General features: G+C 45.0%; 22 protein-coding genes and 3 long non-coding RNA genes across 29 annotated transcripts; 14 read left to right on the top strand and 11 right to left on the bottom strand.

Annotated features, from left to right (window-relative positions):
• Positions 1-17,457: 17,457 nt before the first annotated feature.
• On the bottom strand, positions 17,458-18,743 carry LOC107276674 (cyclin-B1-3-like). Its single transcript, XM_026023093.2, is given in 6 exon segments — positions 17,458-17,608; positions 17,610-17,681; positions 17,779-17,937; positions 18,115-18,366; positions 18,453-18,578; positions 18,669-18,743. Coding segments are annotated over 4 exon segments (540 nt in total). The 5' UTR covers positions 18,340-18,366; positions 18,453-18,578; positions 18,669-18,743; the 3' UTR covers positions 17,458-17,524.
• A 28,131-nt stretch (positions 18,744-46,874) lies between these two features.
• Positions 46,875-56,643, bottom strand: LOC9266932 (putative disease resistance protein RGA3). 3 transcript variants are annotated; one of them, XM_026022721.2, is made up of 8 exons: positions 56,532-56,643; positions 55,382-55,444; positions 54,303-54,531; positions 54,104-54,225; positions 52,147-52,293; positions 52,002-52,054; positions 48,556-49,149; positions 46,875-48,476 (listed from the first exon to the last, which is right to left on the bottom strand). In XM_026022721.2, exons 7-8 carry the CDS (start codon positions 48,804-48,806, stop codon positions 47,249-47,251), a joined length of 1,479 nt encoding a protein of 492 aa, XP_025878506.1. In that variant the 5' UTR covers positions 48,807-49,149; positions 52,002-52,054; positions 52,147-52,293; positions 54,104-54,225; positions 54,303-54,531; positions 55,382-55,444; positions 56,532-56,643; the 3' UTR covers positions 46,875-47,248. The 3 variants fall into 3 exon arrangements, with proteins under 3 accessions (XP_025878506.1, XP_025878505.1, XP_025878504.1); XM_026022720.2 differs by having other exon boundaries at positions 51,963-52,054; XM_026022719.2 differs by lacking the exons at positions 52,002-52,054; positions 52,147-52,293.
• LOC107275650 (probable cytokinin riboside 5'-monophosphate phosphoribohydrolase LOGL2) lies at positions 52,733-56,137 on the top strand. Its single transcript, XM_015767376.3, has 7 exons — positions 52,733-53,007; positions 53,393-53,490; positions 53,666-53,696; positions 54,417-54,516; positions 54,903-54,973; positions 55,065-55,208; positions 55,728-56,137. Exons 1-7 carry the CDS (start codon positions 52,864-52,866, stop codon positions 55,872-55,874), a joined length of 735 nt encoding a protein of 244 aa, XP_015622862.1. The 5' UTR covers positions 52,733-52,863; the 3' UTR covers positions 55,875-56,137.
• A 5,563-nt stretch (positions 56,644-62,206) lies between the features above and the next one.
• Positions 62,207-65,895, top strand: LOC4330044 (UDP-xylose transporter 1). The gene is made up of 8 exons (XM_015768294.3): positions 62,207-62,427; positions 63,368-63,520; positions 63,710-63,894; positions 63,965-64,032; positions 64,426-64,558; positions 64,716-64,877; positions 65,318-65,590; positions 65,687-65,895. Exons 2-8 carry the CDS (start codon positions 63,406-63,408, stop codon positions 65,774-65,776), a joined length of 1,026 nt encoding a protein of 341 aa, XP_015623780.1. The 5' UTR covers positions 62,207-62,427; positions 63,368-63,405; the 3' UTR covers positions 65,777-65,895.
• Positions 65,896-76,634: 10,739 nt separating this feature from the next.
• On the top strand, positions 76,635-79,301 carry LOC4330045 (auxin response factor 8-like). The gene is made up of 3 exons (NM_001416750.1): positions 76,635-77,848; positions 77,929-78,842; positions 78,992-79,301. The coding sequence occupies exons 1-3, from the start codon at positions 76,787-76,789 to the stop codon at positions 79,059-79,061; spliced, it is 2,046 nt and encodes a 681-aa protein (NP_001403679.1). The 5' UTR covers positions 76,635-76,786; the 3' UTR covers positions 79,062-79,301.
• Positions 79,302-89,944: 10,643 nt separating this feature from the next.
• Positions 89,945-90,469, bottom strand: LOC4330046 (ubiquitin-like protein 5). The gene has a single exon (XM_015767338.3). The coding sequence runs from the start codon at positions 90,354-90,356 to the stop codon at positions 90,135-90,137; it is 222 nt and encodes a 73-aa protein (XP_015622824.1). The 5' UTR covers positions 90,357-90,469; the 3' UTR covers positions 89,945-90,134.
• Positions 90,470-91,975: 1,506 nt separating this feature from the next.
• On the top strand, positions 91,976-94,447 carry LOC112937829 (uncharacterized). The gene is made up of 4 exons (XM_026022724.2): positions 91,976-92,222; positions 93,630-93,688; positions 93,811-93,876; positions 94,111-94,447. Exons 1-4 carry the CDS (start codon positions 92,012-92,014, stop codon positions 94,294-94,296), a joined length of 522 nt encoding a protein of 173 aa, XP_025878509.1. The 5' UTR covers positions 91,976-92,011; the 3' UTR covers positions 94,297-94,447.
• Positions 94,448-96,476: 2,029 nt separating this feature from the next.
• LOC4330048 (protein S40-4) lies at positions 96,477-97,458 on the bottom strand. The gene has a single exon (XM_015768539.3). The coding sequence runs from the start codon at positions 97,313-97,315 to the stop codon at positions 96,803-96,805; it is 513 nt and encodes a 170-aa protein (XP_015624025.1). The 5' UTR covers positions 97,316-97,458; the 3' UTR covers positions 96,477-96,802.
• Positions 97,459-106,063: 8,605 nt separating this feature from the next.
• On the top strand, positions 106,064-109,735 carry LOC4330049 (probable aquaporin PIP2-2). The gene is made up of 4 exons (NM_001401907.1): positions 106,064-106,455; positions 106,562-106,857; positions 108,599-108,739; positions 109,302-109,735. Exons 1-4 carry the CDS (start codon positions 106,137-106,139, stop codon positions 109,410-109,412), a joined length of 867 nt encoding a protein of 288 aa, NP_001388836.1. The 5' UTR covers positions 106,064-106,136; the 3' UTR covers positions 109,413-109,735.
• A 1,647-nt stretch (positions 109,736-111,382) lies between these two features.
• On the bottom strand, positions 111,383-112,466 carry LOC136355424 (uncharacterized). Its single transcript, XR_010739675.1, has 4 exons — positions 112,199-112,466; positions 112,043-112,108; positions 111,821-111,952; positions 111,383-111,757 (listed from the first exon to the last, which is right to left on the bottom strand). It is a non-coding gene; the product is annotated as an uncharacterized lncRNA (long non-coding RNA).
• A 6-nt stretch (positions 112,467-112,472) lies between these two features.
• On the bottom strand, positions 112,473-114,335 carry LOC136355279 (serine/threonine-protein phosphatase 7 long form homolog). Its single transcript, XM_066307665.1, has 6 exons — positions 114,201-114,335; positions 113,759-114,128; positions 113,264-113,674; positions 112,876-113,174; positions 112,541-112,799; positions 112,473-112,484 (listed from the first exon to the last, which is right to left on the bottom strand). Exons 2-6 carry the CDS (start codon positions 113,966-113,968, stop codon positions 112,473-112,475), a joined length of 1,191 nt encoding a protein of 396 aa, XP_066163762.1. The 5' UTR covers positions 113,969-114,128; positions 114,201-114,335.
• Positions 114,336-118,315: 3,980 nt separating this feature from the next.
• Positions 118,316-124,343, top strand: LOC112937830 (uncharacterized). Its single transcript, XR_010739498.1, has 2 exons — positions 118,316-118,763; positions 123,900-124,343. It is a non-coding gene; the product is annotated as an uncharacterized lncRNA (long non-coding RNA).
• LOC4330050 (phytosulfokine receptor 1) lies at positions 119,279-122,901 on the bottom strand. Its single transcript, XM_015771503.3, has one exon. The coding sequence runs from the start codon at positions 122,680-122,682 to the stop codon at positions 119,524-119,526; it is 3,159 nt and encodes a 1,052-aa protein (XP_015626989.1). The 5' UTR covers positions 122,683-122,901; the 3' UTR covers positions 119,279-119,523.
• A 9,335-nt stretch (positions 124,344-133,678) lies between the features above and the next one.
• Positions 133,679-134,382, top strand: LOC4330051 (defensin-like protein CAL1). The gene is made up of 2 exons (XM_015768577.3): positions 133,679-133,829; positions 133,930-134,382. Exons 1-2 carry the CDS (start codon positions 133,766-133,768, stop codon positions 134,106-134,108), a joined length of 243 nt encoding a protein of 80 aa, XP_015624063.1. The 5' UTR covers positions 133,679-133,765; the 3' UTR covers positions 134,109-134,382.
• A 522-nt stretch (positions 134,383-134,904) lies between these two features.
• On the top strand, positions 134,905-136,508 carry LOC4330053 (F-box protein At5g07610). Its single transcript, XM_015769323.3, has one exon. The coding sequence runs from the start codon at positions 135,199-135,201 to the stop codon at positions 136,408-136,410; it is 1,212 nt and encodes a 403-aa protein (XP_015624809.1). The 5' UTR covers positions 134,905-135,198; the 3' UTR covers positions 136,411-136,508.
• Positions 136,509-138,845: 2,337 nt separating this feature from the next.
• Positions 138,846-141,495, top strand: LOC112937888 (F-box protein At5g07610). The gene has a single exon (XM_026023053.2). The coding sequence runs from the start codon at positions 138,939-138,941 to the stop codon at positions 140,145-140,147; it is 1,209 nt and encodes a 402-aa protein (XP_025878838.1). The 5' UTR covers positions 138,846-138,938; the 3' UTR covers positions 140,148-141,495.
• A 1,165-nt stretch (positions 141,496-142,660) lies between these two features.
• Positions 142,661-146,958, bottom strand: LOC9266251 (gibberellin 2-beta-dioxygenase 6-like). The gene is made up of 3 exons (XM_015768690.3): positions 146,317-146,958; positions 144,508-144,838; positions 142,661-143,185 (listed from the first exon to the last, which is right to left on the bottom strand). The coding sequence occupies exons 1-3, from the start codon at positions 146,832-146,834 to the stop codon at positions 142,955-142,957; spliced, it is 1,080 nt and encodes a 359-aa protein (XP_015624176.1). The 5' UTR covers positions 146,835-146,958; the 3' UTR covers positions 142,661-142,954.
• Positions 146,959-154,845: 7,887 nt separating this feature from the next.
• LOC112937965 (uncharacterized) lies at positions 154,846-159,622 on the top strand. Its single transcript, XR_003240960.2, has 2 exons — positions 154,846-155,139; positions 159,285-159,622. It is a non-coding gene; the product is annotated as an uncharacterized lncRNA (long non-coding RNA).
• A 15,419-nt stretch (positions 159,623-175,041) lies between these two features.
• LOC4330055 (uncharacterized protein At2g24330) lies at positions 175,042-179,829 on the top strand. Its single transcript, XM_015771165.3, has 5 exons — positions 175,042-175,465; positions 176,827-176,971; positions 178,351-178,460; positions 178,567-178,981; positions 179,068-179,829. The coding sequence occupies exons 1-5, from the start codon at positions 175,214-175,216 to the stop codon at positions 179,313-179,315; spliced, it is 1,170 nt and encodes a 389-aa protein (XP_015626651.1). The 5' UTR covers positions 175,042-175,213; the 3' UTR covers positions 179,316-179,829.
• A 680-nt stretch (positions 179,830-180,509) lies between these two features.
• Positions 180,510-184,896, top strand: LOC4330056 (photosynthetic NDH subunit of lumenal location 3, chloroplastic). Of its 2 annotated transcripts, XM_015771166.3 has the most exons (3): positions 180,510-180,973; positions 183,252-183,526; positions 184,307-184,896. In XM_015771166.3, the coding sequence occupies exons 2-3, from the start codon at positions 183,275-183,277 to the stop codon at positions 184,412-184,414; spliced, it is 360 nt and encodes a 119-aa protein (XP_015626652.1). In that variant the 5' UTR covers positions 180,510-180,973; positions 183,252-183,274; the 3' UTR covers positions 184,415-184,896. The 2 variants fall into 2 exon arrangements, with proteins under 2 accessions (XP_015626652.1, XP_066163180.1); XM_066307083.1 differs by lacking the exon at positions 180,510-180,973 and having other exon boundaries at positions 182,210-183,526.
• A 1,016-nt stretch (positions 184,897-185,912) lies between these two features.
• Positions 185,913-199,270, bottom strand: LOC4330057 (uncharacterized). 2 transcript variants are annotated; one of them, XM_015770845.3, is made up of 9 exons: positions 199,087-199,270; positions 196,806-197,390; positions 196,311-196,413; positions 195,110-195,178; positions 194,600-194,714; positions 193,802-193,890; positions 193,613-193,674; positions 193,434-193,530; positions 185,913-186,550 (listed from the first exon to the last, which is right to left on the bottom strand). In XM_015770845.3, exons 2-9 carry the CDS (start codon positions 197,105-197,107, stop codon positions 186,515-186,517), a joined length of 873 nt encoding a protein of 290 aa, XP_015626331.1. In that variant the 5' UTR covers positions 197,108-197,390; positions 199,087-199,270; the 3' UTR covers positions 185,913-186,514. The 2 variants fall into 2 exon arrangements, with proteins under 2 accessions (XP_015626331.1, XP_015626332.1); XM_015770846.3 differs by lacking the exon at positions 199,087-199,270 and adding an exon at positions 198,513-198,953.
• A 17,246-nt stretch (positions 199,271-216,516) lies between these two features.
• LOC4330058 (regulator of nonsense transcripts UPF2) lies at positions 216,517-227,456 on the bottom strand. Its single transcript, XM_015770935.3, has 17 exons — positions 227,299-227,456; positions 226,569-226,697; positions 225,866-225,947; positions 225,263-225,465; positions 224,588-224,932; positions 223,961-224,065; positions 223,727-223,854; positions 222,699-222,872; positions 222,542-222,611; positions 221,664-221,948; positions 221,389-221,586; positions 220,704-220,805; positions 220,363-220,614; positions 220,037-220,255; positions 219,606-219,776; positions 218,923-219,108; positions 216,517-218,026 (listed from the first exon to the last, which is right to left on the bottom strand). Exons 2-17 carry the CDS (start codon positions 226,644-226,646, stop codon positions 217,052-217,054), a joined length of 3,573 nt encoding a protein of 1,190 aa, XP_015626421.1. The 5' UTR covers positions 226,647-226,697; positions 227,299-227,456; the 3' UTR covers positions 216,517-217,051.
• A 2,559-nt stretch (positions 227,457-230,015) lies between these two features.
• LOC4330059 (two-component response regulator ORR11-like) lies at positions 230,016-231,551 on the bottom strand. Its single transcript, NM_001416751.1, has 5 exons — positions 231,078-231,551; positions 230,937-230,983; positions 230,749-230,826; positions 230,574-230,644; positions 230,016-230,449 (listed from the first exon to the last, which is right to left on the bottom strand). Exons 1-5 carry the CDS (start codon positions 231,235-231,237, stop codon positions 230,362-230,364), a joined length of 444 nt encoding a protein of 147 aa, NP_001403680.1. The 5' UTR covers positions 231,238-231,551; the 3' UTR covers positions 230,016-230,361.
• On the top strand, positions 231,545-237,903 carry LOC136355038 (uncharacterized). Its single transcript, XM_066307122.1, has 3 exons — positions 231,545-232,260; positions 232,713-232,813; positions 236,804-237,903. The coding sequence occupies exon 3, from the start codon at positions 236,804-236,806 to the stop codon at positions 237,689-237,691; it is 888 nt and encodes a 295-aa protein (XP_066163219.1). The 5' UTR covers positions 231,545-232,260; positions 232,713-232,813; the 3' UTR covers positions 237,692-237,903.
• Positions 237,904-258,852: 20,949 nt separating this feature from the next.
• Positions 258,853-264,834, top strand: LOC4330060 (wall-associated receptor kinase-like 22). The gene is made up of 4 exons (XM_066307666.1): positions 258,853-259,204; positions 262,552-262,895; positions 263,004-263,070; positions 263,594-264,834. The coding sequence occupies exons 1-4, from the start codon at positions 258,853-258,855 to the stop codon at positions 264,832-264,834; spliced, it is 2,004 nt and encodes a 667-aa protein (XP_066163763.1).
• The last annotated feature ends 4,583 nt before the right edge of the window (positions 264,835-269,417 follow it).

Below are 269,417 nucleotides of genomic sequence, written 5' to 3' on the forward strand. Positions count from 1 at the left end.
CTCCGTAAGGTGTAAACGGGAGGAATTGGGCGAGGAGCTCACTAGTGGCCTTGAACCGACGTCGGCGGCGATGCCCGGTGGTGAGAAGGACGGGAAGCTGGCGGGGAAGGCGGCCGGGTTTCAGGCGAGCACGCCGGGGACGGAGATGGAGGCGTGCGAGGATGGAACGACTCGGTGGCGGCGTGGCGTTCTTGGACGGTCATGGTGAGGAGGATGGTGGCGGCAGGGCTTCACCGGTTGGAGCACGATGCAAGAGAAGGAGAAAAGGAGCCCTCGGGTGAATTTATAGGCGATGAGGGTGTCGCCCCCAGAGATTCGATAATCCGAATCACAGGATATATGTGCATTTAACCTCTGTCTAGACATTAACCAGAGTACACAGATGATAATTTGATATAGTTCCACGCCTTATAAAAATATAAAATAAACTCAGAAAAGCAGCCGAAAAACTAAAGACCATCTAAACTTAATCTTATCAGTAAAGCGAAGTTTCCTCCATAATCCATAGGCAAAATCTTGACGGCTGGCACAAGCCTAATCTTCATAGAACACACCATCTGATAGATTCTCGGCTTATGGGGGATTGGGGAAAAATAAAGCAAGACTGAGTACGGCCAGTGTACTCAACAAGTCATACCAAGGGGAATGTATGATGCAAAGGTAATCAAAGGATTGGCTCATAGGATATTTTACAATAAAAAGCAGCATTTGTAAATCATAAGTTGAAAGCAGTAAAATAATAGATAATTAAGCAGTATTAACACCATCACTGTCCAACGCTAAACCACGTTACGACAGGCCCAACCCAAACCACCTGAACTACACCAGTTCATTAAGGCAAATTATTAAGGTGAGACTAATCACGATGAGCTGGTTGACCACCCAATAATCTGATTGGAGGTGTAATACTTTAACCACAAGACACGATTCCGCACATGAAACCATGCCCCGAAGTACCGCTATGATACTGCAAAGGCGGAAATCGTGACAAAACCATCCATATAACAAACCCTAACCAGCACACCCACCTCCGGTTTCACCCCCATCCCTATAAGGCGATGGGCAGTCCCCGCTCGTGCGTAGGTAAATCCGAAAGCAGCATAGACCGCCTCCCGGTCCATCTATACTCCATCACGCCTACCCTTGCCAATGGTATGCTAGCTAGAAAAGATTATACTTAAGATTCAGCTTGGAGCCCATCTGGCTTATGGTTAGTATGAGTATATCTTCAAGGGATTCCCGAGAACCGGTCTTTAATTGTCATGGGCACGACCACCAAATAAATCATGCATGTACCCACGACCCATCAATAAAGCATATTTTAATTAATTAACCATATGCCAAGATGGCATAACATCATCATAAAAATAAGGACTATATTATAGTGAATCCCATTGTGAGCTAGTTGATCTAAGCATGGCTAAGCATTCCTAAACCAAACATCTAGTCAAATTATTATCCCAGGCTATCAATGAATCAGGGTAAACAAAGGCTGAGTACGGGTAAAATTCCATCCCACATGACATTATAAAATAAAGCAATTTTAAGAGAAAAGTAGGGATTTTGCAAATAGGATCAATATGATCAATGATATTTGTATGACTTGCCTTGCTCTTGAACTGACGGGACCTCGGCGACCACTTCAAAATAAACTGGAGCGTCGGAACTGCCGGAGTCTAAACGACAAACAAGGCACACAATAAATACAAGCTAAAAAGCTACTGAAACAGCAAAAGAAACCAATTTTAATGGATTCTTGACATTTTAACGAATTCACTACAATTTGAATGGGTTAAAACGGAGCTCAGATTATTTAGTTATGAAATTTACAAGATGCTCTACGTTATTACTAATAACAGAAAAACCTTAATCAGTTGATAGAGATTAATGCTCAAAATGAAAAATAAGAACAAAGGATAGATTGACTGGCAAGTGAGCCTCACGAGATACCGACTCAACGAGTCAATTCTACAGGACACGGGATCACCCAAATGATCAACCGAAACCAGCGAATGGAACCGGTGGCTCTGAACGGCTCTAAACTAAAGGACAACTCAACATGGACGAATGAACGAACGAGCGAACGACTCAACAACAGTTGCGGCTAAACTGGCGGGCTAGACATGATTCACGGTAAAGCCCTGGTACGGCAAACGATAGGCCGGTAGGAACCTAGGGTTGCACCTACAGCTAGACAACTCAACTACCGAGCAACGGGACAAAACGACGGCTAGGCTTTAGTGGTGCACAGCTGCGACACAGCGACGCAAAGCGGCGGCTCGCCTCAGAGGCGGCGACGCTCAGCAGCGGCGGCGGCATGGCATAGCGCAGTGGCACGGCGGTGGCGGTGGTAGCACGGCGCGGCACGGCGCGACAGCGGTGGCACAGCGACACGACACGGTAGCATCAACATGACTAAACTACTACACACGGGAACAAAACCATAAAAACATGAGGGAGCTTCTCACTAGAGAGCAAAACCGACGAGGGAACACAACGACGGTGGAGGCGGTCCAGCGGCAAGCACGAGATCGACGACGATGACGGCGCTAGAGAGGACACAACGGGCTAGGTTAGACGGGGAGATAATTGACATTGGGTTCAACCAATTCAATTAAGAGGGAAAACGGATTACCGGCGACGCGAGGGCAACGACGATGGCGGCACAGCTAGGGCGGCGGTGGCGGCTACCGAGGAGGAAAAAAAGGAAAAGAAAACAGGGGAGGGATCACTTATATAGGGGAGTACTGGTTTAGGAAAGGAGGAGTCCTAGAGGGAGTAGGACTGGGAGGAGGGGAGGGAGACCGACTCGGCTAGGGAAGGGGGAGGGCGCGGCCGGCTGGAGAGGGGGGGAAGGAAACATGGGGAGACTTGGACTTTCCCACAAAGGAAAAACAATGCGGTGCCGTTTTAGGAAAAGGACGGAAATGGTCTCGCGAACTAAAACCGATATTGTTTGTCATGCAAAACGAAACCGCAGAATGATAGGGGAGTGAATTGGGCACAATTCATGACCAAAGACAAAGGAAGAAATTATTATCTTGACACTTTTAACTCAGTAACACTGCCTCCGGTGATCTAATATTTACTCTTTAAGTCCTGTTAGTGATTTTCAGAGCAAAGAGAATTTGAAAAAAAATTCTCCTTAACAATTCCGATTTTTAATTGTATTCTTAACTGGGGTTTTCTCCTGGTTAACCAAAGTAAATCCTCGAAGCCATTTATTAGTGATTTGGATCCTAAGGGAAGGGAAAACTCCGGGTGTGACAGAGGGCAAACACTAGTTGGCAGCGGCGTTTTCTTGGGCGGCACGTAAATAGTGGACGACGAGGATGCAAAGGGCGGTGGATCGAGCGGCAGAAATTGAATCGTGGGAGCGGGAGGAGCAGCGTGGTGCGATCAAGGGCAAGAAAAGCGAGCTGGCGACTAGCGTCAGCGGCTCTGCCGCCTAGTGCAAGAGGGAGAATGGTAGAGCCCGAGAGGGAAAAAGGGTGGGAGGACGGTGGAAAGGGCAGCTTGCTCCTTCCGTTTTTGGGCAGCGAGGCTGGCGAGATGCGTGGGAGCGGTGTTGCCGCGTTGGCGGCATGGGGCGTGAGGAGGTGGGGCCAATGTGACATGGCGGATGATAGCAAAAAGGAGAGCTGGGTGGGTTGATAGCGAGAGCGAACCAAGGCGGTCGACGCGACAAACGAGGTGACGCCGGCATTCTAGCCGGTCAGCCACGACGCGGCACGCGGGAATCGGTGCGGTGGATTCAAACGGCGGCGAGCGAAGTCGGCGCAAGGACGGAGGTGGCCACGTGCTGAGAGAGAGAGATGGAGAGAGATAGGAAGGCGCTCTCTTCGCGGTGGAGGCACGTGCGCTGCACTTGGAGAGCGAGGGAGACGAAGGGGGTTGGGCCGGTGGCGGATTTCGGCCAAAAGCATCACGAGGGAGGTAAAATAGACTTTTTCAGGGAAGTCGATTGAGAGGGATTTGGGTTTGGAATTTAATGGGGATTTGAATTCAAATTGTATATTTGAATTCAGCTAAATATGAATGAAATCAAGGGACGGAAAACAAAACGAGAATTCAATATTTTTTATAGGTTTGTACTTTGGGACATGTAGGATTATTTAGGAGGCATTTGAAGTGGGATGTGAGTCCAAATGTAAGATCCGAAGAGAGGAACAATATGGGGAGTCAAGGAAAGGACATCAAGATGGAAACTTGATATCTTTCGATATTTTTTTATAGGTTTGTACTTTGGTACTTGTAGGATTATTTGGGAGGCATTTGAAGTGGGATGTGAGTCCAAATGTAAGATCCGAAGAGAGGAACAATATGGGGAGTCAAGGAAAGGACATCAAGATGGAAACTTGATATCTTTCGAGATGGGTTTGTATTTTTGGAATAGATTTGTGTTTCGGCTTGATGGACTATTTTGGCAGAGATCCAACAATGAAGGAAACAAGTCTCAAAAGTTGGGGTTCCACATAAAAGAGTTGAATTTGGATCTGTGTTTTTGGGATTTGGAACAGATGCTTGGCAGAGGATTTCAAAGGATGATAGAATGATAGGTAGAGAGATTGCAAGGATAGGAGTTGGATGCAGATATCGCGAATCAACTTATTCAGAAGGAGTCCAAGGAAGGTGGAGAGGGAGATGGTGGAATTTGAGAAATGGAGTTTGAATTCGAGAGTTGGTTTGAAGGAATTCAAAGAGGAAGACAATATTTAGAAATGAATCAAAAGGGAGATGGATGGTTAGAGGGAGAGTGTGTAACTCGAGAGCTGGAATTCGGATTCGAACCGGATTTTGGGACGTTTATTTGGTTGCAAGGAATTAGGGATGACTGGAATGTCGATTCAGATCATCTGAGGGATTAGTGAGTTCGACAGAGGAGTCCACGGAGGTGGCAACAGAAGCAAAGCCACGACGATGGCGCGTCTCGGTGGATGAGTGAGCAAACCGAACGGCTCGGGAGTCATCTATGAGTCTCCGTAAGGTGGAAACGTGAGGAATTGGGCGAGGAGCTTACCGGTGGCCTTGAACTGACATCGGCGGCGGTGCCAGGTGGTGAGAAGGACGGGAAGCCGGCGGGGAAGGCGGCCGGGTCCGACGAAGGATGGCGTTTGTGGCGGCAGACTTATTTGACAGGGAGACACCAAGTTGGCTAGGCGGCGGTGCACGGTTACGAACATGACGCCGAGGCAACACAGTGCCGAGACGAGCACGCCGGGGATGGAGATAAAGGCGTGTGAGGATGGAACGACTCGGTAGCGGTGTGGCGTTCTTGGACGGTCACAGTGAGGAGGATGGTGGTGGCAGGGCTTCACCGCTTGGAGCACAATGCAAGAAAAGGAGAAAAGGAGACTTGGGGTGGATTTATAGGCAAGGAGGACGAACGCGAGCTGGCGCTCGCGAGCGGCAGCGGCGTTTTCTTTGGTGGCGCGAAAACGGTGGACGACAAGGATGCAAAGGGTGGTGGATCGAGCGGCGGAAATTGAATCGCGGGAGCGGGAGGAGCAGCGTGGTGCGATCAAGGGCAAGGACGGTGAACTGGTGGCCGGCGTCAGCGGCTCTGCCCCTGAGCGCAAGGAGACAAGGGCGTAAAAGGGAGAATGGTCGAGCCCGAGAGTTAAAAAGGGAGGGATGCCGGTGGAAAGGGGAGCTTGCTCCTTCTGTTTTTGGGCGGCGAGACTGGCGAGGCGCGTGGGAGCGGTGTCGCCGCTTTGGCGGCTTAGGACGTGCGGAGGCGGGGCCGATATGACGCAGCGGATGATGGCAAAAAGGGGAGCTGGGCGGGTTGGCAGCAAGCACAAACGAAGGCGGTCGACGCAGCAAACGAGGTGACGTCGAAATTCAGGTTGGTCGGCCACGACGCTGCGTGCGAGGGAATCGGTATGACGGATTCAAACGGTGGCGAGCGGAGTTAGCGCAAGGGCGATGACGGCCACATGGTTAGAGAGAGAAGGAGAGAGATAGGGAGCCGCTATCTCCGCGGTGGACGCACGTGCGGCGCACATGGAGAGCGAGGGAGCCGCAGAGGTTTGGGTCGGCGACGGGCTTCAGCCCAAAGCATCACAAGGGAGGTAAAATAGACTTTAGGAAAGTCGACTGAGAGGGATTTGGAATTGGAATTGAATGGGGATTTGAATTCAGCTAAATATAAACGAAATCAAGGAATTCAATATTTTTTTGTATAGGTTTGTACATGGGGACTTGTAAGATTATTTGGGAGGCATTTGAAGTGGGATGTGAGTCCAAGTGCAATATACGACCAGAGGAACAATATGAGGAGTCAAGGAAAGGACATCAAGATGGAAACTTGATATCTTTCGGGATGGGTTTGTATTTTGGGGGCTCAAGGAATTATTTAGACGGAATTTCAAAGGAGAGCGAAATCTTGCTAGGTTGAATGTCAAATCGGGAACTAGGTATTTTTGGAATAGATTTGTGTTTGGGCTTGATGGACTATTTTGGTAGAGATCCAAGAATGAAGGAAACATGTCTCAAAAGTTGGGGATTTGGATCCGTGTTTTTGGGATTTGGAACTGATGCTTGGCAGAGGATTTCAAAGGATGATAGAGCGATAGGTAGGGAGATTGCAAGGATAGGAGTGCAGATATTGCAAATCAACTTATTCGGAATGAGTCCAAGGAAGGTGGAGAGAGAGATGGCGGATTTTGAGATATGCAGTTCGATTTCAAGAGTTGGTTTGAAGGAAACCCATGGAAAGTTTAGGTTTCAGAGGTGAAGCCTCTGATTGAGTTAGGGTTTCAAAGAGAATGACTGGATTTACATCTTGGTGTCGGAAAAGGAATTCAAAGAGGAAGACAATATTCAAAAATGAATCAAAAGGAAGATGGATGGTTAGAGAGGGAGTGTGTAACTCGAGAGCATGAATTCGGATTTGAGAACCGAATTTTGTGACGTTTATTTGGTAGCAAGGAATTAGGGATGACTGGAACGTCGGTTCAGATTGTCTGAGGGATTATTGAACTTGGACCCTGAAATTGGTCAAGTGGGATTTAAGAGAGAAATTCGAATACAAAGGTTCGAACTTCTAGAATTGTTTCAGTGAATCAAGGGGCGAGGTTAGGATTTACGAGGTAGATGCTCGGGCTAGATTGGTTTCAGGAATTCGACGAGATCTGTGAGGTTCTAGAAGCGAAATCCGAATATAAGTATTCGAACTTCAAAACTATTCTCGAAACGAAAACAAGGATTCGAGTTTGCCGAACTTGAGGTTTGCAATCACAGAATATTCGCAAGTGACCGGAGATGATTTGAGTGCGGACTCAAATTTTTGAAGAACAACAGGACTAGGATCATTTGAAGGGTAGTATCTCGGTAGAGGTTTAGAAAGGAGATTTTGAATACAAGGATGAGATTATTTTCAGGCAGGGATTTTTGAGACAAGTGAGGCTTTTGACATTAGGGAAATGAGACAAAGGAGATATTTAAATTGAGATCAAGTTTCCAAATATAAAGGAAATCAAGGAATTTGATATTTTTTGTATAGGTTTGTACTTGGGAACTTGTAAGATTATTTGGGAGGCATTTGAAGTGGAATGAGAGTCCAAATGTAACATACGACCAGAGGAACAATATGGGGAGTCAAGGAAAGGACATCAAGATGGAAACTTGATATCTTTTGGGATGGGTTTGTATTTTGGGGGCTCAAGGAATTATTTAGATGGAATTTAAAGGGAGAGCGAGATGTTGCGAGGTTGAGTGTCAAATCGGGAACTCGGTATTTTTGGAATAGATTTGTATTTGGGCTTGGACAATTTCAGGGGAAATTGGTATAGTGGGATTTAAGATAGAAATTCGAATACAAATGTTCAAACTTCGAGAATTGTTTCAGTGAATCAAGGGGTGAGGTTACGATTTACGAGGTGGATGCTCGAGCTAGATTGGTTTAAGGAATTCGACGAGATCTATGGTTAGGGTTCTAGAAGCGAAATCCGAATATAAGGATTCGAACTTCAAAACTATACTCGAAATGAAAACAGGGATTCGAGTTTGCCGAACTTGAGGTTTGGAATCACGGAACCTTTGCAAGAAGTGACCGGAGATGATTTGAGTGCGGACTCAAATTTTTGAAGAACAACTGGACTAGGATCATTTGGATGGTAATATCTCGGTAGAGGTTTAGAAAGGAGATTTTGAATACAAGGATGAGATTAGTTTCGGACAGGGATCTTTAAGACATGGGAGGCTTTTGACATTTGGGAACTGAGACAAAGGAGATATTTAAATTGAGATCAAGTTTACAAATATAAAGGAAATCAAGGAATTCGATATTTTTTTATAGGTTTGTACTTGGGGACTTGTAAGATTATTTGGGAGGCATTTGAAGTGGGATGTGGGTCCAAATGTAATATACGACCAGAGGAACAATATGGGGAGTCAAGGAAAGGACATCAAGATGGAAACTTGATATCTTTCGAGATGGGTTTGTGTTTTGGGGGTTAATGGAATTATTTAGACGGAATTTCAAAGGAGAGCGAAATCTTGCGAGGATGAATGTCCAATCGGGAACTTGGTATTTTTGGAATAGATTTGTGTTTGGACTATTTTGGCAGGGATCCAACAATGAAGGAAACAAGTCTCAAAAGTTGGGGTTCCATATAAAAGACTTGAATTTGGATCTGTGTTTTTGGGATTTGGAATAGGTGATTGGCAGAGGATGATAGAGCGATAGGTAGGGAGATTGCAAGGATAGGAGTTGAATGTAGATAACGCAAATCAACTTATTCGGAATGATTCCAAGGAGGGTGGAGAGAGAGATGGCGGAATTTGAGAAATGCAGTTCGATTTCGAGAGTTGGTTTGAAGGAAACCCGGGGAAAGTTTAGGTCTCATAGGTGAAGCATCTGACTGAATTAGGGTTTCAAAGAGATTTGACTGGATTTACTTCTTGGTGTCGGAACGAGTATTCGGGAAGGAATTCAAAGAGGAAGACAATATTGAGAAATGAATCAAAAGGGAGATGGATGGTTAGAGAGAGAGTGTGTGTAACTCAAGAGCTTGAATTCGGATTGGGACGTTTATTTGGTAGCAAGGAATTAGGGAGGACTGGAATATCGGTTTAGATTGTCTGAGGGATTATTGAACTTGGACCCTGAAATTGGTCGAGTGGGATTTAAGAGAGAAATTTGAATACCAAGGTTCGAACTTCTAGAATTGTTTCAGTGAATCAATGGGCGAGGTTAGGATTTACGAGGTAGATGCTCGGGCTAGATTGGTTTCAGGAATTCGACGAGATTTGTGGTTAGGGCTCTAGAAGCGAAATCCGAATATAAGGATTCGAACTTCAAAACTATACTCGAAACGAAAATAGGGATTCGAGTTTGCCGAACTTGAGGTTTGGAATCACGGAACCTTCGTAAGAAGTGACGGGAGAGGATTTGAGTGCGTACTCAAATTTTTGAAGAACAACAGGACTAGGATCATTTGAAGGGTAGTATCTCGGTAGAGGTTTAGAAAGGAGATTTTAAATACAAGGATGAGATTAGTTTCGAACAGGGATTTTTGAGACAAGTGAGGCTTTTGACATTAGGGAACCGAGACAAAGGAGATGCTTAAATTGAGATCAAGTTTCCAAATATAAAGGAAATAAAGGAATTCGATATTTTTTGTATAGATTTGTACTTGGGGACTTGTAAGATTATTTGGGAGGCATTTGAAGTGGCATGAGAGTCCAAATGAAAGGACATCAAGATGGAAACTTGATATCTTTTGGGATGGGTTTGTATTTTCGGGGCTCAAGGAATTATTTAGATGGAATTTAAAGGGAGAGCGAAATCTATGAGGTTGCATGTCAAATTGGGACTCGCTATTTTTGGAATAGATTTGTGTTTGGGCTTGATGGACGATTTTGGTAGAGATCCAACAATGAAGGAAACATGTCTCAAAAGTTGGGGTTCCACAAAAAAGAGTTGAATTTGGATCTTTGTTTTTGGGATTTGGAATAGATGCTTGGCAGAGGATTTCAAAGGATGATAGAGCGATAGGTAGTGAGATTGCAAGGATAGGAGTTGAATGCAGATATCTCAAATCAACTTATTCGGAACTAGTCCAAGGAAGGTGGAGAGAGAGATGGTGGAATTTGAGAAATGCAGTTCGATTTCGAGAGTTGTTTTGAAGGAAACCCGATGAGAGTTTAGGTCTCAGAGGTGAAGCATCTGATTGAGTTAGGGTTTCAAAGAGATTTGACTGGATTTACATCTTGTGGTCGGAACGAGTATTCGGAAAGGAATTCAAAGAGGAAGAAAATATTCACAAATGAATCAAAAGGGAGATGGATGGTTAGTGAGAGAGTGTGTAACTCAAGATCTTGAATTCGGATTCGAGAACTGAATTTTGGGACGTTTATTTGGTAGCAAGGAATTAGGGATGATTGGAACGTCGGTTCAAATTGTCCGAGGGATTATTGAACTTGGACAATTTTAGGGGAAATTGGTCGAGTGGGATTTAAGAGAGAAATTAGAACACAAAGGTTCAAACTTCGAGAATTGTTTCAGTTAATCAAGGGGTGAGGTTACGATTTACGAGGTGGATGCTCGGGCTAGATTGGTTTCAGGAATTCGACGAGATCTGTGGTTAGGGCTCTAGAAGCGAAATCAGTATATAAGGATTCAAACTTCAAAACTATACTCGAAACGAAAACAGGGATTCGAGTTTGCCGAACTTGAGGTTTGCAATCACGGAACCTTCGTAAGAAGTGACCGGAGATGATTTGAGTGCGGACTCAAATTTTTGAAGAACAACATGACTAGGATCATTTGAATGGTAATATCTCGGTAGAGGTTTAGAAAGGATATTTTGAATACAAGGATGAGATTAGTTTGAAGGATGAGATTTTTGGAATAGATTTGTGTTTGGACTATTTTGGCAGAGATCCAACAATGATGGAAACAAGTCTCAAAAGTTGGGGTTCCACATAAAAGAGTCGAATTTGGATCTGTGTTTTTGGGATTTGGAACAGATGCTTGGCAGAGGATGATAGAGTGATAGGTAGGGAGATTGCAAGGATAAGAGTTGAATGCAGATAACGAAAATCAACTTATTTGGAATGAGTCCAAGGAAGGTGGAGAGAGAGATGGCGGAATTTGAGAAATGAAGTTCGATTTCGAGAGTTGGTTTGAAGGAAACCCGGGGTGAGTTTAGGTCTCAGAGGTGCAGCATCTGACTGAGTTAGAGTTTCAAAGAGATTTGACTGGATTTACATCTTGGTGTCGGAACGAGTATTCGGGAAGGAATTCAAAGAGGAAGACAGTATTGAGAAATGAATCAAAAGGGAGATGGATGGTTAGAGAGAGTGTGTGTGTAACTCAAGAGCTTGAATTCGGTTTCGAGAACCGAATTTTGGGACGTTTATTTGGTAGCAAGGAATTAGGGATGACTGGAATATCGGTTCAGATTGTCTGAGGGATTATTAAACTTGGACCCTGAAATTGGTGGAGTGGGATTTAAGAGAGAAATTCGAATACAAAGGTTCGAACTTCTAGAATTGTTTCAGTGTATCAAGGGGCGAGGTTAGGATTTACGAGGTAGATGCTCGGGCTAGATTGGTTTCAAGAATTCGACAAGATCTGTGGGGTTCTAGAAGCGAAATCCGAATACAAGTATTCGAACTTCAAAATTATTCTCGAAACGAAAACAGGAATTCAAGTTTGCCGAACTTGAGGTTTGCAATCAAAGAACCTTCGCAAGAAGTGACCAGAGATGATTTGAGTGCGGACTCAAATTTTTGAAGAACAACAGGACTAGGATCATTTGAAGGGTAGTATCTCGGTAGAGGTTTAGAAACGAGATTTTGAACACAAAGATGAGATTAGTTTCGGAGAGGGACTTTTAAGACAAGGGAGGCTTTTGACATTAGGGAACTGAGACAAAGAAGATATTTAAATTGAGATCAAGTTTACAAATATAAAGGAAATCAAGGAATTCGATATTTTTTTGTATAGGTTTGTACTTGGGGACTTGTAAGATTATTTGGGAGGCATTTGAAGTGGGATGTGAGTCCAAATGTAATATACGACCAGAGGAACAATATGGGGAGTCAAGGAAAGGACATCAAGATGGATACTTGATATCTTTCGAGATGGGTTTGTATTTTGGGGGTTAAAGGAATTATTTAGACGGAATTTCAAAGAAGAGCGAAATCTTGCGAGGATGAATGTCAAATCGGGAACTCGGTATTTTTGGAATAGATTTGTGTTTGGACTATTCTGGCAGAGATCCAACAATGAAGGAAACAAGTATCAAAAGTTGGGGTTCCAAATAAAAGAGTTGAATTTGGATCTGAGTTTTTGGGATTTGGAACAGATGCTGGGCAGAGGATTTCAAAGGATGATAGAGCGATAGGTAGGGAGATTGCAAGGATAAGAGTTGAATGTAGATAACGCAAATCAACTTACTTGGAATGTGTCCAAGGAAGGTGGAGAGAGAGATGGTGGAATTTGAGAAATGCAGTTCGATTTCGAGAGTTGGTTTGAAGAAAACCCGGGGAGAGTTTAGGTCTCAGAGGTGAAGCATCTGATTGAGTTAGGGTTTCAAAGAGATTTGACTGGATTTACATCTTGGTTTCGGAACGAGTATTCGGTAAGGAATTCAAAGAGGAAGACAATATTGAGAAATGAATCAAAAGGGAGATGGATGGTTACAGAGAGTGTGTGTGTGTAACTCAAGAGCTTGAATTCGGATTCGAGAACCGAATTTTGGGACGTTTATTTGGTAGTAAGGAATTAGGGATGACTGGAACGTCGGTTCAGATTGTCTAAGGGATTATTGACAATAGTCGAGTGGGATTTAAGAGAGAAATTTGAATACAAAGGTTCGAACTTCGAGAATTGTTTCAGTGAATCAAGGGGCGAGGTTAGGATTTACGAAGTGGATGCTCGGGCTAGATTGGTTTCAGGAATTCGACAAGATCTGTGGTCAGGGTTCTACAAGCGAAATCCGAATATAAGGATTCAAACTTCAAAACTATACTCGAAACTAAAATAGGGATTTGAGTTTGCTGAACTTGAGGTTTGCAATCACGGAACCTTCGCAAGAAGTGACCATAGATGATTTGAGTGCAAACTCAAATTTTTGAAGAACAAAAGGACTAGGATCATTTGAAGGGTAGTATCTCTGTAGAGGTTTAGAAATGAGAATTTGAATACAAGGATGAGACTAGTGAGGCTTTTGACATTAGGGAACTGAGACAAAGGAGATATTTAAATTGAGATCAAGTTTTCAAATATAAAGGAAATCAAAGAATTCGATATTTTTTTGTATAGGTTTGTACTTGGGAACTTGTAAGATTAATTGGGAAGCATTTGAAGTGGGAGGTGAGTCCAAATGTATGACCGGAGGAACAATATGAGGAGTCAAGGAAAGGACATCAAGATGGAAACTTGATATCTTTCGGGATGGGTTTGTATTTTGTGGGCTCAAGGAATTATTTAGACGGAATTTCAAACGGGAGCGAAATCTTGTGAGGTTGAATGTCAAATCGAAAACTCGGTATTTTTGGAATAGATTTGTGTTTGGGCTTGATGGACTATTTTGGCAGAGATCCAACAATGAGGGAAACAAGTCTCAAAAGTTGGGGTTCCACAAAAAAGAGTTGAATTTGGATCTGTGTTTTTGGGATTAGGAAAATTACTTGGCAGAGGATTTCAAAAGATGATAAAGCGATAGGTAGAGAAACTGCAAGGATAGGAGTTGAATGCAGATAACGCAACTCAACAAACATACTTGGAATGAGTCCAAGGAAGGTGGAGAGAGAGATGGTGGAATTTGAGAAATGCAGTTCGATTTCGAGAGTTGGTTTGAAGGAAACCCGGGGAGAGTTTAGGTCTCAGAGGTTAAGGACCTGATTGAGTTAGGGTTTTAAAGAGATTTGACTGGATTTACATCTTGGTGTCGGAACGAGTATTCGGGAAGGAATTCAAAGAGGAAGAAAATATTCAGAAATGAATCAAAAGGGAGATGGATGGTTAGAGAGAGAAAGTGTGTAACTCAAGAGCTTGAATTCGGATTCGAGAACCGAATTTTGGGACGTTTATTTGGTAGCAAGGAATTAGGGATGACTGGAACGTCGGTTCAGATTGTCTGTGGGATTATTGAACTTGGACAATTTCAGGGGAAATTGGTCGAGTGGGATTTGAGAGAGAAATTCGAATACAAAGGTTCAAACTTCGAGAATTGTTTCAGTGAATCAAGGGGTTAGGTTAGGATTTTTGAGGTGGATGCTCGGGCTAGATTGGTTTCAGGAATTCGACGAGATCTGTGGTTAGGGCTCTAGAAGCGAAATGCAAATATAAGGATTCGAACTTCAAAACGATCCTCGAAACGAAAACTGGGATTCGAGTTTGTTGAACTTGAGGTTTGCAATCACAGAACCTCCGCAAGAAGTCACCAGAGATGATTTGAGTGCGGACTCAAATTTTTGAAGAACAACAGAACTATGATCATTTGAAGGGTAATATCTCGGTAGAGGTTTAGAAAGGAGATTTTCAATACAAGGATGAGATTAGTTTTGGACAGGGATTTTTGAGACAATGAAGGCTTTTGACATTTGGGAATTGAGACAAAGGAGATATTTAAATGGAGATCAAGTTTAAAAATATAAAGGAAATCAAGGAATTCAATATTTTTTTGTATAGGTTTGTACTTGGGGACTTGTAAGATTATTTGGGAGGCATTTGAAGTGGGATGTGAGTCCAAATGTAATATACGACCCGAGGAACAATATGGGTAGTCAAGGAAAGGACATCAAGATGGAAACTTGATATCTTTTGAGATGGGTTTGTATTTTGGGGGTTAGGGAATAATTTAGACGGAATTTCAAAGGAGAGCGAAATCTTGCGAGGATGAATGTCAAATTGGGAACTCGGTATTTTTGGAATAGATTTGTGTTTGGACTATTTTGGCAGAGATCCAACAATGAAGGAAACAAGTCTCAAAAGTTGGGGTTCCACATAAAAGAGTTGAATTTGGATATGTGTTTTTGGAATTTGGAACAGATGCTTGGCAGAGGATTTCAAAGGATGATAGAGCGATAGGTAGGGAGATTGCAAGGATAAGAGTTGAATGCAGATAACGCAAATCAACAAACATACTTGGAATGAGTCCAAGGAAGGTGGAGAGAGAGATGGTGGAATTTGAGAAATGCAGTTCGATTTCGAGAGTTGGTTTGAAGGAAACCCAGGGAGAGTTTAGGTCTCAGAGGTGAAGCATCTGATTGAGTTAGGGTTTCAAAGAGATTTGACTGGATTTACATCTTGGTTTCAGAACGAGTATTCGATAAGGAATTCAAAGAGGAAGACAATATTGAGAAATGAATCAAAAGGGAGATGGATGGTTAGAGAGAGAGAGTGTGTGTGTGTGTAACTCAAGAGCTTGACTTCGGATTCGAGAACCGAATTTTGGGACATTTATTTGGTAGCAAGGAATTAGGGATGACTGGAACGTCGGTTCGGATTGTCTGAGGGATTATTGACAATAGTCGAGTGGGATTTAAGACAGAAATTCGAATACAAAGGTTGGAACTTCGAGAATTATTTCAGTGAATCAAGGGGCGATGTTAGGATTTACGAGGTGGATGCTCGGGCTAGATTGGTTTCAGGAATTCGACGAGATCTTTGGTCAGGGTTCTAGAAGCGAAATCCAAATACAAGGATTCGAACTTCAAAACTATACTTGAAACGAAAATAGGGATTCTAGTTTCTGAACTTGAGGTTTGCAATCATGGAACCTTCGCAAGAAGTGACCGGAGATGATTTGTGTGCAAACTCAAATTTTTGAAGAACAAAAGGACTAGGATCATTTGAAGGGTAGTATCTCTGTAGAGGTTTAGAAAAGAGAATTTGAATACAAGGATGAGATTAGTGAGGCTTTTGACATTAGGGATCTGAGACAAAGGAGATATTTAAATTGAGATCAAGTTTCCAAATATAAAAGAAATCAAGGAATTCGATATTTTTTGTATAGGTTTGTACTTGGGAACTTGTAAGATTATTTGGGAGGCATTTGAAGTGGGATGTGAGTCCAAATGTATGACTGGAGGAACAATATGGGGAGTCAAGGAAAGAACATCAAGATGGAAACATGATATCTTTCGGGATGGGTTTGTATTTTGTGGGCTCAACAAATTATTTAGACGGAATTTCAAAGGGGAGCGAAATCTTGTGAGGTTGAATGTCAAATCGGAAACTCGGTATTTTTGGAATAGATTTGTGTTTAGGCTTGATGGACTATTTTGGCAGATATCCAACAATGAAGGAAACAAGTCTCAAAAGTTGGGGTTCCACATAAAAGAGTTGAATTTGGATCTGTGTTTTTGAGATTTGAACAGATGCTTGGCAAAGGATTTCAAAGGATGATAGAGCGATAGGTAGAGAGATTGCAAGGATAGGAGTTGAAAGCAGATATCGCAAATCTACTTATTCGGAGCGAGTCAAAGGAAGGTGGAGAGAGAGATGGTGGAATTTAAGAAATGCAGTTCGATTTCGAGAGTTGGTTTGAAGGAAACCCGGGGAGAGTTTAGGTCTCAGAGGTGAAGCATCTGACTGATTTAGGGTTTCAAAGAGATTTGACTGGATTTACATCTTGGTGTTGGAACGAGTATTCGGGAAGGAATTCAAAGAGGAAGACAATATTCAGAAAGGAATCAAAAGGGAGATATGGTTAGAGAGTGTGTGTGTTTAACTCAAGAGCTTGAATTCGGTTTCGAGAACCGAATTTTGGGACGTTTATTTGGTAGCAAGGAAATAGGGATGACTGGAATGTCGGTTCAGATTGTCTGACGGATTATTGAACTTGGACAATTTCAGGGGAAATTGGTCGAGTGGGATTTAAGACAGAAATTCGAATACAAAGGTTCAAACTTCGAGAATTGTTTCAGTGAATCAAGGGGTTAGGTTAGGATTTTCGAGGTGGATGCTCGGGCTAGATTGGTTTCAGGAATTCGACGAGATCTGTGGTTAGGGCTCTAGAAGCGAAATGCAAATATAAGGATTCGATCTTCAAAACGATCCTCGAAACGAAAACTGGGATTCGAGTTTGCTGAACTTGAGGTTTGCAATCACGGAACCTTCGCAAGAAATGACCGGAGATGATTTGAGTGCGGACTCAAATTTTTTAAGAACAACAGGACTAGGATCATTTGAAGGGTAATATCTCGGTAGAGGTTTAGAAAGGAGATTTTGAATACAAGGATGAGATTAGTTTCGGACAGGGATTTTTGAGACAAGGGAGGCTTTTGACATTAGGGAATTGAGACAAAGGAGATATTTAAATTGAGTAATCAAAATTTCATAGGCAAGATTAAGTAACTAAAGCAAATGAAAAAAAGACAACCTCTGAATATGAAACTAAAGGACAATAGGTTATCAACGATTGTGAAAAGATGGATTATTTATTTAGCATTCCAAATTGATACTAGAATTGAAATCCCTTTCTGGGCATGCAGTCAACACAATTCATTCACAGCTCGTATTCTTCAGATTCAATGTGTAATTAAATTTCATGGGCAAAGATCAAGTCATGAAGAAGAAGACATACAGCAATTGTGGCTCGGCTAAGCCGGTGTGGTACTCCAGAAGATCGCTCCATAGTGGGCTCAGGGCAAGGCCCAAGGGTACACCGAGCAGCGTAGACGGCAGCGGCTGCTATCACCGATGTCATGTGCTCCAGCTGCATTGACAGAAAAAAGAATGGCACATTACAACAGATTGAAGATGTATAGCATCAGCAGAAGAACAACTGAAAATGGACTGTGCATGTTAGTTACCTCCTTGTCACCCAATGCAGCTTTCAGGTATCGAAGGATGAACATGTACATTGTCGGAACAGTCAGGTTCCACTGGAGCTTGTTAAGTATGGACTTCTCTGTGCTCAGAACCTGCTGCCTGCTGAAGGAGTTGTCTGATATGACAAGGAAGTCCTTAAACTACAATTATGGCAGCTCAACTGTAAGACAAGAAGCAAGCTGAACATCATGTGCAAATTGAACAGCATTGAACATAATAGCAAGCTGAACATCGTATGCAAATTGAGCAGCGCTGAACACAATAGCAAGCTGAACATCAAATGCAAAATTGAACAGCATCAGTGGAAGAATCCTTACCAATGGAGCCCAAGTCTCCTCATACTTGCAGGCTATCAACATGGCGCTTACTCCGACAAGCTGCAGCTCATTCCTGGCCACATTCTCCAGGGACAGGTACTGATCAATTATGTAGACAGTGAGGTACAGGGTCTCCGGCATCAGCATAAGCCTGTAGTGCACTTCGATGAGCCAATCAGTCAGGATTGCTCTCATTCTCTCGTTGATCTCGGTCTGTGACACCATGTAGGTGCAGAGAGGCCGGTAGGTGTTCTGGACGAATCAAGAAGCAAGAGTAATCAATCACTAATCACCAATTGATTTGGCATAAGCATAAAAGAAGAGGAAGCTAAGCTCACCTCAGTGCTCCTGTAGAATCTGTAGATATCTTCGACGTAATCAATCACTGCCAGCTCGTTGTGAGCATCAGATGCATCGATGTCGTATATCAGCTCCTTTTTCGGGCTGATCACACCGCCAGAAGCCTGTGTTCAGAACAAGTTCAGCAAAAGAAGAACAAAAAAGATTCTTCAGACAAAAATTCCTAACATTCGACAGAATCAAACAACACATACCCTGCTGCACTTGGTCAGAATCGAGGTGAGCGTTTGGATTGGTGCCCTCCGGGAGGCTGCTCTCTGGGCTGGACTTTTCTTCTGTTTCTCGGAGTCCGAACTGATCACGATGACTTCTGGCTTAGCCTTGTTGTTCTCGTTGCGCTGCTTGATTGGTTTCCTGCACTTGTCAGCTGCTGCTGGAGCCTTCTGGCGATTAACGACAGGCAGAGCAGCCCGGCCATTGACGAGATTACTGACGTCAGCGAGGGCTCGACGGATTCCTGGTGGTTGCTGAGCAACAACCGTTGTGATCTTTGGCCTCCTGACAATCTTGGCAGCGTCTGCACAAAGTCAAAATTTCAGATCAGGAACACATAAAGCACAGAATCGCCAAGGGAGAAATCTTGTACGGAAATTTAAGCTCAGACGAACAAGACGAAAGCACACGCATGATTCAAGCAGGCTACTAATATTACAGCTCAGAACAAGAAACGCGATTCATTAGGTGAAATGCAATTTTGGGAAGATGCCAGATTTATCCAAGCAAACCCAAAGAACAACGCAGAAACCATTTCTATGCCAAAATTGCGATCAATTCAAGAAATCTACCAACGCGACAAACATCTGCTTCCACTACGGGCGCATGCGTTCCGATCAAATTCTGGGACCAAAAAATAATCCACACATGAACAGGATTTTCAAAAGGCGCTCTATTTACGCCGAATCAGAACAAGAACCCGTATCAAATCCATACAATTTCACAATGAAGCGTCGATCGGACAAGAATCCGTAAAAGAACCCGCAAGAACACATCACCGATCCCAAGAATCCTAATCTCCAGCGACGGGAGAAACCTACGAACGCAAAGCAAGCACGCGACGTATCACCACCCTCAACCACAATAGCGGCAAGAAAACCCCTCCCCACCGCCGCAATGAAACCCCCACCAAACAAGAACACAGCAAAGAACGCGAGCTTTATCCCCCCGCAACCACAATCGCGGCAAGAAAAACCCCTCTGTAGGGGCAGCAAGAGGCTAAATGCAATTTTGGCCGACGGCGGCAGACGGCGCGGTCGACCCGCTGTCTACCACGTCAGCTTGCCGCCCACCTCTGGGGCAGCAAGGGGCTAAGTGCAATTTTAGCAGCCCATAAAGAGCTTGGGGCTCGTACTTTTTGCATTTGGGCCCCTTGCCACCCCACTAGAGGGCGGCAAGGGACCCAGATATAAAAATTACCCCCAAATGATTTTTCTATGTTATGTTAATAATAATTAAAGAAGTATTTATTGGTAAAACTTGTTAATATTGTTATAAAAATGTATTGAAGTTGGTTATTTCGCAATTTCATATGTTAAGTAAGGTATTATTTTGTAACTTATTCGACGTATTAGTACTTGGATAATTGATATAGGCCTATCGCAGTCTCGGTAGTAGAAACATTATATGGACTTAAACAAGGAGAATTATGTAACATGAAGAAATAGTAGTACAATTTGAATATGATACAACTATTTCCATTGCGGTTACATAGATGATATTAGATTCGAACTAGGAGGGAGGTAGTGCAATAGTTGAACACAACAACAATGTAGTAATGGGACAAGGAAGCATGACAGTAGAAATTTCAATATGCCAAGTTGTCCGATAATAGCTAACCCCTACGTGAGGATCCCTCTCCTCTCTCAAACCGCGCTTTATTAACCCTGTATTGCTCTGGTAGTTCAAGCTGCACAACACGGCTAGGTGGAGTTAGAACCCTTATGGTGTCTATCCATTCTCTGTATTGACATCTCCTTGGTGGTTCCTGGGAGGAAAGAATAGATGTGAAGCGAGCAAAGTTAGTAAATGTTGTCAGAAAATAAGGATTCATGTAATCAAAATATTCTTACCATGAAATCGTCGTCAAGAATATTTGGACAAACAAAGAACCTTCGACCCAATGTTGTAGGCTTTATGGAACGAAGAACCTGACAACGATCACCACACCTGCATCTTGAATGGGCTTCCCATGGAGGGAGTGCCGTAGTTAGCACCCGCCAGTCGCACTGTTGTTCACGACATTATCGTTCGTAAGCCGCTTTTCTCTGTAAGTATTGCTCAGTACTTTCGGATGCGAAATACCAGCGACCTTCTTGTAAACAAGTGGTTAGGTCGAGAACGGGATTTTCTGTATAGACCCACTCGATGTATGCACAAGCCGTAGTGCGGGTCTGCCGAATAGAGTAGTGTTACGAAGAATAAAACGATTGCCCATACGGAATGAATAAGCATATGCAGATAGTAAAATACCTCACGGTCATAGTTAGGGCACCTAAAAAAGTGTCTTCCTCGAATATCAGGATTCCTCGAAGCCATTAGTTGGCATCGATCACCGCATAGGCAGAGAGGACGCTGGCACCAAGGTGGTAGTAGGTATACACAAGGATCGCTACGCCAGTTCGGATCCTCAATGCCCAGGTGTCTAGCCATTGACGAAAGCCGGTAGGATTTGTAATGAAGCAAGTGGGGAAGAGAGTCCTGAATGTGACTGAGTTCTGAAAGATTGTGAGGCCTCGCTCGTTAAGGCGACTTATATAGGCACCAAAAATCGAGTGATATCCCTGACATGTGAACGTGGTGGGGCATGGTGGGTACGCCTGATTGGCGCCGAAAGTTACATGTCTGATTGGCGCCGAAAGTTACATTGGTCGTATGCGGCAAATGGCGGGCAAATACTCGTATCGCACGCGAATAAAGGAGGCTGCATCGGTGCAGCAAAAAGTAGTCATGCATGCGCCGAAAGGTATCGTGCACATATAACAACAACGTATTCATTACACAAGCATACAGTACTAGCATGTGAAGCAAATAAACAAAGAGAAGTCTGCTCTACTGGCCCTGCCCCGCGCCGCGACCATGCTTGGTCCTCCGGGCCTGTGCTCGCACGTGGTCCTGGGAGTAGGTGAAACGATCCGGTGGCACAGCACAGGTAGCACGATTGTCTGGCGGCGGAGTGGCCTGCGCCTGGTCCTACATCTGCACCGGCGTGCGCCTCCCAGCTGTGAGGGGCTGATGACGTCCTCTGTCAATCCTGAAGCGAAGTCGAAGTCAGTGATGTCGAAGAGCAAGGCGGAAGCCACCAAGTGGTCCAGTGGTGGACCCTGACTCGACGTGCCGGCTGCCTATGACGAAGTCCCGGTGTACTGCCAGAACTGCACTGAGTGTGAGGTCGACGCAGCTGCCTGAGACGCTGACCCTGCAGCCTGGGAGAAGTGGGCGGCCTGCGTCGTAGCGAACTGGGCGAAACCTACACATCAACAATGGGACCCTTGTAAGCTAAGACATAAAATGCATGTAAATTGATTGTCGAAGTACTGTTGTTTTTTTAAGTACCTGTGGGGGGCACAACAGAAGGCCTAGCCGAGGAAGGCGGGGTGCTGAATGGTGCACGAAACCCTGAAGCAATCGGATGAATCGGCTCACATAGATGTGCGAGGCATGTACAAAAAAATCCTTAAAAATACTTACCTCCATGCGGAGGGGGAGACGGCCTAGGAACGTGCGCAGCTGGACGGGGACCAGTCGGTACGGGTAGCCGCTGTACAGCTGTGTCTGCCCGAGCAATGTCGTCTGCACGACAGGTGAGCACTCGGAGAATCGAGCGCATCGACTCCACCATCCGTGTGTACGTTGCCAGGTGCTCCTCTACGGGTACCGGAATCCCCGCGCCTAAACGTTGGATCGTCATTGAACCGTCAACGACGACCCTGTTGATGTCGTCGACCTGCATGGTTAATTTATTCGTACATATTCGTAAAATTTGACGAAGAGAAAGATCTGAAAACATAAAGGAATGGTGCGATGCAGGGTACTCACAGCACGAGCGAAGTCCTGGTCGCGGTGCCTGGCGTAGAGCTCTCTAGTGCTCGCAACGTGGGCCTGCTGCTCCAAGGGAGCGAAGGTGACCCTAGTACGGGTGCGTGGCTGGTACCAGCGTAGGTAGCCCTGGTACGCCTCCTCAGTGTGTGGCTCTCCCTCGTGGTCCACGACCTCCTCGGTTGCGAGCAACCAGTCCTCAACAAAAGTCACCAACTTGGCGGGCCAGTTGCCAGCTGACTGTTGACCCTTGCGCGAGTACCTACGAATTAATGTGTCATATTAGTGTCAATCGACAGATGTTGCAAATTATTGTGGACAGGTAGATTGTAATGCAACAAATCAAAGCGTAGTGAAAGATCTTACCGGTGAACAGCAGCTGGGACGGTCGTCGGAAACGGTACTGGAAAGGGCTGACGGAAGCCGAACTGCCGCATCACGCGAAAAGGGGCGTGAGGCTCAACGCAGATGTCGAAGACCATCGGAACCGTAGTCATCCAGTACGCCTGGTCCCTTGTGCAGAGTGTGGACATACCCAATGGCACACGAGCCTGGGTAGCCGTGGCACTGTAGGGCTCCCACACGACGTCAGTCGGCTGAAGGCGGTCGAACTCCATAACAAACTCAGGATACGACCGCTTAACCTAGACGTGAGCCCATCGGCGCTGCAATACGAGACGATCGATGTGATGTACAATGAACTTAGCAATGAACTTAACAATAAGAGAAGATCGATGCAACGTACCTGACGACGGCACCACAGAGTACCCATCGTAGGGTAGTCGACCTCCGGTCGCTCCGCGCACAGTGACTCCTCGTATGCGTGCTGGTCCACCTCAGGGCGGCCGATCGCAATCCTCTCAGCTGCCCAAATAGAAAGAAAGAGAGGGCACCCACCAAAGGTCGCGCTGGGATCCGTCTTCGTGTAAACCTCACAAAGGCCACGGTACAGAGCCGCCAACAACGCGGAACCCCAGCTTCACTGAGGCACCTTGCCTACTGCGGCGTCGGCGATGCTCCTAGCGTAGTGCACGAGTCCCTTGTCGACGCGTGCCTGTGACCGCCACAGAAAATCACCCAGCCAAAAAGGCAGAGCAAGTACGCCTCCAAACAGCGGCTGTAGGAGTACTCGTCGGCCTCCGCCTGTAGCTGCTCGACCTGCAAGCGTTCGATAAAATGTTAGGCACCTTACCTTACGACTAAATATGTAGTATGCTTGTCATTTCGGTACAAAAACACTCACGGTGAACTGAAGCAGCCACCTCTTCGTAGGTCCGATGTTGCAGTGGTGTGCCAATGGCTGGAGCGGGAGATGTGGTGCGCGCTATACTGGTGCGAAACGTGCCGTCAGATCATCCTTCCAGTCCACACCCGTGGTCACTGGCCCAACATCGTCTCCCGTGAGCGGTAGCCCCAACAAGTACGATACGTCCTGTAGGGTAGGGTCTACCTCACCGCACGGCAAGTGAAAAGTGTGCGTCTCTGGCCTCCATCGGTCGACCAAATCTGCTAGGAGGGACCGGTCCACATTCCAGCGTCTGGCCGGGTCCGCGTTGCCAGCATCATCCTCCACCAGCCGACACATCGGTAGGAGGCCGGCCTCACGCAACCTACAAGAACAAATTAATATGTCATTATGAAAATTATTACAGTGCAACTAATTTATAGTAATACACTGTTCGTACCTCTCGACAAAGGAGTCGTGAACCGTAAGTAGATCACCACACGTCCGTGCCTGGAACGTCCCAAGCTGAGCCCCCTGCACCGCAGTAAGATGAGACCGGTGTCGGTGATCTATCGCCGGGTCCAACAACTCAGGTGTATCCTGACGTGCCATCTCTGAAAAATATAGTGTTTCATGTTAGAAAAATACAAAAAGTAGTAATGTAGAACAAAAGATAACTTGTAAAATTATGAAAAAGTAATAAAATCATAAGAATTATTATGTACAACAAGAGTACAGGCTATTTAAATATAGCAAACGTTACTAAGGGTACATAACGATGACGTGCAATTTAACATATATGTAGAGTTCGATAATATAATATAACATAACATTACATTACATGTCGAAGTCCGACATTACATCAACATACCTAAAGACACAGGTGCCTAAGTCTGACGTTACATCACGAGACCTAAAGACATGACATGCCGAAGTCTGACATTACACGACGAAACATAAACACATCGATAAGTTCGAAACAAATTACAAGCAAAGCCACATGCCAACATAGAACACAAGAACTACACCATGTAGCCAGACGTGGCACGACGATGCCTAGGACGTGGTCGAGTGGAGGTAGTGTCTTCACCCGTAGGGCGAGCTCCTTCTGCTACTGATCCTGATAGTCCTACCTCCGTCGCACTTGGTTTCTCCTTGTCTTTAGGACAATGCTTGTAGGTGTGCCCACGTTCATCGCATTTGCTGCAACACTTCACCCTACCAGCCTCCGACTCGTCCATATCGTTGCGGATGCGACGAGTCTTCCTCCTTCCAGCCTTGCCTCAGAGCTTCGATGGGTCAGAAATATTGAGTACTTCATCGTTAGTCTCTGTGAACTCCCCAGCTATGCCGAACCCATAAATCTTGCCGCTCCATGTATGATATACTGCTTGCTTACTGAAGTACTGTGACACATATACTGCATCTGGTATGCCACACTTCGTTGCGACAGCAATGACATGGGTGCATGGCCTGTGGAGCAGCTTCGGCTTTGCACAAGAGCAATGACATGTGCCGTCGGCTTTAAGAACACACTCCTGCTTCACTCTCTTGCGGTAGATACCCCTGCCTGCCTTATCTTGACATAGTATCTCAAACCTGTGCTGTTGGGTACCTTGCACTAGAGCTCGATGTTTCATGGCCTTTATACGCAACTCCTCTAGCTTTTTCTGCATGAAAGTTCCGAATAAAATGCTGTTGTTCAGCATAGAGGGAAGAACTGCCTGGAAACGATCCCTAAAATACCTGCATGTCCCATGTAAAATGAACTCCACTATGCCAACTAGTGGGAGTCCATGGACACCGCGCATCACCCAGTTGTAAACTTCTGCCAAATTTGTTGTCATTATTCCATATCTAGCACCACTTGTGTCATACGCCTTGGCCCATTTCTCTTTTGGTTCATGCAGAATCCACTGAGAAAATTTCCGAATCTCCACTCCAGTTCTTCTAACCAATGTTGGACTATCCATTGGGAGAGGTCCAAGAGCTTGAGGAGGGTCAGCAACGGCGGTCGATGGAGCCGCTGCACGCTGATCACTGCATTTGGCTGTCAACTCATCTAATCTCTTCCAAAACTCATTGAATTTTTTCTCCTGGTTCTGATTGCATAGCCTCTTGAACATGTTCATGAGCTCCTTGTTCTTGAATTGCTTGAAGAAATTAGCTCCCATATGACGCATGCACCACCTACTCTGTACATCTTCCCACTCACCAGGGTATCCTCGTTCCATACTCCCAAACTGCAACTCTTCTATCGCTCGCAGAATGCCAGCGTGCCTGTCATGTATCAGGCACACATTTGGCCTCATACTAATAACTTTTGTTTTAACCAATTTCAGGAACCAGTACCAGCTGTCGGTATTCTCACTCTCAACAAAAGCAAATGCCAAGAGCAATACCTGATTGTTCCCATCTACCCCTATTGCTGTTAGTATCTGGCCCCGATACTTTCCAGTCAAGAATGTCCCATCAATGCAGAGAACAGGACGACAGTTCACGAATGCCATCTTGCATGCATGTAGAGCTAAGAACACCCTTTGCAGCACACTCTTGCCAGGATGTTCAATTGAGGGGAATTTCTTCACTGCGTAAGAGCTCCCAGGGTTTCTTCCTTCGATAACACCAAGCAGGCGTGGCAAATTGTCATACGAGGCTTCGTAAGTTCCAAATCTCATCTCTATTATTTTCTGTTTGGCCCTTCACGCCCTGGCATAGCTAATAGTATACTTGTATGTCTCTTCGATGTGTCGGATTATTGACCTTGGTTCATATGTGAGATTATCGATGACATGCGCATACATCTCAGATGCAACAAATGCACATGTAATGTTCCTATGGTATTTCTGAACACCAGGTAGAAAACATGTATGCTTGGTAACGACTGACACTGTCCAATAATCCTTCCATTTTCCCTTATAAGCGTGCACTCTCCAGGGACAAACATCTTTTTCCTTAACACACTGAACTTCATATTGCGACCGGTTGGACTTGGCAACCCAAAACTCTCTATGAAGTGACACTGCAAAATATTTTACCACCTCCTTCATATCTTCTACTCTAGTATAAATCGCTCCCTGAATAATGTAGAGCCCGTTCCGTCGTGGCGCCTAGCGAGAAAATTATCTCTTAAAAACCCTAATTGCGAAATTTGTTTCTTTGCTTGTTGTCTAGTGTCCGTGCCATCTCAAGATCTCAATCTCCGATCTATCGTCGAGTTCAATCCCGAATCCAAATCCTTCCAAATCAATCTCCTCCGCAAAAGTCTATTTTGCCTCCCCCGGGGTCGATGGGCCGAATCTCTCTCGGCCCATCTCCCCCTCCCTCCCCCGGCGCTCTCTCTCTCTCTCTCTCTCTCTCTCTCTCTCTTCCCCCCCCCCCTCCGCTCCGCCCGCGCGCTGCGCGCGCGTGCGCGGGAGCCGCGCCGAGCGCCCCTCCCCCTCCGCTCTGCCCGCGCGCGTGCGCGTGAGTAGCCCGCGCCGAGCCGAGCCCTCCTCTCCGCTCCCTCGCTGCCGCTCCCCGCGCGTCGTTCGCGCGCGCGCGCCCGCGTGGTCGTCGCCCGCGTCGCGTCTGCGCCGCCCGGACCCGCTGCCCTGCCGCGCCTGCAGCCGCGCAGCCGCTCGGCCCCGCAGCCAGCGCACGTGCCCGAGCCGCGCCACTCAATCAGCCGCGCCTCCCGTTGCAAGCCGCGCGCGCGTGCCGTGGTGGCCGACCGCCTGGTCGCCGCCGTCGTCAGCGCCTGCCCGCGCCTGTCGCCCATGTCGCCGCTCCGCTCCACACCGCCCTGCCGTCATCGCCTCGGCCCCGCCACTCCTCGCGCAAGCCGCCAAGGGACGGAGGCAGAGCCCTCCTCCCTCTGCCGCGTCGATCTCTCTCCCCCTCCTCCTTTTCCCCAAAGCGGCAAGGAGGCAAGCCCCCTTTCTCTCCCTCCTTTTCCCCTTTTCCTCCCGCCGGCGTCATCCTCCCGCCATTGCCACCACCTCCCGTGCTATGTCTCGCCTCCGCCGTTCATCGCCAAGCACCGGGAGAGCCGGTGCGTTCGTGGACGCGGAAGGGGACTCCGGGCGCTCGTCTTCCTCCTCTTCCCCGGCCCGAGGCCGGAGAGATTAGTCCCGCTCCGTCGGCCTCTCGTCTCTGCGCCCCACCTCGTCTCGGTAATGCCTCCCTCCGTTCTTCCTCCTCGCTCCATCTCCCCCCCTTAGTTTTCGGTAGTAGCACGAGTAGCCTCCCCATAGCTAGCCGGCGCCGCCCCGACCGTTGCCGCCGCTCGCCTTGTGCTCGCCGCCGTCGCCGCCCGTGCTCCGTAGCACCCACTCGTCGCCGGCCTCGCTCGGCGTAGCTCCGCCCAATCCGACGCTAGCAACGGATTCCCGTGGCCGCGTAGATGCTCTCACCGCCGGGAATTGGCCCCTCGTGACCTCATCGCCGTTTCCCCCTTTCCTCTCCGCCGGGCGCCGCCGCCGCAATCCGCCGCCGACGGACTCCCTCCGGCGAATCCAAGCCGTTGGCTCGCTCCCTCTCTTTCTCCCTCGTCATCCCGGTGTACGCCCCGTCGCCCCTCATCGTCGCAAGACGCCCCGGAGAAACCGCCGCCGCACGCCGTCCATTCGCGGCCGGCGCCTTCGTCTTCCTCCCGCCAGCCCGCGTGGCAGCCACGTAGGTGCCACGTCGGCGCCAGCTCGGCCGAGATCGGGTCGGGCCGACCCCGGTCAGCCCCCTCCCGTGCGCGCGTTCCACCGCGAGCCGTGAGGCTGCGCGTGGGCCCGCCGCATCCGTTTCACCACGAACCACGCGCGTGCACCGCATCCCTTTCCCCGCACACGCGCGTGCGCCGCGTGCTCCCTCCGCACGGTGAGCCGAGCCGCTGACAAGCGGGTCCCACTCGGGACCGCGCGTGGTGAGCCCGGTCCACCGGCGCTATCTCTCCTCCCCTCCCGCGCGCGCACGTCTTGGGCCGCCTTGGGCCGGCCGGCCCATTTAGCTCGGCCGGACCGCCCCAATTCTCTCGAGCCGCGCCCTAGCCGCCGAGGAAAAGTCTATTTTCCCTTCCTCTTTTCTTTTCTTTTCTTTTCTTTTCCAAAAAGATTTAATTAAATCCTTTTCCTTTAGACCAAAAATCCAATAATCTTAGAAATTCAATATCTTCCCAACCATAAATCCGTTTGACTCCGTTCAACTTCCAAAATTCCTCAAATCTCGAGATCTATCTAATGGCACGCTTAGAGGTCATTAATAGGGCTTTATTTTCGCCGTTTGTTGAGTTGTCCCGTTTCGCGTGTAGTTTCGGAGCCCGAAGACCCGCAGTGCGAAGATTTCGAGGATCAAGCTCCAGATCTCGAGCAAGGCAAGCCACCTTTGAACATCTTGAGCCTATATTTGAAATTTAATTATGTTGCTTGAAAAATATTATGCATTGATAGGATCGCACTTAATCTGCTGTCCCGTCTGCAAGGCAGATTGGCGGACCTACCTAATTTGGTGCATTTGATCCTTCCCTTGATAATTGTTATATCATATCCCCTTGTAACCTTCTAGTTGCGTCTCGATATTCGTGCACCCTGTGCGAGTATCGACGGACGTCTTCAAACTTAAAATCTGAAAAACTTCTAGGGTAAAACTTGGGTTTTACAAAAGACTTGGAAAACCCGACACCTGGGTCGGTGCTTGTGAACTAAATGTAGTTCCAAAACCACGGACCGGGGAACGTACCGGGTGTACGGTTTCCCGCTCTTGCACTTAAGGACCGTTTCCTTGGAATTTCATCCAAACATAAGACAAGTACGACCACATGGGTGGAATGGGACACCCCTGGCTGAGTAACTAGCTTATCAGGGGAGCCTTGATGCCGAGAGACATGTGGATTCGCTGGGGTGGTGTCGGGGAGAACCCCTAGGCTTCCTGGCACAGTAAGGTCTGGGACCTAACCTGTTGTTGGTCTGAGACCCCTCTCGTCGGCATATGGTAAACCTATGTCGGCTTTGGAAATGCCTTGTCATGAAAGCTTGGAGGTCTCCCGACGTGGCTGATCCCCACGGGCTGGGTGATCCGGGTTAGTAATGTCGTGTGGGTAAAGTGTACCCCCTCTGCAGAGGTTAACAAACAGTTCGAACAGCCGTGCCCACGGTCATGGGCGGATGTGAGGTGATTCCTAGCGTAGTTTTGTTTGACTACTGCTTGTGAAATTGCTGTTGTGGAAAGGGGTTCGATGTTTGAAAAATCTGCAGCTGATGGGATCAGCTAGGCCCGGGTGGCCGTTTGAAAGTTGTTGGCTCGGGTGGCCATTTGAAAAGCTGTTGGCCGGGTGCCAACCTTGTTTCGATTCTAAAGACTGATACATTGCACTCACTTAGTTGTTTTCAGAAAAGAGTTCAAATAAAATCAATTGCAAAAACAACAGCCCTTCCTTGAAGCCTGCATTAAACACTTATTTCCCTTGGCTTGCTGAGTACTCCCGTACTCACCCTTGCTCTATATAAATAATCCCCTCCCAGTTGCTGAAGAAGATGAAGCGGATCCTGCTGATGAGGAGTTCTTCCAGGAGCAAGCCGGCTATGATGAGTTTTAGGGTTTCGGCCTAGTTCCCAAGTCGCGCCTGTGTTGTTTGGTCCTAGTCCTGGCTTCCGTTTCCCTTTTGTAATGCAGTTGTGAGCTCGGGATCTGTCCGCAGCCCAACATGACTGTACCTCTACTCTATAATAAAGAGACCTCTGTTGCTGTGATAATCTGTCTTCCTGTGATACCAGCACTGTGTCCTGGGACTGGTATCGATTAACAGGTTAATTTGGAGCGTCACGGGCTAGTTCCGGTCAGTACTAGTTCGGGGCGTGACAAGAGATGGTATCAGAGCACAAGCTTGGCCCTAGGGCGAAACCCGACGTTTAGGACGACCCTAAGGATACTAAGTTCAAAACTACTTGCGAAAAGCTAAGGCTTCTTTTGGTTTCCTTATTTTCAATAGTTTGTTTCTAAAATGGTTACTGATCTTTTCTCCCTCTTTCAAAATTGTAGATGGCAGTGAACGCCAGCTTCAGCTCCCACGGTTTTGGTGAGGGTCACCACGTCGCTCAGCTCCGTGACCTCGCCCGTTTCCTTGGCTTCTCGTGTCCCGAGCACACGGGATACTCCGTGGACCGTGTTCCCCCTCGCTGTGAGCTCTCTGTGTACCTTTACCCTCGTGGAGGTATACACGGAGCTGGCCTTCGCCCACACCACTTCACCGTGGCCAGGCCTACTCTCCAGATCGCGTACCAGGACCTCTCCTGGACTGCGCTTCGTCGCCTGGCCCACGACTACAGCCACCGCCTCAGGGGCTCTGCCTTCCGGCAGCTTCCACGCCTTCCTTCTAGCCACGCAGACGCCAGATACCCTTGTCCGTACAGCGAGTCTCAGCCAGTGCTGACTCGCATGGTTGAGCTTTCGGAGGCTCAGGCCACTCAGCACGACCTATGTAGCGCCCGTTCCGTCGTGGCGCCTAGCGGCAAAAATTATCTCTTAAAAACCCTAATTGCGAAATTTGTTTCTTTGCTTGTTATCTAGTGTCCGTGCCATCTCAAGATCTCAATCCCCGATCTATCGTCGAGTTCAAATCCGAATCCAAATCCTTCCAAATCAAATTCCTCCGCAAAAGTCTATTTTGCCTCCCCCGGGTCGATGGGCCGAATCTCGCTCGGCCCATCTCTCCCTCTCCCGGGCGCTCCCTCTCTCTCTCTCTCTCGCCCTCTCCCCTCCCCGGCGAGCTCCGCTTTCCCCCCCCCCCCCCCCGCTCAGCTCCGCTCCGCCTCGCCCGCGAGCCGCGCCGAGTGCTCCTCCTCCTCCGCTCCGCCCGCGCGCGTGCGCGTGAGCCGCCGCGCCGAGCGCCCCCTTCCCTTCTCCTCGCTCTGCCGCGCCTCCGTAAGCCGCCCGCGCCGAGCCAAGTCCTCCCTCTCCGCTCCCTCGCTGCCGCTTCCCGCACGCCGTGTTCGCGTGCGCGCGCCCGCGCGGACGCCGCCCGTTGCAAGCCGCGTGCGCGTGCCGAGTGGCCGACCGCCCGGTCACCGCCGCTGTCAGCCTCTGCACGCGTCTGTCGCCCGTGTCGTCGCGCCGCTCCAAACCGCCCGCCGTCATCGCCGTCGTCACCGCCCGGCCCCCGCCACTCCGCGCGCAAGCCGCCAAGGGACGGAGGCAGCGCCCCTCCTCCCTCTGCCGCGTCGCCCCCGCTCCCCTCCTCCTTTTTCCCGAATCGGCAAAAGGGCAAGCCCCTTTCTCCCCCTCCTTTTTCCCCTTTCCCCCCCCCCCCCCCGGCGTCATCCTCCCTGTCGCCGCTTTGGCCGCGACCGCCGAGCGCCAGCTAGCGCCTTGACCGCCCTAAGTCGGTTCCCAAACCGAAATTGCCGCCCCCTTTAAACCCCAGCTCCTTCCCCTCCAATCTCCCTCGTTTTCGCCTCCTCGCCATAGCTACCGCCCCCGTGCTCTGTTCGCCGTCGCCGTTCGTTGTTGCGCGTGTCGAAGGAGTCGGCACGAGCAAGGACGCGGAAGGGGACTTCAGCCGCGCCCTCTCCTTCCTCTTCCCCGGCCCGAGGCCGGAGAGATTACTCCCGCGCCGTCGGCCTCTCGTCACAGCGCCCCTCCTCATCTCGGTGATGCCTCCCTCCGTTCTTCCTCCTCGCCCCATCTCCTCCCCCTAGCTTTCGGTAGTAGCTCGAGTAGACTCCCCATAGCTAGCCGGCGCCGCCCTGACCGTTGCCGTCGCTCGCCGCGTGCTCGCCGCCGTCGCCGCTCGAGCTCCGTAGCACCCGCACGTCGCCAGCCTCGCTCGGCGTAGCTCCGTCCAATCCGACGCTAGCATCGGATTCCCGTGGTCGCGTGGATGCTCTCACCGCCGGGAATCGGTCCCTCGTGACCTCGTCGGCGTTTCCCTCTTCCCTCCCCGCCGGTTGTCGCCGCCGCGATTCGCCGCCGTCGAACTCCCTCTGGCGAATCCGAGCCGTTGGCTCGTCTCCCCTCATCACGAACAACCGCCCGGTGTGCTAGCTTTTGCCCGTATCGCCGTGGTTCGCTCCGCCGCTCGCCGCCGCCGCCCGCCGTCCATTCGCGGCCGGGTCGTCGTCTACCTCCCGCCGGCCCGCGTGGCAGCCACGTAGGCGCCACGTCGGCGCCAGCTCAGCCTAGACCGGGTCGAGCCGACCCCGGTCAGTCCCTCCCCGTGCGCGCGTTCCACCGCGAGCCGTGAGGCTACGCGTGGGCCCGCCGCATCCGCGTCCACCGCGAACCGCGCGCGTGCACCGCGTCCCTCCCCCGCCCGCGCGCATGAGCCGCGTACTCCCTCCGCACGGTGAGCCGAGCCATTGACAAGCGGGTCCCACCCGGGACCGCGTATGGTGAGCCCGGTCCACCGGCTCTCTCTCTCCTCCCTCCCGCGCGCGCGCGTCTTGGGCCGCCTTGGGCCACCTTCTTGGGCCAGCCGGCCCGTTAAGCTCGGCCGAGCCGCCCTTTCTCTCGAGCCGCGCCCTAGCCGCCCGAGGGAAGTCTATATTCCCTCCCTCTCCCTTTTTCTTTTCTTTTCTTTTCCAAAAAGGATTTAATTAAATCCTTTTCCTTTAGACCAAAAATCCAATAATCTTAGAAATTCAATATCTTCCCAACCGTAAATCCGTTTGACTCCGTTCAAATTCCAAAATTTCTCAAATCTCGAGATCTATCTAATGGCACGCTTAGAGGTCATTAATAGGGCTTTATTTTCGCCGTTTGTTGAGTTGTCCCGTTTGGCGTATAGTTTCGGAGCCCGAAGACCCGCAGTGCGATGATTTCAAGGATCAAGCTCCAGATCTCGAGCAAGGCAAGCCACCTTGAACATCTTGAGCCTATATTTGAAATCTAATTATATTGCTTGCAAAATATTATGCATTGATAGGATTGCACTTAATCTGTTGTTCCGTCTGCAAGGCAGATTGGCAGACCTACCTAACTTGTTGCATTTGATCCTTCCATTGTTAATTGCTATACCATGTCCCCTTGTAACCATCCAGTTGCGCCTCGATATTCGTGCACCCTGTGCCAGTATCGACGGTCGCCTTCAAATTTAAAATCTGAGTAACAACTTGGGTAAAACTGGAGTTTTACAAAAGACTTGGAAAACCCGACACCTGGGTCGGTGCTTGCGAACTAAATGAATTTCCAAAACCGCGAACCGGGAAACGTACCGGGTGTATGGTTTCCCGCTCTCGCACTTAAGGACCGATTCCTTGGAATTTGCATCCAAACATAAGTCAAGTACGACCACATGGGTGGAATGGGACACCCCTGGCTGAGTAACTAGCTTATCAGGGGAGCCTTGATGCCGAGAGACATGTGGATTCGCCGGGGTGGTGTCGGGGAGGACCCCTGGGCTTCCTGGCACAGTATGGTCTTTGACCTAACCTGTTGTTGGTCTGGGACCCCTCTCGTCGGCATATGGTAAACCTGTGTCGGCTTTGGAAATGCCTTGTCATGAAAGCTTGGAGGTCTCCCGACGTGGTTGATCCCCACGAGCTGGGTGATCCAGGTTAGTAATGTCGTGTGGGTAAAGTGTACCCCCTCTGCAGAGGTTAACAAACTGTTCGAACAGCCGTGCCCACGGTCATGGGCGGATGTGAGGTGATTCCTAGCGTAGTTTGGTTTGACTACTGCTTGTGAAATTGCTGTGTGAAAAGGGGGTTCGGTGTTTGAAAAATCTGCAGCTGATGGGATCAGCTAGGCCCGGATGGCCGTTTGAAAAGTTGTTGGCCCGGGTGGCCGTTGAAAAAGCTGTTGGCCGGGTGCCAACCTTGTTTAAATTCTAAAGACTGATACATTGCACATACTCCGATCGGACGAGACGCACTGTCTCATCCGTGTCGTTTGAGAAGCACTCACTTAGTTGTTTCAGAAAAGAGTTCAAATAAAATTAATTGCAAAAACACCAGCCTTTCCTTGAAGCCTGCATTAAACACTTACTTCCCATGGCTTGCTGAGTACTCCCGTACTCACCCTTGCTCTACATAAATAATCCCCCCAGTTGCTGAAGAAGATGAAGCGGATCCTGCTGATGAGGAGTTCTTCCAGGAGCAAGCCGGCTACGATGAGTTTTAGGGTTTCGGCCTAGTTCCCAAGTCGCACCTGTGTTGATTGGTCCAAGTCCTGGCTTCCGCTTTCCTTTTGTAATGCAGTTGTGAGCTCCGGATCTGTCCGCAGCCCAACATGACTGTACATCTACTCTATAATAAAGAGACCTCTGTTGCTGTGATATTCTGTCTCCCTGTGATACCAGCACTGTTTCCTGGGACTGGTATCGATTAACAGGATAATTTGGAGCGTCACGGGCTAGTTCCGGTCGGGACTAGTTCGGGGCGTGACAACCTACAGGATAATTTGGAGCGTCACGGGCTAGTTCCGGTCGGGACTAGTTCGGGGCGTGACAACCTACTCCTTGAAGCGTGTTGTTGGTTCTTCCACCGTGCTCCGTTTCCTCCCGCCGTGGCCCACGCTTTATCCGCACTGCGCGGAAGCGTGTTGTTGGTTCTTCCACCGTGCTCCGTTTCCACTACCCAGCTCCCCCACCGCCAGCGGCCCGTGCTGCTGCCGGCCCTCGACAGGTTCCGCCGGTCCCTTCGCGTCAGCCGATCGACGTTTCTTCGACTGAGGAGCCGACTACAGGAGGCAGCCAGGCCGACGAGGAGTAGAGGAGGCAGTCTTCAGCAGCCGTCCATGTGATAGGCCCTTTTGTTCCGCCGCCAACTCTTTTGGAGTCGTGGCGAGGTAGTGCGTGCGTGTGTTTGTTGTGGGTGTTGTTTGGTAGTCTGGTTCTCCTAGGTGGTGTGCGCACAGTCAAGCTCGGCGTAGCTCTGTGACTTGTCCACACCCGTTGTATCAGGTGTTTTTATGATTTGAAAAATCCAGTTTATGCCTAGTGTGTGCTATCTGAGTTGCTAATTTACTTTGCTCCTTGCCCTCCTAAGTGCTTATCTAACTCTTACCTCGCCCTCTTCTAGGAGTTTAGATGGCTAGCCGCCCCCGCCGTGCAGCTCGTGCACCAGCCCGCTTTGGTTTTGAAGATGGTAGAGTCGAGCCAGAAGCAAATCATGAGTCAGCTAATGAGCGGTCTCACCACAGCAACCGTTCGCACCGTACTGCTTCCCGCAACGCAGAAGTTGAGCAACCTCGCCGCAGCAACCGCTCGCATCGCACAGCTTCCCGTGATGCAGAGATTGAACAGTCTCACCGCTCTCACCGCACTGCCAGTCACAATTCTGGAGAAGAACGCCTCCCTTCCCCACCTCATGTGGAAAACAACATGCAGCACCTGATGGCAGTTCAGACACAAATCTTGCAAGGATTAGCCGCAGCCGTAGCTGGTTTTCAGCATAATGCGCATGGAAATGGCCACCCTCACACGAATAACAATAGATCCAAGCTGACAGATTTTCTGAGGTCTCGTCCGCCAGAGTTCTCTCAGACCGTCGAGCCCGTCGAGGCTGACGATTGGCTGAAGGATGTTGATAGAAAACTCAACTTAGTGCAGTGTACTCCGGTTGAGAAGACGCTCTACGCCTCTCACCAGCTAAGAGGACCTGCTGCAGATTGGTGGGAGAATTACTGCAACGCACACCCTGAACCCACTAACATTGCTTGGGATGAGTTTGCTACGGCTTTCCGTGCAGCTCATGTGCCTGAAAGCACTATTGACATGAAGAAAGAGGAATTCAACAGACTTAAGCAAGGCAACAGCAGTGTCAATGAGTACCTAAGTATGTTCAACAAGTTGGCTCGGTACGCCCCTGAGGAAGTGGACACAGACAAGAAGAAGATCAGGAAATTCTTGAAAGGAATCGCAGTTGGAATGAGACTCCAGTTGCTTGCTCATGACTTCCCCACTTTTCAATATATGATCAACAAGGCACTTCTACTTGAGGATGCCAGAAAAGAGGCTACCGAAGAATACAAGAAACGCAAGTCTAACCATCAGGGAAATTCTTCCCGAGGCGCACCTCACCCTCGCTACGGTCAACCCATGCAATACCACCAGTCGGTCACTCAGGCTAACCGCCAGCCAGGCTACGCCCCTCGTCCTCAGATGAACCGTCCGGCACCTCAGCCACAGCAGCGTGCCCCTAGTGGCAATACTGCGCCAAACAGTGTTACCTCTTTCAAGTCACCGCAGGGACCAACAACAGTTCAGTGTTTCCGGTGCGACCAGATGGGCCACTATGCCAGACAGTGCCCTCAGAATCCTACCAACACCAACTCAGGGCATGCTAATGGCAGCACTGCCAGAACTCCTACTCCAGCGGCAGCTCAGTTTCGTCCTAGCTCTCAGGCAAGTGGACAAGGTTCACGTGCTTCCAACAACTTTGGTCGAGGCCGGGTGAACCACATTCAAGCTGAAACCGCTCAGGATGCTCCAGACGTTGTGATGGGTATGTTCTCTGTCAACTCCGTACCCGCGATAGTTCTGTTTGATTCAGGAGCTTCCCATTCTTTCATATCACAAGCTTTTGTGAAAAGAAATGGTTGGAAACCCAAAATTTACGTGTACCAATGATAGTACATTCCCCTGGGAGGAATATAAGGGCAACTCAAATATGCCCGGAAGTTAACCTTAGAATTGAGGAAGTTGACTTCCTAGCCAAACCGATAGTCCTAGACTCGCAAAGCTTGGACATCATCCTAGGGATGGATTGGTTCGCTAAGCACAAAGGACAGATAGATTGTGCCAAAAAGTCCATCACCTTGCAAGGACCTGGAGGAAAGCAAGTCCGCTTTACCTCTAACACCCCTACCGCAAGTCGGTCTATCCTAACCTGTTTACAAGTCACCTCCTTGGAGTCGGTGCCTATAGTCTGTGAATATCCCGACGTATTTCCGGAAGAATTAACGAGTATGCCACCAGACCGAGAGATTGAGTTCGCCATAGAACTGGCGCCAGGCACTGCACCAATTGCAAAAAGACCCTACCGAATGGCAGCTAATGAGTTAGCAGAAGTTAAAAGACAAATCGAAGAGTTGGAGAGTAAAGGTTATGTGCGACCTAGCTCATCCCCTTGGGGAGCCCCAGTGCTTCTGGTTAAGAAAAAGGATGGCTCTGAGAGAATGGTAATCGACTATAGAGCCCTGAATGAAGTAACTATAAAGAACAAGTACCCGTTGCCATGGATTGACGACTTGTTCGATCAACTTAAAGGAGCAAGAGTTTTCTCAAAAATTGACTTGAGATCAGGTTACCACCAACTGAAAATCAGATCTGAAGATATCCCGAAGACCGCTTTCTCAACGCGTTATGGTCTATATGAGTTCACAGTGATGTCCTTCGGACTCACCAATGCTCCAGCGTTCTTCATGAACTTAATGAACAAAATCTTTATGGATTACCTGGACCAGTTTGTCGTGGTGTTCATCGATGACATCCTGATATACTCCAAGAACGAGGAAGAACATGCCGAACACCTGAGGCTGATAATGGAAAAGCTCAGAGATCACCAACTATTCGCTAAATTCTCGAAATGTGAATTCTGGTTAGACCGAATAGCATTTCTTGGACACGTGATCTCCTCCAGTGGTGTCGAAGTAGATCCCAGCAAGGTTGAAGCTGTACTTGCTTGGAACCCGCCCAAGAATGTGTCAGAGATTCGCAGCTTCCTTGGCTTAGCTGGATATTATCGAAGATTCATTGAAGGATTCTCTAAGCTAGCCAGACCTATGACCGAGCTGTTAAAGAAGGAAAAGAAATTTCAATGGTCTGCAGCCTGTGAAGACAGCTTTCAAGAAATGAAGAAAAGGTTGACCACTGCCCCAGTTCTCACCTTGCCAGATATCCGAAAAGATTTCGAGATCTTCTGTGATGCATCAAGACAAGGCTTAGGATGTGTCCTAATGCAAGAACGAAAGGTTGTGGCCTATGCATCCAGGCAGCTCAGGCCTCATGAAGTCAATTATCCCACCCATGATCTCGAGTTGGCAGCCGTGGTTCATGCTCTTAAGATCTGGAGGCACTATTTAATCAGGAACAGATGTGAAGTATACACCGATCACAAAAGTCTTAAGTACATCTTCACTCAGACCGAGTTAAACATGAGGCAGAGAAGATGGCTGGAACTAATCAAGGATTACGATCTTGGAATCCATTACCACCCCGGTAAAGCTAACGTGGTCGCTGATGCGCTAAGTCGCAAGGCCTATTGCAATGTAGCTCAAATACGGCCTAACCAAGAACGCCTGTGCAGAGAATTAGAGAAGTTAAGGCTGACCGTGGTACAGTCAGGTGTCCCTGCCAGCTTGACAGTACAGCCTACCCTAGAATCGCAAATTCGGGAGGCTCAGAAAGATGACGAAGGGATAAAAGAGTTAATAAAAAGAATACAGGAGAAGAAAGACACCAACTTCTCCATAGACGATCAAGGCACAGTTTGGTGCGGTCCACGCATCTGTGTACCGGCCAAGAAGGAGTTAAGAGATATCATCCTAAAGGAAGCTCATGAGTCCGCCTACTCCATTCATCCAGGAAGTACGAAGATGTACCAAGATATCAAGGCATACTTCTGGTGGGCTGGAATGAAGCGAGATGTCGCAGAATACGTAGCCTTGTGTGACATTTGCCAAAGAGTCAAGGCAGAGCATCAGAGGCCAGCTGGTCTGCTGCAACCCCTACCGATTCCCGAGTGGAAATGGGAAGAGATCGGAATGGATTTCATCACCGGTTTGCCAAGAACCCCTAGCGGGTATGACTCCATCTGGGTAATCGTGGACCGACTCACAAAATCAGCTCATTTCGTGCTAGTGAAAACCACCTTTGATGGAAAGAAACTAGCAGAACTCTACATGACCCATGTCGTATGTAGATTTGGTTGTCCCAAGAAGATTGTGTCAGACCGAGGCACTCAGTTCACCTCAAGGTTCTGGAAGCAGTTGCATGAAGCCCTCGGAACCGATCTAAACTTTAGTACGGCCTACCATCCGCAGACCAATGGTCAGACAGAGAGGGTAAACCAAATCCTAGAAGACATGCTACGTGCGTGTGCCCTGGATTTCGAAGGCACTTGGGATCGTTGTTTGCCGTATGCTGAGTTCTCATACAACAACAGTTATCAGGCCAGCATTCAGATGTCGCCGAATGAGGCAATGTTCGGAAGAAAGTGCCGCACTCCCTTGTGCTGGAATGAGGTGGGCGAAGCGCTGGTATTCGGTCCTAACATACTCAAGTCAGCAGAAGAACAAGTTAAGCTAATCCGAGAACGTTTAAAGACAGCGCAGAACCGTCAGAAGAATTACGCTGACAATCGGAGACGTGACCTTGAGTTCGAAAAAGGAGATCATGTGTACCTGCGGGTATCGCCTCTCCATGGTATAAGGAGGTTTGGGATGTCCGGCAAGTTAGCACCTTGCTACATCGGCCCCTACCTCATAACCGCCAGACGTGGCGAAGTGGCTTATCAGCTTGAGTTACCTGAAGGTCTCGCAGATGTGCACAACGTGTTCCACGTATCCCAGCTAAAGAAATGTCTTCGAGTTCCATAAGAGCAAGTCCCCCTGGGTAATATCGAGCTGGAAAAGAATCTGACCTACAAGGAAAGACCGATCAAGGTTCTTGAAGAGGCAGAACGTCAGACCCGAAGGAAGACCATCAAGTTCTACAAAGTCCAATGGAGCAATCATTCTGAAGATGAGGCAACCTGGGAGCGAGAAGATCTTCTCCGCGCCGAGTTCCCGGAGCTGCTCCCTTAGGTGATGAATCTCGGGGTCGAGATTCTTGTTAGGGGGGTTGGTCTGTAGCGCCCGTTCCGTCGTGGCGCCTAGCGGGAAAATTATCTCTTAAAAACCCTAATTGCAAAATTTGTTTCTTTGCTTGTTGTCTAGTGTCCGTGCCATCTCAAGATCTCAATCCCCGATCTATCGTCGAGTTCAATCCCGAATCCAAATCCTTCCAAATCAATCTCCTCCGCAAAAGTCTATTTTGCCTCCCCCAGGGTCGATGGGCCGAATCTCTCTCGGCCCATCTCCCCCTCCCTCCCCCGGCGCTCTCTCTCTCTTTCTCTCTCTCTTCCCCCCCCCCCTCCGCTCCGCCCGCGCGCTGCGCGCGCGTGCGCGGGAGCCGCGCCGAGCGCCCCTCCCTCTCCGCTCTGTCCGCGCGCGTGCGCGTGAGCAGCCCGCGCCGAGCCGAGCCCTCCTCTCCGCTCCCTCGCTGCCGCTCCCCGCGCGTCGTTCGCGCGCACGCGCCCGCGTGGTCGTCGCCCGCGTCGCGTCTGCGCCGCCCGGCCCCGCTGCCCTGCCGCGCCTGCAGCCGCGCAGCCGCTCGGCCCCGCAGCCAGCGCGCGTGCCCGAGCCGCGCCACTCAATCCGCCGCGCCTCCCATTGCAAGCCGCGCGCGCGTGCTGTGGTGGCCGACCGCCTGGTCGCCGCCATCGTCAGCGCCTGCCCGCGCCTGTCGCCCGTGTCGCCGCTCCGCTCCACACCGCCCCGCCGTCATCGCCTCGGCCCCGCCACTCCGCGCGCAAGCCGCCAAGGGACGGAGGCAAAGCCCTCCTCCCTCTGCCGCGTCGCTCTCTCTCCCCCTCCTCCTTTTCCCCAAAGCGGCAAGGAGGCAAGCCCCCTTTCTCTCCCTCCTTTTCCCCTTTTCCTCCCGCCGGCGTCATCCTCCCTCCGCCCTGTCGCTGATTTGGCCGCGAGCGCCGAGCGCCAGCTCGCGCCTTGACCGCCCAAAGTCGGTTTCCAAACCGACATTGCCGCCCTTTAAACCTAGGCGCCCTCCCTTCCTCTTTCCCCCCCCCCCAATCCTCCCCGTTTCTCGTCCGCGCCATTGCCGCCACCTCCCGTGCTCTGTCTCGCCTCCGCCGTTCATCGCCAAGCACCGGGAGAGCCAGTGCATTCGTGGACGCGGAAGGGGACTCCGGGCGCTTGTCTTCCTCCTCTTCCCCGGCCCGAGGCCGGAGAGATTACTCCCGCGCCGTCGGCCTCTCGTCTCTGCGCCCCACCTCGTCTCGGTAATGCCTCCCTCCGTTCTTCCTCCTCGCTCCATCTCCCCCCCCCCTTAGTTTTCGGTAGTAGCACGAGTAGCCTCCCCGTAGCTAGCCGTCGCCGGCCTCGCTCGGCGTAGCTCCGCCCAATCCGACGCTAGCAACGGATTCCCGTGGCCGCATAGATGCTCTCACCGCCGGGAATTGGCCCCTCGTGACCTCGTCGCCGTTTCCCCCTTTCCTCTCCGCCGGGCGCCGCCGCCGCAATCCGCCGCCGACGGACTCCCTCCGGCGAATCCAAGCCGTTGGCTCGTTACCTCTCTTTCTCCCACGTCATCCCGGTGTACGCCCCGTCGCCCCTCATCGTCGCAAGACGCCCCGGAGAAACCACCGCCGCCCGCCGTCCATTCGCGGCCAGCGCCTTCGTCTTCCTCCCGCCAGCCCGCGTGGCAACCACGTAGGCGCCACGTCGGCGCCAGCTCGGCCGAGATCGGGTCGGGCCGACCCCGGTCAGCCCCCTCCCGTGCGCGCGTTCCACCGCGAGCCGTGAGGCTACGCGTGGGCCCGCCGCATCCGTTTCACCGCGAACCACGCGCGTGCACCGCATCCCTTTCCCCGCACGCGCGCGTGCGCCGCGTGCTCCCTCCGCACGGTGAGCCGAGCCGCTGACAAGCGGGTCCCACTCGTGACCGCGCGTGGTGAGCCCGGTCCACCGGCGCTCTCTCTCCTCCCCTCCCGCGCGCTCGCCTTGGGCCGCCTTGGGCCGGCCGGCCCATTTAGCTCAGCCGGACCGCCCCAATTCTCTCGAGCCGCGCCCTAGCCGCCGAGGAAAAGTCTATTTTCCCTCCCTCTTTTCTTTTCTTTTCTTTTCTTTTCCAAAAAGGATTTAATTAAATCCTTTTCCTGTAGACCAAAAATCCAATAATCTTAGAAATTCAATATCTTCCCAACCGTAAATCCGTTTGACTCCGTTCAACTTCCAAAATTCCTCAAATCTCGAGATCTATCTAATGGCACGCTTAGAGGTCATTAATAGGGCTTTATTTTCGCCGTTTGTTGAGTTGTCCCGTTTCGCGTGTAGTTTCGGAGCCCGAAGACCCGCAGCGCGAAGATTTCGAGGATCAAGCTCCAGATCTCGAGCAAGGCAAGCCACCTTTGAACATCTTGAGCCTATATTTGAAATTTAATTATGTTGCTTGAAAAATATTATGCATTGATAGGATCGCACTTAATCTGCTGTCCCGTCTGCAAGGCAGATTGGCGGACCTACCTAATTTGTTGCATTTGATCCTTCCCTTGATAATTGTTATATCATATCCCCTTGTAACCTTCTAGTTGCGTCTCGATATTCGTGCACCCTGTGCGAGTATCGACGGACGTCTTCAAACTTAAAATCTGAAAAACTTCTTGGGTAAAACTTGGGTTTTACAAAAGACTTGGAAAACCCGACACCTGGGTCGGTGCTTGTGAACTAAATGAAGTTCCAAAACCGCGGACCGGGGAACGTACCGGGTGTACGGTTTCCCGCTCTTGCACTTAAGGACCGTTTCCTTGGAATTTCATCCAAACATAAGACAAGTACGACCACATGGGTGGAATGGGACACCCCTGGCTGAGTAACTAGCTTATCAGGGGAGCCTTGATGCCGAGAGACATGTGGATTCGCCGGGGTGGTGTCGGGGAGGACCCCTGGGCTTCCTGGCACAGTATGGTCTGGGACCTAACCTGTTGTTGGTCTGGGACCCCTCTCGTCGGCATATGGTAAACCTGTGTCGGCTTTGGAAATGCCTTGTCATGAAAGCTTGGAGGTCTCCCGACGTGGCTGATCCCCACGGGCTGGGTGATCCGGGTTAGTAATGTCGTGTGGGTAAAGTGTACCCCCTCTGCAGAGGTTAACAAACTGTTCGAACAGCCGTGCCCACGGTCATGGGCGGATGTGAGGTGATTCCTAGTGTAGTTTTGTTTGACTACTGCTTGTGAAATTGCTGTTGTGGAAAGGGGTTCGATGTTTGAAAAATCTGCAGCTGATGGGATCAGCTAGGCCCGGGTGGCCGTTTGAAAGTTGTTGGCTCCGGTGGCCGTTTGAAAAGCTGTTGGCCGGGTGCCAACCTTGTTTCGATTCTAAAGACTGATACATTGCACATACTCCGACCGGACGAGACGCACTGTCTCATCCGCGTCGTTTGAGAAGCACTCACTTAGTTGTTTTCAGAAAAGAGTTCAAATAAAATCAATTGCAAAAACAACAGCCCTTCCTTGAAGCCTGCATTAAACACTTATTTCTCTTGGCTTGCTGAGTACTCCCGTACTCACCCTTGCTCTATATAAATAATCCCCTCCCAGTTGCTGAAGAAGATGAAGCGGATCCTGCTGATGAGGAGTTCTTCCAGGAGCAAGCCGGCTACGATGAGTTTTAGGGTTTCGGCCTAGTTCCTAAGTCGCGCCTGTGTTGTTTGGTCCTAGTCCTGGCTTCCGTTTCCCTTTTGTAATGCAGTTGTGAGCTCGGGATCTGTCCGCAGCCCAACATGACTGTACCTCTACTCTATAATAAAGAGACCTCTGTTGCTGTGATAATCTGTCTTCCTGTGATACCAGCACTGTGTCCTAGGACTGGTATCGATTAACAGGTTAATTTGGAGCGTCACGGGCTAGTTCCGGTCAGTACTAGTTCGGGGCGTGACAAATAACCTCATTTTCTTTGTACTCCCATCTCACACTATCCTCTTCAGAGACGACCAGACCAGAAAAATCCTCACTAGCCCATTCTGCTGGATTAATATCCGTCTCATCATCTGACGAATCACCTTCCTCTACACGCTCGTTGTCAGAATCCTCCCTCTCCATTTCATCCACAATGGCACCGACAGTCTCCCCCTCGTCGGCCACTCCACCTAGTTGAATGCCCACTGGAGCTACTACGCCCCCGTCCTCTTGTGCGTTGACATCTTTCACAGAAGTCTCATTTACTTCAGCAATTGGTCCCTCGCCATCATCCATGTTCATCTGCACACCTGGATCCTTCTGGTGAACAAACGGAACCATAGCTAGAGGCCACCCGCGTTGCAATGCATTTTCCACATACAATCTCCACACTCGAGAGTTTTGAACTGGCATTAGTTCCCAATAAAAACCCTCAGTTGCCCGACTTACTATAACATTGATTGTTATGTCACTTATCTGTGGATCAACTCTCAAGCCCCTCATTAACCATCCTTTTATAGAAGGTACACTCCTCTCAGCCGGTCTATCAATTCCCCATTCTGATACAATAAATTCTGATAGATCTACCCCAGTTGGCCCGTAACGAACGTTTCCTGGGCCATGGGGTAAACTTGGAATATTTGTTTGTTCGACATATCTGTCAACGAAATAACTAGATCATATTACTCTTTCATGCAATAAAAATCTACAACATAATATCTTCTTGTGTATGCCAATGCAACGGTAAAGTACTGATTCCAAACTAGCAGATCTATATAGTTACCGATATCTACAATACGCACTTCTAGATTAGTATAACTAAAACCCTAAAAATATAATGCATTTATTCGAACAAAGTTTTTAAAAAATACACAGTATTTAACTCAATAGTCACATATAGGATCTATGAATATTACCTGAAATCGGCGTCTGAATCTGGCAGGGCTTCGCCCCTTCTCTTTTCCTCCCCTTTCTTCTTTTTTTTACTGGATTTGTGGGGGAGGAATGAGGGCTGGGGGCTGGGCGGCAGGCCTTTTATAGGCCGTGAGGCCTGCCGCCCGGCCAGAGGGCAGCAAGGGGCCGCCTGCAAAATGGCCGGTCTCGGCTGGCTTTTTTTGCATTGGGGCCCCTTGCCGCCCCAACAGAGGGTGGCAAGGGTTTTTCTGCAAAAAAACCTCCCTCCGTCACCGCCCGTCCCTCCCCCGTTTGCCACGTCAGCTTGCCGCCCCGGAGGTGGGCGGCAGGGTCTATTTTTGTAATTATTTTGGCCAATAGATTATTTCTATAAATATTTAAAAAAAATCTAAAAATAAAAAAAATTCTAGGCACGGCCATGCTCGGACCAAAATTTATCGGGCTGGCACGGCCCGACCAGCACACCGGGCCGTGCCATGCTGGCCCACGTGCTGAAGCATGAGAGCATCGTGCTTTTTCATAAAACCGTCTAATTTTCATCCCTGATTTCTTTAGGCCATGTCTGAATTATTGTAATAAGGGCTTGTTCACTTTGATGCTAAAAAAAACCTTACCAAATTTTGGCATATTTGTCAAAATTTTGGCAGAATTTCTTATATAGTTACTAAAATTTGACAGCAAACTAAATGTAGCCACTTTTTTAGCAACTTTACCAAAATTTGGTAATGTTGAAAATGGCATTAAAGTGAACAGGCCCTAAGTCTATTTTGTATCCCTTCTCTTGGGCCGTGAATTATATGCCTTCATTAAGTCTAATCTTAGTCCCTAAACTACTTTTCTTCCCTCATCATTGGATCAGGACGTGCCCAGCTGTCAGGTCGGGCCGGGCCAGGCACTATCCCAATCGGACCGTACCGTGCCTGGGCCGGGCCATCGGGCCTTATTGCCATTATAGGCGTGGTAATTCGATAGGGGCACCTTGGAAAATTTTACGTTTTTCTTGTGCACAGCTTGTCGAATGAAGACGGCCGGGCGGCGAGCCACAAACCCGCTCCCCTCCCTCCCATGGCCATGACGCTCTACACCAGACCATGATGCTCTGTCGGCGTTCCCTCATCGCAACACTCCGGCGGCTGGCTTGCTGCGGCGTGGCGGCCGTCGTCGACGACAAGTTCCATGGCAAGAAAGAGTTCGGGCTACCACTGGCTGGGAAACTTCAAGGAGTTCTTGTCACCGGCCTAGAGGATGACGACAGCCGAATTGTGGCAGTGACGGTCTTGTTTTCCGGCGACGGCGAGGATCGATAGCCTCAGGTTCTTCGGGGGTCCATCGCGACGATGATACCACGGCGCCAACGGTTTCGCTGTTGTCAGTGCGGCTGACGCACATGAAGCTGGCAGAAATGTCAGCTCAAACTCAGTTCTCAGTTTCAGAGTGCATCTGAAAGTAGAAGAGAGCTTGCAGAGCTGCATAACATATGATGTAAATTAAGATGAGAACGCTCACAAGTCTCAAGACTACAGTACTATGTTAAGCTTGCTGTACTACAATAGATTGGCAGTTGAACATTAGTGAATTAAGGAACATGATTGAACTGAATAGCAAAAAAGCGAATCCGTCTGAATACATTTCACTTGAATCAAATATTCGTATTACAATTAGGAGCTAGATGAAAATTTAAAACCAATAACAGCTCCTGATATACAAACCTATACTTCTCACAAGACTTACTAAGATTCATAATGTGGACAAATCTATCTATCTATATGTAAATTAACACCTCAGTGCGGGGGACCTAGATCGAATTACATATAATTGAAGGGCTTTTCGTAAAATTTCCACCATGGTTGCTATCCGACGTGGACAACGCGAGAGGTGGCTTGAGGCGCCGGCCTTGAAGAGGTTAATTCCCAACATTTGGAACTATTTAACTGGGAAAAAAATAAAATCAAGACTTTCAATATCAAACTGACCCTTCTGAGAGAGAGCGGGATCGCTTCCCTGTAGATAACGTATTCGGTTGTTCAATCATTGCGTAACGCGTTCGGTATTTATAGTATGGAGGAATGCTAGATTGCCATTCCAGGGCATCAATGTTCTCATCAAGCTGGCCCTTTTTGGCTATAAAAGCATTGCTTGTGGGATGATCATTGAGCCGAGAGGAACTTGCTTCATTGTATGTCACTGGTACAAACCGATTTAATTTACTAAACCAAACTATAGTCCGCCCACTTTTAGCTGCAAACATGTCCCTTGGATGTTCACCTAGTAGACGGAAATGCCAGTTTGTGATAATTTTCATGCGTTTGAGAACCTTGTACCAGAATTGAACACTAAAATTAGATCTGAGTATGCCACCAATAATGTTTGCATGTAGGAATGCTCCATTGGCCTGGGCCGCGATCTCCATACATATGGATGTTAGCTTCGGCTCCTCTTCAGGATTAGTGCTGCCAAATGCAATTGTTTTCAAGAAATACCAAAAAGCTTCTTTTGGGAGCATATCTAACTGAAGTGTTTCGGTTGTTCCAAAAGTTGCTATCTTATTTGATTGACTTGTTATTATGATTTTACTCACAGGCGCCGCTATGTTGTCTCCTCTCAGACTAGACAATATTCTTCTCCATGTTTCATCATCCATGTCATCAACAAGTTCAATTACTACTAGTGATTGTTTAGTTGAGGCAGGATTTTGATGTTTGATGACACCGGTATCTGCAACTGCACCCTCAGTACTACCGGTGTAATAGAAAACAATCGTGGAGAAGTATTTACGCACCCTTTCATCATGGCAGACATTCTCAACAAGAGTGCTCTTGCCAACTCTTGCAGGACCAATTATCGGAAGCACTGCAACACCTTCCGCGCCAGCACGATGTGGTTCTAGCAAGAAGCTGATGATCCTCTCTTGTTCTGCTTGACGGCCAAACATGCAGTTCTCCAACAACAGGTAGCTGCAATAAGGCTGTCGAACCATACGAGGGTAGCTTCTGAGTGACATAACAAACTCCTCTGAAATGATGCTTTCAAGGCGACCAAGCATCTTTAGAAGCTCTTTTTTCTCCTGGTCTTCAGACACTATTTTCCTTGCCATCGTAGAGAAACGGAACCGCTTCAATGGATTGAAAGGAAACGAGGCCAAAGAGTGATCATCCACCTCATCCGGAGCGTGCCCTAGAGCGATCCGATACCTGAGAATAATTAGGGAAAAAACGATGATAGATTGACAAATAGTATAAACACTGGTGTTAGTTATGCAATTTCCCCTACCTGAAATTATCAAGAAAGTAGTAGCCTCTGTACATCACATTTCTCATCGTCTTTAGCTGCAGAAGCATCGCTTGGTTTGTGATTCTCCTCCCGTTGGCCTCCTCATCGACGGTTTGGATCCGCAGCAGCATGCGTTGTAACTGCTGTAGATTCTCCTCCACACCCTGCTGCTGCTGGCAGTATCTGTCGATCACGAAGGATATGGATCTGCTGAGAAGATCAGCGAGAACCGCAGAAAGGAACGTCTCCATGCTGAGATTTTGTGGATTGGAAGTTTGGACAAGGGAAAGCAATCGGCAGGCAGCAACTTAAACATAAGACTGGCCACAGGTTGTCGTCATCAACTCGTGGTGTTGCTGACTTGCTGTTCAATTGCTATGCATAGCCGGCGTCTAGGTGCAATACACAGCGGGTCGCCGACGGCTTGTGCTTGTAAGCTTTGGTTTCTGTTGTGGACTGATCATTTAGTCAAGTTAATAGGCGACAAAATGAAAGGCTGGTGAGAGGCAGCGATTTTGAGAGCACGTGGCAGCCTTAGAATTAGCCGGCGTCAGCTCATTTCTAACTCTTTCTCTAGCCATAACTTCTTCAAATCTGACCAAATTTATAGAAAAACATAACAATATTAATAACACAAAACAAATATACTATTAAAGTATATTCGATATTTGATTTAATGAAACTAATTTAGTGTTGCACTAATTCTTTTTATAAATTGGGTAAACTTCAAGAAATTTGACTAGATTAAAGTTAAAATATCTTATAATATGAAACCGGTCAGAGAGTAATTAATTAAACTAGGTGACAGATTACGGTCCAAATCATGCAACTGTTCATGTTTTATTCGTTGAGAAAATACTCTTTTGTTCCATCTTTTGCTTGACTATTGATGCTCAACTTGCCCAAGCTGATGGCCTCATGCCTATCCATGTCGGCGTAAGCCTTTGTTGCCTCGCTGAGTTGCAGCCGCTCGGCCCGCGCCCGTGTACGGTGTTCGCGGGCTCGAGGCCTATGTTGGGCACTTGGGCCTTAGCCCAGTCCCTGTGAAGCACGACAGCACGATACACTGATGCACCTCTCGCTGTGTTACTTGTGTACGTACACAGGAGGCCTCAGCTGCAATGTATATGTACTAGTAATCAAAACAACTTCATCCTAGCTAAAAGGTGCTAAGCTGTTTTTGATACTATTCTTTTTTATACAGTGCACTGCTTTAAGTGAGCTATGATATTTCAATGCGCCCCTTAACATCTACAGTCCGAAAAGAAGAAACATATCTTACACACGCAAGTTTCCCGTGCACATCAACTATCAAATATCACGAAAAATTCTAGAAAAAATCTAACATGTACTCTTAATAGTATTACACATATTTACAAAGTCTTATATTCAAATTCATTATATTTTAAATGTAACAAAAAAGCGAAAAATATGACAATTTTAAGAGTAAAAATTTGTCATAATTTTATCTTTTTTGTTACGACTAGTTTATAATGAATTTGAATATGAGATTTCATAGATAGGTGCAACGTTATTGAAAGTATGTGTCCAATCTTTTCTATAATTTCCTATGACATTTACTAATTGGTGTGCACGGAAAGTTTGTATACATAGGATATGTTCCCTGTAAAAGATGTTAGTGGTGATGGTGAGTCTATCACTCCCACCAACCAACCACTATCATGTACTCTCTCCATGCTAATGTAAATATAACATTGATTCATAGTTCTAAGATATATCACATATGTAATATGTTACACTTATATTTGATCAAAGGAAGTAGGACCACAAATAGTGAGTAGGCGGACTTTTATCCATTCCCCAAGCCACCCAAAGTAAACAACATGAAAAATATTGCTATATTTATTAGTCTGCTTTATTTCTCATGGTCACTGACTTGCTATCTATAGAACAATGTGTTTTGTATTTTTACATCAATCTTACTAATATACATCAGAAAATTTACTTTCCTAGTGATCTAAAAATTATTATAATGTCATTATTTCAGATGCAGTTTAAACATTCTTGTTGTATTGAACTAGTTTTTAGAAAAAAAAAACAAGATGACATAAACGCAAACCATATTGTCTCTAATGCAAGGAATTTTCTCTTCATGACATTGAGGTGTACTGTATCCAACAAACATTCTTTAAAAAAAAATCAAGGCTGCGTTTGAGACAACCAGAGGAGAAGAAAAATCTCGCGTTTTCTAGACGCTTTCCTAATTACTAAACAGTGTTCTTTTGTAAATTTCTATAGAAAAGTTATTTAAAAAACCATATCAATTCATTCTACAAGTTTAAAATAATTAATACTTAATTAATCATGCACTAATAGTTCATCTTGTTTTACATATCTTTTTAATCTTCTTCTTTCCATTCCTCCCAAACTAACACACCCTAAGCCTACAAAAGGAGAAAAGAATCCAGTGGAGTATTTCAATTAGGTCGTGGCAGCGATAATTGTTCCAAGGAAATGCTTCAAATCAGTGACCATATACAACAGACGCAAGCAGTGGGCAAGTATAAAAAGCTTTGGGAAATGGAAACGGAAGCGTGTCCACAGAACACCACTGGCTAATAGCTTGGGTAGGTACAGGGGGAGGAACACCACTGGCTGCCCCCTGGGGACACGGGGAGAATGATGAGCACGGAGCATGCCTTGTCTCATGAGCACCGGAGACTGGAGCAAAAGTTGACCGGGACATGCAATGTCTTCTGCCCTTACGGCAGGACGACCATCGTGTGTAGGGGCGCAGGTTTATTATAACTACTATGCCATCCCAGTATGCACTACTATGGCACACCTCTGTTTTCTAAAAGAACATCTATGAACAATCATTGTGCATTTGTACCAAACATACGTCTAGTGACTAGTGAGTAGTGAGTTTACACGTAGCTCTCTATTGGAATGAAGGAATTCTGAAGTATTCTCCGCAGGGTTGAAATTTGAAAGGTCATTTAGCTTTTGTTTTTTTCTAAAAAAAAACAAGAAATACCATTAGCATATATTTCATTAAGTATTAACTATTACAACTTAAAAAATTAGTTTATTTTATTTTAAAGGAACTTTATATAAAAAGATTTTTTTCACAAAATGTATCGTTTAGCAATTTGAAAATTATATTCACGATAAATGAGAGAGTTACAAATGCGAAACGAGGAAAATAATGCACCCTAAGTCCTGTGAAAATCCTATAAAATCCCTGCATTTGGTGGATTTGATTTCTCTTGTAAAAACGTTTTAGTAGAGTAAATAACAAAAATTCCATGCTTTCAAATAGAGCATCAATATGCTTCAAAGCACATTGGTTGGATACGGGCAGTTTGTTATCTTGTTATACTTTAGTGAATGCATTTTTGAGACACAATAATTCTTATCTAGATCTTGGATGGAGCAAGGCTGACCGTTCGGTTGAAGTCTCGCGAGGATCCAACTATTCATACCTTTTGTGTTACTCAATCATTTCCAGTCAATCAAAACGCCTTGTCACCTTTTTCTTCTCGCATGAAGGGCATCATGAAAATATTTTTAATTAGTATTTGAAGGACTAGATGGCCAGGCATCGTATGAAAAATGAGAGAACCGAACCTTGTTTGAAGGTGATGGCCATATCATCTCAGTGGCATAGCCACATGCTAGCTTAATTAATCAAAATCATTAAGAATAGACTTCATATGTTCTTTCAATCTATCGCTAGATATGACGGGAATAACTGAATCTTGACCAAGAGGTGTCCTAAAACGTTGTAGTACTTGAATTAGCAGTGGCATACTTGATAGATATGAACGTTATTGTGATGTTAAAACTCTTTTTGATCAAGATAGAGCTCACACTATAGTTTGACATGCTAGCAACGAGAAGCTAGTGCCGACTTAAACCGAATTCAAAATGTTGCACCCAAATAAACTTCAATAAGCTTCAAACAGGACCACTCTCAAATGTCATGCTGGAATCTCATCTGTGTAAATGGGCATGATCTAGGGGACTGATCTGACTTAATCTGTTCAAATTTCAACGCATGACGGGTTCTCTTTTAAAATAATGTGCTATACAGGGCTAGTTAAATGGGACAAAAATTAACCAAACGAAATATGCGTAGTACATGTACAACCTCAACTTCCCAAGTGGTGGTGTGCACTTGAGTGCAACCAACTGGGGCCAAGTCTTTTGTTGTAGTGGAATATATATATCTCTCCATTGTGTGTCACCACTATACAACAAGCAGCAACACGCTACAACCATCCAAGCAGCAGGAGAAAAGATACAAACATAGATCAGAACCTGAAGAGAAGACACCAAGAAGCAATGGAAATCAAGGACGAGGAGACAACGGCAGAGGTGGCCATGGTGGTGCAGTCGCGGTTCAGAAGGGTATGCGTGTTCTGTGGGAGCAGCCATGGCAAGAAGAAGATCTACCAGGATGCTGCCATTGAACTTGGGAAGGAGCTGGTAAATTCTTTCATTTGCTTTTTTTTCATAAGGATTTGCATTTTTTGTTATGTTATTCATTTAAGTAATTAAAATCTGAAGTGTTTGATCCTTGAGACAACCTTTTCTTATATGGATTCATGGGAAATTATATTTGTTTGGTCATCTAACTCAAGAGACTTCACAGTGTACACCTTGTTTTATCTTGCATGGATGCATGCAGATTATGTTATTGTACTCAAATGTTCAGCCATTTCTCATCAGTGCATAATACACAGAAAAACAAAGTATTAGTGCAGGAACTGTATTGGTTGGAAAGTTTGTCATGTACAAAAAAGGCAATGTCCAATCCTTAAAAGACTTTCTAGTTTTCTTGTCTTTGAATAGTCTAATGTTATCCTTTCAGGTGGCAAGAAACATTGACCTAGTATATGGAGGAGGGAGTGTAGGGTTGATGGGTTTGGTTTCTCAAGCAGTACACAATGGAGGAAGGCATGTCATTGGGTATGTAACACGATAATCATTCCTTAGCACACTTCCATTAGCAAGAGTTGAAAAGTAATACATGAAACTGAAGAACTATCTTAGAAACTGATGAAATAGCTTCATGTCAAAAGTGATGAATTTGTGTCTTCCTCATCATGTTCTAAAACGTTTGTTTTGTCATGTCCCTATGCAGGGTCATTCCCAAGACTCTCATGCCTAGAGAGGTACCATGTTCTTTCTACTCTCCAATAGCCCTCTCTCAGTGTTCGCCATGCCATGGTTCCCTTGAATATACCATTACTATTTCCATCTAACTAGTCAAATGTAAAGTGATATAGTTACAAAGGAACTAGGAATGCCACTAGGAGGATATATCACTAGTCAAATTTTCACCTATATATGACCAGTTTTTTTTAACTAAAATTATATTTGTTCGAATATATCCTAATGCTAATCTTTAAGTGCATGGTCATCTCATCATGTTTATCTCCAGATATAGTATACTATTACTGCACTTAAGCATTGTAACGATAGAAATATGATAATGTTTGTAGATCTTGTTCCTTTGTCTTTTTTGCTAGCGGGAAAGAAGAAAGAGAACTTATGATGAAGGATCAGGAGAAATGCTCACTGAAATCTTGTTCCCCCATGATAGATGATATCTCACTGATCTTGACTGCAATCTCTCAAGCAGGGATGCTGGCTAGATTTAACAAAGAAAAAGCCCATCACATTTTCTCTTGTCCCCCATACCTGCACCATGATTGCCTCTCCTGAACTTGCGCCTCTGAATAAAAAAATACTGCTGTGAAACAGTCAAGTCATCTTACCTTTATTTCTCCATCTGAAGAAAGTTGGTCCTCTTTTGGTTAAGCAAAAAGCTGGCTCCTCTGCTAATATATAATGTGTGTTTCTTGCGCGTGTGATGGTGTATGTACATGCAGATATCAGGTGAGACAGTGGGGGAGGTGAAAGCAGTGTCCGATATGCACCAGAGGAAGGCTGAGATGGCCAGGCAGTCTGATGCCTTTATAGCATTGCCTGGTGAGTATATGTCACCTGAGTAAGTAAAGCAACCAATCAGTGAAGAGTAGTAGTTATAATGGTAAATTTGGTCATCACTTTCTCTAATCTGTTATGATTCACTGGTAGTGCATTCTGACTGGAAAGTTTAAAGTTCAGGTTGCATGGTTTGACTCTCACTAGGCTATGTGGCCCTGTGTCCTGTGAGACATTTGCTGTGCAGTCTGCACTATGTCTGCGAGAGAAAAATTAGACAATGATTTTTCTTTTTTAGCAAAACGACCGCATGCATTATCTTGTAATAGGAAATTCAGAGCCTGAAAAATCTTAAAATTATGGGTTCAGTTCAAAATTTATAAGAAATCAGGACTTGAGAAGGCCTTATCCTGCTGGGCTTCAACTTGCAGGGGGGTATGGAACACTTGAAGAGCTACTAGAAGTAATTGCATGGGCTCAACTTGGAATTCATGACAAACCGGTACCCAACTGTCCAATATGATAAAATTCGTCCTAAATTTGAACTATAATGTGTTAAAACTGACATCAGACTTGTCGTTGAAACGTTGCAGGTTGGGCTGCTCAATGTGGATGGCTACTACAATCCGTTGCTGTCTTTCATCGACAAAGCTGTGGAGGAAGGGTTCATCAGACCTAGTGCCCGCCATATCATCGTCTTGGCCCCAACGCCTAAAGAACTCATTGAAAAGCTAGAGGTATCATGTGCCATCCTCACCATTTGTTCAGTTCACTTGTGCCAAAACTGGCAAATAAATCCACATGTAGCAAAATTTCATATATGACTAAATCTTTCTAGAGTAATGGTCCTTAACATGGTTTATTCTGAACTGTATATAAGCTTTGCTTCTAAGCAAAGGTTACTACTCACCAGAGTTGGTCTGCTTAACTTGTTGATCAATCAGCACCAATTTTGTCGTTAAACACCTGGACACTGCGAAAAAAATGTGAGAGTTAGCTGCAAGGCCAAAGTTTTAATTAAGTAAAACTGTCAATGAGGATTATATCACAATTATGCATATGCTCTTGGTCCAGTGTCAAGGTCCTCATTACTGCAAGAGCAATCAAAGTACAAATTCCGTTTCTAGTGTAGCACTAAAACGTTATTGCACTAATAAATGCACATTGTGGACCTGAGACCTATCAACTGAAACAATGGTAGACTAAAATGTCGGCAGAAAAGGACTAAAAGTCTAAAACCAGTATCTGTCTTGCAGGAGTACTCTCCCCAGCACGAGAAAGTCGTGTCAAAGATGAAATGGGAGATGGAACAGATGAGCTACCCTCAGAACTACGATATCCCCAGGCCAAAGGAGGGAAAGATGATCATAGAAGCACAACGGGGAAGCAGGCTATGGATGTAAATCGTAGAACGACAAGAAAGCAGGCAAGTGGTAATATATGACTTGTCCAAAAAAAAAAAGTTACTAATATGAGATCAGTACTTCAGTAGTGTAGATTGCTTGTTGGTGTGATCAGAATTCCTAGAATGTGTATGTACGTGCCAGGAGTATGTATGTCTCATTTATCTTCTTTTCCTCTTTCTTTTGGTTTCTGTAACTTGGGGAGAAGGTGCTTACTACTGAACCTTTTGCTTCATCCTTCACATAATCACATAGAACTACTATATGCTATCTGTATACTTATTCTACAGCTAAACTAGTGATAATTAGCAATCTATGCACAAGCATAATCATCTCTGTTGATTCTAATATAGAAGTGATCCAAAGAGAATGGAATCTGAACCAGTTCCAGACTTCCAGTCTGAAGAAACAGTGAACAGTGAGATTTCAGCAAGGGAGAATGCCAGTTTGGGCCTCCACAACCACAAGGATCAAGGGACCTCCTCGCTGTAGAACCACCATGGGCTCCCTTCCTCCTTTGCGGAGACAATCTCCGCCTGCGGCCACCCAAACATTCCGCCTCAATCCGCCGCCGGCGAGTAGACGTCAGTACGGATCGAAGGCCCCGCCGCCGCGGGGGCGGAACAACCACGGCCACCGGCGTATTGAGTTGCCTACCTGGATGCAGGCGCTGACGGCGCTGATCCTCAAGCCACCAGTCGCCGGAGTCCGCCGCCACCCACGAGCCCTCCGAGTCCGCGTCTCCAACCCCAATTCCCCCATCCGCATCGGGAAGCCAATCTAGGCCGTTCAAACTTGATCTAACCATCGACGACGCTTCATCGTCGATCTGGACCATGGAAATCTGATCCGACGGTTCCCGAAACCTAGGCGGCGGCCGTGCTCATCGACGGTAGGCAACACGTAGCGCCCTAGCGCGTAGAGCCAAGCCGTCGATGTTAGGCTAAACCTACTCCTTTCAACTTCTCGAGTCGCTGTCGGGAGAGAGGCCTCGGAGACTCGTCGTCCGTCGAGGGAGAAAGTGCTTCTTCGTCCACATCTCCACGGTGTATTCGTTTCTCGACGCCTCTCGCGGTGATCTCGACAGTGTAGGTGAAACGAGCTACTCGGTGATCAGTAGCAATTAGGAGCACTGGTAAATTTCTTCGGATTTAGGAATACTAGTTAGCCACGTATCACAGGCCGCTGCAGTGCCTGACTGCCTGAACATGTTGAACGACAGGTCGACAACACGGATCAGGCCCGGCTTGAGGGGGTCGAGCTGTGCCACCGTACTAAGCCCTCGAAGTCAAGGGATCCAACCTCATATATCTATGCTATGGATATAGAAGCCTATAGGCTGATTTAGGAAGCCTAGAAAAAGAAAGATATACAACTTATTTGATAAAAATATTTTTTTATGTATTATACATTTGTTAGAAACATTATTATATTATCAGAGTTGTATTAAAGAGTCCATCTTTCTAGCTTCGCTCCGGACCATTAAATTGGTTGGACCGGACCACGGTGCCCGGCTGGACCTAATTTGTTGAGAAGGGACATCTCTGCATCTGCGTCTGCATCAACTGGTGATCAACATCGGGTAAGTTGAGCATGCATCAGTTTTATTAATTCATATGCATTGGTTAAACACGTTGTGCATAGTACACAGGGAAAAAATAGTGCCCCTAATTATTTTGATTAATGAACTGGTATTTTAAATGTGCCAATTTCATTGAATAAAATAGGAGAATATTTACTAGTCCTATATAGAAAAACAAGAAGTCTATGCTAGATATAAAGCATTTTTGCTCCTGACTAGGGTTTGCAATTTCGTTTCGAAATTTCTAAAATTTTGGTAATTTCGTCCCCCACCAGCAAGCTCACATCTCACCCAAAATTTTTGGTTTTTTGCAAATTTTTGTGAATTTGATCAAATTTTATTCAAATTCATTCAAAATCAATCAAAATTTCAAATAATTTTGGACAAAAAATCCGAAATTTCAGTAATTTCGCTCCTCCCGGAAAAAAACAATTTCAAAATTGAAAATCCTGCTCCTGATAGGACCCATATCTTATCCTCCTCACTGATAGTTCTTTGTGCCTTAAAACTCTCTAACTCTCTGGATCCGTTTCTTCTAAGTTTCCTATGAAATTAGTAATGTAAGGTGCGCAATCCCTTTTTTATATACTCAGGCTTACAGCTAGTCCTATCCATCATTCGTGGACCGTTGTGGCCGAGCTACAACTTATCGGTTATATTTGCTCCTTGGAGATTCATGTTGACAGCATTCCCTAAACTCTCTTCATGTGTACTACATTCCGCCAAGAGGTGTAGGGTCATCTCCAAGGTATGTCAGTTTAGCGGGTAGTAGGCGTTGTTCGGCCATCCGTGCAGTCAAACGTCTGTGCTATCTGTTTTGGATCACTAGCCCTAAAAAACTTGCACTTTCTTGAGGCCCAAAAATTTATGTTTAATACAAGCCGTATTATGTTTGAGAAAATTCCCATCTTCATATTTTTGTTGGTAATAGCAGCCACCACAAATATCCTTAGCTCATAACAACAATGTGAGAATGTGCATTCCAGGCACTGAACATTTCATTTTTCTACTTGAATTCCTAAAGAAAACCAAATCACTACATCAGGTTGCAATGCTTTCCCTAGATTTAAATTAAACAAAGCGTCGCCACCGTTGGCAGCTGGTAAGGTTCGTCAGTCATATGGAACATAGTTAGAGAGTCCGTTGGATTGATCAATAATTTTCTTAATGCAGATAGAGGATCATCGGTCGTACGTGGTGTGGATCGAGCAAAGTATAATGGCAATGGAGACCCCTTGCGGCAAATTGTAAAATATGCATGCTAAAAGGTGGGTCTATTATTGGTATACTGTGTAATTTTGGTTAATATACTATCACAAAGTGAAATTTACTTGTCATTTAATGGTATTTTGTAAACAGAAGATCTTACTACAATAGTAGCACCAGGGCCTCAAATTCTTAGACATGGTTTTCCAGGCTGCAGCTAAACTTGTGTCGGTGTGTGAGCACCAATGTAGTACTACATATCCTATTACGGCCTGACCTAATGCAGCATTAACATGCAATCATCTTAAGCTTAAAGTATCCACCATTGTTTCTAGCCCTTCTAGTCATACTATTTTTGAGACTTTCTCCACAGGCACTGCAACAGAATGGTGCCTCATGTTAGTCAAGTGGACGGGATCACCCTGCAGGTGCTCTAATATTAATTCGTTAGGCTCAACTCGTGATTTTGAAGCTTGATTTGATTCACATTTGACTACCTAGGCCTTCATGTGGGGTCAAAATTCAGAGGTACAAAACAGATGAGTGTGAAGTCTCACCCAACGGCTAAAATAATAGAGCTGGTTGCTCTAAGGCTAGATGTGCTGTTGGGCCATAACCTTTGCTTGCATTGACAGGAAGCAGATGCTTTACTACTACAACCACCTGCCTCCTTCCAACCTTGTGTTCCAAGTGACAAAAGAAAATTTTGCCCATGACAATTATTGGATTAATGAAAGTTTGGCGGTTCCTTGCTTTTATTAATTTAATCTAATTAGTGGATGCACCTTCGTCAGATTGAGGCGTCAACTTTAGAGATGCCACATTGATCTACTGCTGTAGTTTAAGTGATGCATTTGTTGTATGCATGCTTTGAGTAGCGCCTGTGTCTTGATGCTACTTCTGCTAAAATTTGCACTTGTCCTTTTTTTTTTCCCAAAAGACCAAAATTTGCACTTGTCACCCAGTCAAAAGAATAACAGATCTCAGCAAATGACATAAATGTGTAGATATGCCACTGTGTGTATGTCTTCTTCTGATTTCTTCGTTGCAACAACTTTAGACTTTCGAGTATTGGATAACTGTAAAGCATGCCCACTGATTTCTGCTGTTGTAGCAATAATGATAGAAATAACATGACACCTCAGCTGCGATGATTTCCATCCTACCTACTAGCAAAAGGGAGTACAAAAGAACATTCATATTCAGAGAGAATATGAACTTTCTCAGCGTATGATGCTATCCCTAGTATGTCAACTAACGAAAGCATTAACTATCTATTGTTCTTGCCACCACATGATTAAACATATGCAACCCCTAATTAGTGTAACAGAAGTTCTTGTCCTGTCAATGAAGATCATGGGTCCTCTTTACACATATTATTTACAAAATTACTAAAAACAGTACTGTGGTCTCGATGCTTTATGAAAGTAAGAAATTCAGATGTGACTGGTGAAGGTCAAATGTGACTGCTTTACGAAAAACAACTAATTGTTGCAATGCTAAAATAGCTTCACAGCCACGAATTGAGCGTAGTGGTTAGGTTTTTTATGGTATAACCTGTACACACCCGATTTAAAGTTCTAGACTTAATATAGGTGTTTGCATTTACGACTAATTATTCTTTTAATGGTAAACGACGTACTTGTCAACAGTGAGATGCTAACCCAATCTTGAAGGTACTCATAAGGATAGAGTGTACATGTGTGTATTCGTATGGGTGAATACACCATGTATATAAATGAGCGCGTGCATATGGGGAACATATCCTATGCACACAGCCTTCCCGTGCACACTCTGTGCACACCAACTAGCAAATATCAGAGAAAATTCTGCAAAAAAATAGATACATAATTCCAATAGTATTACACCTATGTGTGAAATTTTATCTTCAAATTTATTATATTTTAGCCGTAACAAAAAGATAAAATTCTGACTGATTTTTAGCCTTAAAACTATCAGATTTTTCACCTTTTTTTTACGGCTAAAATATAATGAATTTGAATATGAGACTTTGTAGATATGTGTAATACTATTAGAAGTAAATGTCTAATTTTTTATAGAATTTTTTGTGATATTTTCTAGTTGGTGTTTATATAGTGTGCACAGGAAACTTGTGTGCATAGGATATATCCCCGTGCATCTGTGCCGTATTTAGCCAATGATCCAAAGGTTCTAAAGCAAAGGGCGCTTCACAGACTTCCAACCCTTATTCCCTTGAGCTTTTCCTAGTGAAATGCATGTGAATTACGAAAACAATGTACGTACTCTTTCAATAAGAGTAGGAATAAGTATATTTTACCCTCTTGAGCTTTACAAAAGTTGGGCTTTAACCCACAAACTTATAAAATCAAATTGTTTTACACTTAGGTGATTCTTAATGATATGAATCCACATCAGAGCTTTTGCCTTATTGACAGTCATATCATTGAACTTCTGTGAAGGAGATTCAGCATCAAGGGTCATCACTTGACATCAACAATGTCGGTCTTTTTCTTATGACGTATTACCAGTTCACCAGTACCTCTAGTTTTTTTTTCTCTCACTACCTCTTGTCGTTGTGTAATGAGGTATATATTTTTTTTTCGAAATGACTATTGAGGTATAAAATGTTTCAGATTCAGGTGTACAACAAGTATATCCTACATGCATATGCCACGAATGACCCTAACCTTAGACAAATTTTCATTTATTTAAATCAACAACCACACTCTCTCTCTCTCTCTCTCTCTCTCTCTCTCTCTCTCTCTCTCTTTCTCTCTCTCTCTCTGTGTGCAAGGAATAACCAATTCCTTTTTTTGATCTATCCCTCCCCTAAAAAAAAAACTTTGACCTACACTATCCAATTACAATGCATACAGTACAGTTTGTTGTATATATGTATGAGTATGACCCACTCTTGGTCACCTTGGACGATTGTCGCTGCATATGGAGCGAAATACCACGTCCTTTTGGACGGTGGCAAAATGGTCCAGCCGAGCTTTGAGCCGGCATCCACATTTTGGCACTATTGGCCTACAAGTAACCAGAAACTAGGATCTCCAAACTAGGCCACAACCCACAACTTGACCTTGACGCCTTGTTATGTGTAGTCTTATTAATATACTAGCAGTACTATGTACATGATACAATACTTTGAAAACAAATAATTGCTGTATGCGTCCATCTGCAAGCAATTCAAAACCAGCCGAAATCAACATCCCCCAGCTACAGAAAAACAAAACAACCGGCAACAGTACAACCGATCACGATTGGAGAGGAGTGTTTCAGCCTTGGAAGACCCACCAACGGAGCATATCGTCCTTTTCGTTGTCGGCGGCGGCGTAGGCTCGGTACAGCAGTTGGTGGCTTGGCTAGTCATGGAGGAAGTTGTTGTGCGCACAGGGTTGTTTTTTTTTTTTTTTTTGGGTTGCGTTTGTTGTGGCAGCGGCAGCCAGCATGAAGGCGAACATGGAAACTCCGGCGTCGTCAGAGCAAGGACCAAACTGACTGACCCACACCAAATGCATACGCACACACGCCACCAACACCTTCCCTCTCCCCCTCTCGGCCGGCCCACTGGTGTGGTACCTCGACATAAAAATGCCTCTCCCTCTCCCTCCCTTCTTCATCTTCCTCCGTCCACTCCGGGGCGCCATTGCCTAGAATTGATCAATTGATACTGCAATCAAGGAAGAACACCATAGCTGCAGAGGTACTTATGTAGGTTGCTGTTCAGGAGGAGGAGGAGGAGGAGGCGATCTCTGTACATTTTGAAGGATTTTTGAAGTGAGTATCACTCAATTATGTGGTTTGGGAGTTACATTCTGTCTTGGGTGTCCCTAGCTCTGTTCTTGAATTTCAAGCGTGTTTCTTATGGTTTGGTACATAATTTTATTTCAAGAAAGGTGGATCAAGTCTGAGCATGCTGAATTCCAACTTACAGAGCAAATAGCGAGTGATGTTGAATTGTTTCTTGCCTGTGTTGCATGGTTGGATTGAAATTGAATTGCGGCGTTAGGTTAGGCATCTGTAATAGAATTGCAGCCATGTTAGACAAACTGAGAACTGCTTCTCGTTTCAGGAATTTTACTGTTGATGCTCTCCATTTCTTTTCTTTTCTTATTTTTCCTGTTGAAAGATCATCCTCTGAATTTTCTGCATCTCTGAATCCAACAGGTAGAGCCATGTGGTATGTACCGACTAGTACACACGTCTTGATAACTATGCTTAATTTCTTACCCACCAGATTTTTCTCAACTCATATACAGACCAGTACAGACTCGCTGGACCTAATCTGGCCAAGTCTGACTCTGACCTGGATGGCACTACTGCATTCTCGGCTGCATGCATTGCCCATGTTTTTCAGTTTTGCTACATGCACTTTCTGCCGGCTAAACAAGCAAAACCAGCAGTTGTCCATTTGGACTCACCTTACAGCCAATGTTTTTGAACTAGTTCCACATGCAGCTGTAAGCCAGCAGCTGCAAGAATTGAAGAATATATGAGCTTGGTCAGCTCTCCAGGCATAAGAAAAGAATTTTGCACTGTTCGAACAGAATCTTTTAGACTGGCCAGGATTGTCTTTTTATTTCAGACACTTGGTAGGAGCTAACGTCATCCCGTTTTAGGAGTTAGGCCGATCATCTAGTCATCCTCTGTAAACAAAGAAGAGACTCTTTACGGCAACATAGAATTTAAACTCCTGAGTTTCTCGATGAGAATGCAGGTTCAGTCTTCAGACTAAAAGAGACACAGGTGGCCAAGATGACTGCTGGTTTCCAGCTTGGTGTGATCGGATCACTGACGCTCTCAGTGGCATCATCGGTTTCCATTGTCATCTGCAACAAAGCTCTCATCAGCACTCTCGGATTTCCATTTGGTTCGTGCCTCATCTCTGTTGTTTGTAATCATGGGCAAAACCTGAATGGCATCATTACATAAATCATGAGCATTCAGCTTACTCGCCAAGTATGGTTTATGGACACTGCACCATACTGATACCAGTTCAATAAAAAAAATTAGACATTATTATCACTTATGACTTATGATGTGTCGATTGTTATTGCAGCTACTACATTAACAAGCTGGCATCTCATGGTGACCTTCTGCACCCTTCATGTCGCACAACGTATGCGCTTTTTTGAACCGAAAGCGATCGATGGGCAAACTGTAATCCTATTTGGGTTGCTGAATGGGACATCAATAGGCCTTCTCAACCTCAGTTTAGGATTCAATTCCATTGGATTCTACCAGGTCAGTGCTTTTCTTACTGTCTTTTTTAAGAAATCATTAGTCAGATACTAAAATTTGGTATGCTCTGCAGATGACAAAGTTGGCCATCATACCCTTCACAGTAATGTTGGAGACCATCTTCTTAAAGAAAAGATTCAGGTTACAAAGCATACTATTAAGTATTATCATGTAGCCTAAAATACATGTGCATTCAGATCATGTTAATTTAACCAAAATTATTGTTTTTAGAATGTACGGTTGACTAGAATCACCTACTAAATATCCTGAAAGTGCAACCTTGATGGATTTAACTCCCAACTGAAATTTGTACCAAATGCTATTTTTGTTTTGACAAAATCGTTTGGTAATTGTGCCAAAAAAAAAAGCAGTCAAATATAATAAAGCGAAAAATATGATTAGTTTCATTTACTTTTCTGGAGCTCAATACTCAATAGTCCATGCAGACTTGCGGTATCTTTTTCTTTTCAGGGAACTCAACCATTCCCTTTTGTCTAGAATTATGCTGACACGAATCTAACACACAATGTGCAGTGAGAGTATCAAGTTTTCTCTGCTGATCCTGCTACTTGGAGTTGGCATTGCTTCTGTCACTGACCTCAAGTTAAATCTTCTTGGGTCTGTCCTTTCTGGCCTCGCCATCGCCACAACTTGTGTTGGCCAAATTGTATCCTACAGTTTAAATACAACTGTTAATCATTCAGATTCCATAAGTTGCATCTTTTCTGCTTTACCCATTCATGCTCCATACCGTGCTATTTTAGCTGCCAAACGAATTCTATTGTTGCCAGCGTTTATCCTTAACCCGTTAAACTTGAACGAAGCTCACCAACACAATACAGAAGAGGTTAAAGGTCTCTTCGACGCAGCTTCTGTATCAATCCGCGCCTTACCAAGCGGCGATCCTGTTCGCAACCGGCCCCTTCGTGGATCAGCTCCTCACCAGCCGCAGTGTCTTCGCCCACAAATACACGGCTCCAGTCGTGGTACGCTCTCTCTCAAAGCCAATTTGGCCAAATTTTTTTAAGCAGATACAATGTATTAAACATATACTAATAATAAAATAAATTACAGATTCCGTCTGTAAACTGCGAAACGAATTTATTAAGCCTAATTAATCCGTTATTAGTAAATGTTAATTGTAGCATCACATTGTCAAATTATGGCGCAATTAGACTCAAAAGATTTATCTCGCAATTTACATGCAAACTGTGTAATTATTTTTTTTTCGTCCACATTTAATGCTCCATACATGAGTTCAAATATTTGATGTGATATTTTTGTTCGAAAATTTTGAGATTAAACGCACCCTACCAACATTTAATCCTGCATCCTGTCGTTTCCTGCGAAGTACTGCTAGTAGTACTGTAGTACTGCTTCCAAAAGTGCAGTCCCGATCACGGACGTTTTTTGTTCATATTTGCAGGGTTTCATCGTTCTGTCCTGCCTGATCGCGGTGTCCGTGAACTTCAGCACGTTCCTTGTGATCGGGACGACGTCGCCGGTGACGTACCAGGTGCTGGGCCACCTCAAGACGTGCCTGGTCCTGTCGTTCGGGTACACGCTGCTGCATGACCCCTTCACCATGAGGAACATTCTGGGCATCCTCGTCGCCATATTCGGGATGGCGCTCTACTCCTACTTCTCGGTCCGGGAGAGCAAGAAGAAGTCGGCAGGCGACCCACTTCCCGTGTCGCAGGTTTTCATTCACATCAGAATTAGCTTTCTGAAGAATTGTTACTACTGCCAGTTTGATTGGGGTAATCAGGTTGGTGTGATTGATGCTTCTTTGTAGATGCCGGAGAAGGAGGTGGAGCCGCTCCTGGCGACCAAAGACGTCAACGGTGACACCAAGAAGGCGAACGGCGTGACCCACGACTGTTGAATATATGTGTCTCATTTGTTTTAGCATTTAGCCCAGCATTTAGCTGTGTAGCACCGGCACACGTAAGCCTACCCGTTGTATCTGAAATTCTGAATGGCCGGGGAACCCGTTCCTTTCCATTTGTCGATTTCTTGCGCTTTGTAAGAAGCGGAGTACCTGTCGTCGGAGCCGGTACAGGCAGCAGCCCAAAAAACTCGAGGCCCCCGGCACCACGAGACGTACGAGACTGCTCCGGCCCCTGCTTCTGGATGGATGATACGCAAAGCCCCGTGTAAGAAAAAGTCCATTTGGAGTCCCTCATATTGGCCGAATTTCTATTAAAAAATTCATTGGCCGAACTTAATTTGAATCTCTCATCGCAAAACAGGCTATGTCGCCAATAGCTTATTATTTTTGTTTTGGAAATAAAAATAAATCCCACAGGTAGGTGAAAACAGTACGGAAACGGATGGAAACCACCTTTATCGTTTCCGTTTTCATTTTTTTTCGGAATCGGAAACCCCAGATACGAAAACGGAATTGAATATTATCGAAACCGAAAACGAACTAGCGCGAATACGGTAACGAAAATTTATCGGAATAAAAAACCCCCTCAAACTGACAAATCCTATTCTCAAGTCTCAATGGTTAACAATTTATCATAAAACACAATCATATAAGTCCAATTATTAAGTCTTAACAGTACATCACAAAACACAGTCTATAGAATAAATTATCTATATTTAAGAGAGTAATGCTTTTGATAAATTCCAATGCATGAAAAAAAATATTCTTATGTAACTTCATATTTGCATAACAAATATTTTTTTTACAAAAAATAACAGCCAAACATTATGGTATTCACTACTTAGTGCTTAAAAAAAGAATCCAGGGTATTTCAGTCACAAAATTTCCGGAAATTCCAAGAAAATTTCCGGAAAGTTTTTGACCGATTCCGAGTTCCGACGGAAACTGCCCTTATCATATTCGATTCTGTTTTCGAGAAAATATTTCCAAATTCGTTTCTGTTTTCGAACAATTCCAACCAATAGATTCCGTTTTCGAAAATATGCCCGGAATTCGGAAAGTTTCCGTACCGTTTTCACCCCTACCCACAGGTTTACTGAAAACCTATAAAAGCCAAAAAAAAACCAATTAGTTTTAATCAATGCCACGAAAAACCAGCTAAAACCAATTAGTTTCCACAAACCAATCATTAGGGATTTAACAAAAATTGAGCTTTTTTATTAAAAAAAATTGGTCGGTTTTGTGAGCCCTGATATTGCCTCCCTAAGTATTGAAGCCAGTGAAAAACAACTCCCTTAGTTGTTTCAAGTGTTTTTGGTTGACGTGGTACCGACGTGGCATGTTGACCCAGTATTCATCCTACATGGCGCTTACGTGGTATTAGAATTGACAAATAAAAATTATAGTAGGACCCACGTGACTATTTCTTCCTTCCCCCTCTCTCTTTCTCTCGGTTTCTTTCCGCATCTTCTCTCATTGTAGGCAGAATATACGTGGAGGTGAAGCTCGCCGACACCATGTGTGAAGATGGCAATGGAACTCAATAAAGGAAGAGATGAAACTCGAGGCAACAACACTAGGCACCTCACACCGTCGCTACCATCGGACTCAGATGTAAGATGGTGTCGTGGAGTAGGAGGCCTCTTCAAGACACTAAGTAGATGCGGGCGTATGGGACTTGGGGACGCCCAACGAGGAGATAAGGGAAATCGTGCTCTTGCCATGCCACACGAGAGGCACGACCGATAGCAGGAAGGATGGAGCCAGGGGGGAGGGGGGGCTCTCGTCGAGCTTAAGGTCATAGTTGAGGTGGCGGTAGGCGAGACTCATTGAACCCGTCAAATCGAGGACCATACTGTTGCAAGGTGACGAAGTAGATGACATGGAGAAATTACATGTGGGCCCCACTTTATTGTTATTAATTTTCTAACTATAGTGTCACATAGACACCACCTTAGAAAAGACTAGGCATACGTGCAATAAAGACAGTTAGGCACCATGTTAACCAAAACCATTTTTAAAACAGCTGAAGGAATCATTTGCATTGATTTTAATAGCTTGGGGAGACGATATACCTGGTTTTCGGTTGAGCTAAATGATTCAGATTCAGCCAATAGTTGAGTAGTGAAGATGGACTTTTTCCGTGCCATGTTTGCCGTGCCTAGCGGGCCTATGGCCTAGACGCTGGTCCAGACTGAAGGGTGCGAAGTGAACTTGCCAGTCGTTGCCGCCACGGAAGCACAGGCCCTGTTATAAGACTTCTTTTTCGTAGCGGGCAGCCTCGGCCCACGTAGCTTGGGTGGGGTGTTAGACGAACCAGACGAAAAACACCGAGTGCGGTCCCAGATCTCCGAGAATATATAATAGCAGTAGACTGTTGCTAAGCTGGGACACCAGTTTTTTTAAGAACCGACACGGGAAGTTGAAGACATACATACAAGTAGCACTACTTCACTGTGCACACGTACATGGACAGACAGCTAGCGTAAGTAGGATGCATGTGGATGTAGCTGCACACAACATCCCAATAAAAAAGCACATGGCGTTTTCATTCCACTCTACACAAACTCATCATGCCGCTGATCTCTTACCTGTTACGGAGTACTACTACACTACTACAACTCTCTCTCTCTCTCTCTCTCTCTTGCAGCATTGACCTGTGCCGAAGCACACGCCAACATCACCATGTGCATCAATCCCCGAAGAACTCCTGCTCCATCGCATAACGCCCTCCTCCTTAACGGCCTCGATCCCGCGCAAATATAGTATTCGCACACACAGCTAGCAACGAGCTAGTCCGCGGCAGCAGCGAGCGCCAATCGATCGAACGAACGGGTGGCGCGCCTCGCATGGATCGCATGCTGCTCGGATCTCCCGCAGCTGGCGATCGAGCGAGAGCGAGAGCGCGCGCGCGGGGGAGGCGGCAGGCGGCACGGCATGCACGGGCGGGCATGTGGGCGCAACCGGCGAGCCGGCGACGGGGCGGGCGGGCGGCCTCGTGCCGCGGGAGGCGCTCACGTGGGACAGGCGGCATACACGTTTCCATGCTCTGCAAAACCCCGGGAATCTTTGTTTCCGAGGCCGACATGATCGATCCACCGCAATTAACCCGCCCCCTCTTGCGGTTCTCGTACTCCCATATCATATTGTCCACCTCCAACGATCCCAATATCAAAATCGATCGGGTCGTCGGCTTCGCTCGATCGTCATGACGCATGAGTCTCTCGTTGGATCACTCTGCTGGTGGGGCATTTCTTTTTTCCTCTCTCTCTCTCTGTTTCTTGCCAACATCTGTTGCATGCTGTGGCTAGCTAAGCTACTACTACTAGTATTAGCTCGCCTGGGTATCTGCAAGTCAAACTTTTTGGTGCTCGATCGAATTGATCGGGGACGATGGACGAGGCGACTCCGCACGTTAACTACATTATTTCTGGGGCGTGGGTGATCCCGATGCGGCGGTCTTTGCTCCGTGGTTCATGGCGGGTAGAGGAAGACGGACTTATGTCCATGTTCGCGTGTTCCTTCTACACTTCCGTCGCCCGCTACCCCTGTCTCATCTTCCTTGAAGTTTCATCGATCAACACCGTCCTCGGTCACACACACACGTTCGCGCGCTCAAGTCAAGATTAGTTACAAAATGCTACTCTTAACCTCTTACTTACTCTTCACGTGAAAAATGTTAATCGTTGGCAACAAATGCGGTTCCACAGATCTGTCGGGGATAATTGAATTGAGAATTTGAGATCGCCATTAAGATCAAACCGTCACCATGGACGGCAGCTGTGCTGCTTGTGCAGCATACAGTATACTGTGCCATGCGCGACCATTTGGCACGAACTGTTGTGGTGGTGACGCACCGGGCACTGTATGTAGGCGCAAGATTACAAAGTGGGAGGGGGTGCAGTGCAGGCTTAAGGCCAAGCAAGGGGGCAGGAAAATGTAGCGAGGCATTGGAAACAGAATTGAACTGTATACTGAGGCGGATGTGCCCCCTTGCACTGGCTGGAAAACAAAGGCCCTGCAAACTCGCCTGTCCGAATCCACAGCGTTGCCAAAGCGCCAATCTGACAGATGCCCTGTGCCTTTTAATCTAGCCTCAGCTGAAAGCTGATCCGCCCCATGTCTTGAGAAATATTGTTACATGCACAACGTGTGTGAATGGTTCCAGAGAAAGAAAAAAGGAGAGGCAGAGGAAAGCGACGTGCCAACTAACAAACATCAGGGGCGAGATCGAGCCAATGATCATTAAACAAAGTGGAGAACCAATGGTTTTTGTTTATCCACTTCTTTTTCTTTTTTTCCCCCACATGAAGCAGTTGGAGACTTGGAGCTAGTATTTTCCAAAGCCGCACGAATTAATCAAGGCAGTGATCTTGTTGGCGTCTTGCGCTAAATCAGGCTATGTCCCTTTCACATGAACAAGTGCTGAATACTCTACCCAGAGAGATATGCCGACGTTACAATATCCTGTATTCCGAGCGTATGACGATTGTCTCGACCCTTGACACGGGTTTTTGGCAGCTTTGCTTACTCGCTTAACAGTGTGTACGTACTCCAGTAGATGACCCGGCTCCAAAAGCATTCGATTTACTTAAAAAGAAAAAAAAAAGGCATGTGTCGTGAATTTTGTGATGTGCTCCACTTGTCTGGAATTTGTGAACAGTGAGCGCCACTACTACCACTCCGCTGTTGTTAGGCGTGTATACTACCTGTACCCCACAACTGGGTCGGGCGGGGACGACGGCGACGATGGGGCGGGCCCGGCGACAGCAGAAGGCGACGCCGATGGCACGGGCACGCATCGCCCGCGACAAAAATCCCACCTCGCGCGCGTGACGAGGCACAGAGCGCGCGCGCGCGCTAGCCCCCCTCGTCAGCGACGTCGACGCCCCACTACTACTCTCCACCGTGCAACCTGGCCCGGTTGTCCGGTTGCTGTCCACGGGGCCCCGCCACCGCCCGGGCCCTCGCCTCGCGACTCGCGACCCCGTGAGGCGAGGCGCGCGTACGTGAGTTGCCAATTGCCATCTCCGTTGCCGACGGCGCCGTTACGGGGGTCGGGGGGCAAAGGAGAGTTGACCTGCCACCCGCATGTGTTTGTGGGTGTGTTGCTTCGGGGAGTGCTTCTCACCGTGTCGTTGCTTGTTGTTTCGCTAGGTCTTGGGCATGGGAGATGTGAGGCCAAATCAATACCCGTCTCGGAACGAGGAGAGTTTGCTACAGACAGAGAAGCTCAATTAACCCAAGATGTTGTCAAAGGGAAGCTTCAAGATAGTAATTTGACTTGTCTGGATTGTCAAAGGGATATAGCAAGATCAAGTCACCAAACGGTTTCCAGTGCAGAGGTTTCTGATAATCCTGTTCTTTCAGTAGCGGGTATGCTTTAATCTTCAGAAGATCAGAACTTCCCTTTTAAGAAAAAAAAAAGAAAACTGATGAGAGTTTGTTGTATATAGCACTATACAGTCTGCACTACAGACTACGGAGTAAAGACAATGCAGCGTCATGAATGCTAAACTCGGGTGGTGGTACATCGTCTTGTCGTCATTAACTAACCAATGTAACTGTGTCAACGGAGTGATGCAACGTCTTAACTAAACTACTGTACTGTCGCTTAAACAACTGCACCATTCGTGTAGCCCGAAATGGAGTGCGTCTTCAACAGTTTTCAGCGGCAAAGCAAAGTAAACGTCCCCGAGCACGTAAAAGCAACAGCTCTGTTTCTCTCTTTACTCTAACTGGAGAACAAAGTTCTAACATGAATCTCAAGTACTTTTGCCGGTCAACCACCACGCGACCGACGAAGCAGCTAACATGTTGGGCGCAAACTTATACTATCATATGCTGATTGCTTCAATTATTCCTTCGAAATTCCATGATGCAACTATACGATAGCTTGTGGACTAAACCTAGCTGGTCATTCCTTAATGGCCAATCAAGCACATAAAAGTACAGAGGCTGAGAAATACTAGTTCAGAAGGTTATGGGAACACAAGATATGTTAAATCGAAGAGTTTCGCGTGCTGACATAAATATGTACTCTACCACACGTCTCTCCGTTAAGTAATTAGCTGACTCATCCTAACCTCACCATCGACGTATGAACTGATTAGAGTATTGATCAATCGAAACCTCAAAATGGTCACTCTCCATGCGTGCGTGCAAACGCCCGGCCGGAGACTATATGAAATGAAGTTCCAAAATTAAACGTTATCGTATACACATAGTCCATTTCTTCTGGATTTCTAAAAGATCATTTGGACTACTGTGTTTGGCTGTGTTGGATTTATTATTGTCAAACTGAACCAAGACTGCATCAACCCGTCATACTTATCAATTTTTTAGGCCCCTTCAATCAAGCTCATGATCGTGAAATCAGAGCAATGAAAATGCCTTGAGTAAAAAGACTGTCCTCTTCTCCAAGGAAATCTATATACACACACTAATCCACACTTAAAAAGCATTTACGTTCATTGAAAAGATCGGTTCATTGGTTAGATGGATCATATTATTACAACCATAAATTGTGTTAAAATGTGTTCGTGCAGTTGTGTAGGCAGATAGAAATTTTATACCCATACTAGGTGAAACCCTTCACGTTGTTGTGGGAATTTACTATGATAATAATAAGTATAAAATATTGTGTAAGATAGCTAAATGACATAAGCTTATATAAGTTGATGCGGTTTATGATAATTTAAAATAGTATATAAAATAATGATACAAATGTAAAAGTAAGATGACGTGGCTTTATGAGAAAAAGAAATGGAGGGATATATTTGGACCATAGATTAATCATCTAAGGGTTAGAAACAATTGAAGTAATATAGCTCAATAAGAGAAGAAAAAGAGGGAGATAATTTGGACTATAGATTCGTCATCTGAGGGCTAAAAACAATTGAGAAGATATGACTTAATTATAAAAGTGAAAATAATATTAACTAAGTGAGGATAAACTATATAGGTATATATGATACTATAAAAATGATGAAAATATATAATGAAATATTATGTGAATTATATGGGGTGATGATTTAACATGCTTGCAATTTAAAGCTCTAAAATTTAATAAATTATAGATAATAAAGCATGATTGCATGAGGTTTAATATATAATAATTGTTAGTAGATAATAATGTGACATCTTTGCATGTGGAGCTTTAGAATGTAATGGGTTGTAACTTTATCGAAGAGATGAGTATGAGTCAATTATTACTAGTTTGTGTTCAAGTGAGGTTTTATTAATAAAAAAAATTAGATATGTACATGAAAATCAAGATTTGTATGAGTGTTTAAAATGGCTAATCCAATGGTTTGGACATGGAACGACCACCATTGTTTTTTGTTAGCTAGAAAGATATCCTATCCATCCTAAAATATAATGCACAACAACCACTAACGCAAAAATAAAAAAAAATAATTATTATTATCACCTTATTGTTTGGATCAATCCAATAAATATAATCCGTATATCGATCTAATGGGAATAGAGATCTTAAGAATGAATGATTTAATAAAACTGATTAAGAGGAGAGAGGTGCTAATTATATGCATGCATGCATGCATCCCTTTACTACGAGATATGGTAAAAAAAAGGTGTCTTATATGTTGATAGAAGGAGTAGTATGTATGTTGGCTAGGCATATCTCACGATCGTAAATTGTACTAAGAATTTGTGTTAAATAAAATGTAGTGCTGGAAATATAATGGTCTCTTTAGTTTCCACTACCACGAACAATTTTGTTTCCACTACCGTGAACAATTTTATCTTTAATTTTCTCCTATAATTTAATAATTATTAATTTAATAAATATAAACTGTACCAGTCTCATACTCTAATTTATTTAATTTCAAAACTAAAAATTAACGTATTTTTTTCAATTTAAGCCACTATAATTTGGAAAATAGCCAACATATTTTATAATTTAATATTTATAATATTGATAACAATCGCCCATGCATTGTACATGTTGACGATTAGTAATAATAAGAAAAATGGGCAAACATCTACTAGTAAATAAGGAATTGCTACATGATAATATGAAAGTATATGGGCCTTACCGTTTACCCTATGATTTATAAGCTGTTGTCATAATTTGGATTTAAAACTTGATTTTGAAGTTGAGTAATGTAATTTTGTTTTGACATTAACTTTTAAGTCGGTAATAACATATATATAAGCTATTGGCCTAGACTCACCTTGTTAGTAAGAAAACATGTTCTTTTTATTGTTAGCAATATAGTAACAATAGATGCATCCCATACCTAAAATGCTACTTGTTCTTTAGAATCAGCTCCTTATATAAAAGTAAAAGTTTGCAAGAGTTACATATATAGTTTTCTTACTAACAAGGTGAGTCTAGGCCAATATGGCAGTGAAAATTCCAGTCAAAAAAAATATGGCAGCGAAACAACAAGTACAAAAATAAACCTTCAATGGTTTACAAAGAAGTCGCATTTTTGCAGTGCGAGAGATTAACATCATATTGTGTAAATATATGCAAATGTACAAACTACGTACACACGTATGCAAGAATTTTAACCGTCTTGATTTTAGATAGAAGCAGGAAAACCAAACCACACACATGCATAAGTACGTTCACGTTGCATGTCAATTCAATGATCAAGCCAACATGCATGAGCAGTAACAACATGAAAAACCTGCCTCCTAACGACATCCCTTCTATTTGGTGGCCTCTCTCTCTCTCCACTAGAGACGCCCAGGCCTAATTAAATTGCCGGCCTCAGTAACTAACCATGTGTCATGCTCTCTTCCTTTGGCACCGCGGAGGTCAGCGGTGTAAATACTGATCAGTTTTTATATATTATAGCTATAACGCACTAACAATAATAACTCCTACAAAGGAGTACATGTAGTGCGAGCTGCTTCATAAATTTTTTTGATCCGATAGATTTAATGTTTATACTTCCTGTTCATTTTCACATGTTATATTGTGGGCATTTGCTCAAATTATTAATTTGCATCATACAATTTTCTATGGAACCGTAGGTTATCATCTACTCCTCGTCACCTCAGCGCAAGTCTGTCGAGTCCATGTACAATCGGTCAAAATCATAGGTTCAATGTTTTATAACAACTCAGGATGAAGACAAGAGTTTTGATTTGAAATATAAATGTTCATCTAAAATGATGTTTCTATTTCAAGTCTAAAGCATATATTGAAAGTTTGTGTTCTTTGAAAATTAAATCTCTAGTCATATTTATAAATGGTGAAGTAGGGATTTATTTTTTTCCCTACATGTTCAACCTCTAATCCACCCTAACACTAGTGACGGACCTACGTATCCATTGGACGGGTAGGTCAGCTGACCTAACTACGCCCTGCGACACCGCACAACCCTAGAACCCCCTCCTAGTGTATTGGACCGTTCAAATTAGCCATCACCCACTAGCTCATAAGCAACCCATCAAATTAATAAGGTACTTTAGGCTAGGCATGAGACTATCTATCGTTGATTCACCTTATAATTCGGTGACTACGCATCCCTTGGTCATGAGCTCATGACTATTCATCTTCATACTCGTCAATGACTATGCTAACCACTAGCGTCAGTCTGCGTGCCCAAACACCGTGCCGTGCACAGACCTGTGGGTGTACAATTGTGCCTCTATTGGTTTGCCTTTGTATCCTTTGATGTGATGTCTTCTTTCAAGACAGTCTTAATAATATAGATATGTTGTGCATTATGTTTGGTTATCTTTATCAAGCATCAAGGCCGTTGATAAGCATGAGCAAGCTGATCGATTGTGCAGGGCCCCAAAAATATTGGGGCCCCAAATCTTAATTATTTTCTTGAGTATTATATGCTTAATCAGGAAATAAAGAAAGGCCCTCAAGGCCAAATACCCTATACTAAGTTAGTGGCGATCACAGCTTGGATAGATCAGCGAGAATAAACAAATTAACAATGGCATAATTTTTAAGGCCTCAAAATGCATTTCACACCGGGGCCTTAAATTTCTGGAGACGGCCCTGTTGAGCATCTCGCCTATCATTACTTTAGAGTTGTGTCCGCCAATACTGTCAATACCCAAAACAGTGTCATTCTTGCTACGTATAAATTCGACCTCCATATGTTAGTATCATTTACTTAAACGGACAACTCTATGACATATGGTAATTCCACTTTAGTATATCACATTAACAACACCATCTTATAACAATGCACAGAAGAATCCTTGGCACGATCACCACCACGAACTGTAATCGTTAGCTGTTCATCGCAGCCAGCAGTGGATGAAAGAGCTTTTTAGAGCCGGAAAAGAACATATATGAACAATCAAGGATATCATCTCACGCTTATTAGGGATTTAATCTCTTGAACCTACATACATGAATGATGCAAACCGTATTGTGGTGTGCCGGCCAGCCAGCCAAAGGTCCGCCCATGATCAGAGGACAGACACCGTTTCCATATCTCCATGGTGAAGTTAAGTCGCAACAAGACCTGAATTAGAATTACCCTCCCCAAATCAGTGAAAATCAATGCTGGGAGAGGAGCCGGACAATTCGCAGGCTGTTGCCCGGACCAAGCCGGCAACAGTGTCCGGCTCGTCACAGTCACATGATTTACTGCGTCGACCGAACCCCATGGCATCGGGCAAGTAGCACAGTACCACTAGTAGTAACGCACACTGGAAGTCACACAGGCTTGGCAGTTCACGGTCCTCCACGCGCGGTTCTCCAACCTCGCTCTGGTCCTCGCCCTCCACTACCCCTCCCCCCCTCTACTACGCGAATCGCCACGCACCATCCGTGTCATCCCGCGGTTTTGCGCCTCTCGCCGAACGGCCCGCTTATAAGTCGCCCAACCGGCGGGGTTACCACGCGTGTTACCGTGGGAACGGCAGCCAAAAGCCACCACCACCAACCTCTCGTCTTCGCCTCCTCTCCCACCCCCTCACGACGAACACTCACACGGTCACACCACTACCCCTGCGAGATCGGTTGCTGGCGCTGCTGCTGGTGGTGGGTGCGTGGCGATGATCACGTTCGCGGACCTGGCGGAGCCGGCGCCCGGCGCCGAGCGGTGCGTCGACCGGCAGCTGTGGCTGGCGTGCGCGGGGGGCATGTGCACCGTGCCGCCGGTGGGCGCCGCCGTGTACTACTTCCCGCAGGGGCACGCCGAGCACGCGCTCGGCCTCGCCGCGCCGGAGCTCTCCGCGGCGCGCGTCCCGGCGCTCGTGCCCTGCCGCGTCGCGTCCGTGCGGTACATGGCCGACCCGGACACCGACGAGGTGTTCGCCAGGATCCGCCTCGTGCCGCTCCGCGCCGCGGAGGATGGGGACGTCGAGGAGGATGGCGCCGCGGCAGGCGAGGAGCACGAGAAGCCGGCGTCGTTCGCCAAGACGCTGACGCAGTCGGATGCCAACAACGGCGGGGGGTTCTCGGTGCCCAGGTACTGCGCCGAGACCATCTTCCCGCGCCTGGACTACGCCGCCGACCCGCCCGTGCAGACCGTCGTCGCCAAGGACGTCCATGGAGTCGCCTGGAACTTCCGCCACATCTACAGGGGCACGCCGCGCCGGCACCTGCTCACCACGGGGTGGAGCACGTTCGTGAACCAGAAGAAGCTCGTGGCCGGCGACTCCATCGTGTTCCTCCGCGGCGACGGAGGGGACCTGCACGTCGGCATCCGGCGCGCCAAGCGCGGGTTTTGCGGCGGCGGAGGCGGAGCCGAGGAGGCCTCCCTGCCCGGGTGGGACCAGTACGGCGGCCTGATGCGAGGCAATGCGAGCCCGTGCGCGGCCGCCAAGGGGCGGGGCAAGGTGCGCGCGGAGGACCTCGTCGAGGCGGCGAGGCTGGCGAACGGCGGGCAGCCGTTCGAGGTCGTGTACTACCCGCGCGCCAGCACGCCGGAGTTCTGCGTGCGCGCGGCGGCGGTCCGCGCGGCGATGCGGGTGCAGTGGTGCCCCGGGATGCGGTTCAAGATGGCGTTCGAGACCGAGGACTCCTCCCGGATCAGCTGGTTCATGGGCACCGTCGCCAGCGTCCAGGTCGCCGACCCCATCCGTTGGCCGCAGTCGCCGTGGCGGCTTCTCCAGGTACGGTACAACATCTACACCACCGCAAACCAATCAAAATTTTTTGCTCCTTTCTCACTTCCTGAATCAATGAACTCCAGGTGACCTGGGACGAACCGGACCTCCTCCAGAACGTGAAGCGGGTGAGCCCATGGTTGGTCGAGCTGGTGTCGAGCATGCCGGCCATCAACCTCTCGTCTTTCTCGCCGCCGCGCAAGAAGCCCCGGATTCTGGCGTACCCGGAGTTCCCCTTCGAGGGGCAGCTCCTCAACCCGGCGTTCCCGCCAAACCCGCTGGCACACGGCCACCACCATTACCATCACAACCACCCGTCCTTCTTCCCGTTCCCCGACGTTAGTGCTCCTGCAGGCATACAGGGAGCCAGGCATGCGCAATTTGGTCCATCTTTATCAGATCTCCACCTTACCCACCTGCAGTCGAGCCTCATGTACCCGGGGCTCCGCCGCCCCGATCATGTCGGTCCAACATCCATCCCGCCACCAAGAATCAGCACTGACCTGACAATGGGCAGCTCGCCGCCGGCGCGCGCTCTGTCCATGGGCGCCAAGAAGCCCGACGACGCCAAGCCGCCGGGGCTAATGCTGTTCGGGCAGAGGATACTGACCGAGCGCCAGATGAGCCTTAGCGGCACCACCTCGCCGGCGGCCACCGGGAACAGCTCTCTCAACTGGAACACCGAGAAAGGTGCCTCGGAGGGCTCGGGCTCCGGCGTCATCCAGAACAGCCCCACCGACAACACGTCGTCGGAGAGGCTCCAGTGGTTCAGGGAGAACAGCACCGTCTCCGAGCTCGGGCTGGAGCCCGGGCAGTGCAAGGTGTTCATCGAGTCCGACACGGTCGGCCGCAACCTCGACCTCTCGTCGCTGGCCTCGTTCGAGCAGCTCTACGGCCGGCTGTCCGAGATGTTCTGCATCGACAGCGCGGAGCTGAGGAGCCGTGTGCTCTACCGTGGCGCCACCGGCGAAGTGAGGCACGCCGGCGACGAGCCATTCAGGTGAGAAACACATCAAACAGCAACATAATAATGACAACATCCCATGCATCATGCATGTCATGTGCCCGCTGTTCGTGTTACAGTTGCAACGAATCATGTAGCGGGCAACCTTTGAACTGATGAAACAGTCTTTTTCCCTGACATTTCAGCGAGTTCATTAAGTTGGCGAGGAGGCTTACCATACTAACCGACGCCGGGAGCGACAACTTAGGGAGCTAGAGAGCAAAGAGGACAACCGGGAGCATCGCCGTAGTATGTACAGCTTGAATGAGCTTATGATTTTGTATCAACTAGTAGCAGTAGTAGCAGCACTAGTAATTTCCGTTCAACTAGTAATGTCCCCAACTCTGCAGTAGAGATTTCAACAAGAAAGCTCAATCTGCACAGGTATCCTACTGTTCTCCTGTATCCTTCTTCATCATCATCAACAACGATCAGCTGCGTGTACTTGTTGATTCCCGTGTACTACGATGCAAAAATCCTGTGACCACTCATCAGAGGCTTGAATGCCGCGGCCCCTTGGCCCAAGGGACAAGCGCATGCAGCATGCAGACGCAGACGCAGGTGCAGGCCACAATGTAATGTGTGCTGCTGGGATATCATTACGACAGCGCTGCGCCATTTCTGACCTCTCCGGTGGCCTGACCTCCAGGCTCCAGCCTCCAGGCGAGGCAATCCCTCTTGGTTCTCTTGCCTTGGCAGCAAGCTCGCTTACCCATGATGATGAGATTTGTGATCTGCATCGTGCTGCGTATCCCTGGCTAGTAGAGAGCTAGCTGTAGCTGTATAGCCGCTGCGTTTCGGGCATAAATGCGTCAGGGTCACACACACACACACACTCAACCTGTCCTTGTTGCTCAGGGTGTGAAATTAACTGCGATTTGTTCTGCTCCTGCCATTGCTGAGGAGGTGGAGTAGCTTTGCTTGACCTGAGGCCGACACCTCATCTACTGGAGCGACTGCCCCTTTCACCTGCCGGATCTCGCAGGCGCGTCGCGATTTGCGTATTGGTCCACGGATAATGGCCGGTGCGTGTCTCTTACCTGAAGCCTGGCCATTTGTTTGCCTTGCGCTGATATTTCGCCAACCCCTTGGACGCTTGCTCCCCGCCATAGCTGTTGGCCCCGTTGTTACTCTGTGGCAAAACAACAAGATTCAAAGCAAGCAACGCCTAGCCAAGAAGGACTCGGCTGTAGATGCATGGTCTTATTATCCTTATTATCTTGTCAAGTACTACCACCCCCCTGCTAGTATTAACAAGAGGCCACGATGGGAGTATATCGCTTGCCGTCACGGGGCGTTGTCCGGCTCGGCGCTGCCAGCCGCTCTGAGAGAATGTTTACACCACGGATGACAAGGTATGCGATGGCACACTTTTGCCGGACAAGTTGCTGTCTCTTGCCCAAAAAAAATTCACCCGCATACGACACCGTTGGGCTACGGCGACTGTCAGATAGAGCCGTGTACGGTGCACCCAAACAAAACCACGGATGTGTACTACTACCACAAGCCTACAACTCCATAAGGGACACATTGTTTGATACTCCAAGCCCTGCTCTAATTTAGATTATCTACTCGATTATAGTTTAATTTTTTTTACAAAACTAAACTTAACAAAGCTTAAAATAAATGGTCGAAATGCAGCAGAAAAAAACTATTTTATAAAATATATTTTTTAAAGCACAGAAGAAATAATCTGACAAATAGCTAAAAAGAATCGAACATAAGAGAGCTTTTCTCACTTTAAGGGTGTCTGGTGGTAGTAGTTTCTATAGGTACTATTTAAAATAGGAATATTTGTTTGATTCTGATAAGGGTAAATTAGATCGCTCATCGATCTATTAGGATATGTTGTATTCCATGTTACCCATCATCGTATATTTTAATTGTAACTAGCCGGGTGGCCTGCGCAATTGCGCGGCTAGCACCCAAACAAAACCATATATTTTTCAGCATGATTTTACTTAAGATTTATTAAATAGCAATCCTTGTATTTCTAATTATATAGTTTTTAAAAGTCACACCAGCTGCTATCCCTTACTTCTGTCATATCCTTCTTTTGTTTCCTCGGTCTACCACTATTTCTATTCATTCTCCTTGAAACCTCTAAAAATTGGATCTTATAGTTTTTTGAGTTTATTATCTCATTGGGTTTCGTTTTTATAATTTTTAGAAGTCCCGTCAAACGCTGCCATTATACTCATCTACGGCCCGTCCATTGTCTTTTCTCTTTATTATCATTGGGATTTTACAAATCGAACATAATAATCGTTCGGGTTCATTTTTTTACTTTCTATAAGTCCCGCCAAACCGTCAGCGGTTTTGCCATTGTACTCCTTTATGGCTTGCCCGCTGCCTCCCTTCTTTATTGTCATTGAAATTTAAAATGTATCATGATTATCATTGTTTTAATTTTACTTTTTAGAAGTTCCGAACCTTTAAAAATTGGACCTTATAGTTTTTAGAGTTTATTTTCTTGTTGGATTTCATTTTTTATAATTTTTAGAAGTCCCGTCAAATGATGTCACTATACACCTCTACGGCCCATCCGCCGCCTATTCTTTATTTTCATTGGGATTCTAAAATCGAACATAACTATTGTTGAAATTTATTTTTTATTTTCTAGAAATCCCGCCAACCGTCGGCGGTCTGCAACTATACTCCTATACACCCCGCGCACGCTGCTTCTCCTTTTTATTCTCATTGAGATTTTAAAAATCGAATATGTTTATCAATGGGTTTTTTTTTTTACTTTCTAGAAGTCCCGGCAACCATCTTACCCGTTCCTCCTTTTAATCATCATTAGGATTCTATTTGATGTTTTACTAACAGTTTTATATATCGTATCAACTGCCACCACTATTCCTAATTAAAATCTTTTTTTCTTTTTCTAATTTAATTTTTTTAATTAATACCGTATAGTGTTTTTTTTAATATTTTTATGTTTTTTATCTTTTGAATTTCAGTTGAACTCTCTTTTATTTTTTATTCTGAATATTAATTAATCTCATATTGGTTTATTATATGGATTATTCTTTCACTATTGCTTATTTTTAATTCCGAATTTCAGTTGATTTTAAATTGTATTCCTACTTTAAATTTTCTTTTCTTTTTGCTAATTTCGAATTTTTTTATTTTTATTCCGAATATTAACTAATCTCGTATTGGGTTCTTATATGGACTCTTCTCTCAATATTCTTTATTTTTAATTCTGAATTTCAGCTATTTTTAAATTGTATTCTTACTTGTACTTTCCTTTTATTTTATAATTTCGGATTTTATTTTATTTTTATTTCGAATTTGTATTAATCTCGTATTGGGTTGTTATATGGAAACTTCTTTCAATATAGCTTATTTTTAATTCCGAATTCCAGCTATTTTTAGATTGTATTTCTACTTGAACTCTCCTTTTCTTTTTCTCTTTTTCTCCGATTAATGTGGGAATTTCTAGCCTCCCACAACGAACGTGGTGTCTCCTTTCAAAGCTGTTTTAATAATATAATAGATTTTGCTCTTGAAAAATCCTACCATAAGACGTAGTACGACAGAATCTGGTCTATTCAATCAAAGAATAGCTGCAATTCATCTGTGGGTACCATAAGAAATAATTTCTTTTGGAAGGGCGGCTAATTAGTGTAAGTCACGGTTACATATTAGCTACTTGTAGTGGAGTACGTACTCTCTGTCCAAAGAGAATTTCACATTTTCATCCGTTCACGAATTTAAGGGTTTTGAGATCCCGGGGAGAATAAAAAGTATGACATGAACAAACATGGAGTATACTACGGACCTGTTTAGATCAATTTAATGTGGTAATTTTTTTTGTTAAAGTTTTAGTGGCAAAAGATTTGGCATTGAAGTTTTGCTAGTTGGTGTTTAGTTACATGGTAAAGTTTTATCATTTTACTAGGAAAGACAGAGAAATCACGGCTCCCAATGTACTTTTTGGCAAAATTTACTACTGTAGACTCTCAAACAACAAATACCAAATTGCCAACTTTTATAAAAACTTTTGCTATTTTAAAAGAACTAAACATGGCCTACTTTATCTTTTTTTTGTTAAATGTGCAAAAGTACAACAGACATCACCTTAGCTGTACTTTTTATTACTACGTTTTCTTTTGTTGAAAGTGACTTAATCTTATTTTTTATGGGTGAATGGAGAGTACTCCCTCTGTCCTTTTAAGTGTAACCATGAGTTTCCGTATCCAACTTTTGATCGTCCGTCTTATTTAAAACTTTTTTGTAATTAGTATTTTTGTTGTTATTAGATGATAAAATATGAATAGTTATTTATGCGTGACTTATGTTTTAAATTTTTTTTAAAAAAACTTTTAAATAAGACGAACGATCAAAATTAGACACGAAAAATTATAACTGCACTTACAATGAGACGGATGGAGTATTTGTAATCCTTTACTTTATGACCTCCATTCTGCACTGCAAGTTGACATGCATGCTTGTGTTTTTCTAAATGCCGTCATAATTGTATTTGCATGTGTTGGGATTGGCTAAACCTTCCTGCTGAACTTACATGGTGATCAGTTTAACTTTCTTTTCAGTGGAGGATGTGGTTTTAGGGGGCATGTATAACTTTAATTAGAGAAGTATATACTCGCTCAGTCCTATAATATAAGGGCATCAACAGGAAAAGTGGCTATTAGAGATTAAAATATTTTTACTACTAGATAAGATACATCGTGGAAGTAGTAAATAGCTACTATCAAGCCATAAGCTTACTACCAGGTTATAGCACTCTGTGGTGGGTCCTACCTATTTTTTAATTGTGGCATGGCTTATGTTTGGGGTCTTTTTTTAGATGGGTCCCACCTTATTATCCAGTTACCCACCCTACACATATATACACATTGTGGTGCATCTTCAATATACTATTGCCATCTTACATGGACCCACCTTACTACCTACTTTTGAAACAAATATTGAGGATGCCCTAAGGGATTTTGGGTAGATGTGACACATTTTAGTATAATGAATCCTTATATTATGGGACGGAGGAAGTATTATGTTTGAGCACTCATTGTGCTTACATGGATAAATAATAAGAGAAAAAAGTTGTCTCTTTACTCGATCGTAAATAGATTAGTTAAACATAAGATACGGGCCAAAGAGAGTACTATAAATTTTTATTGGTTCCTAGCTTCCCATGTTTCTTATATCTATAGATATATATTAAGTTGTTTCTAACTAACGAACATGGAAATTTTATAGCCCTATCAACCATATTTACTCGACCACTTTTTTTTTTAACGAATTGGTAAGCTGCCAATTTCATTGAATAGAGAATGGAGAAAACTTTACTAGTACGAAAGGAAACACAGCTCCGGACCTTTGGTCCAGATGAGCTAAGAAATTAAAAAGCTAGCCAGCTACCAAGATGTCTCGCACTAGCCAATGACCACGTTTTGGCCTTCTCTTTGATTTTAGCCAGCAGACTCCCCGGTGATAGCTCCTTATGCTGGAAGATTCTACGGTTTCTTTTATTCGAGCAGACTCGACCACTTTGATTTTAAGTTTTGATTTTAAGTGTAAGTCGCTTTAGGTTTATGCAATAAAAAAACAACTCAAATAACTTTGTTGTCCTTACTTACACTACTACAGTGAAGGCGATAAATCATTTTTTTTGTGTGAGTGATAGCATTTATTTAACAAAGACAAAATGGAAGAAAAAGTGGAAAGGTAACTCAGAAATCTAAAATGACCTGTATTTAGAGAAGAGTTGAAAAGATGGTACATTTGGAAATAGAGGAACCAAGTCTGGATAATACACGGCTGCTTAAACTGTGCCACATCTGGGATTGTTTCGACCTCAGAAATTGCCGATGGCTTCATGATTCCACTGCTACAGGGCGAAATATTTGTCCATCTGCAGGCTTGTTTGGGATCAGGGCCTTTACAAGCTGTGAGCAAATTTATGTGGCAATCAGAGCGAGGGCATGAACTGACCGGTATCACTTTTCCTAGCTTTTTCCAATTAGTTTCAAATGATTATGATTGTGCTTGCTTGTCGGCGCTGATATGCCATGGCCATCAACTTTCGCGTCATCTTTTTAGCTTTTTCTTCCGGCAAAGGAATGAGAGTGAGCATCCGATGAATCCCATCGTAAATTTAATCGTCTTGCTTCGAAAAGATAATCGTACCGACAGGCCTTTATTTTGCACTTGACTCCACTATCGTGTTAAGGTTCAATCATGACTTTACATTCTGGAATTAAAAGAAAAGGAGGAGGAACGGAATTCCAAGTATTTGATTCCCAAACAAAATTTAAAATTTAAAATTTTGAACAGAACTTTACTGAATGTTGAACTTGGACAACTTTTCGAGAAATTCAAGCAGACAAATTGAGCTTTAATTTCTGGCCGAAGGCCGTTGATCTACAAGTACTTGTCGGTTAAACCAGAAACCTCAATACCGGTGGTCAATTCGATCGTTAGTTGGACTCGCAATCCGCAGGGAGGCCTGCAGTATCGTGAGTACTACTTTTAACAGGTACTATACAGCAGCCAATGCATGAACAGTTACACGAACACTTTTTAACATGCATGGCGTTGCTATATGCTGGCCACTGCAACAAAGCGCTGCACGATTAAACCCCACCAGGCCACACCACACAGCGTTTTGCTGCCTTTCTTCGACGGATCGTCCCCTCAAAGTGGCATCCGCCTTTTCCCGATCGCACCGTGCATGCATGGGGCGCATGGCGCCCTTCACCGGCGGTTGGGAAAGTGGCCTCCGCGCGTGCGCGCCGCGCGGTGTTTTGCACCTCTCGGCGAGGGGTCCCCCTGCCTGCCCACACGAGATGCACCCACCGTGAAAACGGAGGTGAAAAACGGTGGATGGGATGCGGGGGAAATCGGGGGCCGCGGCGCGCCCGGCGTCCCGGTGCGCGTGCCGTGGCTAAACAAACAGCTGCCGCTCTCTCTCGCTGCCGATTGCTAGTAGTAGCGCGGTGGCGAGACGAAACCACATGGCTTTTTTACGAGAGGCGCCGTGAGGGGGAGAAGTCAGCGAGGTTAGGAGGAGGAGGTCTCAGGTCAGCACCGTCCGTCCGTCCGGCCCACCCGGTGCGGTGGGGACGGCGTGGCACATTGCAACATGCCGGCCTGCCCCCTCACCTGCCTGTGTATTAGAGCATCCGCAATGATAAATTAATGTGCTCTCTATAAAACATATATATCTCAGCAATAGATTAGATTAATAGTAAACCACCTCAATAGTATGTCTACATAGGTATCTATAGCTCTCTAATGCACTGCCTCGTTTTTCTCTATAGACTATCTCTATATTAGTAGATAGCTTTGCTCTCTCTCTTTATTTAATCTCTTCCAAATAGAAAAATATGTTGACATGCATCTCTTATAGAGAGCCTATATATAATCATTGCGGGTGTCCTTACTACTGCGTTTACTGGGATTAGAGGGAGAGAGATTAAATAATGCATGGGGGAGAGGGAGAGAGGGGAAGGGATAGGTAGAGTAGATGATGCTCGTCGTCTGCTCGTGCGGGTGATGCGGCGGTGACGACAGCGCCAGGGCGAATGTCCCGCCGCATTGTGGGAACCGCCGGGCCCCGCTGCACGCCACGTTTTTGTGCCGTGCATATATGGGGCCTTTGAGCCTTTCACCCTCTTTTCTGATCATCTTTTGACATGTCCTTTTTTTTTAGAAAAAAGAAGACGCATCTTTTGACATGCCATCTTTCGGACAAGGTAAAGGTTACAATCCTTTTCATCTCCAGGAGTACTAGTACTGAATTTCATAATTCATTCTTCTACCACTCGCAAACTAGCACGGTATTCCTACATCCACAACTGAAATTTCCTCTTCATGTGAACACTGACGAACACGGAAGGAAAAAATACCATAAATCCTGTACACACTAATGGTCTAATTATTATCTAATATACTAATTAACATAGTACTCCATAAATCAGTTAGAATCGAATAATCTACCCAGGATCATGTAATCTCATGAAGATGAATATAGGAACGCCACTGCAATTGAATTTGAAGTACATTCAAGTACTACAATCTTGTGAAAAAAATATATTTTTATATAGTAGGGATACGTTCTGGCAGACCAAAAAAAAGTACCCAATCTATGGCCCATCCAGAAAGCTGGAGCTTCAAATGATTTGCTCCAGTTCTTTGAGAACAGAGAAAAGAAGAAAAACCCTGAATATATGATCATACCTGTCCAAAAAAAAAAAGAAGCTTTTGTAGGTATACAAATAATTCTACTACAGTAGTGCTACTACAGTCAGAAGACAGAAGACCTTCCCACCAACAGCACAAATTAGGAGATCCAAGCTACAATAACGTGCAACCTACTCCAATGTTGTGAGTATGTGACAGATAATTTTTCAGTTAATACACAATCACACGCCGGCCAATAAACAAAAACGGGTGAGACGAGGCCCTTGCTTTCAGTGCCCATGCACAAGCAAGCTGCCACAACCAGGCACCAGATCCACGCAACAAAAAGGCAGTCTCCAGTGATCCCAACGCCGGCCTGTCACTCGTGTCCGGGTTTGTTTAGGTTAGGTGTGGATTTGTTTACTCCGCGCCGGTGCGCTTACCAATCTAGGCTTGGGTTGGGTTAGCTTTGTCATCTTCATTTGACCAGCTAGCCATTTTATTAAGCTCCGGCCAGGGAAAGACGCCGGCACTTTCTCCGGTGCCGGCTTTGTGGGTCTTGTGTCCCCGGAGAAGAAGATGAGCACACAATGGCATTTTTTTTTTGTTTCTGGTTTGGTTTTGTGTGTTTCTTGCGGTCAAAGTTGCCTCGGTTGGATGGCGACTAATTATGAGAGGTTTGGAATGGAAAACTCTATTCCTGTGTGCACGAACGTCCTTGGGCATCGGTACTCTGCTGCCATGGGAAGTGGCGGTGGTGGTGGCTAATCTCAAGTGGAATCCCAGGTTTGCAGGAAATGTGTTTGGTGCGGATGACAGGTGGGGCAGAAAGTTTCAACGTAGAGATAGATGATGATCTAAGCTTCGTGTGAATACTGAACTGTGGCGTTGCATCATGGGACATGGGATACCCTGGAAGTTTCGACGATTAATTCCTTGACGTATAATGGTATTGTTCAAAGTCAAATATCGTGGATAGCCTGCCGGGGAGGTGGTTTACTAGTTCAACAAAAGACAGAAAAAAAATGAAAACCTTGACAGGCAGACCTCGGGATCATAAAAACAGACTTTGTTTTTTGCGATTATGTAGTTGGAAATTTTGGGACATCCTGACCTTGTTAATGGGATATTTTGGGCTTGCTTGGGAGACTCAACAACTAGGATCCCAGCCCAATCACTCGAAATGAATGGGCAAGTCCTCAAGAAGGGCGTTAAGCCGTTAAGGTATTTTTGGCCTTCAGATGTATCCATGGGTCAAAGAGGGACGTTAAGGCCTTTTCGGCAGACAGATGTATCAATGGGCCAAAGGAAGGGACCAGAATTAAGAAAGCCCGCATAGTGAGTTGATGGCCTTTTGAGCCTATCCTGCACGGAATATACGTCCAACTGTTGTCCCTCAACTTTACGTTGAGTTTGTTTGACATCTTTATCTCCAATTTCAGAAATCTTTACCCCTAACCTATACAAAACTGTGCAATTTAGATCTCATAGTAGTATAGATATCTGGTTTCGTTGATGTGACATCCTAATTAGCAAAAGAATAAAAAAAGTATATGAGCCCCACAATGACAGCTGTCTTCTTCTTTCTTGTTTTTTCCTAATTCTGTACTCTTCGTACATAATTAGGAAAAGCATCGTACGCCTTCCTTGTGGCAATGGGGACAATGGGAGGCAGCTGGCCGGAGAGTGGGGGGAGAGGCGGGCGGCTAGAGATGAGGGAGGGGGAGGCGGTCGACCAGGGAGAAGGGAAGGTGACTGGTAGGCCTTGGAGGGAGGGAGAGGCGGCAAAGCCGGGGGGGAGGGGAGGTGGAGGGTGGAGGGTGGAGGCGGTCGGTAGGCCTGGGATGGAGGGTGAGGCAGCTGACAAGTCCAAGCCCGCCGGCAAGGGGATAATCCCCTGCGACTGGTGGGCCTAGGAGGGATGGGGAGGTGCCGACGGGAGATGGGAAAGGAGAGAGACGACCGGGGAGTCCAAGCTCATCGGTAAGGAGATAATCCCTTGTGGCCTGCTACTCGTGGACTCCGGCAACATCGGTGCGGGCTCGAAGGCCGACCGTGTCATGCAGTGGCTTGACGGGAAGGAGTTGCGCTCTGTGGTGCTCGTCTCTCGCAGCAGGAGCATGATGAGGACCTCGTGTTCCTCTTCTCTCATGACGACGCCGTCAAGACGACGACGTATAACTCATGCCTCCGTGACATGTGCGTCAGGTCGAACGGCTCGATGTCGGTGGTGTCCTCGCACTTAGCAATCCCTCTCGTCGTCCACCTCCCCCTCCCTCCCAGGCACGTCAGCTGCCTCTCCCCCCTCTCTCTCCGGCCGCCTCACCCCCTCCCCCCAGGCTCGTCGCCCGCCAATCCCCATTTCTTTCGCCAATCCCCTCTTCTTCCGCTAGCCGCCTCCCTCTCCCCATTAGGCTTGGGAAATAAAGAGAAGAAAGAAGAGGGTGGCTGACATGTGTGCCACACATATGTTTCTTTTTTTTTTTTCTGACTAGGATACCATGTAAATGAAACTAGATATCTATACTGCTATTAGACTTAAATTGCATTGTTCTATATAGTTTAGGGGTTATTGAGATTTCTGTATTGGAGATAAGGGATGTCAACAAACTCGACAGAAAGTAGAGGGATAGAGAGTGAACTTATTCCATCCTGCGCTGATAATTCATGGGCCGGAGACAGATAACTTCAGAGAATCCTTTCTTTTTGGTCGTCGTCTACCAATAGTTTCGCTTTCCCCATTTGCATACTCTGCAAATTCAGATCAAGAACCCGCACAGAACGATGCAAATCCCCCACGAAAATTCTCGCCCTACATATAATCCGCTACAAAGTGCATCGGGGGATCTCAATTTGCAACAGGAGATCGACCAATCTTCCGATCTAAGGCACGGATTGATATGTATAGATATATAAGCACCAACGAGGAAACAGGAAGCAACAAAAAATTCACCCCCAAATCAACGTGATTCGGCTCACAGTAGCGTTCTATTAGTATGAAACATCGTTCACACAAACACCAAGCCAAATCATATCCAGAAGATGTTCTAAGACACACAAACCCTGACGGAATTATTCATCATAATTAAAGATCGATTCGATCGGCCATACTCGAAGGCAGGCAGGCAGGCAGGTCGGCTAGTCGTAGTAGAGCTCGAGGCCCATCCCGTCGTGGATCTCGTAGTCGGCGAGGGTGATGTGGTCCTTGTAGATGTTGTACCACTTCTGGATGCGGATCTTCTCGGCGCGCGTCCCCGTCTGCGCCGCCACCAGCTTCTTCAGGTCGCCGATGGTGTCGTCCTCGTTGCACTTGACGCGCACCTTCTTCCCCAGCCGGTCGTTGAGCACCACCTCGATCATCTCCGCTCCCTTCTTCTTCTTCTTCCTCTTCCTCTTCTCCTCCTCCGACCTTCGAAAGCAACACGGGAATCGCGGGGCGACGATGATGAAGACGACGAGACGTGCGTTTCGGCGTGGTGCGAGCGAGATTGGTGTGCTTTTATTTACCACAAGAAAGTCGGTTCGGTGATGGAGTCGGTTTGGCGAGTGGGATCGGAAACCGTGTCAAACTGGGTTTCCGACTCGACTGGCCGGCTATTCGTGGATGTGCCAAACCAGTCAAACCAAACACGCGAGCACACCTCTCCGATTGGAGGATTCAGCCTGCCCAGAACCGACCGAAGTATGAGATGTGATGACCGGTGCATTTCAGCTTTTATACACGAGAGCCTGTATACCGACACGAGAGCCTGAGACAGCCGAAAGAATTCGCTCTAATTATTTTGAGCAAGCACAACACTAGGAAAGGGCAAATTTGATATAAAAATTGAAAGATCCAGTCTGAGACCAAACTAACCGAGAAAAAATAATCGGTCACTGATTGTAACTAACCGAATTTAATATATCTGTCTTGGTTGGCCAAACTGGAAAAAACAAAAAAATGATGGTAAAAGCAAACTAGCAGCACATCCGTAGCCAACGTAACCTTAATAACTCCCTCGTATCTCAGTAACTCACTCTTATGTCCCCTCCTTCCCATACACTCCTCACATCGTGCCACCACCATTGTTGTCGATAGTCGCCAAACCACTAGGCGTCTTCTCAGGCTAAGCGACTTCCTTCTCTTCACGTTTGATGGTCACCACATTGCACCTCGAGGCCCATCCCTTCGATGGTCACCGCATTGCACCTACTCTGCTTTGACAGCAACGGGAGACTATAGGTGCTTGGTGGCGGGCCTATCCGCATGTGATGGGTAGTAGGATCTTGGGCCACCAGATCCAATGCATCTCTAATGACCAATGTCCCCAGTTTCCTCTTGCCTAGTTTGAGCTAGGTGGTGCTTGAGATCAAGGTCACCATCCCTCTTCTCGATGCTGATCGGGTTTACGGTAGATGTTGTAACAGGTATTGGATGTTGGCAACGACATAGAGTTGCAGAGTGCCTGATTGTAGTTGAAAATGAGCCATGGTGGACAAACTGGACCAGACGCGCACATGGATTTCTCTATTGGTAAGGACCTAGCAAGGTGGTTGTAAATTTCACATGCAACCCTTTCATACGATTGGCCTATGAGATTTTGTAGAAAATATTTTTCACAATATGGGCTTTTGTCCCACATACTTCCAACTAGCCTTCCCCTCCTCTTTCACCATATCATTGATATGAGATATGCATATCTACCATTAAGTAATTACCACACACTCCTTTTGTATAATCCATGTGATTGTTCTTATACTAATAGTCCAATATCACATCCTAGTGTAATCTCATGCAACACTTCACCCTAACGTTATTTCCCTAACTTGCTAATGATTACATGGCCTTAACTTGCTAATGATTACATGGCTATACAAGAGTCTAATTAGCATACGTTCATTGACATGATAGGCAGTGAAAACCTTATCCAATAATGGCTTTCCTTCTTGGACCTCCACATGATGACACAGAGGCAATTATTGGCTATACTTTTTCCTTTTCGCTTCCTCTTCCCTTATTTCTTCTCCAAAGCAAGATGCTGGTGAACTTACCGTGCCTCCTCCCTCCTCTTCCACCACTTTGGCGAGACAATAGTGAGCTTGAGGTTCACTGCTTCCTCTTCCTTGGCGAGACATTGGTATCCCTTTCTTCCTCCTCATCCTCAGCCACCAACCCGCGCCTCATCCCCAACGATACGACACAAGGTCATCGTTGTGCACATTTTTCTTCTTCAGATCTAGCCGCAGGTGAGATATATACCCTCTTTCATCGGCTTTTGCAAATTGCACTTCTATTGAAAATTCTTGTAGAAACTTTTAGAGATTTGACTTGAAAGTTTAAAGTCAACAAGATTTTTTTTTGATGTATTGAGATAAAATTTCTTAATTCGAAGGAATGGTTATGTGAAAGGTAAAGTTTTGAACATAAAACTTTTTTTTTAAGAAAGTTTCAATAATATTTGGCAAAAAGCTTTGATATTAAGAGTAGAAAGTTTTATAGATTTGTGTTCAAAGTCTAAAGTAGAAAGTTTTGATTGAAGATTTCTAAAAGGGAAAGAATATGAATGGGAAAAACAATAAATATTTAAATTTGTATAGCATTCGAGAGGAAGCGGGCTATCCATGGTGATTTTTGCACCATGAACAACTATGCATATAGGCTTTTCGTGGCAATTGCTGTCATGATAGCTCGTTGCCTTATGACCTAGTAGAGCACGATTATGGCTAAATAAGTTTTAGAGAACGCTTGTTTTCATCAGAATTCACTCTGTTATTAGCCCTACCAAATGAGGAGCTGGTCTGTTATATATATAACTGTCACATATTTATCTTTTTAATACAAAAGTATAAATTCTAGCCTCTATCACGTAGGAGTACTAGTTTGGTAATATAAATTTTAGCCAATCATAAAGTTTTGTCTTGTGCGCCAACGCCACACTACGCGTTTATTTGTTAACTTGGTTTTATTGTAGGGCTCTTTTATCATAATATATTTTCTAGGCGTTTCTAAACCAAATAGAATATTTACTCATAAATTATTTTTAATTTCTTCTTTTATTTTCTATGACTTATCATCTCTAACTAACCGATCATGGTAGTGAAGCCTCTCCTACTGAAAAGAGGTAACAAAAGATGGCAGAAATCCCGTCAAAGTCTGGAGTATCAGGCATATCTTTCTCCCACACTCTTCCTTTTGTAACCGACCAATCCTCCGTTGTTCCTCCGGCGACTCGCAAAAGCTAGATAAAGTTCGGCACAGAGCAAGGATTTCTTAGCGCAGCGTTTCAGCAGTTCATCGCCCATTTGTTACCCTCTTTTGGGCCGAAAAGGCTTCTCTCTTTTAAGAACCTTCACGCGGCGACGCGCTCCCGCGGCTGCGAGGAAACTGTGCCTTCCCTTACTGAATGTGAAACGACCTAAATCAGCAAGTCTGCATTTGATCATAACTGCTAGTAATATAGTCTCGCCATTAAGAATGACATAGTGTGTGTGTGCGTGTCTTATCTGTTTCGTTAAGAAATGATGCACTGAAAATCTTCTATAAGAAGCACCGAAGCATAGCTAATGAGCACGGAACAGTACACCCTATAAGTTCATAGCAGAAAGTAGTTGAATTGCAAATTTGCAGTGGTAGCTCACCATTTCAAATGTCAGACGAGGTCGAGATGAGGCAAGCCAAGTGCCGGCAAGACTACATGGCAATTGTTAAGCAGGTAAGCTATCGTTGTTCTCTGCCATTGCCTAACTGTGATGCTGGACCGCACTAGATAACTACAGATGTCGCACTTTTGCATCGATCATTGACTCTCTCCTTCTCCCTGTGCGCGCAACGCAGAGCCGGCAGCTGATAGAAAAGCTGGACGCAAAGAATGAACCAAAGAAGAGGCAGAAGCGATCAAAGGTATGAATTACTGTAATTCTCGTGCGTATACCCGTATTTCTTGTGGTCGTTCTTTTCTTCAGAAGAAACCAGCCATTCTGGTTCAGGGTGAACGGTAAGATTTTAGATTTGTCACTTCCGTTCTGTAGCATCACAATGTGTACAAGCAGAGCTTCTCCAACGCCGTGTAGCCTAAAAGTATTTGGATTTGAATTAGTAACTGATTAAGCAGGGATCTGCTTCTGCTACCTGCAGAACTCTGAAAAAGAAAAGGCGGTCGCCCCGAGCTCGTCTAAGAAAATGGACCGCGAAGAGCTCGAGAAGACCATCAGGGGTTTCCTGAAGGAGCTCGATTCGACTGAAGCTGCTCCAATGAGAACAACTGGATGTACGAGTGCAATGCGACCTAGTACTATCGATCAGGACTTCAATACTCAATAGTTACCCCCAACATTTCAGGATTTTGCACAAGAAGATGAATCATTCTAACATTTTTTCCCCAATGTTTCTTAGTTCTCCCGCTGTTGAAACTAGATATGTTTGTTGATATAGAATTGCGCCGCGACACCTTAAACACGTTATGTGCAACTTACGACGGCATCCAAAGACTTAGTCACCATAGGGAATGGGTAGATGTCGCCGAATGAACACTCGGCAGGGATGCTCTTAGGATAAACGTGCATCGGTTTGTCCTAGTCTCGATAAGTCAGCTATGACGTCCTCTAACATCGTAGAGACGAGAGACGACAAGCAATTGGGGGATTGGAGGAGAATCACCATAAAAAAGCACATAGAGATCGGCACTATAGGTGCCAGAATAGTTAAAACCGGCATCTATAGTGTTTTTCCCTCTTCGGTGGGTTGAAAATACATTAAATCGGTATATTTATGCAACTATAGGTGCCAATTTTTTTAACTATAGGTGTCGATTTTTTTTTTATAAAAAAAAGCATCTTAAATATATTATAGGTGTCGGGTTTTTTAAAAAAATCGGCACCTATATCAAATCGAGCCAAGCCAGCCAGCGGGTGAGAGGGGTAGGAGAACTGCCTCTTTTCATTGATAAAGAAGGAGAGTGGTAGAACCAAGAATTTATCCTTTATGCCAGTTAGGTGACAAGACGACTGTTCACTACCTCGCGCACTAGATAGTCGCAAAAGAGAATATTGGGAGCAATAGCGACATGGACGCAAGTCGACCTGCAAACGAACTAGTGGAACACCATCGACAATGAAAACATAGAGGATAAGTCTAGCATAGACAAAACGGATCCCAAAAACTCACTACGGTCGCTCATCCCTTAGGCCAGCTAAAATTTAGAATAAGCGAAACGGAAGTCTTCTAACGAATTGCATCCATGCCCTGATGCCTACCGTCTTAGGTGGTGTTCTTTACTCCTGAAGATGAAGATTAAGTTTTTTTACGCAAAACGAGGTGTATTAACATATGATTGAAGTTTTAATTACTACAAAGTTGAAAAATAGATTAATATGATATTTTAGAGGAACTTTTATATAGAAAGTTTTCGCATAAAACACGCTGTTTCATAGTTTAAAAAGCGTGCAACGGAAATCTTTATCTTCATCCAACTCTTGTTGGAGAAATGAACGGGACCTAGCGAAAATCAAGGAGGCTAAAACTTGATGCTTCGCGGGGACAGCATAGCTTAGAGACCTCTTAACTGCGAGAGTAGGCCTATTGTGTAATCTCGCTATTGCTTGTATATAAACCTTATGACAATAATATTTGACTGGATGAACACAAGGTCCAGTGGTAGACGATGGAGATCGGAGACTGATGCAGCATAGCTTGCACTGGTGACTGGCGAGAGTATCGTCTGCTGTACACGTTGCATATGATTCCAATCGTGTGGTCCTCCCAGTAAAGTTCTATCATTGGTGCGACCGCGACCTCGTGGTCGTGGCCTCAGTGTATTTCTTGTGCAGATGCTTTCGCCGGGATTTCGGAGCTTTTTTGCTGTGCTCGATCAGACGATTACAAGTATTTTTCTGGTTTTCCAATGTGCGCTGGGTACGTACTAGTACGTGGCGTAATAACCCAAATGAATCGAAGCATCCAATTAATGGACACAAATCTTGGCTAAAAGAAAGTACTAACAAGGATATCACTGGTGAATGGGAAATGACGCGGCATTGCTTGTAGGCGTAGCCTTTGCATCATTTTTCCCTTGAAAACTCGTCTCCCGGTCTCCGGTGCTACTACTACCATTGGTGCGACTTTGCAGTTGTGGTCGCCGTGCAAACTCTCCTTGCTACTCGTATCACCCTATCGCAGGATGTTGTTTCAACCAAACCGGTTGGCGCATATGCCAGCGGCAACGGATGGCATATGCCTTCACTCCGCTGTAGAATTGGACTCGGGATGTTGCAGTTGGCACAAAGGGAGAAAAAAAAAAGGTTGGCCACCAATTATATCCGCTCTGAACTGCTGATCCAGATAAGGACAAGCAGTCAGCAGCTTTGAGGAGAATTCATGCATTAATCTGCTCCATGACAAATCGCTTTTACTGCGCGTGTACGACGAGCAGTAACAATTGCCTTTAATTACTCTTAATCGTAGTAAAAAATTTTACAGTACACGAATGAAAATGACAGTAATACTAAACAAATATGTCGTGTTTATCATCTTCATTCTCTCGAGAAATAGTACATGTCACGATGAATCAACAACAAGCAGCTAGCACTAATTCCTCTACCTGACTACTACCTCTTCTGATCCTCTCCTGAATGTGCCGAGAAAATTAAGAAAAGAAAAGAAAAAGGCCCAAAAAAAGAGAAGGGCAAAAGCACGAAACACTTGTGCAGTTAAGTGCTGCTAAAAAAAACACCAACTACCAATAGCACTCGAGAGAGTTAAATTAATCTATCCTCTGTTCGTTCAAACAAAACAGCTCGATGGATGGAGGTGACGTGCAAAAGCTAAAGTGTCAGGCCTGGAACCCGGTCTTCTTCCACACCGCGTCGCGGACCTTGAGCGTCCGGCCGATCCCCATCCCGTCCTCGTGCACCGACAGCGACGCGGCGCGGCGGCGCCACGCCAGCTCGTGCGGCGGCAGCACCGCCACGGCCGACGCCGCGTCGATGTCGTCGTCGTCCACGTCGTCCGCCTCCCAGTCGCCGGCGTGGTGCCCCCTGTACTCGTCGCCCAGGATCTTGGACCAGTCCGGTATGTTCACCGGCAGCGACCCGTGCGCCGCCGGCTTCGACGCCGCCGCCGCCGCCTTCCGCCCCGGCGGCCGGGCGGCCGGCACCTGATGACGTGCCGCCCGGGGTGACTCGGCTACCTCCGCGGCCGGCTCGAACGATCCCCAGATGTCCGACTCGTCGAACTCGTCGAAACCGTTGCCGCCACCTACGCCACGGCCGCGTGACGACGCCGCCGTCGGCGCGAACCGGCTGTACGCTTGCTCCGTCGCCGCCGACCGCGTGCTCCTCGCCATTGCCGCCGCCGTGAATGCCAAGAAACAAAAAAAAGAACCAACACGAATCGCGGAGCGATGCAGATTGTTCACGAAGCAGTCGTGGCGACCGGAGAATCTGGGAGCACGGCAAAAGAAGAGAGGGAAGGGAAGTGGAAGAGGTTGCGCGGCGGTGGTTTCGTCGGGATTTTATAGGAGCCGGAGGGACGAGAGCGGAAAGCGGTAGGAGTGGATAAGGCCGTATATGGATTGACCCTTGTACCCCTGTCTCGCCCGTGTACAGTTATGTATTTGCTACGTGGACGACACCTACAACATCTACGACTGTCTCGCTGCGGGTGGGGCCCGGGGATCGGAGGCCGTAAGGTTTCCGACGCGTCACGTACGTATCCTCCGTATCCGGACTTGAGGCTGTGGCTACGTTTGGGTTTTGTGGGGCAACGCCTGCTGGCGCGCTGCGATTGGCCAGTTGGAAACGTAGTGGGCCCGGTGTCTTTTTGTTTTGGATAAGTGAGTCCATCAACGATTAAGCGATGTTGGAAAAGAGAGGCTTATCCGTAACCAGCAGCACTGATTTGGGGGAGTTTCATCGCGAGTTGGTTTCTCACTCTCTCTAGCCAAGCTGCTAGTAACGGAGAGTTTTTCCTCTCCAGCTAAATACACTAGCTACCTAAGCTCGCCACGTATAGAAGAGACACGAAGCCAGGTAGATCCGGTTATCTGGTTTTGAGGCAAAATATGTTGGAGTATACGATGCGCTGCATATCCGAACAAGACCATTTGATTCTGGCAGAGACAAGGGCGGTGCTAGTTACAGTATGCTAGGTGCGCCTGTAGGTTAGACGAGCAGGACGAGACAGTATGGTTGTTTTTTTACTCTTAAGACCAGCAGGGAGTACCACTGAACCAGCATTCTTCTGGGACGCGATAAACGAAGTTTATCCATCTAATTAGCGAGGATAAGGTGATCGCATTATACAATTAAGGCTGGCAATGTCCCCAGGAAGGACACGTACGCGAGCGGCCGCAGCTGCGCATCCGCCTCACCGTCGCTTTCGGCGCGGGGAGCAACATATGCACCGTCGTAGTAGACCCAGTCGGCACGCGGGTGTCGGCGTACGTACGTGTCGCCGCCGGAGTGGCTCGGCGGGAGCGGCCACGTGGGCTCGCCCTGCTCGCGCCTGTATCCGCGGCGGGGCGCAGGCGGATTAGCTCGATCGGACAGATCTTGTAGCGGTCCGACGAAGCAGCGAGCTGGCCATCCCGTTTGGCGGCGATGGGGCGATCCATGTATGGATGCATCGGTGGTGGCTGGCAATAGTGGCATTGCCGCAGCGGCAGCCAGACGAGATCGAGGAGGAGATGAGCTGCGGCCTGTGGCCCTGTATCTATATATCTGCTCGTGCCGTTTTGCGCTGGACATGATACGTGCCGACATGCGAGCGTGCGGGCGTGGCGGTGGCCTCAATTCCTCGAAATTTCCCTTGGGACCCCACGTGCGCCGGAGCCGTCGGAACGTTGTGGTTGCGGCAGCAGCACGTGATGCTGATGAGCCAGTTGGTCGTCTGATGTGAATTACTGACGCAGTGACGCTGTCGCGAACTCGCGGTAGGATGCAGGGCTGCGTCGAGGCGAAGTCTCGAGCAAGCAGAGCAGAGAGAACGGGAAACTTCTTCAGCGGCTCAACGCGCAAAAGAAGCAACAGCTTGAACGCGCGAGAGTTGTCGAAGTAGTAGTACAAACAGGCTATGGGCCAGAGGCTCAAGAACCTTTCCAAGTAGGCCGTTTGATCTATTGATGATATGGGCTATGGCCAGCCCAATCCGGCCGCGTATTGGTCGACATGGTATCATGGGGCAATAAGTTTATTTAGGGGAATAAGTTCACTTAGTGACCCTCAAAAGTGATCGAAATCTAATCCGCCCTAAACCATAAAACCGGATATCTCGACCCTTAAACTCTTAAAATCGGTGCAATTTAACCCCCTTGATGGTTTTGAAGGGAGGTTTTGTTGACGTGGTGGTATTGACTGTGTCTCCTTTACACGTGGCGTTGACGTGGCGTTTAGATGGTATTTAGAATTAAAAAATATATGTGGGACCCATTTGTCATTGACACATAAAAGAAATTGTTAGACCCGTGTCCCTTCTCTCTCCCCCCTCCCTCTAGTTCCTTCTCCCTTCTCGCCGCTCCCTCTATCTCTCCCGCGGCTGGTGGCGGGCGGCGAGGGCCGGAGCGGCGGAGGCGCGGGCGTGGCGCGGCGGTCTGCGAGCGGAGGAGACGCGGGAGTGGCGGTGCAGGCACTGGAGCGGCGGCGGCGGCGGCGCCCGGGCTGAGCTCCACCGCCTCCTCGCCGACAGCGACCAGGCGTTCTAGCAGGAGGACGGCGGGCAGCGGCAAGACAAAAATAAGCAGCAGCAGATCTCCAGTTGCAGGGACCAAACATGGAGGGGCAAGACAAACAAGCAGTAGCAGATCTCCAGGAGCGGAGGCGGCCGCGGCGGCGGTCGTGGTGGTACATGGTCCAGATCGATGTCAAACGGTGGCTACACAGGAGGACCATGTTGTTTCTGAGAGACAATTGCGGCCTGAATTCACTGTGCGAGGATAGGTACATCAAGCTCACACGCTTGGGCACTCATCGCATTCTCATCCATTATGCCAGGCTGATGCAGTGCTTGTACTACAACATCCTCATGAACGAGGTTGGGATGAAGAGCTGGGAGGAGTACACTGAGAAAGATAGGGAGAAGGTCCGGGCGCTGATAGACAACATCGTCGAGCTCTGCCGTAGTTCGATTCCCAGGTCGCCGCACGACGTGGTTCGCGAACGTCGACGACGTGAGCAGCGTCGGATCGTCGTCGACGACGACGCTCGCCGCCGGAGCTCCATGTGGTGTCGCGTTTTTGAACGGGGGTATCGGATGGTTCGCCCCAGTTGCATGTCGTCAGGGCGTTTGCTTTCCTCCTCCGCGTCGACCCTTCTCCGCGGCAAGGAGCCGGGAGAGCTATGCTCGGGTGCCGCCGCCGTCGCCGCTCCAGTGCCTGCCGCCGCCACTCCCGTGTCCCCACCGCTCGCAGGCCGCCGTGCCACGCCCGTGCCTCCGCCGCTTGCTGCCGTCTCCGCTCACCGCCGCTCAGGCCCTCGCCGCCCTCCGCGGGTGAGAGAGAGAGGGAGCGGCGAGGAGGGAGAAGGAACCGGAGTGAGGGGAGAGAGAAGGGACACGTGGGTCTCACAATTTTCTTTTATGTGTCAATAGCAAATGGGTCCTACATATATTTTTTAATTCTAAATGCCAACTAAACGCCACGTCAATGCCACGTGTAAAGGAGACCCGGTCAATACCGCCATGTAGGCGCCACGTCAGCAAAACCGCCCTTCAAAACCACCAAGGGAGTCAAATTGCACCGGTTTTAAGAGTTTGGGGGTCGAGATATCTGGTTTTGTGGTTTAGGGTCACGAATTAGATTTCGATCACTTTTGAGGGTCACAAAGTGAACTTATTCCTTAGTTAGGTCTCTTATTTTATCATCAAGTTTAGATCACGTCCTTGAACCATAATAGCTTATATATCGTCTCTTAACTAACAAAACCAGAGTACGCGAGGTCCTAGGGAAATATTGAGAGACACGATATATCTGATATCATGGTTCAACCCTCGTCACCACCACCGCTCCATAGTCCTATGCACTGCAATGACCTCATTCGTAGTCATGGTCTCGGCGACCAGAGATCTCTTCCTTTGTGGAGTGGCCCGGTGATGGCCACCACAGTGAAGCTGCTCGGCGTTGGGTTCACACGAACACAACATTCTTTATGGGGGAACAGTGGAAGAGGATCTCCTTGTCGTGAGGGCATTCACGAGGCAGGCAACCTCGCCATCGTACAAGGCAGCCCAACCGTGGCCGGAGCCGACGCAACGCTTCATTGTCGTGGGAGAGAGGATGATCGAGGCTTTGGTGGAGAGTGGAGGACATGCACTAGGCAGAGACATGTAAGCGATCAAGTCGGATGAGTAGCGACAACAAGGCCATGGGGAGGGAAGCACGCTAGGCAATGTAGACGACTCGGGCACAAGTATAGATCTGGATCAAGCGGCTGGCCCTCACTCTTCTCCCTACTGGTTGCTGGCCGTCGCCATTGAGCTTCCCCTCATCGACCGCCACCATTATCCCCACCAATCGCCGCTGTCGGTGACATGGGACCGGGAGTATCATGACTTAGAGACTTGAGGCAGACACGATCACCCACGTGGCCTAACCCCCTCGGGGGGGGGGGGGGGTCGGGCCCGAGGGTGATACGGCCGCCCTTCTCTTTGTCTCCCCGAGGGGTCGGACCGCTCCCGTCTCGGCCCCGAGGGCCGAGGCGCCCCGACCCCTTGTGGGTTTTGCGCCGCGTATATGGGGTAGGTGAGTATAGCGGGGCTCACCTAACCACATTTATTGCGGTTTGGACGAGCGCGTCACGCCGCATGTAACGCAGTGCAGCGCACTCGTTTATCCGGTCTGTGACCAGTCACAGACCGATCAGATCGTGGGTTAGGTGGCGACAGGCGGTCTGACGCACGCCTCGCCCCATCCCGTCAGGATGAGAGCCTCCAAGCACTCGTCCCTAGCCGGAGCCGGCGTGTTAGCTCCTGGAGATGGCACGTTGGTCCCGGTCAGATATATACCAGGCTTCATCCTAACCATTACAAGCAAGACATTGTATGAAGAGGGGCGAACATGCAGATTGATAAACTGACGCGTGGTGGACAAGAATGACCGATTTGTGACCGGTCTGACACTGGTCATGTCGTCAGCAGACAGCCATGTTCCCACGTCGCGCCTGCTTCCGGCGGAAGTGGAGGTAGGTATGGGCCGTCCCATCAGAAGGTCATTCGGACGGCAACCATACAAGTCTCCGTCTGTTTATGAAAAGATAGGATAAGTCCCTACAAAAAAGAGAGAGATGGTGCATGTGGTATCCCCTTGAGGTATAAAAGGATGACCTTGCCCACTTAGAAGGAGGATCTGGAGGGGGGATCCAGAACGATCAGAGAGGGAGAGAGTAAGAGCTCTCTGGTTCTCCAGCTCTTTTGTAGCTTCTTCATACATAGATCCACCAAAACACAGGAGTAGGGTATTACGCTTCTCAGCGGCCCGAACCTGTATACATCGCCCGTGTCTTGTGTGTTTCCATTCTCGCGAACCTTCCACACACCGAGAGCTTAGAATCTCACCCAGGGCCCCCGGCCGAACCGGCAAAGGGGGGCCTACGCGGTCTCCCGGTGAGGAGCCCCACGCTCCGTCAGCCGCCCCCTAGCCCTGGATTGAGATAGGAAGAGAGGGGGAGAAGTGGAAGAAATTGGGATGCTGACATGTGGGGCCTACATAGGTCCCACGCGGACTCAGCCGCCACGTCAGTCAAAACTAGAAGTAATGCTACCTTGGTACCCAATATGAACCGTTTTTGCAACATTAGGGGTGTGTTTATCTGGTATTCCGGTATAGGGATGATTTTAAAACTAGATGACAAGATGAAGGACCTGAAGTGAACCATTTGCTCTTATGGGCTATTACTACTAGTATAGGACTTGTGGTGTGCTAAAGAGGGGCGAACCCAGTTTGTTCGGCTGGGCCGTAAGAACTTTTCTCTGTTGTACATCCTAAATCCATTACGTTCAGGATGTTCAAGTTTATCGCAACATCACGTTATATGGACTTTGTAGCCTCGTCCCTGGAAAGAGTTCCAGACTACAATAACACCAACCCTATTAGAGCAGGTACAATAGCAGACTATAAGCTAGCCATAAACACATTTCGAGCAGATAAAAGAGGAGAGAGAAAAGCATCGGACTAAAAATTTATAGCCAGTTACAGCACGGTCTCCAAAATGCATGTGTGCATGACATGTGGGATCATGTATAAATTCTATAGTATATGTTTATATGTAACTATTGTATGAATTTGCTATTAGATTAACTATAGACGATTAAAAGCCAGTAGTTGGCTATACTATTAAACTTGCTATTATTCGGTAGAAGGAAAACCAAGAAGTTGACCTGCGAAAGAAGTACCACTTGTCAACTACTAGTAATCAGTCTAGTATGATACTGCACATCAATCTACGGATTAATTTGATCTCAGATGAACAAATAACCTTATCTTTTTGTTTATATTTATACTTATCTGCTAAAATTTAATTTTTCAACCTTAAATTTAAAGCCGATTTTGAGAGTTTTTTTATCAAAGTATTTTTCATTTGCAGATATACCGTTTGGCGAAACGATGGGGCTTAAAACTTCGCTGGCTCAGGCTCTTCCTCTCGAGAGGAGACGAGAATCATATGAATCCACCTGTGGAATGCCATTGGCTCGCCGTCCTTTTCGAACACCGCCCCTCATGCTCACACAGTCACACAGCCGCAGCTTAACGGTTCAATCAATCAGTACAACCACACCATCACAAAATTCACAACGCAGACGAATCCTGTGGATTGCATACAGCATGGTGAGTGAGGACTATATTTGTCTCCTATTTATCTCTTGTCCTGCGTTTCTAGCACAGTTGCGGCGACGCATCGTCAGAAACTCAGAATGATTGGGAGACCGGGGCCACCAGCCCACCAGCGACCGTGACCTGGGCCGCCCGGCTCTTGCCAGCCACAGATGAGCGTAGGTGGCAGCGCCGGATTGGCCGGCCACGGCGATCTGAAGGCCACCGTTCACCCACGCGTCCTACGACATGGACGCATGGAAATAACACTTACGTCGCGCATCTCGAGAGGAAAAAAAAACGTGAATCCGAAGCGAAAAAGAAACGGAGAAAAGGGCAGCAACAGGATGTGATCTCCTTAGAAATATACTCCGGCAGACAGGAGAACGTTCTGCGCCTCTCCCTGTCTTGCTTTGTCGCGGGCGTCTTTCCTCGCAGAAAGCGACTCGGCAGAGGGATGAGTTGTGGTAACCGGAAGAGTGTTTTAGAGAGAAGGACGACGACGCAGGCCACTTAATCATGTACAGGGAAGAGAAATGCATAATTATGTACAGCTAGCTAGCTAGGAGCTAGTGGAGAGCAAGTTCACAATTCATGGAGAGACAACCAGTAATGAGAAGTTGGCCATGAAGAATATGCTCTCTGCAACGCTATTTTTGTTCATGGATCATAATGCATGGCTTTTGTTGGGGTTTGGTGTCTGTCTCTAACTCTCTTCACAGCTGGTCCTTGGGACAGAGAGAGACCCTGAAGATTTTGGCCAGAAATTTCTGGAGATTTCCTTTGTGGGAGAAGACGAGCTACGACAGCTAATGCTGTCACCTCTTACAGCTTGTAGGTTGCAACTAATCGAGCCTGGTGATAAGAATCTCAATTTGTAAGTAGCTACAGCCCGTTGTCTGCCCACGAAACGATTCGCTGTCTTTGTTATTATTGTTAGCAATAAAGTTTCCGAGCATCTCCATTGGTGGATAAGTACGTATAGTGTATATAAATGGCTGTACAGGATAAGATTTCTAAAAGATTAGGCTACTTATACCTGTTTCTACCATATTACGCTTAGGCTAATCGACACAACGATGTGCTGCTGAATTTCGCTTGCACGCCAGTGTGCTCAGTTATGCACAGCAGAAGAAATCAAACATGCATTTGGCATGCAATAAAAATTCAGCAGTGAACTATGAACAACTGAGAAGATACTGTTGAATAGTCTCACATTGGTTGTGAAAGGACAAAGGACCTAAGATATAAGTGGGGGAGCCCCTCACCTCAATGGCTAGCTTTTGGGTTGGGAAAGGCCCTTTACGATTCTACAATTGGTATCAGAGCTAGACTAGGTTAACATCTCTGGTCCGATGGACACGTGTGAAGGCCTGATGGACCGTGGGTGCCTGCGGGGTCTGTATACCTGATGGACCGTGGGCCGGGGGGGGCCCGGATATGGTGAAGGGCTGAGGGACACCAATGTGTGAAGGGGGAGATTGTTGAATAGTCCCACATCCTCACCTCAATGGCTAGCTTTTGGGGACACCAATGTATGAAGGGGAAGATTGTTGAATAGTCTCACATTGGTTGTGGAAGGGCAAATGACCTAAGATATAAGTGGGGGAGCCCCGTATACCTAATGGACCGTGGGCCGGTGGGGGCCCGGATATGGTGAAGGGCTGAGGGACACCAATGTGTGAAGAGGGAGATTGTTGAATAGTCCCACATCCTCACCTCAATGGCTAGCTTTCTGGGACACCAATGTGTGAAGGGAAAGATTGTCGAATAGTCTCACATTGGTTGTGGAAGGGCAAAGGACCTAAGATATAAGTGGGGGAGCCCCTCACTTCAATGGCTAGCTTTTGGGGTGGAAAAGGCCCTTTACGATCCTACAAATACATGCATGCTAACTACTCCAGTTTATTATGCCTGACCATAGCCGCCCTTTTAGCTCTTCAAACCCTAGCTGAAGTCACATATACAGTGGCTTTGCTGAAGTTCAGTTCAGACCAATTTGTTTTTTCCCGGAACAGTATATGTAAGCACATCACTTAGAATAATCCCTCCGATTGATCACTAGCCACCAGTTAGGTTCATGAGTGACATAATGATGAGGCTAAGTCGGTTGTGGTCGGCAAATTCTAACACAAAAAACCCTAACCAGAAACCATTAATCCCCTTATCCTTGACTAATCTGGCACTAATCAATCCCTAAACCAGCCATCATTGAGCATATGAGCTCGACCTGTCCGTGGCACGAGTCATCCTCTCGCCCCCCCATATATACCTCTCCTACCTCTTGACACCACACTCAACCGCAGCAAGCTGCACAGAGCTAGCGTTAGCTTGGTTAGTTGTTCTTAGCATTCTAGCTAGCTCAATGGCGAAAGACATTGAGGCGTCGGCGCCGGAGGGCGGCGAGTTCTCGGCGAAGGACTACACCGACCCGCCGCCGGCGCCGCTGATCGACGTGGAGGAGCTGACCAAGTGGTCGCTGTACCGCGCGGTGATCGCGGAGTTCATCGCGACGCTCCTCTTCCTGTACATCACGGTGGCCACCGTGATCGGGTACAAGCACCAGTCGGACGCCACCGTCAACACCACCGACGCCGCCTGCAGCGGCGTCGGCATCCTCGGCATCGCCTGGGCCTTCGGCGGCATGATCTTCATCCTCGTCTACTGCACCGCCGGCATCTCAGGTCCCAAATTAAACCGATCAGATCATGCACGCTCAACACAAAACTGAATCAAGGCTAGCGAAAGGAACTTAACACGGTTGTGTGCGCGTGATCGAGCATGGTGCAGGTGGGCACATCAACCCGGCGGTGACGTTCGGGCTGTTCCTGGCGAGGAAGGTGTCGCTGATCAGGGCGGTGCTGTACATCATCGCGCAGTGCCTGGGCGCCATCTGCGGCGTGGGGCTCGTCAAGGGGTTCCAGAGCTCGTACTACGCGCGGTACGGCGGCGGAGCCAACGAGCTCAGCGACGGCTACTCCAAGGGCACCGGCCTCGGCGCGGAGATCATCGGCACCTTCGTGCTCGTCTACACCGTCTTCTCCGCCACCGACCCCAAGCGCAACGCCCGCGACTCCCACATCCCGGTGAGTTAATTATACGTGTGCGCGCCTCACGCTGCATACTTGCACACTGACGCATGCACTGTACATAGTAGTATACGCTAGTGTTACTGAATAAGGCTTAAACTGATACTCCTACTAATTAACGCTAGCCAACCACTGCTGCACACTTCCTGACCGTTGATAGCTACTCCGTACTTTAGAGTTGATTCTAGTGACCAAATGGCAGGGCTGGATATCGATTGATACAGTGTTGAGACTTGAGGAAGCTGTTGAATATGGTTTGCTAGCTTTGCATAGGAAGAACGTACTTAATTTAATTTAGAAGCAATTTTACGGTTTTTAAGGAGTTAACATGAGATTTTTCACTTTTTATATTATAAATTTAGTATTCATAATAGCTTTAGCTAGGTACCAAGAGAACTGTAAAATTGCTCTTAATTTAGTGTTTAGTCCTACTTCAGTATACTGTAGAAACTAGATATATTATATATATAATCATGAACTATATAATTAGTATGGAGAAAACGTTTAGTACAGCTGCCCGTATAAGACACTCATAGAGTAGCACTGTACTGAACTATGTTGATGCACAGTAAGACTTTGAACAGTTCTCCCAGATCATCAAAGCTTTAAGAAACACTACAGCTAATTTTCAGAGACTTCTAGCTGCGAACTTAATTAGCTTCATTAAAATAGAAAAAAAACAAAAAAAATAGTTAGGTGGAAGGAGAGTATATAACATTTAACAATAAATAAATAATTAGGTGGAAGAAGAGTTTATTCTTGTTTTCTGACGAAATAATCGTTTTGGTTGATAGCTAGGTGAAAGAAAAACACTAATCATCATCACAACACAATATCAACATTCTGTAATCCGGAACCTTCCACTCTCAAAATTAAACTACCACGCCAAAGTTTGATAAGGTCACAAACTACATACGTAAAGTATATGAACCTTTTTTGCCTTTAATTTATAAATTTTGGTAATGTACTGGTAATCAAACATATACCCAATTTAATTTCCTTTCAAAGCTAAACCATCCCACCCCTCGCCTTCGCCTGTATAATGACAGACAGGACTTCTTCAGAAGATAACTCTCGAGTCTTACATTACCTGATTAAACAGAGTGCAGTAGTTAATAGGCCGTGCAAGTTCATGAATCCTGACAAATTAACTAAGCATTTTAATGACGCCTAATTTACAAATTAACTTAATCAGACAATAGAAGTGACCCTAATTGTGCATTACACTCCAGTCAACATCAGACACCTACGCCGTTGTATCTTCTTGCCGGATATGCATTGCTGCATTGCATGCCAATAAACAGATAGGACGATTCCCTCGCGTAGGCAGCGCACTGTTAGTAGTCCCTGTCTTGCTGTCGATCGTCCGCAGCAAACGTGAGGTGGCAAATCGCAAATGGTCGGTACTTAATGAGGACATATATTGATCTATGGATAGGAACAAAGAGCAAAATTCCAAGAGAAATTTCTGACGATATGAAACGAACACAGCATCCTACAGATATACTTCTCCTTCAGATACCGTGAACCATTCATTTCCAGGACCACGGACGATTTTATTTTTAACAGAAAAAACATAATCCACTTTGGGTCACTTTTGGGTTGGAGATGGTTTTGGAACGAAATAAATTATTGTACTCTGTTTTGTCATTGGCTGTTTGACATCAGTATATGTCGAACATATAACATGTTTGCATGATGATTTTTGCCTTAACGTTTTTGTTGATGTGTTCATCAGGTGTTGGCTCCTCTCCCAATTGGATTCGCGGTGTTCATGGTCCATCTGGCCACCATCCCCATCACCGGCACCGGCATTAACCCGGCGAGGAGCTTGGGAACCGCGGTTATCTACAACAAGGACAAGGCCTGGGATGACCAAGTGCGTACCCCTGACTTAGTAATTACCTTGATTAAGCTGCTGGAGTAGTAGTATCACTATCTACTGAGAACAAACTTTGGTCACAAGTAACCATCTATTAGTACGTGTTAACAATATTTCAAACTAAGTAGACAGTGACACACACAGGAAATGTGCTGACTTATTGCTCATGCTCATTAGCTAGCTGACAAATGCATGAATAAACGAACGGCTCAGGATAAGTCTGTAGAAAATTAAAAGAAGTGGCTGGTGTCATTTGATCGATTTGTTTAGTGTAATTTGTCTAGTTTATGCATGACATACGCAATCCCTGAACGCAATATACAACCTAATCCCCACTACCTTTCAGCCACCTAGAAGATGCCAACATCTGCAACCACCCGTTTGCCGTACACCGTGTCTTGATCGATCATTTAACTACATACGCTTGCTGGAACCATGACTAATCAAATCATTAGAAGATAATCAGCCAGCAATAACAATTGGCTAATGATAGCTTGTTACTTTGGCGATAATAAGTTATCGTTTAACTCTGACGATGATGTTATTTGTGTTTGTTCAGTGGATCTTCTGGGTGGGCCCCCTGATCGGCGCCGCCATCGCCGCCGCCTACCACCAGTACGTGCTGAGGGCCAGCGCCGCCAAGCTCGGGTCCTACCGGAGCAACGCCTGAGATCGGCGGCGGCGGCGCGCGCGAGGTGGCGCTGAAGTGTAGATACGCGTACAAGATGGCCGCCTCTGTCCAGCACTAGATCAACGAATTCAGCCTTCGCATCCTGCATTTCGCCTCGTGGATAGATTCTACTGCACTATTATGTACTATGTATCCATGCATATGGTCTCCATTCCTTTGAACTATGTCCGCCATATGTTGCTTCCCGCTGGTGCTTCCAAGTTTGGTTAATTTTCCTTCACATTCTGCATGTATGTAATATTCATATGGAGAATTTGTGAATTTGAAGATCATAGTTACTATTATGTGCGATTTATTAAGTACTTTCTGCATGCTTGTCTGTGGAGATGTAAATTAGGCAATTAGCTTTGTGTGTTTTCGAATTGTGATCTTGCGTTTCTATCTCTATCATCGATCTTCGGCTGCGTGGGAGAGTGAGCTTTATGAATTCAGGATGACGATTGCAGACACAAATCATGCGTTGATACGAAGTAACAAACTCGCTGCATAATTTCCTACTACTTAAAGGAAGAGCAACAACAAAAAGGAGAATTCCCTTCAAAAGCAAATTTTCTCCTTCGAAAAAACAACAAAAAAAGAGAAAAACAAAGAGGAAGAGAGAGAGAGAGAGAGAGAGAGAGAGATATTTTTATGGGCCTCTTTATAGGCCAATATGTCTAACCCAACATGGGCTTTACTTCTGTTTTGTCGTGTCTTTGGGCTTGCATCTGGAAACTTCGGCCTGCACGAGCCCACGGACTCATGTAGAAGGGCCACGCTCCTTTGCTGGGCCTAGCGCATCGGCGAGGCTGGAGATTTACCGAGACGAAGGCTTTGCCGTTGGGTGTTAGGCCAACGAATTTTTTTTATTTTTAACTTTTTTTATTAAAAGTTTTACAAAAATAATTTTCTATTTTGAAAATTGACGGAAGTAGTCGCCTACCGCCCTCTGGGAAGGCGATTTTTAAAAATCGCCCTCCCAGAGGGCGGCGAAAATGACGTGGCAGACGGCCGTTCGCTCTCGGGCGACGGCCGTCAACGAAATTTGTAGGCGGCCCCCTTGCCGCCCTCCGCGAGGGCGATTTTGTACTGTGCGGGGGGCCGCCTGCAAATGGGCGGCGAGGGGGGGCATGGAATTTTGCAGGCGGCCCCCTTGCCGCCCTTGGCGAGGGCGATTTTGTACTGTGCGGGGGGCCGCCTGCAAATGGGCGGCGAGGGGGCATGGAATTTTACAGCCGGCCCCCTTGCCGCCCTCCGCAAGGGCGATTTTGTACTGTGCTCTATATTTTTGTATAAATATCAATAGTTATCAAATCTTTTTATATTGAAAACTATACAAGATTAAAATCTCCAAGACTGGTAAAATACAATTTTATTATTTTTTAGGGCATATTTGGATTGTTACCGTACAAATATTTTGTTACCGTACAAATATTTTATTAATTTTTAGGGCATATTTGGATTGTTAGTGCCAAATTTTTCTTCACGACCAAATATTTGGTAAGGTAAAATTGCATTTGATCATATTTGGTTTGCTGCCAAAATGTAAAATTGTAGTGAAGAATGTTCTACATAATCTCAAATCTAGATTACGTATTACCAATGAATAGGCTTCCATTTTCGTGTGTTGTGTGCTAGTGGGAAAGAAGATATGAAGAGGTTGCCTTCATATTGTCAATTATATAGCGTCGTTTTCACTGCAATATATGTGAACTCAATGAGATACATTATTCATTAGATGTGACAAGACGATCACGCGTGGGCGTGATTCACTTGATGTAAACAGGCAGCGCCGAAAGTTGATAGTGATAACTCGAGCTGCCGCTTTTCATGTGTGCTGTTGTGGACTGTGCGCGCTACTGGATCTGACACTACCGTGCAGCGCCGAAAGTGTGTTGTCGTGAGCATAAGTTGTTCTAGCACCATATGAATAAAAAGAACTATGTAGACGAGACAAACACAAGTAGTACTGCAGTAGTAATAGCAAAAGTAGTACTGCTTTACAAGTTTGTAAGCCAAAAGAAACGGTCACATAAGGACTGAAGAGGTAGAACACTACTAACGAGGCCTCTTACCCCTGTCCCTCCTACCCTGCGCCCTAATGTGCCCGTGGGAGTACGTGAGTCGGTCCGGGGGTACGGCACGGCCAACCCGTCCTGCCTGTACAGGTGTGACCTCTGGCTGCTCCTGAGTGTGTGCCTCTGGAGCTCCTCCAAGCTGAGAGGAGCCTAGTACGTCGTGGTGGTCTGCACCGTGCAAGTCGTCGTCGTAGAACTGGCTAGTAGGACCAGTCCTACCGGCGTGAGACGAAGAGGCCCCAGTACCGAAGATCCCGGCTGCAAATCCTGCTGGACAAGGACCATCAGTTTCGTACAGGTATTTAACAGTATTAATAAAAAGTAAAGTACCGTGTGGGCGAGGGATCGACGCTCCGTGAGAGGAAGAGCTGGCGAACGCGCCCGAAGAGGTGGCGAACGCCCCTGCGGAGCTCGTGGAAGCGCCGGTCGTGCCTGCGAACGCGCTCGAAGGCAGACGAGGTCCTGCGATGAGGAAACGTGCAGTTAAAACATGGTGACATAATCGTGCAAAAGCTGAAACAAAAATGAACTAATATCTGGGCTGAACTGTACCGTGCGAAACCGGTGCTGTAGGTCGCACTGATCCGAAGCTAGGGGCGCTCGAAGGCAAACGAGGTCCTGCGAGGATGGATCATCAAGTTACGACGGGGTGATGTTTTCGTACAAAAACAGAAACAAAACTTAAGAAACCTCTGGGCTGAGCAGTACCGTGCGAAATAGGTGCCGTAGGTCGAGGTCCTGCTCCGACGGTAGGCGCGCGAGGCCGTGGTTGTACCGGACCAGCTGGAGGTACGACGTCCACGGCGCTGCGACAGGAGAAGACGCGCATGACCGCACGCATCTTCTCCTGCATCCGGTCGAAGGTCACCCTCTGCTCAACGTCAGTCAAGTGCAAACCTCTGTTCAACCTCACTTGGACTGCGGTGATATCGGCACTGATATCCCGTGCGGCATCAGCCTATGCAAGATGGAAATAACAAATTCAGTAGTTGCCCTATATTATGCAAGATAAATGAAATAATTGTAAGAAATAATACAAATTGGATGTACCGCCATGAAGTAGTCTCGGTCACGGTGCGTGGGATACGCGTCCGTGACAGCGGCAACGTGCGGCTCTGGGGCGTCTGGAGTGAAGGTCACACGCGCACGAGTGCGAGGAAGGTACCAACGAAGGTAGTCACGGTAGTTCTCCTCCGTGTGTGGGAAGAGCTCGTTGATCACCTCCTCTGTAGCTAACACCCAGTCGTCAACGTACTGCTGTACACGTGGAGCCCAAAGTGCGCCTGCTAGCTGTCCCCGTCGAGTCAACCTGTGAAGAGAGGTAAATTATATGGCTCGATGAAGTAATTATCATAAAAATTTAGAAATGAACAATCCGAACTCACGAGTGGTCGGCAGGGAGGACGGTCGGCTGCACGTTGCCCGGAAACACCTGCCTAAGTCCGAACTGTCTCATCACACGCTGCGGGCAGTGAGGCTCAACGAAAATGTCGAACACCATCGGCAGGATGGTGAGCCAGTAAGCCTGGTCGCGTGTGCACAAGGACGAAAGTCCTAGCGGTGCTCTCGCAGCGACGGCCTCTTCTGTGTACGGCTCCCAGATGACGTCGCTCGGCTGGAGACGGTCAAACTCGAACACGAAGTCCGGGTAACCACGTCTCACCTGGACGTGAGCGTAACGACGCTGCAATAAACATGATCGGAATTAGACATGTTATGTGAAGAAAAAAAAAGACGACTGATAAACTTATAACGCAGCGAAGTTGCACTAACCCCACGTCGACACCAGTAAGTCCCCATCGTGGGACCGTCCTCTGGCCACTGCGCGCTGCGACCAACCCCATAGGGTGCGCTGTCCACCACTGGTCGACCTATGGCAAACCTCTCGGCTGCCCAAAGCTGAAGCAACATAGGGCAGCCAGCGATGATCGCTCCCGCGTCAGTCTTCGTGCACGCCTCACAGAGGGCACGGTACGTGGCTGCTAGCACGGCAGAACCCCAGCTCCACTGCGGCACGTCCTGTGGCTGAGCATCCGCGATGGACCGTGCGTAGTGGACCAGCCGGAAGTCCACAGCGTGCCCGTGGGTGCTAGTGAACATCACCCACCCGAACAACCACAACAGGTACGCCTCAAGGGAGCGTCGGACCGAGTAATCATCAGCGTCAGGGTGTAGAAGGTCCGCCTACAATTAAGAATGAAATGTTAGTACAAAACACTCATTCGGTCGCAAATAAGCACGTATGATAATAACAACTTATTTACTTACAGTGAACTGGAGCAACCAAGCCTTGCTAGGCCCGACTGTAGAGTACGGAGGAAGGGTGGTGGTCGGTCCTAGGTGTGGAAGGCGCATCACCTGCTCGAAGCGCGCAGTGATATCCTCCTTCCACCCAAAAACACCGTCCACGGGACCAACTGCTGCTCCCGCCAGCGGTAGCCCGAGCAGGTACGACACGTCCTGCAGTGTCGGAGCCATCTCCCCACAGGGAAGGTGGAACGTGTGCGTCTCAGGTCTCCAGCGGTCTACAAGAGCGGCAAGGAGTGACCGATCTGCATCCCACCGCTTCGCTGGGTCACGGTCGTCCGCCGCCGCCTCAACAAGCCTACAAAGTGGTAGAAGGCCTGCCGCACGCAACCTGTATAGAGCAAACTTCAAACATAAGTACAACACAAAGCAAAGTTGAGTTGAAATGTGAACATACGCGTACCAAGGAACGTGACGGGGGTCGACACGCAACCACTCGCGCGACGTGCGTGGACGGAAGGTGCCGAGCTGTGCACCCTCGACTGCTGACAGGAACGAGCGGTGGTTCCTGTCAATCCCACGGTTCAACAGCGCCGGTGTGTCGTACGCCATACCTGCATCAAATAGGTTGATCAGAAACATATAAATAATTAGTTCAACATAAGTAATAAATGTTGAACTAAGCGAATTACTAACACATATTAAACAAGAGTACAAACAAACAAAAGTGTTTACTCGGAACACTCATCACGATAATATTATGATACAACACCGAATAATTCGCAATACTACTAGTACAACAATAGTCGGAGGTACTCATTACAACAACATTGAATTGAAATTACACGATAGAAGTATTTAGTCCGAACACTCATTACATCACAACTGCATTTTATTTCCTAAATCGAAAGCATTGTTACACCATGGAATCGCCTGCTGCGCGACGACGCCTTGGCCTTGCGCGCCTGCTTGTTGTTCCTTCACCAGGTGGTCGCCTACCATCACTTGCCTGTCCAGATGGACTAGCATCTGCGCCGCTTGGAACTTCTGCATTCTTCGGGCATTTCTTGTAAGTATGGCCGCGCAGATCACACTTGCTGCAGCGTAAAGTCCTCCCACCTGCTTCTGACTCATCCATATCATTTCTGATGCGTCTAGTTTGGCGTCGACCCTTTTTCACCCTTAACTTAGATGGATCTGGAATATAAAAAACTTGGGCACTCAGCGTTGTGTAAGATCCTGAGATCCCGAACCCATATATCTCCTCACTCCATGTATGAAAGATTGCTTCTTTCCTGAAATAATTTGAGACGTACACATTGGGAGATATGCCACAATCACCGGCAGCAGCAAGAACGTGTGAGCAAGGAAGGTGATGAAGCTTCGGCTTCATACAACTGCAGGTACATCCACCATCCGCCTTCAAGACACATTCCTGCACGGCTTGCTTGCGATAGATACCACGCCTGCTCCTATCAACACACATTATTTCATACCGATGCACTTGTGTGCCTTGAGCAACAACTCGATGTCTCCGTGCCTTTTTGATTTTATCTTCCATGTACTTTGTCACTACGTTGCCAAACACTATGTTGTCATCGGCCATGGACGGACCAATTTTCTTGTATCGATCCCTAAAGTACGCTTGCGTGCCGTGAAGGATGAATTCAACAATAGCAACCAATGGAAGTACCCGAACTCCTCGCATTACCCAGTTATACACCTCTGCCAAATTGGTTGTCATTATGCCATACCGAGATCCATCGGTGTCGAACAATAGAGACCACTTCTCCTTAGGCTCATTCTCAATCCACTGAGTGAAATTTCTGATGGACGACCCTGACCTCCTTCTCATTGTTGGTGGGTCATCATGTAATGCACCAAGAGGTATGGGAGGCTCGTCACCTTCAACTAGTGGACTGCGAGATTGCTCATCTGTTTGCTTCGTTGTCAACTCATCCAACTTGTCCCACAACTCATTAAATTTCTTCTCTTGGTTCTGTGCACAGAGCCTCTTAAAGAGCTCCATAAGATGCTTGTTCTTGAATTGCTTGTAGAAATTTGCACCCATGTGACGCATGCACCACCGACTCCGAACATCAGGCCACTTAGCTGGAAGTCCCTTCTCATCCCAACCGTTCTGCAAGTAGTCAATAGCCCGCAACATACCCGCATGACGATCATGTATAAGGCAAACGTTGGGCCTCATACGCACCACTGCAATGTGCACTCTCTCTATGAACTAGTACCAGCTTTCAGTGTTCTCACTCTCTACAAATGCAAAAGCCATAGGTAGAACCTGGTTGTTCCCATCACACCCAATTGCTGTCAATATCTGACCTCGGTATTTACCTATCATAAAAGTTCCATCTATGCATAGAACAGGTCGACAATGCACAAAAGCATTGATGCAAGCACCCAATGAGAAAAAGGCTCTTTGCAGCACACTCTTTGTTCGATCATCAACCGATGTAAATGTATGTAGGTCATAGTACGTATTATTATTCCTCTGGGCAATGGTGGCTAACAAACGAGGCAAATTATCATAAGAAGCTTCAAATGTGCCATACCTCATCTCAATGATCTTTTGTTTGGCTCTCCAGGCCTTTGCATAGCTTATGGTGTACTTGAATTTGTTCTCGATGTGCCTAATAATTGATTTTGGTTCAAAGCCAATGTTACCAACAACACTGCTGTACATCTCACTTGCCACAAAAGCTGAAGTGATGTTTCGGTGATACTTCTCCACCCCTTGTAAGTAGCACTTGTGCTCGGTCACAATGCTAACTTTCCAATAATCATTCCATTTACCCTTATATGCATGGACACGCCACGGACAATCTTCCTTCATGCACCTCACTTCATACACATAATTTGTTGACTTGACCACCCTAAACTCTCTCTGCAAGGAAACTGCCCAATGCTTCACCGCCTCCTTCATCTCATCCTTATGAGCATATCTTGCACCCTCAATTACCTCGTTCTCCTTATACTCCCAGGGTACATGATCACCCTCTGATATAACAAGTCCAGAGAAGTCCTCATTTGCCCAATCAGTGGCCATTACATCACCTTCCTCATCGGATGATGCGTCGTCGTCCACTTCCTCATTATCCGAATCTTCCCTCTCCATTTCATCAACAATTATACCGACTCTCTCCCCCTCATCCGCCATGCCCATAGCCTGCTCCTCCCTTGGTTGATTTTCCTCATTTTGCATCGATGGTCCAACAACATCCCCTGCATTGATAGGACCCTCTACATCTTCGGTTTGCATTGAAACATTTATATCTTTCTCTTGTACCGACACAAATATAACGAGGGGCCATGACCGTTCAAAAGCCATTTCCACATACCGTCTCCAAGCATCAGTGCTGTCCATCGGCATTAGTTCCCAAAAATAACCTTCTGTTGCACGACTCACTACAACTGACACTGACATTGTGTAGACTTCTTGGTCTATTCTAAATCCTCTCAACAACCAACTATAAATTGACTGAAATGTTCTCTCCGCAGGCCTATCGATGCCCTTAGATGTCATTACAAAATCTGACAGATCAACACCATCTGGACCAAATCTAATATTTCCTTCACCGTGAACTATCTGAAATGTGACCTTACTTGACATTGTGCCTGATGAAAACAATAACTGCGTTAACCTCGCATTTCTGTACTACGCCCTAAGTTACATTCTCTACAATATTGTTCTCTAAATTTCTAAAATTACGTTACATTCTCCAGATCAAACTAAACTACATCTTACAATTAACACTACTGTCTATGTCTCAATTCATACTATTATATTCTATGCTCTGGATCTACACATATGTGCTGTGTGCTACAGATGTGCTAAAATATATGGAACTAAAACTAAAACGCAACATATATACTCAAACATAACATATTAGTACAAATGCACAAAAGATGTATGGGAGCATACCTGTGATGAATTGAGCGAACCAGCAGGGCTTCGCCGCTCCCCTTCTGCTGCCCTCCCCTCTCTCTCTTTTGTTTTTTTTGGATTTTTAGTGAATATAATGAAATTTCACAGAGGAGTGACTGGGCTTTATAGGGGGAGAGGCAAAAATCGCCCTCCCCCAGGGCGGCAAGGGGGCCGCCTGCAAAATTCCATGCCCCCTCGCCGCCCATTTGCAGGCGGCCCCCCCCACAGTACAAGATCGCCCTAGCGGAGGGCGGCAAGGGGGCCGCCTGCAAAATTCCATGCCCCCCTCGCCGCCCATTTGCAGGCGGCCCCCCCCACAGTACAAAATCGCCCTAGCTGAGGGCGGCAAGGGGGCCGCCTGCAAAATTCCATGCCCCCCCTCGCCACCAATTTGCAGGCGGCCCCCCGCACAGTATAAAATCGCCCTAGCGGAGGGCGGCAAGGGGGCCGCCTGCAAATTTCGTTGACGGCCGTCGCCCGAGAGCGAACGGCCGTCTGCCACGTCATTTTCGCCGCCCTCTGAGAGGGCGATTTCCCAGAGGGCGGTAGGCGACTCCTTCCGTCAATTTTCAAAATGGAAAATTATTTTTGTAAAACTTTTAATAAAAAAAATTATAAATAAAAAAAATTCTTAGGCCAACTGCCGCGGCGGCCTTCGTCCACTCCAGTTCGCGTCGCCGGCGAACGGCGGCCTCCGCGGATGCCCCCCCCCCCCCCCTCCCCCTCCACATGGTCTCGACGCAATGCACCTGAAGAGGAAAGCGGCCAAGTTCCATCTTGCCGCAATGCCGTCCTGAGCGTCGCCGTCGCGGATCTCCTCCTGAAGACCCCACTCCTGGGGTGGGGGTGCGCCGTACGCGTCGCGTGCGTGGTGTGGCCGTGACATCCAACAGCCGTGGACGACGACGACGGCGACGCCCACCGATGGCGAGTCCTGCCCTTGGGTGTGCGGTGGGAAGGGGACTTGCACGCTCGCCGCCAGGTTCGGCGGCCGGGACGGTGGTGGCTGGCTTGGACTCACGAGTGGCCTCACGCGCATGCCACCTGTTCGACAGAATGCCTGACCCAAGGGGCTACCACCAGGTATGCTTTAGCATCCAAATTATCCAATGTTGATTGCTGTTTTGCTTCTCCCTGTTTTGCGCCGTGTAGCTGAAGTTCACGTCCGACGACTAGAAATGTAGAAGGGAATCGTTTGTTAGGGCGTTTAGCCAGCGGTAAGGTAACAGAGGCGACCGCCCGGTGATTGTCCGGGTGAATATTGAACATGTTGTTTTCGTTTCTAAGAGGTTGGCAGGCTAGGACTTAAAGTGGGCGTCCAAAGACAACTAGTTTTGATCTCAAATAATTGTCTAAAGCTTGCAGCAAATAGGAATGTAAAATTTTGTACATGTACTCGGTCATGGTAATTTTTAATTTATAAGTTCCAAAATGACACAATGTTGAGTTATAAGTTGGGTAGGGTATGGTGGGAAATGTAAGGAACACACTGAACTGTGCAGCGTGTCCAAACCTGTTCGAAGAATTAAGAAACATTTAATTATGTCCTTCCTTACAACAGCTCACATAGCAACATATCAAAAGTTCAGAGAAAACAATGAAAAAAAAAAGCAAACATATTTCATTACCTATCAGAAAATTGCATTTACTGCACATCATGTAACAAAAGGTTCTGCTGTTATTGAATTAGCAGGTTAGATAGACTCCCGGAACTCTTATTTTGTATACGATCGTCACACAATATCTCACATCACTGTGGAAGAAAATTTAATACAAAGAGAAAGGGGTGGGGGTGAATTTGATCACATGGATTTCCACAGTGGTTGCTATTATAGAATTTGCCTCACTTTGTCGCTTCAGTGCTACCACCAATGTTGTCAAGCCATAGTACAAGTTCATGAGTTAGAGGCCTCAGTTTTGGTGACTCACTTATGCACAAACAGGCAATATCGATCATCTGCACCATTTGCATCTCAAACTTCTTGTCATACATTGCACGGTCCAATACTTCAGCTTCACAGTTTTTTTCTTTCATATGCAAAACCCATGAGACCAACTCCCGAGCTCCCTTTGGCTTGCACATATCTACAGGCCTCTTTCCAGTTAATAACTCTAAAAGAACAATGCCAAAACTATAAACATCACCTTTGAAATTGGCTACTGAAGATTGGCCGTACTCAGGGGGGATGTAGCCTAGTGTGCCAACTAGATCAGTTGTTACATGTGTATCATAGGGACAAATAAGCCGAGCAAGCCCAAAATCAGCCAAATGAGCTTCGAAATCCTCATCTAAAAGTATGTTGCTTGACTTGATATCACGGTGGAGTATATGGGGTTGGCATGACAAGTGCAGGTACGCTAAACCTCTCGCCGCTCCTTTTGCTATCTGAAGCCTTGTTTGCCAACTTAATCTAGATGGACCATCAGGCTTTTCATGAAGCCAATGGTCTAGGCTACCATTCTCCATGTAAGAGTAGATCAGTAGCCTATCATTGCCAATCCTGCAATAACCTTGCAGAAGTACAAGATTAGGATGTTGAGCTTTTGATAAAGTCTCCACCTCGGCTTTGAACTCACGCTCCATCTGGCCAAAATCGCCTGACAGTCTTTTGATGGCAATCGTTGCTCCATCTGGTAGTGTTGCCTTGTACACTAGACCAAAGCCACCACAACCAATGATGTTTGCCTGATCAAAGTTGTTTGTAGATTTCAATATGTCACCAATAGTCATTGCCTTGCCGTCATCCTTGTTCTGAAACAAAAGAACCAATGAAGCTGGTGCTAACTCGAGAGCTTCAGTTGTATCTGCAACAGCCTTAACTATATAGTCCTGCCTTCTAAAGCTACTCTTCAACACAAGTACAACAGCAACAGACAACACAAATGCTGCTCCAAGTGCAATGCCAATAGCTATTCCTAATATGACACCCTTGTTCTTTCCATTCTTCTTTACAGACATGGTAGGAGCATGAGATGACTGGCATAGTGCTAAGCCAGAGCGGATGCCACAGAGTTTGGGGTTCCCCTCATAAGCAGAACCTGTGAATGTTGAGAATTGCCCTCCTAATGGAATTGCACCAGTTAGATTATTGAATGCCACACTGAAGCTCGATAGAAAATTCAGCTTTGTTAATGAAGAAGGAATGCTTCCAGTAAGATTATTATGTGACAAATCCAAGGATTCCAAGCTCGACATGCCTGATAGCTCATCAGGAATCATACCAGAAATATGGTTGTTACTGAGGTCCAAGACATGCAGGTTCTTAAGGTTCCCAAAGCCTGGCAATATGGGACCTATGAGCATGTTGTGGCTGAGAATTAGGGAGGGCGGGAAACTGCTAACCTGATTGTACCGTAGCCCTTTGCCTGTCCTGTTCTTTTTAATGAAGAAAGGAAAATAGTCAGTTTCTGTGGATTGCTGTGAGCTGTTGCATGTAAGAAGGCCCTTCATGCTTGTTAGACTGTTCGGAATTCCTCCAGACAGTGTATTATTAGAAAGATCCAAATAAAACAAATGCTCGAGATTGCCAATCCATGCAGGGATGTTCCCAGACAATTTATTCCATGACAAATCCAGCACTTTCAATTGTGCGAAGTTTGCTACCCATGAAGGTACTGATCCTGAAAGATGGCTATTAGCAATGACAAACACTTGGATGTTATGAAAACCATCTATTCCAGTCATCGGCAAGGCCTTCCCATCATTGAAATTCTTTGTCAGCACGAGGCTTGTTAGGCTTGGGCAGCCTTGAAGGACAGATAATGCTGAGGACACATTTGTGAAGCTATTGTTTGAAAGTGAGATATAGGTTAGAAACTGAAGATTCCTGAAACCATTAGGGATTTCACCAGTGAGGTTGTTTGTGGCAAGATTCAGGCTTCTCAGATGATGGCAATCTGACAAAGCATCTATTGTGCCGATGAACTTATTTGTGCCAAGATCAAGTGAGCTCAATTGTGACATTGCCGAGCAATTGAGATCGATCTGTCCATGGAATGAATTGTTTCTCAGGTACAACATCTTCAGTGATGGTGAATGGGACAGTGATGAAGGCAACGGACCCCTGAATAAGTTAGACTGTGCAGAGAAATACTCAAGCTTGCCAAGGCTACCAAAAACATTTGGAAGGTATCCAGAGAATGAATTGAAAGATATGTCCAGCTTAGAAAGGCTAGACATATTACCAAACCTTGGTGTCATCCTACCAGAGAGCTGATTCTCCTGCAGAGACAGGTCCCTCAGCGAAGACAGCCTGAAAAGATCATCTGGCAAGCTCCCAGTGATGCTATTTAGATCAACATATAGCTCCTCGAGCTTTGTGCAGTTCCCAAACCCTGCTGGGAACTCCCCAGATAGGAGATTCGACGTGAACCGGAGAACACGGATCACTCCATTTGGATCGCAGATGCTGGTATCAATGTGCCCTGTGAACATGTTGTACCCCGCATCAAACATGGCAAGGAGCGTTGAACCATGGAGCGTGGGATGCTGTTCTTTGAATGAGTTGAGGGATATATTGAAGACCTCAATCACTGGGAGAGACACGTTGGTCGGGAATTCACCAGAGAACTCATTGTCGCTAAGATCAAGACGTTGTAGCCTCTGGAGCTGGACCAGGGTTGCCGGGACGGCCCCATGGAGGTTGTTGCTGGACAGGTTGAGCCACTGGAGCTGGTCCAGCTGCCCGAGCGAGACTGCCAGCTCGCCCCTTAGCTTCATGCCTTGGAGGTCCAGCCCGATGACCCGGCCACCATCGTTGCACTTGACTCCAAGCCAAGCACAGCAATTGGCTGTTTCAGAAGTGGCATTTGGGACCGTCCAGCCGCTGCCGCTTCCGCTGAGACCTTGCATGAAGCCCAGCAGTGCACTAGCATCACCAGGGTCACAGTAGCTTTGATTCAAGGAGTTGGTTGGGAAGAGGAACAGCAGGTGGAAAAACAAGCAGAAAAAGAAACGCCATGGCCATGTGGTGGTGAGTTGCATCATCAAGGAACACACCATAGAAGAAAGAAGAGCTATGCTGATGGTGCCGGGCACGGACTGGGCAGTGAAGATGGCTTCTCGTTTGGTCTTCTTCAGGAGATATGTGATATGCAAGCCATTTGGTGCGTAAAACTGGCCTCTGCTGGGCGCTTGCACCCCAAGCAACAATGGTGAATCGACGGAAAAAAGGAAAGAGAGGCGAGGTAGGAGACGATACGACAGTAGTAGGGAGAGGTCAGGGGGCGGCGTGGCGTGCTCCGGTTTTGACCTGTGATTGTGTAGGCACTCAGCTGGAGGAGACCCAATTTTTCTTCGGGGAATTGATTGTCCCTGTCAACTTGCTCGAACAATCCATGGTCGGAGATCTTTTGACTTCTTTTCGAAATTGGCCTAACCATCCTTTTCTTTCTCGCTTTCCTTCCCTTCGGCAGTTTTTATTGAGATGATTATTATAACTAGCACGATAGCAGGTCATTCTAAGGATAGAACCTGCATACCACATGGATATTAATAGATATTATAGAACCAGATAACTACACTATTCGCAGTCCCCTTCGTGTCTACTTCTCAGAAATAGTGAAAGCGAGGCCGTTGAAGATATTACCCCACAAATTGCTCAAAGGGCATTCAGAAAACGCTAACCATATTGCTGCAAACATCATTACATCTGCACTTAGTTGACGCTAGCCATGGCCATAATGTCAAAATGGAAATCATAGATGAATGGCTACGGTTTTATCAGGGGATAGATAGCTAGCAGTTCCCTATAATTGCTAGGCTCGCTTATTAGCTTATAAGCCGCGTCTAAAATTTAAATTTTCAAACATAATTTTAAATTATTCTAGTCGTTTTTTATCCTCTTCTGTTTTTTTCCTTGGCTTTTGCACCACTAAAAATAACAAAAAAAATGAAAATTTTATTCTAAATTATTTTTCATAGTATTGTTTATTTGTCTACAGCTTATTAGCCAAGCCAATCAATGTGACAGCTGAATTTTTTCTTCAAAAATTGGTACTCATTTTTTCGATCCATAACTGATTATAAGCCGTAACGGTTATGGTTTATAAAAAAATAATTTATAGCTAAAACTTTTGCATATTCGTCATTGACGATCGAAAAGCAAATACTAAAAATAAATTATCGTAAGAAATATTAAAAACATCTTTAAAATTAAGTTTTAAAATTTATATATTTTTTACAGTAGCTTGTAAGCTGAAAAGTATGCGATGTTGTAGCTGGACATTCTGCAGGAAATTTGGTGAACGATGGCGACATGGTTACGGCTTATGTATAGGAAGGTTGGCAGGAAAGTCAACCGCCAGCGGCAAGAGACACGTGTGCAGCCGCTTTCGGCCATGCCAGGCCAACGCCCCGACCCGACTGCTAGTGCTAGGGAGAATACGCACGGCATGCACGGCTCCAAAAACTCAAAACTTGGAGCTTGTACAATGCCAAGGACCGGAGAAATTTCTGCTGCTTTGCGTCTGAGTTTTGGTCTACTACTACTCTACTAGGCTCGGCGGCGGCTTGGGTCCAAAGCTTTGTGGTTGACGAAGCCACCAAGACAAGGTGGTCATTTGGTAGTACCATGCGGCCTATGACTATTTAAAATAGAGGAATTTCATTGAAATTTTGGTGGAAATGAGCTGTCATATGAAATAAATTCTCGTGTTTCAAAAGAGTCTTTTGTTTTTGCGACATAAAGGAGCCCTTAATTTGATTGGGCTGAGGGTCTCTCTGGAAAAATCCATTCAAGTACAATCACCTAATTTTTTTTATTATTTTGAGGAAATAAAAGAGACAAAATTGGACTCGATAGTTGATAGGTACATTAGCAAGACGGCAAACATGTGATTATTTTAAAAGATTATGAAACTTTAACTGTTGCTGCAATTAGATTGCAGATTTCACCGCTTCCTTGCTAACAGATCGCTTTCTTGTGAAATTACTTAACAGCTGGCGGGCATCAGTAACTTCCGCAGTTGAAGTGTGTAGACTGTCTTCTTACAAGAACAAGAACATGGACCTATCAAAAGTAAAAACTGGCCAGATACGATGCAACTTTACTGATGGCGTGCATTTCGCCTATATGGCCACTCAGGCAGGCGTTGCCAGTTACCGAAATGCTACGCCACCACTTACCCTCCAACTATGTATCCAAGGTAACTTTCATGCTTTTCCTTTGCCTCCTTTTCTTCACGAAAGAATTACCAGTATTGCTCATGAGACAGAAGGGTGGACTTCAACACTAGAATTTTGCACGTCGTTCCACTAAAAACAAAATTAGGTTGGGGGAAACTCCTACTGGGGGTAGTAAAATTATGGATCGTGGAGGGTTGGATGTGTGATAAACGCTGCGTGTAAATAAATGGTTTCTTAGTAATTATGAAAAAAAAACTTGCACGCTCAATATCGTGATTTTCCAAATGCTCTGTGTCGTACATGCAATGAAACCATCAAATTGTTCCATTGTTAGGCTACGAGACTAACGAAGTTACTCCCCCTCCCCTATTTTTATGTATATAACGTTATTAACATACCCTTCTGTCCTAAAAAAATATCTAATCATATTTTTATGTAGTTAAAGTTTGCTCTTTTTTTTTTTACATAGTATATGTTTAACCACCGGTCTTATACGAGTGGAGTTGTAGGTCCACTAAGCACAACTATGAGTTTCTCATATTTAGGAAGGGACTCGGATCGACACGCGGTTATAAAATGGATCCACTTTAGTTCGACTGCGTCCACTCTCTAGTGTATCTAAACTGCGTCCACTCTCTAGTGTATCTCCTTTTAGTAGAAGAAAAATGTTTACCCAGAGGTTTTAGGGGGCAGTCATATATACCCTGTGTTAGCAATTTACTTCCTCCGTTTCATATTATAAGACTTTCTAGCATGGCTCACATCTATCTATCTATTATATTATTAAAACAGCTTTGAAAGGAGGCACCACGTTCGCTGTGGGGCTAGAAATTCCCATATTAATCGGAGAAAAAGAAAAAGGAGAGTTCAAGTAGAAGTACAATTTAAAAATAGCTGAAATTCGGAATTAAAAATAAGCAATATTGAAAGAAGTTTCCATATAAGAACCCAATACGAGATTAATCAAAATTCGAAATAAAAAAATTAGAAAAGGAAAGGAGAGTCCAAGTAGAAATACAATTTAAAAATATCTGAAATTCGAAATTAAAAATAAGCAATATTGAAAAAAAAATCCAATACGAGATTAATTAAAAATTAGAATAAAAATAAAATAATATCTAAAACTAGAAAAATTAAAAGAAGTTCAAATAGGAATACAATTTTGAAACAACTGAAATTGAAAATAAAAAATAAAAACATTAAAATAACACAATACGATATTAACTAAAATTTTTTAAAAAAATTCTGAAATTAGAAAATTGAAAATAAAAAATAAAAAAATTAAAATAACACAATACGATATTAACTAAAATTTTTAGAAAAAATTCTAAAATTAGAAAATTGAAAATAAAAAATAAAAACATTAAAATAACACAATACGATATTAACTAAATTTTTTTAAAAAAATTCTGAAATTAGAAAAAGAAAAATAAGATATCAATTAGGAATACAATTTATAAATAACTAAAATTTGTGATAAAAATAAAGATTATTGAAAGAAAAGACCATCTGAAACACATGACGAGATAAATTAAGTAACATGCCTATAAAAAAGTAGAGTAGTGGCAGTTGATACGAGATATAAAAATTGTTAATAAAATACCAAATAGAATTCTAATTACGATTAAAATGAGAGACGTCAAGCAGGCCGTGAAGCAAACAAGTAAGGCGATTGCCGGGACTTCTAGAAAGTAAAAAAAACATTGATAATCATATTCAATTTTTAAAATCTCAATGATAATAAAAAGGAGAAGCAGCGGGTGAGGTATATAAGAGTATAGTTACAAAGCCGCCGACGGTTGACAGGACTTCTAGAAAATAAAAAATGAATTCCAACGGCAGTTATGTTCGATTTTTAGAATCACAATGACAATAAAGAGTTGGCGGTGGACGGGCTGTAGAGGGGCATAGTGGCATCGTTTGATGGGACTTCTAAAAATTATAAAAAAATGAAACTACAAGTCCAATTTTTAAAGGTTTTGAACTTCTAAAAAGTAAAAAAACCCAATGATAATCATGTTCGATTTTAAAATCTCAATGTCAATAAAGAAGGGAGGCAGCAGGCGAGCCATAGAGGAGTACAATAGCAAAGCCGCTGACGGTTTGGCGGGACTTCTAGAAAGTAAAAAATGAACCCAAACGATAATTATGTTCGATTTTAAAAATCTCAATGACAACAAAGAGAAGAGACAGTGGACGGGCCATAGAGTAGTATAATGGCAATGTTTGATGGGACATCTAGAAATTATAAAAATGAAACCCAACATGACAATAAACTCTAAAAACTATAAAATCCAATTTTTAAAGGTTCTAAGAAGAATGAATGAAAATAGTGGTAGATTGAGCAAGCAAATAAAGAAGAAGATGACATAAAGGGTAGCAACTGGTGTGACTTTTAAAAACTATATAATTAGAAACACGACGATGATAAGGTTTGGTCTTTTAAAGTCTTAAGACAATGAAATAGTTAGATAGCTATTTAATAAATTTTAAGTAAAATCATACTTAAAAAATATATGATTTTGTTTGGGTGCTAGCCGCGCAATTGCGCGGACCACCTAGCTAGTTATATTATTAAAGGAATAGAAAACGGAGCCTCCATGTTCACTCTCATGGCCTAGAAATTCTCACATTAATCGGAGAAAAAGAAAACGCAGAGTCCATATAGAAATACAATTTAGAAATAGCTGAAATTCGGAATTAAAAAAATAAAGAATATTAGAAGAGGAGACTAGAGTCCATATAGAAATAAAATTTAGAAATAGTTGAAATTCGGAATTAAAAAATAAGAAATATTAGAAGAGGAGACTAGAGTCCATATAGAAATACAATTAGGAAATAACTGAAATTCGGAATTAAAAATAAGGAATATTAGAAGTAGAGTATATAGTCCATATAGAAATACAATTAGGAAATAACTGAAATTCGGAATTAAAAATAAGGAATATAAGAAGTAAAGTATAGATTCCATATAGAAATACAATTAGGAAATAATAGAAATTTGGAATTAAAAATAAGGAATGTTAGAAGTAGAATATAGAGTCTATATAGAAATACACTTAAGAAAAAAATAGAAATTCGGAATTAAAAAATAAGGAATATTAGAAAGTATAATATAGAGTCCATATAGAAATTTAAAACTAACTAAAATTTGGAATAAACATAATAAAATTAAAAGTAGAGTTTAGAGTCTGTATAAAAATAAAATTTACAAATAACTAAAATTCGAAATTAAGAAAAACATGGAAAGAAGATTTTAAGGTCAATATAGGAATACAATTTAGAAGTAACTGAAATTCGAAATTAAAAATTAAAGAATATTAAAAGATGAGTTTAGAGTCCATATAAAAATACAATTAGAAATAATAAAAATTCAGAAATAAAAATAAATAATATTGGAAGAAGAGCATAGAGTCTATATAGAAATACAATTTAAAGAAAATTTGGAAATAAAAAAATAAATATTAAAAGACGAGTTTAGAGTCCATATAGGAATATATATAATTTACAAATAACTAAAATTTGATACTAAAAATAATTAATAACTAACACATATATTAAATATAATATGAACATTACACATTAGTAGTTTTGTAAAGTTATTGCAAAATTTAAAATTATGTTGTCATTTTAATATATTTGAAAAATATAATGAGAAAACATATATGCTATTATATGAGAAAAAAATATAATGATGTTAGCCGCGCAATCTGCGCGGGCCACCATGCTAGTATATATATATATATATATATATATATATATATATATATATATATATATATATATATATATATATATATATATATTCATTAACATATATATATGAATATGGATAATGTTATGAAGTTTTATAACATGAAACGGAGGAAGTATGTTTTAGTGCGTATCTCTTCGGTCTCTTTTGCAAAAGGTTAACATATCCGCGCGATCGATTAACAATCATAGCGCAAGGTTAGCCTGTCAGCTAAACTAATCGAAGTCGCGGAACCTGATTCCCGTACGTGGCTGGGTACTAGCTAGCCGAAATGGTGCGCCTTATCTCGCTGTAAACACACAACAGCACACTGGCCACTAACAGCCATCTTCCAATTAAACCCTGTGGTCTACCACCACACCGATCGATTCGATCCTCTTCCGACCGGAGATAATGCTAGTTTTCTCACGTTAGTGGCCACCAAAGCCTCCGGTTCCCCCCAATCAGATTTTCCGCGCACCCTGACATCACCCCCACCGTGCCCACGATCACGCAGCCGCCCGCCACCACTCGCGCGCTCGCTCGCTCGCTCGCTCGTGCGCCCTGATCGATTCGATCAGATGCAGATAGCGTCAGCGAGTGAACGCGCGGGGAAAAGATATAAAAAAAAGGCAAGGCAAAACCGCGCGAGCGCGACGTGTGCCACGCCACGAGCGACGGCCACCGCCACCACCGCGCGGACCCGCCATTTCGCGGAGGATTTCGTTGTGCTCGGCTCGGCTCGGCTCGGCCGCTTTATCTCCTTGTCACGACCTAACCAACCGGGGGGTCGCGGTCGCGGCTCGTCAGAGCACCACCACACCACATCTAACACAACGTTGAACGAAAATCGCGCGGCGCGTGGGAGGCGCAAGAGTTGTGGCCGATCAGCGATTTTTTTCGAGTTGTGGCCGATCTGATTTGCCGTTGCGTGACTCCACCATACAGTGGACTCCGGTTCGTCCGTGCCTTTTGGTGGAACGTTAATTAGCGAGGTGGACTGGCTGGCGCGCGGTGCGATTTGGGTTGACCTTTCCTGTTCTTTTCCGAATGTGTGTGTGCATCGAATCTTCGGTTAATTAGTCGTGTGCCAGTGTGCGTGCAGAATATGGTACCGCATTAATCGTCTATTTTTATATTGTGGGTGGTTTGGTAATATATTTGCTAAACTGTTAGCTTGGTGCTCCATGTGTATATATAGCAGCTATTGCAAAGGCGGCCTTCATCGATGACCTTAGGTTATGAATGTAAGTGCCACAAGTATAAAAGAGGGTGAACATATTTGTTGGTGATTAACCTGACTGTAAAGTAGTGGTACTACCAAGTCCTCCATGTCAAAGAAAAGGGCACATACACTAGCTAGCCTTCTGGATGATCTCAATTCTCAAGCGGCAGAGGAAATAAGCCAACTTAAAAGTTAAAAAGGGCAGACCAACATGACAACTTGCATATACTCTAGCTAACAAAAAGGCCATCTATTTGCATAGTTGAATTATACTAGCACTACAAATTTCATCAGTGGTGGTAAAAGAGGCCGGCAACACTAGGAAAGAAATAGGACTTTGGTGGTGTTAACTCGTCAAGGAGTATAAAGAACGCATATTCGAACGCGTGAAAAACCCAAAGAAGAAAAAGCTCGACAAAGGATTAGTGGGGGCACGTATTATGGTCAGTAAATTGCAGCTACCTCGATCGATTGGTCGGTTTCCATAATCAAATGACGCTTTTATAATTTTCTACATATTTTGAAGAAAGGCCCTTTCAAATAATGAGAAACTCACTATATCATATTCACCCCTTTGTTTCCAGCGTTCTTAGCTTAGATGGTTCGGCACTTTGCCAGTAAATACATGGTAAACTGTTCGCTCACTTTCACCGCAAACTTTGAGCTTTTGAAGTGCCAGGTGACACGGACAGCAAAAGGATAGCATAAGCTCGATGCCTTTATACTCTATGAAATATGTACGATCGCAATTTATCTAGGCGCTGCTTTTGCATTTCTGCAAATGTTTTTAAAAACTTATCTAAGATAGGCCGTCCCTTTCTTAATCTTTCCATATTTTCTTTCGGAATAAGTTCACTTTGGGTCCCTCTATTTGTCACTCAGTCCGATTTTCGTCCCTCGACCGCAAAACCGGGTACGACCCGTCCCCCAACTTACGAAAACCGGGCAAACGAGGTCCCTCAGCGGTTTTGAAGGCGGTTTTGGATGACGTGGCATCTACGTGGCTTGTTTGACTAGGTCTCCGTCCCACGTGGAATTGACGTAGCGCTTACGTGGCAATTTTCAACCCGAAAAATAAATAAACCTCGCGGGACCCACATGTCAGTTTCACATAGAAATTATAAAAAAGGTGGGGCCCACGTGGGCCCCACATGTCATTCTCTCCCCCCCTTTCCTCCACCGCCCTGTTCCACCGCATCCTCGCAGCCCGCGCCCGCCGGCACTCACCGACGAGGCGACGACATGACCCCAGCCACTGCCGCAGCCCGGCGACCGGCGGCACCACCCACCTCCCTAACCCGCCGTGGCCGCTCGGGGTAAGACGGTTCCCTTGTTGCTGCTCCCGCCGTCCTCCGCCACTCCCGCTCCCGCCGTGACGACGCAAGAGTGGACCACGCCCGGCCGGGCGTAGGTCGACGGTGGCGACCAGCTGTGGAGCGGAGCAAAGGCCGGTGACGAGCGCCGTCCTCGGTGCCCCAGCGAACAGCATGAGGCGAGGCCCCATCGACCAGGCTCGGAGGGGATCCGGCCACCCGGCAACGGCTTGGAGTAGAGGATAGAGGAGATCCAGCGACCGGCAACGGCGTAGGCGGAGGAGCTCGGGGGTCGGCAAGTGGAGAGACGGGCGGCGGCGAGGGGCCCATCCCCCGGCGGATGGGGACGTCCTGTGGCCACGGAGCCCGGCGGATGTCGACGCCCCATCGGTGGAGGAAGTCGGCCGGCTGCAGTAGCCACCGCACCAGCGGCTCCGCTTGCCTTGGCAGCGCTACCGCGGACAACGACGCCGCGGCCGCTCCCCCCGCCGCCGGGTCGACGCTCCTCTGCGCGCTCGCCGACGCTCTGTGGGCTCAACGGCTGCGGCAGCTAGAGCCACCTCCCGCCGCCCCTTCCTCTCCCGCCGGCCGCCGCACGCCGAGCGCCGCTGCCTCTCCACCGCGAGAGAGGAGAGGGGAGAGAGAGAGTTGAAGAGAGGGAGATACGTGTGGGGCCCATGTGGGCCCCACTATATTTATTATCTGACTTGTGGGCCCATGTGGGCCCCGCTATTTTAAAATTATTTTTTGTGTGCATCTGACAGGTGGTCCCATGTTTTTTTATTAATTTTTCAAGATATAATGCCACGTAAGCGCCACGTCAATGCCACGTAGGACGGAGAACTAGTCAAACAAGCCACGTAGGCGCCACGTCAGCCAAAACCGCCCTCAAAACTGTCGAGGGACCTCGTTTGCCCGGTTTTCATAAGTTGAGGGACGGGTTGTACCCGGTTTTGCGTTTAAGGGACGAAAATCAGACTAGGCGACAAATAGAGGGACCCTAAGTGAACTTATTCCTTTTCTTTCGAGACGATGTCCTCTTGCCCATTTTCAACGATATGGGCTCTTGCCTCTTGGTTGTCGCTCTTGACAACCGTGAAGATGCAGCAGTGTCCAGGCCCGGTAGAACACAACACATATCGGCCTCAATTTTAAGACTCGGAGATAAATTGAGGAGTCTAAAGTAAACTTTTCTGTGTGAGACTGACATGTTGGTCCCACGGGTTTTATTATTTTTTCCGGATCGAATTGCACGTAAGCATCACGTCAATGCCACGTCAGATGAAAACCGAGTCAAATTAGCCACATAGGCACCACGTCAGCCAAAACCGTCCTCAAAACCGCCGAGGGACCTAATCTGCACCGGTTTTGATAGTTGAGGGACCTATTGTGTCTGGTTTTCCGGATGAGGGATGAAAATCGGATTTGTTGACAAGTTAAGGGATCTCAGATGAACTTATTCCGGCAGCAGATGGGCATTGAGATTTGAGACAAAAGCCTATGGGCCGTGTGTTGCTGTTCGCCTTGTATACTCGAATGGACGAAACGCGTCGGCACACTGGGGATTTGATGTGCAGTAGCGGACAGTGTTGTGCACGGAACACGAGCACGTTCAGTTTGGATTAAGATCCATAACTTAAATCTGGTAATTTTAGAATCAAACAAGATATAGAATACCAGTGGCTGAAAGTCATGTGACTTAAGTTACATAGTATAATAATTCGTTTAGTTTTACTACTTCACCGTCTCTTTTTCTTCCTCAGCGCACAAAATCCCACGTCGGGAGCATGGTTTGCAGGTTATCACACCTTCTCAATTTCTAAAATCACGATTATTTTTACGGTAACCGTATGGATTTCAGGTAAACAAACGGTTACCGCGATAACTGTTTTAAGTTGAATGACGACAACCCCATCCACAACGGGTTAGATGAAACTTTGATATGGAGTGCGATCGATCGATCTGCCACCCCAAACGTGGCCAAGATGACGGTCCACGCGTGGCGCACGCCTGCTTGTCGATCGGTCAGGCTCAGGGCGCTCAGCTCGTGGCCCAATCTCGTCACGAGCGCTCCTGCTGCTCTCCTCCGACCTCCGATCCGCGGCTTGCCAGCCACCAGTTTGGAATCAGCCGTACCCTGAATGCTCTCGATAGGACGGGCCCCGGCCTGACCGGCTAGCTCAGCATTTCAGCGAGCATGTTGCGCGTGCGAGCCCCCCCTTCCCCTGTTTCTTGAGCAATGTTGCAACAACCCGATAAAGTCCACAATTTGCCATCAGCGGTAAGCGTGGCCCGTGAAAGATAAAAGGAGTAGCACTATGCTGCCCACTTCGAGCTCGAGGTACACGTCAGATTGGCAGAGCCGGAGTGGCCGCTGCCCATTGGGCCGGTGGCGTTTTGTACTGTTGCTCCAGTAGAATCTCGAATTGTTAGAATTTCTTTTTTTTGGTCCACAATGCATTAGGGGCGGTGAGCTACCAGCTTAGCAACATGTGAATCACTCTATAGTTTTGGATCATCGCAGCTTAAACATTAATTTGTTCTCGTCTTTATTATCTGGGTTGCCCTATATAAACCCCTCCCGTCCATCCGTTGCCCATCAACCAAGAGCTAGCACAGCACCGGTGGCAGTAGCAAAGTAGCAGCCTCATCACTCATCAGTGAGCGCAGTTCGAGTCGCCGGTACAGATGGCTCCGTCTCGTCGCATGGTCGCGTCCGCCTTCCTCCTCCTGGCCATCCTCGTCGCCACAGGTACGTGCTCCTCGTCGAGCACTACATTGGCTGCGTTAAGCAATTTTTTGCATGCACGGATGCAGTGCAATGTGTGATGGTTGTGTGGTTGTGTGTGCAGAGATGGGGACGACCAAGGTGGCGGAGGCGAGGCACTGCCTGTCGCAGAGCCACAGGTTCAAGGGCATGTGCGTGAGCAGCAACAACTGCGCCAACGTGTGCAGGACGGAGAGCTTCCCCGACGGCGAGTGCAAGTCGCACGGCCTCGAGCGCAAGTGCTTCTGCAAGAAGGTCTGCTAGTGCATGCTAGCCCCGCTGTCTCTGCAGTCGCATTGCTCGTCGGCTGTGTATCTGCAGAGATTGTAGTCGCGTGTTCTCCTTTGTCTGTTGTTCATGACGAGCTTCTGTTCTTGGCTTACAGGCTAGTTGAGTTGCTTTCGATTATCCTTGCTTAGAATAAGTAATAAGTACGCGCTGGATACATGCTCCAGCTTAGTTAGTTGTTGGGTATTTGCAAGCTGCTGTCATGTAAGGTTCCACATTTCAGCATTAATGAATTGGCATACGTGATGAATCTGTGTGCTTACGATCGTTTCATCAGTTAATCGGCGTGTTCCTTTCACCATTGGTCCAAAATGAGTTTATCAGGCTTTAGCTTGAAGAGTTGTTCAGCCGTTGTCAGCGGAGACGTCTCCGACAACACCGAGATCTTCGAGGATGGTGGACGTCACCCGTTTCTTGCATACCACCTAAATAATTATGAAAAAATTCTAAAAAAAAATCACAAGATAGGTTAATATGTAATATATCACTTCACAAACATACAAGTTAAAATTCGACTTCTATAAGTTGTAACAAAAATAACAAATCAAACTCTAACTAGTATACGTATATTCACAGTCAGATTTGTTATTTTTGTTACAACTTGTACAAGTCGAATTTGAACTTGCATGTTTGTGAAGTGATATATTACATATTAACCTAGAAGTCCACCCGTTTCTTGCATGCCACCTACATGATTATGAAAAAATTCCAAAAAAAATCACAAGATAGGTTAATATGTAATATATCACTTCACAATTTTTTAAGGATTTAAAGTTCTTCTTCACATAAATTCGCTACTTTGCATATTTTATTTCACCACAAATAAAAACAAGGACGCTGTCAGGTGATTCCACGTGAGAGCGAGCTCCGATCTAAGTTATCGATATCAGCAAGGAATTTTGCGAGCCGGCCAGCCGGATAAGAACAACATCCTCTAATAAAAAAAATGTTCCTCTTAATCACATATACAAAGTGCTTTGATTAAAGAACAACATCCTCTTCATCTCTTTTCGGGTCCCTCTTGAGTTCTTAATTGGGCTTCTTGCAGCCCTGTGTCAACTCTCAAATGGCAGGGGAGGCGATATTATTCTCCGACGATATCATCGCCAACATCCTCGCCTGGCTTCCTCCAAAGAATGCCGCTCGTATGCGGCTCGTCTGCAAGCAATGGCATGCCGTGACATCGGAGCACCATTTCATGCACACAAACTTCTCGAGGAGCAGAGACGGCCACTCCGTTGCCGGCTTCTTCCTCAGCAACGAGCTCCACAAGAAGTTCAGCTACAATCCTCTACGCGACAGTAGCGCCACGCATCCCGCTGCTCCCGACCTCTCGTTCGTCCCGGAGAGCGGCTCCACCGTCCCGCGCAAGATCAACGTCACCAGCTCGTGCAACGGGCTGCTCCTCTGCCGCCGGCCGATGGATAGCAGCGTCGCCTCCGGGGCGCGCTGGTGCTGCTACTACGTCTGCAACCCGGCCACCAAGAGGTTCGTCGAGATACCCACGCCGCCGGACGGCCGCGGGCGCCACCTGAACCTGGCTTACGACCCGTCCAGGTCGCCGGTGTACAAGGTCGTCGCGCTGGGGCTCGCCGGCGTCCACGTGTACTCCTCCCAGGCTCGGTCATGGAGGGCGGCGCTCCGTTACGAGCGCGGCAGCAACCCGTTCGCGGGGATCCACCACTCCCGGGGCGTGCACTGGAACGGCTCGCTGGTGTGGGTGACATCGCGCTCGCGCTCCCTGCTCCGCTTCGCCGTCGACGACGGGGAAGGAGAGCTGAGCAGCCTGCCGATGCCGCCGGCGAGGCATCTGCAGCCGGAGAATCGCTGGATCTGCGGTTACCTCGGGGTCGGGGAGTCAGCTGGTGCCGGCCGGGGCCACCTCCGGATGATCGGCTACACGGAGGAGGAGAAGCTCGCCGCCCGCTTCGACGTGGTGGGGATGGCGGGAGACTGCCGCGAGTGGCGCGTGCTGTACCGCGTCGACCTCACGCGCATGAAGGAGTTGTACCCGGATATACAGCGGAAAACGCGGAAGCACCACCTGATCTGGCCGCGCCGCGCTAGGCTAGTCGACTGCCTGGATCTCTGGCCGCTGCACGTCGCCGAGCACGGTAGCTTGCTGCTCTTCGGAATTCCGGGCAAGATCATGGCTTACGGCATGGAGGACCAGGCGATTTCGGTGGTCTGGGAAGATGCCGCGCCGCCACAACCTCGGTTCTTCCGCTACGCTTGGTTCGACTTTTATCCGTACACCGCAGGCTTGTTTGCCGTGTAACAAGTTCAGTTTTGTTTGAGAAGAAAAGGGCCGTTTTTGGGCTCTTTGTTTGGTGGATATCAGGATGGCAGGATATACGTGACAAATACTTACAACTAGGCGCTAAATGCTGTATTTTGCGTCAAAAACACTTGCGTACTTTCGATGGCAATGATCTTCGCCGGAGGTTGCCGGAGCTCCGCCGGCACCCACTTGAACCGCTCCATTGTAGAGCACGGCTTCATTGCCCTTATGGGCTTATGGCATATGGTCTTCTTGCGCAAATGAAGAAGACGACAGGTCGCGTCTACGGTGGGCTCGGTGTGGTTGGGCTCCTCTATTGTAAATGTTTGGCCCATTGCATAGTGTGGGTAGATATTTTTGGGCCGAAATTTTAAGCTGAGAAAGGAATAAGTCGACTCCCTCAATTACACGTACAATCTCATTCATACCCCTTAACCAAAATACCAGATATTTTGAACCCTCTACATGGAAATCGGTGCAAAATGACTCCCTAATGGTTATAAAGGTAGTTTTCGCTGATCATGGCGTCGACTTGTTAAATTAAAGTTGTCTTCAAGTCTCATGTGACGTTACAATAACAACGATAATAAAAATAATGCGTGGGACGAATGGGGCAGGGACCGTTCCTCCCCTTTCTCCTCTCTCTCTACTAACTCTCTCGTGGCTTGCACGACAGCGACACCGACGAGCTAGAGCGGGGAGGGTGGTCAGTGGCTTTGGCAGATATGGGCGTGGCCTAAGGCAAAGCCATCTCTCACCGAGGAGGCTGAGTGGCAGTGATGGCTGAGAAGAGGGCTCCCTGATGGGGCTCCACCCAGTGAGTTTGCGCAGCAACCCCATCCCTTCATTGTGCTCCGTGAACTTGTGTGGCGGCTGATGCCGCCAGAGTCACATGCAGTGCGAATGCGAGCTAGTCGATCTTTCTATGCCCGAAGTAATGATGTCGTGCCCGAGGCGGAGTGGTGGCCTCGAGGCTCAGCGATGGTGCCCTTCGAGACGGAGCGGCAGCCTTGAGGCGTAACGAGGGACGCGGCCTCAACGCGGATCTATGGCTCGTCGTCAATGAGGCGCAGTGGCGGCACGGCTTGAGGCGGAGCGACGGCGGCGCGGCCTCGAGGGAAGGGGGCTCGTCAAAGCCCCTGAGCCGATCGCAATCTCCTCCGCGCATATCTCGCCGCAATCCCCTCTGTCCGTCCTTCGCTGCTCGTCACCCGACGTATCTCTTCACCGCAATCCCCTCCGAGTTCACCTTGTACAACATCAGCCACACTAGCACCACAAAATACCCGAACGTTTTGCTTCGAAGCCCCGCCATCCAGTACACCACCACTGTGAACTCCACGGTCAGCGCCAGTTGGAACGGAAGGAACACCACCGTGGATGATGTCATGCTGTATATGCCCAACGATATCTCCTTGGCCAGGATCTCCTGTTCCTGCATGAAGATGGGTAACGCTTCCATGGTTGATGACAGCAGGAAGGTGAAGAGGCCGACGGGCTCCGCCACCTTCTCACGCGGGAGCTGGCTGGCTGCTGCTTCACCTGCTCGGAAGTGGCGCCAGAGCGCATCCACAGAGTTGATGGAGAACTTGCGGAGGCGAGAGAGCAGCGGAGGGTGTCGACGGTGCCTTGGTGGAGGACACAACCATTGTCGTGCTAGGTGCATCGTGTCGGGAAATGAGAAAAGGAGGAGAGAATGTGACACTGACACGTGGGACCTGTATGATGACGTAGCCGGTTAGAGCGGGTCAACGTGCCACGTCAGAAAAAAAAAAAACCACTCTCAAATCCGTTGAGGGAGTCAAATTACACTGATTTCAATAATTGGAGAGTTAGGATATCTGGTATTGTGGTTACAGGATATGAATTAGATTGGACATATATATATATATATATATATATATATGAGGGAACCAAAGTCAACTTATCCGCTGAGAAAGCTACTCACGTCCCAATTCCGAATCAGCTTGTACTTTTGCCGTGTTCCCTTCTTGAAATCGCAAGGATTTTCATCCCCATCGGTCACCTCACAAGTTGGGAACTGGAAACGCCATGGTCGCAGGCTCCCTCGGCGCGCGAGCAGCGCAGTTGCACTCGGTGAATTGTCTCTATCACACAATTCACAAGCTGGATGTCTCGCGTACAGAATAATGTACTCCAAGGCGAAGTGAGTAATTAGGCCAAACGGTAAGACTTGTTCAGTGTTCACTCATCGCAGTGTTGGCCAAAATAGCTCAGCTGTGTGGCACTCTGATTTATCCGGCGACGTGGTAACCAAGAATTGCCAACTCCAAATAGGAAGTATCGTGATCGCTAGGGAAGAGCCCACCTCGACCGGCTCGACGGTCCCGATCGACTATCTCAATTTACCCTTGTTCGTGACTAGAGGAGATGACCTCGTAGGCTCGTACGTTTACACTTTTGGATTGACCTGAACAGAGACAATATGGAGTACCCCAGTATATAGTATGTAGCTTCAACCAAGCGCATCCCTGATCCCTCTTCTCGTACCAATTCTGCTCCAAATGGTAAGGAAGATGACATTCCCCGATGAGATCATAGCCAACATCCTGACACGGCTACCGCCCAAGGAGCTCGTCCGCGCGCGAGTCGTGTGCAAGCAATGGCACGCCTTGACGTCGGAACACCTCTTCATGCACACAAACCTCCTGCGCACCAACGCCGGTCACCCCGTCATCGCCGGCTTCTTCCTCAACGACGAGATCCACGAGACGTTCAGCTACAACCCCCTCCTCCGAGGCTATTCCAGCCCCGACCTCTCGTTCATCCCGACCACCGCCGACACGGCTAACTCCGAGACCTACGTCACCAGCTCCTGCCACGGGCTTCTCCTCTGCCGCCGCCGTCGACGCATCGACGGCGAGCTTGGCGTGTACAGAGCACGGCACTACGTCTGCAACCCGGAAACCATGGAATTCTTCGAGGTTGACGTCCCGGCCGGCGCCGGTGGCGCCGGCCAATATCTGAACCTCGCCTACGACCCGTTGAAGTCGCGGCACCAGTACAGGATCGTCGCGCGCGGGCACGACGGCATCCGCGTCTACTCCTCCCGGACACGTTCTTGGCGCACGGCGGTCCGGTACGACGGCCGCTGCCGCCGCAGCCCGTTCGCGGGGCTCCGCCACCCGCGTGGCGTCTTCTGGAACGGCTCGCTGGTGTGGGCGATGCTGTCGCCTCGCCTCCTCCGCTTCGCCATCGACAGCGGGGAGCTGAGCGAGATGCCGCTGCCGCCGAGGCTGCGGTCCGAGGGCTGGTTCCACGCCGGGTGGGTGTACGCCTACGTCGGCGAGTCCGGCGGCCGGCTGCAGGTGATCGGGTACACCGACGAGGAGAGGCGGGCCGCCTGCTTCGACGTGCTGGAGATGCGCGACGACGAGGAGGGGGAGTGGACGGTGCTGTACCGCGTCGACCTGACGCGGGTTAAGGAGCTCTACGACCCCGGCGACGACGACGGCGCGCGCGTGGCGAGGGTGACGCTGGAGCACTTCTCGTGGGGAGGCGCGCCGCTGCACGTCGTGCGGGGGCCCGGGGAGGCGGGGCGGCACGGCGTGCTGTTCTTCAGCGTGCCCGGGAAGATCGCGTGCTACGACGCCGAGAGCCGGGCGGTCTCGGTGGTCTGGCAGGACACGGCGACGACGTCGTCGCCGAAACACTTACTGTCTTACACGTGGTTCAACTTTTATGCCTACACTCCGAGCTTTCTTCGTTTATAGGATACCAATTACCAAGCGTCCGTTTTACGAGTCGAAATTATATACAGATACAGATCCTGTACAGATCAACAAAAGTCAGCCTCTACACGGTTGATCTCACAACTCGCGGGGCGGTAGTCAGTTTTTTTTCTCCTTTTTTTATCGTTGATCGGCGTCTTGTTGGAGGAACCGGAGCACCTCCTCGGGCGGCGCGGCGCGCCACACCCGCGGGCGCACCGCCTTGTGTCCGAGCCTGGCGAAGCCGTGCGCCACCTTGTTCCCGCTGCGGTACACGTGTGACACGGCCATGTCATCGATCAGCGGGAGCAGCGCGGCGATCTCCCTGCACTGTCTCAGGTCCTCCTCCGACCGCACGTTGGCGCGGTCGCACACCACGTCGACCACCGTCTTGGAGTCGCCCTCCGCCCAGACGCGCCGCCACCCGTTCCGCACCACCAGCTCGAGGCCGCGCCTGAGCGCCGCGAGCTCCGCGACGGAGCTCGTCGCTCTGCCGATCCGCTCCGCGTAGCCGAGCACGAATGCGCCCTCGTGGTCGCGGTACACGCCGCCGATGCTCGCGATCTTGGTCGCGTGCTTAGACGACCCATCGAAGTTGAGCTTTATCCACCCGGCTTCCGGCTTTCTCCATGTCCTCGCGGATGAAGATGAGTCGGCCTGTATGTTCCGCCGCTGCCCTCCGCCGCCGCCGCCGGCAAGGCTACATGCCAATACAGGGCAGGGCAGCCGTAGCATGCCAAGACCAGGGCGGTGCATGCGAAGCATATCCACTCACTGAAAAATGCGCGACTTTTACGTTTATTTCGCGTCACACTACTTAGATGTATAATTTGAGAGGAACTAGGTGATGGGAATTGGACAAGCAAAAAACTGTCGATTTGAATAGGTTTTATAATTAAGAGCGAGATGGAGCTACGCGAATGCCATTGATTCAGCACGCAATCTGCCAAGAAAGGCGAGGTATTTGTGCCTGCCTTCTTCCCATGAATTGCCCAAGGAGAAGCAACCGTTCGTTGCTTGCTGCTTCAAATTAGTGAACGCTTTGCTGTAAAAAGATAGTGAAAATAGCGAATGCTTCTGCTTTAGGGCTCCTAGAGCTGGCGTGGTTGAAGCTGGCGTGAAGATAGTGAAAATAGCGAATGCTCCATGATCTCCATGCTTGTGGCGTGGTTGAATCTCGTTGCCTCGTGTTGACTGTTTGTGAATATTCGGCGGATAAAATAAGGATAACTGCCATGTGAAATTTCCGTTTCTATTTGATAGAATTTTTCCCATGGCTATGTTTAGCACGTTGGACTATTTGAGATGGCCTGCTAAATGTATTGGAAACCCCTACTGCAGAATTCACCATGGGTCTCATTCAAGCTGTGTTTATGATTCGTACGCAAAAACTCAAGCGACGTTATTTCATCGCCAATTCCAATGGTGTTTATTCGATGGACATTTTGCTAGGAAAAAAATACACCGAAGGTCCCCTAACCTGTCATAGAATTACAAAATCGTCCCCAACCGTAAAACCGGATACAACGCATCCTCTAACTTACATAACCAGTGCAAACTAGATCTTTCGGCGGTTTTGACCGACGTGACAGCTGACTTAGCGTGGGACCCACGTGGGTCCCACATGTCAGCCTCTACTTCCCCTCATCTCTCCACCTCTCTTCCTCTCTCCTCCCCTTTCCACGGGTGACGAGTACGGTGGGTGCGGAAGAGCTGGGCGGCGCCGGCGGTGGGGAGGAACTGGGCGGTGCCGGCGGGGAGGAGCTGCTCTAGCTGCATCTGGCCGAGCCTCACCGCCGGTCATCTCCCTTCGCTGCTCGTCGTTGTGCTGCCCCTTGGTGAGTTCCTCGCGCGCGGGCCAACGGGCGGCGGGGGAGGAGCTGCGCGCGCTGGCCACCATTGTCGTCATCGTCCGCCACCGCGCCGCCGACCGTCGGACCTCCTCCTCCCCCCCTGCTGGGCGGCCTACCCAGGGAGATGAGAGAGAGAGAGAAAGAGAGGAAGGGAGAGGAGGGGAAGGAGAGGCTGACATGGAAAGGGGAGGAGAGAGGAAGAGAGGTGGGGAAGTAGAGGCTGACATGTGGGACCCATGTGGGTCCCACGCTGAGTCAGTTGCCATGTCGGTCAAAACCGGAATCAAAACCGTTGAGGGACTTAGTTTGCACTGGCTTTGTAAGTTAGGGGATGCGTGGTATCCCGTTTTGCGGTTGGGAGACGATTTTGTAATTCGATGACAAGTTGAGGGACCTACGGTGTACTTTTTCCTTTTGCTAGTACTAGTTTAGTGAGACGAACAGTGCAGGCTGTACAAGGGGCCCACTGCGACATTTGCTGAAAGACCTCAGGCCCTATAAAGTTTCAAGATTTGAGCATTTGTGTCAGGCCCATCCCGTGCTTGAGGCCATAGCAATCCGGGCCGCAAGCCTGAGATGACCCTTGGAATGCTCTTCTATAGACTATAGTGCAAAGCTATGTATAAAATGCAAGTACATCAAATTTCTTACAAATCTAAAGAAATACTAGTTATTCATCAACATACATACAGCACGTTTAAGAAACATCATAATTCAAACCAAAGGACAAGGGATCGAAGGCCGTACATAAACTGTACATGGATCCCTTATCTTATTTCCTACGTACATATATACCGGCAATCTCCTACCAGTACTTGTACACCGTCAAACTAAGCTACAATAAACTAATTAATTAATTAATTAATGTACTGCACTCTTAGTCATTAATAATTGTACATTTACTGATGATACACAGAACGGAACTGAAACTGGCCGGCCACTGAATTTGTGTGCGCCTCATACGAGGAAATTACTGAGGCCAGTCTTCTTCCCCGTCTTCTTGACGTCTTCCTGCACCCTTCGCCTGTACTCCCCGAAGGTGAACGCCTTGTAAGGGGAAGGCTCCCTGCACGTGCCGATGGGCGAGTCGTACGACGGGCAGAGGAAGTAGGCGACGGAGTATCTCTCCGTCGTCGCGTTCGTCATCACCCTGTGCTCCACGCTCTTGTACCTGTTGTTGCTCCACGCCTTCAAAATAGAAGTAGAGTCGGAAAAACGTCAGGAATTGAATTGAACCGCCCTAATTTGGTTCAACGTGGTAGAGTATAAGTTTAGTACGGCCTCGCATACACTGTCCACTGATGCTTAATTTAATGATTCACATTTGTATGTTTCATGAAAAAAAATATATAGATTTTTTTTTTAAAAAATAAGTTTACAATGGTTAATACTTAGTAATTAATCATGCTTTAATCATCCACTACATTTTCGTGCTGTAATAAGCTTAAGCTTATCACATTCAAATGGTGCCTAAACTGTTATAATTTGGTCCTCCCAAGATGTAAGTATATGCTTTAGATTTATGTACTATTTTCTGACTAACGTAGATATTTTCTTAGAACGTGTTGTTGGGCATAGGCATAGATTGAGAGATTTCTTTTAGACTCTAGTTATAGCACGATATAGTAGTACAATAGTAGTAGTACTATGTTATCGTGACCGATCAAGTTCCCTAGCAAAAGTCGCAAATGTACCATGTGAGTGTAACTGACAAGTCGATCTTTCCATTCTACTAGCCCTTTTGCACGATGTTTTTCTGTCCCTTGATCATAGCGGAATCCGCAGCCTTTTTTTTTTTTCGCTAGCGGCGGTACAGCGATACACGCAGGCAAGGCTGCTGATAGATAGGCACGACATGCCCACAAGCACAAGTACGCAAAGCGTGACGCTGCAACGTCCGCCTTTTGGAGAGCCGGAGGCCCGGAATATGTTCACGGAATCTGTACTTTTTCACGCAGACAGACAAACCACCTACCATAGGCAGATGCAGGCTTTGACTCTACAGGTTGGAAAGCATTGCCGGCCGCAGCCAGCCAGCCAGCCAGCCGGCCGGCCAGCCACGAGAGCCTGTATTGTACTCGCCTTGTCCAAAATAATTATGCACATTTTTTTCTCCTCTCCCGTGCAAAGCTTCGTAGAATATGGAGTAGTTGTTGATTGGGTATATAGCACTATATATAGCACGAGTGGTATGCATGATTAGGTGTAACAGCAAGTTTTATAGTAGGGATGATTGTCACCCTTAATATTATCCACATCATCAACTAATTAATTATTAGGAGGTAAAATATACTACACATTATCTCTAATATACTAGCTCCAATACAAGAAAACTATTTGTTTCATGCACTTTTCATCCAATCAGCGCCATATTTTTCTCTTTATGAGGGGGTGACTCATCCTCTTTTTCTCTTTTGTTTTCTCTCTTCCATCTTAGTACCATTATGCATATATGGTATTTAGGGATTTGTGTTGAGATGTTTATACAACGTTGGAGTTAATGGGTGTACCTGAAAAAGGTCTCCGATGTTGACGATGAGGGCGCCGGGGATGGGCTTGACGGCGACCCAGCGGGAGCCCTTCATGAGCTGCAGGCCGCCGACGTGGTCCTGGCAGAGCACGGTGAGGAAGTCGCTGTCGGTGTGCGGGACCAGGCCGAAGGCGTCGTCCGGTGGGAAGGGGCACGGCGGGTAGCGGTTCAGCCGGAGGAAGCACGTCGCGTCGTCGCACCCCTCCGGGAATCGCTCGCCGGCGGCGTGGCCCAGGAGGCTCTCCGCCAGCACGCGCGCCAGCGCCCTGGCCAGCCTCGACATCGCGTCCGCCACCTCCCGCGTCACGTCCCTGCGCCGCCCCCACACGGCAACTAGATGGTGTTAGTTGCGAAATCAGTGTACTGTGTTGTTTTGCCGACCTGAAACCCTCTCTATTCTAATATATGTTAGGTCCTGGAATATTTCTTTTGTTGGATCAAGGTAAACATAAAAAAAGGTGGATTAACGGTGGTAACAAATGGTTTTATATTTCATATGTACACATGTTTCCCCTCCGTACTGTACAAATTGTTTACCCATAACTAAAGAGCTCCTGAAAAGCGGACCGTATTTTTGTGTTGTTGACTTTTGATAACTTCCTACAACTAAAGTACCAGTTTAATTAGAGTGTACCACGTGTTTCAATTTGTAAGGATTAAATCATAGTGATCATAAATAATCAAATGTTACATATAGGTGAGTATGTTTTTAATACAAAACTAATGTTTTTTAATCTTTAGACGTACGATAAAGAGATAAACTCGTCGACTCATGGGTGGGTAAGTGCGTTGTATATATATGGATACGGTGCTAGTGGTGCGTGCACGCATATTTTTACGTAATTGAAGAAAAATAAAGTGTAACTCATGCTGTCTCTTAAAAAGGTAAGTGTTCATGGTACTTGGATGACCATTTTGCATCCCGCTTTTTAAAAAAGAGAAAAAAACTAAGCAGAAGCACAGCTTTATTATCTTTTTTTACATCATTAGATGCGAATTAGAGAGAACCCCAGCAGCTCTCGAACTACGTACTTCATGATCAAGACACATCATTCGAAAGAGTGATTTTGCTAGGCGAGCTTATTATTAACCACACCGTAATTAAAGTGATATTTCCTTTTCACCCGGTTCTTATTCCGCCGCACTAATTAATCCACCATGTCGCAATCATATAACCCGATGTACGTCCCGATCGATCGAATAAATTCATTTAGTTACGCGAGACCAAAGAACACTTTTCATCATTATTCTTATGTACTTTGCAAATACCGGTCAGCTTAATTAGCGCTATAGATAGAACATGGAAGAATCTGAATCACGCGTGCACTACACACGTCGAAGTGTCGACTGACTGACTGACTGACGAGCGAGCTAACTAGCACGTGTAATTCCTCCGTAATATAAAAAAAATAAAATTTTAATTCTAGATATATACTCTCTTCGTCCATGTAAATTTTTAATTTTAGATATATACTCTCTCCGTCGATGTAAAGAAAGTCGTTTAAAATAATGTTTAAGTCAAACTTTGAGAATATAAATTATGAATAACTCAAGTTGTTGAGTTTGAAAATGTAAAATTATATGAATAGATTTGTCTTGAAAAATACTTGAATTAAAATATACAGACATCATTTTTCAATAAATAACTTTTATAGAAATAAGAAATCAAAATTGTGTTTTAGAGACCGTGTCGCTTGTTTAAAACGACTTTCTTTACGAATACGGAGGGAGTAGCTATAAGTTTATTTTTTATAGCATGATGGTGTATACACGTGGAGTATGTACGTACCTGAGGGAGGTGAGGTCGCCGTAGTTGCAGGATTTGCCGGAGATGCCGGCGAGCGGGAGGTGGAAGGCCTCCGACCAGGAGAGCTGGCGGAGCGAGGTGGCGGTCGGGGTGCCCCAGCGGTAGGAGTCGTTGAGGAGGCCGGCGCTGGACTTGGCCTCGAACGGGAGGCGGAACAGCCGCGCCTGCTCCCGGCGCATCGCCTCCAGGAGCTCCTGCGCGACGCCGTGGTTCACCACCTGGAAGAACCCCCACTCCGCGGCCGCCGCCGCGATGGCCGCCGCGCAGGCCGCCCTCTCCTCGGCTTGATGCTGCTGCCCCACGGCGGCGGCGGCGGCGGCGCCGGTCGGCGCCGTCAGGCAACCGACGTCGATCATCGGGAGCTCGCACTCCGACACGGGCTGCGGCGTCGTGGTCACCTTCGTGCACGCGTCGTCGTCGTCGTCCCCGCCGAGGCGGAGCAGCGTGTAGTAGCTGTCCGCCAGCGGCGGGTCGGCCGCGCAATCCGCGATGGCCGGCATGGCTGCCTGGGACGTTGTTACTACCGATCGAGCTAGCACACACAGCTTAGCTATAAGCTAGCTGTAGTGTGTTTGGTTGAGCGCGAGCTTGGGGGTGGATGCGAGGAGGAGCAAGGCAAGCTAGGCTTATATAGAGAGCTCGCGGGAGTTGGCCGGTGGTATCCCGTTGGCGAGGCGACCTCGAGGGGGCTTGGTTGGTTGGTTGGTTGCGGGTTGCATGTACGGCTAGCGCGCGGGGGCGGCAAAAGGCGACACTTGGAGGCGGCCGGGGAGACGCGTGAGCACAGTGTGTGGGGGTGTGTGGTCCGTGTTTTGGCCCGGGCCGGCGCGCGCGACGAGCCGGGCGATGGCGCTGTCACCGGCCGTGCGCGCCGCGATGCAGTGTGCAGCCACTAAAAATCTTCTTATTAGTTGTTTTTCGTTGTGTGATCTGCAGTTGAGTTGAGCAGCGCGTGTACAGTGCGGGGGGGCGTGCGTATATGCAACAGTGAGGTTTCTCGAAGTGTGTATGTGCATCATTGTTTAATGTTTACTCGATCTATCGCCCCCACGGGGGCAGAGTGTCGATCAGAGCCGAGCTCAGCCTACCTAGGCCCCGTTTAGTTTTCAAAATTTTTTCCTAAAAATATCACATCGAATCTTTGGACACATGCATGAAGCATTATATATAGATAAATGAAAAAACTAATTACACAGTTTGGGAGGAAATCGCGAGACGAATCTTTTGAGTCTAATTAGTCCATGATTAGCTATAAGTGCTACAGTAACCCACATGTGCTAATGACGGGTTAATTAGGCTCAAAAGATTCGTCTCGCGGTTTCCAGGCGAGTTATGAAATTAGTTTTTTCATTCGTGTCCGAAAACCCCTTCCGACATCCAGTTAAACGTCCGATGTAACACCCAAAATTTTTTATTTCCTCAACTAAACACACCTCTAGCATATGCTTGTTGATCGACAGACTCAACTACTCAGATGTCGTCAGCCCATGTTTAGATCACACGTAAAAACTTTTCACCCGTCACATCAAATGTTAGACACATGCATAGATATAGAAAATAACTAATTACATAGGTTACATAGATTGCGTATAAATTACGAGACGAATCTTTTAAGCCTTTTTCTCCATGATTTGACAATGTGGTGCTACAGTAAATATTTGCTAATGACGAATTAATTAGGCTTAATAAATTCGTCTCATAGTTTACAGACGAAATATGTAATTTGTTTTGTTATTAGTTTACGTTTAATACTTCAAATGTGTGTCCGTATAATTCAAAATTTTTACACCTAAACAACTAAACACGCCGAAACCTAGCTAGTAGTCATGACAATGAGACCACAATGAACCAAGGTACTCCCCCGTCCTATAATATAACAACATAATATAGAATGGGACATATTTTAGTACTACGAATCCGAACATACCCTTATCTAAATTCACAGTAATAGCATGTGTCCCATACTATACTATGTTGCTTTTATTATAGGGACTGTTCACTTTGATGTCATTTTCAACCTTACCAAATTTTGGTAAGTTACCAAAAAAATAGCTATATTTAGTTTGCTGCCAAATTTTGGTAACTATATAAGAAAACCTGCTAAAATTTTGGTAAGTTGTCAAAATTTTGGCATAGTGTAAGGTTTTTTTTTTCATCAAAGTGAACAGGCCCATAGAATAGAGGTAGTAATTAGTGTTGATATTGTTTTTTTCCTTATAATATTATAGGATTGGGATCCTATAAGATTTTCAAAATTACATATTTTTAATATAGCATTTACACTATGTTGCATAAACTAGAGCCAATAATAATAATTTTGATAAAATTTAATTGACTTTTAAAAATTTGAGTGAAATTATTCACAAAAATTTTAATCCACCTTATTTTAAATAATACTCTTGTCAATTGAGATACTGCATGCCTATAATCTAGTAAGATCTTATGGAACTAAATAGTATGATAGAGATAGAAAAAATCTACGATAAATAGTATTATAGGCCTAGTTAGAGTTTGGTAATTTGTACTTTGTAGTGTGCTCAGCAACGTACTGCTCCGGACGCCACAATCTAGAACGACCATACTGCCATTGGTCGAGATATATCTACATACTCCCTCCATCTAAAAAAAAATTTAGGACTAGATGTGATATATTCTATTACAATTAATCTGGACAGATGTATGTTCAAATTCATTATATTATGATGTATCATATTTAGTACTAGATTGGTTTTTTATTGTACGGAGAGAGTAATCCGGAAATAACTTTCTGCCATGCTACGGTAATACGAGTAATATTACCTCCAGCATTTTTTAAGAGAGAGGTACTACTTTTCGCACGTTGTTCTGCTCCAGTGTCACAGACTCCCAGTGACATTTGCACAGTATTGTACACATATGCAGATAATTCACAATCTGTCAATTTGGTACATACAGTACGTGAGCACGATAGGATAACGTGCGTGCGTGCTCAATTAGTTAGATAGCTCTATGTATATGCCCAATTAAGACCTTTTTAATGATCGATCGACATCGAGTTGCAGGCACCAGGCTCTTTAAGTCAAAGCAAAGTAATTATTTAGTCTGGTCATGAATAATTACTTCATCCGTTCTAAAATATAAACATTTTAACATAATAATAAATCAAACATTTTTAACTTTAACTATTAATAAAAAAATAAAAAAATCAATAATGTAAAATTGATGTTACTAGAGTTATCATTGAACAAACTATTATAATATGTAACTCTTTTTATTTAAAATATATTACTTTTATAAATATTGTTGGTCAAAGTATCATCTCGGAGACCATATCAAAGTCTAAAAATACTTATATCTTGGGACGGAGGGAATATTATTTAGGATACATGTTCAAACTTTTAAAATTTTAATCACCAACCTTTTTGTTATAGAATATTTTATTAAATCAATGTTATTTATATTATTAAGACAGTAACTTTCAAGACAAATCTACTCATAGTATTTGTTAAAAGAAAAGTTGTAACTAACCACTAAAGAAATTATTGGTGATTCAAGTTTTAAATATTTGAGTTTATTTTATTTGTCTTAAACGTTAGCAAATATTTATGATATGATGAAGTGACGCAGGTACTGTAATCGCAAAAAAGTCTGCCGTTGCTGGCCAAATAAAGTTTGATAATTAAGGTGCATTGTACGTATCCGGCCTTTTCAATGCCCAAGAATAAACGAACTGTCAAGGCCGGCAGTTTGTTCCTCCTCTGCAAGACCAAACAAACTTTCCAAATTAAACATTGCTAGCCTTTCATAATTCCGAACTTTATACTAAGTAGGAGTACTATTTCTAGTCGAGTACTTTCTCAGTCTTAAAATATAGTTATGTCTAGCAAATATATAGTACTTGTCCCAGAATAAAGCTATTTCTCCACCCACCTCCCCCTCTCAACCAATCACAACCATTCTTCTTCACATACCTCCTCTTTTCAACAAATCACACACATCCTTCAATTATTTTCACCTACTTTATTAATACCTATGCTAACCTCAAAAATACCTATATTTTGAGACGGAGGAAGTACTTTACTACGCGAAAGCAAATTACTCCCTTCGTCAAAAAAAAGACAAACCCTGGCTGTAAATCTAGACATGGAGTTTGCTTTTTTTTTTTTTACGGAGGGAGTAGTATACTAGTACTGTATATGCAATGCATTTTTATGTAAAAGTACTCCAGTGCTGTATGTTATTCATGCAGCCGATCTGTCAGCATGCTATGGAAGTGGAATTAGCACAAGAATCCAGCTATATCTCTATGGGGGTGTTTAAGATCCCACACAAAATTTTACGCCATATCACATAGAACATTTGAACAACTGTATGAAGTATTAAATATATGCTAAAAAAACTAATTACATAGATTATGACTAATTTGCGAGACGAATCTTTTAAGTCTAATTGCTCCATGATTTGATAATATGGTGCTACAGTAAACATTTGCTAATGATAGATTAATTAGGCTTAATAAATTCGTCTCGAGGTTTACTGATTGATTCTGTAATAAGTTTTCTTATTAGTGCCTGAACATTCTATACGACACCATATATAATATCTGATGTGACACGTCAAAACTTTACGCCCTGAATCTAAAACATCCATAGAAGTAATACATGCAGGAGATTTGAAAGTCGGGAGCATATTCAACGGTTTCACACGCATATATGATCACGCCTGTGCCTGTGCGACGCATATTCTACTCGTTCGATTAGCTTTCCTCTGCTTACTACTGCCACACTGTTCCATTTTTTTAAGTTCCTTAAACAAACACGCGCAGAAGATGGAGCTAGAAGGAGCTGGAGGAGTACGCCATCAGTCCATCTAGTTTGCCAGTTACAAACATGCCATGTTACGTTCCTGTGCACTGATCGTCTCAGAGAAATTAAAGTGTGTCTGGATTTTCAGTGCAATTGGACAACTTGATGCTACCACATACAGTTTTGTTTCGAAAACAGATTTGTATATATATACTAATACTACTATAATATAGTTTTCTCAATACAACCTTTTTCTAGCTCTTGACATCTAAGCAAGGGTGGATGCTTCCTCTTCTTTTCCTTTTTCTTCCTATGCAAATTTCTTTCAGAAATTATATCTTTTCTTTCTCTAGCAAAGGTGATCATATCCTATTATTATTTTTTTAAACGACCCACACACGACAGTGCGAAATTTCGTATTTGATATAACAGGAAAAAAAACAAGATTAATTACAATCCTGCGATATCGTAATTAGAAAACCCTGGGAGATCATAAGCTATTAAGACTCTTTTGGACATTATATCTCTCTGTATAGACTGTATATGGATGTATTTGCGTACTTGAAAAATATCCCACATTTAGTTTAGTTTGCTGACACAGCTCTCCCTCCCTCCCTCTCTTAGAGAAGTTTATTTTTTATCCGGCCTCAATATCTGGTTGGATGTATGCAACCTTTTTAATTTAAAAACTTAGCCCCTCAAATAACCTAATTTAAAATTCGCTCCTAGAATGCTACTCAGGTCACTACAACCACTAGACTACATGCCTTTTCACACTTACACAACTCTCTACTAATTAAAGAAAGAGAGCCTTCAAAAGTACTATCTCTCTCATTGTTTGCTTGTTAACTTATCCATTCCAATCAAAATTTAAACTTTGAAACTTATTTGGAGTGTTTTTTTTATTTTCTAGGTATATACCTCGATCTCTAGCTAGAAATTAATGAACGAAAACCAATATATTGACTCTATCAATACATCCAACCCTATCAATACATTGTTTTGCACCATCTTATCAGCAAAAACAAGTAGGCACGGTGTAAATCTAGACAAAATTTATTCTAGGACATAAATGATGAAAGAAATATAATCATAAAAATAACAATATGAAACTACAAATAATATTGGACGGAAGATAATTCAATATCATGAAAATTATATAACTAAATTCCTATTTTTTTTCATTTAGCTATAATACAGAAAAAAATATAAGTTACAAGAATTTTTAATGGATCAAATAGTGCTAAATTAATACTATAAATGGAAAAAACAACTGAAATTAGCTAGAAATGGAAAACAAACTATTTTAGCTCATAGATGAAGATCCGATTCAGTAATTCTGAACGGGTGCCCGTTTTATAGACATAAATTAGAATTTTTATGTTCTATTTGTATTCCTATTGGTCTCAATATTATGTGAATGGTTTAGCAGCATGGATGGACTGGATCAAGAAGGAATAGTGCCCAGCAGGCATTGATCATCTTCTTTCCTAGCTAAAGGCAATAAACAAAAGAAGAGGAAAGATGGGCGCCAGTGCTCCGGTGACCAAACTACGATGAGGAATGTGGTAGGACATGTCCCAAGATGTGACTCATCCATAAATAGTGGAGGTTGGCAACGAAGAAAACCAGAACAGTAGGAACGTGGCCGGCAACGACATGGTCACGACAGAGAGAGAAATGATAATGGTGAGCTTTGGTGGTGAACATGATCGAATGAGTGTGCCAAAACGCATTCCCGGACGAAGGGATTATGTTTTACTTGAACACGCAGGAAGAACGAAAGATGGAGAAAAAAAGACTAACATTGTTCGTCATGTTCCCTAGCCGAAACAAAACGACTAACACTGCTCATCGTCCTCCTTAGCCGAAACAAGAAACAGAAGAGAATGGAAGATGGGCGACGGTACTCCGGCGACCAAACGACGATGAGCAAGGTGGCTGGACGTGTCCCATGATGTGACTCGTCTATAGATGACCGCAGTTAGAAATGAAGAAAACCAGAACAGCTTGAACGTGGCTGACAACGACGTGGTCCCAAACAGAGAGAGAAATGGCTACATTGGGCTCTTGTGGTGAACACGGTCGGGTGAGTACGTCAAAACGTGTTATCAGACAAGGAGTTCTGTTTTCGACGGGAGAAGATAGCGCGTGTAGAGAGGGAGAGATGGGAGCACCGGGAGAGAGGACGACGGGAGGAAGGGAGGTGAAAGCGGAGGCGCGCAGGAAGGAGGGACGGATAGACGGATGAAAGAGATGGGGGACGCTGGGAGGGAGGGAGGAAGGAACGAATGAAAATTGGTGCGGAAGCTTTGTATTTTTTAATTAGCTGTATAGATATTTTGTGACGGAGCCAAATTAAAAGTTGGCACTACTCAAGATATTTAAATACAGTAGCTACAACATATTAATCAGCAATGACGCTGTTGTGATTTCACACGCTGCCGCCATGTTCACGCCACCGCCATCTGCTATTTCCTCCTGTTACTCGGAGAGTCAGGGACCAAAAGGACACAATGATATCGATCGGCAGCTAACGGGGAAGGTGAGCGACCTGGATTCCTTCCCGATCGAGGTCGGCAAGCTCCTGTTGCTCGACATTACACAATACTAGATACATCCAGGGATCGACCGATGGATGGATGGATGCTTCTTTGCTCTCGTCCCCTTTCGCGATCCGGCGGAACAGTGCGCCGTAAGCCGGCCGCGGATGCATGTGGTATCGGCAAACAGCGGCGTGTAACATCTCTCTGCCTTTTTTATTTTGCGATCCACAGCTCGCAATCGACCGCGTCCCGACCTGTTGGGCTCCATTAATAGGGGTGGCAAAGGCTGCCGCGGCCCTGATAGATGCAGTCTTGGGCGATAAGCGAAGACGACGTCGACGGGCGTCCATTAATCTCTTTGCATGGTTGCGCGCGGGAGGATCACCGAGATCGATCGATCTTCTCCGAATAAGGGGGCCTAGCTAGAGCTCGACATGTCATCGCGCGCGGTATTAGCGTCAACTACGCGTGCATGTGCTTTGTAATGTGGGGGAGATAAGATGTCCCAGGTGTGTGGCTTATCTAATTCAGCCGACGTCGTACGCACTGGTTATGACTATGAGTCCGTGCGATTTGAAGGGATCCGTTTTCAACACGACTGCTGGCCGGGAGCCTTCTTGCTGCGCCTGTATACACCCTCCGTCTCAAAAAAAAAAAGAGAAAAGAAAAATTCAATCATCTTTAGAATTGAACCTTTTTTAAGGATAGAGAAGTACTATTCACTAGTATAAACAGTGGCGGAGCCAGCTCCCGAGTAGATTAGGCGGTCGTGCGTAAAAAATGATTTACTTACAAAATGATATTAGTTGTTTAGATTTAACGGTGTCATAGGCTTCGACACGGATTACAAACATCACTACTACAGAAAAGAAAAATGATGGCACTTTAGGTGTCGGTTTATCTAAAACCGGCACTTATGATCCCTTCCCGCCCCTCAAGAAATCTAAAAGTAAAAAACCGACATATTTGATTATTTGTAAGTGCTGGTTTATTAAAAAACCGTCACCAATAATATTGGTACCTTATTGGTGCCCCTTTTTAATAAACTAGCACGTATAACAGTGTTATAGATGCCCGTTTTTTAAAAAAAACCAACCTGACCTTTCACGGGCGCTGATTTTTCACGGGCACCGAGGGATGTCCCCCCTTATACTTCTCTTTATTTCTGTCGAACCCTCTCCACCTCACCCTTATCCTCTTACCTCTCCACCTCTTCCTTATCCTCTTATATCTCCACATCGCTCCAGTTCCTCTTTCTCTCTGCAGTGATGAGCGGCCTCCCTTTCTCTCATGTGCGGCAATGCAATAACTCGATGGTGGTGACAAGCGAAGCGGCACAGCTCGAACGGATGGTGCCAGAGCAAGCGGGAAAAGGCGCCTCCGTCACCTCCCCTCAGCGGCGCCTCCCCGACGGCTCGATGGGACATCGACGGAACGAGTCGCGGCGGCCTTCCATCCTCTCCTGTGTGGTGGAGGTGACCTTCCTTTCCTCTCTTGTGCATTTTTTGATTTGGTTTTTGAATAAACTTTTTGATAAATGTTTGGCTCTATGATGTGAACTTAATGATGGATATTTAATTTTGTGATTTATAAACTTGTTGACTATCTGTTCTCTGATATGAACTTGTCTATTTTTTGTTAGATTTTTTGATTTATTTTTGGTGGGTTTGAGGCATCGGCTCGAATTGAGCCAAGGCGCCTTCTCTGTTTTTTTTTTTTGGCAAATCATATACCTCAAAGTGTCGGTTTCTAAACTATCACCTTCGATTCCTCCTCATCAGTGTCGCCTGAGAGGTTCCAGTTGAGAAATCCGACATCTAAGCTAGAATGTTCCCGAACGATACTAATAACTTTATCGAGTAGTATTATGGAGTAGTGTGTGTATTCCCGGTTTATTTGGAATACATATGTGATAGATGCATAGGGTATATAACCTATACCAGATCGATATTGAAACATGCCCAATATATATGCATGATAACAATGTAAAAGCGGATCATCACAAAAAACTGCATAAATAGGTTATCTAACTGGGCACGTTGACATGTAATTTAGCCTAGTTAAATAGTATTAAAAAGGAGAGAGAGAGAGCCTAGTTAAACACTACAATTTATAAATATATACGGATATGTACGAATTCCCCCTAAACTATTTTAATAGTCGAAGCTACCTCGCACTCTCTAACTGATGTGACATCCTGACCCAATTAAAATAAGGTATGTGTGGCCTATGTGAGTTGTGCGTATGTTTAGTACCATCTTGCTAGTCCAGCAAGAATGGAATCAACTTATAAGACCTCATCCCTCCAACTATGTCACTCCCGATTAACCCTTTTACACGAAGCGAGGGCGAAAGTATAAGTGGGGTGGTATGTGCAAGTAGGCCCGTCCATCGAATGGGCTAGGTACGCAGCACTGTTTTGGTGATTTTGGTCCAACAAGATGACAGATGTTGGCACCAAAGTAGCAATTTCGCCCCTCCCCTCGTCACCCAGCAGCTGCTCTTCCATGGTTGGTGGCTTGGTGCTGTGAAGAAGCATGGCAGAGAGACAACGGCCTCCTACTGCTCGCAAAATGGGAGAGAAATAGATGGGCCTTCTTTGTTTTGCCACACGGTTGTATTATTTTGTTTGCTTTCCTAACTTATCGGTCTCTCTTTTTTTATGCGCAGACTTTTCAAACTGTTAAATGATACTTTTTTAAAAAATAATATATATAAAATTACTTTAAAATCATATTAATCTATTTTTTAAAAAAACTAATATTTAATTAATCATACACTAATGAGTGTTGCGTTTTACACGTCAGAAAAATTACTGCAAGAAACGAACATTAGCCAGTCTAGCAGAACAATTTTTTTAGGGCGAGTGATTCCTCCGGTTTAAAGATTGCCGTAATGGTCAAGGGATAATTTGGATTTTTTTTATGGGTTTAAGATCTGGTCAAATGCATGCGTTCCTAAGAGGCGGATGGGAACTCTTTCCCTCCGCACGAAAACAGAGCGGTCCATTATCACATGATTAATTAATTATTAGCTATTTTTTAAAAAAAATAAATTAATATGATTTTTTTTAAAACGTACCGTTTATCCATTTGAAAAGTGTGCGCGTGAAAAACGTAGAAGGGAGTTGGAAGCTGGGAGATCTGAACACACCCTATGTGGGATAGTAACTAAACACTTAAACATTTAGAGCAGGTACAACAGCAGGCTATAAGCCAGCTATAAATATATTTTAAAGAGATAAAAGAAGAGAGAGAAGAGCAGCGGGCTACAGATCTGGCGCCAGCTGCATCACGGACTTCAAGACGTAATGTATGTATGATATGTGTGACCATGTATTAATAGTACAGTAAGCAATTATTGTATGAATTAGCTATTACATTGGCTATAGATTATTTGGAGCTAGTAGTTGGCTATATTATTAAACTTGCTCTTAGTGGAAGAAAGAAAGAAAGTTTGTTTCGTTTTCCGCGCGTATGTTTTCCCGAACTACTAAACGGTGTGTTTTTTTTACAAAAAATTTCTATAGAAAAGTTACTTTAAAAAATCATATGAATCTATTTTTAAAATTTAAAATAGGTAATACTAAATTAATCATATGCTAATAATCCACCTCGTTAACAGTATCTTCTCAATCTTCCAATCTTCTCTTCTCTCAAACAGAGCCACTCCTGAGTGTCGGCATGAGTCACCATGGATTCCCACAACGAAACCCACGACAGCTGCAGCCCTGTCATTTAGTTGGGGCAAGATACCCAGATGATAATCACACCTCCGACCGTGACTTATGCTAGATCTGCTTAGCTTTTTTGATGCGTATATTCATCTGTATGCTCTAGCCTTTCACGATATCAAATCTGGGCTCAAAAATTGATGCGTCGATCATGACGTCTCATTGAAGCTGGCATATTTTGGAAGGTTTCGTGTGCTACACCGTTATATTACCCTGTTCCATAAATATTTGTCGATTTAAACATATATACACAATCCACAAAAGATATGAGCTTCTCGTAGGTGTCTTGTTTGGACTGGACGTATAATTAAATTACTATATTTGATATATATAGATTCATCTAATAAAGTAATATATCTTCATAATAATATTACTCAATTGATGTTTACATATTAACTAGAAAAATTGTACTGTACTTAAGAAAGTACTTGGGTACCAATATTTTACACTAAAAAATTAGTATCTCGAGATATCAAGTATTTTAAAGTAATTAATTTTACCCTAAAATTATGGTATCTCTCATTAACTTTTTAAGGATGGTAAAATTATCTTATTAATTAATATAAGACTATTTTTTAATGTACTAAGTGAAATACATATTTTTTTTTTGAAACTAGAAAAATATCCGTGCGTTGCAATCGGTGAAGTCTATTTTAATCTTATTATTGTTATATGCTTTAGTTCAGATGAAATTCACTATGTGAGTTCGGTTGGATATATATATTTTTAGAAAATCATGAACTGTAGTTAGGATTACGATCGTTTTATGTTAGCATGCGAATTTTTTTAAACAGATTTCTTACATGATTCCTTATGTATTACCAAAAGTGAACGATCTTAAAAATCAACTCAAATATGGTATGTATTTCCAAAAGCAAACGAACTTAAAAACCGACTCATACATAGATGACGTACCAAAATACCGGCAAAAACATCTTCATTTTTTATAATAGTAGAGAAGAGATATAGATTAGAACAAAAATATAAAATTAAAACTGAGTCAAACACGGATGACGAACCGCGGAACCATCTTCAATTTTTATAACCGACTCAAACACAGATGACGGACCGCGGAAACATCTCCAATTTTTATAATAGTAGAGATATATTTCTAAAAGCAAACGAACTTAAAAACCGACTCACACACGGATGACGTATCAAAATACCGGCAAAAATATCTTCATTTTTTATAATAGTAGAGAAGAGATAGAGAAGAGATATAGATTAAAACCGAAACATAAAATTAAAACCGACTTAAACACAGATGATGAACCACAGAAACATTTTCAATTTTTATAACCGACTTAAACACAAACGACGGACCGCGGAAACATCTTCAATTTTTATAACAGTAGAGATACAATATAAACATAGGTGCTCATAACGTGCACACTTACCTCTATAAACGCACATATGCACTCACCTATATGAGCATCTTTTGAATATTGGACCGATAATCTTTACATTATTGTTGAAGTCACCACCGGTACATTGCTATCGACAGGCAGTACAACGCCTACAATTGAAGAAAAAACCATAAATATGAGTGCATCAAGTGAATCCAGATGGGTTGATTCTATTACAAGAAACTTAACCAGATATTTGTGAGGAAGGGATCAGAGTGTATATACGTTACATGTGTCAGATCAAACGTGACGGAGGAATAAGCGATGCTGCTTATGCCGACTTGGTTGCAGCGCTCAATGTCGGCTGGGCTTTCTCATCGATGTCTTGCCTGAGAACCATATCCATAAGTTTACAAAGATATTACGATGCGCATCAACGTACTATTCAATCCATGACCGACGGTAATAGTGCTTTGTGACAATATGGCTGAGTAGAAACGACATGGGTTTTAACAAATCACCATCATTTTCTTATATGCAGGTCATTTTCAGGGTAACTTATTGGCTCCGGTTTTGGGCACAACTACAAAGATGTGATGAAGATGAAGAGTTGCTGAAAGTTGCATGCCAAAAGTTGGAGACTACGGTTATCTAATTTTTTACCAATTATGGTTGGAGATTTACAAATAGACTTCAATAATTGTGATCTCCTTACGTTAGATGGTTTCTTTGTTTTTCTCTTCAGTGTGTTCTATTAATTTAGATTTACACTATGTTCATAAAAACTACTATGTAATAATTGGCTGTAACTCTTTTGAGTAAATACCGGGATATTATATTTCATTATTAAAAAAAATAGTGCTTTGTAGCGGAAAAAAATCGAGAACATGCCTTGCCCCGGCTCCCGCCCGCTCAACTCATGCTCATGCGGCTTCGCGAGTTGGTGAAGGGTCATCCGCTCTTGGTTTTATTAATTCTGTCACCTGTGCCTGTGCTTGATGTTATGGGCCCTGAGGTTGGGCCAGCGATATCTATCGTTAAGGGCGACAATCTCCCTCTCTCCCCTCCCCTAATCACACATCGAATACTTATTGATGCGAAAAATACATACTGGCCTGGGAGATCTGCTTAGCTCCAATGCAGGTCCAAAGATTGATGAGATGCGAGCGTGCGAGTCAATTTGACTCTGCATCTGACAAGATATACAAATAGCAGATCGATGAGCGGATCGACTGTCAAGCCGATGGAGTAATTCCAGCCGATGCCGATACCAGCTGATAGCAATAGGGTTTTGAGCTATCGGCTATAATTCTGATGCTTGATGTAAATAACAATATAAAAGCAATCGGCTGATGATAATGCAAGAAAGCAATAATATAATCAAGTAGAAACGAATCGGCTAACAATGATATGATAGATAAGCATCGTTGCGAGGGTTAAAGTATACATCGGCTGGAGGTCCGATGTCATTAAATCCACAAGATTATATAAATAGTAAAATCATTGTTGCGATCGGCTAAATCCAATATGTATGCAATTCTTGTAAGCCGATGCAACGTCCGGATAACTCATCGGCTGAAACCCCGGTGAAACCCTTATTGGCTGGCAAAAAGCAGGCTAGGGATTATGGTTCTAAACATGACTTAGTAGATCAAACTTAACTGATGCAACACTAAGTACGAAAAGAAACACAATATCTAGACAATCAAGCCGTTTACTGATTTTCAGGGTGGTGGATGTCTAAGCTAATCTAATCTAGCAACACGATTTAGCTGATACTGGCAGAAACCCTAAAGCGAGAAGTGGCCGATAGAGCTAAATCGATATGCTGAGATTAGATTAACATAGACATATGATAAATAGGTAGGCAAATATATCAACCAAACCAGAGCAATCCAAGAGGTCGAATGTACTGATGTAGCTTTGAACAACGCTGATGAAGCCAATATAATTGCCAGGGCCGACGGAACGTAGGACTTACTCCTTCGCCGGAGATTGAACTGAACCGATGCATCCCCGCGTCAGGTGCCAAATTCTGTCGGTTAATAAGTAAAAGGCAAAATTTGCTACAAGACACCCAAAAAAACACGTAATTAGCTGAGGGGCACCGAGAAAATGTGGAACTGCTCCAGAACACTACCAAATTTGTGAAATCGACCAGTTATGATCCGTCTGCAACCAAAAGAGTGTAATTAGCTGAGGGACACTGAGAAAACGTGGAACTGCTATAGGACACTACAAAAATTCGGAAATTTGCTGTAGGACATCGAGCTCATTATTATCATTTCCCGGCTAAAAGTGGCGAGTATTTTTTCAAAATGCCCAGATTTAGCCGGGAAATGATAATAATGAGCTCGATGTCCTACAGCAAATTTCCGAATTTTTGTAGTGTCCTATAGCAGTTCCACGTTTTCTCAGTGTCCCTCAGCTAATTACACTCTTTTGGTTGCAGACGGATCATAACTGGTCGAGTATGCAAAAATCGATCTCTATTTTCGCATACGGCTCCTTAAAAGGACTGCATGCAAAAAAATAGATTTACATAGGTAAGGCTCTCAAGAGTTTGCACGTAAAAAATAAGCCTATTTTTGAAAGCGGACCTCTTAAGGGACCGCACGAGAAAATATATTTTTGCAGGCGGGCCTCCTAAGGATCCACCTAAATTCTAAGTTACCTCCTTATTTTTCTCTAACATTTCAAAATTTTTCATCCTTATCCACTCATCTCTCTCTCTCACCTTCTATCCTCATTATTTTCTCTCCACTCTCTCACCACCTCTCCTTCTCACTTTCCTTTCTCTCTCACCTTCTACGGATGAACGGCCAGATCCGCCGCTGTTAGGCCCCCGATGATAGGATTCGCAGGCTGCAGGTGGCGAGAGGCAGGCAGCAGGAAGCGGGCAGCAGCAACCACGGAGCACAATGGCGGCGGGCGGACGAGTCCCACCCGAATCCGGCGGCTCGTCCATTACCATGTGATTTTCATAAGGAATCGCATAAAAAATAGATTTCTCACGGGAGTCCATTACCATGAGCTTGGTCTCAACCATCTTCAGTTCTTCACGAGCAGCTCGAAATTTGAGCTCCATGTGAAAATGAAAGCCCAACCAGTGAAAGTTATTTTCTTAAGTAGTGAGAGGCAACCTCTAAACAAACTATATGAGAGAGGATAGAAAAATGCATGAGCAATATATTGGGAGCAAACAGATCAAACAAAAGTTTTACAATGTATTGAAGCTAGTGTACTAGAGGTAATATACACTACAAGAAAATGCTTTGTAGAGACATTTTCTGATACTATAGAGACACTTTTCAAATGCCTTCACGATACTTAGAGGCATTTTAAAAGATTGTCTCTATAAACGGAGATGCATTTTATAAAGTGTTTATAAGATGGTAGATGTATTTTCTACAGAACATTAAATTGTACCACAACCATATAAAACCAATGCAAAGGAAGAGAATAAAATATTTTCGCTTGCTATTGCTAATCCTTGAACTCAAGATCTCTTAGTCCAATCATTTTTATCTTTGACTAACTAACTCAACCCCTCATATCATTAATGGGATGTTTGTGCCTTGAGTTAGTTATGTTTACTTCTTTAGTATACATTATCATTATAAGAAGTGTCTCTACAGAGTTTAAAATGTCTTAAGGAAATACCTTTACACATCATGCACATTTTAAAATGCAGAAAAAAATACCTCTACAACATAAAATTTAACAAAATGCGCTAAAAATGTCTCTAAAGTATCTCTAGAGTAAAAGTTTTCCAAGCAACAAAACTCTTGATCTTAGAGGCAATTTGCAAAACGCCTCTACAAAAGTGTCACTATATAGATAGGTTTTTGTTGTAGAAATATTGTGTATATTAACTTCTAATTAATGAGTGGATGGCATGTACAATATTAAAGCAGCAAGTAATACAGTGTTATATGATTTGAAGTGCTACCTCTAAAAATACCACTTATGAATAAATGATGAAGTCGAGGACAGAAGTGATAAGAGAGAAGAGAAGCAACCCCTTATGAATCTTCTACATGAGTTCTAAGAGAAATAGAACAAAAGATGACACTCCCTCTATTCCAAAATATAAGGAATTTTGGTTGAATGAGACACATTCTGGTGCTATGAATCTGAACAAAAGATTCATACTACTAGGATATGTCCTATCCAACCAAAATCCCATATATTTTGGAATGGAGGGAGAACTTGATTGGGAGAAAATCAATACATTAAAATTGATATGTGTAACATGCATTTCTATAATGTAGAGATAATGATTTGACATTGCTTGCATATTGAGTTCTAAAAAATATAAAAATAATTACAAATGTTATATTTTGTGATGTGACCATGCCTACCAGTGATACAACCATTGCTCACATCATAGATCAACAAGAAGTCATGAAGGTCAAGTCCTCCAAGTGCTAGAATCTGATTCGGCCACCTGCTATACTGCTGACTTCGAAGGGCCGCCAAAGTTGCTTTTTGTGTGTGTGAGGAAGAAGAAAGGAATATAGCATATCTGTTTGGATTCGGTGGGGTGGAAGGAAAGGAAAAAAAGGAAAGAAAAGAAAAGGAAAAAAAATTGTAGATTGGATTCGGTTTCCATAAGTGAGGAAGGAGGAAGGAGGAAGGGGAAAGTCTTTTTTTTTATTGGATTCGGTTTCCACTTGTGGGGAGCCAGGCCGAACCCATCCACTCTCTCGACTCCCTCCCAATCTGCCGACTCCCTCCCATTGTACCTCCAAGTCTCCAACTACCCACCGGTTGTGCCGAGTTGCTAGACACCTTTGGTGAATTTTTGTTTGGTGTCGGTTTCGAGATCCGTTTGGAAAAACAGAACCCGTATAAATTCAGCATTCCATTTTTGTATAATTTGTAATTTTGGTTTGGACTTTTATAGTTGAGTCCTGTAATTTTCATATTTACATTTGAGTCCCTATGACCTTACATTGAGATCCTTGAGTCAGTTTTTGTTAAAAAAAGAAGAAAAAAAAGGCACAAATGTGCTAAAAAAAGAGAGAAGAAAAGCCGCACCGAAAAAAAGAGAAATAAAAAAAAGAAAGAAAGAAAGAAGGAAAAGAGAAAAATCAGTTGTATTTTTTAGTTTGCTTTCATATATCATAGTGTGCTTGAGTTGTTTCTAGTGCTATCTTGTGGTATCGTTTATATTTAGACTTGCGTCTCTAGTACGTTCTAGCCTAGGACCAGCACAGTCATTCAACTTTGAACGATTATTCAACTTTGTATTCTCTGATTTGAGCATTTGCTATTCCTTTGCTACATATTTAAGCCTACCCAGAGCTCCACAGATTTGATTGCAGCCGTACAACAAGTATTTGCCAATGCATCGATACATCAAACCTCCATTGGGGTGCTTGGTTGAGTCGGTGTATGTCACCATTCCGCTTGCATTGGTAAAATTTTGTAAGAGCTTGGTTAAAGGCTTGAGTGTGAGTGATATTTGAGCCTCCACTACCTAGTAGTTGATAGGAGCGTACATATATTTTGTGTATGTTTCTTGTTTTCTACTAACAATGGCAGGGATACGCAAGACCGTTGAAGATGACCTTGCTCGATATTGACATGAACTACTTTGTCGAGACATGAGGTGTGATCAACATGATGCTAATGAGGTACGTGATGATGTTCTAACTGAAATCAAATCTGCACTACCTTATTTTGAAGGAAATTATGATCCTCATGCGTACATTAATTGGAAGCTAGCGGTTGATAGAATTTAAAAAACATGGTTTATCTGAGAAACAAAAGATTATGTGTGCCTCTAGTGTTTTAATTAATCAAGCTTCTAATAATTGGAAACATCTTTGTAGACATAATAAAATACCACAATCTTGGAAAGACCTGAAACGATATTTGAGAGATGTTTATGTCCCAATGTATTATGCTGATATTCTATTCAACAAACTGCAATGTTTAAAACAAGATAACATAACTGTTACTTCATACTATCATGATATGCATGCTTGTTTATTACGTTGTGGTTTAGATGAGTGTGAAGAAGCTATAGAATAAAGAAATTCAAAAATTCAGGACATGCTTGCTTGTCAAAGTTATAACTGTTTTGCTGATTTGTTACAACTTGCTTGCAATGCGAAAAAACAAATTGAGGATGTGAATAAGCAACAAGTTGTGCATGTGCCTCCTGTAACTAATATTTTGCAGAAAGTGAACAACTACAGCAAGGAGGGGAGAAACATGACGGAGCCATCTTTCTCATCGCTTCAAATGAAGTCTAATGCACCTCCATCATCTGAAGAGAGCATCAAAGGTAAATTAAATGATGTTGAGATTAATAAAGGTGAATGTGCCGTTAATGAATGAAATTGTCCATTTTTCATGCTATCATAGAGCAACCATTAGTGAAGATTCCTTTGTCACAAGTTGATTTAATTGTTGTTCCTTGTGATAAAGAAGAGTGATGTGATAATGCTTCACTTATATCCATGCCACAACTAGTGAATGAACATGCTATTCCTACTGTTAATTCTTACTGCACTGATTTTAAGCATGTTGTTCACATTGCTAATGAAGTAGAGGAGCGTGAATTGCTATCTTCTTTAAATACTTTGGCTATTTTCAATTTGATGATTTTTGTGAGCTCGATAATTTGAAGGAGAAATTATTTTCTAAGTCTGATTTGCCATGTCCAACTAATGCTATTTTTCATATCTTTGGCGGCTATAATGATATAGGAATATATTTGGTGCATAGAGTTTATATCTGTTCGGATTTAGAACATCATGTAGATGTGGATAAAGCTTTCAAGCTAGAGATACATGTTATTGCTAATCATATTACTTCGAGTTTCTCTAGTTTTGATTGGATGAAACAGGTTGTTCTAAATGGACTACGCAAAAAGCACCATATGGAAAAACCGAGGACGGTTTTCCGTGAAGAAGGGGAGGATGATGTGACTATGCCTACCAGTGATACAACCATTACTTACATCATGGATCAACAAGAAGTCATCAAGGTCAAGTCCTCCAAGTGCTGGAATCTGATTCGGCCACCTGCTGCACTGCTGACTTTGATGGGCTGCCAAAGCTACATACGACCTCTGTTTTTGGCCCGTGAGTACTTGACGGAAAGCTCTCAGAGTCATCTTTCCAATGGAACCAGCCACATCTCCGAATTCCAGTTCGTTTGGCCGCAATCGTAGAAACAAGGTGTTACGTCACCTATATTGGGCCAATGGACTTATAACTTCGTTTGGGACCCCGGCCCATGTGGGGCCCATGTGGGGTGTGCCCCAACCAGGTGGAGCACGACCCTAGGGACCCCTAGGTCATCCTCCCACCTCCATAAATAGTTAGGTACCCCTTTAGGGTTTCTTGGGGTTTTGTTAGATTAAAGTTTAGCCATTAATACTTGCTTGCAGCGCACGTGTTGGCTAGACCGTCCGTCTGCTTGTTCTTCGGAACCCCAACTTATCATTTGTATTCATTCCTATTTACAATATCAGATTGCTTTTATCTTATTCTCGCTTGTTTCTTCAATTTGCTTGCATGAATAGGGTTGATCTGCACTGGCAAGATTAACAACCCACGGAGAGGTGTATCAATCGCTAATGCGCAACACAACGTCTCGTACGGTTATAGTCGGATTGTCAATGTTTCTCCCAAATCGTAGTTATCTGAACTCACCGAAAGAGGCCAACAACTGCCTTGAGTATTGAGAGGAACTCAGGGTTCATCATTTTGTTTGCATGATATATAAAATACTCTAGATAATAATATTGCTAGTAGGTGATGATGTGGTATACTTGCATGTGATTTAAAATAATCTAGATAATAATTGTTAGTAGTTGCTTGCATGTTAAACTTTAAAAGTTAGTGAGTGTCAACTTTATAGTATGATAGGATTAAATTTGCTCCCATATGTAACAATCACCTCTACTAAACTTGCTCTTGCATGCCTTTTTAACTTAGAGATAACATCTTTTGCTTGTTGACTTATGGCTTGTTAAAGATTATTGGTGTTGTTATCCAGTTATGAGCGAGGCGGTGACAAGTTGAGCTTTACATTTTTACAGGCGGACCGGACTAGTCAACATCCGCCTGCGAAAATTATCTTCGCAGGCGGACGGCCGCCCCGCCTGCGAAGACTCTTTTTGACCACTTGCGATAATGCTTTTTCTATAGTGGGATAACGAGTGCGACGTGCTCCCACATTCAGGAACCAGGGATTGCAAAAGTAAACTTTGGGGTGGTTCGATCCATTTCAAACCCAGTTGCTAGCTACCAAAGCTGCAACTTGAAATGCATCGCTAGTGATAATTGGGTTTGGTGGATAAAAAGCAAGTGATCGATGTGCTCTCAGCCTCCTATGATTCACCATATCCTCTCCATGACTCCATCTTATCGATTAGCATCTGAATTCGGAATAGTCGAGTAACTTAATTAACGCTCTGTAAATACATTACAGTACGGAGTAGTACATAGCTGTTCTCCGTGTACCGGCCGTGCGCAAAAAAGAAAAGTATCCTATGCAAGTACAGTTCTTCTTTACTACGGAAAAGTAATTTTATCCCTCGAGAGAATATCCTCTTGTTTCGTACATGTCATCTAAATCATTATAATTTTTTTTAAAAAAAATTAACAAGATAGATTAATATGAAATATATCACTTCACAAATATGTAAAGGCAAATTCAATTTCTACGAGTTGTAACGAAAATAACCGATATAATTGTAAATGTACGATAACTATTTTCAGGTTAATTTGTTCTTTTTGTTGCAACTTATATAAATCGAATTTGGCCTTACATGTTTATATAGTAATATGTTTCATATTAATATATTTTGTCAAAAAAAGTTATCACTATTTAGATGATATGCAAGTAAGCAAAGGAACATCCCCTCTAGGGATTAAAATCCACATCCCTTTACTGCACAGATGCGTTTCTGCACGATGGAGCAGTTCGCCTTGCAGAGTCGTTGCACGCAGACATGCACTGCAGCATATCCAGCACGCGGACATATCGATGCATCAACCCATTGTTCTTCATGTGGCCGGCCAGTGTGCTTTGTCTAGGATCGTGCAGAAATGTCTGCCTTTTTTGGTTGGACGTGCAGTTGCGCTGTGTGCCTCTTGACTCTGATCGGCAGGGCTGCACAATTGCACATGATATATTGACATATATGCATGCTGTGGACAACTTAATTGATCGATTAATCAATAGGCCTGAACGAACTAAGATTATTTTCTAGGTATGACAAGACACGTAGGGCATCTGCTCTTTCAGTACTTCCAAAATCAGTTTAAAACATGTGGTTCCACGACCGTGCCTGTAAAAATCACCTTTTACAGGAGGCTCTCTAAAAGATACGATAGTTGTTGAAAGGCTCCACTCTTTGATCTAGCCTCCTATTAATGGATCCAGTCTCTCCATGGTAGATCCGGCCTCCGCATTTTGGCATTTTGTTGATCGATCTCGAGGAATCCAACCTGGATTCAACAACCACTTGTTGATGGATCTAGTCTCCTTGTTGATAGATCCGGTCATTCTGTTCATGTTGTTTTTCTGAGACGGTCCTTTGCAATATTAATCCGTTTGTAAAAATCAGTTTTCACATAAGGATTTAAATTATCTATCCTCATATTTATTAGAAGCGGGTTTTCTCAAAGCCCCTCGTTTTAATTGTGTCTCTAGGACAGATATTATATGTACTAAGTTGAGCTCAGACTTCGAATATATTTTTTGAATTACCACGTACAGGTTTCTCGCAGCTTTTCCAACACCATGATTGTACGGAACTCATAAGGGGCCAACCAATTAACCACGCATCAGTTGCACGCAGCTGGGTCCATATACTGCTAACTCCTTTTCGTTTAGCCCACGTGCCCCGGAACATCTTTCGTGACAGGAAACATCTTTCGTCATTTGTCCGCTCTGCGAACAAAACATGGGCCTCAGCTTCGATCTTTTGCCTTTTGGCCACTGGTATAGTGTAGTGCAAGGTAGAGTGTACACGCTATAGTAGCGCTAGAGCATCGATCGATCTCATCTCTAGCTAGCTATAGCCATTATTAACACGATCGATGCATGATTTATATCTGGAATATAATCAACGCATATATGTAATATGTGTGCACGTGACACATATATGATAGGCCGCCCGGGGATGCGAGATCGTTCTCGGTCATGCGTGTGTGTTCCCTTGGCATTTCTTTGGGAGTTCATATAATTGAAAGCTACCTCCTTAGTTTCATATTATAAGACTTTTTAACATTGCTCACATTCATATAGATGTTAATAAATTTAGACACAAATTCATTAGTATCTATATAAATGTAAGTAATGATAAAAAGTTTTATAATATGAAACCGAGGGGTAGCTCCGTAGTGGCCGGAGCTGGCCTCAGTTCAAATCACCGGCCGGTTGGTCCGTTGGTCCATGATTCGGTTCCGATCTTTCTGTATGAACTGAAATTAATTCGTCCTGCGCCGGAAAGAATATGTAGTATATATCTTCCGATGAAACGATGATGAGATCGAACATATATAACACATGCAATGATGCAATGGGGTCGGAGTACTGGTCGTGCTTCTTATCCGTGAAGCACTCTGCATATGCTAGCTAGCTAGCTAGCTGCCTAGCTTCATCATCGGTGCCAAGGCATAAAGTCGATGTCGATCACCTCCTACGAGACGACGAAGAACAATTGCGTGAGACCCGCCCCCCCCCCCCCCCCCCACATTGGAGCCACTTGCACTGATCACACTACACTAAACGACGAGGTTACTTAACCACGTGGTGTTCCAGACGTAGTAGTAGTTTTAGGGACTGCTCGGTGAGTTTAAAATTTTAAGAAACAACTGGTTGGTAGCCAGCTTTTTAAGAATCTGGAAAAACTGGGTTTCCTATCTTCTGGCTTCTTGTTTTTATTCTGCATTCTACAACTACAACTTCTCAGAATCTAGACCAAAAGCTGGACTATTTAGGAGAGCTTCTAATTCTGGGAGAAGTTGCAGCAGCTAAAAGCTTTTCCAAATAGGCTCCTAGCTAGTTTGTGTGGCGAAGCCAATAACGAGCCGTTGAACCTGAACGATCATTAGTGTTTTCTAGCAAGCTAGGACTATTGGTGGAGTCTAATGACCGTCTTACTAACCCAGCAGCTACCTTTACATAGGAATAAGGTTGTGTTCATTGCTCTTGGTTCCCAGCCCCTCTCCCTCATATTCCGCATGCATGCTTTTCAAACTGTTAAACAGTATGTTTTTTTGTAAAAAGTTTATATAGGAAAGTTACTTAAAAAAATCATATTGATCCATTTTTTTTGAAAAAAATAGCGAATACTTAATTAATCACGCGCTAATGGACTACTCCGTTTTCCGTGTGGAGGGAATCAGTTCCCAAACGAGAGAAACAAACGCAGCCCAAGTCTATTTTGTCTCTCTCATCTCTTGCTTCTGATTAAATTATCTCTCTCAATTGTAAATTCAAGTATAATGTTTTCCTCATCTTTAAAAATCGGTGTAAATCAACTTCTTCGGTGGTTTGAGAAGTGGTTTATGCCGAAACGGTAGGTTGAGACTAGCTGAGTCGACAAATCTCTTAAGCAAAAAAAAAAACTAAATTTTTGTAGTGGGACCCATGTGTCATCCCCTCTATCTCCTCCCCTCTTCTCTCTCCCTCCTTTCGGCCATGGTGGCTGCGGAGGGAGCGTGCTCGGCATGAGGTCCCCTAGAATGTAGGAACTGGGAACGTAGAGGCATCCCACCTCCATTCCTATGTCGCATCCATCAGCCTTCAACCTCGCAATGTTCGTCGCGCTTCTGCTGTCATCGCCGACCGCTCCCCGTTCAACCTTATTATCATGCCCCACCACTCCGCGCTTCTCCTCCCTAACGACCACCTCCATCTTCGAGCTCTTCCATTGTCATCCCCAGCAAGCGTCTCCCAGCTCGTGCTGTCGGTGGCCTCTATGCCGTGGGGAGCTCCGCCTCCTCTAGCTCCTTCTCCCTAAGCGCTACCATCTCCTCGGACCACTGCCTTCACTGATCGTGCCACTGCTTCTCCACACCGAGAACAAACATCCTCCTTCGCTAGCACCAAGAACAAGAGAGAGTGAGCTCGCATGAGAGAGATACAAGAGAGGGGGAGGTGCAACAAGGAAGGAAGGAGGGCGGCACTACCACTAATTCACTCATCACCTAGATTGGCTCAAGGCAACGCGGCACGATCGGCTAAGTTGGACGTAAAGCTCGGCATTGATGCGACCTTGTTGAGCACCCCGTCTCCAAGGACATGGATAGAGCTAGAGCGCCACTGTCGCGGCCTCCCTAAGCTCCCACTGCAGCTGCCAAGGTCTATCGACGCTTCTATCCAACGAGCTCCACCTCGGCCTCTATCCTAGCGAGCTATGGTAGCCATGTTGCCATTGAGCATGGTGCGCCTGGAGAAGATAGGAAGAGGCGGAGGAGATGGCACATTGTCGCAATAAGACTCACCAAGGACGATGGTGGATGGGCGTGCGAGCTTGGATGGGTTTGTCGGCCGGCCACCCACACCCTGCCTGTCTTAGTTGGGGAAAATAAAAATAAATAAATAGAGGAGAGAAGAAGAGTAGGAGCTAACATGTGGATCCTATAGTTTTTCTATTTTTTCTATCACTTATATGTGGTTCCATGTTTTCACGTTAGTGAGTTTTGACCATAGTCAACCTACCATGTGAGCAGAAACTGCTTTTCAAACCACTAAATAAGTTGGTTTACATCGGTTTTTGAAGTTGAAGGATGTAATTTACCTGGTTTTAAGGCTGAGGGATGTGATTCGATCGAGAGCAAAAGTAGATGGAGCTAAAATAAACTTTTTCCTTGTTGCGTATGTAATGTGTACATGATCAATGTGCAGGCCTCCATCTTCAGACTAACTGAGTGACAGCTTCAGACTAACTGATCGATATGATCCGTCGAATCGAGGGGATGCTTTAGTGTGATATCGAGTTCGTTAGCGTTCTGCTCCCTGCGGGCGTCACACGTTCCGTCTTTGGGCTCCCAACCTGTAACGTGAGAACAACATCCAGACTGCATTTAAAATTAGGAATAAGTTCACTTTAGGTCCCTTGATTTGACGTCGAATCTAAAATTCATCCATAAATCGTAATACCAGATATAACACATCTTCAACTTTCAAAACCAGTACAAATAAGATCCCAAGACAGTTTCGATAGTGGTTTCGGATGACGTAGCGTCTACGTAGCATTGATGTGGCACTTAAAAGCGGAAAAATCATAGGGCCCACATGTAAGTGACAGTTTAGTTAAAAATAAAAAATTTACAAGTGGGACCCACATCTACTCCTCCTCCTCACCCAAACTCCCCGTCTCCTCCTCCTCCCCCTAATCCAGCGACCTGGCGGCGTCTCCTTGCTGTGGCGGCAATAGATCCCTAAACCTTTCCGCCGCCGCGCCGACTCGCCGAAGAGTGAGGAGCCCATCCCTCCGACGATGGTGGGGGCGAAGGAATCCGGTGCATCCCGCGAGATCTAGACGGTTGATGGCTACCGGCGGTATTGACCTCAACGCTCACGGCTCTACGGTCACCCGACATCTCGCGGTGGCTGGCAGAAGGGCGGCACCCCGTGGAGAGAGGGGCGGCCTGCGGCCCTTGCCCCTTCGATCGGCCGGCCTCGGAGAACGGGAGGAAGACGATACATGCTGGGTAGGAGGTGGCGACGGTGGTATGTAATGCGAGAAGGAGTCAGAAGAGGGGGACAGGACGTACCTGAGCTCTTCGTGGAGGCCGACGAGCCCAACACCAAGCCCCCCGGAGATGATGGCTTCGATGAGCCCAAGGACCCCCCCCCCCTCCCCCCGAGAAGATGGGCAGCGTCGTGCTCCGTGAGCTCCGCCTGAGCCCAAACGACGACAGCAACCGCCGGGAACCGCTCGCTCGTCACGCCGGTGCCAGCAATGGTGTCGATGATGTTGCTGCTGCTACGGGGCACATCGGGATGGCTCGACCCGACCTCCGACCAGACAGGCTCCTTCCGTGTTGGTGGTTTCCAGCTGAGTTCGCCTATGAAGCAATCCATGGAGAAGGATCTCCGGATTTCTCCTGCTTGGTGTCGGTCTTCGGGAATCTAAACGAGCTGCTTCCGTCGCACATCGTGCTAGAGGTGCTCAAGAGGAAGTATGGCCCTGAGGGCGGCATCTGGAGCATCCGCGTCATGCTCTACACCTTCCTCGCTAGCGTGCCGCCGTTCTGGGCCGAGTTGGAGAACACCATCTTCACCGCCATCCTTCACAGGCCGCCGCCGTCCGCTGGAGATGTAAAGAGGGTGGGGGGCTGAGAATGACATGTGGAGCCCACGTGGGCCCTACCATTTTTTATTAATTTGTATGAAATTGACGTGTGGGTCCCACGAGGTTTGTTATTTTTCCGGGTCAAATTGCCACGTAAATGCTATGTCATATGAATACCAAGTCAAATTAGCCACGTAGGCGCCACGTCAGCCAAAACTGCCGAGGGACCTCATCTGCATTGGTTTTGATAGTTAAGGAGCCGTTGTATCTGGTTTACTGGTTGAAGGATGAAAATCAGATTCATTGACAAGTTAAGGGGCCTCAGATGAACTTATTCCTTAAAATTATTGTCTGGGCTGGATCATTCATACTTGCGAAGTTGGGCTGTCCTAATGGCCTAGTTTTAGGCCAGTCCGGGCGTCCGGCCCATGTAATTTGGTTCGGGCCATGTTCGTTAACAGTGAAGACTTTCTTTTAGGGAGCAAACAATGTAATTGTGGGTTTGTCATGTTGAGCTGATTTTGATTCTCAAGGCGGAAAAGGAAAATCTACAGCGGATGCGTTTTGCAACAATATGCACTGTTGCTCCCATGGTACATACTCTGTGCCCTGAGATCCACGCCATGATGTGCCATGACGCCCCTGTGCTAAGCCAGAGTTAAAAGAGCCTGTTCACTTTAATACTATTTTCAACCTTACAAAATTTTGTAAAGTTGTAAAAAAAGTGGCTACATTTAATTTGCTGCCAATTTTTTAGTAACTATATAAGAAATCCTGCTAAAATTTTAGCAAGTTGTCAAAATTTTGGTAACTATGCTAAGGTTTTTTTTGGCATTAAAATAAACAGGCCCAAAACCTGTAAAATAAGGTTAATAGTACTATTACTTCGGAAGTTCGGAGTATGTGCTTCCCTCCCTCAAGGGAAAGAAAGGTATCGTTACGTTTTTTTGCGTGAAAGGAAAGCACCACAACACTTTCCACGTTGGAGCTCACCACCACGCACACGCACACGCACACGCGAGGCGAGAGCGCGATCGAAAACGAAACATGGCTACGTGCACACAGAATCGATCGATCGGCAACTCGGCACGGCATGTTCCGCTGCTGCTAAGCCCCTCTGCTCCACCAAAAGTCAAAGGCACGCACACCGTACACCGGTACACGTACGTGGGCCGCCGTAGCCGCGCTGGCCCTCCCCTCTTTTGTTTAATCCGCCGCGGCGCGTCATCGACGGACGGAAACATGGGCACGCATGCAGGATGAGCGCGACGCGCGAGTCTCAAGTCTTCCAGCCCAGCAACGGCACCGGCTTCAGCCTTCAGGCGATCCCTCGCGTACGTGTTGACCGACTCGCATTTCCCACCGAGACATTCGCCGCCTCCCGTGATTTTTTTTTAAATAATACGATTTTAATGAAAAATCATAAAAAAATAGATCAATTAGATGAAATCGCAAGTTTAGCACCCTGTCGAACAACCGTGGTTTGACAGGATACTTATCGAACAACCGCAGCTCGATAGGTGATAAAAAATTTTTTAGAAAAAGAGAATAATCACTGCAGCGGCACTGTAGTGCATTGTTATTGCGAACATATCGAACATTGGCAGTTTGATATGCCCCCGCCGATCACTGTAGCAGCACTGTTTATGTACTTTTTAATTTTTTTTTGAACCAATTGCCTATGTTTGTTCGACAGGGTGCTAAATTTACGATTTCGTGTAACCGACATATATTTTTACGATTTTCCATTAAAATCGTATTATTTCCTTAAAAAAAAAATCGCCTCCCGTTGCTGTAATGGAGCTTCGCTTTCAGCCGTGCAAGCCGGGCAGCAGTTGGGGAAGTTACTTCCGAGCAGTGTGGCGTCTGCAAATCTGGGCCGTGCGATGTGTTCCGAGGCAGATCGGAGCCGTCGGATCCCGGAATTAAGGAACCGGGCCCCGTCCTTTCCGGTGGTTGCACGCGTGCTCGTCCGTCCCCCGACTCTATTCATTTCGCCCACTTGGACGCCGCATCACCCATCCCGAAGGTTACATCGACCAAACCAAACCCCCCCTCCCTTCTCCTCGCGTCGACGCGTCCATCCTCCAGAAAGAGAGAGAGAGAGCTGCCCGAGGAGGAGGGGGGCAACCGTAGCGAGGCGTTGCTCGTGCGGATCCAGAGGGGGGGCGCAGATCCGGACGGGCCGGGGAATGGCGTCGTCACCGGAGGCGGCGGCGGTGGGGGAGGAGGAGAAGGGGAAGGGGAAGAAGGAGGAGGGGCGGCGGGGCGGCGGGGTGCTGGGGAGGATGTGGCGCGCGCTGTTCGGCGGGCGCGAGGACTACGAGAAGCGGCTGCAGTACCTGTCCAAGGAGGAGGCCGCCGTGCACGCGCGGATGCGCCGCCGGACGCAGTTCTCCCGCACCGCCGTCCGCAACCTCATCGTCCTCTCCGTCCTCGCCGAGGTCCGCATATCGAAATCCCCCCCTCTTCTATATTACTCTATTCGTTTCCCTAACGAAACCTTCCGCCGTTAGCATGATTCGGTTCGGATGATTGGTGGTGTGGCGCGGACTCTCTTTTGCGGGAGTATATTGTGATTGATTGTTGTGTGTGCCTATGCCTGGATTGGTGGCGATTCGTTGCGGAGGTTTTTGCGTTACCTGTGCCTGTTTCGCTGATCAAACTTTTGGAGTTTCTTTTGTAAGCATTTTCGTGGCTTGTTGCTGTGAGGAGCGATGCTTGAGACCGAGTCCGTGGGGATGAGGACAAGTGAAAACAGTGTCAATGTTTTGTGCTGAAGGGGCAAAAGGGCGACAGCTTTATTGAAACGAAGTAAACATAGCTTGGGATGTTCTCGCAAACAACAAGTATTGAAGATAAGCTATTCATGTTGTTGAGCATATCTTTTTTTTGTGTGTGTGAGACAGTTAACTGCTTTGGTGGTATATGGCAATTTCACCAAAGTAGACTGCAGGGGAGTCATCCCATGGTAGTGGGAAATGGAGGGTTTGCTCTGATTTTCCAGTGCTTAGATATATGAGTTGAGAATTCTCACTTCTCCCTCTCAGTAGATGTTGAAAGGTTGTCTACTTTTATTCAGTCAGATCATCATGTTCAGGAAGCTAGTTCTATTCATGAGTTCATTTTGTAACAATTAATTACTCATGAATGTATGCCACCTGTGATGGTCTTTTATGTTTATAGACGTGTTCCATGCACTTCTATAAAAGGTTATGTCCTGTGATACCTATTCAAAGTACAAGTATGTACATGCTTACGTATTTCGATGGACAATCAGAATCAGTTGTTTACAGGAGCATTACAAAATTGTTTGTCTCTCTCCTCTTGATGTAGTTGATGTTTGTAGGGTTGCTCAACTGATTTGTTTGTTATGAAACTGGCTGAAAATGGACGCAGTTGCTTTTTCTGTCAAGCTGCAGTGAGAATCTGCCTCCTCTGGTATCTTCATGGCATTGAGATTTGCCCCTTTTTCACTGTGTTCCTCTAACTATGTGAATAAGTCATGGCAAGTTTTTTAATGATTATATAAAGTATCAGCAATTACATGTTTATGCTGTGAAAAAGGAGGTCATGGAACATGAGTGATCCATTCTGGAAACGTGGACAATCCACTGCTAAAAATAAATACTATGCATGTCTCTTGTTTATTCCATTGCAGTGTTCATTTCCCCTTTTGGTTGATGTGCTATCTATGATGTGGTTTACATTTTTTTTAATCTTGCAGCAATAAAGTTTTTTCTTTTTGCATCCATATGCCCAAAGGGCAATATCTACTTGTTTGATATCTTGGTCCTGTTCTCAGGTGGTGGCTATTGTCTATGCCATTATGACAACAAGAAATGAGCATATAACATGGGAAATGAGGGCAATCCGAGTGCTGCCGATGTTTGTCTTGCCTGCTGTATCTTCTGTGATATATTCAACAGTTGTAAAATTCACAAGGATGCGTAAGTAACTCAATGCTGTTTTGGAACGTACCATTACTGTTCATATTGACTAATATGCATATTCAAACTATTTCCGTGAGATTTTACTGTTTTTACTCTTTAGTGAGTCCTGCATCTCTGCTTAAGTTATATATAGAATAGACAATATCACTTTAGTAAACTTCTATATAAGCTCTGTGTTGGTTTACATTCTGACAATCAAGTGAATTAGCTGTATGTTCTTGTTAGAGAGAATATCACCCTGGTCCCCAGATGCTGGGGTCAATTTCATTGTCTAGTACTACCTCTGTTTCAGGTTACACGACTGTCTAGCATTGCCCACATTTATATAGATGTTAATGAATCTAGACACACATATATGTCTAGATTCATTAACATATATATGAATGTGGGCAATGCTAGAAAGTCTTATAATATGAAACGGAGGAAGTACATGACTTATTTTGAAGCATATAAGCTCCCAACCTGCATTTTTTTTTTCAATTCAGATAGGTACTCGGTCTCTCATAAAGCTATGCCTATTATTGATAATGTATGTAATGCACCGACATACATAGATTTCTGCTGATCTTCTTTATGCAGAGCATCTAGTTAGGCCATTGTAATACCAGTCTCCACACTTTGCTTCTGTGCAACATTATCAGAGCTGTTAGGTTCCTTCTGTTTTCACTTGCCTATGCTAAAACTTACATGTCTGCAATATAGAACCATGATTGTGTCTGGACTACTAGATTGGTGCACTTATAATATGAAGCTTACTTTTCGGTGCTGCTTTATTTGAGCTTTTTCCCCCCTCTCTTTTGATCTACAGTCTTCAGTTTATTGTAGATTGTAGTTAAAATCTGAATTGATTTTCTTTGGGGTTTTTGCTTAGTGCAAGTAAGTTTGAGAAAGGAGGCTGTCCCCTGGTTCCCATTCTTTTTCCAAATTGGCAATAGGAGTTGTGCCATACAACCAGCTTCATGAGCATTTTATCTGAAGACAGTCTTAAGAGGAGAAGATGGAAATGATAATATTTATTGTGTTTTCTTATCAAGCTAACCGAAGTCTTGAATCTCTTCTTTATCTTTTGTTTTTGTTGTTGAATGGGCATATAATTTAGCAAGCTATTTGCAATATTCCTATCACTTGACATAGCTACTACAACTTAGTGTCAAACTAATATCAATGTTTGCATGTCTATTTGACACATGAAGGATTAGAGATTTGCACACCTCTTCCCAGTTCTCAATTATTACTCTTTACAATTTACAAGCAGATGCTACCCTTTTACTGGGAAAGATATTTACTATTTTATATGTCAATTTACATGATATAGCATTTAATCTGTATGATGTGTTAGTATACTCTATTCACTTCCTATTTGTATCTGTTCACAGTTGAGCGGAAAGACCAGAAGACACTTGAAAAGCTGAGAGCTGAGAGGAAGGCCAAGATTGATGAGCTAAAAGAGAGAACTAATTATTACCTCACCCAACAGCTTATTCAGGTGAGTGGCCATTACTCGATCTATAGAAGTTCAGAACTTGGAATAAAATTTTATCATGTTATATGCCCAATTAATAGTAAATTCACCAAGACCTGCAAATGTGCAGAAATATGACCTAGATCCAGCTGCAAAGGCTGCGGCAGCATCGGTATTGGCATCTAAGCTCGGAGAGGAAACTGGCTTAAAAGTACATGTTGGTGAAGAACCAAAACTGGATTCAGCAGTTGCTAGGAGCAATGATGTGGAGATATCACCATCAGAAGGGCTGAGAAACAGGAAGCAATCCAATGCAAGAGGTAGCCGAACTGGAGGCACCACTGCTGCTCAAAATCCAGCTCAGGGAGCTGAATCCAGTCTGACAAGTAGCTCTGGCCTGGAACAGCCTCCAATGGTGGTAGAACATTTTCAAGGCTCAGGGGCAAGTGATGGTGGATGGATAGCAAAAATCGCTGCTTTACTTGTTGGGGAGGATCCGTCGCAGTCGTACGCTTTGATATGTGGAAACTGTCATATGCATAATGGTGTGTACGACAAACAGAACTATTTGATCTCTTTTGCCTGTTGTGTTAAAAAAGACTGATGCATTACTTGATATATCAACGTGCAGGCTTGGCCAGGAAAGAAGATTACCCGCACATTACCTACTACTGCCCCCATTGTCATGCGCTGAACACATCAAAGCAATCTTTGGGGCAACATTCTGGCTCCAATTCAGGACGGTCGACACCAGTTGCTCCTGCTGATGGAATATCTGCTAGCAGTTCAGTAGTAGAGAGTGAAGTGAGTAACATGACTACAATTCAGGAGCTGAAAAATGAAGAAAATACCGAGAAGCAAGAAGTGCAAGCAAGTTGATCGGTCATAAACTTATACTGCTGGTCTGTGTGAAAATTAGCACATCTATTTGGTGTATATTGCCGTATTCAACTGGTTTGAACCACAGATGTTGCACTGCTGTAAATTGGTAATAGTGCCTGATATGATCCACCTACAGAGGCCGAGTACAAAATTTTGAGTCACCATCTTTACATCCTTGGATGTATGAATTTTGTTGTCAATAGGGTGGGGGACAAACGACTACCTGATGTCTGACAATGTGAGATTTAAAAGCTAGCGGATGGAGCCAAGCAGTTCAGTTGGGCATGAAGCATGGTGTTGGTCTAAAACTTAGACACAATCAATCCCCCATATCTGTTTACCCGTGCTTTATTTGCAGTTGCACCTTCGGAGATGAGGAATTTTGAGTTCTGTTAGTTTCTGAACCTTGACGATTACCATTTCCCTGAGATGTCTGTAACTTGCAGCATTTCGTCTGCAACTATTGGTTTCTTTTGAGTAGTGAAAAGTGACAACCACACCATTTTTCTTCTGAGGTTTGTAACCGTATATTCATCTCGCTCGTCTTGTTGTGGGGTTTTTTGTTCTTCTAAGTTTTCGACATTCGTTTCACAGTAATCCAATCTAACACACGACTACATTACTAGTGTAGTTTCCTCAGTCTCACACTATGACTGCTTGCTCGGTACTTACTTCCAGGCACACCGCACATACGATACGATACGATACACATCTATTCGAAGAAAACAAAAGCACATCATTTGCATTGTAGTCCATTTATTTTCTAAAATATAATAACCTAGACTATTAAATCTAGATAGCTAATTTGGTCCCAGTTGCTATATTTTAAAACGAATGTCGTATTAGATGTTATATTCTGGAACAGATGTACTCCCTCCGTCCAAAAAGAATCAACCTCCCCTCCTAGGTTGATGTATGTGAACATAGAGGTTATTCACATATATTGTCCTAGGAGGAATGACATCGGTTGATTCTTTCTGAGACGGAGGGAGTACGTTGAAACGAACTAACGAAGGTATAGTAGTACTAGATATTCAAAGGCATTGACGCGCCGGTCAATGCCACGGTCCAGTCGGTGCTTCGATCGCGTCGGCCTTGTACAGATGTTCCATGTCCCTGGTCCCAGCCTCCGGCGAGGCGACTATTATTCTTCCGTGCTTTTGGGTTCGCTCGTACGACCCCGGGGAAACCTCTCACGGAGGGCAGTTTGAACGGAACAAACCCAAGTGATCCAACCGAACCCAACCCAAACGCCGCGTCCCTTTGATCATCACACGCACCAACAAGTCTGACCTGCTCAAAATCTCAAACCCATCATCTGAAACTGAAGTCATCGCGGACAGATTCTACCAAAACGGGGCACACGTCCCTTTAATCCCTTCCCTGCCCACAAAACAGCGCCAGCACGACGCGCAACGGGCGGCGGCGGCAGCAGCAGCAGCAACCGCTCTCTTGAGTCTCAGATAAGAACAGGAATCATCGCGGCTTCTCGCCGTGTCCGTGTTGGAGAGGGAGTTTGATTTGCAATCCTGTAGTATATACACGCACCCAACCGTAGTCCTAATCCTCTCTCGGCTTTCCCCCGGGTAGATTAACCCAAGGCTCGCGGTTGGGTTTTGGTGAGTGGGGGCGAAAGAATCCGAACGACGGAGAAGGTAAGCTTCCGCCAACGCGTGCCCTCTCTTCCTCTCTCGCCTAGCTCTACTAAACGCTGATGATTAATTTGATTATGAGTTAGTTTATGACCGCCCTAATCAAATCAGTAGTAGTGATCATAGCACGTGACTATAAGATGCATGCTGCTCCGGTTGAGCATTTGGGGAAGCCGTTGCGTAAACTTCGCTGGGATAGCCGTTTTTCTTGCCCCCCCATTTTACCTGATTATATCGCGAAAGCTTTTCAAGGAAACAAAGGGGGGGAGGAAAACCCCATTCGAGGAATCCTTCTTTTCCCTCGCTTGTTGGGAAGATTAGTTTCTTCTGGGTTATGGTTCGTGTGGCAACGAAGTCCTCGCCCATTTATGATTGGGGTAGGGGAATTCAGGGCAAGAATCTGATTTGATTCGTGTTAAAACTGGTAATGGGGCGAAATTGAGAAATGCTGTAGGGAATCTATGGCCGCTTTGCTTGTAATGTAGTGCTAGTTTGTTTGCTCTTGACTTGACCTGTAAGCACCTGAGTATGAGCGATCTTCTCTGATCAGATTCTGTTTTTTAGTTTAATTCGTAAATTCATAATCAAGGCATGTTCGTCCTATGCTTTCCAATCTTCTTCAGGTTTCTTTATTCCATCCTTCATGCTTTTGTTTTCTAAGATCACTACACTCGTTTCCTGCTGGTGTCTGTGGACTGTGGGAATCGTATGTTTTCTTTAAATAGATTTGTTGTGGGTAAGGATTCAGTTGAATTAAGTGCTAATGTAGGATATTAAAGATAAATGTGATGAACTGAGTTCAACATAGGATCATTCTTATCAAAGGGAAAGCTCTCAACATACTACATTTTACTCACTCTGTCCCGAAATATAAGGGATTATGCTCATGTAACTACATAGATAAAATCTCTCATATTTTAGGATGGAGGAAGTATTTTTTTTGATTGTATCTTATCTCTTCCGCGTTAATTCCTCAAAGCTGTTATATTTCCCAGGCCCCACCCTTTTATTGACATTGCTGAACACGCCTTGTTTTCTTTATGTTATGGTAATATTTGTTGATTGCTAATGCTATTACGAAATGATTTGATAATCCCATTTCAAACATGATTCTCCCCCTGTTTCTTTTTCCACTGAAATGTTTGTTTCTAGGCGGATTTGCTCTTTTTAATCCATCCTCAGTCTTCAGTTATTGATATAAACTAGCGGTTGTTACAGTAAAGAATCGGTCCTTCTCATGAGGCCACACAAATCTGCGTTTACACTGACCATTGAACTTCTGTCAACGACTTAGTTTTTTTTTATAGAATTTTCGAACTTTTTTGTTTCAATTTTAAAACTAAACCCTCAACAAACTTACTTTTAAAAGCACACGTTTTGACTATGCTATCAAGGATGATGTGGCAAGCAAATGTTGCCATGCAGTTTACATATATGCCACGGTTTATGTTGTGGCAGTACCGCAGTAACCCGCTATGTATCATGCCAATTTTTTTAATCCACATGACAACATTGTCTTGCTATGCCAATAAAAATGGCATGATCAAAATGTTTAGATAATTCTTTTAGAAGCAATTTTCAGATAAAAAATAAATTTGGGAGGATATATTTTTAAAATCATGTTCGGAAAAAAGTAAAAATAATATTGTTTATGTAGATGAAAACATTCCTTTGGAAGGTACCCAAAGAGTAAAAAAAACTGTCATAGAAATTATATCGTTGGAATATATTGGTCACCGAACAAAGACAAAAATCTACTAGTCTTGTCTATCTCGGTGTCTAATTGAGTACATGTTGCTATTTTTTGGATGGAGTGAGTATATTTTTGTCACTCGGCATAGTAATTTTTAGTTTTAATTAGCATTAATTGCTGTAGCATTTTTTTTTACGAATAATAGAGACCAGCATTTGTACATTCTATATTATATTTTGGGGCCACCAAGATGTTCCCCTTCCTCGCCTGATTTTTTTCCTTGTGATTAATTCTTGGTAGCTTCTGCTCCTGCCAACATTTTTTTTGGATATCTAAAACAAAGACACAAGGTGGCCAAATTCAGCTTCCCTTTTCTTCCTTTTTCTGTGTCTTTTTTAATGAGCCCCCAACAGCATTTTCAGAAAGGTCTAATCCTTAACCAACCTTGTAATCCTCTGCACTGGCCACCACTTTCCTCTGATGCACATGCTGACATCTGTTGCTTCTAGACATGCTCCAAGAATCAGTTTCTTTTTTCGCCTTTCCATAAACACATCCACATCGCTCACTCTGATCCTTTGTCATCAGGCAACGCTTTGCAGCAGCAGCAAATGGACCGAGGGGTGGAGCTGATGGGGTGCGTCTGCCGGATCAAGAACTGCGCCGTCGAGCTCCTGGAGATGGAGGAGGATCTGGTGATTGGCATGGACGACGACGACAGGGACCTGTTCTGGAGTGAGCTCCAGCTGAAGACCACCTTCCTTTACATTGATCTGAGCCGGGTGATCTCCTCCAGCGAGAGCGATGAGCGCAGGGAGGCGCTCACCCTGCTCACCAACAAGCTCTTCTACTTCTTGGAGGAGGTGATTGATCTATTGCTCTCTTGAATCTCTTCTGAACTCTATCATGGCTTAGCCTTTTCTTACAAGAACAAATTAATCTTATTGCTTAATTTGCAACCAAGATGATTAATTTTCCTTAACAGAGAAGCTGGGCACAACAATATTTATTAATGAGATATCCTGACAGGTGGGCCCTTAGAATCTGATCTTTTGGGCCCAGTTTATAGCAGTTAAACTTGCTACTGGCCACTATCAATTAGCGTGTTCATTGTTCAGAATTGTCTCCGTGTTGTTTACATGTCAAAGTAGAGTAGCAAATTCAGCAATCTATTAATGTGGATGCTGTTCCTGAATTGGTCAAACAGTATCCATGGGAGTCTAACTCAATTTCATGTCTGCTATTTTTTGTCTCATCATTTGTGAGCCACCTAGTTTCAAAAATGCCCCGTTAGATTAGAAGTCCTGTCCATTGATTGCAGATAAATGCTCCTGGTGACCTCTTAGCAAATTGTGATGTTTCTGGACTAGTATTACCCACTAAACAACACCAAATCGCCCATTGCATTGCAGTTCACTTTGCAATGCAGTATAACTCTAGCTCCTTAACTAGCCATGGTCAAAAGTGGAAAACCCAATAGGTTTGTTACTACTACTAGTTTGGTCCTTGTTATGCCCAACGAACTAATTTGACAGCGACAACACAAACAAAGGGGTCAGCTAATCCACTATAGTTTAAGAAAAAGTCTGCGTTTGCGTTTGATGTTGACTTGACTTGAACTGTTCCTGTTGGACAAATGGCAGCTGACCGACGCGGTGACGAGCGGAAGCGTCTCCTTCACGAAGCTGTGCTACGGCGACGCCGCTCAGGCTCTCCGTGAGGTGGTCGCCTTCCTCGCGCCGCCGCAGTAGCTATACCCTGGTGGGCTCATGATCCCAGCACTTCACTGCACTGCACTGCAAATCTGATATGCTCTGAATTCTGAAGGCAGTAGGGAGAGTCAGAGGCACTAGCAAGGCAAGGAACTTCTAGAAGTGTCTCTAGAAACTCTTGGAGAAGGATGAGTCTATGGCTCCTGTGTAAGAAGCATGTGAGAAGAACTGAAGCTAGATCACCCGTGTACATGCATGATGAGATCATGAGAGCATTGCCTCTCGAGTTTGAAGCAAAGCAAGAAAGATATAATATCTTAGGGCGTGCCTCTTTCCAGCAAAAAAATTCGACTAGTTCTTGTTTTCCCTTTTGCTCTTGAATTTATCTGCCTTTGCTTGATGAGTTATAAAAACCAGCGCCGAAATCGATATTGATGTTCGAACGTGGAAAAACACCACAAGTGATCCAATCTTGATGATGACAACAAGGCATTTTGTTTGTTAAAAATATTTAATTGAAACCTATGTCCCATGACACTGATTACATGCGCTCCTCCTGATCCACTATAATTACAGTATTCACGATCCTCAATTGGCTAGACGGTCAGTTGTTCCAACACCTCTATGACATTATCGCTATCAAGATTGGATCACTTGTGGTGTTCTTCCTATGTCCCATGACACTGATTACATGCGCTCCTCCCGATCCAGTATTCACGATCCTCAATTGGCTAGACGGCCAGTTGTTCCAACACCTCTATGACATTATCGCTATCAAGATTGGATCACTTATGGTGTTCTTCCGCGTTCAACTATCAATGTCAATTGGTATCGGTTTTTATGACAAGTGATATTAGAGCCTATATCTGGAAACTTCAAACAATTTTCAGTCGCACAGTTGTGGGAAACCCATAAAACAAGTCTCTAGGATCACATAGTTGATATGATGAGAGAGATTGTTCGACCTACCCTAGAACAAGTTTTCGAGGTGGTTGATGTGACGGGAGAGATTGGTAGTCACGATGTGTGATAGGAGAGATTGTTGGATTTAGTTATGTATCAAAAATTGATAATGGGGAACACGACTTAAAAAGTGGGGTGATATCCATACTCATACGACTTAAAAAGCAGGCCCCATGAGTACTAGGTGGTTTACTCATAATGGATTGGTTTGTGCACTGCAATAGTATAATTGTATGGAGTTCATGTCCATCGAGTTGTGAACTAATAATATAGTGTGAAACTATAGCACACGGTAAGGTTTTCTAAAAACGTACCCCCTTCAATATTCAATGTTTGACGTAATTAGTTATGTTTTAGTTTATTAAAAGGCACTGTTAGAATGATTTATATTTTTAAAAAATTGTATAAAATTTTTAAATAAGATAAATGATCAAATGTGTGTTCAACATATAATGGCATCAAACATTGAAAATCGGATGGACTTTGTGAAATTATCAGACTGTGACTGTAATATCTAAGGTTATGTATCACATGCCAGCCAAAAGCTTTTTTATGTTGGAGTAACATACCGTAATATCAGGAATTCATCAGAATTTACTCTAAAATCAAACATCTCCTAGCAATTACACTTAACGAGAGTTCTGCTGGAAACTTGCAGTTTCGTTATACTTAGCTCATACAGTGGAGAGTGATTCCAGAGAGTAAGCACTTGCATTACAGACAGAGACAGGTTACCTTGTATAACTAACAAAAAGGCTTTTCCTGCTAATTATTCATATCAAATTTCTATGCTACACCTCTGTTAAGATCGCCACTTGGTCTGGAGCAGAAGACATCAGGGGAGAAACCAAAAAGAATCGATATGTGCAACAAAGAAACTACTGCAATTGCCGAAAAACCCTCGCTATTTCGATCACTAGTATAATAACAATATTAATATATATTGCCTGCAGTCTTCAATAGAAGGCAAGCTCGACTGCTTTTATTTGAAGGCCATGTAACCACGTTACTTGCATTTCTTCCTTCAACTTCCAGGCACAGGAAAAGCAAGATCAATGTTTTGTCTCTGCTTCTCCATGCAGAAATCGAGGCAAATGGCTCTCCAAACATTAACATAATCTTCAAATTTCTGCTGAAAATTGAAGCCACCTTGTTTGGCTGTGGCTTACCATTCTCTTAGCTCCTCAAATGGCTGCTGCCGAAAACTTGTGCCTACATAAAGTAAATAACAGGTGCATCAAGAGCGAGCATTTCAGCAAGGAATCCAATCGGTAATAGAGAACAAAAATATTAAGGAGATCAGTTTTTTATTTATTTATGCACAGTGCCAACAAAAACTATGAAACCACTTAAAAATTGTTACGGAAAAGCTAGTGAGTGTGTTCTAGTTTCTCTTTAGCATCTACTAACACCGTAATAAATATAGATTGCTAAATCTTTATATAGTTTCAACTACACCAGACATTGAAATACTTGTACTTAAGTTGTTTGGAATTAAGGATTGGTCACAACCAAAATGGATACTTGACTTTGGATATAGTTATCCATTACTCAAATCGAGAAATGTTTTTTTTTATCTTAAATCTAGAATCGTTAGCAGAGCAAAACGGTAGATTACGGGAATACTTCAGAGCAGAAGGTGTTAGATAGATCTCTCTCCCCTTGAGCCCAACGGCTCAAGGGGGCCTTGACCGCGCCCTGATCGGGGGCGCCCAGCCCAATGGCTGGTGGGCCCCCGTCACACTGCGCCATATAAAAGAGGGGTGGAGGCCGGCACGGCACATGGTACGAGATTCACCGCCGCCGCCAACTCCACCCCACAAAACCCTAATCCGATCGAGAGGGGGCGCAGCCAGTGACGGGAAACGCCACCGCCGCGCCACGCCTCATCGCCGGGACGTCTACGACCACCACTGCCGCAGCCGTCATCACCGTCGACCTCACCGGCGCCGCATCCACGTCAAGCCGCGACGACAACGACGATGTCCGGCGCCTCTTCCTCCACGAACTCCTCAACCGGTCGGTATCTAAACCCTCTCCCTTTCATCTACAATGTCGTTCATCAAACCCAAATAGAACCACCCGACTAGATCTAACCTAGGTGATCCTAGAGCAAAGTCTAACAATGGTATCAGAGCAACCCTAGTGTTTAGATCGTTTCGGGGAAAGAAATCCAAAGAAAGAAAAGCACAAGATCCGCACGGATCAAAAGAACCAAAAACCCTAACCCTAATTCTTACCTCGTCGCCGGCCGTCGTCGACGCCGGCAACGGAGGGGGGGAGGGGCAAAGAGGCGCCGCCTAGGAGCCACTCGACGGCCGCGCGCGCACCTGCACGCGCGTGCCGGCGAGGGGGCCCGCGGCGGCGCCGCCATCTCCGTCGTCGCCATCTCTCTCTCACACTGTGGGGGTTAGAGACGGTGGGGGGAGCGGAGAAGAGAAAAGAAAGGAGCGCCGGCCATGGCGCGGCGGCGCGAGGGCCGCCGGCGTCGGCGACGCCGCTCGGCGCGACCGCGCCCGCCCGAGAGAGAGAAAGAGAGGAGAAGCTAGGGTTTCGGCGGCCGGCCGGGGCACGAGGGGTTTTGATCCCCGTTTTCGGCGCCCGGCCGTCCGATCGCAAACCCTAAGATCGGACGGCCGGCGGCGGCCGGACCGAAATCGGCCCAAGTGGGGAGCGCGCGGCGGCGGCTTTCCCGGCCCAGGCCCAGGTTGCGGCCTGGGGGAGGGGAGGGGGCGCTCGCCCGCGCGCAAGGTGGCCATGGGCCGACCGGCAAAGGCCGGAAAAAAGTCCATATAAGGTCCCTCCGGGGCCGAAAATGAATAAAAGAGAACAGTAGCATTTTTTCCATTTTATTTTGTCAATTTTTCATGCAAATTTCAATAGAATTTTGAATAGATTTTTGCATGTTTTACCTCTGTTTAAATTTGAACCAACGGGAGAATTTTCACAGAGAGAGAATTACAGAGATTTAGCTACTGTTCATATGATTTTATATAGTCTTCCGCTGCAAATAGATGAAATTGATGAAAATTAGTGTTTCTAAAATTAAATTTCGAACCAACGGGAGAATTTAATTTTAGGAACATTAATTATGTGCTATGATGTTGTAATTTTCTGACCAACGTTGTTAATTGCAATATTATAGTTATGGTTATATGTGTTATGTCTAATTCTGCCCAACGGTGATGTAGGCTTAATGCATAATATTTTAATGTTAATTTTGTTCTCACCGCACATGATTATTTCAGGTGGCTACTCCTTGATGGGTTGCATTAAAGATATTCCGACCCTAAAAGGAGATAACTACGCAGAATGGAAAAGAAAACTCGACCTTGCTTTTATCTTGGGAGAGGTGGACTGGGTATTGACTACCCCATGTCCTATAGAACCTGCTGACCTTGTCAGAGGTGAAAATGAGTCAGATGCTGACTGGCAAAAGAGACAGAGGGACAATGCTCCTCTCGTCATGTCGTATGACATTGAACAAAAGAAATGGTCCTTAGCCAACAAGAAATGTTTGGCTGTGGTAAAGAATACGATTGAGCCTACCATATTGGGCTCGATCCCAGAGTGTGACGCTGTCTCAGAGTACCTTGAAAGAATAAAGAGTCAGTTTACTGGCTCTTCAAAGACTTATGCTACACAGCTGATCAAGCAGCTTGTGACAGAAAGGTACCATGGAGGTGGTGTTAGAGACCACATACTTAGAATGAGCAACATGGCTTCCAAATTGAAGCCAATGGATTTGGGCATAACAGATGACTTTCTGGTCCATCTGGTTATGGCCTCATTGCCAAAGCAGTTTGACAATTTTATTGTCAACTACAACATAAGTCCAGAGAAATGGAACTTTGAGAAGCTCATTGCTAATTGTGTGCAAGAGGAGGAGAGAATCAAAGAATCAAATGGTGGTTCAATAAACTATGTTAAAGATAAGAAAAAGAACCACAAGTCTCCCACCTCAAAAGGTAAACAGTCTCAGCATCTGCCTCAACAACAACAGTTCGCTGTTGAGAAAGATCAATGTCTCCACTGCAAGAAGACAGGACACTACAAGAAAGATTGTCCTGACTTTTTGAAAATGATCATGGCAAAGAAAGGTGAGAACATTATTACATTTGTAAATGAATCTCATTATGTTGGTTACTCTAGATCCACATGGTGGATTGATTCTGGAGCAACTATTCATGCTTGTAATTGTTTAAAGGCATTCCGTTCGACGAGGACTACGCAAAGAAGAGAAAGCACCATTAGAGTTGCCAATGGAGTTGAAGAAAAAGTTGAAGCTGTTGGAGATCTTCCTCTAGAGCTCGCGAATGGCTTCATACTTTTACTTCGAGATGTCTTTTATGTTCCTTCTTTGCAAAGGAACTTAATAAGTGTATCAAAGTTGGATTTTGATGGACATGATTGCCGCTTTGGAAGTGGCAAATGTGAACTATGGCATAATAATGCATGTATTGGTCTTGCTGTGTTGCGAGACGAGCTTTATTTGTTATCTCTTTCTGAGAATGTGAATGTTGTGTCCTCGTTGACAAAAGAAAACAAGAAAAGAAAGCGAACTCCCGATGTCTCATCGAAATTATGGCACTGTCGTTTGGGCCATATTTCGAGGGGGAGAATTGAGAGACTAGTTAAGAATGAAATTCTTCCTCCATTGGAGTTCTCAGACTTAGAACAATGCATAGAATGCATTAAAGGAAAATTTGTAAAGAGCATCAAAAAGGGTGCAAAACGAAGCGCAGGAATTTTAGAGATCATTCATACAGATATTTGTGGTCCATTTCCTGTGAAAAAGTGTGGATGGCTATGACTCGTTCATAACATTCACAGATGATTACTCCCGCTATGGTTATATTTATCCAATTAAAGAGCGATCAGAAGCACTGGATAAATTTAAGATATTCAAAGCTGAAGTTGAAAATCAGCATGATATAAAGATTAAAGTAGTAAGATCTGACCGTGGGGGGGAGTACTATGGTCGACATACGCCTTATGGGCAAGTCCCTGGACCTTTTGCAAGGTTCTTGCTAGAGAATGGAATAGTAGCCCAGTATTCAACACCGGGCGAACCTCAACAGAATGGGGTAGCTGAAAGGCGCAACCGTACCCTTATGGATATGGTGCGCAGCATGATGAGCTACTCCACACTACCACTCGGTTTATGGATGGAGGCGTTAAAAACCGCCATTCATATTCTCAACAGAGTTCCAAGCAAATCGGTGCCCAAAACACCGTATGAGCTATGGACAGGGAGAGTACCCTCGCTAACTCACCTCCGTGTGTGGGGGAGTCCTGCAGAGGCCAAAGTATTTAACCCAAATATTGGGAAGTTGGACCCCAAAACAGTCAGTTGCCATTTTATTGGCTATCCTGAAAGATCAAAAGGCTATCGTTTCTACTGTCCAAACAGTTATACAAAGTTTGTAAAAACGAGACACGCCGTCTTCTTGGAAGACGAAATGATTAAGGGGAGCTCGGTAGTTCGAGAAATTGATCTTGAGGAGAGGCGGGTGTCTGTACCCGCTCCGTCGACTCAGGAACCTTTCTTCTCTCTACCTGCTGATGTTGTGCCTGCAATGCCTGTCATTGAGGTACCAGCACCTGTTGTTACCCCTCCTGTGGCAACAATGAATGAGAGTGAGGAACCTGTTATACAGGATTCAACAGAAATGGTTGCCACACCAGAGGAGGAGCTACAACAGCCTCAAATAGATAATGTGCCAGTACAGGAGACTCATCAAGAGCCTCAGGTACAGGATGTGCCAAATGTGCAGGCCCCTAGAAGGTCTGAAAGAGTCAGAAGATCGGCTATCCGTGATGACTATAAAGTTTATAATATAGAAGAGTCGCATATGGAGGATGATCCCACCTCATATGAAGAGGCCATGAGAAGCGCTCGCTCATCTGAATGGTTGGAAGCCATGAAAGATGAAATGAAATCAATGAAACTAAACGATGTTTGGGATTTAGAAGAAATTCCTAAAGGAGCCAAAACAGTAGGCTGTAAATGGGTCTACAAAACCAAATATGACTCCAGAGGGAATATAGAAAAGTTTAAAGCGCGACTTGTGGCAAAAGGCTTCACGCAACGAGAAGGGATTGATTACAATGAGACATTTTCTCCAGTCTCTTGTAAAGATTCCTTCAGGATTATAATGGCACTAGTGGCACATTATGATTTGGAATTACATCAGATGGATGTAAAAACGGCATTTCTAAATGGAGATTTGGAGGAAAAAGTATACATGGCGCAACCGAAAGGTTTTGTCATGAAAGGAAACGAAAATATGGGATGTCGCCTAAAGAGATCCATTTATGGATTAAAGCAAGCTTCGAGACAGTGGTACTTGAAGTTTGATGGGACAATAAAGAAATTTGGGTTTCAAGAGAATGTCGAGGACAACTGTATTTATTCAAAGTTTAAGAATGGGAGATTTATTTTCCTAATTCTGTATGTGGATGACATTCTACTGGCTAGTAGTGATGTCAGTCTACTGCAGGAAACAAAGAAATTCTTGTCCTCAAACTTTGACATGAAAGACCTCGGTGAGGCTTCATATGTTTTGGGCATAGAGATTCACCGAGATAGAACAAAGTATGCATTGGGACTTTCTCAAAAGACATATATAGAAAAGGTGTTGAAGAAATTCAACATGTACAGATGCAGTGCTACACCTGCTCCTATAATGAAAGGCGAAAAGTATGGGGCATCGCAATGTCCCAGAAATCAGTATGAGCTCAATGAAATGAAAACAAAGCCATATGCGTCAGCTGTAGGAAGCCTACAGTACGCGCAAGTGTGCACACGACCTGACTTGGCATTTGTTACCGGGTTACTTGGCAGATTTCAGAGTAATCCAGGCCTAGAGCACTGGAAATTGGTAAAGAAAGTCTTGCGTTATTTGCAAGGAACAAAAGGCCTCATGCTGTCTTACAGAAGATCAGAATCACTCCAGATAGTGGGGTACTCAGATTCTGACTTTGCAAAAGATAATACAAAGTCAACATCGGGATACGTGTTTACCCTGACAGGAGGAGCTATTTCATGGAAAAGCTCAAAACAGACTATCACTGCAGGGTCTACTATGTATGGCGAGTTTATAGCATGCTATGAGGCAACGGGGCAGGTGAACTGGCTAAAGAAGTTCATACCCGGTTTAAAGGTGGTTGACAGTATTGAGAAACCGCTAAAGTTATACTGCGACAACGAACCCGCAGTAATGTACGCTCACAACAATCAGTCAAGTGGTGCTGCCAAACACATTGACATAAAGTACTATGTTGTGAAGGACAAAGTCCGGGATCAAACAATCAGTCTCGAGCACATTAAAACAGAAAGGATGCTCGCGGATCCGCTCACGAAAGGCCTACCACCCAACGTGTTCAAGGAACATGTAGCCGGCATGGGTTTAAGGGAAGCCTTATGAATCCTGGACTACAGGGCCCAAAAGTAAAGTATCTGTTTCTGAATAGAGATGTGTATAGTGGCTGTCGAATCCATCGGCGATTGACCGTGACGATGAAACATGCTCTATTTACAAATCTGTGATGGAATAGAAAAAGCTAAAAGAAAAAGTGAGATCAAGGGGGAGAATGTTAGATAGATCTCTCTCCCCTTGAGCCCAACGGCTCAAGGGGGCCTTGACCGCGCCCTGATCGGGGGCGCCCAGCCCAATGGCTGGTGGGCCCCCGTCACACTGCGCCATATAAAAGAGGGGTGGAGGCCGGCACGGCACATGGTACGAGATTCACCGCCGCCGCCAACTCCACCCCACAAAACCCTAATCCGATCGAGAGGGGGCGCAGCCAGTGACGGGAAACGCCACCGCCGCGCCACGCCTCATCGCCGGGACGTCTACGACCACCACTGCCGCAGCCGTCATCACCGTCGACCTCACCGGCGCCGCATCCACGTCAAGCCGCGACGACAACGACGATGTCCGGCGCCTCTTCCTCCACGAACTCCTCAACCGGTCGGTATCTAAACCCTCTCCCTTTCATCTACAATGTCGTTCATCAAACCCAAATAAAACCACCCGACTAGATCTAACCTAGGTGATCCTAGAGCAAAGTCTAACAGAAGGAAGCTTACCAAATTGACTCCAGGGAGTATGTAACTAGCTAGCCTGTCATCAATCGAAACTGGCAGCGGAGGCATTTTGCTCATTATCCCAGGCATTTGGCTCATGCTGTTTATTGAGATAATCATCACATTAGATATAGCATGGAAGGAAATAAAAAAGAACGTATGCAAGTAATAGTAAAATATACCTTTGTAGAAGATCACTGATGTTCCTTCTTGCATGATGGAATAGATCAATATTGTTCTGAACCTGAAAGGGGTCAAAAAGTTGAAACGCGGTTTACTCCTGTGTTACTAATGGTTCCCCATATATAAACCAAGGAGGACCAAACAATATAACTCTAATCATATATGAATCATTAAAGCAAAATATCCACCTGTGATGTCATAATATTTTCTCCTATTTGTTTGAGAACCCGAGCATTTTCTTCCAATATATTAAGCATTGCGCGATCAATTTCAGAGGCTGCATAACGGAAAACGAGATAGACGTGTCACAAAAAATGGCACAAACAGAATGAATTAAACAGAACAAACAATATTTTACTCTCTCCATTTTTAAATAATTGATACTGGGCACTATTTGTTTCAAACTTTGACCACTCGTTTTTTTCCAAAATGTTTGCAAATACTAAAAAAGATACCATATTATCAAAGTATATAGTGTCATATATACATGAACATCTCGTTCATCATAGTCTATTCATTCAAAGAGTATTTCGTGGTCAAAGTGAAAACACTGATAGTCAACACTAACAGTTATTTTAAAAATGGAGGGAGTATGAGTATTTGGTCAACAAGACCTCTACATATGCTTGCATTGACAAATAAAAATATTCTAAGTCCATTTGCACATGTAAACATTATCAGAAGTAAAAAAAAGTACTTTTCATAATTTTACTGTTTCACTGTAAGCTGCATTAAATGTGGCTTAGAAGCCAGGAAACACCCGTGTCTCATGAAGCAACGAATTTTACATGTCGCAAAACGTTGCATGGAATTTTATGGAAATTCTTCACCATTCATGATAACATTTAGAACAAGAGGCCCTGAGCCCCTGAGCACATAAAAGCAGTGAAAATATTTTTGGGCTGTTAACCACATGGACCATAAAAAATGGCAAAAGCAAAGGGAAACAGTTAATTACACAGCAACTTCATAAGTGACACACCAACCTCCAGACTGAAATTGATTATCACGAACTGTGTTACATGCCAAGGTGGAAGGACTTCTAATATCTGTTGTCTGAACTTGTCGATTGGTAGCCCATGAAGACTCCACCATTTTATCCTGAAAAACAATTTTGATGAGCACCAGTGGCATATATACACTTGGATGTATAATCTCTGCACAAAAAAGTAGTGCAAAATATGAATAGTAGCATGCATTTTTTCGCGTCAATTTCAGAACTTTTTAGGGTGAACCAGATTTTTCCATTTTGAGGACCTATGATTAAAAGTTTATTAATATTTCCGTAATTATGGGGAAATCCGTTTGGTTTGAAAATACTACCTACAGAGAAAACATGCCATAAAAGTCTAAAAGTTTCATCTTCGCTCCATCGTTTTTACAATTAATAATACATGGAACTCAAGAACATGGTTAGAAATTCCAAATTTAATATATGTTTCATATGCCAAAATATAAATTACTTCTTAATAAGAAGACTAGAAGATGATTAACACCTTTCGATCTCTTGTCTTTTTTCCAAGATAATGTTCATCGGTCTTCCTTCGTCTTGTATTTTCCTTTTTCTGTACAAAAATATGGTTGTTAGTACCATTAAAAATGAAAAGGGAGAACCACATTTGCTATCACACAAACATTTATTAGACATTGGTATATACTCCCTCTGTTTCAAAATATTTGACACCGTTGACTTTTTAGTACGTGTTTGACCATTCGTCTTATTCAAAAAATTTAAGTAATTATTTATTCTTTTCATATCATTTGATTCATTGTTAAATATACTTTCATGTACACATATAGTTTTACATATTTCACAAATTTTTTTGAATAAGACGAACGGTTAAACATGTGCTAAAAAGTCAACGGTGTCAAACATTTTGAAACGGAGGGAGTACTTTTTTTAGGGGACATTAGTATTAGATACAAGAATTACTCAAGGTAAAACCCTATGTTCTGCTAGATCACCACAAGAGAAAATGTTAAATGATATCCCGACTGTTCCATGATAAAAAAGAAGATATGACAAGTTTAGCATGGTTGCATAATCTACCAGCCTACTCAGTGATACCAGCTCAGTTGTCTCAATTGAACAAATATATTTAAATCAAAAAGTTATAACACTTCCAAAAGATGAACAAATTATTGTGAAACAAGACAATGCCAGCTTTTGACTGCAATGTTTTTAAGAAATATTAGTAGAGGCAGTATTGCTAGCACTGTCAAAAGCAGAGACCTTGTTGTTCCTGGACCAACTTATATTATTCTAGTACACACTAGACAAATACAAAGGCACACCTGTGAGACAAACAGCTCAAAAGAAACTTGGGAGGACCAACTCAGACCACACTAACTTTATGTTCTATAATAGACCATTATAGTATTTATATAGATGCGGACAAATAAGTGCATCTAGCACATGATCTACTTTTGCATACGCGGCAGTGGTTTAGTGGAATTATAGTGATATCATCTTGACAAGACACAAGATATAAACAACTGTTAGTCCCAATCCATAAGCTGAGGCAGACCACATATTCCTTTATATAAGAAAAGGTTTCTCTTATTGGATTAACATCTTGAACAAATTTTAAATTTTCAGATTTCACGTTTAAACAAGAATCTATATTTATTTTGTGGATCTGAAGGAAAAACATTATTTATATACTGCAACATAGATAAAATGAATCAGATACTGACCGCCGCCATCCATTGGCATCTCATGGCTACATCCCTTACTGTCTTCTCTGGTAACATAGCTGCTATCTTGATATACTTCATGATTCCCGGTTCATTTGCATATCTAACAAATTTTATCACCAGTGCACAAAGATGATTGAAGATTAGGATAAAGTGATGAAGACGGACGATAAAAACTTTGTGATAAGATCATTAGATCCTTGCTTACTAGACAAATATAAGTAGTGGATATAACTGAAAATGACATATTCATAAAAGAAATAGTACTGGACTCAAACAAATCAGTTCATTCTAAAATGTAGAAGTTCTGGGAATAACTGCTAATATTCCTTTTAATCCGTAGAATTATGGGATAAAAGAAGTTAGCTTATGACTATTGAAGCATGAACAAGGCAAATACTCATTATTCTAAACAGTATATGACATAAATATTTTGTAATTTCATTTTTGAAGTGAGATAAAAGTTCTTTCAATACAAGTGGCAGTTTAGCATACTTAAGGAGGCCGTCGTTCAGTAGCTGTAACTCAGGATATGACCAATCCACAGCCATTGGTGCAGCATACTTGAGGCTCTGGTTAGAATCAGCAAGCATGTTGGGTGAAGATGTTGAAACAATCGTTGAAGGTGTGGTGTTCAGCAATGTCATATCGCTGTTCATCCCTCCCGAACTGGCTGGGCAAACTGGGATGGCTCCTGAGCCATTGGCAATTGTGCTTGTTTGGAATGAGACCACATGTTGGTTGCGGAATGAATGTGGAAATACCGGATAGTGGTTAGGATTTGTTGACATCTGCATGCCAGATGAAATTCTATGCTCCCCCTTCAGCCTCAAAAAAACATAATCAAGCTTTGGAAGAATGCTTGACTTTGTTAACTTTCTTTTTCAATGAGGGAACTTTTGTAGCACCAGTTATACTTCCGTTTTGATGAAGCATAGGCGAGTTCGGCATCCAGAGCTCGATAAACCCACCAAAATAACCAAGGGTGCCATCCAAACTACGACGATGATATCAAAACTTTAGCAAAAATATCTTTCCAACAACCACAACCAGATTATAGAAAATAGCACGATACACTTCCTGCAAAAGACATGAAAGGAGTGATATTAGTGCCATTGCTCCTACACGAAACTAAAGTATTTAGAGGAGTCCACAACATTGGTAGTATTAGTAATCATTGAAACTGATACGATCTCAAAAAACATTGAAACTGACTCCAATAAAAAGATCTTTCATATATTAAATTTTCAAAAAGAACCATATCACATTGCTGGTTTACTAGCCTGAAGAGTACCATCCAAGTATCAAATGAATGGACAATCTATTTTTGTGATAGTTATTTGAGGGTATAAATGAATGGATTGACTACTACAAAGTTGAAAAGTTGCTTGAGAAAAATATTCTACTTCCTCCGTTTCACAATTTAAGTCATTCTAGCATTTCCCACATTCATATTGTTTATAATGAATCTAAATAGATATATATGTCTAGATTCATTAACATCAATATGAATGTGGGAAATGCTAGAATGACTTATATTGTGAAACGGAGGGAGTAAGAAAATTTTATATAGAAAATTAAACAAGGTGTGCCGTTTAGGAGCTTGGGAAGTGTACAAACGGAAATCCAAAATCCAGAATGAGAAAGGAACAGGGCTAGTACGGTTTAAATTTTGAAATGGAAGCTTCGTGCTAGAAAACAATTTACCATAAAGGGAGAAACTCTTTCTTTGATCACTCATAAAAAATGCATATCAAGATTAACAAAAAGAAACTCAGAAATATATGTTCGTAAGATTTTATGCTTCATTACTTCAGAACTTAAATAAAACTATCATTAGCAGTTTAGCACCATTAGAAACACCAGCGCACCACATGGAATCATTGTAGTCATGTTAGCAATAGAAGACATGACTACAAAACAGCAAGAGTACAGTTATTCAGCTCAAGACAAGTATCTGAATCCTAGAAAAGATCATCTAAGAAAACATGGTTAATTAGTTGATGTCTTGATGAATTGAGTTAACAAGAAAGAACATGCTCATATATGCAAAGATATATTCATCCTACAAACATCTCAAGTTCTCAACATGAAAGCGGATTAGAGACCTATAAAAGATGCTGGCTTGATATCAAGAGAAATAAAAAGAACAGAGAGGTTATCAAGCAAAAGGAGGCAATATATCTCGAAGCTCATACTCACAGTTCAAACTTGAACCAAATCAAGGAAGCAATTTGCAAGAAACAAGACCAGTGTTCTGCAACTGCAAGGACGACTGATCCCTACGACCACAACACCGAATCAAGGCAGCAAGCCCTGCTTCGTAATCGTAACAGCCAATCCGTACATCGACTCTGCGATAACAGAGCACATGAAGAAGAAGCGATATGAACTTACTCCTACTTCGCTAGTGCTTGGAACCAAAGGCATCAAGAAGAGGAACACAAAAAGGGGCTAAGCTAGCTAGTTATAATCTGTCCTCACACACTACTCCAGTAGACAAGCACTAGACAAAGACTTGAACAGAAAGCCACACGAAAAGATCGAATCAAGCAACGATGATTGCACGAAAGACGGCGGCCCCGGCCCCGGGCGCGCATACGTGCGAAGCACCACCCCGACGCGACGACGCGACGCCCGGACCTAAGGTCGTCACCCCCAATTAACCAAGAAGAGGAAACTAATAACCCCGCGACCACGGTGCCGATCCGATCCTACCAAAACCAAATCAAGATCCCCCTTAGCTTGCGTACGTGCAGATCGAGAGGAGGCGCACCTTTGCTCGCGAAACGCGCCGCTAACCCGCGCGGTGTGGAAGCGAAGCAGCCGCGCCCGCAGATTCTTGGCGTGTCCCTGAAGCGGCAGCGGCGGCGGCGGCGAGTACACGGGCGCGCGCGTACACTGAGGTAGGCTGGGCAGTGCGTGAGGTGGGAGGTGGTGGCGCTCGGCTCGGTTCCCTCGTTTGGCTCGATCTCGGCCGCCTTTAAATTGGTGCGCGTCCACCTTTGCGCCTTCCAATGGGGAGGCCCAGAAAAGCGGCGGCCCCGCCTCCCAAAGGCGAGAGAGAAACCGGACGACGAACGAAGAAAGAAGCAGAGCCAAGCTCTCCCCTGCTCCTCTCCTCTCCTCTCCGCCCAAAAAAGCCAAAGCCGTGTGCCGATTCCACCTCAACTTGCACCACCAAACGGAAGGGGGAGAGACAACGACGACGACGAGAGAAAGAGAGAATTCGCTGCTGCTGCTGCTGCTGCTGCTGCTGCTGCTACTGCTGTGATTGCCAGGACAGAGAGAGAGAGGAGGAGATCTCTTGGAATTCAGCGCTAGGAGATGGAAACAGTGGCGCCGGGATTCCCAAAAAGCTAAACCGAACAATTATTGCCACTATTTAACTAGCACTGTTTCACCTTTTCTCGTGTCGAGAGAACCAAGTGCTCCTCCTCCTCCTCCCTTAAACTAAAGTTTTACTAAATCTTTTTCTTTTCTTCTACTGCTCTGTTTACTGCTACTGCTACTTGCTCCGATTGTACGCATGCGTTTGGTGACTCCTCCTGCTTTGTTCTGGTGGCCTGGCATCACTCACTCATCAGGAGGAGGGGGCAAAAAAAAAAAAGAAATTCAGAATGATGCGTGCGATGTGTCGCGGTGGTGTGTGTACTGCTTGGTTGGTGGTCAACTAGGCCGGTAAAAAAAAAGAGGTCTTTTTTGTTCTTGCTTATCCTCATGGGAGGCTGCAACTGGCCAAAATGCGAGCTTGGTCCTACCTGGAGAAATGGGAAATGGATGTGTAATTTCTCCACGTGTCGACGATCCTGAACTGGTAGCACGCAACAGGTGGGCTGAGATGATCTCATGTATGATGCAAAACATGGGATAGTTCTGGGATTAGGATTAGGACGGCTAGACTCTGTAGATGCTAACTGCGGTTTTCTTTAGCTGAGTGCTGCTCGAAATGGGAAGGAAAAGTTGGTTCCTTTTAAGGGTAGAGTTTGCTTGGTAGTAGCTCCTCCATTCACATGAGGAAACCACTAATCGTGCAAGATCAATGAAAATACCTCTCCATTAACTATCCTGTCCCAAAATAAAATAATTATAATTCTAGATTCACATTTTCTTCTAAAATAAATAAAAAAAATATAGTCATACTCATCACGTCAATTATCTGTTATTTAAATTTCTCTTCATTTTACCCTCAACTAACCAACCACTAGTTTATAATAGAGAATACCTAAATTATTTTCTCTCCCTCCTACTCTTAAAGTTATTTTTGGACGAAGCCGGTATATAGTTATATGAAGTAGCATATTCGATCTTGACAAGCAAAAACTCAGTCACTCTTAAAGACTTGAGAAGCTACCTATTACTCCATAAAAAAAATTCCAATCGATGCTACGATTAGATTTTTTTTTATGGAGGGGGTATGGCTCAGCTGTCAAACAGTATATCAACCTTTTCTGATGTTCAACACAAGAACTCTATGCAAACAGCATTTCATTGAAAAAAAATGAAAAGCGTTGACTATTCATTCGGTTTTTTTTTCATATATCCGCGGGATGCATGCTCATTCTGACACGTTGGATTTGAGCAGGTATAAAATAACATGCTCATGAACCACAAGGGTCGATATTTTAGTACTAGAACGACCATTCAGGTAGAAACGTGCACGCTCTTCTATTGGCCTTTTGATTAGTTAATCTTAGCCATTAACTACTTAATTAGTTATAAACGACTTTTGGCTAATCATTTACACGTAAGAAGTTTTTTTTTTTTGCGAGGGAAGTACGAGTATATATTAATTTTCCTACTGTGAAAACAGTACAACAACCTCACAGCATGCATATAGATGCAGAGGCACCGTATACCTGATGCAGGTGTGTTTTTAACACTGTTCGGTAGTTCTAATTTTTTACTCAGTAGACGATCGAGTCTGAAATTCCAAATTTTGCACACATTGAGGAAGGCTTTACTAATGGAAGATGGAGTACTAATCGTATTTAAATATTATTACGGCAAAATAATTATGCAAACAAATATCCATGGTCGTACAATAGTATTGCAAATCCCAACATTCCTTTTGTTTCTGAAAACCTTAGCCTATGATGGCTCAGCCTCAGGTAGCAAACGTCGTGGGCACGTAGCTAGTGGAGTGGATAGATGCACGGGTGAACGAGTGCCGTGCTGTGCATGTGCTGACTGGCCCGCCAGAAGCCACGCGGCGGCCATGCACCGATGTACGGTGTCAGCTGGCAGACAAACCGTTTACTAACATTCATTTCTTCTTTTTAAACACATTACCGCTAACAACACAGCTTACATTCACCATATAAATGCACCCGTACACTAAGGACCATTTAAATCGCAGGATTGCGAAAATGTAGGAATAGGAAAAACGTAGGATTTTGATAGAAATATAAGTGTAAAATAGAGGATTGCAAAACGCAATAAAAACTAATGAATAACCATTTGTTTGAACCGCAAAAAAACATAGGAATTTGATAAGAGAGATAGACTCAAAGGAAAGTTACCAAGAGATTGAAGCTCTTGCTAAATTTCCTCTAAAATCTCTATAGGATTACCCATTCCATAGAAATTTCAAAGGATTCAATCCTTTGTTTCAAAGTGCTTCATAGGAAAATTTTCTATAGGATTAAAATCTTCGAAAATTTCTATGTTTTTCCTCCAAATCAAAGTGGCCCTTAATTGGAGTATATGAGCATCAGACTTAACATAAGTTGATAAAGTTGCCACGATCATCTCTCTGTCAATGGATTTATCAAATAAAAAAAATAAAATAATTAGTCACAAATACTAGCACTCGTGTTAACTCTATATTTGAACCATATTCATTTAAGAGGGGTTGTACTGACCATTGAATTTTTTACCATGCGTCCCTGCCAACCAGATACACTCTCTTGTTTTAAAAATTAAACTAGCTATGTAGCCCGTGCAATTATGCATTTAGCATCCATACTAAATTATTTTACACATAATTTTCTTCAAAATTTGTTAAAATAGTCTTATCATTGTCTTAGAATTTTAACAATCGAACCTTATCATCGTTGGGATTTCAATTTTATAATTTTTGAAAGCTACACCAGTCGTCACCCCTTATTTATTTGTCGCTCCATTATTTGCTTGTCTAGTCTACCATGGTTCTTTTTCAAATTTCTTGGGACATTTAAAGATCGGATCTTATAGTTGTAGAGTTCATTATCACGTCAGTTTTATTTTTATAGATTTTAGAAGTACTACCAAATGATGTCAATATACACCTATATAACTCGCCTACCGCACTATTTATTGTTATTTGGATTTAAAAAATCGAAACTAATCATGTTTGTTTTTTTTACTTTTTGGAAGTCGCGTCAACCGCATGCAACCCTACTCCTTCACGGCCTACCCATCATCCCTCCTCTTAGTCATCATTGGGAATCTAAAAATCAAACCAAATCATCTTTTGGGTGTTAATTATGTTGTTTTATAATTTTTAGATGTCCCATCAGCCGTCATACGTATTCCTTCACGACCCGCCTGATACCCTTTCTCTTTATCTTTCTCTTTATTGTCATTTGTCAGTGTTTTGTTATATAGATAGATTGTTCTTTTAATATTTCTTATTTTTTATTCTGAAATTTTATTATTATAAATTGTATTTCTACTCATACTCTCATTTTTATTCTAATTTTAAATTTTGAATATTATTTCTTATTCTGTATTTTAATTAATCCTTGAAATAGTTATATTTGAGAGGGAGTATACATGATCGGTACTGGAGTGTTACTTAGTCCAGTAGATAACCCAGGGAATAGTTAATGGACTAAAATGGTGTTTAAGTATTTCAAAATGTTCTTAGCTGACTACTTCATGGTTCATGCTTAGCTTGCGTGAGTTTTCAACCAAAAAAAAAAACTTGCGTGTACTGTATCATAGTGAATAGTTTGGCATTGTCACGTACGGAGTAAGGCTGGCGTCTAGCTAGCCTAGTTAGGTTTTCTTATAGAGGAGTTTATTCTTAGAGAGCCGTACTTGATAGGGTTGGGCAAGATCGAAATAATTTGGTTCGGTCTTGTGACCTTTTAAACAAGAAGGGCGAAATTTATTATGTCGATATTGGACGATATGTAGATCAAGAATGGCGAAATTTATTATCTTATTGTAGGGATATATTACCTTCGTTCTAAAATATAAGGCGCAACTATTTTTTAAAGTGGTTTCATAATATAAGGTGTGCATGCATGTAATTAATTAGCACATTATCTCCCCTAAATTATTATTATTTTAAATCTTATATTCACAAGATCTTTAATTCTATTGGTTACATGTATTGTATTAATTGGGATGATTCATGACAACGATGAGATATTAATTATTTCTTGGTCTTTGGTTTAATGGTGGTTGTGCCTTATATTTTGGAATGGAGGAAGTATAAATTAGACAAAATTGGATGTTCTTAGTAAATTTTGCCATAAAAAGAATTGATTGTGCACAGAGAGAGGAGAAATTACCACACACTCACACTAACCAGATCAGCTATTGGCTATCGCCCACTTGTACGCAGTAGTTTGTATGTGCATGTAAAGCATTCTCCATTATAGAATTGATGGATAAAAATAATTGCGCCATGAAGCTTAACGCTAGGCGCCCAACTGTCGTTTTCTGTTTTTGATAAACAACACGTAAAAGTGACAGAGGTCGAAAATGACCATCCATAATACAAAAATATTTTGACCATCCAAAATAAAGAATATTTATACAATTAAGGAATGGATGAAACTCCATGCAAGGAAGATACAGGAAGAATTGTTTATGTGATCATTGACATGTGGGTTTACATGTAAGTGACCACGTCCCTCTAACTTCACCTTATAAGATTTTAATCCATATATGGCATATATGTATTAAAAAATGCAAGGTTGTGGTCATGAAAGGGGATTCTCATGGTTATTATTGACATATGTTACAAGTATATAAGTATCCACACATTTAAAATGTATTTGATGGAATTTGCTCTATATATACATGCCACTAGTCAAACCCTCTAATTCCAAATTATACCGTTCATATTCATCTTATTGTGAAATTGCCATCAATTTGCCGTCAAGTCAAAACCCTTGACCAGCAAAAAACAATTACTACCTCCGTCCCAAAATATTGCTATCTAGAATGGGACGTAACTCATCCTATGACAACGAATTTTAACGGACCTCCTTCAGTAACAATCAATTATTATCTCCGTCCAGATTTGTTATCCTAGGATAGATCATATCTCATCTTAGGTAGTAACATTTTGAGATGGAGAAAGTATATAGTATTGTACACATGTTATAATTTTGTATTTCAATAAACATAATCTAAATTTATGCTTTTATATGTGCATGTAACACATTTGGATTTTGATACATCAACATAAGTGCATCAATAATTGAAAATGCTTGAAACCAGAATATATGTTAGAACTTAGCAAAGAATCTTTTAGAAACCCCGAAAGAGGTTAGCGTATATTCCCTCTGTATTAAAAATATATTACTCCATTTTTACCTGGAGTGTTTAAAATAAGAAAACAAAATGCCCCTTTTAATAGAAGTTGTATTGATTGATAGTTATGTAAGAATTTATAAGGAGTATTGAAAAATAAAACTCATTGATTTACTGAACAACGGTAAATAAGAAGATAAAAGTAAACTTATTTCAAGACAAATGGCATAGGCTAGAGATAAACTTATTTGGGAATAGGGAAGTATACATTGCTAGATGGATATGTGTCATAACTTAACCAAGGGCGGAGGTAAAGTATAGGAGGGGGAGGGGGGTGCTGAGGAACCCAGTTAAGAAATTTTTTTAGCTATATATCACCTATTTTTCACTATGTGTTCACCCCCCCTCAGTACAAAAGACTTAGGAACCCACATCAACTTAAATTTGATCTAAAGTAGAGTAAATTAAGCAAGTGGTATCCTTCTCAATTTCATTCTACCCCTGCCCCTGAACTTAACGAGAGTGACATCTTTATCGAAACCCTCGGTGATCTATTGGCACTTATAAATAAAAACCATATATAGAATTAAAGGTGAATTAAGGGTTCGACCATGGCGGTGAGCTGATTTTCACTAACAATATACTTCCATTCTTCATCTAAGTTGACATTGTTTAGGATATGATTATACAGTATCGAAGCACATTCATATTATTTTTTATTGAAGTTATTAATAAGATATAACTACACGCAAGCATATTAATGTTGTTTTTAGATATTGTTAACGCCAGAATTTGGTAAGCCCAAAGTAATCATCGGTCTAGAGTTAGTATCGGCTTCAGAGTCTTGGAATCAGCCGATGGGAATCGTCAAATCGCCAGCAGTTGTGTTCTTGGTGGAGTCGGATCAATTAAAGAAAATTTATCTAGAAGAGTCCGAGTTTAAGGAGGATACAGCACGTGTAACGCCCTGATTTTCGTTCGGGATTAAAAATCATTTAATAATGCATTTCCTAGAAATTAAATAAAAAGTTAATCAATTTAATCAAGTAAAATAATGGGAGAATTTGAAATTTTCCCTTAAAAATCAATGGCCGGGAATATTTTGTAATATTCTTTGTGCCCTAATGTACTCTCCGAAATTTTCCGTGAATTTTCGGAGCTCGAGAAATAGTTTTAATAGCACAAAGTTCATTTAACCAATTAAAATAAAAAGAAAAGAAAATAATCTTCCCCTTCCTCCCTTTCGGGCTCGGCCCAAATCCCTTCCCCTCCGGCCCGGCCGCCCTCTTTCCCCCTTTGGGCCGCCGGCCCAGCTCCTCCCCTCCCTCTCCCTCTAGTCCTCTTTTCCTCCCCTAACCGGCCCCCTCTTCCTTTGGCCGACAGGTGGGACCCGCGGCCCCACCTGTCAGCTCCTCCCTCTTCCTCCAGCCACCTCGCCAGTTACCACCCATGGCCGCCTGAGCTGCCCCACGTCGCCGCTTCCCCAGCCCACCTCCTCCACCTTGCGCCGCTCCCGCCCGACCGTGGGACCTCGCCGCCCACGACCCCGCTCTCCTCCCCCATTTTCCCCCTCCAAAACAGGCGCCGAACCACCCCACTCGCCCACGTCGCCGGCGCCTCTTCCCCCTTCAAATCCGCCTCTCCCGGCCACGTTCTCCCCCTCCGGGACCTATATAAACGACTCACGTGCCTCCCTTCATCCGTTTTCCCCTCTCCCCGAGCACCCCGCGCTCCCTAGACACCTCCCCACCGTGCTCCCGTGCACCACCGCTTTCCGGCGAGCTCCGGCCGGCCGATTCCGCCGCTCCACCCACCGCCGCGCCAATCCGCCACCACTGTCGGCTTCGCGGCGCCGTGCCGCAGCCCGGCCTCTACTCCATTTCCCCTCTCCGCCTCTGGAACACCGCCGCCTCGTGCACCACCTCTCTCCCCCGCCGCCGCCGTCTTCAGCCGGCCGCTGCTGCCGCGTTAGTCGTCGCCGCACCTCGTCGTTTGCGTCGTCGGCAACGCTGTGCCAAGCTCTACCTCGGCCTCTGCTCTGTTTCCCCATTTCATCGCCGCAACCACCTTTCCGCCGTCGACCCGAGCTCCGCTACCGCCGTTGTCGTCTCAAACCACCGCTCCTCACCGCTCCGGTCGCCTATTTCTCTCCCTAACCGCTCCAATATTTTCCCTAGGTCTTGCCGGCCCTCGGCCGCGGCTCCACCGTGGTCGGGCGTCGTCGGAACGCCGTTCCCGTCGCCTCCCGTGCCGGTCGCCGCCATCTTTTCCGCCGCCGGCCACCTCCCCGTGGTCGTCTCGCCGTCGCCGTCCTCGGTGAGAATCCCTATCGCCCCCTCTCCTTTTTCCCCATCCGCCGCTCCCCATGCCCGCCACCGCGACGCGCTGCCGTCGCCGGTGGTCGTCTGGCCGCGTGCGCGTAGCCGCCGTGCCATGGCCGGCCGGGTCGGTCTCGGCCGCGCCCGTGCCCCAGCCGCGCGCCTGTGCTGCGGTGGACCGAGTCCACCATGAGCCACCCCCTTTGACCCGCTGACGTGTGGGGCCCGCCTGTCGGCGCTGGTTCCCCTTGCTGACGTCAGCAAATGCCATTTCCTTTGTAAAAATAAATAATAATTGCGCAATAAATCGAGTTTAATTCTAGAAATCCATTAAAATGGCTCAAAACTTCTAAAATTCATATCTAACTCATTCGAACTCCGAATTGAGCCATTCAACTTGCAAAATTCATCTAAAATTGAGCTCTACATGTTTGTTTACTTTTTATGTACTGTTTCCTTGGTTTTTATTAGAGTTTTTCCTCGTTTTGCGTGCCAGCGTGTAGAATCCGTCGTTTCGGAAGTCCGCGGTCGCGAGGAAAAGAGTTCGGAAGATCAAAGTGAAGAAGCAAGGCAAGTCACACATTCCCCTTGAGCATGTTGATCCCAATTTATAAATGTTTTACCGTTTGCAAATAAACATGCATGTCTTGCTAATTACATGGGAATAGGGTTTACCTATCTGCTCGCTTGTGCCATGTTTACTTGATATCTATCCTTTGTCAACCTTGGGTGATAAATTGACTAGCTCGTGTTACTTATGTGACCTAGCTAGAACTATATGCTTAGCCATGCTTAATTACCACTAGCTCAGTCGATGGGATAATTGCAGTATTAGACATTCTAGTATCTTGTTGAGCCGCGTGCTCGAGACATCTGGCCATGTTTTGTGGTTGTAATTATCCAACTAAAATGCGACTGAATGGTGGGCTGTGGGTGCATGGTTTTGTGAGTCGCACCCATGGCAATTAAGGACCGGTTCACGGGAAACCCTGGAAGACTTACAGCGCTTGCCACAAGCGGGAATGGGTAACTGCTTGATCTGAAGTATAGCTCGACCCTTTCCTAGGCACCGGTGGCGAGGGTGGGCGTGATGGAGTTGGGTCGGCCGGGGTGTCCGGTTGTCCAGCTGCCGGATTCACCGCGGCGCAAGAGGGGACCGCCCACTGCCTTTTGAGGGGTGGGGGTGAAACCTTAGCGTGGTGTGGATGGTTAGGGGAGGGTTATGCGAAGGGTCTCGTCACAATCACTCGACATGGTGACGTGTGCATCATGGGCACATGATGACGCGGTGACATGTCGGTGGGTTGTGTCTTGTGGGTACAGTTGTGCACCTCTGGCCAGAGTAAAACTATTCGAATAGCCGTGCCCGCGGTTATGGGCGATCGACCAGATTCACCGTGATTAGTCTCACACTTAATAAATCGACCCAATGCACTGTAGTACAGGTGGGTTGGTTGGGCCTGTTCAACGTGGTGTAGCGTTGATCAGTGGAGATTTTAATGTTACTTTAATTACTCAACAGTTTTACTGTTTTGCTCAATAAAATGTTTTACAACCGCCTTTATGCAAATAGCCACAAACCGTCCTTGTGTTCCCCTTGCACGTCTGCATCGTTGGTGTGGCTTGCTGAGTACGGTGGTTGTACTCAGCCTTGCTATTATTCCCCCTTTTCAGAAGTGTAGTGCTTCTGAGCTGAAGATGGAGTTAGAGGACCAAGGCTCAGACCCCAGTTGAGTTTTGCCTGTGGAGTGGAGCTGAAGCCCCGCTAGGATCGCCTTTTTCCGCTGCTGCTGCTTTTGTTTCGGTGTGAGGACTAAGTGCCTCTTCTGTAAGTATTTTACGCGTTATTTACGTTTGGAACTGTTTATTACTTGTCGTTTTGTGTACCCTGGCTGGTCCTGGACAGGGATTTAATGCACAAAATAGTCTGGAAATTTGGGCTAAATTTCTGGGCGTGACAGCACGGCAAGTATATCTATTAATTAGGAATAGTTTTTTAGTTTCCTTTTGTCTTTAGAAAAATATGTGTTTAGTGTCCGATAAGGACTTTATGTTTTCCTTTTATCTTTACGAAAGTTTCTTTCTTGTCCTACAAAGACTAATATCTCCCCATGGGTATAAATATGTACACCCGGAGTCATTGTAAACTATCTCTTGATCAATACAACTACTCTCGGCGCATCGCCACCCTCTTTACCGAGGTTTTTACTTATCAACCAGCGGAATTTGGCACTTGAAGCGGGGCTGCATCGGCTTTCGATCTCCGGCGAAGGGGTAAGTCCTACGTTTCGCCGGCCCCAGTGAATCTATCGGCTACATTGGTGTTGTTCAAGGCTGCATCGCTTCGATCTCTTGGATCGCTCTGATTTGGTTGATATATTTGCCTACCTGATATCTCAATTCTATCTCTAGTTGCATTTGTTTAGAGACACATCGGTTTAGTTGGGACTGTCTTGGTTAGGTTCGATCTTCTGTCTTAGCCGATATATCTCTACAATCACAATGTTGTTATAAATAGATTTGTTATATCCATCACATTAGACAGATCTATCGGCTCATCGAGTATTAAATTATCATATACAATCTCGTGCTGCATCGGTTAGATTCGACCTACTAGATTATTGTTGATAATATAAGTCTTGTTAAGCCGATAGGTTCATGCTAATGTTTTATCGGGGTGCAAGCTGATAAGTTATCTGGACGTTGCATCGGCTTGTAAGGATTGCATATACATATAGTTGGATTTAGCCGATCGCAACAAAAGTTTTACTGTTTAATCTAATCTTGTGGATTTTATGACATCAGACCTCCAGCCGATGTATACTTTAACCTTTGGATCAATACTTGTTTGACTATATCATATTGTTAGCCGATTGGTTTCTACTGGATTATATTGCTATATTATTGCTATCAGCCGATTGCCTTTATATCATTATCTACATCGGACATATAGCCGATTGCTCAAAACCCTATCGCTATCGGCTGGTATCGGCATCGGCTGGAATTGCTCCATCGGCTTGTCAGCCGATCGGCTCATTGATCTGCTATTTGTATATCTTGTCAGTTGCAGTATCAAACTGACTGGCACGCCCGCATCTCAACAACCTTTAGACCTGCACTGGAGCTAAGCAGATCTCTCAGGCCAGTGTGTGTTTTTCACGTCAACAGATATTACTATATGTTTTTATTTTCTATACTTGGTGACACCCTATTTTGTACAACTTCAAATTCCAAATCCATGTCAGCTCTAGAGTTTGTAAATTAGTTTATAATAATTTTATATTTTATATTTTATCTAAAATAGAAACAAAAGTTCACATCTAAATGTTATCGATGTAACCATAGGTATAGAGACCTATATATTCTGGGTTAGAAATACACAACTTTAATAAAAAAATCTTAGTTCTATAAGAGCGACCCCAAATAATACCTAAAAAACTTTTTAAATTGAACTAAACATTATAAAACACTAAAACAGGTAAGTTTTTCTATTACACAGTATACGAACACACACCACTATACACATAGCATCATACTAACGCACCCGTGAATTCATCCTCTACCACACGTTCAAAAGAGACATCAACCATCTCTGCGCACCTCCCAAAATCAGGCTCTCAGATATTACTCGCTCACAGATGGCTTCCGCTTGCGGCCTTCCCTTTCGGGGCTTGACGACGCTGTGTCAAGTCGGCAACGCGCAGATGCAGGTGGCAAGGTCAGCGAAGCGAGGCACTGCGCACACTGGCACGACGCGCCCAATGATTGGCTCGCGAGCTGAGAGGGCCGCGAAAACGACGCGCGCTAAGCTTAGCTTCGGTGGGCTTCTGCCTGTACGGCGAGCGAAGAGCGATCGATGGAGATGGATGGATAGTGCACGGTCCACGCGGAAGCCACCAATTTTAACCGATCCAACGTACACAACACAACAAAATCACACGAAGCTCACAGCAGCAGCAGCGGCGTGCCGTACTGCCGTTCCCGTGTCGTAGTGTGTGTGGCGTGGAAAGCGAGCGATCCGCGACCGCGCAAACGTTGGCGAAGAAAGGAACAGGTTTTACGTACGTTCGACCGGTTAGTGCCAAAACTGGATGGAGCTTTTCTACTTCTGTTTCTCGCGTCAAGATCGATCGGTCGATCGATATTGGACTACCGGCTTTTTATTCGCCGGCCCTGCCTTGCCGATCGACCGATCTTTTGCAATACTGGGGAAATGGGGTGAGGTAATCACCAGTTTAGTACAGACAAGTCGAATTGTATTCTTTAAGATCTCCCTTTTTTTTTGCTTTTGTTTCTTTTTGCAAAAGTTTTTTTGGTTATATAATTGGATACTTGTGCCAACTTATGGACAAATGAATCATCGATGCATCAATATGCATCGATGTATGTATGGTTTGATTGAACTGAAGCTACACGACGGCGGTAGCGGCTAGGGTTTCAAGTTATTTTGCTTTTTGGGATTTTTATTTTTTTTGCCAAAACTATTTTCGCGTAAAGTCGCTTTAGGTGACCACATACGAAAATCCTGTTTTCGCATGTAGTTGCACTACCTGCATGGAAAAATAACAGATATTTACAGACACCTAGGTGTAGACAGGCCGAAGGCCTGCATGTAAAAATATGTTTTGACCGTCTGGAAAAATCCTTATTTAGTAGTGTTTTGCTCTAATTCCTTAATCTTGTGTGCCTTTTGGCTGTTATTGGCTTTCTCATCGGCTTTTCGTATGCACGTTAACTTCTTGAGGGTGGGAATGCCTCCCATATAGGCACAAGTACACAACCGCTGCACCACCACCTGGTCCTTGGATCTAGTGACCTCAATCTCATCATAGCCCGCATGTGGCATTGCCCTCCATGCACTCACTCTCGGAAGCGATTGCCACGTACACTTTCACCTACACTTCCTAGCCGTTAGATTCACGTATTGCAACGGTGATCTCATCACTATTAGATCTAATGTCCCCCGGTCTAATTGATCACCACCAGATTTGGTAACCTCGCCATTCTCGTAGAAGAGCTTATCCCACGGTGGTGGAGATGACATCATATCCAACCTCTGCCTTTAGTCTCTGATGGAGAGGGGGCAGGCAACGACGGGGCATGGAGAAGGGGGAGGTAGGGCTCAAAGAGGGAAAGCAAGGAAGGAGTGAGGGGGAGTAAGGGAGAGAGGGAGATGAGTTATCAGCTAAGATGAGTGGAAGATTGAGCTGCCTGATTCAACCTATCGCTAGTTCATCCAGTTCACTATGGTTTTTATATAGGAAAACGTATGAATTACCCCTTTGAACTATCACGGCAGTATGAATTACCCTCCTAGACCACAAAACCAGACATTTTTAACCTTGAACTATCTATACCGGATGAATAACCCCCTTTGATCAAATCCGTCGTCGACCGCCACTGCGCGCCTCAACCACCGACCGCCCAGGCGAGCTCTGCCTTAGCTGCCCATCACCCGGGCAAGCTTCGCCTCCGCCGTCAACTGACTGGTCCCACTACTGCAGGACAGGGCATGATCCGCCTCCGCCTGCTTGAGCGCGTACGCGGGAGAGAGAGAGAGAGAGAGAGGGGTATGACAGGTGGGCCCAAGGGAGGTATTTTTTTATTTTTATTTACTGACTAGATTGCCACGTAGGCGCAACGTGTGCAAACTCAAGTAAAAACCGTTCAAAACAGTGTTAAGGGGGGTAATTCGTCCGGTATTAAAAGTTCAGGGTGAGTAATGTCTGGTTTTTGGGTTCAGGGGGGTAATTTGATATCGATCACGATAGTTCAGGGGGTAATTCGTACTTTTTTCTTTTATATATAATGAACTGGAAATAATATTTTTTTATCGATTTTAGATGAGCCTGTAGTGATTAACTGATTTAAATTGCCTTCCTATACCAGTGAATCAGTGATTCAAAGTTAGAACCGGAGGTGTTAAGTACTCCTACTTGAGGTATCTAAATTTTACACTAAAATTTTTGGTACCTTGAGGTACTTTATAAAGGATGGTAAAATTACCTTAATATAAATTATGAGATCCACATACAAAGGTTTTATTTCAGATGCAGAAATTCCGTGTGATTAAATATCTGCATTACATTTGTCAGTCGTCACTTATCATAGTAAACGTGCAGACAGCTCTCTTTTAATAATTGACATGTTTGTACGAATGTGTAACGATTGAGTCATTGGCACGACACTTTATGTAGTGTCATGTCCGACGAGATCTGACTTGCGAGAAAGCACACACATACATGCATGTACGAATTAGCATCCAGTGCTTTAATGCTTTTGCAGGTTGAAATTGTAATAGTCTTTGCTTCTTAATTCCTCCGGTCTAAAGTATAAGTTTGGTCATCATTTTCATACTCTCACGCATATGGCGATGCTCAACTTAACACACCACAGGGGTTAAACCAAATCACTTGGTGACGTCTTCTTTGCCGTATTTTTATCTAACAAGTAGATTTTGGATAGTGAAAGAGAGCCTTTTAGATCACTTAAAAGCTGTTACACTTAGGTTATGAAATTGTTTTCTTTATTCCGACGTTTGAAAGTACTCCTTGTGCTATTAGGTAAGAGGTTTCTTTTTGTCCATGTGCTAGCAAGTATATTTCTTATTATCTTATATATAGCCTTTGCAACCTAGGTTTTAATTAAGACGATCCATGGATATATAGCACAAGTATTTCCAACCCAAAAAATATATAGGGTTTGTTCAGATTGGTGCCAAAATAAACCTTACCAAAATTTGGCAAATTGGCAACATTTTCAAAAAAAAATTGGTATGATTGGCTTAATAATATTGTCAAAATTCTATACACATTGCCAATATTTGGTAACAAACTAAACGTGGTCATATGCCTATCAATTTTACCAAATAATAGTATGATTGAAAATGTCATCAATCTGAACAGCCCATAAGCTCCCTTTCATTATGCAATGGTGTGTGTGAAAGATATAGCAGTAGTACGGGCACATACGACCTGCACTAGCTGCAGCCTCAATTGCAATTCAGTGCTGGTTACCACTAAGCAAGCACAACACACACATGACAGACCAGTGAAACAAAGGAGGAAAAAAAGAAGGCACTATTGTGTTTGGTTGGCCCCTTCAATGTGGGAGCTTGACCCTACCTGAATGGATCTATCAAATCAAAACCCTTGTGCAAAAGAGACACATGTAAATGTGCAATGTGTGTCTTCCCTTTTCACCTCCATTGGTTCTCAGCTGAGAGGCAGTACATCATATAGAGATCTTTGGCAGTGCACAGTCCGGACACTTTAGGGGGACATCATATATACAAAGAATGTTTGGCCACCACAAACTTCAGCTTTATCTTACAAAATTCATGCATGGTTCATTTATACAATTTTTCTCATTAAAATTAATTTCACTCGTTGCAAATTCTTTGATTTTTTGAGTAGTACCTAGTTTTGCAACAAAAGAAGTTATTGGAGAGGTATTACAGTCAAGTTTGTTATTCTTTTTCTAGTTGTATATATAGGTTGAATTTGAATTTTTCATGTTTGTAGGACATATCTCATATTGATCATCATGCTTTTTTTTTTTTGAAAAAACTATGATGATCATTTGAATGACACACAAAAAATCCCTTGGAGAATGAAAAGAGTTTCCCATGCCATTGCTCTGAAAATATTTCAGGCCGTAGCTAATAAAAAAAAGAGTGAGAACAATAAAAAAAGAGTGAGAACAATCTGTGATGATATACATGTATAGCACTAAAATAATATCAGCGGCAAGCATCAATCCAAGCAGAGGACATAACAAGTAAAAGAGATTTGATAGCTTGCAAACGAAGAAAGGCACTAAAAACCTTTGCTTTTCCACATCAAGGTGAAAGCGAGATGCATCTTTATCCAACTGGATACTGGAGAACTAGTAGAGACTAATAACTAGTGGCAGCAGCAGAAAGCACCAAACAAGCACCCCAACCAAACAAGGCAGAATCCACCCACCCCAAAAACGAATTTAAAGGAGGAAAAAAAATAAAGGAAGCTAACGCAACGTAGAATCTAATTAGCATTGTTCCTCTCACTCTCAGGCACAAATCAGATTCTTCCAGGAGTCAAAGGCTCTCTCTCAAAGCTTTGGCTTTCGGTTCACATGGTGACATGGTTCAGATTCCTCGTGTGAGCCAGGGAGGAGTCGACACGGCGGCTGAGAGCACTGAGCAGAATCGCAACTCGCTCTGCCGGAGATTCCAAGTGCCACACCAAAGATACTATTTCTCTCCTAGTAGTAGTGCATTCTCCTGCATGGCTGCAACTATGGACGGCTACCCGGCTCTATCTTTGCCTTTGGTTTTTCTCTCGCTTTCTCACTGCTTGCACTAGCATATTAATTTGGTGATTGATCTGAATCAGCTGCATGCGTTGGCCGTGACGAATTCAGAAAATTGAGGGTCATACACATACCAATGGTCTAAATTGAGCAATATTGTATTTAATGTAGCCTAAAACAACAACGAGAAATGGACATTCTACCCGGTGTCTTGTGCGCTAGGTAGTGTACCACCATGTATAACCATGTGTGATGCCATTGTATATGAAGCTATAAACGATGAAATATAGAAGTGGATTAATTGGAGCACGAACAGTGGAGTATATTAGAGGGTTAGGAAATTGCACTTATTTATCCGATTTTTTTTTCAAACTTTGTTTAGCATAAATCCATTATGGCGTTTGTCGAAGCTGTGGGCGTAGAAAGTTGTCCAAAATACCATTGTTGTGTTGATGATACGTTGAACTAGGCTCTTATTACGCATATTGCCATCGATTGTCTTGTCACAAGAGTCACAACTCACAACACGATGATATTTTCACAACTGTTGATCTAAGCGCTAGATAGAAAGGGATCGAATTCTGCAGCCGTGGAGGCAATTACCACAAGTTGGTTGCGTCCACTGCGCGAAGGTCCATTCAGGGCACAAAACCTCGCTTTCTCCGGCGTAATTATTCCGTGTAAAGCAGCAGCGCATCTCGTGGCAGACACGCGTAGTCGCCAAGCAATCATCGCGCGAGGAGAGGAGAGGAGAGGAAGGATTGCTCACAGCTCAGAGATCATATGATTGGTGATGAAACGAAACCAAGCTGAGGTAAGGCCTTAGTGCTGAAGTGCCCGAGTGAAAAGCTGGCTGGAGGAACGAACTGGATATCAGAAGGTTTGTGTTTGTTCGTTGGCTGGCTCGATCACTCGGAGCTCCTGCTGCAGATTGGGTCAGTAGTGAAAGTGTGTACTATGCATGAGATGAGTGCGTCTTTACAGGACCCTGTTCTGGGAACTTGTGACGACTAACGGCAAGAATACCTTTGTGGCCATGATGAGGATATGAATGCAAGGGCTTCAAGGATTTGTCCATATTCCATAGGAGCTGGTACAAAATAATTGCGGTAGGTGACATGCTATTTGCAAGATACTCCCTATTAACAAAGCTCCGCGTTAAGACAGAATCAGCACATGTGTATTTTGCATCAAGTAGACGCACAAGCATATTACAGGCTGTTAAGGTGATAAGGTCCCAACTAAAACATGTTATTCAGCACTCGAGATGCAAGAACACCTTATGTACAAAAGCACAACGGGATCAACGTGCCCCACTTAAGCTCCGAGCCTCCGACCAATGCAACCATCAAGTCATTAGCTGATCAGAAGACATCTTTCCTTCCTCCATTGTCAGTGATGCACTAGGTTATATTGAGTGCTAGTCATTAATCTTTTCGTAAACTTGTTTTTACTTCATGTCAACCACCTTTCCATAAGCCTGTTTTACCTCTTCAAGATTTTCAGTTAATCCTCATAAGAAAGGGATTGAAGAGAATTGAGGGGAATTAATTCCACACTAGATGTATAATAAATCCCCTTCAAAAACAAGGCTTTAGGCAGTTAGAAGAAAACCCTTCAAAACAATCGTCCTATCAAAAACCTTAGGACAAGTAGCATTCATCGTCTCCTTCCATAACTATGGTAGAAACCACCAGCAATGTGGTGCCGCTGCCGACCTCCTCTGATCGAACCATCCCAAATGCCCCGTCCACCTGATCTGATACTGCTGCCGGTGTTGCTTCCTCCTTGACCCCAATTTCCCATCTGTGACGATCCACCATTCATTTCTTCTTCCTCCCTTTCATTGTATTCCAGGATCCTGCGCTTAATACTCTGCTTCTCCTCAAGCTCAGCAGCCTCTTGCTGCTTTGTGCTTTGCACAAGTGAGCAGTCACCAGGAACGAACATCTGTTTTGTTTGCTGCTTGTGCCCTTTCTTCATTAGCACCTTAACACGCACCTTGCTGCCACCCCCAGCACTACCACCCTCTTCATCCACAGTTTCTTCTCCACTCTCGGACTCGACAGCCCTTGGGTCCTTAGAACCCTCAAGGACATTCATTGGTACCATCATGTTCAAAGTGGCCCTGGGCCGTACCTCTGATTTACGTGACTCCAAGCTCTCCTGAAGAAGGGCTTTCAGCTCCCGATCAAAGTCTTCTAGCTCCTTAGGATCAACTTGCACGACTTTATGTCTAACCTCAACACCTTCATCTTCATCAGAACCAGCAGGAATGCCATCATCCTCATCATCACCTTCATTCTCAGATGCGTCATTTGATTTATCCTCGAACATAAGATCTTCCTCGTCTTCATGACCATCAATGCTGCCACTATCTGAATAACTTTCACTGTCAGCTCCTTCATGATCCTTGCCATTTTCCTCGGCTCCATTTGCTGAGCTCCTGCCGTTAGCAGAAAAGGCAGTATCATGTGGCTGCACCTTCTGAGATTCGCTGTCTGAGAGCTTTTCATTTTCAGGCTTCTCAACTGAGGCTGCACGCTCACTTTCTTCGAGCTCAAGTAATGCAGCATCCAGTTCTTCTACTGATGAATACCTAGCCATGTTGGGTCTTAGCTCAGCAAACAAATCCTGCAAGAACACATGGCAAAATATATTTTCGGCATCATCAATGTAATGAACGCCAACAAAAAAAATCAAGTAATCATAAGCCATATATCTACAGCTCCAGTAGAGAGTAATATATTCCAAAATTCAAATGCATGAAACTAATCCTGTCGATTTCCTTTTGACTCGTTGTACAAACATAATAACAATGGTAGGATTAAGCACAAAACATAACAATATTGACTGGTTACGAAGTTACAATGTTCTAAGATATTTCATTGTTTCACTTGTAAAGTACGTAGTTTTTGCACAGTGACCCTACAGAAGTCAAGGCTCAAGACAAGATACTCCTTGTTCTATTTTACTGTTTAATGTTTCTTGTTAGCAAGAAAAGTATTGTTGACTTAGCTTCTCCTATTTAGCAAAACAAACAGGTCGATAGGAGTAAAACCCAATTTTCTTTTCTATTCTGGTCCCCCTAGTTTCTCAAGAAAAGAAAGGATTACAGGTCCATTTGCTTACCAAATTTCATAATGCTATTTTTTTGTAAAGTTCATTTGGTTACAAACCAAATACCCATATTTGGCAATACCCGAATATCAACATGCCTCAGAAATATGATGAAGTAATCAATAGAAAGCTTATGCAGTCATTTGACCCATCTTGTTGGGTTTTTTCCCCTCATAAGTTCATAACCAGAATCCGAAACCACTAGATAACTATTCTTGGCTACAAACAACAGCAGTTTGACTGCACACATATGACACTCGTGTTTTTTTTACTTAGTAACCCAGCATCTCTAATGGAGAAGTTTCACAAAGTATATATGCATGTTGGGTTGTCATCAGGCTGTTCACATGATAAAGAGTACTAAAATGTACTTATGAACATTGGCAAGGTGTATAATGAGAAAAACTAACCTGAACGTCAAATTCTATGTCAAGTGGTAAGGGCCCTTTACTAATAATATATCTTTGAAAATGCAGCAAGAACTTGTCAAGCTTTCTTTTTGAAGAGCCTCTGTTGAAATAGTGGCCACAAGTCTGCAGAAGTGTAATGATTAACCTGATCCTGAAGCAATCTTCTGGTGGATCCAACACATCTTGCTGGGATAAAAAAAAAAGAAGATTACTCAACTGAATACAATGACAGAAAGATTTGTTAGATCTTTCTTAAAATCAGCTTGCAATAAGTATTAAAAAGGACATGAGTAAGAAGATCAATGTTAATGCCACAAAATCCAGGCTTTTCACTCTAAGAAATATGCTGATGTTCTGTATAATTTGGAGTGTGTAATATGCACACAAATACAGCAAACAAGTTACATAACACTAAAGCCAGGCACAGCATGATTAACTTTTGATGAAGTTGCTCTTGTGTTGTACTGAGCAAAGAGAAAGGATCAGAGCACGAAACAATGTTCTAGTATAGCAATTTAATTGTTTCAAAACAGCAATCTTAGAGCCATGTGGTTTTCTTTTTTGAAAATTACAGAGTCTGAGCCTGCATCTGAACATATCAACAGAAATAAGGAATAGTGCCATAAAGTTAAATGAAGATATAAAAAAGTTTCCAATCTTTGCTAAAGGATATACTCGTTTACCTCAGGAGTTCCATGACCAAATACGATGATAAGGTACAGAGTCTCGAATACAACTGATGAATCAATATGCTTGTAGCTGTATAGCTCTCCAAGGAATCTCATGTGGGCGAGACGCCTTTGTTGCATTCCATAGTCATTCAGCTCCAGCCCTACCCTTGTCTCCTCTAAAACCTGAATTGAAATAGAGAATAAAGTAAACCACTTGGACATGATCCACAAAAAAACTGAAAACTGCCACTTTGTTACAATTTATTTCTACTAGCTGACTTGCAAAAAAGAGAGCTTGTGGATAGAATTTTGGTGGCGTAGCTATTTCTCAAACATTCCAAACACAAAGATTTTGTTCAGAAACAAAGGTAAATTATTACAATCAGACATGCCCCTTTGGATCAAAAACAACATGAGCTAATACCTTGAACAAAGGAACTAACCTCATCTACCACTGAAACAGCAAAGTCATCATGATGGCGACTAAGACCAGCAGTTAGAAGGGCAATCAGATGAACATGGCTGTATTTTCCCTTGTGAACCTTTAGAAAACACTTTATAAGGTATTGTTGGCACTCCACCCAAGGTAGCTTGCGTAATTGGCGAAGAACATGTTCAACACTTGATTTATCAAGATCGGAGAAAAGCAATTTCCGTATGTACTGCAGAGGAAGAAAAAGACGATGAAATAATCACTACTACACTATACTCTGTAGATAAATTCAGTGAAAATAATCAAAGAAACGATCAAAGAAGACAGAAATTTTACTTGATGCAGAGGTGGCCGAACTTTTGAAACTCGAGCAGATCTTTCAGGTGGTTTACAAAGGTAATAGGCATTTTCTACAAGTGTACTGTGGCGGGGATCCAAATTCTTCACATTTTTCAATCGCATCAGTATCTCCAACATGTTAGCCATACGAATAGTAGTTTCAGGTGAACGATACAAAAAACGTCCACAAGTCTCGAGTAGATTGCAGGCCACATCAATGTTATGATGACTGAAATCATCTAGGCAGGACTGCAAAATATGTAAGATATGAGTACACAAAGCAAGTGGAAATGCAGCAGAGCTATAAAGTTCCAAATCAATGCACAAGATATGAATACCTTCAAGCAGCTAAAAACAAGAGCTGCAGGTGCAATTTTGAATTTGCACAACTCCCCAATAAACCTAATGTTTTTTATTTTTGTTTCAATGTTGATCTGATCCTGAAAAAATAACAAAACAGCGAGGAATAGTTAGTCACGGTAACTATCAAAGGGGAGAAAAGAAAATCTTGCGTCCCTTAAACTTAACATTTCCTAGTCTGTTTGGATTATATGTGGGGAAGATGCAGAACATCTGGTCCATGATTGTCTTTGCTTACATTGATGTTAATAGCCTAATATAGATCGGAGAGCTAATGATATATAGTCCCTCCATTATTAAATATATATTGTTTTAGAATTCATGCAGACAAACCTTGAAATCTTAAGTCACTCGCATATGCTATAATAATATAAAGATTTCATATGTGAACTATGTCATTAGTAAATGTCATGATTTTTTAAACATAGTTATTGTTTTACAATGAGTATACGATTAGAGAAGGCGATGATCAAACATGTACATTAGAGACTGTAACAATGTCCTAAACAATAAGTAAAAGAAAACAGAGGGCATACCAGATATCACAAAAGAAAAAAACAAGAATTTTCTTTCGAAAAATAATAAAAGAAGAATCTTTTTGAGAAGGAACATGAAATGAGCACAAATAATGCAAAGGGAAGAAAATAGTTAATGTCAGCATACCTTCTTATTTATTAAGAAGTTGAACTCCTCTTCAAGCATAGAAAGAAGCATACTTGGAACATCTTTCATACATGTTGAAAGTGTAGCCACCAACCGAGAATAGTAAGGCAAAAGTTCCAGTGAAGTCCTTGGAACATTGAATAACGTCCGCACGAGTTTCTTTCGACTTGCTTTAGAATTTAGGTAGCAAAACTCAACCTGGAACCAAAAGTAAGTTATGAATGATAATTGGTGTTAAACATGAAGTGGATCGATAATACAATTTGAGTTAATACCGTCAATTGGTCAATAAGATCACGGCTAACACATCCTGGCAGCCTCTGAAGGAGGTTGTCTAAACTTGCACCATCCACAGCTCTTATTTTCTCCTTCTCTCTTTCAGTTTTTCTGTCAAAATCCTTCTCTTTAGATTTTTCCTTGTCTACACCTTTTCCCTTATCTTTATCTTTTTCTTCACTATCCTTCACTCCATCATCTGCCTTTCCTTCCAGATGATATTCAGTGATGGAAGAAGTTTGAGGATTGTCATGTACGTCAGTATCTTGTTCTGCGACGGGTTCCTTCAAAAGAACATGCAACAATGGTTTAGGGCAGGACATGACACAATGACATACAAAAGGGAAATGATACAAAAAAAAGTAAGAAAATGCACATTTAAAAAAGCAATGAACACATTCCATCTTCTCTCTTTTCCTCTCCCAATCCACAAACATACAACAAGGACACAGAAACAATCTTGTGTATAAGATATGAAAATGTATTGGAACACTTTATCAATCAAAATTGTAAACAAGGAAATGGAAAGCATTCATTGGATCATGCTCTGTCAAACATCTCCATATAACATCACATATTTGATTAACATCAATTGGGAATTAAAACACTGCACAAATATTTAGCTTGAATCAATCTACATACACTATTTGAATTTAAACAGAATCGTCAGCCATATCTAAGAGACTGAAAAGGTCTGAACTTTGATACACAGAAGAAATGAGCAAAATGGAGATACTCTGGATGCCTCGTGCCACTAAAAAAGAGTACCCAAGGAAACATAAGTGACAACCAAATTGTCATGCAGTGATATATTGATATCTAAAAAACCAGTTTACACAGAAAAAAAGTACTAAGTTTGGAGACATTGTGTTCTTACAGATTGTTCACGACCCTTCTCATTCAACTTTGGTTCAGCCTCTCCCAATAACACAGCGGGCACAAATGCTCTGCTCGAAATTAAGGCATATAGGTTAATGTAGTTCCACAACAACTAACTAGTGAGAGAAGATAACAGTGAAGATATGAAGGGAAACCTGAGATCAGGTAAAGATTCATAAAAAGCTTTTGTATCCTCATCATCCCAAATAGGTTCCAGTGCAGACGGTTCTTTTGCAGTAGACGGGGCTACATCACTTCCTGTAGTAACTCTAGTTGTGTTTCCATCATCTGGCATCACGGGGGGCTGCATGTCAAGAGCTTCAGCTAACCTGCAAAAGAAAGGTTAAAGATTGGCAAAAACCACACACAAAATACATGCAACTAGATGATAATGTTAACATCATCAAAAGATAAGTGCCAACAGTTAGTCAACACATGGCAAAATAGTTATATTTATCTACCAAAATTTAATGGCATTGAACAGTAACACTACAAAGATCACGTGTTGGAAATTAACATTGATGTATCACTGAATGTGGACACTGGTCCCAACTTGCCATCCTCACATTGGATGCAAAATTTACAATTTAACCATTTGCAATGTCATTGAGCAGATCTTTTTCCCCAGAATGTGCGGCTGTGAATTAACTAAATATCTGTGGTCTTTTGCAATCACAAACATGAAAACATATTATAGGATAAAATAGGTAGAAAGATGTCTTCTATATCACTTTGTAAATCTTTTGCTTAGTAGGAAGGAAACAATGTTTTGAAGTTCGATCAAAACAGTAAAATTCGATTTACATGATCAAAAGGAAATCCTCTAAGTTACATATTGTTTTTATACTGAAATTTGAGAAGGGCCAGGAATGTCTGGTACATGTTGTATCCCAGCTGCACTTAGGCATGGTATACTCCTCATTCATGTGTATGTATATTCATATGATAAACTATGTTACAGTGTGTGTGGTACAGAAGAACACCATGATTGCATTGTAATAAAGATAACAAATTAGAGGAAATTAAAATGGTAAATTCCAGGGCAGCACATGTCCTGCAATACTATGCAACTATAAGCTCCCTAACAGAAGACCAGATGCGAGAACTGGATAAATGGTAGCTTATGCTGTTACGGAACCATATACAAATAAATTAAAGATAACACTCTCAAATGTATACTCACGAGGATACACCACGTTGTAAATGATCAAAAGACTTCCGGAGTTTTTCATACGAAGCAGTGTTCTCGTCGCTTAGTTCACCTTTGGCAGTTAAAACTTTTGCATTCTCTGCCTCCATCAGACGAAGAGACTGGGGATAGTGCATAGTTGGGACGTATTCATAAAAGATATCAGAGGAAAGTAAAAAAAATGATGACAAAAGAAGGCAAAACTAGTATATATAAGAGAGCAGTTACCGCATGTTCTGATTGGAGTAGTTCAGCTACAGCATCATAATAAGTGTTCAAGGCTTTCTTGAAGAACTTTTTCTGATCAGCCGTAACATTTAGATCCTTAAATAACTGTACCAATTCAGAATTTGTGCGGTCAGATACTCAGCGCAATAGTATGGATACTATAATGCATGGACAAGAGTTTGTTCGAATCATTCAAACATATGAGTCTTCTGAACAATGTGCTAGCTGGTATATGTATTCCAGAATGCTGTATTGGTAGAATCCTTAGGATAACACAGCTTAGCATAAGGTGGGGAAGTAGCCAGGTAGGATCATTTTATACATACAGATCCTTCCCATGCTTAAGCCCTTGGGCACAACGAGTCAATTATAGCCTAGGCACTTCCTGAATTGAAGTTCCCCACCATTTTCTTTTTATAATAACAAAATTAAACCTTATGGGTCTATCTATCCTTAGTGGTGAACTAGCCAAATTCGATATTTTATACATTTCTAAAAGCTGAAAAATGTATGTGCACATATTCAGAAACAAAACCAGTTGAATGATTTCCGTTCAACAAGTAAAGAGTAGATCTCTCTTCCTAATGAAGTCTCATGATTTAATAAGTATGCTTAAATTTCTCTTACCTCATCATAAGCTTCTTGACCATGAGACTGTAACCCTATGAAAAATCTCCCTTGACGAGCAAAGGCAGAAAGAAGAGACAAATTTGCCTGAGTTGTTTCCCGGTCCTTCAAGTGTTCTAATGATGTAAGATCTTTTATAATGTTTACAAATATACTAGCATCTTCAACAATCCCAACAAAATACAGTTCAATTAGAAGTTTCAGTGTGCTTCTCTTCTTCATAGCTCTTGAGTTTTTGTCTGCGTCCAAATCTTCTCCAGATTTCCCAGGAAAGAATACCTTTAGTAGCCCTTGTGTAAGACAAGGAGAGAAATCCTTGTATCTTTGATGAAGTAAGGAGCAAACCTAAATTACATTGACACAATAGTTATTATATTACACAATTCCAGATAGAAGTGACACTTTTGGAAGTTCAAGTCTTTATCAAAGAAAACTCAAAACAAGCAAATTGCAGTAAAGCATGATGCAATAAGTCCAAATAATAACTGAAATACATGTAACAGCACATGTAAAGAGCATCACTAGGCAATGGAAAATGCTTCATTATGCAACCTAGAAACTAAATAGTCAATTGCATTGAACAAAAGACCTTGCTCAAGTACAGGTCGGATGGTTCCTTATATAGGCACTTTTGCAAACACACTAAGACCACACAAGTTATTCGAACTCAATTACCTGAACAGCAGCTTGTATATCAGCAGAACGAAGTTTGGCCTCACAAATATAAGAAACTGCCTCGCTGACAAATTTGCTCAAGTTCACACTTTTCAACTCATCCATCAATCCATCCTTCTGTTCATCATTTATTGTTTTGAGTTTCTTTATAACTGTTGTATTTCGCTTAATACTGGAGTCAAGAGTCCTCAAGTAATTTGCATCTGAAATTAGAGAATCACCATATCATAATAGTGCTAGAAAAATGTGGTTATGACTTATCACCATTAGAAATTATCTAATCAAGAACTCAAACATTTTTCTGACTGAATATAACTCAAAATTTCATTAACCTCAACGGCATAAATATTAACCATCCATTCCAACGCAAGAGAACCAAGGATTACGAGAGTGGTAAATTTGAGTAAAAAAGACAAACAATGAATTAAAATGAAGTCATTGAGTAGCTTTTGAGGTTATTTTCGTAGCTAAGACTCCAAAATCACTACAAAAATTCCTCATCCACAACAATCTCACTTTAGCAAAAAATTATAAATATTCAAATTAGTCACTAATATTCACCATGACCACTATGAAGTCATTATACTGAATGCAACTTAGTACCAGGCCTTTCAGAGTTTAGGTTGCTCCGGCGGAGGGCAGTCTTTTGATCAACAAGTTTTTTGTATTCTTCAAGACGAGCCTCCTGCATACAGCCAAAATTTAGGATCAGTGAGCAGAATTTCTGAAGTCACGTCACTAGAAAGTGCAGACGACCAATTGTACAGGGTAGTTTACAAATTATCAATCTTCAACTAGATCTGCCACAGTTCTAGAAACAGCAAACGAGTCCATTTCACAGGCAATCAAGAGTACACTTTTTACGCAAATACCTCAAGTTAAAGAAACTAGAACTGAATTGGTTGTAAGGGAGTTTTCTTGTGTGTTGAGTACTAATATAACCAGAACAGTTTTGTTTGTAAAGCTAAGTCAAATATGTGTTGCAGATTCATAATTTCTGCTGGTAACTTCAGTTGTTAAGTTGCGAGATTCAGATTCACAGTAAACAAGTATAATGTGGTTCAATGCGTCAGAACCATGCTGTGTTATGCCCCCATGTAATCAAAGTATCTCTGGCTATCATGGTGAAAAATGGGAAGCAAAAAACCCAACCATTATAATAATGACAAATTATGGACATCAACCTGCTCCCTTATTGAATTGCAGCCAACATCCATTGATTTTGTCAATGAAAAAGTATCGTGCTAAAATGAGATTAAGCAAAATTGCCTGTTTCAGATTGTTACTAAAGGCACACCAGAATTACCTCATCATCTTGCTTGTTTTGGCGGGTCTCGTCATCTTGCTTGGCTTCCTTGCTGTTCTCATTCTGAGTGTTCTCCATTTTATTTTACAAAAAGTAGAAACCAGATATACACAGTGGAAAGCTGCAAAACTAGAAAAGAGAAGAGGAATGTTTCACGTTTTAGAAACTAGTAGTTCACTGCAAGTCTGCAACTGCAAATTATTTGCAAAATACAGCTAAATGCAACATCCCTGACAAACAGCACAATAAGATATGCACGACATATGTGCATCTCACGTTAATGACAAAGCCATAAAGGCCATTATTTAGAGATTCACGCTGATCACTAGAGATCTGTAGTGCTCAAAGTACCCAAACATACAGAACTTACTGCAGGGCAACTAATCCCTACCACCACACACACCTACCCCCCGCGGGCCGCAGAGACTGAATTAAAGTGGATAGTTTCTCCCAATTGCAAATAAAACCGACAGGAATCGAATCGCTAGGTTTGAACGCATCAAAACCAAAAACCCCTAGGGATCGAACTAAGCGTGTGAAACTACTCCCTAGTTGGCAGCGGCACCGCAGGGGTGTCCCGAAGCGGGCGGAGACCGAGAGGACGGTAGGGCGGGCGCGCCACAATTCGCGCCGCCGCCGCCGCCGCCGCCGCCGTCTCGGCCCGGAAGCCCGAGAGAGCCCCGGCGCACGGCGCACGGGAGGGGAACGTGGGGGAAGCAGGGGCACGTACCTGCAGGAGAGGGCGCGGCGGTCGCCGGAGACGAGCGCGTGGCTGGGGAGACGCCGCGCTTTCTCGGTCGGAGGCCGGCACGAAGGGGGAGGTTGCGGGCGAGGAGGAGAGGGGTGTGGACTCCCGGTGGGAGGGCGCAGGGGAAGAAAGGGGAGCACGGGAGGGGAGAAGCAGGAGGATCTCTCTCCTTAAATGGGCCTAACCCGTGAAAATTGGCCCGGCAATGACTTCGCACGTGCGCGGCCCAATATTAGGGACGGACGCGGGGGAGTGGGAGATAAATGGGCCGAAAGACGGCCTGACTAAGGGGGACAATTACAATGCGGAATACCCATCGGCCTAGCCTAATTAGATGGTGTTTGAAACTGATGAAGAACGAAAAAGCTATTATTGGCACATAATTAATTAAATTTTGATTATTACAAACTTAATAAATTTATATAATTGATATTTTAAAGAAATTTCTATATATAAAATTTTCGTATAGAACACATTGTTTAGTAATTTCGCCTTGCAGTAAAATGTGAGAATGGGCCAGATTCACCGGATCCACTGCATATAAAGTCCTACGAACTGAAGAAAATGGTACTTCTTCGAATATCTACCAATCTGCTTTGGGAGAAAATCAGGTACAGTACTTCCTTCCAAAACAATGTGATAAAAAGATCCAGCGGAGCATACTTTTGCAATGCATTGCTATGCAGGAGTACAAATTTCAAGATAATAAGTAATAAATTCGGATGCATTCTTGAAAAGGAAGTGTGGTGCTGCGGTGCAGTATAAAGGAATAAGATTACTTTGACTCCCTCAACTGACCACCGAATCTAAATCGTATCCCTCAACCGCAATACCAGAAATCTCGACCCCCCGAACTTGCAAAACCGGTGTAATTTAACTCCCTCGCCGGTTTTGGGAGGTGGTTTCGCTGACGTGGCGCCACGTGGCGTCTATGTGGCGATATTAACCGAGTCTTCGGTCCACGTGGCGTTAACGTGGCAATTACGTGGCATTAGAATTACAAAATATGCGTGGGACCCATTAGTCATTGGCACAAAAAGAAATGTGGGCCCACTGATATGTGGGGCCCACATGTCAGTCCTCTTCCTCCTCCCTATCTCCCTTCTCTCTCTTTCTCTCCCCTTCTTCCCATTCGGCCGACAGGCAGGAGGGCGGCGAGAGCGAGCGGGCGGCATCGGGGCGCATCAGAACCGAACTGGGGGCAGCGGTCGGCGGCTAGGACGGCGGCGGCTCGGCGGCGGCGACGGCGAGGGGAACGGCGGCGGCGACTCGCGGCAGTGGGAGGGCGAGGGGAACGGCGGCGGCGACTCGCGGCAGTGGGAGGGCGAGCGGAACGGCGGCAGCCCACACTGCCGCTCGTCATCCTCGTCCTTGCGGTTACCGGCGTGATCTCTGATGGCTTGTGGGGTCGTCGTCGGTGACGAAGCGACTGGCGCGGGGGGTGATGAAAAGGCCGCTGGAGAAGGCCGGGGCGGCGGGGCTGGAGAAGGCCGGGGCGTCGTCCTGCTCGTGTGCGCCGATGGCCGCCGCCGCTCCCCTCGTCCGTGCGCCGTTGCGATCGTCGATGGACCCCGGTGGTGCGCCGCCGCCTCCCCACCGAGGCCGAGCCGGGCTGGCCGCTTGCTCTTGCCGCCCTCCCGCCCGCCGTCGAATGGGAAGAAGGGGAGAGATTGAGAGAAAGAGAGAGAAGGGAGAGAGGGAGGAGGAAGAGGACTGACATGTGGGTCCCACATGTCAGTGGGCCCACATTTCTTTTTGTGTGAATGACTAATGGGTCCCACGCATTTTTTAATTCTACTGCCACGTAAGTGCCACGTCAATGCCACGTGGACCGAAGACTCGGTCAATATCACCACATAGGCGCCACATGGCGCTACATCGGCGAAACCACCTCCCAAAACCGGTGAGGGAGTCAAATTGCACCGGTTTTGCAAGTTCAGGGGGTCGAGATTTCTAGTATTGCGATTGAGGGATACGATTTAGATTCGGTGGTCAGTTGAGGGAGTCAAAGTGATCTTATTCCGAGTATAAATGAACCTGCCACTACGAAGTGTAGCGGCAAATAAACAGTAGCGGATTCGCCAATCGACATCATCAAACTTACTCCCTCTGTCCTAAAAAGACTTAATAATGCTTTTTTTATGATTAGTATTTTCATTATTGTTAGATGATAAAACATTAATAATACTTTATGCATAACTTATCTTTTTAATTTTTTTCATAACTTTTTCAAATAAGACGAACACGTTAGATACGGACCTAACAGAAACCCAGGAATTGAGTTTTTTTTAGAACGGAGGGAGTATTAAATGTCCTGAAGAACAAAATCCAGGTTGCATTTGGCAAGTACGCTGCCGAATCCCAATCCCCAGCTGGCCGATGGTTTTATGAACTTGAAATGGCAGGAATTAATGGACCGTATCACCACAGCGGATGAGCCAGCCAGAATTACCAGAACTTGTTGCTACTATCTACTGTACATTACTGCGACGACATGGGCACATCGCACATGGCTCTGCAAGCCCCGAGTCTGTACTGGAACGAGAACGATATCGCCGGATACGCTTTGCACAAGAACACCAACGGCCTGTGACGGGGACAAGATCCCCCCAGGGCTCCCACCGTACGCGCGACGTATTGCATACGCTCATCGATACACGTACACACACATCACAAACGGGACTTGACTGACAGGAAAATATTTAGGCTCAAGTTAGGAACTCCATTGTCACCGCCTTTAAATTAACTTCAAGAAACTGAAAGCAACAAAAAGGAGAAAAAAAAAGAGAGAAACAGAGACCATATGCTCTGTTCAATAGTTCAGTAGTTCCCTCTGTCTTAATACTAGCTTGCAACAAGTTACACAAAGACAAGAAGACGACCCCAACGAGAAAAAAAATGGAGAATTCATTCGTCAAGTGATCAAGGCAGGGTTGCACCGTTTCTCCTGCTCTTTCAAAAGTCTCCGAAACAAACAATGCGTCCGCCGCCGTGCGTGACTGCGCCGCCGGCTGGCCGGTGAGTCGGCAGCGGCGGCGGCGAGGCTCATGGTAGCACGCGGCTGAAGAGCCGCGACACGTCGGATGGCCGGACGGGCTTCACCAAGAAATCCTCCGCGCCTTCCTCAAGGCATCTGGTTAATAAACCAATCGAACAGAGCAAAGATGGAAGAACAATGGTTAAGTGCTCGGTAATCTGTATGGATAAGACATAAGAATGCTCTAATCAATAGAGATATTATAAACGGATAAAAATACCTGCTGATTCTTGTTGGCACATTCTCCGAGGACATGATCACCACGGGGATCTTCTTCAGCTTGGATGACTCCTGCATGCATATACGATTCATGATTTTGCGTCGTCAGATTGATTCTCCTGTTAATCAAAGTAATTAAGCTTTCTGCAGGACAATCTAAGATCATGCATGTATACCTTGACTTTCTTCAGGAGCTCGTATCCCGTCATCTCCGGCATCCAGTAGTCCGTGATTATCATGCTCACATTTGGTTCCTGCAAGATGATGAGCGAGCCAAAGGAACATGAGAAAATTGCGGCTGCATATCACCGCAACCTGACATGCAAAACAAGGCCAAAAGTTCAGGAAAAAAACAAAGGCGTACCGAGCCTAGCAGTTCCAGGGCCCTCTTCCCGCTATCCACAGCCGTCACTGCACCAGAAAAACGTCCAAAACAACATTTTCAACAGCAGCAACCACAAACAGAACAAAAAACAAAACTGATATGCATCAACCACACATGTACCACGAAACCGGGAGCTCCGGAGGATGCCGGCGATGACGGCGCGGTCGACCGAGCTGTCGTCCACGGCGAGGACGTGCGGCGGCGCCCCGCCGCCCACCGCCACCGCCGCCACGGCCGCCCCCACCACGGCTCCTCCTGCGCCGGCGCCGATCGACGACATCTCAACTTCTCAACCTCTCCTACGTGCTCTCTCTCTCTCTCTCTCGCAGACTCTCGTGGGATCGATCGATACGCTGAGCAAGCGCGCCGCACAAAACCTCACATCCATCACCACCACGGTGGGGCGTCTATATATATACACAGGTGGCTGTAGTTGCCGGTGAGGTCACCATGCAGTTTAGGAGAGGAAAAAAAAATGGAAGTACAAGGTGTCGCGAGATTCTGCAGGCGCAGCTGTGCAGTGCAGAGATCGATCGATTGATCGAATCCACGGGATTTGGATACGGAACGGCGCACACGTGCCGCGATCGCGCTGTACGCGCGGCGAATCGGCGATCTTTTGTTGCTGCAAACGGAGGAGCCAAAGGGGGTCAGGTATTTACTCCTCCTCCTCATCCCTCCCCCCCTGCGTGCCTGTCACAGCCAAGGACCGAGATCTTGTCCCTTAAGGCCTTGTTCTTTTAGGCTGGGTTTGGGGGGGAATGGCCTGAAATCCCCGTGTGCCATCCCGGCCGGGTGTAATTTTCTTCCGTGGGCCATATACGCGTTCGCCTGGGCCGGGGTGGGGGCAATTCTCCGCCCGATCCACGCCAAACCCCCGGGTAAAGAAAAATCATCTCCGAGACGATTTTTTTTTCCCCGAGCAGAGACAGCGCTCGTCTTCCTCGACTCCCATGGCGCTAGGGTTTGGAGGCGGCGCGAGGTCCGGGAGGCGGCTCTAGGGCAGAGATCTAGGAGTAGCATATCTCCAGCAGCCGCCGCCCCCCATCCCGCCCTCGGTCGCCGCCGGTCTTCATCCCGCTTCAGTCGCCGCCGGTCTCCATCCCGTCCTCGGCCGCCGACTGTGTCCATCCCGCCCTCGGTCGCCGCCGGTCTCCATCCCGCTTCAGCCGCCGCCGCTCTCCTTCCCGCTCTCCATCCCGCCCTCAGTCACCGCTGCTTGCCATCTCTCCTTCTCGCTTCGGATTCACCGATTGCGGGAGATGGCAAGGTCGAGGACAATAGCCTGGACATCAAGAAGCAGGTCTGATTCTTGATCTCCTTTTTTCCCACTCTGAAAAGATTTGTGACTTATCTAGTGGATGGATTTGTTGCTAGTTGATGTATGGAGTGGTTGTATGGATTAAGGAATTATGTTGAGAATTAAGGTTGATAGGGAATGCAGCAAGAGAAATAGTAGGCAGCTGATGATATATATTGTGCTCTCTATAGAAATGTTCAGCCGATTTAGTGATCCTTAGTATATAATTTTGCAAACTTTCAGTTTACAAGAATGCTCAGAGGACAAAGTCAATTGACAATGCTGAAGATGAATACTTGTAGAATACCATGAGTGCTTAAAATGTCACGTTTGAGTAATCAAATGTATCTTTCCTGGAATATTCACAATATTTTCTTTACAGTTAGTATATATCTTTCCCATGTATTCTGCAAGGATTTCATTTATTTGATATTTTTTATGGCTCACTTTATCAGGACAAAGCTGTGAATCGAAGGAAAATTGCAGAGTTTAAGTCGTTAGGGCTTGAGGCAGTTGAGAAGAAGAATTATCTTTCTGCAGCAGGATTTACAGTGAGGTATAATAGAGCACAATAATTTCCACTGTGTTTCTCTTTTCCAAATTATATTGTAGTGGTTTGTGTAGCTTTCTACATGAGGCAGTCAAGCTTCTCAATGATTTCACTACCCGTACATTTTTCATGAATGCAAACATACCCTGCAATTTTGCAAACTTTCACTTTATAAGAATGCTGAGGACAAAGTTAATTCTCTGCAAAAATTTAGCTTCACTTCTTCAGTAGATCATACCCTGTTATTGATATTTTTTTTAGGTAATCTTTCTCCATGGCTTTTTGTTTAGCAAAATTTGTTAAAACTTGAGAAATGTAGCTGTCCATAACAAGGTATATAAGGCTCCCACAGTTTATCATTACACTATTGTCACACCCCGAAGTTTTCCTCCCAAGTCAAAATTGTAATTTATAATTGACCCTAAGAAAATGCTGGTGAAATCAGGAGAAAACCCTAAGAAAGTAATGCAAATAATAATCGGATCTGACATGTGGAATTTTTCTTGAATTCTACATGTCGAAATTCATTAACAGGATTTTTAGTGGAATTTTCAGAGCTCTAGAAATAATTTTAACCAATTAAAAATCACTAAAGTGCAATTGTTAATTCCAGGGAAAATCCTTTTTCCTTTTCTTTTTCTTTTTCCTCTCTTTTCCCTCCTTTTTGTCAAGTGGGCCGTCGGCCCACTTCTCCCTTCCTTCCCCTCCCTTACTGGGCCGGCCGCAGGCCGAGGCCCAGCCCGACAGCCGGCCGCCCGCCTCCCTCCTCTCGGGGTCGCCGACAGGTGGGGCCCACCTGTCGGACCCGTCTCCCTCCTCCCGCCGATCCCGCTCGCGCCGCCACCGCCGCAACCGACGCCGCGCCCACGCCTCCGTCTCTCCCGGGCCACGTCGACCACGCCCGCGCGTGCGCCGCATTCCCCGCGCCCGTTCCCCTCCCTCTCCCGCTCGCGCCCGCGCCCGAGATGGCCGGGATTCGAAAACCGAATCCCGCCTCTCTCTCCTCCCCACTCCCCCGCGTCGGCCGGCGATTCCCGCCGCTCCCGGCCACGTCCGGTTCCCTCTCCCCCTATTTAAGCATCGCCGGCACCCCCTCTCGCTTTTTCCCCATTTCGCCGACCTCTCCCGAGCTCCCCATCGCTCCCGCGCCGTGCAACCACCCGCCGCCGCCGCTTTTGCTACTCCGGCCGCCGCTAGCCGCCGCTAGGCTCGCCGCCGTCTCACGCCGTCGCCGCCATTAGCTTCGCGCGGCCGAGGTCCACCTCGTCCACCCCTCCTCCGTCGAGGTTCGTCGCCGGAACCCTCATCTCCACGCGCACGGGTGAGCGCCACCTCTACCGCCGCCTTCGGCCATGGATCCCGATCGCCATGGTCCATCTCTCTCTCTCTAATCCCTATCTTCTCCTTCCTTAGGGCACGCCGAAGCTCGTCCGCTAGCCGACGCCGTCCTCCCGTGGCTTGCCGTCGCCGTCCGCCATCGCCTTCCTCCGCGCCGGCCACCCTCGGTGAGGCATCCCCTCCCTTCTTTTCCCCTTCCTCTCCTCTAGCCGCCGCTCTCCGCCGCCGTCGGTCGTCGCTTTGCGCCGCTGCCGCATGTGCGCCGCCGCCGTGTGAGCGCCGCGCCGCCGGCGCCATGGTCGCCGCCGTCTCGCGCCGCGCCCGCGCGCCCCGGCCGCGAGGTCCCGCGCCGCCGTCCGATCTACCCTTGGGTAGATCGGGGCCGTCGGTCCGGTCGCCACGTGGCGCCGCCGCCCCATCCTTTTCCCGTGCCGCTGACCGGTGGGCCCGCAAGCCGCCACCCTCTTTCTCTCTCTCCCGGTCGCTGACCGGTGGGCCCCGCCTGTCGGCGCCGCGCCCCCTCGCTGACGTCAGCCCTGGTTAATATTGCGCAATAAATTATTTAAGGATTTCTTTTATAGTAATAAACACAGTGAATCTTCTAAAATTCATAACTAAATCATCCGAGCTCCGTTTAAGCCCATTCAAGTCTCAGTAAATCAAGAAAAATGTGTAGAATCCATTAAAAATGGTTTTGTTCTCTGTTTCAGTAGTCTTATAGCCTGTTTGCAATGTTTGCTTTGTATGTCGCTAGATTCCGGTTCTTTCGACGCTCCGGTGTACTTCGAAATAGTCGCCGAGGTACCTCCAGCAGCAGAGCAAGGCAAGTCATGCTTGTCACTTGAACATGTTGATCCTATATTGCAAATGCTCCATTGTTTTCTTTCAAATATTGCACTGTTTTATAATATCACTATGGGATGGATACCTATTGTTACAGCCATGCTTTTGGATATCATGCTCCTTTGTTAGCTTGGGTTATAACATGATTAGACTTTGGACTAGGACTTGCTTAGCCATGCTTAGTTCAACTAGCACACATTGGGGATCTCATTTAAAACCTAGACTATAGGTTTATATGATAATGTTGGTTTAATACCACCACTCTGATGTTGGTTAAATAAAATGAACCACATGGTGGGCTGTGGGTGCATGGTTTTGCTAGTCGCACCCATGGCAGTTAAGGACCGGTTCGCGGGATGCCCTGGAAGAATTTATCGTACTTACCACAAGCCAGCGTGGGCAACGGCTGGGCTTGTAGTGTAGCTTTCCTCTAGCCGACGCATCCAGGCAAGGGTGGGCGTGATGGAGTTTGGATGGGCCCTGCGACGGTCTATGCGGCTTCCGGATTCACCTAGGCACGAGAGGGGACTGCCCGCTGCCTTGCGAGGAGTGGGGGTGAAACCTGAGGTGTGGTGTGCTTGGTTAGAGGGGGTTATGCGAAGGGTCCTGTCACGGCCTCTTTCCGGTATGTCGTGGTGACATGTCGGCGCACGGAAACGTGTCGTGGGGCTGTGTCTTGTGGGTACAGTTGTACACCTCTGATCAGAGTAAAACTATTCGAATAGCCGTGCCCGCGGTTATGGGCGGTCAACCAGATTCACCGTGATTAGTCTCACCCTAGTGTAATCTGTTGAATTTGGATAGTTTAGGTGGATGGTTGGGCCTGTCGCAACGTGGGTTAGCGTTGGACAGCGGATGTTTAATACTGTTTAATTTTTACAACTGTTTTCGCATTAAATTCCTGTTTATAAATGCCAGTATTTATGCAAATGAACCTGCTTAGCTATCCCTTGTTAAATCCATGCATCATACCCCTATTCCGGTATGACTTGCTGAGTACAGTGGGTAGTACTCAGTCTTGCTCTACTTTTCCCCCCAACCTCAGAGCTCGAGTATGTGTCCGATGGCGGGTTCTCCGAGGAGTAGGCTTCGTCCGTGCCGTCGAGGATGCCTGTGGAGTGGTGTTCCCGCTGCCGTTCAAGTCAAGGCTTAGCTCCAGTTATCTTTTGTTTTCCGCTGCATTTCTGTAAGATTTTACAATGTTTGTAAGACGTGGATCTGTATGTCAACATTGTCGTTTGTGTACCCCGGCTGGTCCTGGACGGGGATTTTAATGCACATTCTGCTTGGAATTCTATTCGGGAATTTCTGGGCGTGACAAGTTGGTATCAGAACCGACCTTGACCGTAGGGCAAGCCAAATGGAAAAACCTAAGAGCCCTCTGAATCCTTTTTCATTGCATATGTTCTTCGCAATTGGATTTGTTCCGGGAAAATGGGGATCTGTTCTTGTGGTTCAAGGGAAAAATCTTGGTCGCTCGTTTAAAGTGAGTTTTTCAAAACGAGTCAGTCTAGGGTTTTAGTAAAATTATTGGGATTTATTCGTCAGTCAGTTGGGATTTGATGGGTGAAATGCATTCGGTCCTAGCTCGGTATCATGGGTTGCAAGGTATTTATGCTTTGTTCGTTATTATTATTATGTATCTAATTTCCCATTATTTTATCGTTATGTGAGTCTGTCTTATTTATTCGCGCTCATGTAAAATGATCTATGCATAAAATTTTGCTCTTATTTGATTCCTTTATTTGAGTCTTTATTGCTTTATTTAAATTTGGATTTGAGCATGCATTGATCCTACTCCTTTGTCTTCTCTAGATGGCCGGTCACCCACCCAACCACCGCGGAGAAGGCATGATCGACTTTGTGGCAGAGCTGGCACGCATGACACTGGTAGTGGGCTACCCCGACGCGCCGGAGTACACGACCATCCCACCGCTCAGTGGCGAGCTTCCTTACCGTGTCCGCTTGGAGGTCCATGGCTACGTGGGGACTTGCCTCGCTAACATGGCGGTGGAGGCGTCAGGAGGCACAGCAGATCACGCCTGTCAGGAGGCAGCCTACTTGATGATGGCCAGGCTACGGGAGCGCCACGACTACATCTTCCACGACACGGCGTACCGCTACCACCCCCGTCGAGCCCATGGTGATGGCGTCAGCTCCTTCCGTCCGACAGCTGGCGAGAACGACACCACCTTCGGTCACATGTGTGCTGTGATGAGGGGATTGGATAGGATGCACTCGGACCTGCACAAGGCGACCAAGGCCTTGAACGATGGGAAGCTCATGAGGATCGTCGCTCTGAAGGACGAGGTAGCGCGCCTGAAGAAGGAGAATGCTCAGTTGAAGGGCCTTCCAGCGCCAGGAGGAGTCCGGATCCGCACTACGCCCCGTAAGAGGACGACTGCACCTGTGCGCATCCAGCTTGCGCCCAGGAACCCACCTCCACCAGCAGCTCCCGCAGCAGCTCCAGTTCCGCCCGCAGTTCCTGCAGCTCCAGCTCCAGCTCCCGCGTTCACTCTCTCCTTCGCTCCAGCATCAGCCGCCAGAGGTTCAGCCAGTGGTACCGGAGGTTGGCTGTCTGCTACTCCCAGCGGCAGCGGCGAGACCGATCCGTCAGGCTCCAGGAGTCGCTTAGAGGGACCGGGTGACGAGCAGGAGGACGCCTTCGACTCCACCGACCGCAGGAGCCGTTCCGAGCATTAGGCTCGTTTTTCCACTAGTTCATCGACTGTCTAGTTTTTGTTTGTTAGTTTGTGTGTGTAGGTTGCTTGTTTGGGGTCAGACGACGGTCGATATCATGTGCCTATGATATGGCTGTCTTAATAAGGATTTTTGCTTGCCTTTTTAAGTGTTTTAATTCAGATCAGAACAATTACAGTTTTAATTCCTTTGTAATAAAGCTTAGTTCTTGAGCATCTGTTTTTCTTCTTTTCCCCGTCTGCTCTTCCCTCCAGATGGTCTACACCAGGACTGGTAGCCGCGCAACAGGCGAGGGCAGCAACGGCGAAGAACGCGCTGATGGTGTGCACCCCAACGGTGATTCTGGCAATGGTCCGCCACCACTTCCCGAGAATCCGACGCTTGCCCAAGTTATGGCACATCAGACTCAGATGATGGCAGCCATGATGCAGCAGATGCATCAGAGGATGATGCAGCACGCCGAACAGCAGCACCAGCAGTTGGTCCCCCTCCCCCCCAGTCCAAGTTGCCTGAGTTTCTACGTGTCAGGCCACCCACCTTCTCCAGCACCACCAACCCTATGGAGGCAAATGACTGGCTCCATGCGATAGAGAAGAAGCTGAATCTCCTGCAGTGCAATGACCAGGAGAAGGTCGCTTTCGCCACACACCAGCTTCAGGGTCCTGCGTCAGCTTGGTGGGACAACCACATGGCCACCCGCCCACCGGGTACTGAAGTCACATGGGCAGAGTTCTGCCGTAGCTTCAGGAAGGCACAGGTGCCAGATGGGGTCGTGGCACAAAAGAAGAGGGAATTCCGTGCGCTCCATCAGGGCAACAGGACTGTGACAGAGTACCTCCATGAGTTCAATCGCCTCGCGCGATATGCACCAGAGGATGTCCGCACCGACGCCGAGAAGCAGGAGAAGTTCATGGCGGGTCTGGATGATGAGCTGACCAACCAACTGATATCTGGGGACTACGCCGACTTTGAGAGGCTGGTTGACAAGGCAATCCGCCAGGAGGATCAGCGCAACAAAATGGACAGGAAAAGAAAGGCGGCGCAGTTCCGGTCCAACCAAGGCAGTCAGCACCGACCGCGCTTCACTCCCGGACAGCAGGGTGGACCTACCACCATGATCGTCCGCCAGCACCGCCCGTTCAACTCCAGCAACTTCCACCAGGGCACTAGTGGCAGTCAGAACCACCAGGGAGGCCAGCCCAACCGCGGTGCAGCTCCACGCCCACCAATGGCACCGGCACAGTCAGCCCAGCCCGCGCAAGCCAAGAAGGAGACGGGAGCAAAACCAGGGTCCTGCTTCAACTGTGGCGAGCTTGGCCACTTCGCTGACAAATGCCCGAAGCCCAGGCGTGCCGGGCCAAGGTTTATCCAGGCTCGTGTCAACCACGCGTCTGCGGAGGAGGCACAAGCAGCACCAGAGGTCGTACTGGGTACGTTCCCTGTTAACTCAATCCCTGCAACAGTACTTTTTGATTCTGGTGCAACGCATTCTTTCATTTCAAAGAAATTCGTGGGAATGTATGGGCTAAGGAAAGAAGAGCTTAGCACACCAATGAGGGTTCGTACCCCGGGAAATAGTTCAACCTCAGTCAGTTTTAGCCCTTCAGTGCTAATAGAAATCCAAAGATCACCATTTCTAGCCAACCTCATCCTTCTCGAATCCAAAGACCTAGATGTCATTCTTGGGATGGATTGGCTGACCAAGTTTAAGGGAGTCATCGATTGTGCGAATCGCACAGTCACCCTGACCAATGAGAAAGGAGAAACCGTGGTGTACAAATCCCTAGTCTCGCCAAAGAAAGGAGCCTCGTTGAATCAGATTGAAACGGAAATCCCAGTGGACACCGTGGGGAAGAACTTGAGAAAATTGGAAGATATACCCATAGTCTGCGAGTATCCGGAAGTGTTCCCCGAAAACCTCACTACCATGCCACCCAAGAGGGAGATTGAATTCCGGATTGACTTGGCACCGGGAACCGCTCCAATTTACAAGAGACCATACAGGATGGCGGCCAACGAATTAGCAGAGGTCAAGAAGCAAGTTGATGAGCAGCTGCAGAAAGGGTACATACGACCAAGCACTTCACCTTGGGGCGCTCCGGTCATTTTTGTGGAGAAAAAGGATAAGACGAAGAGGATGTGCGTCGATTATCGCGCACTTAACGAGGTCACAATCAAGAATAAATATCCCTTACCGCGAATCGACGATTTATTTGATCAACTGAAAGGAGCTAAAGTGTTCTCTAAGATAGACCTGCGATCAGGCTACCACCAGCTGAGAATCCGGGAAGAGGATATTCCGAAGACGGCCTTCACCACTCGGTACGGGCTATATGAGTGCACGGTTATGTCTTTCGGACTTACCAACGCACCCGCATTCTTCATGAATCTGATGAACAAAGTGTTCATGAAATTTCTGGACAAGTTTGTTGTGGTATTCATCGACGACATTCTTATCTATTCAAAGTCCGAGGAAGAACATGAACAACATCTCCGTCTGGTACTCGAGAAGTTGAAGGAGCACCAGCTATACGCCAAGTTCAGCAAGTGTGACTTCTGGTTGACGGAAGTCAAATTTCTGGGCCATGTCATTACAGCCCAGGGTGTAGCAGTTGATCCATCGAACGTGGAGTCAGTTACAAAATGGACCCCACCAAAGACCGTGTCGCAGATTCGGAGTTTTCTAGGACTGGCAGGTTATTACCGCCGATTCATCGAAAACTTCTCCAGAATCGCCCGACCCATGACTCAGTTGCTTAAGAAGGATGAGAAGTTTAAATGGACAGCTGAGTGCGATAAGAGCTTTGAGGAGCTCAAAAAGAAATTAGTATCCGCACCAGTATTGATTCTGCCCGACCCGACGAAAGACTTCCAAGTCTATTGTAATGCATCCCGTCACGGACTTGGATGTGTCCTAATGCAAGAGGGCAGAGTGGTTGCGTATGCCTCGCGGCAGTTGCGTCCACACGAAGGAAATTATCCAACTCATGACTTGGAATTGGCAGCAGTGGTTCATGCTTTGAAGATCTGGAGGCATTATCTGATTGGAAACCGCTGCGAAGTATATACGGACCATAAGAGTCTGAAATACATCTTCACCCAACCGGATCTAAACCTTCGACAACGAAGATGGTTGGAACTAATCAAAGACTATGACATGAGTATTCACTACCACCCGGGTAAAGCCAATGTGGTGGCAGACGCTTTAAGCCGGAAAAGTTACTGCACTGCCCTATGCATCGAGGGCATGTGTGAGGAACTGCGGCAGGAATTTGAACATCTCAACATGGGAATTGTTGAACACGGGTTTGTAGCCGCTTTGGAGGCACGGCCTACGCTCGTGGATCAAGTCAGAGCCGCTCAAGTAAATGATCCGGAAATAGCAGAATTGAAAAAGAACATGAGAGTCGGAAAGGCTCGGGATTTCCTTGAGGATGAGCATGGCACAATCTGGATGGGAGAAAGATTGTGCGTACCGGACGACAAGGAATTGAAGGATCTGATACTCACCGAAGCTCATCAGACCCAGTACTCCATTCATCCAGGCAGCACTAAAATGTATCAAGACCTCAAAGAAAAGTTTTGGTGGGTCAGCATGAGGAGAGAAATAGCTGAATTCGTCGCACTCTGCGATGTTTGCCAACGAGTGAAAGCAGAGCACCAAAGACCAGCAGGTTTACTCCAACCTCTCCAAATCCCGGAATGGAAATGGGAGGAGATTGGAATGGACTTTATCACAGGACTGCCCCGGACATCATCGGGACATGATTCAATCTGGGTAGTCGTGGATCGACTCACCAAGGTGGCTCACTTTATACCAGTACATACCACCTATACGGGAAAGAGATTGGCAGAATTGTACCTCGCAAGGATCATGTGTTTGCATGGGGTACCCAAGAAGATAGTCTCCGACCGAGGTAGTCAGTTCACCTCAAAGTTCTGGCAGAAGCTGCAGGAAGAAATGGGGACCCGTTTAAATTTCAGCACGGCCTATCACCCGCAAACTGATGGTCAGACAGAGCGAGTCAATCAAATCTTGGAAGATATGTTGAGAGCTTGCGCTCTTGATTTTGGTGGAGCTTGGGACAAAAGCTTACCATATGCGGAATTCTCGTATAACAACAGCTACCAGGCCAGTCTACAGATGGCACCGTTTGAAGCTCTATACGGCCGGAAGTGCCGCACACCTCTCTTCTGGGATCAGACAGGCGAACGTCAGCTGTTCGGAACAGAAGTATTAGCGGAAGCAGAAGAGAAAGTCAGAATCATCAGGGAGAGATTGAGGATTGCTCAGTCTCGACAGAAGAGCTACGCGGATAACCGTCGAAGGGAGCTAACTTTTGAGGCCGGAGATTACGTGTATCTTCGTGTCACCCCGCTCCGGGGAGTACACCGCTTTCAGACAAAAGGCAAGTTGGCACCACGCTTCGTGGGACCGTACAAAATTTTGGAACGAAGGGGAGAAGTTGCCTATCAGCTAGAACTTCCATCCACTATGATCGGCATCCATGACGTGTTCCATGTGTCCCAATTAAAGAAGTGTTTAAGGGTACCTGAAGAACAGGCTAATTCGGAACACATTGATATCCAAGAGGACCTAACATATGTGGAGAAGCCGGTTCGCATACTTGACACTAGCGAAAGGAGAACCAGAAACAAGGTCACCAGGTTTTGCCGTGTTCAGTGGAGTCATCATTCAGAAGAGGAAGCAACCTGGGAAAGGGAAGATGAGTTGAAGGCCGCCCATCCGTACCTCTTCACCAGCTCCACCGAATCTCGGGGCCGAGATTCCGTTTAAGGGGGGTAGGTTTGTCACACCCCGAAGTTTTCCTCCCAAGTCAAAATTGTAATTTATAATTGACCCTAAGAAAATGCTGGTGAAATCAGGAGAAAACCCTAAGAAAGTAATGCAAATAATAATCGGATCTGACATGTGGAATTTTTCTTGAATTCTACATGTCGAAATTCATTAACAGGATTTTTAGTGGAATTTTCAGAGCTCTAGAAATAATTTTAACCAATTAAAAATCACTAAAGTGCAATTGTTAATTCCAGGGAAAATCCTTTTTCCTTTTCTTTTTCTTTTTCCTCTCTTTTCCCTCCTTTTTGTCAAGTGGGCCGTCGGCCCACTTCTCCCTTCCTTCCCCTCCCTTACTGGGCCGGCCGCAGGCCGAGGCCCAGCCCGACAGCCGGCCGCCCGCCTCCCTCCTCTCGGGGTCGCCGACAGGTGGGGCCCACCTGTCGGACCCGTCTCCCTCCTCCCGCCGATCCCGCTCGCGCCGCCACCGCCGCAACCGACGCCGCGCCCACGCCTCCGTCTCTCCCGGGCCACGTCGACCACGCCCGCGCGTGCGCCGCATTCCCCGCGCCCGTTCCCCTCCCTCTCCCGCTCGCGCCCGCGCCCGAGATGGCCGGGATTCGAAAACCGAATCCCGCCTCTCTCTCCTCCCCACTCCCCCGCGTCGGCCGGCGATTCCCGCCGCTCCCGGCCACGTCCGGTTCCCTCTCCCCCTATTTAAGCATCGCCGGCACCCCCTCTCGCTTTTTCCCCATTTCGCCGACCTCTCCCGAGCTCCCCATCGCTCCCGCGCCGTGCAACCACCCGCCGCCGCCGCTTTTGCTACTCCGGCCGCCGCTAGCCGCCGCTAGGCTCGCCGCCGTCTCACGCCGTCGCCGCCGTTAGCTTCGCGCGGCCGAGGTCCACCTCGTCCACCCCTCCTCCGTCGAGGTTCGTCGCCGGAACCCTCATCTCCACGCGCACGGGTGAGCGCCACCTCTACCGCCGCCTTCGGCCATGGATCCCGATCGCCATGGTCCATCTCTCTCTCTCTAATCCCTATCTTCTCCTTCCTTAGGGCACGCCGAAGCTCGTCCGCTAGCCGACGCCGTCCTCCCGTGGCTTGCCGTCGCCGTCCGCCATCGCCTTCCTCCGCGCCGGCCACCCTCGGTGAGGCATCCCCTCCCTTCTTTTCCCCTTCCTCTCCTCTAGCCGCCGCTCTCCGCCGCCGTCGGTCGTCGCTTTGCGCCGCTGCCGCATGTGCGCCGCCGCCGTGTGAGCGCCGCGCCGCCGGCGCCATGGTCGCCGCCGTCTCGCGCCGCGCCCGCGCGCCCCGGCCGCGAGGTCCCGCGCCGCCGTCCGATCTACCCTTGGGTAGATCGGGGCCGTCGGTCCGGTCGCCACGTGGCGCCGCCGCCCCATCCTTTTCCCGTGCCGCTGACCGGTGGGCCCGCAAGCCGCCACCCTCTTTCTCTCTCTCCCGGTCGCTGACCGGTGGGCCCCGCCTGTCGGCGCCGCGCCCCCTCGCTGACGTCAGCCCTGGTTAATATTGCGCAATAAATTATTTAAGGATTTCTTTTATAGTAATAAACACAGTGAATCTTCTAAAATTCATAACTAAATCATCCGAGCTCCGTTTAAGCCCATTCAAGTCTCAGTAAATCAAGAAAAATGTGTAGAATCCATTAAAAATGGTTTTGTTCTCTGTTTCAGTAGTCTTATAGCCTGTTTGCAATGTTTGCTTTGTATGTCGCTAGATTCCGGTTCTTTCGACGCTCCGGTGTACTTCGAAATAGTCGCCGAGGTACCTCCAGCAGCAGAGCAAGGCAAGTCATGCTTGTCACTTGAACATGTTGATCCTATATTGCAAATGCTCCATTGTTTTCTTTCAAATATTGCACTGTTTTATAATATCACTATGGGATGGATACCTATTGTTACAGCCATGCTTTTGGATATCATGCTCCTTTGTTAGCTTGGGTTATAACATGATTAGACTTTGGACTAGGACTTGCTTAGCCATGCTTAGTTCAACTAGCACACATTGGGGATCTCATTTAAAACCTAGACTATAGGTTTATATGATAATGTTGGTTTAATACCACCGCTCTGGTGTTGGTTAAATAAAATGAACCACATGGTGGGCTGTGGGTGCATGGTTTTGCTAGTCGCACCCATGGCAGTTAAGGACCGGTTCGCGGGATGCCCTGGAAGAATTTATCGTACTTACCACAAGCCAGCGTGGGCAACGGCTGGGCTTGTAGTGTAGCTTTCCTCTAGCCGACGCATCCAGGCAAGGGTGGGCGTGATGGAGTTTGGATGGGCCCTGCGACGGTCTATGCGGCTTCCGGATTCACCTAGGCACGAGAGGGGACTGCCCGCTGCCTTGCGAGGAGTGGGGGTGAAACCTGAGGTGTGGTGTGCTTGGTTAGAGGGGGTTATGCGAAGGGTCCTGTCACGGCCTCTTTCCGGTATGTCGTGGTGACATGTCGGCGCACGGAAACGTGTCGTGGGGCTGTGTCTTGTGGGTACAGTTGTACACCTCTGATCAGAGTAAAACTATTCGAATAGCCGTGCCCGCGGTTATGGGCGGTCAACCAGATTCACCGTGATTAGTCTCACCCTAGTGTAATCTGTTGAATTTGGATAGTTTAGGTGGATGGTTGGGCCTGTCGCAACGTGGGTTAGCGTTGGACAGCGGATGTTTAATACTGTTTAATTTTTACAACTGTTTTCGCATTAAATTCCTGTTTATAAATGCCAGTATTTATGCAAATGAACCTGCTTAGCTATCCCTTGTTAAATCCATGCATCATACCCCTATTCCGGTATGACTTGCTGAGTACAGTGGGTAGTACTCAGTCTTGCTCTACTTTTCCCCCCAACCTCAGAGCTCGAGTATGTGTCCGATGGCGGGTTCTCCGAGGAGTAGGCTTCGTCCGTGCCGTCGAGGATGCCTGTGGAGTGGTGTTCCCGCTGCCGTTCAAGTCAAGGCTTAGCTCCAGTTATCTTTTGTTTTCCGCTGCATTTCTGTAAGATTTTACAATGTTTGTAAGACGTGGATCTGTATGTCAACATTGTCGTTTGTGTACCCCGGCTGGTCCTGGACGGGGATTTTAATGCACATTCTGCTTGGAATTCTATTCGGGAATTTCTGGGCGTGACAACTATCACCCTTTCAGGATGCAACCTTTTTAAGTAAACATGCTATACAGTTTGATCTGACATAACATGTCCAGCTTCTAGCAATAGAGATACAAGCTTTACATCAAAAAAGCATGCCTTCAAAAGATAAAAATATTATTTTTCTGTGGAATGATCGAGTAGGAAATTATGTCTTCAAACCTGAGGTTTAAACAAAACTAAGTACACAAAGTACTTCTGGAACTAGTCAAAATCTGAACATATTATTGATCCCCCTCCTCCCATTGCAGACTGTTTATTTGCTGAAAGATTAAAAGTATTTATGCATGTAGCCACCTTGAATGCCTCTAATTTCATGTTTAATAATCTTGTAAAACATATGCATATTATTATGTTCTCACACATAGTTTAAAGTATAGTAATTCTCTCCGTGTGTGTCAGTGTGTTTGATGTGTAATTGTATTATTGCCTGTGCTCAAGTTTATTTTACCTGTTGCTTAATTAGTTTACATATTAGCAATCACCATTGTCTAGTGTCTAACACTTGTTTCTTTTTGGATGTGTAGTTACAGGGTTCCATGGCCCATTTGCTAGCTGTGCCCATTGGAAGGATTGTTTTGCAAGATTCTTAGAGACTCCTTGAATTGTGAAATGCGATGGATGAAAGATAATTTTTCCTTAACTGCTTAATTCATGTAGCTATTATGGTTGCAGGAACCAATTTTTTCTACAGAATTATCACTTGTTTGATCAGACAGAGATATATTATTGAGTTTGATTGGACAGAGATTTATTAAGTTCCAAGAACCAATTTTTGTCTTGCTTTGCACAATGGCAATTGGAACTTTTATTCTTCCAGTTAGCTCAATGAGAGAGATCTGATTTGAACAAAGCTGTTTTCACTGAATTTTGATTGTTGCAATAGTGCAGTGCCCCTTCAATAGAAATTGTATGCGAGTACGATGTTAAGAGTGGTCAGTTTTAGACTGATTTTGAAAGTTAGATTCTTTGAAAACGAAGAGAGATTTTTGTAGTATCAATGTTAAGTTGGTTCCTAGCATATCTATTGGAAAACTTGTGATTATTTTGGATGTTTTACTGCTTGTAGAATTTAATCTATCCAAAATTATGATTGTTTAAAAATTCTGGACTATGTTTAGAGTGCATATGTTGTAATTCTACAATTTTATTTTTTTGGGGATTTTTAGAATTATTTTCCACGTTTAATTTTTGTTTTGTTTTCATGATCAATTTTTTTCTTATCATTTCTAGATTATTTTGACGTTCGTGACCTTTCTTCCAGTTTTTTTTATTTTATCCGAATTTTCAAAAATGTTGTACTCATTCTGAATTTGAAGTGTAGTGAATGGTAGTGATCCCTTCTAATCCCACCTCTGTCCAAACAGAGGGATGAGAGGGGGGGATTCGCGGGGAGGGATTGGGTGTGGGGTGAGGGGACAACCCAAACCCCACGTGGGAGGCTTTTCCCTGGGATTAATTCCCACAGCTAGCGAACAAAGCCTAAATGCGTGAACCCCACCAGTGATTCATCAGCTAGGAGTATATGATTCATGTTTACATGTGCCATAAACGTTTTGCTCGATTCCTAGTGTGAGAGAGAGGGAGAGAGAGAAATAGCTGCCTTTTGCTGTGTTGCCAAGTGCAATCTCGTGCATGCATTGACAGAAAAGCTACCAACCGTATCGGCGTAATGGCGCAGAATACTACTACTACTACTCTTGGTTGTGCATTTTTGGCGCGCCATGGGGAAGAACTGGATTGCTACTAGCGTCCAGGATTAACCTCCACATGGTGGTGGAGCCGCAGCTAAAAATTTTCGGCTCGCGCCATTTTTCTCTCATGTCCAACAGCATAGCAGAAATGCAGGATCCACCGAACAAGTACACGCATAATGGAACGCACAGGAAGCCTTCGCTGGGGGCGAATTAAAGAGTCAAATCTATGTACAGTGAGCAACGTGTCTGCCTTGACGAAATGTAATTTCGATCTTCCGAAATTCAATAGGCGACCGTAGTAGAATCGACTTGCAAACAAAAGAAAATCCTTACGGTTCAGGACAGGAACAGTGGTAGTGTAGTAGTCCTAGGACTCTATGAGTGAGGGGTTGAATTGATGAATGCTAGCCCTGCTTGCTGTTGAAGCTCGTAGATCGTCAGAGATTGGTGCCGGCCTGGGGAGCAAATCTTATGGATGCAGACATTGGATGGGTGCAGAGCACTGTAGCAGCAGCAGAGGCAGGGATAAGCGAGGATCTTGACCGCCTGACAACACGCAACAAATCTACACATCTGTGACTCCCTGAGACAATGGTCGACGCCGACGGTATATCTACTCCGGCATTGCCGTGTCTCAGGCATCCGGTGCCCCGTAGTACGTTTGATTCTTGATGCACTGGCCAGTTTGGATTTTATACTCTCTCCGTCTCTAAAAAAAAGACAAACCCTGATTTCCGTTTGTAACATTGGATCATCCGTCTTATTTAAAAAAATTATAAAAAAAATTAAAAAAACAAGTCACGCATAAAATATTAATCATGTTTTATCATCTAACAATAATGAAAATACGAATTATAAAAAAAAATTATATAAGACGGACAGTCAAAATTAGACACGGAAACTCAAGGTTTATCCTTTTTTTTTTTTTTTGATAGAGGAAGTAGTTGTTTCAGCTCACCGGCCTGTTAGCCAGTAGTATAGCCCAGTACCGGGTACACCGTACACGTGATGCGGCACCTGCAGATTTGCAGCTGCAGCTGTTCGCGGCGACACCTTGGACGCCAGGATGCAGGTCCGCGCACCGACGACGCACGCACATTGCTTCTTTTGCTCATGAGCGGCGGCGAGCGTAAGCTAGCTACCGTCGGCTCCACCGTGAAGGAGCTGCGCGCGCTCGGCCCCGGCGGCGACGGTGGCGATGGCGATATGCTTCTTTTTTCTTGAAGATAGATGGCGATAGGTTGGTTCTTGCCTCGCCTGCAAGGCTGCAACGCGCTCGCCGGCGTGGGGGCGGGGAGCACGGCCAGTAGCGCAAATGGCGGGGAAAGGCCGAAACGTAAGCACAGTTGGGCTGTTGGATCCAGTTTTCACGGACCACTCCTAGGATGAAAGCCCACTGGCGTATTTTTGTAGATGGAAAAAGTGCACTTTGACTCCCTTTAATAGGCCGAAATCTAGTTCACCCCTTCTCAAATCAGAAAACCGGATACAACGACTCCAAGAGGTTTTGGAGAGCAGTTTTGCTAACGTGGCACTCACGCGGTAGTGTTGACCTCTTTGTCCCACATGGGGCTTATGTGGTATTAGAATTAAAAAAAAATATTTCCTCCGTTTCAGGTTATAAGATATTTTAACTTTGGTTAAAGTCAATCTGCTTAAAGTTTAACTAAGTTTGTAGAAAAAAAATAATATTTTCAACCAAAGACAAATTTATTATGAAAATATATTAAATTATTGATTTAATGAAACTAATTTGGTTTTACAAATATTGCTATATTTGTCTATAAACTTAGTCAAATTTAAAACAGTTTGATTTTGACCAAAGTCAAAACATCTTATAACCTGAAACGGAGGGAGTATATATGTGGGACCCATTTGTTATTCACATACAAAAATATATTGTGGGACCCATTATCATCCACTCTCTCCAACCCTTCTTCCTCATCCCTCTCTCCCTTATATATCTCTCTCTTTTCTTTTCCCCTTGGGCCGTGGTGGCAGCAAGCGGAACGGGATGTTGGAGCGGGCCGTCGCCGATGAGCGTGATGTAGGAGGGGCGGCGAGACGAGTTTGTACACGCGAGGAAGGGCGCCCTCGCCAGCTCTGTTTCCACATCCCCAGGGCCAAGACGACTAGGCCGTGGCAGAGACCTTCTATAAGCCCCCGCAGAGCCAGATACTCTCGGTCCACAGTCGCGGCTGCCGGAACCGGCTGTGCTTCCTGGCCAGTGGTAGCGCCCGCGGCCCGCCTCGCTGCCCTAGCCGTGCTGGTGCGGCTCAGCATCTCCCACATCACGTGCTCACCTCTGCCGCAACCTCCAGAGACTTAAGACCATAAAAACCAAAAACATCGTCAGAGTTATACCCACGTACGCCGCCTCCACCCCACCAGAACCCCCTCTCGTCGCCTTACATGTTTGGCGAACCTCGAATCAGGCAGCGACGCCGAGCCACGCCCTCCTCACCAGCAGCACCACGTGGTCCCACCAGTACGCTGAATCGATATCGTCTCCTCCCCGTCGACCACCACGCCAGCCTCGCCTTGCCTCGCCTCTTCTCCCCTCGATTGGGGCCTGGTCATCTCGGCGTCCCAAATTCGTTTCATTGCCCCTCCTCCGTCGCGCCCATCTGCGATGCCCTGTTCCTCGCCGCCGCTGCTCCAGCACCTGTCGTCCCACCCGCTGCCGCCACAGCCGAGAAAAGAAAAGGCAAAATTTGCTACAGAACACTCAAAGATTGTGGTCTTTGCTGTGAGATACCCGAAGATCGTGTATTTGCTCGTGGACACTGTAAAAAAGTGGTAATTGGCTGCTGGACACTCCTTCCATTATTTTATTATTTTTGATGAAAACGGAGAGATAAACTTTGGTTAAAGACAAGTTTGCCCATGGGCCCACTTGTCATTCTCACGTATCCTCTCTCTCTTCCTCTTCTTCCTTGTGCTGCTATGTGTGCCGCCGCTCGTGCCCCTCCCGTCTTCGTCTCCGATTGTCGCGGCAATGGCAATGGAGGACAACGCGGCATCCGCGGACTGAATCGCCTCGGCGTCATAGGGATGTTGCGTCTGCTGGAGCTGCTTGTACGTTGCCTTCACCGCCGACACGCCATAGGATGCTATCGCCAGGACCGCGTGCGCGGCGGCTAGGTGGCGCGGCTAGGTGAGCGTCGTGCGGTGGCGGTGCGGCTTTGCAGGCGTGGCACGGCGTGACGACCGGGATACGGCGGTCGTGGCCAGGCGTGGCGCAGGTGCAGGCTGGCACGGTAACGCGGATATGGAAGCGACCCGACGAGGATGGTAATGACGCAGCCCAGCGGTGTAGTGGCCGGCCGAGGGGCGGTGGAGCAGCGCGGACCGGCCGTGCGGCGGCTGGGTGGTGGCGGGGCATGCACGATTCCGGCCATCCAGCGGGCAGTGTGGTGCGGCATGGCGCGGTGGCCAGATGCGGCACGGCGACCGGGATGCAGTGGTCGCGGCTTACCGTGCGACGACGATGACGGCGAGGGTGTCTTCGACCTCGTCTTCTCCCCTGACAGCCGGCTCATTGCCTCCGTTTCCAATGAGAGGGGATTGGGTCTGGTTCAACCAGCGTTTACAAGCAAAACGGCACGGGGGCATTTTGGTACTTTCAACGTCCTTTCTCTCTCCAGTTCAGCCAAAAAATAATAAAATAATGGGAGGGGTGTCCAGCAGCTAATTACCATATTTTTACAGTGTCCACGAGCAAATACACGATCTTCGAGTGTCTCACAGCAAAGACCATAATCTTTGAGTGTCCTGTAGCAAATTTTGCCAAAAGAAGAGAGAGAGAGATAAGGAAGAGAGAGAGGAAGGAAGAAGGGTTGGAGATAGAGAGAGGATGACAGTGGGTCCCATAATATATTATTTGGCATTTTTGACATTTCACACGATTTCTCTCTCCTCTTCAATTGGAAGTTATTATTTTAGTCGGCACGGTGTCCACTGGCAAAATACCACAATTATGGATTGTTTTCCTCCAAAAGTTAGTTTTTGCGGTGTCCTAGGGCTAAAACCAGGCACGGTGTCCACTGGCAAAATACCACAATTATGGATTGTTTTCCTCCAAAAGTTAGTTTTTGCGGTGTCCTAGGGCTAAAACCACACAATAGCAGTGCCTTGTAGCAAAATTTCCTTATATATTTTTGTGTGAATGATAAATAAGTCCCACATATATATTTTTTTAATTCTAATACCACACAAGCACCACGTGGGATGAAGACCAGGTCAACAGCTAAGAGAGTCAAATTGCATTGGTTTTAATAGTTCAGGAGTCATCCTATCTGATAGGATGGGGATTGAATACGGGACCTTAAGATTGAAACCGCACACCTTTTACCACTACACTATCAATTGCATCTCGCTAGCGATAGGCACCAAAAAAAAAAACTGATGTGTTGGATTGATGCTATAGCCCACAAATCTGCAACAAAGGGAGCTGAACAACGCCTTGTTTCCTCTTCGAAATTTCGGTAAAGCCCATTGATTTTCAGACCGACCAAAATAGGGCATTCGAATTCATTTTTTTGCCTACAAATATTGTTCAGAATCTATCGGTTTTCGATCGGACTTCACGAAAATCGATGTGCCACTAGCGTCCGGCATGAAAAGTGGTATCGGAATTGTAAACAGTACTCCGAACCTCCCTTCCCCCTTCGGTGAGGGGGCGGAGGACTTTTTTCGAGTCCAAGTCTATATGCGTAGGGGGATTCCTTGTGCGAATAGACATTGTCCCCCAATGTGATGTTGCATGTCCGATTATATTACGTGCATCAAAATCCAATAATATAATCACACAACATGTATCAAATTCGTCGATTTAGTGCGAAATGGCGCGAATCGGGATACTTGCCACAACGTTTCTAGGCCATGTTTGAGGGAGCTTAAGACTTTGAGAATCCGCTGGTTGGTAGCCAACTTCTGAGAATCTAGAGAAGCCGGGTTTTCTAGCTTCTGGGTTCTAGTTCATTTTCCGGATTCTACAACTACAGATTCCTAGAATCTGGGTAAAATCTGGACTGTTTGGGGTCCTAAAGATTCTGTGAGAAGCTATAACTGCTAGATGCTCCCCAAACAGACCCCCAGTCTGTTAGTGGGTCGCATGAAGCACAAATGAGTCGCTTCCCATTTTCATGCCTCGATATTATATTCGGCCTGGCTACGTGGAAGGAAGCTTTGCCGTTACCATGGATGAGCCATTGCCCTATCCAAGGTTTGTCCGCACTACTAGAAAAGCTATTTTTGCAGGCGGCCAAAACACATTTTCGCATGTGGCCAAATACTCTGCCTATAGCAAGATGTGAAAATCGTCGATTTTTGCAGACGGTCATGGGTCTGCCTGCAAAAGTCAATTTTTGCAGAAGGACCCATTAAGAGGAACTCTTGCCAAAAGAATTGTGTGCAAAAAGAAAAATAAAAAGCAATATATTATTCATGGCATGCAAATTCACATTGAAAGACACATCCGTGGTGGAAGTTCTCAAAAAATATGTGGAAGTTCACGTTCAAAATCACATTCAAATCCACACCCGTATTTTTCATAGCAAGTTGGAAGTTCTCAACAAAAAAGAAAAAAAACATCAAGTTGGACGTTGTGGTGGTGGTCATCGTCGTAGGAAGGATGCCACCGTCGCTGCCGAGGAGCCGATCCGGAAGCCGGCTTCCTCCACCATGATGACGAGGAAGACAACCATGAGCAATGCGAGGAGGGTGCGCCCCCGCCACCCATGCGTGTCGCTGTCGCTGGATCCACAACTCACGTGTGTCGCCGTCGCCGAATCCTCCTCGCCGCGCGTCGCCTTTACCATATTTGCTGCCCACGCATGCCATCGTCGCTGGATCCCCGCCTCCCAGGTGCGTTGCCGTCTATTATCCCGCGCGCCACGGCCTTGGAGAGCCACCGCTGCTCCCTTCCCCACCACCGCCGCCCTCGCCACCCTCATCGCCGAACTAAGGAGAAGAGAGGGGGTTGGGACTTAGAAATATCTGATGTTTCAGTTTCCTCTAGCATCTATTTAAATGCCACAACCAATTTTCACAAGCGGACGACTTAAGAGGTCCGCCTGAAAAAATAAAGGTATTTTTGCATACGCACCTCTTAAGCCATCCGCCTGCGAAAATAGATTTATTTCCTAGGCGGGTGGCTATTAGACATCTCTCCATACAACTAGGGAGGCGGACAATCATAGTCAAAAATAAGTTCACATACAAAAATTATGTGTTCTGCTGTAGAAAACTGTTTTTCTAGTGGTGCCAGGATCTACCATTTTGTTTGTCACGTTGAGTTGGCTGAACTCTACGGTGTGTGTGTGTGTTGGGGGGGGGGGGGGGGGGTTGACTTGACGTTGGCAGAGGAGAGCTCTTCCCTTTTCGGTAGGGGCAAGATCACTCTTGATGACTACGGGGTCAAGAAAGGCCCAAGTAGAACTCCTATCCTGCGCGGAGGAAATTGCTTTGGCGATCCAATGGACTTTGCTGTCTATTGTAGTAGAGACTGATTGTTTGGTGGCCTCTTAGCTCATTCAGTCTAAAGAGAAGTATCTATCAGCACTAGCTCACACCATTCAAGAAGTTAAACGCCTCCGCGCTGGGGAAAGGGAAATCATCATTCAGAAGATACACCGCTCCCAGAACCATATATGCAAGCCATGCGCTAGCCAATAAGGCTTGTTCAGAGTTTGTTTCTGATTTTTGGTTAGGAGAAACCTGTAATTTTATCTCTCAGTTAGTTTGTACTGGCACTTTGGTTGAGTAATATATTTCTACTCTTCCTCGAAAAAAAAAGAGAAAGGCCCAAGTAGCGAAGAGGAGGAGAACACCAAGGAAGTGGAAGATGATCCTCCGCACACAGCACACTACCGGCCTCTTGCACAATTAAACCCAAAAACATGGAGATGGTGGAGCAAAACCAACATAGCGCACAAATGGTGGGTAACACTAGCAACCGACAATGACAAGCCCCGCCAAAGGCATGTTCGTACACTCGTCCTACTAATTGTATGGAAAATATGGAAGAAGAGGAAACATAGAGTGGTTCATCACAAGAGCTATTGGTGCCATCTTTGGCCGTAAAAATTAATCGGCTCTAATAGCAGTAAAACGACAGATATTATTCCCTAGTTTCTCCCTTTCCCCTTTTGTACAGTTCCACACCATACTTGTAAAGCTCCCTTTGCACTCCTATATTCAATGAAATTTCCACACCTTATATCAGTCCATTAAAAACATTCCTATAATTCAAATTTGTACACAATACAACTATTTCTTCGACACCAATTTTAATGCAAGTGAATCAAAGCATTTGGGTGCTTAGAAGGGGAATTTAAACAATTAAATTTTTGTAATTTGACCAATAAGATGAATATTTCTGTCTAAATCTTTGTAAGAAAACCTAGCAATACTTACATTTAGAAATGAAGTAATCAGTATGCGAACGAATCGTCAGTTTAGGAAGTACTCCATATGTCCCAAGATTATTGTAATCTAGATTACTGAGCTAGATTACTATAAGCTGGATTATAATAAGCCGACATAGAATAAGCTGTTAGTTGTTTGTTTCTCTTTATTAGCTGTTAGCCACCTACTCCCTCCGTCCCATAAAAAACCAACCTAGTACCTGATATGATACATCTTAGTATTATGAATCTGGACATACATAATACTAGAATCTTAGAATTATGAATCTGAATATATGTCCAGCTTCGTAATACTAGAATATGTTACATCCGGTTCTAGATTCGTTTTTTATGGGACGGAGGGAGTAATAATCTAAAAGAAACACCTTTAGAGTGGATTATCGTATTATAGTAATTTGACTTATAGACTGTAATAATCTATCATAATAAGCTATCTCGTTGTTTCAGTTTACTCATAATAATCCAGATTATAATAATTCTAAGCTGAATCAAACAGAGCCTAAGTTAATTTCTACGGTTTAAAATATGTTCCAAGATAAGTTGATTTTTTTAACTTATAACTATCATTAGTCTATAAATCGAGAAGTTTTAGTACTTCAATTCTCCATATCTACCCGCTCACTAATACTACTACTTTTATTCTATTAACAAGGGACAATTTCCTTTTTCCCAACCTTGTAAAATTTTTCTTGGGAAGTAGGGACTCGATTTATTTGGGAGAGGCAAGGGCTGATCTACATTAATTATGCTTCCCTGTTGCCTAGCACATCCGGTAAAATCTATAACTTCAATACGAATAGCTGGTTTAAATGATAAACCATCCGTCCTAAAACATGGTTTATATAGGCTTTCACCTAGAGATAGCTGTGTTAACAGAAGTGCACCGTACGTACTGACCACGCCGGTTTGATCGAGTCGATATGACCTGGCCAAACGGCTATAGTTAACATCGTATGGTGGCAATGCTGTCATTGAATTTTTTTTCATTTACATAACCCTGTTTAGTACGACAAACTGCACAAATCAACGTCGTCCTCCTTGCAATATGCCAACTCGCCTAGTACAAATGATAGTACTAAGTGTCGTATTTGAAAATTACATGAGGCCCGACGTCAGAACTAGCTACTAGGCGACATTAAGCGTGAACGCGGTATCTTCTTATTCTTAACTGCTTTAGAAACACAGTTGTCCTCCTTTCTCTTCTTAAAAAACTGCTCCCCTTCTAAAAAAACTCAAAAAATGAAAAAAAACATCTTGAAAAACCAACATAAAAAACTAAAGCATATTAATTCATGGAAAATAAACTAGTATTTGAAGAAATTATAACATCTTATATTTCCGTTCAATTTGATGCACACTTTATATTTCAGAAGACTAGAATTTGGGATTTTTAGAACAATAGGACATCAACCATTTCATAAATTTTAGAGGGGCCACAGAGGAGATGAAATTTTTCGTATTTTTGTGGGGCTTCCTGGTATAGTTAGTGACCTCCAGAAAAATTACCAAGGGGAATGAATGAGCATAGCCTCCTCTAGAAATTGTTTAGTGCCGGCTGGTCCAGAATTTTAGAACTTCAAAACTTGTTTCTAGGCTTTCAAAATCTGTAAAAACTTTATGTTGAACTCATTGGACAGTATGAAATTACATATTTCTCTTTACAAAATTTTGCTTTCTATCATGGAGTGAGGGTAAATTTCTTACACTCGACATATATACCGGCTTTTACATCGATCTGTTATTTGACTCACGGGCCGGAGAAAACATTTGTTTTGCATATGAAATCACATCAAGGTAACATAAGGATGTTCACTAGAAAAATGTGAGGAGGAAAAAGGTCTACGCATCCTAAGAGTTTTCATAGATCGTTCAAGTTCAATATTTTTGCAGTTACTTTTCAAATCACCAAGTTAAAATCTAGCCTACGTCATCACTGTTCTTAAGCATAACCGAATTTCTCTCTACCAACTTCATTCTCAAACAAATGATATATTTAAATGTGCATAGTCGAATCTTGAAGTTTTTTTATTACGAATATATAAAAAATGTTAATATTTGGCACATGAAAATAACATCATTAGAAATTTCACAAAACTACAGATACTTTAACCAAATTTTCATAAAACTACAGATTTAGCGTCTAATTTATGACAAAACTACATATTTAGGATGGAACACCATAAAACTATAGATTAGATAACAAATTTATCACAAAGCTATAAGTTTAGTGCCAATTTAATCACAAAACTACAATGTTTATAGCTCTAACATAACGGTAGTACTAGGGATTTAAACTTCGAAATATGTAGTTTTATGATAACTTTAGTATTTAAATATGTAGTTTTGTGTTACTTATCATTAAATATATATTTTAGTGATAAATTCGGTGTTAAATCTATAGTTTTCTGATACAACACCTTAAATATGTAGTTTTGTGATAGTTTGGTTAACGTATCTATAGTTTTGTGATAAAATACTTTAATGTTGTTATATTTTCAATATTTTTATGATATATGATTATAGGATAGGCAAAACAATCAAACAAGTATAATGGAGACCATGGCAGTATCCTACATTATAAGTAAGAACAAACAAACGTAATATTATGCTTTAAGTTCGTCCATGGGAAATAAGATATATTAGCTGGGAGAGGAGAGAGGACCCGCATGTTATTAAATTTGTTCTCAATAGAACGACATAATGATTAGAGTTTAATCAATAACTCTTAAATCATTAATAGATGGAACATATTACGGATTAAAATGCAAAAAAATATATTATAGGATTTTTTTTATGAAAAAGTCTTTCATATAGTTGTATTTTATTTTAATTTTTTATGAAAACACGCATAGCATAAGAGGTAAGGATAAAAACATATGAATTAAATTGAAGACCGTGACGATGTTCAAAACGCATCAAGCGAAAAAACAATGGATGTTGTATCGGCTGTCTAACATATTGTTATCAAATTAAAGCTAAAAGAAGTTATCATGTTCATGTGTTGATTTGCGTCAACAAAAGTAACCATCGGCGACGGAAACACTATGCGTTTTTGGGACTCCGTTTGGATAGAAGGGCGTAGGCCAAAAGACCTCATGCCATTGGTCAACGCAATCTCGAAGAAAGTCCTTACATCAGGGAATGAAAAATAATGCTTGGATCAATGACTTAGACCTTGAAGCCAACCCACCAATCTCGGTGGACCTTATAGGTCAGTTAGTCACCTTATGGACTGTTGTGCGGGACATCCAATTAAACGAGGATCCTGATCAAATTACCTATAAGTTCACAAGCCATGGCCAATACTCGGCGTCGTCAGCTTATCAGGCACCTTGGGGCACCAAACAAGATTTTCATCTCTCTCATTTGGAAAGTTTGGATACCGGGGAAATGCAAATTCCACGCATGGCTAGTCATCCAAAACAGGGTTTGGACCTTCGACCGGCTCGCGATTAGAGAATGGCAAAATAATGGGTTTTGGCCCCTCTAACATAGAGAAGGCGAAACGGCTTTACATCTTGTTGTCAGTTGCAGATACACAAAAAGAATATGTAGCATGGTAGCAATCCGGGTGGCTTACACTACTAGAAAAACGATTTTTCATGACGTTGGTCTATTTCGCTGGCGGAAAAATGTGAAAACCGCCAGCAAACTTGTAACGAGGGGGTGAGGGGCACCGGCCGCCAACGAAAATGCATTTTCGCTGGCGGCCCATCTAATGCAGCCGCCAGCGAAAGTATGTCTATTTTTGCTGGCGGTCAATTAGGTGCGCCGCCAGCGAAAATAGATAATTTTTGCTGGCGGTGCAATTTTTCATGGCGGCCAATAAATAGAACCGCCAGTGAAAATCCAACCAAAAATATCTGTCACATTAAAACACCCACCTACCCATCCTCATCCTCTTCTCCACATTAAAACACAACACATCCACTCCTCTTCTCTCTCCTCCCTCTCCTCCCTCCCAGCCTCTCCACCTGCGATGGAGGCGATGGCTCTGGCGGCGACGACCGGCGACTGCGGCGGCGGCGGCTCTGGAGGCGACGACCAGCGACGGCAGTGGCGGCGGCTCTGGCGGCGATGACTGGTGACGGCTCTGGCAACGACGACCAGCGGCGGCGGCTCCCTGCGTCGCCCCTGCCCTCCCATCCCCTCCTCTCCTATCTGTCTGAGGGGAGGAGGCCGCCGCCGGTGGCACAACAGAGGCGGCGACGGGGAGGACGTGCAAATCTGCCCCGGCGGTGGCGCGGGGAGCACATGGCGCGGGAGGCGGCGGCTCGTCCCCGTCGGCGGCGGCGGCTCGTCCCCGTCGGCGGCGGCGGCTCGTCCCCGGCAGCGGATGGCGGCGACAACAGCGGCTCGTCCCCGGCAGCGGAGCTGACGACGACGACCGTGACCGTGGTGACGACGATGACCGCGATGCTGCCGGCAAGCGTGTTTTTGTGTGTTTTGGTTCCGCGACCGGCAGATGGCAGCGGCGGTGGCTCATCCCGATGGCTTCGGCGACTAGGGTTCTCTGTGTTTTTTTTGTGTGTTTTGGTTTGTAAGGATGTTTGTTAGGTTAATCTGTGTTTGTTCTGTTGATTATGTCAATGTTGTATTTGGATTGATGCCAATATTATGTACGTATTTGTGATGCTCTGGATTTGGATTGTGTTTAAATGATGTTTATGCCCATTTCTAAATATGGATTGTTTTGAATTTGGCCGGGTGGGGAATTTTGAATTTGGGGTAGGGAATTTTTGGCGGGGTGGGTTGATTTTCATTGGCGGTTCTCTTTAAACAACCGCCAGAGAAAATGGGTTTTCGCAAGTGACACTCAACCGCTAGCAAAAATCGTTTGTCCGCTTGCGAAAATTTACTTTCGCAAGCGGACCGCAACCGCTAGCGAAAATCGTGTGTCCGCTTTTGAAAATAGATTTTCGCAAGCGGAACGAAACCGTCAGCGAAAATATTAGATCTTCACTGGCCTTTACTTTGTGGCGGCTCCAAATTCCGCTAGCGAAAATCTAAAATGGCCGCCACGAAAGATGGTTTTTGTAGTAGTGTTACCAATAGCTTGACCCTTGGACAATGGGAGGCGACCCATACCATAAAAGACTGGTGGGAAGCTCTAGCAAACACAATGCGAGTTCCAAAAAAGGGACTGTGCACTCTCATCCTCCTTGTCGTTTGGGAGATCTGGAAGGAGAGGTACCAACGAATCTTTGAGCATAATGAGGCTACGTTGTCTTTCATTTTTGCCAAAATCAAGGAAGAGGCGTGGACATGGGCAACGGCAGGAGCAAAGCGCTTACTTTTGCCTCACACTGTATAGTGCATATAGCTTTTTCCCTTTTCTTGCCCTAAGGGGCTGTATTTTTCTCCCGCTATATTTAATGAAAAGCACAATCTCTATTGTTTTCCCTTCAAAAAAGATTCTGATATGTCTTTTTTTTTATCGATTCTTTGTATTTACAAAATTAGAAACAAGAGCCGCATAACAAAATACAATTCTAATGATTTTCTTAAGTTTAATTTGACTCCAAATAATTGCATGGGAAATTGGGTAATTAATTAATTATGTGAAAGGGGTGGGTGCAAAACTATCACCTTGACCACTTCAATTATTTAAAGTAGTTCTTTTGCCTAAGGGTAGTCCCAACCCATAGTGTCCATAAGTAGTGTCTATGGTGCCATGTCAATAGGACATCATAATAGAAACTACACTCTACAACCCATGATTTCTTAAAGTGGGCCATTAATAAATACATCATCTCTCTTCTCTACCTATCATATTTATTCTTCATCTATTACGAAGACACTGTTCGAACGATACCATGGGTTCTTGCACGACTCTATGCTTCAAAGACCCGGTGGACATGATGCAAGCAAATGGGACCTGTGACGGCATAGGTTGCTGCACGATCGAGACGATGAGGGAAGTGCAGGGCTTTCGGCTAAGGATTGTCCGTCAAGATGGCATCGGCCAGGTGGTGCCGCAAGAACAATCCAGTGTCAAGGCTTGCTTGACGTATGACTCTTATTAGTTTCGCACGGAAGATCTTTCCTCCCCTTGGATCAACGGAAGCAACTTTCTCTATACTACGATCTACGGTGCCATCATGGACCAGCCAAACTGTCACAGCGCATCCAAGAACAAAGCAACCTATGCTTGCAGTAGAAACTCTCAATGCTTCAATGCGGACAGGGGTGGCTATTACTGCTATTGCCCCGATGGTAATCCCAATGGGATTCCTTACACTCAAGAAGGCTGTACTGGTGAGACTTCTAACCAAACCAAAGGCTGCAGAAGTTTTTTTTATGTAGAGCTTCTACCTTATTAAGTCAATTAAGTATAATTAGTACTTTTATGATTTTTTGTTGTGCATACATTGAATTGATTAGTTACATGATCATCAAATTGCACTATTTGGATCTCTTGTCTGTCATAATGATTTCGAAAAAAAAATATTGGTTAAAAATTTTGGGGAGATCTAACAGTGAAACGACAGAGGACTCGGGGTGCGGGCTAACTAATGGAGCCTATTTGCCAGGTCGGTGGTGATGGTGTAATAGTATAGATTGTCCATTGTGAGGTCCAAATATCGCTGATAGGGGTGGTGCGGCATAACAATCATCACTACTGCTCCCTCCGTTTCAGGTTATAAGACTTTCTAACATTGCCCATATTCATATAGATGTTAATGAATCTAGTCACATATAAATGTTTAGATTCATTAACATATATATATGAATATGGGCAATGCTAGAAGGTCTTATAATATGAAATGGAGGAGTAACATTTTAGGTAGTATTGATATTCTATCAGTTCCATACAAATTTAAAAGCATAAATTTCACAAAACTATAGATAATTTGACTAAACTATCACAAAGTTACAAATTTAAAATGATCCATTACAAAACCACAAATTTAACATCAAATTTATCAAAAAAATATTAAGATGTAGTATGTTAAAACTATATATTTTGTAATAAAAGTTTTCAGAGTTAGTGCTCATTTAACTAAAAAATATATAATGTTTATAACTCCAGTAGAACATTAGTGCTAAGGGTCTAAACTCTGAAGCGCATATGTAGTTTTATGATAACTTCATTAGTAAATCTATTTATACTTTTGCGATACCCTATTTTAAATTATATATTTTCATGATAAATTAGTGCTAAATCCGTAGTTTTCTAATACGATGTATAAAAGTTGTAGTTTTGCAAGATCAAAATATCAGTGGTTTTACCAAATTTGTTTATTTTTAATTCTTAAGTGAAGAAAACTTTACACATGCATGTTGCATCTTCAGTCTAAGGCTCTGTTTGAATATAAGTAGTAGTAGTTTTTTTTTTCAGCACGCAGAGGTAACCATTAGCACATAATAAATTGAGTATTAATTATTATAACTTAAAAGATGATATTATTTTTAAGAGATTTTCTCAGTCCAACAAAAAGTACCTCGAGGTACCGGTACCTCACGGACCTCGAGGTACTTTTTGTTGGACTGGAGCAAATCTTTTTTTTAAGTTATATATAGTTTTAAGAAAAATACAATTTTAGCATTTTAAAAAATATGCTCAAAGTAAACGAGAGAGTTGTGAAAACTAAACAAACTACCGAACGGAGCCTAAGGCATCCACTAAATTTAGATAACCAAACCCATATATATATATATATATATATATATATATATATATATATATATATATATATATATATATATATGCTCCTTTTGTGAAAAGAACATTGCTCATAATATAATAGTTTAATTTCCTGTATCATTGAGCAGGTTACAATCCCTTTCCGAAAGGAATATGTAACAGATTTTGTGGAAATACAAATGTGCCCTTCCCATTTGGGCTTGAAGAAGGTTGCTACGCGCTAGAAAAGTTTCGACTTAACTGCAGAGCAGGAAAACTATTTCTGGATCGAGGAGATGTAGACTATCTCGTGAGGAACATTTCAGTGGACAATGGATATATGAGCGTAACCAACGAGCAGAACAATTCAACTTCTAACGGCACAGAGATCATGGTAGTTGCTCGTACTATGCATGGCTCCTCGGAAGATGACCCTCAGTTAGATCTTTTTGATTTAACTCAAGAAAATGATATGAAGATGTGGTGGGCTGTCGTGAGTTTTACTTGCCAGGAAGCTACGCAAGACATCAATAACAATTCCTATGCATGCCGTAGTGTCCATAGCGAATGCATCGATGTCAATGTAACACATGGGACACAGCTTGGCTACCGTTGTAAGTGCTCTCCTGGCTTCGGAGGAAATCCATACATCGAAGATGGTTGCACGGGTGCGGAAACTCTCTCTCTTACCATCGTTTTAAGATGATTATTTCTTACGGATCATCCAAATTTGTGGGCTAGCTGTCCATTTTATACCATGTTATGTTACTTTTATCTCTCTTAAGCCTTATTTGAGAAAAATAAAATAATGCATTATTGGCGTGGAGTAGTTTGCATGTAGACGTGATATGTCACCACAGTAACATAGCAATTAATTCGAAGGACTTTAAAGGTTTCGAGAAGTGCATGCTGACTTTTTCTTTTGTTTGAAGATGTCAATGAGTGCTTGCTACCGAACTACTGCAATGGGAGATGTCAAAATTTTATTGGAGGCTATAATTGCACAAGTTGCCCTCGCGGGAAAGAGTTCGACCCAACAAGAAGGGAATGTGTGACATCAGCTAAGCTCATTAGTAAGTTATATATACTATTGAATTGCCCTCAGTGGTTAATACTTAATTACTCTAAAAAATCTACCTGAGGCAATTTATAGGTGATGTTCTGACTATTGTCGATATATAATTGTTGTAGGTATGGCACTTGGAATTAGTTGTGGTCTTGGCTTTGTAATGCTTGCACTTGGTGCAACTATACTTATCACCAAGTGGAAGAGAGGTATACAGAGGAGAATTCGAAGGGCATATTTCAAGAAAAACCAAGGCCTACTCTTGGAACAACTAATTATAGATGAAAATACTAAAGACAAAACAAGGATATTCTCATTGGAGGAACTAGAGAAGGCAACATATAACTTTGATGCTACTCGAGTTCTTGGTCATGGAGGACATGGTACAGTTTATAAAGGAATTTTATCCGATCAACGTGTGGTGGCTGTTAAGATGTCTAAAATAGTGGAGCAAGCTGAGATAGATCAATTTGTTAATGAGGTTGCCATCTTGTCGCAAATCATTCATCGTAATGTGGTGAAGCTTTTTGGTTGTTGTCTTGAAACAGAGGTACCTTTATTGGTTTACGAGTTCATATCTAATGGGACACTATGTGAACTTCTTCACAATGATGTAAGTGCTAAATGCCTTCTATCATGGGATGATCGTATTAGGATTGCAATCGAAACTGCAGGAGCTCTTGCTTATCTCCACTCGGCTGCTGCAATACCAATTTTTCATAGAGATGTTAAATCTTCCAACATACTCCTAGATGACAACTTTACTGCAAAGGTTTCTGACTTTGGTGCTTCGAGATCCATACCACTCGATCAAACTCATGTGGTAACAATGGTACAAGGCACATTTGGTTACTTAGATCCAGAGTACTACAACACTAGCCAACTAACGGGGAAAAGTGACGTGTATAGTTTTGGAGTGATACTTGTTGAGCTTCTGACAAGAAAGAAGCCAATTTTAATAAATGATGTAGGTACAAAACAAAACTTATCACAATGCTTCCTAGAAGGACTTCAGCAGGGAGTTCTGATGGAAATCTTGGATTCCCAAGTTTTGGAAGAGGCTGGACAGGAAGAAATTGATGATATCGCTTCAATTGCACAAGCATGCTTGAAAGCTAAAGGAGGAGAGAGACCTACTATGAAAGAAGTAGAAATGAGATTGCAGTTTCTTAGAACTACCAGACTAAAAAAGTGCCAACCCATTTCTGTAATGGATGAAGAGATTGAGCCTTTTATTTGTCCAAAGACCATTAGCTCTGATGCTCAAAGCAGTTTCATCCATACTGCTGGTTTTACATCAGAATATAGCACAAGAAGTTACAGGTTGGAGCAGGAACTCTCGTCCTCAGTTGGTTTGCCACGATAAAAATTTGCGCAACAGCATGGTCGACTCCTTGAAGCTTGTTAGAAGGCATCTAAATTATTTTTCCTATATTTTCATACCCTATTTTTATTTAATTTATGTATCTGTCTTTATGGTGTTGTAAAAAAAAAGTATACTGAGGGCCCCTTTGAATCGCAGGGTAGAAAAAACGGAGGAATAGGAAAAACATAGGATTCTGACAGGAATTGAAGTGTAAAACAGAGGATTGCAAAACACAGGAAAAACACAGGAATGGTCGTTTGATTGGAGCGCAGGAAAAACGCAGGAATCGGATGAGAGAGATAGACTCAAAGGAAATTTTCCAAGAGGTTGGAGCTCTTGCTAAATTTCCTCCAAAATCTACATACAATGTGTCATTCCATAGGAATTTCATAGGATTTGGAAAGCTTCAATCCTTTGAATCAAAGGGCCAAATAGGAAAATTTCCTATAGGATTTAAATCCTATGAAATTCCTACATAAATCCTTTGATTCAAAGAGGCCCTGAATATGTGTATCTTGGTTTTCTCTACTTCCATGTTGTATCTGTAGAGCAATATATTATCATTGTGCTTGTATGGTGACATTTGAGAATTGAGGTGGTGGACTGGTGATAATGTATAGACGTATTAGTACCGTTGTTCGGCTTAGGTGCAAGGGCACCGCACTGCACATAGTAAAATACATGCCAAATCACATCATGACACCCGTTAAGGTAGCACCACCCAATCACTACTTCTCTCTCCTAGCTCATTTCATCGCTTCTTAGAGCCAATACAATAATATAACCAACAGCGAGCTATAATTTTTACCATGTCATCTTGAGATGGAGGAATAAACGATCACTAGAACAGAAATCTACAGTACGATGATAACAGAAGCACTATTTTATTTTATTAGGGCCCACCATTCCCTTTTGCCACTCTCTCAGCCAACTGTAGAAAGTAGCGCTCTGTGTTAGAGCCTGTGTAAAAGCGAGCGCTTAATCTATCATCGACTAACACTCTCTTTCATGTATTTTTCTCTCAAGCTCATCAATCATGTTAACATGTACGTCTATCACCGGCTGAACATGCTCTATTGAACTCACTCTTAGAGCAAGTTTAACATGTGTAGATAGCTACCGGCGATAAAAAAGAACATGTCAGCGGCATCAGATAACCAAAAGATGGTGTACGTACAGAAGATGGCTATACATACAAGCTTCAATGAATTAATTTATCTTTTCTTTTTGAGAAAATCTATGAAATGCCATTGACAAGAACTCTAATCCCAGAAATGCCATTGACAAGCGCAACTTCCTCAAAATGCCATCGTACAAGCGTTTTTCTCCCTGAAATGCCATCACAGTCAACTTACCGTTTAGTCCACACCGTTAGAAATTTTTTTTACCAGAATGACAAGATTACCCTCGCTCCAAATTTTACTATCCAGAGGGTAAAAGAAAAGAAATTGGGGAAAAGAAAAGACAACCCTAAACCTAACCGATGGGGGGCGACGACGGCGGCGATGCGGTGTCCCCAGGCGACGGCGCGGTGACGGTCGCAGGCGGCGAGGCGGTGCTCCCGGGCGGCAGCACGGGGGTCCCCGGCGGCGGCGTGGAGGTGCTCTCGGGCGGCGGCGCGAGGGTCCCCAGCGGCGACACGGCGGCGCTTGCAGGCGGCGAGGCGGCGCTCCCGGGCGGCGGCGCGGGGGTCCCCCGGCGGCGGCGCGCGGCCCCCAGGCGGCGGTGCGGCGGCTCCAAGCGACGGTGCAGCGGCCCCCAGCGACGGCGCGGGGCTCCCAGGCGGCGGTGCAGCGGCCCTCAACTGCGATGTGGTGCTCCCAGGTGGCGGCACGGCAGCTCCAGGCAGCGGCGCATCGGCCCCAGGCTGAAATAATTGATAGCAAAATTTCTGAAATAATTTTGATGCAAAAATTTGTGAATTTAATTTTGAAATAATTTGATTGATAGCAAAATAATACACATATGTGAATTTAAATATGCATCAATTCAAAATGATATTGTGTGAGCAAACAATACAAAATAATGATGTTGTTTGAGCAAAAAGTTTGCCCAGGGGTAAGATTGTCTTCTCATACAACTTAACGGAGAGGAGTTAACAGCAGTATGGTTGTGATGGCATTTCTGGGAGAAAAACGCTTGTACGATGGCATTTTGAGTAAATTGCGCTTGTCAATGGCATTTCTGGGATTAGAGTGCTTGTCAATGGTATTTCATGGATTTTCTCTTTCTTTTTACTAATTTAACTTTCCACCAGACCATCACTCGCTCATTACTGCACATCATCTCGTGTGTGGAGCCCACGTTTGTGTTGGATAAGATTTTCTATGGTTTCTCTAGTCTTGGAGCTTGTGTTTAGTTGGCGATAATTTTATCGTCGGCTTGCACTCTCTTTTCTGGTTTTTTTCATTCAGCTCATCAGTTTTGTCAGGTTGGTTGCGCTATCGCTGGTTTAAACTTCTTATTATACCTGTCTTATCCCCCTCTTCATGCCTTTCTTTTCTCTCTATCCAACTCCCAGAAAATTAAGCCACAGAGCACATCTTGCGGATCTTGCTGTACTCTAGGAGCAAGCCATGGGAATGGATCGTAGGATCGTAGTGCTCACGGTGACTTCCACGGGATGAGGCGTTGTTGCTTGCCGATGGGTAACGGGAACTGCTGTGCTCCGAAGCTGCGGCGCTGTCGAGGCAGGTCGCCGGGGTACGGAGCGGCGTTACCGCGTTACTCGTCGATGGGTCATGCGAGCCGCGGCATACAGTTCCTTCGTTTGTTGCAAATCACATTTATCGTGCCAGAATTTTCAAATCCATAAGCCAATATCTGCTGCGAGAGTGGATTATATATTCTCACGTACGGGAACATCTCTCCATGTTTACCTATTATATCCAAATAGTTATGAATTTCTTTTTAAAAAATCAACAAAATAGATTAATATGTGATAGATCACTCTACAAACAGGTAAGTTAAAATTCAACTTTTACAAGTTGAAAAAAAATGTCTACTTAACATATATTCACAATTAAATTTATTTTTATTGCAACTTGTATAAATTAAAATTTGACATTGCATGTTTGTGGAGTAATTTATCACTTATTAATTTATCTTGTTTTTTTTTTCTAATTTATCATAACCATGTGGGTGACAAGCAAACAACGAAGAACCCCTTAAGAGTTTAGAATAGTTCCCCTATTTGTTGCTTACCTTTTTGTTTAGATAATGAAAATGGTTTACATCTCCGCCTCACCAATGTTTTTTAAATGAAAACGAAAGAAAAAAAAAAGAGTAATGGGACAAGTTCCCAACTCCTCTGAGAAGATGCTGCATACACTAATAGAAAAAAGATTTTTCCCAAGGAGGCCCATATCATTATATAGGCAGGCCACATTTTCGGCCACAAACGTTACGTTTGCCTGTATAGTTATGAACGGGGATACAATGGATATCCATCTGCGAAAATGCAACTTCGCATGTGAACAACTTAAGTTGTCCGTCTGTGATATATTTTAGCATACGGAACCTTAAGCCATCCACTTGCGAAAATATATGAATTATTACAGAAGGGCAGAAGGGCTGCTTATGACGCCCGTCTGAAAAAATCCGATGCGATGCTAGACCACCCATAAATATCTAAGTGAAAGGGACTCATCCACCACCCATACACCCTTACTATTGTACCATGTATCTCTAACCATAGCTCTAAATGATATGGAAATTTTTGGGGCTATCAACTGGCTATACTATTGATCCTGCTTATGGCCCACAAAGTCACCACTACTTGTGTCAATTTGTTATTGGACAGTGAACAGATCATCGAAGTGAGGTCCTGACAAGGTATCATATCCTTCCCTATCCAGATATCTAACCGGTATTACACGATACCTATTAGGTATCAAACGATTTTTATCACGTATCAAATCATACTTGAGAGGTATCAGGCGATTCCTACCAAGTATTAGGTGATACCTATAGGTATTGATGATACTTAGTTGGTACCATATGTTCATACTCGTCGATATCACCTAATACTCGTCGATACCAGAGCAATACCTACCAGATATCATGTGATTCTTACTAAGGCCCTGTTTGGGGGAGCTTTAAATTCTGAGAAGCAGCTGTTTGGTAGCCAGCTTCTGAGAATCTGGAAAAGCTCTGAAACCCAGCTTCTATAGCTTCTGGCTTCGTAGTTTATTTTTCAGAATATGTAACTACAGATTCTCAGAAGCTGTGGACTGTCTGGATCAGTTTCTAGCAGAAGCAATTTTTGAGAAAAGCTGCAGCTGAGAGAAGCTCCCCCAAACAGGACCTAAGTATAAGGAGTTGGGCATCGAGACGTCGTCACTGGTGGCAATGTCCTCCATGTTGAGCAGGTTCTTCACCGTCACGCCTCACGCTGAAGCTTTGGTGGCAGCGGGCCCACCATCCACGTCCCACCCCAGAGCTTGTCGCCGGCGGACACGCGTCCTCCATCGTCCACGTGGGCGTGGCTACAGGGGCATAATGGCTGTCTGGCTGAGCCGAATGAGGCCTAGGAAGTACTTGGACTGGGATTTGAGAGGCTTTCCGCATAAGTTGTGAGCTTT

The sequence above is a fragment of the Oryza sativa genome, chromosome 2, assembly GCF_034140825.1.
Source record: "Oryza sativa Japonica Group chromosome 2, ASM3414082v1".
NCBI classification, from domain to species: domain Eukaryota; kingdom Viridiplantae; phylum Streptophyta; class Magnoliopsida; order Poales; family Poaceae; genus Oryza; species Oryza sativa.

Bases quoted from the DNA above. Each gene is read 5' to 3' on its own strand.
- LOC4330051 (XM_015768577.3), top strand. From the start codon at position 133,766: ATGGCTCCGTCTCGTCGCATGGTCGCGTCCGCCTTCCTCCTCCTGGCC. The intron at 133,830-133,929 runs GTACGTGCTCCT...TTGTGTGTGCAG, and splicing joins GGCCATCCTCGTCGCCACAG to AGATGGGGACGACCAAGGTG.
- LOC4330049 (NM_001401907.1), top strand. From the start codon at position 106,137: ATGGCGAAAGACATTGAGGCGTCGGCGCCGGAGGGCGGCGAGTTCTCG. The intron at 106,858-108,598 runs GTGAGTTAATTA...TGTGTTCATCAG, and splicing joins CCCGCGACTCCCACATCCCG to GTGTTGGCTCCTCTCCCAAT. The intron at 108,740-109,301 runs GTGCGTACCCCT...GTGTTTGTTCAG, and splicing joins ACAAGGCCTGGGATGACCAA to TGGATCTTCTGGGTGGGCCC.
- LOC4330045 (NM_001416750.1), top strand. From the start codon at position 76,787: ATGATCACGTTCGCGGACCTGGCGGAGCCGGCGCCCGGCGCCGAGCGG. The intron at 77,849-77,928 runs GTACGGTACAAC...AATGAACTCCAG, and splicing joins CGCCGTGGCGGCTTCTCCAG to GTGACCTGGGACGAACCGGA. The intron at 78,843-78,991 runs GTGAGAAACACA...CTGACATTTCAG, and splicing joins GCCGGCGACGAGCCATTCAG to CGAGTTCATTAAGTTGGCGA.
- LOC4330044 (XM_015768294.3), top strand. From the start codon at position 63,406: ATGACTGCTGGTTTCCAGCTTGGTGTGATCGGATCACTGACGCTCTCA. The intron at 63,895-63,964 runs GTCAGTGCTTTT...TATGCTCTGCAG, and splicing joins ATTCCATTGGATTCTACCAG to ATGACAAAGTTGGCCATCAT. The intron at 64,033-64,425 runs GTTACAAAGCAT...CACAATGTGCAG, and splicing joins TTCTTAAAGAAAAGATTCAG to TGAGAGTATCAAGTTTTCTC.
- LOC4330057 (XM_015770845.3), bottom strand. From the start codon at position 197,107: ATGCAGATGTCAACAAATCCTAACCACTATCCGGTATTTCCACATTCA. The intron at 195,179-196,310 runs GTCAGTATCTGA...ATTTTTGTACAG, and splicing joins GATGCCAATGGATGGCGGCG to AAAAAGGAAAATACAAGACG. The intron at 194,715-195,109 runs GTGTTAATCATC...ATTGTTTTTCAG, and splicing joins AAAAGACAAGAGATCGAAAG to GATAAAATGGTGGAGTCTTC.
- LOC4330050 (XM_015771503.3), bottom strand. From the start codon at position 122,682: ATGGTGTGTTCCTTGATGATGCAACTCACCACCACATGGCCATGGCGT.
- LOC4330053 (XM_015769323.3), top strand. From the start codon at position 135,199: ATGGCAGGGGAGGCGATATTATTCTCCGACGATATCATCGCCAACATC.
- LOC112937829 (XM_026022724.2), top strand. From the start codon at position 92,012: ATGCTGGTGAACTTACCGTGCCTCCTCCCTCCTCTTCCACCACTTTGG. The intron at 93,689-93,810 runs GTAAGCTATCGT...CGCGCAACGCAG, and splicing joins ACATGGCAATTGTTAAGCAG to AGCCGGCAGCTGATAGAAAA. The intron at 93,877-94,110 runs GTATGAATTACT...TGCTACCTGCAG, and splicing joins AGAGGCAGAAGCGATCAAAG to AACTCTGAAAAAGAAAAGGC.
- LOC112937888 (XM_026023053.2), top strand. From the start codon at position 138,939: ATGGTAAGGAAGATGACATTCCCCGATGAGATCATAGCCAACATCCTG.
- LOC136355279 (XM_066307665.1), bottom strand. From the start codon at position 113,968: ATGGCTCCGACACTGCAGGACGTGTCGTACCTGCTCGGGCTACCGCTG. The intron at 113,675-113,758 runs GTAAGTAAATAA...TCTTAATTGTAG, and splicing joins CTTGGTTGCTCCAGTTCACT to GCGGACCTTCTACACCCTGA. The intron at 113,175-113,263 runs GTTAGTGCAACT...TGTTTATTGCAG, and splicing joins CTTACTGGTGTCGACGTGGG to CGTCGTTACGCTCACGTCCA.
- LOC4330046 (XM_015767338.3), bottom strand. From the start codon at position 90,356: ATGATCGAGGTGGTGCTCAACGACCGGCTGGGGAAGAAGGTGCGCGTC.
- LOC136355038 (XM_066307122.1), top strand. From the start codon at position 236,804: ATGGCCGGTCACCCACCCAACCACCGCGGAGAAGGCATGATCGACTTT.
- LOC9266932 (XM_026022719.2), bottom strand. From the start codon at position 48,806: ATGGAGACGTTCCTTTCTGCGGTTCTCGCTGATCTTCTCAGCAGATCC. The intron at 48,477-48,555 runs GTAGGGGAAATT...AATTATTCTCAG, and splicing joins TACTTTCTTGATAATTTCAG to GTATCGGATCGCTCTAGGGC.
- LOC4330059 (NM_001416751.1), bottom strand. From the start codon at position 231,237: ATGTCGTCGATCGGCGCCGGCGCAGGAGGAGCCGTGGTGGGGGCGGCC. The intron at 230,645-230,748 runs GTATACATGCAT...ATATGCATGCAG, and splicing joins AGCTCCTGAAGAAAGTCAAG to GAGTCATCCAAGCTGAAGAA. The intron at 230,450-230,573 runs GTATTTTTATCC...TTTATTAACCAG, and splicing joins GTGCCAACAAGAATCAGCAG to ATGCCTTGAGGAAGGCGCGG.
- LOC4330058 (XM_015770935.3), bottom strand. From the start codon at position 226,646: ATGGAGAACACTCAGAATGAGAACAGCAAGGAAGCCAAGCAAGATGAC. The intron at 225,466-225,865 runs GTACTAAGTTGC...CTCTAATTTCAG, and splicing joins CCTAAACTCTGAAAGGCCTG to ATGCAAATTACTTGAGGACT. The intron at 220,806-221,388 runs GTATGCTGACAT...TTATTTTTTCAG, and splicing joins ACTTCTTAATAAATAAGAAG to GATCAGATCAACATTGAAAC.
- LOC4330056 (XM_015771166.3), top strand. From the start codon at position 183,275: ATGGACCGAGGGGTGGAGCTGATGGGGTGCGTCTGCCGGATCAAGAAC. The intron at 183,527-184,306 runs GTGATTGATCTA...GACAAATGGCAG, and splicing joins TCTTCTACTTCTTGGAGGAG to CTGACCGACGCGGTGACGAG.
- LOC9266251 (XM_015768690.3), bottom strand. From the start codon at position 146,834: ATGCCGGCCATCGCGGATTGCGCGGCCGACCCGCCGCTGGCGGACAGC. The intron at 144,839-146,316 runs GTACGTACATAC...GGGGCGGCGCAG, and splicing joins GGCGACCTCACCTCCCTCAG to GGACGTGACGCGGGAGGTGG. The intron at 143,186-144,507 runs GTACACCCATTA...TCTATTTTGAAG, and splicing joins ACATCGGAGACCTTTTTCAG to GCGTGGAGCAACAACAGGTA.
- LOC4330048 (XM_015768539.3), bottom strand. From the start codon at position 97,315: ATGGCGAGGAGCACGCGGTCGGCGGCGACGGAGCAAGCGTACAGCCGG.
- LOC4330060 (XM_066307666.1), top strand. From the start codon at position 258,853: ATGACTGGTGACGGCTCTGGCAACGACGACCAGCGGCGGCGGCTCCCT. The intron at 259,205-262,551 runs GCGTGTTTTTGT...ATCATTGAGCAG, and splicing joins GACCGCGATGCTGCCGGCAA to GTTACAATCCCTTTCCGAAA. The intron at 262,896-263,003 runs GTGAGTTTTACT...CATGGGACACAG, and splicing joins TGAAGATGTGGTGGGCTGTC to CTTGGCTACCGTTGTAAGTG.
- LOC4330055 (XM_015771165.3), top strand. From the start codon at position 175,214: ATGGCGTCGTCACCGGAGGCGGCGGCGGTGGGGGAGGAGGAGAAGGGG. The intron at 175,466-176,826 runs GTCCGCATATCG...TCCTGTTCTCAG, and splicing joins TCCTCTCCGTCCTCGCCGAG to GTGGTGGCTATTGTCTATGC. The intron at 176,972-178,350 runs GTAAGTAACTCA...ATCTGTTCACAG, and splicing joins TGTAAAATTCACAAGGATGC to TTGAGCGGAAAGACCAGAAG.
- LOC107275650 (XM_015767376.3), top strand. From the start codon at position 52,864: ATGGAAATCAAGGACGAGGAGACAACGGCAGAGGTGGCCATGGTGGTG. The intron at 53,697-54,416 runs GTACCATGTTCT...ATGTACATGCAG, and splicing joins AGACTCTCATGCCTAGAGAG to ATATCAGGTGAGACAGTGGG. The intron at 54,974-55,064 runs GTACCCAACTGT...GAAACGTTGCAG, and splicing joins TTGGAATTCATGACAAACCG to GTTGGGCTGCTCAATGTGGA.